Source organism: Apteryx mantelli, chromosome 2 (assembly GCF_036417845.1).
Source record: "Apteryx mantelli isolate bAptMan1 chromosome 2, bAptMan1.hap1, whole genome shotgun sequence".
Lineage (NCBI taxonomy): Eukaryota > Metazoa > Chordata > Aves > Apterygiformes > Apterygidae > Apteryx > Apteryx mantelli.
Genome location: NC_089979.1, coordinates 70,080,908 through 70,369,265, shown reverse-complemented (window position 1 = coordinate 70,369,265; position 288,358 = coordinate 70,080,908). Strand labels below are relative to the sequence as shown.

Below are 288,358 nucleotides of genomic sequence, written 5' to 3'. Positions count from 1 at the left end.
GAAAACGGTGTGATGTGACTCCTCTATGGTAATTTAAATGAGAAGGATGTTTGCTGGCATGCATTTCTCAACATGCGGTACAGCAAAATACTTTTCTGCAGATCTGTCAGCAAAGGCTGGCAGAACAAAGGAAGCATAGGCATTAATCTGGAATAATGGACAAGAGGTGACAGGAAGAGCTGAGAAGATTTGAGTCCTGTGACTTGTGACAATTTTTACTGGAAAGCCAGGAGCACAAGTTTGACTCATTCCCAAATGAGTCTAAATTATTTGGCTAGTATTTAAGAAGCAGCTTATGGTATTAATGGCAGTAATACAAAGGAAAAGGGGAAGATCTTTATCAGTAATTTTAACCTAGGTTTTATTTAGCTTTTATATATAAAAATCTTTAAATATAACTGCATGAGCACACACCATGCTGTGTTGTTAGTATCTGAGTTATTAAGATAGTGTTACATGGGAACAGGAACAAGTAGAAGTGAAGAATTTTAATTCCACATCTCCAAACGCAAATGAGGGTTTGGCTTAACACAGCGTGCAGTGTTGGCTGGAGGGTTCTCATCTGGGACTGGCACTATCAGACCTATGATGTTTGGGGTCTGAAGCACGCTGTCTTTGGGTAACGGTTGCGGGGAGAAACTGCATTAAAAAAAAAAGGTTTCCCCCAGAAATCAGACTATCCCCTAGTAGTGTAAGATGATGTAGCTCTACTAAAAGGTGTGGGCAACTACTTAGAGTGGCTGAAGATGTGCAGCATAAGGTTGCTGTCAGCATCCACTCTTTTTCTCCCTTCATCTACTATTGCTTTATGTAAGAACAGGCAAATTCACTGTTGATACAAAGCTCTATCTGGTTGGGTTTCATGTGGCCTCCTTTTTTCTGTATCCAAGATCATGGCAACCTGTTTCTCACCCACACCTGACTTCTCAATTTCCTCCACTCCTCCTTTCAAGTCTCGTTGTGATATATAAAGCATCTGCTAGTGTTTAGTAACTTTCTGCATCTGTAGTTCTATCGGTTTAGGACACTGGAATAGATTTTCCTCTCTCTGGCATGTTAAGATACTAACTGTGCCCCTGGGCTGAGTGCCGGAAAGTTATCCAGTAGCACTAATTGCAGACAGTGTGAAGGAAGCTGCTCTTAAAGCGTCTTGTCAGCATCAAGGCTGAACATTAATGGTCCAAGCTGAAGCAAATTCTTTGACGCCCTGATATGAAACCAGCCTGTTCCTGTTGTCTGAGTGCCAAAGGAAGCTGTTTCTTAGTTGATGAATAAGGTATGAAGTGTAAACTTCACATTGAGACTTAAGCAATTACTTTGTAGGTTTTCAGGAGAAAGGGGATTGTGTGTTTCTAGTCAGCTTGCACCCAGATGTCAGCATGTGGGTTGAGATTTCTCTTTGAAGAATGCCATGCAGGCTCTCTCTTGGTTGAAACTGAGGTGAAAGAGTTCCGTTTGCTGAAACTCTGCAGATTATTTCCCTCCCATGTCTCCTATACCATTTGTAAAATGCCATTTATTTATTTATTTATTTAAAAAAACCCTTGGAATAAGCCTTGTGCTAGGAGAAAAGATCCCCTTTTTCCACCAGGACCCTTGCAATGAAAGACTCCCAATGTCAGTGCCAGGCCCTGTTTCTCACGTCTGCTAAGTTCAGTGGGGCCAGCTCCAGAGGTCAGAAAACCTGTGATGCTGGTGGCTGTGCCCAGGCAATGATGGCCCAGCTCCTGTGCCAGCCCTGTGCCATCTGCGCAGGGGCAGAGTGTTGTGGCCCTTCCTGAGCTGCTGAAGCAGCTTCTCCATGGTGCTGACCCTGCTAGTGAAAGGGTTTGGTGCACAGAACGCTTTCCAGTTGTAATTTTGAAATCCAGTCTCTGGTTCAGATAGGGCCTAAGACTAGGGAAGACACAGGACCCTTGGCCTGGCCAGCGCACCCCTGTCTTCCCTAATGCATATGCTTATCCTGCCCACCAATCCCCTATTTTTTTGGACAGCTTGAATTCTAGTTTGCACAATGAAACTCTCTGCTTATATGCCTCTGCTCTGTTCAGTCTCTAACAACTTGGTGTTATTCATAGAATGTATCTTGTGTTTTAATTCTCCCCTACATTTTAGAGTGGGAAGAGGACGCTCTGGATTTTTATCTTTTCTTCACAGTTTTGCCTGGAAACTTGACCAAGATTACACAAGAAACTTGAAGTTGAGCCAAGAATTGAACCTAAATTTTTGAGGCCAAGCAGAACAGCTTTATCCTGGAACCATTCTCCTTCCTATGGATTTCTCCCTTTGTAAAAAAAAAAAAAAAAAAAAAAAAGTGCTTTTGAAACACTGAATAACTGAGTATGCTTTGTTGTGGGATATGTGGTGTAGTGAATCTGGATCCATCTTTTTGTTAAGGTGAACCCATCTTTGAACTTAATATTAAAGACTACAACGCAGTTACAACTCTCTTAACAGGACAAAATATTACACTTATTGTTTTTGCAGATGGCATAATCAAGAGGAGTCTTAGTTCTATTCCACTGTTTGTTGTTTTAGTGTGCTGTTATTGTATGTGGCTGATGGAAAAATGGAATTAATACAGTGAAGCTTCATTGTTAACAACATAAAGCTACCTCCTTTAAAGGCTTGGCACACTTTCCTTCCATCCGAAAGTGTGGACTGCAAAATCTCTAGCTTAGTACCATAGATAGTTCTGGTTTATTGGCATTAAACAATATATTTAAGGCAGAAATAACATAGTAGAAAGTTTATAGCATGCTACTGAGGCGGAGTACTCACATGATATTCATTACCAGCTCAGTCACATCGGCAGGGTTTATTATAAAGAAAAGAAGAAAGTCCCCCAAATTAAAAGCAAGCTTTATAATGACTGGTCTTCCTTCTTAGTTTTATGAGCTGAACATCCAAAATATGTTCATCTGATGCAAGTAAGTGGCTGAATGTACCATGTATGACTGGGCAGGCAGAAGACAGACTCTGTGTCCATAGTCCTGCAACAATGCTATTGTAGAGGGCTTTGGGGATCTTGTGAAGTCCTACGGGATTTTGCTTGGGGAGTGGCTTGCCCACACACAGCTCAATGCAGCATCAACTCCTGTGATAGGTCATGTTTTGTTTTGCTTTCTTTGGTCTTAATTAACTCAAACACCTGACAAACAGTTGCAAGAAAACATTATACGAATGATTCATTGGCATCATTGTTTCAGCAGAGAGATGAAGATACCTCCTAATCCAGTTCTCTAGTTCTCTGGAAGCATCTCCAAAAACTCTTGGAAGACTTAAGATTTGACATTCTTAATTCAGATATAAAAACAAGGCCAAAAAAAAAAATCTTTTAGGCATTCTTTGTGCATCATAAGGAAGTGGAACAGGGCAAAAATCCTTCTTTTTGCCATGAAGATCATGTTTAGGGAGAGCACAAAGCATTTAAAGTAACTAACCAAAGGCTTAAACTTAATCTGTAGGCAAATCAGGTATTTTACACTGAGATGTCATTCTTTTATGTGTTCAGGAGAGTGAAGTGAAAAATGGAGAAGAAATAACCTATCCATTCGGAGACAAACAGCCGTCTGGGATACAGTTTCCATTTGCTGTGCAATAAGTTTTAGCTAGGAAGGGAACATCAGTGAGCCAGAGCCTGGCAAGGGCATTCTACGTTATATATACTGCATTTTTGCAGTATGCCACTACCTCCCTTCTGTGAGGCCTGAAGCACAGAGCAAAACATGGGGGTGGGCCAGCTGGAGCTGAAAATGTGCTGAAGGTTGCTTCTAAGTCCTTAGGAAATCGGTCAATTTTTGCACGAAGAGTTTGGTATACTGATTTGTGAGCAGGAGGCGTACAAGTTCCCTAGACCCACAAGACAAACAGATTCCAGACCCATGGAGGAAGAAACCACTCTAACGTCAGGCAGCTGTGGTACTAAGACTGGCTCTCAACAGCTAATCCTTTGTACAAGCCACTGAGCAGGAGGTAAGCTTGCCTCCAGACTAGAATTTCAGAATTTTAACCCAAACGAGGAGCTGGTAATGATGCCAGGGAGTCTACTAGCTGCTCTCTTCCAATCTCCACCTTCATAACATTACAAATGGTAAGATCCCACAGAACGTATAAACCAGGGCATGATGCTTTTGTGTTGTGCTACTTTGTCCTAATGCCTTCCTATGGCTAGGAAGGGAAGCAACGAGGAGGTTAATTCTGTCTCGCTGCTGATGTGTGGATGCTTCCTGCATATTACGTGATAGGATAGCACTGTGCAGACTCATACCATCACTTGCATGTGGATCAAGGCTATGATTACCTCTTCAACAGCTTCCTGGAGTCTGAGGGCGAGATTGAATTTATGAGAGTTTGACATGGCCTTATGCAAATTCTTGTTGGTAGTTTTTGGTGTTAGCTCTTTGGAAGGTGAACTGGCTTTACAGAGAAGGAAGTAAAATAGAAATGACTGTGTTTAGTATTTTCAACTATCCTGAGAAAAAAACCCAAGAAAATGCATATTTATTTTAGTTCGCAATATAAATGATGCTTGTCAATTGTCTATTCACCTAAAACTCACCCCTGTATGAGTTTTAGCACTTTACAAAGGGTCTCTTCTGTTGTTTCTATTGGCTTCTCTGGATTTCCTGAGATTTCTGATCTTCCTTAAGTTTTGGGCAGGAATTCTGTATTATTGACAGCATGCCCTAAAATTTTTTCAAACCTAATGCTAATCTTCTCATCGATGCCTTATTTGCATTCTGCTAGCATCATGCGCAGGCTGCGGCGAGGTGGTCTGGAATGACAAAGTTCCTCTGTTCTGAGAAGCTGCTTCTCATCCCTACTTGTAAGTTACAACTGCTCAGCTGAGTTGCAGTAACTAACAGGGTCCAATCTCCTACTCCTAGGCAGATGTGTAATAAACCAGGAAAGCATAGATTTCACTTGATAAGTGAGAGCAATGCTGACAGACCACTGGTAAGAATTTTTAATCTGTCGATTATAATTTTTGGATTCAGTTAGATAGCTAGGCCCCATGTCAGTAACACAAATGAGTCACGGTAATAAGAAAGTTTGTTATCTTGTGTTATAGCAGCACCCTGTTTAAGTCTGTGTTGCTCTTAACATTTGCATGAGGAAGTTGTCTGCTTTGTAGAGTATGAATGAACTTGGATTGAAATTTCAGATGCAAAAGAGCTCACTGTGTGAACTCTCTTAAAGTCACTTCAGTGTTTTTAGTTTTTTAAAGAATGACTGGTCAACTGTTTCTGAAGTTGCTCTTACCTTCACCAAAGTAAATGAGAAATAACACTTGCAAGTCAGTGAAATTATACCAATGTGAAACTGCTGGAAATAATGTTAGAATGAGAACCTTCAGTCCTTAATTCGGTATTTGGGGGGAGGGAGAATGAAGGATGAGGAATAGAAATAATGCAAGTGTAAACATGCCTTTCTAGTTCTGTAGAAGTTCTTATAGGTTCTCTTCCTAATGGGCATACTCTGCAAACACTCTTTGTTGGGAGTAAGTTTATATATTAGTCCACTATATTCAATGAAGTAAATCATGCAAGTAAAGAGAAGTGTGTGCATAAGTGTTTTACAGGACTGGGACCTATATAGTTACACAGTACACTGGTCTGTTTCCTTTTCAGTTATTTTGTTCCACTTGTTACATAATATGTTTTTCAAAATAGAGAATAATTATATAATCATCCAAATTAGTCACTCTGGGGGGGGGAAGGGGGAGTATGTAAGAATATCCTCTATACTTTAAGAAACAAAACCAAATCCTAAATAGACAATGAGCCTGTAGACTGAAGTATCTTAAATGAGTAAATGGCAGGCTTTGTGGAGCTCTTTTTAAAAACTCTTTTGTAATAGTGAATGATGCAGTATTAAAAGCTATTTTTAGATTGAACTACGGGTGTGTGACCCAAGCTAGCAAAAGCTAAGAAAGCCAAAACACACTTATTCTCCAACAAAGTGATGCTGGGGAAACAGCTTCTTCTGGCTTAGCTTATCCGCTTCCCAAGTGATAGTGGCCCATCCTGGGAAGCTACTGCAATTCCAATACACCCTAAAAGCCTTGAAAGACTTCACTGATACCTAAGCCTTTTGCTTGCTCTTTACAAAGTAAAGGCAAACTTACTGCCTTACTGTTTACTTTGAGGCTGCCCCAGTCTGAACCTCAGCAAGCAGCTCCGGGGCAGGCTGTCCCCCTTCCCTGCTGCGTGGGCATCCAGCAGGACTGCAGCTGGCAGATGGTTTGTGGGGAGTGAGGAAATGCCTTGCTTGGGGAGCAAACAGTATCCAAGTGTGTGAGAAGGGAGCAGGGCTGCCCCGCTCCTCCTCAGACTGTGGAAAGGTGAGAAGACATGCTATCCACGGGTATCCTCAGCTGAGGCTGGTGGATCTGTGGGCCATGCTGCTGGGCATGGTAGCACCTCCATCATCAAGTTGCTTTACATGCTCTCTTGTCTATATCCTCAAGTCACTGTTACATACTACCCTGGTGATTTTTTTTTCCATTTTTTTTTAAAATTAATGATCGCTATTACAATAGGCAAGAGCTTGTAGATTTTATTCTAGCTCTCACATCATCAATCAGTAAAATTTTCTACTTTGTTCTGATGATAGAGGAACAGGACCATTTTCAGATCCTTAGTTAGCAGGGCTAGCAGTAAACACTGATGTCATTACAGGGGCTAGTTTCTTCAGGGTGTGTTTTCTCTGATGGAAAAGCTCATTTAAGGATCTCCATTTTTTCCTTGCTGGAGTTCTTCATGCCCTTGTTGTGGTGGTGCAGTCATCTGCAGGACCGCTGAAGTGGTTCAAGGCAAATAATAACAAGGCAAAGTTTTTGGGGAAATGGTTATTTTTAACCTAGCTGAGCTCTACAGCTTTATCAGCACAATAAGCCTGTAGTGAACAGCAGCCTGGGGGCAGGATAATGGCTTGAGAGAGGAAGGGGGCAGGGAGCAGCAACTTATTGAGCTGCTTCATCACTGAGGAAAACATGTCATAGGATTGCTTGCTGAGCCTTCCACTTGATCAGATGATGTGGATGCCACGCAGAGGGCATCTCATTTTTACAGCTACTGTGTTGGTTAGAAACCAGCTTCAGGCTTATTATACATGCAGTCTACCCTAAAATGCATGAATTTCACCGAGGTTGTGTTTGATTGTTCTTTGCCTGTTGAAGGTCTCATGACGACTATTTTTCGCTTGTAATAAATGAAACATTATTAACATTTATTTCAAAGGGAGAGTTGTTTCAAGACTTCAAATCCTAGAGTTGAAATTCCCATTGCTAACTTTCAGGCTGGAGCAAAGAAGCTTAGCAAATAGCCAGGCTGACCAGAGGGTACTCAGTTTAAAATATGCCAGGCATGACTTGGGTTTTCCTGTTTCTGTTGGCTGAGGACTAATGGAAAGAGTTATAGACTGTTTAGGTTGTGTATTCCTAGGTTTTATCAGCTATCTGGATCTTAAAAAACAAGCTGCAGCTTGGTTTAGTTGCTAATCAAAATATGTCTTTACACAATACCATTTCTAATTTGTAGTATGTAAACATTGCCTTTAAGTTCCTCTCTACTTTGTGTGTCTTTCCTGGTCATAGATGTCACTACCTCAGTTTCCCTTCATTTGTACTTAATGTTTATGTCTTGTTAACAGACGTCTGACAGAAGAATGCACTCACTGGGTTGAATATATTGATATGTATGTATAGTCAATGTCAGCTGGAATACAGAACAAAATAAGAGGGAGTATTATGAATGTATAAATAAATAGCCTATGTTGTTTCATATTGACACGTATATGACACTAATCCAGAAACTCATGCCAGAGGCAAGTGAAATACATTTTGAACCACTAGAGGTATTCCTTCTGGTATAAACTCATATGGTATGATTTCTGTCTCTTTGCTTTCAGTCAAATTCTACTGATCTATTAACAACAATACTGATATCTAAGGTGGTATATGTGTGGGAGTTGCTATAAGATGCATCTTCTTATATTTTTGCTTGTAATTTGTTTAATTCAGAAAGAAGATGTAGATCAAAAAACCCTTTAATATTATATTTTTATACATCTATTTAAAATTTTAGCCTATGGCAGCAAAATCAACTTCTTCCTAGTACAGATTGTATTTGCTGTCTGCAATGAAACTTTTCTGGAAAATGATGCTCCAGTAATCACAGGTTCATTCCCTAAAGTTCAAGAGTGCGTAAAATTAATTTCTGTGTGTTTGGCTTTTCTTTGTAGTGGTAGTAGTTGAAAACAGAGAAGAAGTAGTAGAAGTTCATGAGGAAGTCCTAAAATCTGTGGCTAATGCAGACAGTAAAATAATGAACTAATACTCCCTGAAAATAAGTTACATGCACCTTTTGAAAAAAGTCAGAGCTGTTGCCACTAAAACATTTGCAGACATGTTTCGGAGATAGTAAATGTTCTCTATCTATCCATCCTTTATTTACCTTTTCATATGGCAGCCCCTTAGATTTTATGGTATTTTTTCACGCACAGTCAAAATCATTCACTGATTCAGCAGTCTCTAATGCATATATATATTTTAGGATTTGATGCACAGCTCAATACTTTTACTGGTGTGCCGCTTTAGTTTGGAGGCCATGTTATTTAAGAATTACAAGGTACAAAAGCCTTTTATAGAGAAAATAACTTTTTTTCACTGGATGTGGACTGGGACATGAGTGAGAAGGAAGAAGCAAGAGCAGTGGCGATTTTGAGGTTCCTGGTACCGTGAAGTTGCTTCCAGTGGGGTCAGTGGAAATCTACTGCAGCTGGCAGTGTCAAGGAGAAAATGTGGAATATTGGCGAAGTCTGTAAGTGCCAGTGTGCATCTTAGGAGTATAGTGCCATGGGCAACAGAATGAGAATATGATATCTTGATGGAGCTGGTGAGAGCACAGAGTGGTGGCTTTTACAAGAATTTACTATATAAACCACATAGGCACCGCCCAGCCCGTCCTCCCAGAAGCTAGCTGGGACACGAGATGGGGTGCTGGAATGCGTCCTCCACCTATGGGGACGCAGAGAGCTCTGAGACACAGACCACAGGGAGCGAGGGCACGGGACCACTTGAGTGGGATCAGCTCGCGCTGACGTGTGGCTACACAGTGCTCGTGCAGCAGGCAGACATCGCGAGGAAAGCAGCCTCGCTGCACAGCCTGATTCGAGGTATTGTTTTCTTTGCCTTTTATTATTTTTGATCTACCTTCAGGAGGTAAAAAGTCATGGAGAGCGATGGTCTGGGGCTATGAACAGGGTAAATGTTAAGCAATGGGGTGGGAGAAGCAGGAATGCTGTATCTTTAAAAATCCCGCAGCAGGAAGTAGCAGTAGCAAAACATTGATGGCTGGGTGTGCTCACAGAAAAGGCTGGAAAACAGCAGAATGCAACATGCTCTGTAGACCAGCGTAACTGATTAATTTGAGTTACCATTTAATTGTTTCAGTGTTCCCTGCCAGGTGAATATTATTGTGTCTATTTTGCAAGTGGAAAATTGAAGGGAAAAGAGGCTTGTCTGACAACAGTCACAGTGGTTTTCTTCCTGTTTCTTACTGTTGGCCCTTTGCTCAGTCCCCTTGATGGTGCTGCCTGCTACCGTGATGCTTGGGAGCTGCTTCTAAGCCATACGGTGAGCAGCTGTGCCAAAGAGGAGCCTGGTAAGCAAAGCTTACCAGGTTGGGAAGTTGTGGTGGCATCTGGAAAGCTTTCTGTCAGGGCTGGAGTTGAGTTTGGGCTGTCTCCCGTACTGACTGTCCAGTGATGGTGGCTAAGAATTTCATTGCCCTCATAGCTTACTGTGGAAGTCCATAAGAAAATGGCAGCACGTAAGCGAAGGTCTAAAACACTGTGACGAGTGACTATGTGTGTGGCTCTTTCCATTCAGTGGGAAACGGGAATAGAAGAACAAAGTCACAGAAACCAAAGTTTGGTATTTTCTGTTTCTACTAGAAAAGCTGTTAAGATGTAGCAGCATGTGCCAACCTATTTCATCCATTGTCTCACACCTTGTAGACAGAAAAATCATTTTATCTGTCTACTTTTTCAAGCACATAGAAGAGCGCTAGGAACACTACAACTTATCAAGCAAAGTGATTAAAAATGAGCTTAATTTTAAGCATGTTAATGATCTCTTATAAAAACATATTTGCAGTAAACTCTTTACTTTTTTTTCCTTTTTTTAATCAAAAAAAGAGAGAAAGGAGAGAAAGCATCTGAGATTACTTTGGAGGACCTGCTTCCAAAATTGGTGATTAAAGAAGGATAAGCACTTAGCTTAAGGCTCCAAAGGTTAACTCTGCTGCATTTAAGTGACTGATGGATTCCCTTCACCAGAGGTGCAATTTTCCCTCAAGAAACATTTTCTAAAGACCAATGCTGGCTGGCTAGTATTTACGAGAGTCCAACAGGAATTGCAAGTAGGTAGTTACGGTTATCATTTACTCGCCCATTTCTGCCAATATTGTAGCACCGGGATTCCACAACGCTGCTTCTTAGCACGAGATAAATTGTGCACCAGGTCAAGGTGGGAGAGAAGCGAGGGCAGCCACTGTCAGGACAGCCTGTTGCTTTGCTGCTACTGCTGGGCACCTGCGAGCTCCCCTCCGGCTCTGAGCAGCGCCCACGCCACGGCCAGTGCTGCTTCTGCCACCCCCAGTGCTGCTTCTGCCACCCCCGTGCACGTGCCCACGTGCTTGGGAGCCCTTCAAGGGGATGCTGCTCATGTGGCTACAAACAAGACAGTTTTTCTTCTGCAGGCCAGCACAGTGAGAACAGTAAGTTTTGTGGCTCCGTTTACAAACCTGTATTGCATACAGGCTCTCCCTGCAGCCCAAGTGATTTCCAGTAGATCGCTATAGTATAAAGTATCAGCTAGTGTGAGTAAGAGGTACCTTGGCCTGCTTCAGCAGAAAGATCTGTTGTTTTGATCCCTCCCAGATTTGACTGTTGAGAAGTTTTGGCGCTATAAGACATATTTTTGCTTCCTCTCCCTCTATTTAGTGCCTCTGTTTTTGGATTAAAAAATAGATTATTTTCATTAAAAAAAGCTCATAAAAAAAAGGTGTTTCACATATCCTGTTGTGGGAAAAAATAGCATAGTTGGGGGATTAAAGAAAAAGATTTGAGTAAGTAGAAGTTTTCAGCTTAATATTTTCTAAATGATTTTTTTTGGATTTGTTATTTTACTACAAATATGCTTAAACAGAAGTAACTAAAGCCCACCCCTACATCATGCAAAAAATTACATCAGATTGAGTAAAATATCTGGCAGGACTTAAAATAAGTTTTGTGTTGTTTTTTGATTGACTGAAAAATGTTTTGAAAATCAAATTGTAATTTTTTTGGTGTACTCTTTCAGAACTGCAAGCCAAATTAATGTTAATGATTCAGCTGTTACCCAGCTAAAGAAAATAAAATAGGTTGCTGAGGTTAAGTTAGGCCTCTGTTAACATCAGTTAATGCTGTGTTGGATGTGCTGCCTAACTGGCAAAAAAAGTAATCTTTGTATCGTGTTCATTTTAAAAAAGCAGTAAAGAAGCCCCCTACGCAAACAAACAGAAAATATTCCCCAGAAGACCCAAATAAAGGAAGTTCCTGAACTCTTAAAAAAAAAAAGAAGAAGAAGAAGAAAAAAAAGCAAAAAGCAAAACAAAAGTTAAGGTACTAATGATATTAATGCCCCCACTGAACTCACTATTTATATATCCTTGCCTTTGCTTGGCTAGTTTGGTCAATCACATCCTTTAAATTAAGATGCGACTCCAAATCCTTCCGTTCAGGCTTTGAATTCCCAGCACTACTGTGGCTTTAGGAGAGCCCTTATGGCTGCATTTCTAGCTCCTCTGCAAATAGCAGATGTTGACCATAGATGGAAATGTTTAATTTACAGTTTATATTTTCATAAGTTCTTCCTTCCAATAATGACCCCCTTTCTGCTGGCACCTTCTTAGGATTCTACGTTTAGAAGGAGAAAAAACATTTCAAACTTTTATTACCTTTGGTTCACTTGGGTTCCCCCTCTTTGCTGTTTCTGTTTGAACCATAATAGGTACTTCTCTAAAAGAGAAAATTATATAAATGGATCCTTATGTCATGCCATTGGATTCAAAACTAGTTATCCACTGCATTCAGTGGAAGTGCAATAAGGTTAGAGTGACAGCTGAAAAAGTGATGGAGATGCTGCCTGGGCCTGGAAACCCATCCTGGATTTTGGAACTGGGACTCCTGGGTTCTGTTTTCAGACACATAAAATGACTAGATGTGTGACCTTAGGCTACCTGCGGGACTTTGTTTTAAATGTCACAGAGTGCCATGGAGTTGAGGAATTTTGGCCCATTTCTACAATAGCCATGGGGCATTGCAAGGGCGCTGCTTGGGCAGAAGTGGCTGCAGGAAGAGGAGAATCCCCTGGAATTGCAATGCCCTTAATAACAGCAATGACCGTGGCACTTGGAGCAGGGTACCCAAATCGAGGAGAGATGGCAAAGGTCGGCAGACTCTCAGCGTCAACAAGGCCTGGGCAGAGCTCAGCCCTTCATTCATTACCGAAAGCAACAATGCGGCCTTTTTCCGTGTTTGTGGCATTTGTGGCCCTCTTCACTGTCCATTGTATTGATTTCAATGAAACTTAAGCACATACTTAGAATCAAGCACTTCTTTGCGTGTTGCCCTCAGGAGAGAGAGTTTCCTCAAGTAGGGCCAAACATGTACTTTGTACAGGGCATCTTCTGAACCCGAAGGTCACTTAAAGCTTTTGAGTGGCCCTGAAGGGATATTTTTAATTGTTCAAAGTCTCGTTTTGTTTTCAGGCTCTGCAAAATAATCTGAATGTGTGTTTGTATAAATGCATAAGGGAAAAGCTGGCAAAGAAAAAACTTGCTGTTCATTGCGGTTCCGATCTTGCAACTGTGGCGTCAGACTGAGTTTTGCCATTGATTTTGGTGACAGCAGGGGCAAGCTGTCTAGCCATTTTGTATGAATATATATGTTTTTCCCACATAGGGATAAAAGTAGCTGGTATAAAATCCAGGCATTTTTGATGATAATGATGCATAACTTGTAAAATTATTGTATGCTTGCATAATGGTTTTAACCTCAGAGTAGGGAATAAATTCCATTCTTCTCATGGAAATCCCAGCACAGGAAGAGAGACACAGGTAAGGCCCACCTAGATGCAGGTTTACAGAAGCACTCATGAGTCCAGACGGCTAGGCATTATAATCTTCACGTTAGGTGTATTCCACAGCAAACTGCATCATTTCAGTAGTTACTGTCTGCTGGTAGGAATTATCTATTTCTGGGCTAATTCTGCCCCCCCCCCCCAACATTCTTCTTGGTGTTATTTCACCTGAGCCTAAACTACTCTTTGGTTAGTTTTTTGTTTGTTTGCTTGCTTGCTTGCTTTTCTCTTTTCTTTAGCCTGATCTGATGCAAAGTTGTTTTCATGAAGATGAAGTGAAGAAACAGCACCATATCCTCACTATGCTCTTGGGCTAGGCAGAAGCAGGGGCTGCAGCAGGCAAAGACCCTGCCTGATAGGTCTTCTAGATGGGTGCTCTGCAAATCTGTGTGTTAAACCTAAAGGTCTTAATGACTGCATGGAAACTCAGATGTGCTCCCTCTCTTTTGTTGCAGGAGGAAGTGTTTTCTGCTACGGGTCTGAGAAAGGGCAAGCTGGCATGGAGAAAGAGGTAAGTGGAAAAAAACCTATGCTTAAAAAAGATTTAAGAGGGCTATTCCTAGCATTGCTATTTCATAACTTTTTTTGTAGTGTGATGGGAGGGAAGTTAGCAGATACGTAGGCTCCTTTATATCATTGACAAGTCAGGGGGATGATTAACGAGAGTACCAGACAATATAATGGTAGGAGAAGGCCCACGGAAGTTAAACAAAAGTGCCTTCAGAATTTAGAGAATTCCCATGATCCATAGTAGGACCTCATTGTGCTTGTCTACTGTTTCTATTTTTGATTAGATTTATAAACACAGCACCACATATTTTCATGTGGCTCATAGCCTGGGGGCAGAGTGAGATTGACTGCACTGAAACTGTGAGGCTTGTGAATTTCGGGCAAAGGATAGAGTGAAATAAGTAGTGTAATTGTTTTTGTGGAGTGACCGTGGGACCTCCTCTGTTCTGAATTACACATGGTTCAACCCTTTGACCTAACCAACCTCGGCAATGCCTGGTAGATCTCCTAAAGCTGTGCTGAAAGGTCCTATCAGTGACATGTTGGAACATTATCTGTCATGTGAGATGTGTGCCAACAACCATATTAAACTACATTAATTACTAGTGAGGCCATGTTTGTGACAATCTCAACTTCATTTAACCCATCATCATGTTAGTTATTGTTTAAAAAGGAAGTACAAATGGGGACAATTTATGAAATCAAAATGCAGCACCAGTGTTTTCTTTAATAAATTGTATGTTTTACTTTGTTTTATTTCGCTTCTGTTTTGTTCTGTGGCATTTTTGTTCTTGTCGTCAGCTCTGTAGCTTGAGTTTTTGAGGGGTTTTCTGTTTTAAGAGCAAGCCAGAAGAAGATGATGACTTAATAGCTAAACTAGTATGTTCTTTCTTTCAATGTAATTGTAAATGATACCACAGTTGACTTAAAACACAGTGCTTATTTTCTAGCAAGAAGCAAACGCACTAAGGTAATTTTTATATGGTTGAAAGATCACATGTGGGTTATTTGCCTGGCGCACACCTTCACTACTTTATATTCCAGCTCATGTGTCTCTGCATGACAATGCTTGCACGTCTCTGAAATAGGAGCAAACCACAGGTTTTTTTTAATTCTCAGAGAACAATTTTGGCATAGGCCTGATCCTGTAGGTAGCTAAAGCATGCTGTGATTCTTCAGAAGGCTGCCCAGTATGTAGAAACTCAGAATAATACTTTACACATGGCCATTTTCTGAAAGACATCTGAACTTTTATTCTGGGAAAAGTCAAATGCTCTCCTGCATGCCACTGCATGGGCAATGTACAAGATCAGTCGTGCCTGGCTATGCCCAATGTTATATTAGACTAGACACGTAAGGTTACATCTTCCATCTACACAAGGAATTGCATTTGTTTCAACAAGGCTTTTCCCTTTAGTCTCGTTTTCTAGATAGAATGGGCTTAAAAGGAGCCACACTTTATTTATTTATTTTAAATTGCTGCGGAGTCAGCTAAAAATATGTTTGACCCTACCAAGTGTCATTCTCATTAGCAATGAAGAGTTTGCTCTCTGCAAAATCTAACATGGACTGCTTAAAGCAGACAGGTGCATATTACAAGCTGTTTCTCTTTGACTGCTGTCCCTTAAACAGATGAAGTAATAGACTAGGAGAAGGGAAAAGTTTCCAGCTCCAGCTGCATCAAGGAAAGCCTTAACAGGGACTTACCAGCTGGTTACAAGAATTAAATGCTGTAAATAGTATGGCTCCATCCCTTTTTGTGCGAGAGGATCACTCTTTGAAAACTGTGCTCTACTTTGTGTTTAAAGGCTAATGCTCTCACTGAAGTGAATGAGAACAGAAGCCAACATACCTGTTCCTGTTTACCATCATTACACTCCTTGGAGGATTTCAGGCATTATTAGGTTCTTGGAGTCCTACCAGACTGACAATATTTCCAGCTACTTCTCTTTTGGCTGTATTCAAACAAGGCCCCAAAGGAAAAAAAAGATAAACAAAACCATGGATGAATCTGCTGAGCTAGTTTGCTGATGTTAGAAACAGTTGTTCATATTAGGAACACCTAATTTAATTTCATGAAAGAGACATAACATGCCAGTATGTGTATGAATCTAAGGTATGCATTTCCTAAAAGGAACTAAAACTCTGTCATTCCAAAGTTGCTCTTCTTTTTGACTTCTAGCTTGCATGGGGACTGCTGTCTGGAAGCAGTAACTTTAACTCTAAGACTGCTGATGAGGTCTGTCTGTGTGATCTTTGCAAGCAGATAAGGGTAGGGAGACAGCTCAGAGCAGAGCTTGTTTACAGCACGACAGAAGAAAACAGCTAGACATAAATGAGGGCTGACGGTTTCATGAAGCACAGTTGGTTGATCACAGATTCAATATGACTGCCCTGAACTGAGCGATGATCCGTACAGTATGCAAAATTCACTTTCTTGCTGGTCTGTGCCCACCAGCCTTCCAGCAGCTTTCCCAGAGCCCCTCAGCCATGGCTTTGAGTGGAACCAGAACTGAACACAGCATTGTTGTGCCCAATTCCTTCTGACAACAATCACATTCTTTTAAAAACTTCATAGGTTCTAGTTGTCACTGGTTATAAATGAGGGTGTTTTCCCTGGCTGTGGCTGCTGCTGCTGTTGTAGAGCTTGCCATTCTCACATAGATCGGAGATCCACGAGTTTGGTTACTCGCATTTTTCCTTTGTTTAAATTAGTATCAGGAAGCAGTCCGTGCATTTTAATGACGGCAGCGTGGACAATAGCAGCAAAAAGGCATTTAAAGGTTTAGGTCACTTTTGGAATTACATGCTGATTAGTCTGCATGATACTCAACCACTTCTAACTCCCCTTATCTTTTCCATAATGCAGTGCATTCAAGTTAAAAGGTATTATTTAAAAAGTTAAAAGGCAAGATTTTATGTTTTTCTCTAACAGTGGTGGAGTTCTAAAATAGGATGAATCGCTATCAGCAGAAGCCTCATCCTTTAAACTTGATTTTGAAAACAGAAGACATCCCCTTTCTGTATGCCAGTTGTGGGTAGATAGGCCTTATGTATATTGTTTGCAATATAGCCTGGGCCAACTCCACAGCAGGGGTAAATGAGTGTAGCCTTTATATCAGTTGAGACTTTAGATTCAAGTTGTGTAACTTTGCTTTCTTTAGAAATACTTTTTAAATACTTATTTTTAGGTAACGCTCTATACTTAGAACAGCTTATCTCTGTACAGATGTGTGTTTGTGTGCGTTCCTCTAGGTACAGCCACAAAACTGGACATTGGCTGCAAATATGGCAAGTGGTCAGTGAAAGAGCTTTTTTTTAATTTGCTTTTAAGAATCTAAGTTTTGTAGGTATATGTGAATTGATTAAAGAACAATTACTTTAGACATAAATTTGCATAAATACATAAATTAACTAGTAGTGACTAATGATAAAATGAATATAAAATGCCACTGGATAATTTCCTGCCTGTTCTCTGATGAGAAGACAAAGTATTTTAATGGCAGAGTGGCAGGGGAAAGGAACCTAAAATGAGGGAAGGAGGAAAAAAAAAAAGGGTGTAATTTACACTGTTTAAAGGTGCCCAGGTATAAAAGAGAGAAGGATAGGGAAACTGACGGGTAGTAGGTGTGAAAGGAAAATGTCTCCTAATTTCCTCTGAAGCACAAAGTGACAAGAACATGAGCTGGTTATTCAAAGGGCACCAAAATGCTCCACTGTTCAGTTACATGGAGAAGTAACCCTGGAAGAATATCTCTCTGCTGTAGAACATCAGGTATTGCTTTCATTCTGAAAATATGAACTCATGAAAAGCACCTTTTCAAAACCTAGTTGCATTAAGGAACAAGGGCATTATTTCTTTTGAAGTTCTTTAAAGTAAATAGGAGTCATAAGCATGTTTCATCAAGTATTTAAAAATAATACTTAGTGTTAAAGTGAGTTAAGTGCCAAAGAATGTAGCTTATTGTGTCCTTGGAAAAACAATATTGGGTGCTAACTATATTGAATAGTAAAAAAATAAAAAATAAAAAAATAAAAAAATCTTTATTAGATTTGGAGAGAGGATTACTTTTTTTTTAAAACTGTGGAATGAACTTGTACATTTTGCAGACTATGACAGTTAAAAGTTGACTATAGCAAATATAGTGTGCAATTAGTTTTGTTAGGGAAATCTGCCATGCAGAAGGAATATATGTGTGCATAGAAAGTAAAAGCTTTAGGTAATGCCAGTAACTTAACTCTATCAGAGTTACAGTTGGATCCTGATTTACATCTGCTGAAAATTTGTCCCAAAATTTTCCCCTAGATGTTGTTTTCTCTAGTCATTAACATAACATTTCAAGTTTTGTGTGGTGACTATAAACAGTATGAGAAAAATGGTTATCATATGGCAATGTTACAAATACTGCTTGAATCTTTAAAACTAATTGAATTAAAATTTTACAGTATGCAGGATTGTGGCAATGCTTTAGTATTGCAAAAGTGATGTAATTCTAAAGATATAACTGAGCTAGTGTATATTTTTGAAAGATTTTTCAGTTGGGTAAAAAAATCAAAAGCAGTAGGGTGAATTTCTGAACCTACTGAACTCATGTCAAAATTATCATTAACTTCAATTGTGCTGCATGGGGCTTGTAAGAATTAATTCTGCTGCTTTAGTATTTATTTAATTTAGCTTCCAGAACAACATGTCTATCTAGTCATTTTTAAATGTACTTGCTTTTTAGTAGGATAGTAGTCTTAATTTAGAGGAAGTCAGCTGTTTTCAGACTACATATATGTGCCTGTACGTATACACACACACACACACACACACATATAAAGACATTAATATCCATATTAATCTGTCAGTAATACGGTTCAGTTATTTTTGACAGATTTATTGATTGTGTCTGCTGCGAGCACTGTTTTGTATTGGAAATTGACACCCACAATCAAACAGAAAAGATGGATGCTGTAAAAATTGCAATTTTTCAATGATTCTTGTAATTAATCCTTTTGTATTGACAGTTTCCAGGAGCTATGTTGCCAGGAGTGGTCTTTATCTCTGGACAATTAAACAACTGGCTTAAAAAAAAAATCCAGTTTTCAGAAAATGCCATGTGACATTTTAAAATAAATGGATCTAAATCGTTTTCTTACTTTGATTTTTTTGCTTTGATTAATACTCCCAGATGTGCTTTGCTTTAGATAACCTTTGCCTGCTTTGACTGCTAGCGTCCATTATAGGGGACTGTAGCCATGCATGAACCCACGTGTGAATCTCTTGCTAGCATCCCTGAAGGTACAAAAATGGTGTTTAGAAGTTGGGCCTTCCTTATGGTAATAGTGTGACTACATTTTTTCCAAGCCTTGCTTCCCTGCGGGAATTAACTCGGAACTTGTCAGAGTTTAGTTGCTCTAAGATTTCTTGCTATTTGCTTTCACTGTAATGGTTGTTGGCATGTCTCTAATACTAAATGAACTTTTCATCATTGTAATGAGTCCTTCTTCCTCTCTCCCCTGGACTGTGATGTCTCTTTTGTGACATCTCAATGTAAATTATTTGGGGTTATTTTTATTTTATTGTCTCAGTTGTAAGGGTAGAGCTCATTCATTTTTAGCTGCCCTGTTATGAACAAACACACTGGTAATGTAAGCGGACCTAGAAAATAAAGAACAGGGAATGTCAGAGAAGTCTGTCTATAAATATGCTGCATAACCAAACTTTGGTAAATGAAGCACTTACAATTCTGCAAGTGAAATAAAGCAGTTGCTACTGAATGCATACTGTAAAGACAAGTTTTATAATGTTCTTCATTTGTCGAGGTTTCTTTGCATTAATTAAAAATGGTAAAAACCAAATTATTTTAATGTGACCTTCATTTGGCATTTGTTTTAACTTTTCTTCTCTTATTTTATTTAATTCTTCCACTTCTGTTGTTCAATTAGTGTTTGACCCCTTTAGCAGAGATGTAAATTAAATGACATTTCAATGCCATCCCATATTTAAAATACTGTGTTATTTGTGAATCATAAAGGATGATCTTCGTTCTTTAGCTAATTTATTCATTTAACAATTTCCCTCCAGAAGTTCCAGCAGAAGGCTCTGAAGCAAACTAAGCAGAAGAAATCCAAGTCTGCTGAATTTCTGATGGGTGAGCCTTGCTTGATGAGTTATTGCTCATAATTTGTGTAAGGATTAATTAACTAATTACAGACAAATGGCTGTGGGCGAAATTTTGCTCTTGCTTGTCAGGGTGCAATTTGTAATTATTTTAATCATTTATTCCTTTTTTTTTTTTTTTGAGTTAATTTTAACCTAATTCTGTTTTGGCGACATTTGAGGATGATACACTTGAGTCTTTCAGCAAAGGAATTACTAGAAGGAATTTTCTGCTTGTCATTGAAATATACTTTGCTATAATGTGCTCTTCTGACCTCCTTGTTTTCTATAGTAAAAGAAGAGAGAGCAGCAACAGAAGGCATTGAAAATCCAGCTTTTAACATCAGCAGCACAGATCTTTCAGCATATCAGACTTCAGAAGAGAAAGTTATTAGACATGACAAGCTAGATAGCACCCTTGCAGCTCACCAACAAAAACCCCGGCTGCAAGCCCATGCTGAACCAAGAGGTGAGACATCAAACTTGATTAGCCTCAGATGGAGTGACAGCGGTGGCGTTCAGGATCTAACCTGCGCGCGCTGCAGCCTGCACCAGCCGTTGCACCTTCGTGTGTCCAAACAGGCTCCCCTGGAAACCCGGGGCGGAAAAGGCAAAAGTAGCGCTGAAAACGGGCTGTCTCTAAATACTTGGAGAGCCGTTCTCCGCCTTCATGCTCAAGTGGCTTCCCTTAACGGGGGCGCAGGCTGCGTGGCGCTCCCTGCCAGCAGAAAAGAGTGCGCGGGGCGGGCTGTTATTGCTGGGCTTCCCCTTAATTTGTCCGAGGCTGAATTTGGGGGTCTCTGCCACCTCTCTGGGGCCAAAGATGCTGCTCCGTTATTGGTTCCTGAGCGCCGGGTGGTTTTTAAGCGGCGTTCAAACCCATGATTGACTGTTGTCCTTAAACCTCCCATATACTCTCAATCAACCAGCATCTTGCCTCCGCTTCACCTTTCCTTATTTTTGCAGCCAGTTGTGCTCAGATACTTACAGCCGGGGTTGTCTAGGGGAGCTGCCCCGGTGCCCTGCACAGCCTGGCTTTTAAGCTCAGAGCCGATGCTGCGCCCAAAAGAGACACTACCTCAGGAAGCAGCATTTAGGTTAATTCAAATGAACTGTGAGGGTCTTCACTGATGTCAGTTTTCCTACTGTAGAGATTTGTGGGGTTTTTAACCTATTGTTTAATTATTATACTTTGAGTTATTATTAATGGTGGATGTTACGATAAATGGTTATGTTTACTTAGTAATCGGGTGAGAAAAGGCAAGGAAAAGAATTTCAAGACATCTCATGAGATATATGGGGAAAATCATGGGCCAAAATTTAAAATAAAAGTAAAAATACTTGAAGTCAGACACAAAATCTTCTCCAAATACCTATCAAAAATACTGCTTTACTGGACTGTGGGGTCTCACTATCTTCAAATGGACTGTGTGCATCCATGAATGTGTAGATGCACACCAGGGCCCAAGACCTCCCAAGGCACCAGAGTAAATGATTTGACTTTTAAAAGTCCTAATCACCCAGGAGTTTCCATTACACTCACAAGCAAAGATGCCGCTCGCTAAATATCCTTGTGTGCCAGGCCAGGTACGTAAATGCAAAAATAGAGACTGGCGAGCAGAACGTTAGGCATTCACTTTTACAGCTGTGGACCTTGTTGTGTTAAGATTTTATCCTTCTGGGATCAGGGTTTCTGACTCCTAATGGCCCCTTGTAAAATTAGGTTTATCATTCCATTTAGCCTTCATGTGACTCTGTGTAGTGGTACATGGAGCAGGAATTCTGTCTTTCCTTTGTAGCCTGTCAGAACAGTGATTAAGCAGACAAAGGGATTGATTGTTTTTTAATGAAATAGTCTATCTGGCAAAAAATGAAGTTAGGCTCGCTGGAGACTATCCATGCTTTCAGTCGCCTCTTCAGAAATTCATGAATAGCTCCCTCAAGAAAACAACACATTTTTTTGAAAGACTGAAATGTGTTTTTAAACATTTCAATTTTTCATTCTAAGTAGCAGTTTGTTTAAAAAAATTAACTGAATATTATCTTTGTGAAAGGAGCAAAGATCGTTTCATTTCATCTGGAGCATGATATTTTGATACACAACTGTTTTGTAGTGGGAGAGGATGGATTGCTGTGAACTGAAAATTTTATTTCTCACCACTGTGCCTCCCTCCTCGACTTTCTGTTCATCCAGTGACCCAAAAGATCAGTCATTCACACAGCTTTGCCTCTAAGTCAAGCAGCCATTAAAAAAAAAAAAAAAAAAAAAAGTGTCATGCATTTATATCAGTAGAATCATAGGAATGTCTAGTTTGGAAGAAACCTCTGGAGATCATCCGGTCCAGCCTTGCATTAAATTATTCTTAGTCTAACTCTTATGTCAGGACTTGTTTGGCAATCACAGAGGCCAGTTCAAATTTATAAATGGCTTCTAATAAAACAACAGCTTCAAGCCTGTCCAGAAACCTGGGAAAAATTGAACTAAGCCTTATGGTACCTAATGAGCTAATTTTCCCCACTCCCAAGTGTAATAATACTTCATTAAAGAGAAAAGAGGAAAAGCCAGCCACATAGATAAGCATAGCAGCACATGACTGCAGTAATGCATAACTGATGGTGTTTCGGTCCTCGGTGCGGACGAGGCCCTTCTTGCTGCAAACTCTCTCTCATGGTCTGGCACAGATGGCCAGCACAGGGGATGGGTTCCTGGGGCCATCGTTCCTTCACTTCGATCCATCCTCACAGCTGCTCTAACCCACCTCTGCAGTTTTGCATAGTTCCTGCTGTTTCAGCTCTCGGCAAAAATACACATGGCATTGGAAACTACCACCATCCGCCAGCACATGGGACACTGCCACATAGCTTCTCCTCTTCAGCCCGCAGCTCTCGGGAGCTGCTGTGCAGTTAAAAAGAGACATTTTAGCACAGAAGTCGTCGTCGTTGTTGTCGTCGTCTTCTTCTTTTCTTCTCTCTAGGAGGCTAGATTTGCACCCCGTGCTGGAAACTTTTGCTCCAGGAGCGGGGGGCCGCACACGCAGGCACAGCTTGTTGTCCCAAACTTTGATATGCTAGTAAAATGACAGTCTTTTTTCTCCTTCTTGTCAGGCCTCCTTACCTTAAGGGAAATGCCTGTCAAGCACAACAGCATAGGCTGTGTAAAATAAACATCTTTCAGGCCCCTCCACTGCTCCCTTTCACTTTTCTCCCCTTTTCTTCCCCAGCTGCCACCAATACTCCTCCTTTTGGGGTTTCCCTCCCAGAAAAACCTTTGGGCTGTCTCCTAGCTCTCAGCCACCAGACTTGCTTTAGGTTGCTTACTCAGTGAAGAACTGCGCTCATCAATTCTAATGCTGGGTGCTAAACTGTATAATTAAAACCAGTTATAACTTAAGCACAATTATTTAATCACAGTGTTTAGCAGATTACAGGTTCAAAGCATTATATAAACACCAGGCTGGATTTTCAGGCTATGCACTTGAAAGCAGGGCATAGAGATGGCTTTGCCTTTCCGTTATCTTTCCACCCATCGCTTGTCTTTAATGGCAGCAAATAATAGCTACAGGGGTGCTACCATTTCCTCCACCTTGCAAGAGTGTCACGGCCTGCCCCTCTGTCAGCAGTTGCTGGAAGAAAGTGCCAAAGTAGCCAAACCTCTTCCTACTTTTGAGATGCCTTCTCACACACCTCCATGCTAAGGATACCGGAAAGGAGTGGAAATAGGCAGTTGCATGTTTGGGTCCGTCTTAAACCCTGTTCCTGAAATTTGGCTATGGTTACACAGGACAGCGCTGTGCAGAATAGAGATTATTTAGGGATGAAATAGTCAGTGCTGAGATTCATGATGTCGAAACTAGCCTGCATCTGGGGCTTAAACAGCTTAATTCACAGCTACATTTGCACTATATTGACTTTTCATTCTGTTTGTTCCTTTTCCTTGGATAGCAGAACTACTCCTGAAAAAGAGAGATTGTTTAACTGACTCATGTCTTCAATAATAGATGAAATCTTTCCAGTATGTTTTTTGTAGAGGCTTTTTCACCTTTCAGATTGGATCAATGGGGACTTTTTTGTGACTCAAAGTGCTAGGCTCCTGCACCCTTTGCTGGTGGGGAAACTGAGGCCATGTCTGCAGTTACCCTGCAGGCCTGCGATGGAAGTAGGAATAAAACCTCTGACCCCTAGTCCATTGCTCTATTTGTTAGGCCATAGATCTCAGGCAGTGTTATTCCATATTATTATGGACAGTATTCCAAATTTTATCATCATCAGTAGACCTGATGGTTCAGGAACAGATTACAGAGTAACGTTTTCTGCTCTATGCTTTCCATCATTGCTCTTACATGATGAAGTTCAAGTACTGCTGTAGATCTCACAGTGACCCAAGGGAACTGGCTGACTATTTACTCAGATTAATCTCCTGATTATCAGCCAGCTAATTGGTTGCAGCAGGTCCTGCCCTATTTTCTTTTTGTGATTCTGTGCTGACTCTTTGCTGATCACTCCTGATCACAGATCAGTTTCTTCTGTGGAGTATCAGCTCTAAACAGGAAAGAAGGGCATTTTTAATCTGTTGTTAATTTACACACTTTTTTCTCCCAGTTGTTACCTCTGCTTTTAGAAATGCTATCTTCAGATAAGGCATTTATTTTTATTACAACAGGACTATCACCTTCATTTCCATCTTATATCCTTTGTGAAATTAAGGTCCCCTTGCAATGATCTTCTCATCTTTGCTGAATTATGCAATTTATTAGTTTCTGAAAATACCCAGAGGTTAAGGTTCCTTGTGACTACATCCAATCAACTCTTACCCCTTCCTTCCCCTTCCAATCCCTCTTACCCCTTCCTTCCCCTCAGCAAATATTGAACTTGCTAGAAATTTTCCTGATGGCCATCCTAAGGGGAGGTGAAATTTGCCAACAAATTTCACTGGGAAAAATATTTGGGGCTAGATCACCGAAACCTGCTGTGACAGGGACCTATATCCACCTGTTTCACAATTGCTAAGGGCTCAGTGCTCTCACCTGATCTAAAGGTGAGTCAGTAGCCGCTTTTCTCTTATTTTATGAGGGGTTTAAACCTACAACTCTTTGAAGAGTGCCCTAATATTTAGACTGGTTCAGTAAAGTCTCTGCCCATGAAAGGGTTTCCAGCAACCTGTCCTTACTCAAGCACCAAATCTCCAGGAATATGCTGTCATTGGCTGAAAGCAGAATATAGGGCCAATTGCTCAAACTCAGATAGATGATGCATGTCCCAAACAGTGCCTTAATAAAAGCCTGCTGCGCTTGTTTTCTTACAGGCCTGCAATGCAAATGTTAATTTACTTTAGAGATTATATACATTTTGTCCTCAGGTATTGTGAGTAGGTAATGTGCAAGCTGGCTTATACCAGTTCATACTACTTGGCATATACCACAGTCACAGAACTATACAAATTTGGTCCACCTAATCCTGAAGAGAGTTCTGTGGAAAGGTACTGCTCACATTTTTACAAGACAGGTAAATTACCAGCCCAAGCATGCAGAGGGAATATGTGTCAGAACAAATTAGGATGCGATCTTTCTGGGGTACAGATGGCGCATGAAGCCACAGAATCCAAGGACAAGGCTATCCAAGCATCCTTTCATTATGTGGTTCACCTTGTGCCTGGCCTCTTTAGAGGTGATTTTGTAGAGACCTCCAGAGACTGTGATACTCTGCAGCTTTTGCATGGAAGATGAAAGAAAGGCTAATTGTTTTCCCTGTATCCTGCACGCTTGTACAAAGGCTAGAGGCAGTCTGACCCTAAATGTTGATAATTCAAGTTAAAATTGTCTCCAGATGACAAGGAACTTTCATTTTTTACCATCATCCCCAATACACAAATCTTTTCTCAAAACTAGATTATCTCTTAAAATCAAAAGCACTAATTAATTCTACCATTTTATCTGCAACAGGCACTGTTAACATCTCATATCATGCTCCAATAAATTTGCCCACAGAGATTAACAATGTTAAAAAAAAAAAAAAGAAAAAAAAAAGAATGAGGCAGAGAAAGCTCTTTCGACTGAAGACCTAAAACTATTCTTCTAATTAGCCCGGGTACAGCGTGGCATTAACATGGCTATACTGCTTCTGGGAGCAAATTAGTGTCTCTATGTGGCGTTCTGCTGCGCCACCTCCTCTTAGCTGTGGAGCCGGGCTGATGTTCCTACCGCGGCACTGCATGCATCCTACGGGGAAAATCCCTCTGTAAAATAGAACAGTTCTGCTCCTTATCAAAAGCCAAAGTAAAGAGAAGCCTTTTGTTAGGGAAGGGTTGCTGCTAAAGGTAGTTCAATTATGGCAGGACAAAATAGGCCCTTTTCTGCTCACTCGCAGAACAGGGCGAGAACCTAGATCTAGGAGCGCGCAGACAAAAAGGGCTGTGTGAAGCAGCCATGTGGGATATCAAATTGGTAATCAAAATATCAGCAAGTGCATCAAAATCAGTCTGTTTACAGAGAACTGGAGGCTGAAGCTTTTTGAACAGAATCTAATTTCGTTCTAAAGATGCATTAGATACCGCCGGAGAGATAGTAAGTGCAGATGAAAAAGAGGCAACTGCTGGAAACTCACATTTATGCTGCATGTGAAGTAAATGGGAGCTTGCTACACTGGCTATTTGTGTTGGACAAAATGATTTGCATAAAGGATGGAACCAGAAATATGAATCAAAACTGTACCCTTTTTTTCTTAAATAGTGACAAAGTTTATATCTAATAATTCAAGTTCTATGTATGTGGTTCCATGCTTTCTGATTCCAACAGGGACTTGAAATGGAAATGCCAAACCCAGTATGCAGGCAATGATGGATCACCATGTATGCATAGGAATAAAAAGGGCTGTCATTGGAAGTAATTTTGCATTGAATTACACAATGTGTAATCCAATTGAAATCAGCAGAACGGCACAAGGTGTAATGTAGTGTGCAAAACGTGATCCATTGCATGCAATTTCAACAACAGGGATACTTTGCCACTCATCTAAGTAATGTGCTAAAATTGAATTTGTGAAAGGTATAGGGAGAAGAATTGTGAAGAATAGATGCATTTTTATAATTGGGAAATACTCTTTTATAAGGTGACTGAATATATGTTTTTAAGGCTAATTTATTACTCTTAAGAATACTTTGCTGCTCAGTAGCATTGTCTGAGCCTTGAAATTCTCACCATTTTTTCCTGCAGGTTCTTTCAGTAGACTTATGTGGGACCAAGTAAGTCAGCTAGCCTGTTAGTACTCAGTATCCATTTTCCCCATTGACATATGTCACATTATCTAATAGTGTTCTTAAATGAACTACATCATCATCAGTAAATCTTTTCTCACATCTTCAACCAACAGCATTTCTGCAGGAAAAGCAGCAGGTCTTACGCTGGCGTCCCTTGGCACAGTGCCCTCTGTTGCCTGCAGGAAAAAAAAAAACCCGAACCCACAACATGGAAACGTGCTGTACCTCTGCATAACGAGCAGCAAATTCAGTCAGTCTTCCAGCAACTGAGTGGGGAAAGAAACGGTGGCTGCTGTGAGCATAGCGTGGCATTTTACAAGCGCTTCAGAAGGCGCGGAGCAGGGCGCGCTGCTTCAGCTCGCGACCCGTCTCTTCGCCAATGTTCTGTCAAAGTTGGCAAGTGAGTTTACTCAAGGCTTACAATATAAACATGACATAGTTATGTGGTTTTCTCATTACCTACGGTCTCTGCTGGAGATAAGGAAAATGACATACGATATCTTTAAAACTTTTTAAAAATTGAAAAGTCACCCAGTGATGATAGTATTTAACAAGCTATGTTTTCAAGATATCATCTACTGTCCAGTCACTTGCTTAATGTTCTTCAGTTTGAGGATGCCATTAAAGCATAATTTTTCATTGAATTCTTCCTGGAACTCATTAAAATTTGAAGTTCTATGTAAAACATTGCATCCCCTGATATATTTGGTGATAATCTGGAATAACTTCATGGTTCCCAGGAATCTTATTTTAGATCTACATCTTAAATAATATAGATAATATACTATATTTAAAATACAGATGATAATGTTAGATTTAAATGTAAAATAATAATACATCTTATTTCAGCTTCTAGTTGTAACATAGATCAGCCTCTATGAATTTAAGTAATAGCATTTGTAATGGCTACTAGCTCTGAGGTAAGAATAATTGATATCCTGGTTCAGTAGCTAAAATTAAAAATCCAAACCAAAAAATCATTTCAGGTTAACTCATAGTAATTCCCTAAATTTTTCTGGCAAAATGAGAACTGAGAATTACTGTGGCTTTGGGGATTATATCTCAATTCAAAATGGTCTTCCAAACTAAGGTTTCATTTTTAGCATCTTCTTAACATTTAAATGTAAGTTGAGCAACACAAATTATTGGAATGAAAACTCTGAGGCTTTCACAAAAAAAATTCCAGTTTTCCCAAAATATTTTCCAGTTTTAAATTGTTGTTTCACCCAAGTATCTATAAATTCATTTTAAATCCAGTCAGTTTTTCAGTCTCCCTGAACTCACTGTTTATGCAATTTTGGTTAATGATTTTTATTTTTTCTTCACTTCTGAATTCTGTGAGGACTTCTTTTAAGGGGGTTGGCTTCTTTCTTCTCACTGTTATATTGTAACTGTTTTGACTTTTTTTTAAATTCTTTTTATATATATATATATATATATATATATATATATTTTAACCGAAACTGCAGATTAGAAGTGAAGGCCTGTATCTGCAAATAGTAACTTGTAGATATGAAACTTCATCAATGTAGCTGCTGAATTGTGGAAATGGGTGAATGGGAGTGCTATTCACAAGACACACTGTATCTTGAGGAAGGATGAGTTAATTAAGCAATCAGAAATGTGGGAGGTGGGATCATTCTTTCCACTTTCTCCTGATCCCAAACTTCAGTTGCTGGTGGCCAAGATAAATTAATACCTTTCTTAGAGGGGATTCAGGTCTGACCCCGGGGTTGCTTTGGCTCGAACAGAGGAGTTTGCATGCTCTTCTCATGCAGAAACCAAGAAATCTGCAAACATTTTTACATTTAGGCTGGCCAAAGCACCATATCTGCAAAGTAAAATGAAAAGTATCCCTAGGGAAATAAGTTAAATTCTGTTGAATGGAAAGAGTGAGGATTTACCATGATGTCCACAAACAAGAAATGCTCCTGAAATCAATACTGTAAGACACCTGCATGGAAAGGTGGACTACTTTTCCACTCCCAGCTGCTTCATTATGTTTCAAAGGCACTTTGGGTCAAAGCTCTGCTGCCTCACACTGAGATCTCATCTTTTCCAAGATCCTTCTGCTTTATTCTGTCTTATGCAAAAGGCCTTTATGAATTGCCCTATAAAGAAGTACAGTAATGCCTTCCGAGTCACTGATAGAGACATCTGTTGACCCTACTGCTACCTGAAACAGGAGAGCTATTGGTCAATGAGGCAAGTTTGCTCAGACCATAATTGCGTCCTGTCTTATAATGAAAGTTTGCTTATGCCAGAATTTTTGCTGTTTTCCCCAAGACACAAAATCACTCTGAAAACCAGCACCAGGGAATATTATTCTAAGCTTTTAGTCACCAGTCACCTGGTTATTAACAATTTCTGAGTTTTTACATCAGTCAGGAGATGCTGGACAAATCTAGCAGAGTTTTGTCCACACAGGTGTTTGGGGGTTTTGTTTTTCTCTTGTGCAACTTGGGTTTTGGTGATTCTTTCATTAAACTCAAAACCTAGATCAATGGTACTGTATGAAGGACAATGGAATAATTGCCTCAATGTCATCAAAATTCCTTGTTGTACCTATGATATGATACTGATACAAACTATCTGATTTCTTTATGGAGTGGAAGACCTTGTAGAAAAGCAGCTTAGTTGTGCCATTTCTGTGGTACTCTCAGGACATGGACTGTATAATTGACTGCAGACATCTTAGCTTAAAAGCCATCTTAGAGTTTTATCCAGTCTCAATAATATGTGTGTAGTCCCATGGGCTGCATCCAAGGATTATGCTAATTTTATTAGCAGCTCCTCTTGCTTTAATTAAAACTGCATAAATTCCCACCTGACCACTGTTGTGCCAACACCCTTCTTTCCATTTTTATTTGAACTTGCAGTTATTTTGTGGTTTTGCACTTGAATTCTGATGGTGTTGAACTATCCATTGTGTTTTCCACATGAAATAATATGATACTGAGGGATGAACAGGGTTTCAGATTGAATTATTGGGTTTGGTTGAACCTACAGATCAAAGCAAAGACCTGTGTGTCCAATCTGGCCTGCTCTTCACCAGAGAAAGTATTCCAAGTAACTTGGTGTCTGAGAGTACCAGGTTATGCACTGCTGTTCAAAATACCTGCAAGCAAGCACTGTATTAACATTTACTTTACTGTGCTTTTACCATGAAGCAGAGTGATGTGAATTCCTTAGTGGACTGTTAATTTACATGTTCTACACTTTCAAATTTTTCCAAAAGCAAATGTGAAATGATTAGTAATCCATTTACAGGCTTACAAAATGTTATTAGGAAAATGCCTTTGGCAGCATGTTGTGTTGACTAAAATTGATAATTCTGCATTTTAAAACTAAAGTAACCCCCACTCCCCAATAAACCTCAGAGCCTGCCCAGAGCCCAGACCTGATTGCAACTGGAGCCCATGGTTCAGTTTGCAAAGTATGCTGAATTGAGAAAAAAATTAAAATAAGGGACGAAACCAACGATCTAAGGTTGGCAATAATATCTACTCTCTAGAAAGACTCTCTACAAGTCTTCTGTGGAACCCTGTAGTTTAAAATGGTTTGATCTCTTTAAAAATCACCATAAGGAAGTAATTCTGGCATTACTGCTTATTGTACCTATTGTAGTCTTTAAAGTGTGTATGTTGCTATGTTGCTCTAGAGAAATCTGGCAAGATCTCTTTCTGGCAAGAGATGTCAAAGACAACAAGAAGGGCTTCTTCAAATACATCAGCAGCAAGAGGAAGACTAGGGAAAATGTGGGCCCTTTGCTGAATGGGGTGGGTGCCCTGGTGACGAAGGATGCAGAGAAGGCAGAGTTACTGAATGCCGCCTTTGCTTCAGTCTTTTCTGCTCAGGCCAGCCCTCAGGAACCCCAGATCCTGGAGGCAAGAGAGAAAGTCTGGAGAAAGGAAGACTTTCCCTTGGTGGAGGAGGAGTGGGTTAGAGATCATTTAAGCAAACCTGACACCCACAAATCCATGGGCCCTGATGGGATGCACCCACGAGTGCTGAGGGAGCTGGTGGACATTATTGCTAAGCCACTCTCCATCATCTTTGAAAGGTCATGGAGAACAGGAGAGGTGCCTGAGGACTGGAAGAAAGCCAATGTCACCCCAGTCTTCAAAAAGGGCAAGAAGGAGGACCCAGGGAACTACAGGCCAGTCAGCCTCACCTGCATCCCTGGAAAGGTGATGGAGCAGCTCATCCTGGAGGCCATCTCCGAGCATGTGGAGGAAAAGAAGGTGATCAGGAGTAGTCAGCATGGCTTCACCAAGGGGAAATCATACTTAACCAATCTGATAACTTTCTGTGATGGAATGACTGGCTGGGTAGATGAGGGGAGAGCAGTGGATGTTGTCTCCCCTGACTTCAGCAAGGCTTTTGACACTGTCTCCCATAACATCCTCATAGGCAAGCTCAGGAAGTGTGGGCTAGATGAGGGGACAGTGAGGTGGATTGAGAACTGGCTGAACGGCAGAGCTCAGAGGGTTGTGATCAGCGACGCAGAGTCTAGTTGGAGGCCTGTAGCTAGCGGTGTCCCCCAGGGGTCAGTACTGGGTCCAGTCTTGTTCAACTTCTTCATCAATGACCTGGATGAAGGGACAGAGTGCACCCTCAGCAAGTTTGCTGATGATACAAAACTGGGAGGAGTGGCGGATACACCAGAGGGCTGTGCTGCCATTCAGAAAGACCTGGACAGGCTGGAGAGGTGGGCGGAGAGGAACCTCATGAAATTCAACAAAGGCAAGTGCAGGGTCCTGCACCTGGGGAGGAATAACCCCATGCACCAGGACAGGTTGGGGGTTGACCTGCTGGAAAGCAGCTCTGCGGAGAAGGACCTGGGAGTGCTAGTGGACACCAAGTTAAGCATAGGGCAGCAATGTGCCAAGAAGACCAACGTGCCAGGAAGGCCACCACTGTAGCCAAGAAGGCCAATGGTATCCTGGGGTGCATCAGGAAGAGTGTTGCCAGCAGGTCGAGGGAGGTGATTCTCCCCCTCTACTCAGCCCTGGTGAGGCCCCATCTGGAGTACTGCGTCCAGTTCTGGGCTCCCCAGTACAAGAGGGATGTGGCACTACTGGAGCAAGTCCAGTGAAGGGCTACAAAGATGATTAGGGGACTGGAGCATCTCTCTTATGAGGAAAGGCTGAGAGAGCTGGGCCTGTTCAGCCTGGAGAAGAGAAGGCTGAGAGGGGATCTTATCAATGTGTACAAGTATCTGAAGGGAGGGTGTCAAGAGGATGGGGCCAGACTCTTTACAGTGGTGCTGAGCGACAGGACGTGAGGCAACGGGCACAAACCGAAACACAGACAATTCCATCTGAACATGAGGAAAAACTTCTTCACTGTGAGGGTGACAGAGCACTGGAACAGGTTGCCCAGAGAGGTTGTGGAGTCTCCTTCTCTGGAGATATTCAAAACATGCCTGGATGCGATCCTGTGCAATGTGCTCTAGGTGACCCTGCTTGAGCAGGGGGGTTGGACTAGATGATCTCCTGAGGTCCCTTCCAACCTCAACCATTCTGTGATTCTGTGAAATCGAACCTGGCTATTCTTTATACTTCATTGTAACTTTGTTTTTCTAATTGTGTGTGGTTTTGATAGGGCCAGAGCCCAGAACAAATGTCTCATACCCACTTCTGAAAGATGTGTTTGGGTTGTTGTTGTTGTTTTTTTAAAAAAAAAAAGAGAATCAAAGAGCAAGTAGTTTAACAGCATTTATCGGTGTATATCTTTTTTAAACAATAGTTTTCATGCCTCATAAACTCAAATCTAACATGACACTTCCTCCTAAATGCCAATTATTTTGTCCAGAAGAGTTCTCTGAAAGTCTGCTCCTCAGATTTTAATGCCAAACCCATAGGATAAAGAACACATGGTATTAAAATTCAGTAAAAGCTGCTGTGATATTTAGACCTAGCAAAAAGTCTGTGTGCTAGCCAAGTTTTGCTTCTATAGTTGCAACGTATACTTCCCAGAAATTTACATTTATAGCTAGGAAGTAATTGAATAAAGAGATGCATCATCATTTTCTTTTTTAGCACATGGGTGAATTATTCTACCAACATGTGAAGGGGTGTTCATATAACATCACAGTGCTTTATGCTAGAGAAAAACAATTACAGTGAATAAGGTAGAATGGCTCTGTTATTGCAGTACATAAGACTTTGATTACATACTGCCAAGATTCATACCAGCCTAGTAGTTGTTGACAGATAAAGTAACAAAAATGAAACTCATTTATTTTTTCTTTATTGAGACCTCAAGGTAAAGCAGATTTTCAGTTCTTGTACTTACCACATTGAAGGAACAGAGACTGACAGTCAAAATGTGCCAGTCCAGAAATATAAATTAAACCTAGTTTCATATCAAAGTTTCATTTAGTCTCTGAAAAGGAGCTGCTGCTTGGATTATTTTTGATCCTAAAACAAATATACTGTAGACTACTGTAGTGTGTCTTGGATGAATTAACCCTCTCCTATATTTAGCTCTCAGGTATTTTCCAGGATATAGGTCTGTATCTATTTATGCAATTTAAAAATTTGTTTTGGACTTAATTATTTTACTTTTTTCTCAGTTTAGTAATAATTGACTATGTTTGCAAACCCAATATATGTAATGATGAATTAAATGGAGAGTAGCACTTTTGCTGGAGGATGGACACATTTTGAAAAAAAAAGGCCTCCCCTTCCCCTGGGAAGACAGAATTCTTCTTGCTGATGGTACAAGAAGATCCTCTAGGCAGTTAGATACTGCATTATTCTTTGATAAGTCTAACAAATGACTTTTTTTTTTTTTGGTAAACTTGATTAGTTTCTGAAGAGCAGATAAACCTAGCTATTGAAATGGAAAGTGCTAAAATGAGTGTTTTTCTCCCATCAAAATCTTGGATTAGTTACCTAGCCCAACTGAATATAATTGCTGTTCAGATTAATGAGGCAGTATTCTAGTATCTCCTCTGTAATTAAACACTTCTCTGGTTGAATACAGTATTAAAGATGCACCAGACGTTGAAACCTCAGTGGTGAAATTAAAACTGTTGAAATTGAAAGGGTCAGCTGTGAAACACAAATCTCCCTGCAGCATGGGTAAATTCACTTGTAAAATGTGGTTCAGGAATAATTTGGCTTAAGTTTGGGACAGTGGATGTTTTTAATGTTTCTTATCATTCCATCATCTAAATTTGAGAATTTTTCTCATTAGTTTCTGAGCAAAAGTAACATAAAGTGCACTTGTTTCCAGAATTACCTTTTCTGACCTTTCACAAGATGATAATTGCAGTACTAGTAGGCTTAGAGGACTTGTTAAAAAAATTAAGCTTATAAAGTAGCAAAAAATGCCCCTTTGCTTGCTGGTGTCGATTTCAAAATTAACATTTTGGTTCATGTGCTTCTAATAATCACTGACCCTTACTTCATGTGCTTTCCACAGGAAATGAATACAGCAGAAATTACTTTGACCCGTTGATGGATGAGGAAATAAACCCAAGGCAGTGTGGGATGGAGGTCAGTGAAGAAGGTGAGGCAGAATTAAGTATGTAATTTTGGTATCAGAATATTCTTTTTCATTCATGAAAATGAGGTGACAAAGATCACATATGCAGTTGCATTTAAATATTGAGGTTTACAATTTAAATTATAAGCCTTACCCACTATGAACATGATAGGCAGTATACGTAGTCTTTGATCAAGGACAGAGAGTTAATGGACAAGTAAAAGTGAGACTGTGCTGTATTCACTTAGCTATTATAGCAATAGAATGAAGCATGCTCCAAGAAAATTGTCTACACCATGTTCTCTTTAATTAACGTAGTCAGTCCAGAACTGAGTACCAAGCTGTATTTTTTTTGCAACCCTGCTCCTAAAGTCCTCATTCAAGAGGAAGTTTATTTTTGAGCTTAACTGTGTTTGCCTAACAGAAGAGAAACCCTGGAGTGCATAAATGTTCCCAGTGCATCAGGTTGCTTTTTTGGTTTTATTTTTGCCCCTTTGCCCAAAATGTTTAACTTTGTTGTCTGCGGGTGATACCCATGCTCTGGATAGCAAGGAGTGGGAGGGTGTGGCTCTGCAGTATTGGGAGAACAGAAGTTATGTGTAGGTATGAGAGAGATTAACTGGGAGGTATTGTCTTTCCCTGTGAGCAGAAGAAATTCTCCTTTGCTGTCCTGGCTTTTAGATAAAACGGGTGCGAACGGGCTTGCCTGAATTTGCATGGACTTAAGTAAGAACATCATCATAGTAATGAAGTGCTTAGCTATGCACTGAGTGCTTTGGCCCAGCTCCTGCTGTTAAGTGCTAACAACCTGATAGCACGCAAGACTGAGTTCTCTTGTGTTACCTTTGTAGCCCTTCGATTTTTTTTAAAACCTTGTGCTTATTTGTACTGCAGTACTTATCTAGACACACAGTTGTAGTCAAATCTGAAGTTTAGGTAGATGGGAAAATTTGTCTACTGTAATGGGTCTCAAAACAGGCCACTTCTAAAGTTTATGAGAAGATTTTACTTTGTGTGACTATCATAAAGATTTGAATTTTTGAGGAAAAAGCACATGCAACTGAGAGAAAAGCAGGCTCTACCACACACCAATAATTTGACTCTCTGTGTATTGGAGAAAAAAAGACAAGATGATTTTAGGTTTACTAGGCAAATTGCTTCTAACCCCCATAATTTCCCTGTCCCTTGTATAGGACAGCAATGTGATTCCTTGGGAGCAGAATTCAACTTTTGGCTCAAAGTTTTTAAGTGAAAGGCTTTCTTTCTGTTGGTGTTGCTTTGATCTGCCTCATATACAGAGAATGAAAAGTGAATTAGGTTTCTACATCTGTGTGTGCACTTAAAAATATGCAGATACATTGGTGACATGAGAGATATGTGGAAGTAAAGTTTTTGTCAAGAGAAAATGTTCACTCATATCAGGCCAGAATGTGTCCAAGAGAGCCGTGGCTATATGGCTGTCCTTTGGCATTTCTCCTTTTTCTCTCCTCGCAGAACTGTCACTCAGAGGCCGATGTACGCCTGGTTTATTAAAGGCCTGTTAGCAATGGTGGCAACCTCAGGCTGGTTGTGTTGGCATCTGCAGAGCAGTTACAACGCTGTATTTACCACCACCTGTGCCAAGAGCAGTGCTAGGCTGTGGGTCAGATGGGAGTGTTTCTTTTAGATTAGTGACTTATGCCTGCACATGACATGATTGTAAATATTACAGCAGTTACTTATTTTACGATCCTCTTCTTCCTTTCTTGGATTACTTCCTTGCCTTTCTTTTACTATTTGTTCTGAATCTCTAGCATTTTCTGAAGCAGGGAACTCTGTTCTTTCCACTTATTTTATGTACATTTTTGTCATTTTCAGTTATTCACCTCTGTCCTAGAGCCTTTTGGCTTGTCTGCTGAAGGCAAGACTAAAGAAAGACATGGCGATTTTAGGTGAATTTTGCTTTGCTTTCTCTTGTACCATGCACTATGGAATCAAATAGGCAGAAAAACATTGTGATTCTTCAGCAACGTAACAGAGCTCCACTAAAATTTATCTAAAGCCCTAAAATATTTAAGTATTTAAGGGGGAGTGATGTCTTTTGCCTGGGATGCTTTTTACAGATGTACAGAATTCTCCATGGTCTCTTCCTAAATTCCTTAGCATAAGCAACTCAAAATGGAAGCAGTGAAGTATAGTATGCGAGTATGATGTCAGCTGTATTTTTGCTCTCGAGTCTCTGTGATTCCTTCTCTTGCTTAATTTGATACCACACATCTCAACAACCAGTTATCACACATACTTACAAACAGAATCACACACACAATCACAGAATGGTTGAGGTTGGAAGGGACCTCAGGAGATCATCTAGTCCAACCCCCCTGCTCAAGCAGGGTCACCTAGAGCACATTGCACAGGATCGCATCCAGGCATGTTTTGAATATCTCCAGAGAAGGAGACTCCACAACCTCTCTGGGCAACCTGTTCCAGTGCTCTGTCACCCTCACAGTGAAAAAGTTTTTCCTCATGTTCACATGGAAGTGTCTGTGTTTCAGTTTGTGCCCATTGCCTCGCGTCCTGTCTCTGGGCACCACTGAAAAGAGTCTGGCCCCATCCTCTCGACACCCTCCCTTCAGATACTTGTACACATTGATAAGATCTCCTCTCAGCCTTCTCTTCTCCAGGCTGAACAGGCCCAGCTCTCTCAGCCTTTCCTCATAAGAGAGATGCTCCAGTCCCCTAATCATCTTTGTAGCCCTTCACTGGACTTGCTCCAGTAGTGCCACATCCCTCTTGTACTGGGGAGCCCAGAACTGGACGCAGTACTCCAGATGGGGCCTCACCAGGGCTGAGTAGAGGGGGAGAATCACCTCCCTCGACCTGCTGGCAACACTCTTCCTGATGCAGCCCAAGATACAATTGGCCTTCTTGGCTACAGTGGTGGCCTTCCTGGCACGTTGGTCTTCTTGGCACATTGCTGCCCTGTGCTTAACTTGGTGTCCACTAGCACTCCCAGGTCCTTCTCCGCAGAGCTGCTTTCCAGCAGGTCAACCCCCAACCTGCACTGGTGCATGGGGTTATTCCTCCCCAGGTGCAGGACCCTGCACTTGCCTTTGTTGAACTTCATGAGGTTCCTCTCCGCCCACCTCTCCAGCCTGTCCAGGTCTTTCTGAATGGCAGCACAGCCCTCTGGTGTATCAGACACAGGATCAATGACTGATTTTCCTTTCCTTGGAGAAGTGTTAATAAGTGGAACTATGTTCATATGTAACAGACATAATTAAAAGGAAAGTCAGAACTAATGTTCGTCCTCTGATTGGACACCATACACACTTACCTCCTCTTTCCATCTAGCGGTCAGTCACTAATAAGAGACAAAAGCCGAACAAGATAATTCAGTGCATGCTTTTAAAGTTACACTCCTCTTAGGACTTAACCAAGTAACCAAAGAGAATAGTTGATGAAAAGCAAGTCTTCAGTCACTAACTGCATTATACAATTTTAAATATTATTTAAAAGTGTTAATTATATGAGATTCTTTAATGTGTTATTCTGTGAAAATGAAGATATTAGCAATTATCCTTTCTGTATTTGATAAATTATATTTGTTCTGGAAATTTATCTGAGTTGATAATACCCTGAGAACAAACAACACCCCACAATACCCCAATATGGATTTTTTTTTTTTTTTCCCGTAAGGCAATGTTTCAATGCTACATGCTAAAGGAAATGTAAAAGATACTGATCTGTGCTTTGAAAAGAGTAGAGTTTTGCAGAGGCCACCATTTTTGAATGCCTGATTTAACTGAAAATTTGTCACTGTAATTTTATAGTAAGGAAGATTTATCATTTGAAAAATCTTTCAAACACTTAAAAAGGAGCATCAAGGGTCATTGGTAACTATACTTCAATTGACCTACCCTGTATACACTTCATCTTTTTAACTTGCTTGTCTTCACAGACAAATTTAGAGAAGCCAGGGTCTGGGAGATCTGGCGAGAGGACAAGTCTCTATTGCTGATCTCCTTCTTGAATATAGACTCTTGAGGTGATTTTAGGTCTCATGGAAAAAGATATGTGTGTGAGTCTTGCTCTCTTTTAAAAATCTGCAGATGTTATTGGCAATTTGAATGACTGACCAGCCACAGAACAAAAAAGCACTTTCTTTCTGTCATGGGTTTCTGCAATGTTACTTATGCTATATAACCTGTTATTTTCATAGACAACTAGCTAAAATTTCTAATAAAGATCCAAAATCAAATTAGAGAAAAAAATTAAATAGTTTGATTCTTATTAAGGAGTCAAATAGAATTCAACTGCCAATTTGAATATAACTAATAATTTAAACCAGATTATTGGCAGAATTACAAAACTGGTTTTAGTCCAAATCAGGATATAATATTGCACATTCTTCAAAAGTGTTCATTCATACATTTTTGATTTTAAACTATTTTTCATAACTGAGAAGAAAATTACACTCAGTTCTGCAATGATCAATTCTCTTAAACTAATTTTAAGGGTCAAAGGGTTTCTTAATTTATGTATTTGTCTGCCTTTATTTATAGTGTAAAATAATATTTCCTGAAAAATTACTGGGGGGGAAATGGATTTTCCACTGTTTTTTAAGATCCTGTGGAATTTGCTGAGCAAATCCTGTATGGTGAACTGATGAAGTTTCTGGATGAAGAAAGCAAGATGGCAAACTCCCAAGGTAAATAATAAAATACTGCAGAATAAAGAAAAAAAAACCTCTATTGAGTCTGGATGCAGAAGGTGGAGGCTTGTCCATACCCTTGAACTCAAAAGCAAAAGGGACATTGATTTTAATGTGAGCCTGCAAGGTCTTTCCCCAAATGTTTTCATTTTGATTCATGTTTATGTGGTTTTAAGTGGAACTTAAGTGGCATGCTTTCTTTGGGCTGCTTCACTGCTTGTTAAATTCCACCCAAATGAACAAAGAATGGAAAAGTCCTTGCTTACGTGCTCAAAGCTAGAAATTTAAATCCTTATTTAAGCTCATAAATGGGTGGGCCATTTGTCATATGCATCGGTCACCTGATATGCTGCTTGAGGTTATCTGTATGAAGATTTATACTGTAACAGGCAAGCAAGAAAATATTTTCTGTGGCTTTGTTAGAAATACCAAACTGATGTTCCATCTATGGTGAAAACAGCAAAGTGCAGGAGAAGAGGTTACTTCACCTCAAGCTCACAGCCTTACTTTGGCTTTACTTTTTTTTACAGTCTTTATTTAACATCCACTTGGTACACAAGAGAGTTAGTATGCAGGGATGTGACGAGGAAGGCTAAGGCCCGTTTGGAATTAAATCTGGCGAGAGATGTCAAGGACAACAAGAAGGGCTTCTTCAAATACATCAGCAGCAAGAGGAAGACTAGGGAAAATGTGGGCCCTTTGCTGAATGGGGTGGGTGCCCTGGTGACGAAGGATGCAGAGAAGGCAGAGTTACTGAATGCCTTCTTTGCTTCAGTCTTTACTGGTCAGGCCAGCCCTCAGGAGCCCCAGACCCTGGAGGCAAGAGAGAAAGTCTGGAGGAAGGAAGACTTTCCCTTGGTGGAGGAGGAGTGGGTTAGAGACCATTTAAGCAAACTTGACACCCACAAATCCATGGGCCCTGATGGGATGCACCCACGAGTGCTGAGGGAGCTGGTGGACATTATTGCTAAGCCACTCTCCATCATCTTTGAAAGGTCATGGAGAACAGGAGAGGTGCCTGAGGACTGGAAGAAAGCCAATGTCACCCCAGTCTTCAAAAAGGGCAAGAAGGAGGACCCAGGGAACTACAGGCCAGTCAGCCTCACCTGCATCCCTGGAAAGGTGATGGAGCAGCTCATCCTGGAGGCCATCTCCGAGCATGTGGAGGAAAAGAAGGTGATCAGGAGTAGTCAGCATGGCTTCACCAAGGGGAAATCATACTTAACCAATCTGATAGCTTTCTGTGATGGAATGACTGGCTGGGTAGATGAGGGGAGAGCAGTGGATGTTGTCTCCCCTGACTTCAGCAAGGCTTTTGACACTGTCTCCCATAACATCCTCATAGGCAAGCTCAGGAAGTGTGGGCTAGATGAGTGGACAGTGAGGTGGATTGAGAACTGGCTGAATGGCAGAGCTCAGAGGGTTGTGATCAGCGACGCAGAGTCTAGTTGGAGGCCTGTAGCTAGTGGTGTCCCCCAGGGGTCAGTACTGGGTCCAGTCTTGTTCAACTTCTTCATCAATGACCTGGATGAAGGGACAGAGTGCACCCTCAGCAAGTTTGCTGATGATACAAAACTGGGAGGAGTGGCGGATACACCAGAGGGCTGTGCTGCCATTCAGAGAGACCTGGACAGGCTGGAGAGGTGGGCGGAGAGGAACCTCATGAAATTCAACAAAGGCAAGTGCAGGGTCCTGCACCTGGGGAGGAATAACCCCATGCACCAGTACAGGTTGGGGGTTGACCTGCTGGAAAGCAGCTCTGCGGAGAAGGACCTGGGAGTGCTGGTGGACACCAAGTTAAGCATGAGGCAGCAATGTGCCCTTGTGGCCAAGAAGGCCAATGGTATCCTGGGGTGCATCAGGAAGAGTGTTGCCAGCAGGTCGAGGGAGGTGATTCTCCCCCTCTACTCAGCCCTGGTGAGGCCCCATCTGGAGTACTGTGTCCAGTTCTGGGCTTCCAGTACAAAAGAGACGTGGAGCTACTGGAGCGAGTCCAGCAAAGCGCTGCTAAGATGTTGAAGGGAGTAGAACATCTCTCTTATGAGGAAAGGCTGAGAGAGCTGGGCCTGTTCAGCCTGGAGAAGAGAAGGCTGAGAGGGGATCTTATCAACGTGTACAAGTATCTGAAGGGAGGGTGTCGAGAGGATGGGACCAGACTCTTTTCAGTGGTGCCCAGCGACAGGACGCGAGGCAACGGGCACAAACTGAAACACAGACACTTCCATGTGAACATGAGGAAAAACTTCTTCACTGTGAGGGTGACAGAGCACTGGAACAGGTTGTCCAGAGAGGTTGTGGAGTCTCCTTCTCTGGAGATATTCAAAACACGCCTGGATGCAATCCTGTGCAATGTGCTCTAGGTGACCCTGCTTGAGCAGGGGGGTAGGACTAGATGATCTCCAGAGGTCCCTTCCAACCTCAACCATTCTGTGATTCTGTGATTCTGTTACTGTCACAGCCTGTACGTGATGTGCATGCCCGCCACTTTTCTCTACTTCATTTCAGATGAAGTGACATATGAATAAGCCACAAACTCAGGGCTGGCCTTGTGTTTTTGAGTATTTCTCCTGCACACATGCACATACTTTTCAGCAAAAGTATTTTCTGTTCTTTTGTATCTATACGGGGTTTGTTGTTGCGTAGTAGTTACATCCCAGGACTACTCTGTCAGAGAGATGGACCAGGCAGTTGCCTGCTACTCTGGTGCCCCAGGAGCTGCAACATGTTTTGTGATTGTTGAATTTGTGAGCAACATTCACTAGAAGAGGCAAACGTTTCGTTTGCCAAATGTTGCAAAATCCCTTCAACTGGCAGGAGTCATATCAGCAATACCTTTGAAACCCATTTTGTCTTACTTTAAATGCAAGGAAAAGAAAGTACAACCACCGCAGCTAAATTCATGCAGATAATTTAAGCAAAAAACTTCAATAAATTGTTGGCAAGCCATCTCTTGTTGCGTGTTAATGTGGAGCTCCACATTACTGAAAAAGATTAAAGCGATCCTGCAGGTTGATTGTTGCTTTTACCCTATAACAACAGAGACTAAAGTAAAAACATGCTTGGCTATGGTGAAGTCAACATTGTTTCTATTGAAAATATTGGCATGTGGTCTCTGTGGTATTTATGTTTTCTCCCTCTACCAACATTTGTAGCATTTCATGGTCTTCAATAGCTTTAGCCTGAAAATACTGTTGCACGATTAAGGAAATTGTCGTGTTGTTGTTTTGCAGGGGGGCCCAGGGTGGGATCCTGTACACTTTACATTAGTTTTCTGGAAGTTAGCTGCTAGGGCCCCCTCTGAATCACAGGGAAGAGAAGGAGAAGCACCTCTGTACAGGGGTTCAGCCCACCTCCCCTAGGCACCTCTTACATTGGTAAGACAAACTGGAAGCAGTTGTTCTTTCCTTTGACTGTAGAAGGATCTCAGGCAACTGACTTGGACTTGACCCATTGCTTTTTGACAAGCAATGTTTGTAGAGGAGCGGGAAGTAAAAGGTAAGTCTCCCTCATCCAGTTGTGGTTGATCTCTACCTCAGCTGCGTACCCTAATGCTCTGTATGTTTACAAACAACATTAATGAATATTACTAAGATGAGCAAATACTTTAAAGACGATTAAATCCTGTCAGCAAATAGCTGATTTGGAGAAAAATGAGGTTTCAGTGATCTCCTCAAATATTTATAAATGAAACTGGTCAGATACTTTTGAACTGAATTTTTTTTTTTTAAACTACTTTTATCAAACCACCACAAAGAGGTAAAATTTGTCTTCTGACTGAAAGCGTTTGAACTTTTGCAGCGTGGTTTGAGGACCACGACCGTACATTCCATCTGCTGAGCCTGTTGAGCGAGTGGGTACTGTGCACAAACTCAGCTGAAAAGCCCAGAACATGCTGCTGGCTCACTGACTTAATTTGAATCCAGAATTCAAGGGCAAGAAATTGTGTCAACATGAGTATCTTGTATTGCAGGTGAACATCACAGCCCCTGCGTATAATCAAGAGGGCAGTGAGTGCGGGAACTGCAGCAGCCTACTATTGTCTTGTGCTTTGAGTGGTGCCTTGGTGCTTTTTTTTCTTAAAAGTGCCGTAATGAGTATCGGAATTACAGCTGAGGATGAATGTTGCATCCCGTCCTAGGTGAATTTGTTACTGGGGTTATCTTTGGCTTGGGCGAATAAAAAGATGAACAGATTGTTAAACTGGAGTTGATCAGAGCAAGATTTTCTTAAGGAAGTGAGGCTTGTCCAGTCTCCACCTCTGTGTGTGTATGTTTGTCTGTATTTATTTCTGGCAGCCTGTGAATTCTCCCTCTAAAATTTTTAACCTATTGAACACATCCAAACCACCTTTTTTTAACAGCAAGCAAAAAATCTGACAGGTATAACTTCCCTACCAATTTTATGGAATGGGGCAGCTGAACAGACCAGACAAGTATTATTAATGTCTGCACTGAGGGAAAAGCTGATATGGGAGCTTGACCCTTATTAGACATCAAAAAATCCATAGAAAACTGGGATTCATTTGGTTCCAGTCCTTACAGAACTGCTTCTGTTTTATTTGACCATTAAACTGAAAAATCATGTAGTCATACAGTCCTAATTAATAGATCATCCCCAAAGGAAAAGAAAGAACGTAGCTCAGAATTTATATCATTACATGTTTTAAAGCATATTGTCACTGCTGGTCACTCTTGTGGTACACCTTAGATCGTATTATAAACAACCTAAAAGGTAACACTGGTTGTCTGTTTTTTAGAGAAAGATGTAGACTGTACCTCTTCTACCCAGGGACAAAACCTATCAGACAATTTTAGATCTTGATCTGCACATGTCTAAAATGATGTCATGCTGCAGAAAAACATTTTCTATTATATTACAACAACCAAAGAATTAAAGCAAAATGTTTTGCAGTGTTTTAGTTGTTTGCAACCCATGCGTGAACCTTTAGCGACATATACTGTTAGCTACAATGTGTACACAGAGCCTTCTAAAACTAAGCAGGAAAATGGCATTTTCTACATGGATTTAGAGCTGCTTTACATGTTCAGAGCTGTGCTGAGGTCTAGTCTGGCGGTCGACCTAGCCTTTAAATTCTCATCATCCTCATATACAAATCATTGCTATTTGACGAACATGTGTGGGAGTAAAAGAGGTCCATTTTAAATGTTTTTTTACTATGCTGCTGCTTGCCATGCTTGGGCTGTACTGTGCTGGTGCGTAGCGAGCCCAGGCAGTGGTGCCAGGCCTGCTTGTCCACGTGCTGGTGCTCCAGGCACCCAGGGACTCGGTGAACCCTTCGGCAGTGGGAACAGCTGGGCCAAAACTCTGACTGGGAAGAATGCTTCGTTCTGGCAGGGCTTCTTTACTCACCGAATCATGGCTGTGACTCGGTACAATTGCCCAAGCACGTCATGAGTTAAGGGAGGTCGTTGTCTCTGATGTCTCAATAGCCCACTTGCGAACAAGCTGAATTTCCATCCTGACCCGTGTACTGCCTGCTGCACTTACAACAATTAGCTAAATGAATACTGGATAACATTTTTTTAATTACAGCACAACATCTGCAAATATAACCTGTGCTAAGGAGAACAAATGATTTAGAGTACATGGAAAGTACAATGTACACTATTAAGTACAGTCAAGGCAATGAAAAGTTTGACACATGCTAACATATTGCAGAAGTCAGTTTTTAATTGATTGATCAGTCTATCCATGAATTTCCTTGTAAATTTTCAGCCAATTCCTTTAGTGTTTACAAAGCAGTAGCATTTCTACCATTATGGCTATTTTTGGACGGCAAGGAGGGTGAGGCTTTACTTTGGTCAAGCTTAACTGTGAGATCACCACTTAGGCCTCTAACCCATGGGTCAGTTCAGCCAAAGAGCAACCTACTGGTGACTGAGAGTCTAAGGTTGTTTGTAAAGCCAGCATGGAGGGAATTGACTAGCTGAAAAACCCAGTTCTCCTTCTGTGTCCAGCTTCATCAAATGACCAGTTTTTCCAACTCTGCTTTCAATGAATGTATGTATGTTTTCATCAAATACTTTCTGAATCTGAATCATAGTTTATCTGGGTATTTTCAAGTTACTTCCCTTGAAAAGGCTTTTGAAAATGTTCTCTCTCTTCTCTTGCTCTTTTTCCACAGAACACATTCTAATGCGTCCAGTGTCTTCCACCAAAACTGACTTCATTAAGTATAATTCCTCACAAAAATAATAAACACAAAAAGAAAAAGGATATTTTGATCAACGACTGCATGGTTGCCTTTGCAGTCTGATGGGCTTTTCTTCCTCTTTTGATTATATAATGCTTATCTATCTATAACCAGAGGATTTGAGGTAGTAATGTACTGTCCTCCCAGGATGTAAACTTGCATTGCCCCTGTGAAAGCAGTAAAGCAACTGATTTGTACCAGTTAAGCATATGGCCCGTTGTGTACAACACAGTACAGAAGAGAACAAGCAGTGCTTCATCCTCTGCTGTTGGCAATGTTTTCTTTTTCAGCACTTCCTGGATTTTCTCTCTTCTAGCCAAACCCTTAATGTTACAGTAAATTTAAATGTAAATATCATTTTGTTTCTGCAGTTAATAGTTGTAGGTCAAATTACTTTTCATTAGGCTTGTAAGATGCTACATGAAGAGGTTCTGCGTACCCTAAGGTAATGGTTTGGGTTGTTTATATCTACTGTACGCTTCCCCCAACATGATTTTGAATTTGTATCCTGTTGTAACTAAATAAAAAACTACTTCCTGTGTGTTGGTGGCACAGAGGTGATTTAAGTACTCAGGAGGCTCAACAATTAAAGTCATTAAACAATGAGTAGTGAGCAAAATTGAAGATTTTAATAGCCTTAGTTTTATCTTTCCTTTTCTGGTCTTCATTAGAGAATGAAAGACTTCAAAGGGGAGTGAGAAAAAAAAATGTTTTAACCACTTCGTGTTTTAGGATGGAAAAAGAGAAAGGCAAATAACTAGATAAGGCATTTTCTTGCAGAGAAAAAGGCATAGAGACCTATAAAGACATGCACTTATACATAGAAAAATAAGGCAAGCAAAATGAGGTGAGATGTGGACAACCTGCTATCTGTCATTTCTTAGTGATCCTAACATGGAGAAATGAGCAAAAGAGTTGGCTTTATTGTATTTTTGACTCAAACTAGTATTAGTACTGTAGCAGATGTCAGTGAGAAGATATATTTTGAAGTAGCATGTTAAATTAGACTGAAAAAAGAAAACAGGTCATCTTTAAGGCAGACTTTATGAATGAGATTTAATTTTATTTATATACAGCACGTATCCTTTAGTTCTGCATATGTCATCACAGTGAAATCAGTGGAATGAGGTGGGTGAGAGCAGAACTGGACGCAATTAATTAGGCAGGAGTTGAGCACATGCACCTGGGGGTGGAATTCAATCCTCCAGGATGAGTGGGAGGGAGATGAAGTGATTGGTGTGGCTCTGCCTAAAAAACCCTTTGAATTCCTGTTATTCCTAATCTTCCATAAAACTATAAGGCAAAGTAATTCTGATTGAAATTCCTTTAACATCAGTAGATTTATGTGGGAGTAAAGTGACCATGAGTATACACAGCACCCCTTGTGAACTTGTTATACCACAAACTGTTCATCTTAACTCTTTTTCCTGTACACAGATGTTGCTCTTGAGGATGGTTTTCCTGGCAATGATGCTTGGAATTTGCTGCTTGTTTTACTGTTATTACTTATTTGTATTTGTTTTATGGCATCAGCAGTTGTTTTAAAATTTTGGTGTGCCAAACATAGTAATTGAGAAGTACTAATCAATGAATAAAATCCCATTTGCTAAAAGATAATCTGTGACTTTCATTTCAAGCAGCCTATGTCATCAGTGAAGATTTTTCAGACTCCGTGATGCCTGTCAGCTTCAGTAAGACACGTGACCTTCACAGAGAGGTTGAAGATGAGGTGATTCCTTCATATATCAAACAGTTTGAGAGAGATGTTCAGGATGACATAATTCTGCTTGGCAGCTTTTCACTGGAACAGGTCAGAGTTAAGAACTGTAAGACAATTTTATCATTTGCTTCAGAACATGATGCTGCCTTGTTAACCTTGTACACCCCAATTCTATTTCACTGCCCAGTGATACATCTATTGAAAGGAGAAAAGATAACCCATGTCATTGGCTTGCTTTATGCCACTGGAATTTTGTGAAGCTAACAGAACCTTTATCTTTGTCTCTGTTCAATGTGAATAAAAACAAATTGCCTTCACTGCTTATTTCCTAAGTAGTGGGGTGTCTCTGACTGCTCCACAGTTAGTATTGCAATTGAGTTTCAATCAAGAGCCTAAGCTTGGGACATCTCTCTGCCAAATTTAACAGCGGTGTATTCATCTGTCAATGAGAAAGTTAAGTTTGGAGCTGAGGAAGGATTATTTAACAATATTTATTGCACAGAGGATATAATTATTCCCAAATTATAAATCTGATGCTTCCTCCAGATTGCCAAAGCTTCCTGTGGCTTCCTTTTTGTCATTTCACAGTCTAAAAAGACAAGACCGAGTTCATGTTGACAGAGGTACAACTTTCCAGGGCTGAAATGATAGTTGTGGACACCTAACTACCATTTGTCCCTTTGAAAAATCTCATACCAAGACTAGGGGACAGGAAGAGAGATTAATTGATGAATCTATCATTTCTAATTGGCAACACGAGAACAGCATGCTGGCTCTGATGGGCTTAAAATAGGTTGCCCAGTGACTGATGGTGATCTAAACTTTTCTTTTATTTTCAAAGTAAGTTTTTAGATCTTTTTCATTGCTGGACTAATTCTCAAAATTGCGTTGCTCACACTGGTGGGGGAAAGAAATTCCTTTCTTGCTGATTCCCTGTAAATCCCAATGTAGCCGTATTGTCTTCCTACTGATTTTCTGTAGCTGTATGCATGTTGGCAGTGGTCTGGGGAATGTTGGTCAGAGAACATGAAGTGGGAGGGAAACATGAGGGAAAAGGGTGAGCCTGGTGTTAGTACTAAGGAAGTCAGGGACTGAGGGAGTAGGAATTGGCAGGTGAGGAGTCTGGGAACAGCTGAACAGAGGGTACTGTACCTTTCCAGGGGATTTTATAATGCACTGAGAATTTATATGCTCACTAAACTTGAACAGGGCTATTTGAATCCCCCACAAAACTTCATGAGGGTCTGTGGCACCTGAAGGAGCACAAGAGATTTGCCAGTCTTTTGTTTACCCTCTTTCTAAATAGGGCCCCTGGGAGGCTGACCATCCCATTTAGACTCTTTTTTGTAGTATTCAGCAAAGTTTATTTCCTAGACTTGAACAAGCCACCCAGCCATCCTAAACCAACATTCTGCTTTTTAACTGACAAGGGCATATGTGAATCCTCATGAAATATAATATTTTGATAGCATTTCTTCCTTATTTTCTTTGAAAAGAAAGAAAATCCTTATTTAATATGTGGTTGACTGATCTGGTCTATCATCAGCTTTCAGACAGGGACTCAGTACTTTATATTGCATAGAAAGGGTCCTGAATACCTGAGTTTTCCATCCCGTGCATCTTTCTAACTCCAGCTCTCCATGTCCCATTTAAGAACTACACCACACTGACGTGATATCAGCTGTCAATTCCACACTCTGCAATGTGGGCTGTAACAGGAGGATCACTATAAAATCTATATTGACTGCTATGTCAGTGATATATATGTCCACCATTTCCTTGGAAGCACACATAAATGGTGCATTCAGCCACTTTCAATGGAAAATGGAAGATGTCTTTGGAAATATGGGCTGCAGATATGAGCCCCTTATGCTGTTATTCAAATATAGCTAACAATAGCACGAGCACCCCCTGTTTTCTTTCATGGACCTTCTGTCTTTATTCTTTGCCCTCAGCACCCTGTAGCACTGCGGCGTTGAGGCCTTTCCACAATATTTAGATGTCCAGTTTTAGACTGCTGTCGCGTTCTTCAGAATCTGTCACTGCCATCTTTGGGATGCTTTCAGCATTTGTTGTTTGAATGTATGTTTATTGGTTTGAAAAAGTCTTTAATTCTCTGTTTGGTATTTACTTCTTATTCAGAAAAAATCTTTCCTTCCTTCAGCAGGTTTAGTAAGTAACAGATGTACTTTAGCCAGCATAATTTATGATTAGTTAATTTAATCTGCCGTAATGACATAAAGCGAGCCTGAAACAAGCTTCTATCAATTTTGCCGTTAGAGGTAACATAATATTTTCAAACGTCTACCAAACTGAGTAATTAACCCTCAGGCAGAGTGAAGGAGTCTAATAGACATCTCTTTCACATTCCTTTACATTGACAAAATGAAAACAAATATGGCAGCCCAAGGGTTAAAAATAGCAAGTGAGAGTTTACAGTCCATGAGACAAGTCCATGAGACGAGTTTCCAAAACACACTTGAATTGCTGCTGCTTCTTTTTAGGCTGCCAAAAATTCTCTCCAGTGAAGCATCTGAATTGCAGTGGAGCTTTGCTGGCAGCATTGGCACAAAGAGAACAGCTACGCATTAACTATCTGTCTCTTAGTCCATTGCTTTTCTTTGCTGCTTTGTAGCTTCACAGTGGATGGGTGGATTTTGTTTAAATAGCAGCTCAATGCACAAGATCACCATGATTAAAGGTTTTTGAAATAGCAGATGCGCTTCCATAATAAACAAATGATTTATGCAAGGTTTTAGCTCTGGAACTTTAAGTTATGTAGTTACTTCATGATCTTTTTGTAAATGTAAAAACTGATAGTTGAGATGAGCAAGAAATACATAAAGGGAGATCTGATAGGCTCTTGTAAAGAAAACATTAAGCAGATGTCAATGTTCTATTAACAAACACATTAAAGAATATTAAATTTGGAATGCAGTACTGTTTCCTGTGGCCTCGCATGCAGCCCTAGTGATTTCAAAAGCCCTAATGACATTTGCTTTCAATAAAGAAAAATAAACTGTATTGAGAGACAATCATAGCTATGTGGACTGTGTTGTGGTAAAAGCTGGGCAGGTACAACCAAAGCAGAGTATGCAGAATGCCACAGAAAAACATCTATAATCAGAGAATGAAGAGACACATGCTTATAGACTGAACTTGATCTTACAGGGCAAAGAAATGTGCAGAGGAGAGACCTAACATAATACTGGCTTAACATATTTGATTAAAGGCAAGATGCTTTCAAAACATGAGAGACTATGCTGAGGATGAAGCAAACTCTGGTGATTGGGATGAGATTGCACTTGATGGGCTTTTGGCAGGATAATCTTGCCAATCATTAATTCAAACGCCATGGAACAATACCAACTCTAGGATTTTCAGCTGTTTCTAAATTGAGACAATAAAAGTTTATGATGGTTATCTTAGAAGAAATTAATAGTGTGGCAATTATAAGGATCAGTACTGCCAGAGAAGTCAAGCAAATTTCTCCTGCTTGGCCATCCTCTTCCTGCACCTTTGTCAGTATTCTTAACTAAACATAATTTCCTCACAGCCTGCGTATCTTCCTTGGCAGGATTCAGCCACTACATTTAGTCCTCTGTGTTGGGCTTACAGGATTTGTTCATTGCAAGTGTATAATCACATGACTGATACATGACCTCAATGTGAATTACTCAAGAGTCTCTGAAAGTAAAGTGCAGGCTTTGCACTTCAGTACCAGCAGTGGAGTTAGAGTAGTAAGAAATGAGCTGTTTGTTGCAGGTGGAAAGTAATAAAATGTTACCTTTCCTGAAAAGATTTACCTAATTTTTCATGACTTTGGTTAAACAAAGGTTAATGCCTCTTGGCATTAGACCCAATATTCTTACAGGGTCAATATCATCATTGCTGTGACTCCTTGCCATGTCACAGAGAGATCAATTTCTATGCTGATGCAGTGGTCAGTTTTCCTTCGGTTAATGGCAGATAATGTGGGTAAAATTTTGTCCTATGTAAGGCAATGATAGATCTCCCTCCACTGATTAAATCCAACCAGGATTTAATCAGTAGGGTCAGGCCACAGTCATACAGAACACAATCACATATATGTTCTATCCCACTGGATAATACTGTTACTTATATCCTGATGGTGCCTACAGACCTCACCCGTCAAAGCTGTAGCCTGCTAAGCCTTGTGCAATCGTGTGATCATTCTTTGTGAACGTGGTACTTGTGTGAATACGTGTGCACCTAAAAGCAATGCAGAACTGAAGATGACTTTTCCTCAGCCAAAACTTGGCTATTCCATTCTGATATTTGCCAAGATTTTAAATGACTGTGATATTCAAATGAGTAATTTTTTGTTTTTCTAAGAATTGCAGGTCAAGAATATAAAAGCTGGTTCTTTTACACTGTGTCTTAAAGGTGGATGGCTTTTTTTTAGCTAAGCTATCTATATGCTGCCTATTAGTCTGGTATCAAAGCATCTCCATAATCTGTTAATATGATGATCCCCTTCTCATTTATGTGAGCTAGCAGAACTTACAGTTATCTCTATTTTACTGAGGAAGGGTGAGGTCACAGAGAGGCCAAAGCCTACACCCACTGGAAATGTTCAAGCACCCTATTTCCTGTTGAAATATATCATTAGACCAGGGTCACCAGGTTCATTGTTACAGACTTGCCAGGTGTACTGCTCCAGGGCTGGGGACAAAGCGCTTCACTGAAATCCATGGTTGGGGGAGGAATCACAAGGCAGGCTTCCCAAAACCTGCAATATTGGGCTTCTGGTCTTGGACTTCTCATGTCCTACCTAGTGAGAGTCCATGGTCCACAGCTGTGGGTCAGCACCCATCTGGCAGACTCAAAGCCAGACCAAGATCCCAGTATGTGTAGTTAGGGGATTTCTAAGCTTTTTTTGACTGGAAATGTGACATTTCTAGATATCTATCTTCTAATCAGGCTTGCTCTTGCTTCCTCAGTAGGCAGCCTAGGAACCCTTAGAACTTCTAAGATTCTTCACTATTTCTTCTGGTGAGTCTATAGACTCATATATATATGCATGTATTTTTTAAAGGCAGGAGAGATGGAAGTGGGATGATGGGATGGAATGTGAACAGAAGCAAAACTATGCAAAACATGTTTTATGTGTTTGTAAAGTGTCCATCACTGTGGTGTCAGGATACCCATAACACTGATGTAACTCCTCTTTTTAATTGTAGTTCTCTTTTGATTGCTTTGTTCAGGAGGCATGTGGATTTAAGACAAGTAAATATTTAGATGGAAGTAATGAAAATCATGTGAAAAATATTCTTCTGTTTTTCACCAAGGAAGGACTTTGTTTAGTTTTTACTGTGTTCATTCATTCTTTAAGATCAGAAGGGCAATTAAACAACTAATGCAATTCTTGATATTCTATTGAACTGGAACAATGAATCCTACAGCTACTGTAAATGATGATACTGCATTTGCTGCTTCTTAGGTAATCTGACTGGTCAGCTCTCTGGCTCATTATCCTAATACAAACTCAAGTAAGGAAGTCTATTTCTACAGTTCAATAAACAGAAGCAATTGGAAAGATTCATCAAAGAGAATCGGTGATTGCCAAGTCCTGTTGAAGTTTAAGTAACTTCATAAAATACTGACCATCTGTTAAAAGAAGCAGAACTGGTATGAGGATTGTAAAGGAAAGAGCATAGTGATATATAGAGGCACGAACTTGCAAATATAAATAAAGTGAAAACAAATGTTTAGTTGCTCACATATGCTTCAGAATTCCTTCCCCCCCCCCCACCCCCCCCGCAGGGAGACTTTATGTCTATTTTTAATACATTTGAAGCCAAACTGTAGTTCTAGGTGTAGATAAGTATACTACTGGTTAGCTTTTATGACAGGAGACTCCTTAACAGGGTGAATAGACTAGACAGATTTTGCTGAGCTACAAAGAACTGAATTGCTTGAAATGTTTTAACTTTTTTACTTCTGTAGTCTCACAGTAGAGCAAAATTTGTTGTCAAAAGGAATCTGTGCTGGATGGTACGTTTGAGCTCTACTGCGTAGTATCATAGAATAATTCAGGTTGGGAAGAACCTCTGGAGGCCCTCTAGTCTAACCTCCTGCTCAAAGCAGGGCTGACTTTGAGGTATATTAGGGTTTCCATAGGAAATTTAAGTTTAAGGGCTTTGGTGTAGTTTACGCCCCTTGGTTAGTGTGAAACATAATCAGGTCATCTATAAGTTGAAGGGTGTAGAAGCATTGGGAAAGACAGGTTAGTTGCATTATGTGCATGCTTATTTGCTAACTGATACAAAGGTTGGAAATCATCGCTGTTGCTTAACCTGCTGGCAATCTGTTAACACACTAGGTTTCTCCCACTACTGTGCTAGACCCTTAGACAAGACACAGATTTCAGGACTAGGTGGTTACAATGAAAGCACATACCAAAGTGCAAACACTCAATGATGTGTCATCATATTATGATGTTATGATCCGGTTGCTCATATCAGCATTTGGGGAATAAATCAGACAAGGAGGGCTTACATTTCAGCTGAAAATGTGAAACAATTTCCGCGTTCAGCTTTCAGTAGAAGAGAAATGAAATGGATGTGGGCTGGAAAGAGGAGATCTGTTCTGTATGGAGAAGAAGTCATTAGGCATAGCAACTTGTCATTTTCACTGTTGTATTTAAGATAACCATATAGTAAACTGTACTTAAATCATTGTTTCCCTCTCTAATTTTCATATACTAATTGTAACTGAATGCTTCTTTTTATTATGGAGTGTTCAAGTGCATGTCTGCATACTTGAAATAGAAGATGATGTGAAAGCCAATACAAACGGAAATTATTGGATAAAGCCAAAGCCTAATAAGATATTAGATTACAATTCTGGAGACAAATTTGTGAGGCAATGTTGTACCGTCAGTTGGAAGAAAGAATGGGAGCTCAGAAGGATGGGATGGACTATAACCTCAGATCTAAACATTAGTTTTTATGGGGCTGTAACAAGCAAATTAATTACTATGACTCAGTTTTCCCTATCTGCAAAAGAGACCTAAAATTAGATACCTGCTTCAGGGAAGAGTAAGAGGATTAAAGGAGTAAAGTTTCATGAGGGGCTTTGAAAACGCTCTAGAAATAATAAAAACATTCTGTGTTGAAAATAACAAACATTTTTAAATTGAGGAAGAATGGGGAAAAACCACAAAAAAAATTGTCTCAGTATTTCCTATCAGTACTTCCTTTCAATTTGTCTTCGTGCCATGATTTGCTGTCAGTGTCCGGAAAGTAAAGGCTGTAAAGCCCTGCAGTTTTTTACATAACCTATGAACATTTTTTTAATATGAACTAATCATTATCGATCCAAAGATCCACCTAGTTCCATCAGTTTCCACTGGCATTTCTGGTGATACACCAGTTTGTAGTGGTGAAAATATGTCCCTTAATAAGCTGTAGTCAGGCTCTTCCATTATATATTATTATATGGGCTAAAATTAGCTGGAGCTTTTTGGTAGCTCGTGATTTCTGGACTCAGTTGAAGACGTCTGAACTTGTAGAGCTTTGACAGGCTAGCACATTTATGCTTAAAGTCTCTTCATCAATGGCAAACGCCATTTCAGCATTGTATATTTTCAGTGCTCTGCTATGGTTGTCAGACACTGATAAATGGCCTTGCATACACTTACAACCCTCTGTAGATTTTGATGAGGACATCAAAGCTTTATGACCTTGAAGCTACATCTTCTCAACTGTGAAATAAGAAACATTTGAAGGAGTACCTAGTGGTCCTGAAGAAACTGCAGGTGTTCTCTCTACTTGCAGCCTGACAGAACTGAGCAGGTAGAGTCCTCTGCTGTGAGGCTGGAGAGGCAAAATCTTTGCTCTGCAGAAGCTGAGTAACTGTACAGTAGAGATCTCTCCAGACTTTTCTCAGTGTGTCTTAAGAAAGATGACTCAGACTCTTTAATTTGTTCATACTGTTGTCTTGGACCAAAACCCTGAAAGAAAAGATCTCTGAGTCTGGAGGAGAACTTGGGTCCTTGTTTTGCATATGCACTTTACATCCAGATCCAATTTCTGTAACTGTTCAAAATAGCATCTTGACTTTCGTGTATATGTTTTACTAAATAGTCCACTTCTATAGCAGGGTAATGCCTTCCAATGTTTAATTAGTAGCTCATTCTTCACTGCAAAAAGGTCATTAGAGATAATGCAATGCTTCACAAATCTATGAAAATGATCAGCCTATAATGCTGCCACTTAATGTATCTGTATTACTCAGTGTAATAAGACTGTAGCATGACTAAAGTAGATTTCACTTTGTGTTCTGCAGTATCAATTTTAAAAGAGAGTATTTAAAGAGTTCTTCTTCTTCTTTTTTTTTTCCCCAGCTGTTACAAGTGGCTATATTGTCCACGCTTGTAATTTTATGCTCAAGTTCAGTCAATTGATTTAATTTTTTCTTTGGAAGGAAAGTCATGGGGGGGTGGTTGCTTCTTTTTCTTTCCCCTTCAAAAACATATCAGAGTTTGTAGCACATTTTTGGCAAAGTGCACTGACAATAATATTACCATATGTCCAGGATTTTGACACAGATTTACCCCCTGGTTGGTAGCTACTGCCAAGACAAGGTCATAGAAATTTCAACATGTAAAGAGAAGCAGGAGCAGTTCAATTTTCAGAGCAGGCATTATTCAGCTACCAGACCATTTACTTTCAGTGAGGGCCAGATTCATCCCTCTTACCTCTCAAAGCCTAATTTCCCTACGCTCTCTCTAGTTAACATGGAGAGAATATGCCTTTCAACATCTCACTTTACTTGAGATGTGGAGCAACCATGCTTTTAACAGATACATCTCTGAGAGATATGGTTAGATTCAAGGGATAAATGGGATAAATCCAGGTTCTTGTGCACTGCTAGAGAAAGAAAACAGCAGCAATAAAATGGCAGCAGGCCGCTTCATCTTCAGTGTTTTCAGACACCATTTCCTAACTTTTTCCTAACTGACCTTTCTCAAAATTAAACCAAGGACCGTCTTTTGTAATATTGTCACATGGGTTTTTATTTACAACTAAAACATTTTAGATTTAATGTTTTAATGTTCTCTGCTGCTTGTTGGAGTAGGAATGAGTGCAGGGTCAGGTTTCTATGGTTGCTATTTAGCTTTACTTTCTTTGCAAAATTTTCTCAGGCTGTTTTCTGGTATCTCACAAACCAACAAGAAAGAAACACTCATTTACATTATCAGTAGTAAGGTCGCAAACTCATAAAATAAACTGCTCTGACTTTACCGTGACAGTACCATAAGGGAAGGAAAAAGATGTATTAGGGAAATGAATGAATAGATTAAAAAAGGGGGGGAGGGGCAGTGGTTACTCTCTTTTTTTTTCCTCTCCACCATCTTTTTGCTTCATCTCAAATGGTTCTTTATTTTTTTGCATGTTTTGTGCTATATAGCGCACTAGGCCTTGAAAAGCAGTGGGATTGATTCTCCATGGAGCAGCCAGAGTGTGAAGAAAGGGAGCTGGGTGGTGTTGGACTGGAGATGCAGGCTCTGTGTCTAGTCCTGCCAATGCTTGGCTATGTGAGCTCAGGCAAGTCACTTCTCACTGGCACCTCAGTTCTCCCACCTGTAAAACTGGGCTGGACAGGATCCTCCTCACTGTAAGATGTTTTGGGGTTAGCAGATGGAAATCTGAGGTAAAAGCTTTTATTTGTGTGTTTGTTTATGGCTGGAAAGACCTTTGCACTATCTACCCGCTCCATCATGTACTTATGTAGGTGATTTCTCAAGGAGGGGAACGAGCAGGAGGCAGCAGGATCCTCTCCATAGGGGATCCTCGCCAGCGGTGGGTCATTGCTGGGGACCCTGCTGGGGGCTCCCGGCTGGAGGTGCCTCCGCACTGCCAGGGCTGCACCCTGACCAGATGAGGGGGGGTGCACAGGAAGGTGGGCCCATACAGTGCTCCTCGCAGACCACGTGGCGCGTGATGCATTTCGCATGTGATTTCGTGATGGCCAGGGCTCAGATGACTGTTTCAAATCACCATGGGGTGAACACCTTAGCAGAAGGTTGTAGTACCAGCAGTAGAACTGCCCAGAAAGTGGAGGGTAAATATTTTCCCTTAGGACATTGTTAAATGACAGAAAACAAATTCCATTTTGCTTAAAAGCTTTGCTGAATTTGTGGACTTTCTCCTAAACAGAAAAGATACGTCTGGACAGGGTTTTGTTTTTTCAAACTGAAAATTATTACAGGAATCAAAATCTACCATTTGTGAGGTAATTTTGCAGTGAAAATAGTCAGCACTGATTAATAGTACTGAGTCAGGTTCTTGTTTTTGCCTGCAGTAGAAACAATACTTACCATTGTGTGTCTGTAGGCTGAGCCCAGACTGAAAGATCTTTTCAAATACTGGTCTTGATCATGTTTTCTGAGATCAGTAGACAGGCCATTTGTATAATTAGATCTCATGATAGCCATTTTACAGATGAAGAAACTGAGAAAGAGGCATGAAGAAGCTGGCTCACAGCTAAAGCAAGCTCCTAGTATCAGAAGGGGAAGCAGGAAAAAGCAGTGCTGTGAGTGAACAATTCTGTCTTCAGTCAGCTATCCGCTCACTCAAGGACATCCCATGCAAGCTCTGAGGGATACCCACTGGTTCCCAGATTTTAGTCACTTTTTCTGAGGGGGCCCTCAATGCCTATATCGACTTGAAGCTAAACCACATTTCGTGCCTTCTTGTTGGGAACACCCATTGTCGACAATGGGTCATTTCTACAGTCCAGACAATGCTGGTGTCATAATGAGAAATGAGCGCTTAGTTATGTGTGTGATGGTATACACCATTGAGAAAAAGTACTTGGGTATATTCCAGTAAATCTCTAGGGATATTGCAGCAATGATTACTCCACATTAAAAAAAAAAATTATATGGGTTGCTCCGTTTTTGAAAACTTACACATTTTTTCCTCTATTAAATTGCTTCCTGGTGATGGAAATGTCTGGGATTTTTTTCTACTGCATCTACTTTCCTTTAGTTTGCACACCCCTGAGGTAATTAGTGTAGGTTAAAATTTACATAACTGACTTTGGGGTTTTGCAAATAGGAAAGATGGAAATTTATTCAAGGTGGTGAATAATTCATTTTAAAGCAAGTTTCCTGTTTTTTTAATCATGTAGAAGATGTATTACAGACTCATAGAGGTTTTCCAAATAGGACCCTAAGCATTGAATTTTTGATATATTTTATTTCTTAGTGTAGGTAAAGAAATATTAACCATGACTCCTTGCACTTTTCCTTTTCAATAAGATTTGAATAAACTTAACAAATTTATTAGGTAGATGATAGAGCTTTTTAAAAATTATCATGACACACTGTGAGAAATATTTTACTAAGATCCAGAAAAAATAGTTTTAACTCATACTCCCATTGCTACTTCAGAGACAGAGAGATGGAAAACACAGTGCAGTTCATATAGGAAACCCCGATTTATATTTTCTTCTGAATATTCATTATTTAATTAAGATTAGGAAGATAAACAAGGGGATTGGATAGCTATGGGAATCTGGTAATGTGATCTCTCCATCTCCCTCTCCCTCTCCCTCTTTTTTAACTTCTCTGCTTCTGGCTCAGTGTAAGACTGGACTGGTAATGTCTGAAATTTGTCATAATATTATGGCTACTTGATATTTTACAAAATGAGTTTTTGATTTCCTCTTATTTCTTAGTTTAAGTGCTCACCTCACAAAAATCGCTATCACAGGCATCACTGAGAAATGGGTTCAGACGTCTATCAAGGACGCTCCTGGCCCGTGCTGCCTGCCATGGCCGCCCCGTTGCATGTGCTGCAAGCACAGCCCTGCAGCCCAGCTGGGAGAGGAGCCACCAGCCCTTTCTCATCAAACATTGCTCTGTGCTTACAGACTTGAGAAATGGCACAAGGGCCTTCAAGAGAAAGAAAACCAGTGCCGGCATTTGCGTGGGAGGGAGAAAAACGGGTCCCAGTCCCTGCTCCAGGGTTTCTGAGGGAGCTTCAGGCAGTCGTTATTTAATGTAAGATCCAAGAGCAGTCTGGGAAGCGGAGCACGAGGGCTAAGTTAATCCAGGAACAGTGGTGGAGAGAGCATCTTTTGTTACAGCACTGTCACTCTAAGAGCAGTAAGGTCTTGGTTTGGCCGTATTACTTTTGTAATAGTGTACGTGCAATGCTTGAGTGGGACCTGTAGGATTTATTGTATCCATCTGAGGCTTTCTGCAGTGACAAAAAGCAAGTCATACTGTATTTTAAGGTAACCATGTGGTGCCTGCTTTAATCTTATAGTATTAATTTAAAAGCTAGTACCACTAGCAAAAGCTTTTGTAATATGCTTTTATAGTTGGCTTTTATATTCTAAGAATTTTCATGTTGGAAATAGGCAGGATTTTTTGCAAATAATTAATTTGATGTGTTAGTCTTCATCAGAGATTCCTAAGCTCCCTTGAAACCAGACAGACATTTACCTAAAAGTTTAGAGGTTTAGAAGAAGGGAGAGACTTCAACAGTCAGATTTGGAGCTACCAACAGGAAGTTTTTCTCCCCTGACTATTACATCATTTCCCTACCTTTGAGACTTGATGAGGGCAGAAGATGAACATCGTTTTACACCATTTACAATACAATATGGGGTATACAGTAGAAAGCCTCCATGTATATTGGCAGTGGTGTATGCACATTTTATGCTGGTATCAGGGACACTAGCAGATCTGTGCATAAGAAATACTCTTGAATATTCAATGAGCTCTCTTAAGAGAGATCAGGGAGAAGAATGTTGTTTTCCTAATTCTACAACCTTCAGCAACATTATTATTTTCAGGTTTTGCACTGAGAGCACAGTCCAAAAAGCCATGGATGCTGGCTTCTTAGTGGAGTGACTTTTCTACCTTGCTGTACAAGAGAAAAATAACTTCAGGCCCTCCAACTTTGTGCTGGAAAGCTGCAGAACTGCTAGGGGAGAGGACTGCTGATGTAAGTTAGCCTCCTACACGTTGCAGCATCCCAAAATGTCAGTCTCTCTTACCAAGCATTTAAAGATGACTATGGTGATACAAGGCCTCAAGACTTGGAGCAGACTTAAAGCAGGGCAAGTTGTGGGCTCTCCAGTGGCCTCCAAATAATTTATGTGTCCCAGCTTGGTATATGTGCAAACATGCACGTATACATACATATATATCTATATATGTGTGTGTGTGTGCATGTATATACACACACACACGTATACATATAACTGTGTTAGATGTTGTAAAAATAAGGACTATGAGGTGCTACCATACACAGATACACATTGTACAGATCAAGCTTTTTAACCAGATTAGAAAAGTTTCCCCTGAAAATAACAGAGGCGGGTGGCTGTAATTCCTGATTGCTTCTGAAAACGTTCAATCAGAAGACCTAAGGCAAACATTTGGAAAATTGCCTATTTGTTGCTTTTATTTCCGTGTTCTTTCTGTACCTTTGAAACAAACTGTATTTTTTTTTTTTTGGGGGGGGGGGAATGACGTGTAGGACTCTGAGCACCACAAGGAAGTCTCTTGCCACAGCAAACAGAAGTTTCAAGCCAGGATTCATAAGCTCTTTCAAAGGTATGTGAGATAAGGGCTACTTTGTACTTCTATCTAATGGGCTTTCCTTCCAAAGATCTTTCAGTGCTTTACAGATATTAATGAATGGAGCTTCCCCCAAACAAAGGACCTCAGGCCTAGAAAAATTAAGCCTGTGCTTTTGAAAGAGGCCTCTGTTTTGATTCTTCCATTTTTAGATACCCAGCTTGGGCTGTCATTTTTAAGTGCTACACACAGTACACTTCAAAAGGTGACCAAATGACTTCTCTCAGCACCCTTCATGTCTGGCCCTGAATTACTCTTAGATAGTGAAAGAAATATGAATTAGAGCAATGTTTTTGTGGTCACGCTATGCATGACCTTCAGATAAATATGTGCATCAAATTACCTGTAAAGAAATTAATGGAGGAAACATCTCTCATGGACACAGCTGAGGAAGCTGTGTTCTGCTCTGACAGTTGATGAGCATGCTGGTGAGCACAGAAGAGGCCTAACTTCACTGAATAAATTACTCGCTTCAGTCTAATATCTAACAAAAGGAGAGAAAAGAGAAAAATGGTGAAACCCGAAAAGAGATCAAATGTGGTTATTTAAATGTTTGATGTTCAGTAATGAAAACTGTTTACCTTCATAATTGTGTATTAGCAGCTAATAAAGGCAATAGATACAGTAGTTTAAAAGTAATAAAATCAACAACAAAGTGTATTTAATTTTAAATTGAATTGCAAGCAAATGGGTGTCCTAATGAACCCCTGTGTCAGTGTAGCTCTAACCAAATTAAGTGAAATAATTTCCATCAAGATAAACTAAATAAGTACAAGGTTCCAAGCAGACCATTCTTCTTGAGGAGAAAAGTTAACTTCTCAGATGTTTCAGCTCTAAGATTTAGCTAGTGACATTCAAGAAGTATCTTCTGTTCCTCATAGTTAGGGAAGCTGGACCAAAGTTGAACTTGATTACAGCTCAAGGATAAAACTTTAAAGACAGATGCTGCAGTCCTTGTATTGAGTCCATAGCATTGGTGAATCTTGTCCTTAGTTCTGATCAGTCTTGACCTGGGCAAAATTCCCATTTGCGTCATTGGGACTAATGCCTACACAGAACTTCTAATTGATTTAATTATTGCCTATACATTTACGTGATTAAATTCTACTGGTATGGGAATCTAGAAACTGGTTTAGCTATGCACCAATGGTAATCTTACTGAAATAAATATATTTATATTTCTAAAATTAAAAAAAAAGGGGGGGATAGACAAGATCTGAGTAGAAACTCATTTGTAGCAATATGCCAGGAACTTGGAGACAGATGTACCTGTTGGAGAGAGTGAAATTTGGACTGTTTGCTAGCTAGGTAGCATGTGTGCACATGGCTGGGGTATTAAGCGTGATTGCAGAGCCTCTGTAAATAGGTGTCTTGATAAAGAACCATGTTAATTTTACTGGCTGTGGAGGTTTTCACGTTATTGTCTAGCATACAGAGGAGGAAACATGAATGAAGTAACTGGAATTGAAATTTTCAAGAGCAAGTCAGAAAATATGGAAGGAACACTTTAACAGCAGTCCAGAGAACTTTTGTTGTTGCTTTTGATTTTTTTTTTTTTAAGAATACACAGCATATTTTAGTTTTTTCTTTTGGTGATGGCTAAAATCCTAGCTGAATACAGGATCTGCCAGGCCCACGGTTCTGCAGCATACACATTGCCTGTGTTGTGTGCGCCCAAGCTAATCCTGAATTATAATTGAATCCTGAGCAGTGATTTCTTCTTGACTCTTCAAGACTCCTCTTAGCACTTTGCAGGCAGCTCTCTTGACCTCCAAGGTGGCATCTGGCTGGCCCTGGCCCACTCAACCTCCAGGTCCCGGGAGCCGTCGTGCAACCAGCACTAAATCCCCGTGCTCTGCTGCCTGCCCCAGCTCCACCTCCAAGTCTGGCAGGATACTCAACCAGCAGCAGTGTGGCTGGCCAAGCCTCACCAACCTTTTAAAATGGTTGTGGTAGGAACAGCTAAAGGGTTTTTAACCCAGCAGAGCACATACAGAGGTTTCTATTTAGGGCCATTCCTGCTCAGATACAGGTGCAGAAGGAATTACTTATGGTTCTGTGACCCGTGTAAGGGTGGGACAGGATTGCCAAAGCATACCTTTCATATAGTGCTTATCCTAAATGACTTAGTTTTGTATTTGCTCCTGCTGTGCATTAGGAAGAAGTCTTTTTCCATTAGATGCAATGCCTCTGGTGCATCCTCCCAATAGGGCAGCACTGGGTATCCTCTGTAGGTCTATTCTTACACCATTTGCTAGAGTTTGGTTTTGGTACAGGGGCCTCTGTTTTTTTTTTTTTTTAAAAAAAGCAAGCTGATATAATTACCAAAAATATTCTTCAAACTGTAAAAAAAGTTAACACGTGAATGCCAAGGAAGGTTTAGTGGTTCACATATAGCTGAAAAAATGTGCATGTGTGAGTATGTGTGTGTATATATAAATATATAAACATATAAGATTTTTTCAGTGGTTTAAAGCAATTCAACCATAGGAACCAATGATTTCCAAAAATCTGTTCCAGTTTATCATAGCTGTCAGTCAGTCCTGAAAGTGTCGATAGAGGCAATGGCTTCCTACTTCTTTTTTGTTATTCTAGAACCTGAGCCCTGATACCTGTCCTGTAAAGGCAGAGCTCCTTATACTTAGGCAGTGAAACTTTAGGTTATTTTGTCAACCTGTGGCACAGACTGACAAATAGCGGTCATGTTCCTGAGACTGTGACTGCATTTTTCCTATGCCACTTTTTGAAGCCTAGCCGTTTCTCTGCTTAGAACATTGCTGTTTCTCCTGGGTCCCCTGCAAGGTTTATGATATATTCAAGGAAAACATCAAACTGTGATGTAGTTCCAATGGCAAGTGCTTTTCATGTCTGTGTTGTAGTCCATTTCTTTTCAGTTCTTCTTCCCTGTTCCCTTTGTAACTACTGCAGAGCAGAAAGTCAACCACCGAAAGCAGATGTGAGTGGCTGCAAAGAAGAAATTATAGCCGAGTTTGGTAACCTTGCAGATGTGAATAATGAATTAAATGGAGCAGCAGGATGTTGTGGGAAGGTGAGATTCTCCATGAGTGCTCTTTTTCTTGACTCAAGCTGCTAAATGACCAGATCAATTCTATTGCACTACTATTTCTTTTTTTCTTTTCATAGTTTAAGAAGATACAATTTAGCAGGTTTGAAAATATATTTTCCAGTAGCAGTAACCATATGCTTAAAGAGAATGTCTAAAGTTATTAATGATGAATCATCTGGGCATGGCTAGAGTTCTTCAAAACAGTTTGTCAGCGCTGGCCAAGCAAAGTCTTTCAGTAGGAGATGAGACAGCTATGCCACCATGCAAATGAGACAGGCTTGAAATATGATGAATCTTCTATCTCCTTTTCCTACTCGACTGATGCTCGCTTTGAGGAAGGTTGTAAATGCAAGAGAGATTGTGGTATAATTCCTCAGACTGGCGTTTCTGCCCCCCAGTCACTATTCGATTATCTTCCAAATTGCTGTGTTTCAGAGAGATAAAGATTTTTTATGGCTTGCTGACTTGAAACAACTAGAAGAGCCAGGAAAGAGATGGCTAACCGGCCATGCATAGTAATTCCATTGGTAAATGACAAAATCTTTGTTTGTATGACATTTCCAAAATTACTGCAGAAGATGAATCTAAAATACAAAATGTCATATTTGGCATGCAAAACTATCACAATATATTTCAGTATAAAATTCATAGAGGCGTTTAATTTAGAATGTGTTTAATAACAAAGTCTGCCTGCATCAGTAATCCTGCCTTGAGGTTTAAAAAGATTGTCTTATTTATTCACATAATGTTAATTTTTTTATATATGATTCAGAAACCAAAAATATTAAGGTTAAATCTTTATTGTTAATTAAGATTTTCTAATTAAGCTGAAAATAATTGTCATTCAGATTAGTCATTAAGTATGGTTTGTGTTGAAAAACAAAAGAAGTTTCACAAATTCAACTGTTATTTTAACTGCTTAATTTAATTCCAGAAGCTTTCTATCTATATGGAAATATGCTATCTCTTCCAAAATAAATCCAAGACAGGATTAAAGAAGAGATTATTAGCTACTGTAGGCTTAAACTGTGAGACTACTAAACCTAGTAGTCAAGGTAGCCATTTGATTCTGAAGTGTGGCATGCATTCTTGTATCACATTAAATTAAAAGAAAAAGACTCTTGCAATAGTGTTTTCTGAAAAAATGGAAGAAATGGATTCCTTGGGGGGGAAAAAAAAATCATAGCTGATTTGAAGCCCTCAATATTTAATTATTGCAGAAGAAGTTTTGTCCATTTAAGTCAACACTGGAGCCAAACTGGGACTCTCTGTTATGTGCCTGACCCTGCAGAATGTGTTTGGGCAGCACTGAAGTATCTGTGGGCATATTCGAGTGGATCCTATGTCTTTACTCAGGCAAGACTTCTAAGGATCATACTGCTGTGTCTGTTCCCCTCTGCCAATCTCCACACTATAAGCTGAGCATACAAGAAAAGCACCGAAAAGGCATTTCAGATACACAGCACAACATTTATTCCATACTAAACATTCTGTAACTCAGACAACATCTTGTCAACAGCAAGCAGCAGATGTTTCCTTTTGTCTGGACTTGGAATAAAGGTGCCTGTAGGGAGTTGTTATTAAACTCTACACATGTTGCACTTTGATTACTATTTTTAAGAGAATCTGATTATATGATAATCAGAAGGTGAAAGGATAGTCTGCATATTACACAGCGCTAATAGCCTTGGCAAGACTAATAATTATTATAAATACATGGTCTACCGTGTCTCTCATTCTGTGCCTGCAGCCTGCACATCACATCACCTCTTGTGCCTGTCTTGCAAAGCATGCTATATTTTTGAAGGTGGTGTTTTCCTGTGAATTCTGCCTTATTATTGCAGACAAATGGTTTCTGGTGTCACATTTCAACAGCTCCACCCTCCCCCCAAGAATGCTAAACATTTATTATTATTGTTGTTGTTATGATCTGTCATCTCTTTGACTTTTAACCTCCCTGATTGCAGATCCTCAGGTAACAATAGGTAATTGCAGGTTGAACAAGAAGCATGTTTTCCCGCTTATTGATATTTGTTTTCTTAAGAAATTTGCTCTGACTAATTGTATGGTTAAAGTCAACTCAACCCAAGTCAGTAACTCGGAGCCTTCTCCCTAGGTTGACGGATCCAAGACACCACAGCCTATAGAAATTCACATCAAATGCCTGAGGGGAGTCAAAGATAAGGTGCCTAAGGGCCACTATTCTCTCAAAGTTTCTGTTCTCAGCCGCTTAGGTGGTGGCTTACTGCAGTGGCCCAGACTGAAGGAACAGCCCAGGGCCAGAACAACACTGCCTGTTAGTCACGATGGAAACTTCTACAACACTGAAATCTACTTCGGACAAAGTATCCAAACAGTAAGCAACACTTCTTAAACATGCTGTCTTTGCTTTGAAAGTTAAAACACATCCGCTCTTTCTCCTTCAGGCTTATATATTTAATGCATTCCATCATGTTCATAATTTATTTAATAATTTAAGGTGCAATTTAGGAAGGTGCAATTTTTTTCCCCCTAGGTTAACCCTCATCGCTCATTCTAAAAGTGCCAAATATACACTACATCATGTAGTGTTGTCAGCTAATTTTAAATTTTACTTTTATTCTCTCTTATCTATGCAGCTTGTCAGTTATGTAATTTGATTTCAGTAAAGTAGCTTTAGAATAATAAATGAACGAGTGGGTGTATATAAACACATGAATGCCCAAATCCTTCTGTGAGTTTTTAGCTCCATTGACCCCCCATTTGCCAAAAAAGAAGCATTTGGATTATTTTGGAAGGAGCCCAAACACTTGAGGCTCTATTCTGTCTTTTGCAACTGAGGCACACATATTTTCCTGCCTAAGCATGCTGTGCGTGGCAGGATTGTTGTGTGTCAGTTGCTCGCTGTTGTAGCTAACGCCTAGTGCTGGTTGAAACACTGGTATCAGATAAACGCTCTGGCACGTGTAATCTTCTTTATGGTTTGAAAAATGACTATGATTTCTCTAACTGTGTTTTTTTGTTATGAGATATTGGTAGAATGGGGAGGGCAATTTTTCTGTTTTTACTTATTACTTATTTTACAGTATGACCTTGAGTAGTGGATTCGCTCCTCCACCATTTCTGTTGCGATAGTTGTTGCATATATGCAGAATAAAAAGACAGTCCTGATCCCAAAGTGGTTCCAGATAAAGCAATTTGTACTTAGGGTGTTGATGCTTTAGTTACATTTGAACACATCGTTTCGGCTATTAGGTTTGTGATATATAACCTGCTGCTAAATCACATTTTCTGTTTCTTAATTTTTTATTATCTGTAATGGATAATGAACAGTGTTCCTGTAAAAGCAGCTGTTGATTTGTAAAGAATCACGTATGCAAAGAGGAAAATTGTGAATGTGACTCTCATATGATGTTAAAACAAACACATATATCTGTCACAGAAAACTTTGGCAGATGCAGTTCTGAGCTGGGAGATGGTTGCTGCTGGGTGCTGAAGGAGTAAGTGTTTGGGGCAGGGGTTAAGCTTGTGTATTTTTGTCCTGCCCCTTGTAAATCCCTGTACCCCCATGTTGAATCTGAAGAAATATCTGTTAAAAACTGTTGTTTTTTTTTAATCTTCTTTGCCTTGTGTTGGACCATGAAGCGCTAGAAGAGGGATTTCATATACTGATGTGGAAGCTTCTCTATGAGAGAAACTGTCTTACTTAATAGATGAAGTGGCTTAATAAAGGTAGACTCTGTCACTACATTGAAAGCATAGGGACTGTTAAATAACATAGCTTCTAGTCTACCACAACACAGGACAGCTGTAGTGTTCCTGTCACTGGAGAAGATACTGCCTGTTTAACACTGGGGGAAAAGGCACAGATCTCTGAACACCATCAAGTTCCTGCTTCTGCCTGGGTGCAGAGCCTGATAGTGTGTCTCAGGCAGACTTCACTGTCCTCTGCATGGGGGAAAAAAGATATTGCCCCTTTTTCCAGGCACTTCTGTCTGTGTGGGACTAACCTTTAGTGGTCCCTTGGGTTGGGTTGGGTTGGGTTGGGTTGGGTTGGGTTGAAGAGGCCACCTTTTCCACTGGAAGAGAAGTCACTGATGATGAATTGAGATTCCTCCCTAATTGGGATGTGTATGTCCTGCTTATTGCCTTGAAGGCAGAAAAGTGCTTTCTCGTTAGGCTTTATTGAAAGAAGAAAACTCTGGCTGGTGTGGCTGAATGGCTCTGGGATGCTCTGCCTCTTGCTTTCAGCATTATGTTTCTCCTTTGTCTTGCCTGTTACTGGTGCTTCCAGCTGCGGAATGTCCCCCCTTCAAAACTACATGGCCCTGTTCTCAGCATTAAGCAAGAGCTAGTAAAAATGAACATTGACCTGTCTTTTATCCAACTACTCCTCAACGCATGGGAGCTCCGCATATAGATTTGGCAAAGTGCAAAGTCCATGAAGTTTTCTTTTTGGGAGTCTCTAGTGAGTTGTACAGACACCTCAATAACTGCTTAGAGGTGGTTACTATGCTTCATCCAAGAAACTGAGATAAGTGTTCAGGAGTTTTAGCGCTTTCCTAGAGTTTGCTATTAAGTTCTCTTTGAGTCTCACAGAAGATATTTGATTAGTGTCTTTACCACACTTCAGTTTTAATCTAGTTAACGAGGCTGCAGGTCTCATGGAAGTCCAATTAAAATGCAGGATCAGGAGAAGCTGGATGAAATGATTCCCTTATTGATTCCCTGTCTTCATTCCTGTATAATGGACAAGAAAAGCTTAATGCCAGAATTTTAGAGAACCTCCTCCATTAGCTCATTCTAAGGACATAGATGTACTCTGAATGCTTCTACCTTTCTGTTCTATCTCCTTGGTATGGCTGCATGCTCCTAAGGTATAGTTCAGAAGAAACCCTCAGGATCTGTGTTGAGAGAAGGCTAATTTCAGGCTTCAGACAATAAGCCTCTACTACAAAACTCAGCATAAGTATTGAAGTCTTAGTGTTGAGCTTCAGATGAGCATCTGGGTTTAGAACACAATCATGTATACAGCACTGCTGCCCTGGGTTATATTACAGAGGGGAAATACAAGTGCTCGCACATGAAGGGTAAGCTTTTGTTTTCATTGGCCGCAATAATGATAGGAGTTCAATGTAAACATGGTGCAAGGGAAGACATGCATGCCTGATATTGAACGAAAGCTTAGTTTTAACTAATATATTAGAGAAATTGTTCCAGAACACTACATCCTTCCAAAAATAATAACCCTGTCATGTCGGCAAAGTTGGTGTCAGCATGGGTTACCTGCTGCGTACAGAAAGTGCTGGTCATGTAAGTTAGATCTGCCTCGGGGCTAGTCTGACTTGCGCACCCGACCTTTCAAAAATGTTTTTTGTTCATTAATCAATGTTCTTTGTTTCAGCTTGCCAGCTTCACTTCTTTCCCCTCCTTCACTGTCCTCCTTTTTAGTTTGTCAACCTCCCTCCCCCAATAACCTCTGACTACATATTAGACAGTGGTTCCTAATAGCTCCAGTTGAATTTTATTTGGCTTTCAGTAAGGTCAGAAAGTCATACAAATCTCTTTTTTCCCCCTTTAAATTATGCTAGACAAAAGATGCATGAGTGCTTTGGATAGGGATAAAATGCAGTTACTGTTTAGGACTCTCTACCATCTTAGCTATAACACCTAAAAGTGTGATCTGAAGGGGACTTGTTTTAGACCCAGAATTTTAAGGATATTTTCATATGTTTAATTTATGTAAGGGGATTTTAGATTCTTAATGGGTTAATGCCACAGTTGAGCTGTCTGGTTTAGTTGAAGCAAGAGCTATTTTGAAGCTTTACCTACATTCTAACACAAAATGAACTTAAACTCAATCTGAGATTCAAAAAATGCAGTAGATTAAACACTGGGGGTAAGAAAGCTTTGTTCTTAAAATTTCAGTATGCTTTTGCACTGCCTGATTTTTGCCAGGTCTGCAATGAAAGTGAAGTGAGGAGAGGACAGGAGTCATGCTTATTGCGCTCCTAGTAAAATAGCTGATGCAACCAGATTGTCCTTTACAATGTCTACATAGGTGTAACTGCATCGTCTTTACAGAAGGACAACAATTTTACTAGTACCATTTTCTTATTGCTGTTTCATGATAGCTGAAGTCATAGTATGGGTAAGACCTAAGTAGTTAGTGAATATTTTCATTCACAGTGTATTTAGAACAGTGATTTATTGCCCCTTAGGATCTGTGTCCCAGTATTACTGCAGTGTAAGCAAATCCAGATTACACAAATCCAGATTACATTTTTCAGTCTAATGATGACTTGGAGAGCACAAAAGAAAAGTTGCAGTATGCAAATGTCTAATTTTACTCAAACCCCAAAATGTTTATTTTTATTTTTCCTCTAGTTAGTTTTTCTTAGGTTAATTCAATAAATACATTAAAGTAGTTGTATGAAGAAATTATAACAGTAAGAACAAATCATGCACTTTTCAGAGTCAAAAGATTAATTGGCTTCGATTGAATAAAAATTGGCCTGTGGCTAAAATGCTTATCTTTTTGTAAAAAACTATTTGTAGCAATAATTTCAATTAGCAGGACAAAGTTCATTTCAAGTGTACATTTCTAGTGTCTCCTGCTAAGAGAAGTGATTTTTAAGGAAAATATTCCTATTTCAAGTATTTGGAACTTTTGAAATAAAATGTTAATTTCTGGAAAGCTTTCCAGAAAAATGTTGCCTAGTAGGAAAACAATTTTTGTTCAAAAGGGAAAATTCAGATAGGAAATTTTCAGCCATCCTGAGTAGTGCTATAAGGCAACGTGACTGCTTCCATGTGACATGGAAAAAAAATTCATTAACTGTCTAGTCACCGGGGATGTCACTCCAGCACTGCTGAAGAGAAATGTGTGCATGGAGTAGGAGAAACAATTGTGCTGGTATCAGGCTCCCTAGGCTCAGTTTTCCCTCCGCTTGTGCGGCGCCCGCTCGGCAGCGGTCCTTGCTCTGTGCCAGCCTTCCAAAGTTGGTACTTCAGCAAAGACAGATGAGCTCTAGAAGTCGGCGCTGGAGTTACAGATTTTCCCCAATGTACCTGGCACATTAGATTGCAGTAAATCAGTTCATATGCATATAAAGCTGCAGTTACTGACAGAACAATTCACCGATCTGTAGATTTTAAAGAGTATATCAACCAGTTAATATTTATGTATCAGTGTGGCAAGGTACTAGCAATATTATAACAGTAGCTGGGTACCATTTTGTTTTACTTGAGGGAAATTCAATATGAATAAACCAGCAACTTTTCAAACATGACATTTAATCCACACATGTAAATCATACCAGGAGATCTATTATTCATTATTAAAAGGGCACCGTATTTTTATTACACTGAAAATGAAACACAAATGCTGTGAAAAATTTAGTGCCTTTTCCTGAAGTTTCAGGACACTTATCATGCAGTCATCTAGCAGGGGCTGACACTCATTTTAAAATATAGCTACAAAATTAATAAATTTGAACTCTTTGGCTTGGAAAAAGAGGATGCTCTGTTTCACTGAATGATGTGGATTTATTTTTTATTCAAGGCTTCCTAAATAGTTAAGATGGTAAAGTACTTCAGTAATGTTGAGATTCAAATTTAGATATATAATGAATAAAGTTCATGCCTTTGTTGTTATTAGTCATTTCCAGCATTTTCTTCCCTGAAGTGCATTTTGAAAACTACATATATCAGAAACTGATTAACATGACCTAAGGTATTAATTCTTAAAATATGATGAAACCAACACTTTCAAGGACCATATTTTCCATATGTCAGCATCTGTCTAAGGACTGTGATGCTTTTAATAATTACAAAACAAGGTATCATTAGGAAAGTAAAGCACAAACTTTTTTTTTCTCATTTTATTCTTGAGCTAAACTCTGGCACAGATGAAGAACATTTAGCTGTAGGAAACTTTATAGGACATAACTTAAGAGTTTGACACACTATGAAAAAAGATAGGAGGTAATAATGCATGGCAGTGCCAGAGGACTTTCAAAATGAGAGTCACTTAAATTTTCCCTGGATACAATTATTTGTAGTTGGGATGATAAGGTGCTACGTGAACCTTTTGGTAAATGAAAATACTGAGCTTAGACAGACACTTGTGTTTATTTGAAGACTGCAGGTTTGTTGGTTTTTTTACACAGCAGAAACAAATACTTATTATTGCTTCTATTTTGTTTATTTGAGTTTGTTTGGGTTTGCTCTTCAAATTCTATTTGCTAAATATCATTTTGTAATAATTCCTTAAGGCACGTGTTTTCGGAGCGACTGCACTGCGGCCATATCACACCTTCGGGGCACTGCATTGTCTTCGGGCAAACCTCGGCAGCGTGCCCGGTGCTGCCTCAGCCGCGTGCTGCTCGGGCTGGCTTTTAGACCCTGCGCGGGGCCTTTCGTAGTGCTTTGGGCACAAAACGGCCATAAGCCTTTCTCCTCACTGTGGGCCCAGCAGAAAGTTTCGGTGGGAGCCACTTTGCGGCAGCCTGTGCAGAGCGTGGATCCTGTCCCAGCCACACGCTGTCGCCAGCTGGTCTCACAGCACGGCTCCGGGGCCGTTCGCTGCCCAGAGATGGACTTTCCCAACACGCAAAGCGCTATTTCCAGCACTGTGTTACGAGCCCAGAAGAGGCGAAACCTCTAAGAGGTTCACTAAACCTGATGTGCTGGCATTGCAAAGCCATCGTGTGTTAGAATCTCTTGTATCTACTGCATTTAGAGTTATGTAATTGTAATTTGCATATGTAATTACATTTGCAAAGGGTTACTAGCTGTTCCAGGTTTTGTTTGGGGGAATTTTGGACTTTTCGTATGCTACTGAGTCATTGCGCTCTTGGAGTTCTTGGAAACACAGGGTAGATTGTATTGTGCATGCTGTTCTGGTTTAGGCCAACAGGTACAGCCCCAGCGCCTCAGAAATGCAGGCCTGCATCGTATCTAAATTCATTAGACTGAGATTAGATGGGTGGTCTGCCTTGGAAAAAGTTAGATGTCAAAAATCGTGAGTGTCTAGGGACAGCCTTTTGCTTTAGACTGCTCCATGGCCTATTCCCTAATGGGAAATTTTTCCTGCAAGAGAATGTGACAGGAACCATTGGATACAATAGGTGAGTTGTACAGAAGTCTCATATTGTTTGGGGCTGATTAGCTAGGACTCAGAATGCAGCACTCTTCTATCTTTATCCTTTGCTACAAGTAATCTTTGAACAACAGAGGATAGCAAGACCAAAATAAATAACCGCTACAACAAAAAATACCGTGAGTGGAAAGTGGAGCAGTTCCGTGACTCACCATAGCTGACACTGGAATGGCGAAAAAGGTTTAAGCAGTGTTTTAGTCAATACCTGCAAGCACTGGGAGCCAGTAAAATACCTTCAGAAGATACTTTATTTCCAAAAATACCTGATTTTGAAGCATTTTGCATTTTAAATAATTTTCTGTGAACTCAGGATGAGCAGGTTAGTTGCAAAGTGATGGTACAGAAATACAAAGAGTACTTTATGCCACAAAAAAATGAGACTGTATAAATATGCCATTTTAAAGCAGAGTGTACAAGGAAAAGGGGACTGAGGAGCCAGTCTTCCAGTTTCTTTACTGAAGGAGGTGTTAGCTGAGTCCCTGAAAAGAGACCAGAACCTGATTAGGATCTGGCACATCCAGGGAATGCTGGCGGATCGTGAATTAAGCACTGACAGAGCTTACCCGGTAAAGGAAGTATTGTCTTCTCCCAGGCTGGACTGAAACTTCTGCTTTGATGCAGAAGGCAGGACAGAGAACCCAGAATAGTATCAGGAAAGAGACCTGAAACAGAAAAGCTTGTGGAACAAAATGGCAAGGAAAATTGCTTATTTTGGGACTGAAAACATGCGAAGCCTTTGGTGTTGTGATGAGTACACTGCCCAGCGAGAGACACTGCCTGCTATGTAACTCAGCGCTGAATGAACCAGGTCTGCGTGAGACTCCTTGGCTCCGAGTGGTTTCTGAGCAAGTATGTGTCCTCCTGACACAGAAGAAATAAACTGCTATTTCATGTCAGTGGCCTGTATATCAGGGGAAGCTCTTGCTCTGACGGTGCTGGAATAAATCTTGGGAATAAATAAGAGGCACAGGAGTGGCGAGAGAGTGAACCTGAATTCCTGCATTAAGTTTACAAAGGCAATTACTCCCATTGCATGATGAGGTCAGAATCTACACGGTGCAGCGGTATATCACGAGAAACTCTCAGGGCGGTTCATGCTGACTGTACCATACATTACTACTCCCTGCTGGTCACAGAACAGAAGAGAATTAGCAGCAGATGTGCCAGGACAATTAGCAACAGATGCAGAGGCTAAAGCTCACAGAATGCAAACATTATTTTCCTGTGTTTGGAAAGATAAAAGGCCGGATCCTGGTCCTCTGGTGTAAGGTAGTCACGCCGCGTATGACGCCACCAGAGCTAACTATGCTCTGAATTATTTTTGGTGGAGGAGAAGGGGACAATGGGGAATTGTGGCTATTCTGACAGCAAGGGAGGTGTTTTCAGCAGGGCAGTTGGCGCAGGTCTGGGAAGGCGTTGGGGTGCTTTGGCACAGTGTGAGCGGACATATCCTGCAAGTAGCCACCACTGTCGTGGGATGAGGAACAGGGAATAGATTACCTTTTTACAGATCCCACGCAGCTCATCCCTGGCCTCGGGCCCAGGCTTTGTAGCCTCAAGAGAAGATTTCTGCCTTCACACAGCGCATGTTCATACTTCAGATTTTATGAGTGTCTTCCTTCGCGAGCAAAGCAGTACTGAAGAGGGCCCTCGTGAGCAGGACGGGGATGTGCCCCTGTGCCGCAGCAAAGGAACACCTTCCCGCCAGGAGCGCCAGCCTTGGTGGGCAACCGTGAGCTCTCGCCCAGTGCCGTGGCCGCTGCTCACCCATGCTCCCAACCCATCACGGAAGTTTGGGTACAGGGTCACAGAAAATTGATGGTACTGCATGAACATGTAAGAAGATCCTGAAGCTGGAGGGAGAGGAGTCCTTTGTTTGACCTATGCCAGGCTTGAAAGGTCTCTTCTGCTAGTCAGGAAATAGAAAAAAGACATATTTATGGGGAAAGGAGCAACACTACATTTTTTGCACAGATTTGTGTGTTGTTCTGTATTCAGATACCTGTGCACAGACAGGCAACCACCCAAAGCTGCTCTGTTTTTCCAGCTGTTCCAGAACATTCTGATGATAGATAGGACTTTTGTGAAACCCTAATAACATGGTATTTTATTTTTACCTCAGTCCAGATTTCTGTTCCCTCCCCTCTGGCCTTTTACTTTTATAAATTTCAGAGTTACATAAACACTTCCCAAGAATGCTTTTCCTTCTGCCTGAATGCTAGCCTTGCATGTAAACAGCAAAGGCTTGAAATCTGTCCATGAAAGCTCCACCTTATTTTGGCAAAAGCAGCCTCAGCCCAATACTATTCATTTACATAGTGAAATATTTTTTTTTATTTGTTAATAAGATGGTGTGGTAGGAACTGTCTCCTATTTAAAAGGTTTTCTACCTGTGTTTGGTGCCAGTAAGATTCATTTGCCACAGTTTTCATCATCAGAAATGACAAGCCATTAATTTATATGGTGTTTTGCAAGATTATTCTGTCGAAAATAAGTAAACATTGAATTGTCTTTGCATCTTCTAATTCAGTTTAATCTAATTGAGTGGTAGATGTTTAGTGGTCAAATTTTTGTGTTATGCGACTTAGATAATGGCATTTTTGTCCTTTTTCTTCTAAATTCAGTGCATTTGAAGAAGAGAAGCAAAGGTTTATTCCTCCTCTGACAAGGTTAAAACCCACGAGTAAGTCAGACAAAAAGCCAGAATCCTCACACTGGATCTGTTTATTGAAATATTCAAATAGAATTCATTCTCTCTCTAGAGTAAATGATTTCTTTGCTGAAATTATGGTGGCATATGGGGAAGTAAGATATATTACAATAAAACTGATATAAAACAGTTGAATTCAGAAATAGTGGCAAGAGATAATTTTAGTTCACTATGATTTAATTCAATTAAATGCAACACTGTTAACTGCAGACTAAGAAGAATTACTTGTGTGTGTGCAGGCGCACACAAGCATTATTTATTCTCTGCTGCATCTCCCTTTGTAGAACAAATTGCACCAGTCAAAAGTGTGCGTAAGATGCTTTTGTACCACTATAAAAGGTTATATAGCTCATAGAGCTCAACTGAAATTTTAACTGAGCAAGGGCAAATTGTAAACTGAGATGTTAGAGATTGGACCCATTAAAACCCATGAAAGTGGATTTATATATTACACTATCTTTGACCATCAACAGTGGTGGTGCAAGCTTGTGGATTAACTTACCAAATGGTGCCTCAAAAGAAGTTGCCATCAACAGAAAAGTTATAGCTGCTCACTTCATCTAAAGGTTAATTTTTCTTCAAAAACAAAACAGTCCATCAAAACAAATTGGTCAGTTTGAATTGCCTGTGCCCAGGCCTTTGTCCATCCCAGGCATTGGCCTGAGCCAGGCAGTGGTCTCTGCAGGTGCCTCTTCTCCCACAACTCCAGAAAGCAACCATTCCCATTTTTTTCTAGGGTATTGAGTCTCTTATGAGAGAGAGAGTGAGCTTTTTGCTGATTCTCTTCCTCCTCCTCTACCCATCTGAGCTGTGCTCTAGCCTGTACCTGAGAATGAGGGCCTAAATCCACAAAGGCATGTAGGCATTCAAGTCCCATGGATTTTAATATAAGTTACATGTCGAAATGTTTTTGTGTAGCTATGCCTATGGGTCCTGCTGGCCATTACCCAAATCCCTGCTCTCAAACTCTTCACCTAGGAGGAGGCTAATTAAGGGCAGGTGGCACAACACTGAGCTTCCTTGTAGGGCCATCCGACCCTGTGACTATTGGACAACTGGGTAATATGGACATGCACATTTACTGTGGTGATGGGGACAGTGTAAGGTGATGTGGTGGAATAGATTTAGTATAGGGCTCGTGAGGGGAGGTTTCTCCTTTTTGACACTCCTGTTCAGCCTGACTGTACTGACTGTACAGTACTTCACCTGTATAAATCATGCTCCTGGCGGCTGTCAGGATGGCAATGAAAGCCCACAGGTGCCTGCATGAAGGTTTGGGACACCAGGATAGAGTAATAGAAAGAGGCTTAGCCTGGGTGTTTGTGTGGAAAGAATGGAAATGCATTTTGTATTTGGTAGGTATGTTTTATCTGATAGTGTATGCGGCAATGTGTGACACTGCCTTGGTCAGGCACCTGTCATTCCTGTGTGAAGACTCCTGGAATGAATCTTACACCTCAGGCTTTGTAGCATACAGCTGTGTGACAGAATCCCTATTTTTCTCATTATGTGTTTGGATCATGGAATTGCTTGAACGTCCAGATCCTGTAACTCTTAAGCAAAGGGATGCTTCCTGTCCCAAAGAGTGAGTCTGCAATCTAAGTGCAGGATGAGAGTTTATAGCAAGTGGAGTATGACGGTGAGCAGGAAACAAAGAAATGAATTTTGGATCGTCAGTCTGATTACCCTTACACCAACTGCCTGACCATCATCTGTTTTCAGGCAGCCTGGTAGAAAAGAGCTGAGTATTGCTGAGTATTGCTGAGTTATTCTAAACAAAAGAGTAAGTCTGGGAAACAAGGGAGAAACTAAAAGGGATGTTATGATATTGCAGTGATTTCCGATGCTTGTGCTTTGAGATTGTTCAATAATGCAGGTAATTGTCTTTGATCATAGCCTTGTAACCACCACCTTTAATTTGTAGCACAGAGGTTACTATCTAGCACCCAGCTAGCCAAATGAAATGTATGGCTTGATTAAGGATCTCTTTTGTCAGTAATTTGTGCCTAATGTTTTTAGCTTTCCCACAGGCTGTTATAGAAAATGGTAAATCTGGTTTAAATGAAACCTGATATTGTTAATGGTTTAATAGCAGCTGCCACAGGGTTATGGCATTTTTCAACAGATGCTTCTGTTTCATTTTAAGCCTACACTAAGTCTTAGAATATATTTACATAATTAATATAAAGTACACCTACATAATAACGACAATATTTATAGTTTTAAAAGATTTCCTGAAATGACCTCCTCTCTTCTGCCATTATTTAATCACAATATATAACTTGAAACAGGAAAACATATTATAAATAATAATTTATATTCATCTCTGCAAAAAATTCATAGAATGCAACACAACTATGAACACGTAATGTCTCCTAACACAGTGGTTATTGTTATGAGTAAATCTCTTAATTGCTTTAGAAAAAGACAGAGAAAAAGCTTGACTGTACCTGAGCTGTGCTTATTATCTTGTCTACTGTTCAATCAAGAGTAAAAGAAGGCGATGCTTGTATTTAAAAAATATCAATAGAGAAATAACTTTACATTTACTTGTGTGCAGAAATATTTGAAACATAAAGATTTGTGGCTGGTTATAAGCTATAGAATATCATCTGACTGAGGAAATCCCTGCTTGGTTAAAAAGTCTTTGGCATAGAATTAACTTACGCCTTTAAAAGTAGGTGGTGAATTTGGATAGATGTCTTCTATTTGGAGGTCTTATTCTGAGTTTCAAAATGTGCTGAAGATGCATCCTACAAGGCATTCAGATGTTTAGCCACCCAAATCAGAGGATACCCTTGAATGTTGCGGCCTGCTCCATACATAAATTCATAGGGAAGAGGGTGAAGGAGCAAAGACTTCTCTTTCTCTGCCTTTGCTAGGAAGCAAGGTAAGGATCAGTGGGACTCTCTGCATGGCAAGTGTACCAAGACATGTGCTGTTATGAACTTTAATGACTGAAGCGAGGACAATAAAAGATGGAAGACATTCAAATAACACAGTAACATCTCTATGAGACAAACATCCAGGATAGTTTATTTAAGAGATTAGGCACAGTCCCAGTTCTGTATAATCCAGAAGAACTTGTAGGAGCAGTAAAGCAGCAGATGTTTCACTTTGTGAGTGGTGTAGCTGACTTATTGTTCTCCTTGTCTCCAGATGATTGCCTTTCAGAGCTTTTTAGTCAGGGTGTGATGGTAGTTACCTTCTGTATTCTAGCTTTTGTATGTTTTTTTGTTTTATTTGTCCTTTAGAATGAATAAAAACTGTTCAACAGGACCTGGATCAACCCCCATGTTAATTAAAGAACATAGTTAAAATTGTGGCGTAGGATCAAATTTCTTTTTGTTTGTCTTCGCCCTCCTTCTTTCCCCACTCTCTTCTCCATGACCTTGAATTGCTTCACACAGCAAACCTTACAGAGGGATTTACATAAATTCATTATTTCAGGGATATTTCCTCACTCCTGATTTTCAAGTCTTTGCCGTGGGAACACAATTGCTCCAGGGTCCTAAGGCACTGGTAACCCTCTTCCCCAGCTCCAAGTCATTGAGAATAACTCTGACTATCTTATGAAAAGTGCAAACTACCTCAAAATCCTTTTTGACCCTACCCTGAGGTTCGCATACTTTGTAAGAAGGGTTTCCCTGCTTTAATTTGAAGGAGAAGGTTATTGTGTACCAATATCATTCCCAGAACTGGGTGGAGAAGAGTTTATGACTAAGTAAGGAGCAAGCCTGGAAATGTTTCTCACTGGGGATAAGAGAAAAGCTCAAATAGATGAACTCTCTAAAGCTGCTGCAAGAAGAAAGCAGTGATGGATCTGAATAGACCATTGCAAGAATGTCTCAGATTCCAAAGTTTGTTCTTAAAATTTGTCTTAAAATTTTCTAGTGGCAATATTTTTACACCACTTGTTAATGAAGAAAATTAGCACTTTTTAGACAGCCAGGGAAAAAAATAGAAGTCACAAAATCGGCATGAATAAAATGCACAGCATTTTCTATTGCAGTGGTGGTAGAAATTGTTCAAATATAGGATCTGGGGGAAAGAGGGGGAAGAGTTGTTAATTTTTTTAGTATGTAAAATTTGGTCAAAAGTATGAAGTTTGTAGAGTGTCATCTGATATAAGAAAGCTGTTTCCCTTGTGATGTTTTTGTAACTGATAAATCTCTTCTGTTTCTGTTTTGCTAGGTTCTGCCACCCAAAAAGGCTATGAATCCAGGCATGGTACTACTCTTTGAACTCTTCCTTCTTCGGGGAACCTGGGCTTGCATTGATCGAGAAGTAGGATGGGGGGCTTTTCCCTTATGTGACAACAATTTTAATGCTTTGGAGGGAAAGTTTAAATGCCCCTTCCTCAGAGGCCATTATAATTCCAAAGTTGACCGATTCAAAAAAATTGAAAATTTTATTTCCCTGGACTTGGACCACTGGTTATGCAATCTCTATTTTCAGGTTTGTATTTATAAATGTTAAGCCTCTTGGTTTAGTTGCCGTTCCTTAGGACAGATTCCACTTTCCTTCTGTCAGACTTAAAAATCAGTATTGTCTTTCTTAAAAGCAATTTATCAAACTACCTAGTGGCCATATAAACAAAATGAATATGACCCGCATCTCCAGCTCCCGCCTGAAATTAATCATTTTTTACAGCCAATTATTAGAATTATTCGAAATAGTGATATATGCTTTATCATGTTGAGTCACTGGATCAAAAAGTTGGACAAAAGTTGGAATTCTTTTAAATCTGGGTTTGAACCTGCCAACAGTACACATGTGAATTACCTCCACAGTTTTAGTGAATCTCAAAGGTGCTTTCGCAATTATATATGGCTACAGAATAACACAGTATTGCTTATGATATCCTTGTTTGTATGCCTGGCACCTCCTGTTAGCAAGCAAGGCTCTGTCATGGTAGGAACCATACTTTGAATAGTTTTTGGACTTAATTCAAATGTTACATTTTTGGTATGTCTCTGGTTAAAATGGGCCTGAATTAAGTAATCATCTTCAGTGGAAGGTCTGTTTCTGGACTTTGCAGATTAAGGGTGTTATTTGTAACTGAGATATATTCCCTCATTCTGAATCTTAACAAGAAGATCTCAGACTCAAACCTCTTTTATTCAGGCATGTCTGTATCAGGAAAAATTGTTTACCAAAAGAGATGAATTTGGAAAGCATCTTATTTATAATATGTTGGTTAGTTAAAAGGAAGTGTAGCTATTCATTTTGAATTTCTTACAGGGATGTTTTTTTGCGTGATATCCTAATTTGGGATCTACAAAGAGTAAAAGGAAGTGAAAATAACTTCAGAAGCATGAAGATGAATACAAATTTATACCAGAAATATAGTTCAGATAAACTAGGAAACAAAATGTTGGAAATGCTGTTAGTAGGACTATGGAAAAAATAACAAATGAGTGAAAATGGATGAAATGGAGGGGAAAAACCCCCCAAATGTTAAAAAGCTCCAAAACTAGTCTTTTAACGCAACGCATAGGACCTCATAGCTGGGATGATTTAATGATGCAGGGACGTAGAGTCCTAGGTCAGTCCAGGGATCTAGTTTCCTAGATCAGCCTGAGTTTGGTACATTTTCTGAGGTGTCTGCTTTAGTGTGTAAGCATGGGGAAGACACACAGGAGAAACTGATATGATAGAAATCCATAGTAAACGGAGTGCAGAGAAAGGAGAACACAACGTCTTGCACTTCTAGAGTTCACAAATAGTGTGCGAACAAGTACGTTCTGGATTTGTGGAATACTGAACTGCTTATGCTCACATATTTTTCTCTTACTAGATAATTAAACTACCACAGGATTCAGATAAGCAAAATGAGTGTGATATGCATCTTCGTCTCCCACCCAAACTCCTCACTTCTACGAGCATTGCAGAAAAGAAGGGTGTTTTGGAGAAGGTTAAATTGTTTGGACCACGAGGTGATGGATTCAAACTTTCATGTTTATGTTAGGGCTCTCATTGGGACAACCCACAGTTTCATTTCTTGAAATGAAAGCTAGTCATTATTGTTCTTGTTAAGCTAGATTTTCCTCATTTAGATATTAGACAAATACGTTTCATAGCAGGAGTACTGATTCTTTTCATTAAGATTGCCTAACTCTCTTTTTCAGTTGTGAACAATTTAAACCATTGCTGAGGATGAAACTTTCCATGCTGTCCTCTGCTTAAGGCTGAATGATGCTTGGAAAGTCGCAGCAATAATAGTTCAGCCACTTCTGACACCAAGCTTACAGAAAAAAAAAGATTTTTTTTGGTCTAATTATTTTTGGAAGAACTCTAGCACCTCCCTGGGCTAAAACAGGGACTTCAAATTTGGCAGGGAGATGGTTCTGGCATCAGAGGCAAGCCGTATGCTACTCCTATGAAATTCCATTAAGATTCAATCAAGTGGTAACCCGTAGGAAAGACAAATTATCATTTGCTTATGTGCAGCAGACCTTCCCAGAAGCTCTCTTGTAAGTTTCTGAATGCTCCTTCTAGACTGAGCATCCTCCCTGGCCTCTGTGGGTCTCCTGAGGTAGCTACGCTGAAGACCCGGTTGATGGTGTTGCGACAGCCCGTCACAAATTAGCCCTCCTCTTCCTTTATAAATACAGGAATGAGAAGAATGCCAGAACACTGAACTGAATTGGTTTGTCTGTTTCAGCATGTGGGATATGACTGCAAGGGGCAATCATCATTCTATTTTTTGGCATACAGATATTCCTATATTCCCTCTTGGTTAGTGAACTGAAGGATGCAGTCAACCCACAGGTTGTACTGTCTGTGTGAATATTATGTGCAAATCTGAAATAGAGATTTAGTTGTAAAGGGCAGAGGTTCCTCAGGTGTTTGAGAGCAGCAGCAGTGATGTATAGTGTAAGACAAGCGTGGAGGAGGAGAATATTGGAAAGAAAGAAAGAAAGCGGACAAACAATAGTCATTTAGCGTGGTGAAAGGGCAGCTCAGGCTGGAAATACAATGTGAGAAGAGGCCAGTAGAAGTATTTTTGAGAAGGTGAATGATGGTTTAGGAGATAAGGAAAATGAGGTTTGCCTTGCATCACTTTTAGACTAGGCAGGAACTGCAGTGTTAGCAAAAGGGTTTCATGCAACTACCCTGATACTTGATGTCTGGAGATATAAACGTAGGTTGTACTGAGGAATAAGACCCTTTTTGTGGCTGTATACCTACTACATGTCTGCTAAGGACCTTCTTGCTATAGATGCAGCACAAAGACATGAATAGCAGATCCAAAAGGTGGAGATGCAGCTGATTTTTCTCAACAGTTTATGGACAAGCTCTTAATAAAACAGACTCATTCTTATAATTATTTTGATTTACATGTGCGTGCACACATGCACATACACATATGCACATGGAGGCTGCAACTAAATAGGTCACACTTCTGAAAACGCACAGAAAAACCTGTCACACTCTGACTGAGACCTCCAGAAAGATGTATTTCTAAGAACTGAGGAAGAGCATTAGTGCATGTCCTATTCCGTGTGCAGACCTCTGAAGCAAGCTGATAAGTTGATCATGGAGGGTCTGTAATTTCCATGTCAGACAGATTTACACTAGCAAAATTTCTAGAAGTAATTTTTGACATTGTTTATATTTATTTATTTTTCTTGGAGCCTTCTTTAAAGATATTATTAGCTGCTAATATCCCCTATGGGTTTGTTTTTTAATGTATCTATGCAGTGCTACAGTATGCTGTTTCTGCTGGTGATATGTTGCTAAGAGATTTAATAATGGGTAAACAAACACAACATGTGGTAATCCATTTCAAATTAAAAGTTTATTAAACGCTAGCTTGATGACTTTCTGGCTATTTACAATTAAAGGAGCGAACCTTAGGGAACTGGAGATCACGTGGTGAAAATCACGACTTCAACATTTCCAACAGAAAAATGTGTTTATGATCTGTGGCAAGCTGTCGCACATTGATATGCTCTATAAATACTGTATTATATCTGTTAAACGACCAAAAGCAGGGGAGAAAAAAAGCTCTGTTAAAGTGACATTAAGGTTGAGATACAAACCAGAGAAAGCAAGAACAGCCTAAATGAAGACTGGTGTTCTGTAACTTACTCCACTGCAGTAGTCTAAATAGTGAGTGATCTTACATATCGATACCATATGTGGTGCTGCAACATATAAGCAAAATAGAGCAGGTTAGGAGATGGTGTTTTAACCTTCACTCTGAATTTGTCTTGGTTTTGAAGGTTAAGTAGGAACCTTCATATTATTTCCATTAACTCCAGGCTACATTATTCTTTTAAAGCATAACTCTGTGTTGGGCAGTGTGTAGCTCTTGCCTGCTGTATAGGATCTCACCTCCAGAGTACAATGCAGGGGAATGCACCCTAGTGCCCTTTGAAGCTCCCATTTGCTGTGTTTCTCTGTCCAAACTGTATATCCTCTCAATTTTTTTGAAGTTTTATTCCATGCTAGGTCCATGGAAGAAGACAACTACTGCTTCCGTGACCACCTTGTTCTGCTTTTTTAATAAAAACACTGCATTGTTGTTGGTCTGTTGCCCTACTAAAGGGAAGGATCAACAATCTCTGTCGATAAATAAATGACAGTTTCTCCCCAGCATTCATTAGCCATTGTTGTGTGCTGTAAGGTGGCAACAAATCTTTGAGAAGAAGCATAAGTAGAAAAATTTGATACAACTACCAGAAATATTGCCTTGATAGACTTGGATCTAGGTAATCCAGTCTTCTAAACAGATGAAAACTTCTTCAGAAATGTGAATCTCTTTATAAAATGCTAAACTCTTCAAAAGACCACTCTTCCTCACTGTGAAATCCATGGCACAATCCCCATTAACTTGAGCTTCCACAGTAGAGAGGATTCACATGTGTGAAAGGCTATAGCAATGATACAAATGTGCTTGAAGTAGTGCTCTTTCATCCTCACCAAAGTAGCTGGACAGCATTCTTAAACTTGTTCTGTTGTACAAGCACCTTTAGATCAGACTTAGACTCATTTAGGAAGTTTTATTCTGCGCTTGTTCCACAGGAAACATTCTTCCAAATGCTTGCCTGTCTATCTCTGTGCTGTTCCACCAACTGGACATGCAAAAGCTTTTTTGTGCCCATCAGATATGGTGATCAAATAAAATAGGCAAAAAAAAACACAAAAAACCCCAGGGATGATTTTATCCTCTGTAGTTGGAAGAATTATAGGAAAACTCTTTTCATTCTAGAGTGACTTACTCACACCTCTTTATTGTGGGTCATTTTGAAGTCCTGTTATGTTCAATACTGTACTAGCGTATATTGTTCTGCACTCAAGACCTGAAAAGGGTGCTTGCAAGAGAGAAGGTGAAAGAGTGGCTGAGGAGAATTAAAATACTGAAACAATAGCTTTTTTAGCGCAAAGTTATGTGCAGATTTTGGCCAAGTTACAATGAAAATCACTGCCTGTACCTCAACAGCCACGACCAATCGTGCATCTCCTTTAGCAGAGAATACAAGAATGTGAAACCAAAGGAGGAGTTTTGCTCACCGCGTTCCTAAGCCACTGCTGCCATTGTGGGTGTCATTGCTCCTGACGTCAGGCAGCACTGCAGATTGTGAAATTGCCTTCACTGAGGGCTCAGGGAGATCCAAATCATGGCACTGGTTGTTTAACCTGCCTGTGTTAGAGGAGAGGCGTTATCAGCCTAGGTTTCTAGGGAAAGTGTATGATGACAGCTAAGCTAGCTTGATCCCAGCAGCAGGATGATCTCACTGTGGGAGAGCTGCAAAACAGGATAAATTAACCTGGGCTGAGCGTTGTGTTAGCACTACTATGCTGCTTCCAGTAGCAGAGATGTTTGTTGCTACTGCTTTGGTGGATAGATGTACTGCATAGAAAGACTCCCACTGCCTCGGTAGTCTTTGGACCCTTTTTTGGACCATTGCCTGATGAAGGCAGCAGACAGATTTTCTAGACATCTGTAACATTTTCATTCCAAAAAGTCTGCTTATCCCTCCTTCCTCTGATTCACTACACTTTGAGAGTGTAAAGAAAAAAGCAACTGAGCTCTTTCAGAATGGCTTTTTTCACTAGCATACAATGAACTGTCTAACGGATAGCTTGTGTGCCACATGCATCAACCAGAAAAAAGTTAAAGCAGATGAAATTTTTTTCAGTTCCCAGACAATGAGCTTATCCTGTAAATAAATATTGTACAGAAGGACCATTTTCTTGTATACAATTTATCTGCTTATTATACAAGTTAGAGCACTCTTCTGTTTTTCTTCCATCTGTCTCTCTGCCTGGCTGTTAAGACAGCGTTGGTTTGTGCCACTTGGCTTCGACAGTTCTTGAAACTTGCTGGAGTTGTAAAGCTTTAAACAGTTGTGCAGGTCTTTAATTGTAAATTAGTTTTGACAGGGCTGCTAGGCAAAGACCTGGCCCATCCCCTCACGATGCTAGCTGACAACCCCTTACTGCTCCTGGAGCAAAGAAACATGTGGAAGGAATTGTTCTTTTACATTTCACAGCTTGTCATTTCCTCTGCAGGGCAACCTTTGACCTCTCTGAAAGATCCTGACACCCATAAGGGAAGTATTCCCACTGTTGTAAAGGAAGTGGAAAAGCAGTTTAATGCTGCGAAAGGAGGAGAAGCGTGTGTGTCAGAAGAAGCTGGGAGGAAAAGAGAAGAGCTTAAAATGCTTCCAGCAGGTTAGGACTTTTATTGCATTATTTAATTTACCAAAAGTTTGCGAATAGATCTGCTTGACGTGTGTGTGAATACCCTCATCTCCCTTTCCCCTCGCTCTACGTATCATCTCATAATTATTTCACTAGGCAAAGGAAGCGATGGGAGAGTTTAAATCAATTGTGAAGGATCAAAAGCAGCTTACGTGAGAAGGTACAGGAGTAGTGGGCTCCTCTGTCTAAAATGTATTAGTAGGCCAAACATGTTAGTAATTACAAGGTGTGTGTGGAGTGCACTGACAACATTAGATTATGACTGGTGTTTCCGTGACATTTTTGCATCCTTTCATTTTATTTAGTCATTTATATCCATGGATCACAACATGTTGTTGTTAGGTTGTTGGGAAGTATTTTTTCTTCCTGCACCATGTTAATAGCAATATCCTTTGTTAATTGTGCTGAACTAAATTACGTACGAGTGCCTGTCTGTATTAACATCAGGTAGTGTTTGCTTTTGAGATGTGAGAGTTCTTTTGAAGGCAAAGAGCTTGTAAGTTACGTGGTTAGTCTTTTATACTGGGTAAAACAGACGTGTCTGAGAACTTGGTAACACAACCCCTAGGTGCTATCCTAAGCTCAGATACCACCATGATGTCCAGAGGCAGATTTACCAAGGGGGAGGGAACTGATGGTGTCAAGACTGTATCCGCGGCCGCCCGCACTCCCTTCGCACTCGCACCTGCACACATGCCCCGCATCAAGGCACCATTCAGCCCTCCTGGTTGTGGCAAAAATGTTCAGGGTAAACAGGCAGAGTGAGTGGCTGAATGGGCACTGGGAGCCTACCTGTCATCTACAGTTGAACCCAGCGCTCATATCTGTCCCACTCACCTCAAACAAGACGAGGGTCAGCTTTTTTTTAGGGAAAGAGTGAGTCTAGCTCCCTCTTGTAAATAGGCAGAGCTGAAAATGTAAGTGAAAGTGAATTAATCCCTTATTTTGAAAGGAAAAAGCAATTCTCCTTTTGCACCAGGCGGCTGAAATGGGTCACCTTTAGGTGCTGAAATGAAAAATACTAGGTAAGAGATAGCTACCTGAGCACTCCTGTGTAAACAGTAGCTTTCAGTCTTTTTCAAATTTGTAAATTTCCCCAAATTATCCAGTAGAATTTTACACCCTGATTTTAAGTCAGCTGATACACCAGCTTTCCTTTTACAGCAATCCATGAACTGTAGTTTGAAAACCATTTCATTGGAGATGTTTGTCTCAGTTGACTACAAAAGAAAGCTAGGACTGTGAGTCTGCTAGTATGGGTACATGAGTGCAATACCTCATGTCAAGCAGGTGCACATAGAGGTAGGAACTAGGGCAGCATTGCTTAGTAAGGATTCATAAGCACTGCGTATTGATGGTGACTGTTGTAGATGCATTAGAAGTAGAATACAGAAGTGGTGACAATTTTGGTTAAATATTGCTGGCGACAGAAGGTTAACCATGTTACTGAGAAAAGTAATAAAAATTTTAAATCTTTCAAGAGTTCTCAGTGCACCTCCTAATAAGACCAACACTGCTTTAAGATGTTTTTCTAGACATTGGTCCTTCCAAGAATGTCATCATAGCCCTAGCCTGGATGTTTTTTTTCCAATTTTTACTTTAGTGAAATCTACTTGGAAGTTCATTTAATTCATTTGTGCATTAATTTTGCAAAACAGCTTAGAATACTCAAAATATTTTAAACGTGAGTAACCTTCATTAACAGGTGATGTTTAAAATAACATTTAGTGGTATTTTGACATCTGTTTTTTTAACTTTTTTTCTGTTTTTTTCTGATTTTTTTTCTCTAGCCAACATTTGGATGTTTCCACATTTAGAATGCATGTTTCAAAAAACAATTGCAAGTTATGCAGCTAGACAATTATTCCTTTTCTCCTCTTTCCCCTACCCCCATCACAAATGTTTATCTAGCTGTAAAACTACTATGTTGAATTTTTATTCAAATTAGTTATGTGGAATCTGGCATAGTTCCAATGCCAAACAAAGGTGTTTAGGACCCAGATTTCAAATTAAGAGGGTCTCTTACTAATACCCTATAACAATATAATTAAATAAGCGGCCTGATTTTGAAAGACACTGAGTTTCTACAACTTTGATTGAAGCAAGGTTAGATCCAAAGGAAATTGTTTTGCATCATCTGAGGATCTGGTTCAGTATACTCTGCGATAAGAGATAATACTCTCATCTACTGAGGATTTGAAAAACTGATCTTGTATAATAGGGAATATGCCTGAACCACCAGCAGACCTCCAAAGCATCCTTGGATTTGAATTAGATCAAACACATTTTCACTTACTTTTATTCACAAGACAACATAATTTTTCCTCGATGAGCTTAATGTCGGATACTTGCTAAATCTATTACATTGTAATTTAACACAAAACTTTGATTTCATAAGGCATATCACTAAAGCACAGATTTTTTTTTTTATGATGGAACACTGTCAGTAATGTAAACACTAAACTCAATATCAACACTCAGAACTAGGGAGGGAAAAATGTTTCATTTTGAAATCCCCTGTTAATTTCAACAGAACCACGTATAAACCAGGAATTATACTGTAACTGATGTTTGATTTGAAGCTTCAGCAGTGCTTTCATTTTCCTCCCCACTAATGCTCATCCTGGCAGACAGCTGCTGCCCAGCCTTCCTCTCATATGGAGCCTGATTTCTTTTTTCAAAGCCCCTAGTTATGCATGTACCACAATAAAAACCCTGGAAACACATAAAATATTCCTCATAAATATTGTTAGTCAGGCTTTTATAAACAGCCTGTATTCAGGTTTGACACCACTTCTGTCATTCCTCCAGCCCGCTGCACCATCATGTTTCTATGACATATCCAGGACAAACTTCTAACCCCAGTTTTTCAAACCCTCTAGTTCAGAAGGATTCTTTCGCTTAGTGTCCATCTTCTAAAATAAACTGAATATTGTCTGAGCATATTTAAGATCTCCAGTTTAACAACCCCCCCCCCCCATGTGTAGAAAAAGACTAGGTGACTGCATTGGGAAGTGAATCATATCCTTTCATGACATCAAAAAATATTTTCTGTCTGAACAAAGCTTCAGAATAATGCCTAAGCAACGGTGGCACTGAAGCTAACCTGGAGGTTAGTACACTTGCTAAGTCCAGATGTCCACTCCGGATCAAAAAATGGAACATAAAGATTGCTTCATTCTACTTTTACTATTACAGTTGGAGAGGAATAGTTTATTCTTTAAGTTTCTGAAAACATACTTGTTTAGGTGAGAAATGTTTCTGTTGAAAGGATTATATTTATTCTCATAGTCACTTCTGAAATCATTTTGTGAAATCCAGTGAGCCTTCATTGTGATATTTCTCATTATACTGCAGTGTGGTTCTTTTCCTTCTGACATGCTGTGTGCTTCTATATGACTGTTGTGTGCAGATGCAAAAGTAATTACCTAAAACAAAAACCCAAAAGCTAATGTCATTAGTAATTCCTCATGGATGTCAGTTTAAAGGGAACAAAGTGGCATTTTTAAAATGAGGATTGTTTGCCCTTCATTTTTGGTACAGGTAGAGTCCCAGGAGCAGAGTCGCAGATAGCTGAGTCTTCTCTTTCTCTCCTGGTCTTTTCCTCCTCTGAGCAGGAGGGCGTAAAGACTTGGACTGATCCTTGCAGGTGGAATCAAATTCAGCTCCCACTTACAGCTGTGCAATCCACATAATCCAAGTTCTTCTCTTCTTCCAACTCTTACCATGTTGCTTGATTTCCCACAGGGCGGGGTGTGATGAGCGATAGTCCAGATAGGATTTCCATGTTCTTTCTATTCCCCTGCTGTAATTTAACCAAGCTGGTGATTTCTGTGTCTGCTGCCCCACTCCTGGATGGCCCCATTCTAAAATTCTTTCCTCCAGACTAAAAGAAAAGCTGTAGGCATCAGAAGGGAGTGGACTTCATCCTTCTCTGCTTTGCCTCAGTGTAAGTTGAAAGTATTTCCTTCCAGACCAGGGTGAGGCAGATTATATTTGTTCATAAATTAAAATCATTTCCTAGATGAGGGCCATCCTGTTTCTTTTTGTCCATATTTTTAAAAATCTTTAAAAACTTCTCTTTTGTAATGCTGACTGTACATGCTAGCTCCTCCTCTTTCATCACAAAAGTCATCTTTGTTCTTTTACATTTTGTTTCTTTTATAGTAGTCAAAAATGAGCAACTCCCACTCCCAATTTTTATCAGCCTTCTTGTATGATGTGTAGAGGAAAAAATATTCTTCCCCTTTCTTTGGCACTCTGTCTCCCTGCTTTCTCCATGCAATGAGGCCACCCTAACTTTGGGAACCATACCAACCAGAGCTCTCAGAAAAGGATACGCATCCCAAAGACACTCCAGCTTAGAGAATCCAGTTTAGAGCTGGTTAGGATTTTTCAACAAAATTGTTTAAAATTAATAAATTAAAATAACTCTAAAATCAGAGATTTTAACACATACACATAAGTTTAAACAAACTGTTCATTAGAAAAAGTTTCTTAGCCCCAAGTGGAATATCTAGCAAGATAAGAGACCGGGAACAACAGAAGCACCAACACACCAAGGATAGCAGAGAGTCCACTAACCAATCTGTTTACTTAATATAGGGAAGTTCTGTGGATCTGTTTGGTTCATACTGTAGACTTAAAACTTTTCCTGTCATGTTTTAGATGGGAGACCTAGGCACTAAGTCATTAGGTTTTCTCAGCCTTGCCTGTTGGAGATGTTCCATTTCATGTTAATAATACGTTCAGTAGAAAGAACAACTGAATTTCTAACCTTCTGGTCAAATGTTCAAACAGGATAGGGGAGACTCCGATTCAAGTTCCATACTGGCATGCTAAGATGCTGGCTACTGTGGGTCTTCTCTCTCCTCCTTTCTTTCCTGGAAACATCAACATTTCACAGCATCAGCTGTTTGTGCAGCCTCAAAGAATTTGAGATCGCGGGGTGATCTCAGAGTACATCAGCTGGACTCCTTTAGGGTGAAAATAAATGGCAGGATGCACCTTAGACATGCACCTGATGTACTTCCACCACTATTGGGCGTTTAGTCCCCAGGACCAGCCTAGATCTAGTCTGAAATAAACTCCTCAACATACCTCCAATGGGGTCCTCCGGATCCCCTGTTCCACTCTATGGATCCACTCCTGTTGCACCGCACTGCTTGTTACAGGAGACATGACCCAAGAGAATAACTTCCAGATTGAATGTAGGTGAGAAAAAAGGAAGCATTATACAAGGTTTAAGAAACATAAATAACCCTCCATTATTAAGTGGCATGCTACTGCTCTCAGCCATTGCCTCCCAGAAAGCTGCTGCCGAGAAAGGTGACTGTGCAGCACTGATGTTTTAGCTTCAAGCCTCTTTCCATCCTGTTTTAAAAATATAGATCCCGGTCACTCTCAGGGACTTGTTACAGGGGACACATGCTTTGTATCTCATATCAGGTGTGAGCTATATAGCATCTAAACTGTTTTTTGAGACTTAATATCACCAGGATATAAGACTGCTCTCAGCATTGTCAAGGTTTGGAAACTAACTTCATCTGACCAGTCTTTCTTATTTGCCTTATTCAAATGTATAGCATTAAAACTATTCTGCTGGAGTTCTGGTTCACAGATTCGTGGTAATGCGGTTGAATTGTAATTGTTACTGTCTTAGCCAGACCCTGGTGTATCACACTTTCCCTGTTCTTAAGGTTGTATTTGCTGACTTCCAAATAAACATCTTAACACAGAGTTTACACCAGCAGCTGTACGTTTATCATAGTTATAATACCTATCTTTGATAATTCTTACTTGGTACTATTTTCTCCTCTTCAAATTGTTCATTTCGATCATGAATGGTATTATGTTCCCCTGTCAGGGAACAAAATGTATTTTGAGTCAATTTACTAAAATAGTCACTACTAAGTGCTGTATCTGGCCAAAGTTGACACCTTTGACATTTTATAAAATGGCAAAAATAACTGTATTTAAGGTATGATTTATGGGTACTGTATGTCAGAAGAATTTCTATGTTATTACAGTTTACAATGTAGCCATCCTAACTCCTTCAGTGAACAAATTGCTGATAGGGCAACTAATTAATGCTTTATTAGTTTTTTGTGGTCAATTATAACAAGTTATAAAAAAACAAAATGCAATTTAATTACGCAGAACTGTGTGATTCTTGTTTCTTTCTCTGAACTGTTTTGTTTTGTGCCTGTGGAAGGAACAATTTTTACATAGCTCAGTTTTTATAAGATACATTTCCCCCCACTAACTAAGAGCAACTCCTATGATTAAAAAGTAGACTGGAGTCTTTAGATGTCTTTCTGATTGCTGGCCTCTATTAAAAACTTCTTAAAATAATAGATAGGTTTAATTCCTCAAGCCAAAGAAAAATTATATCATCTTAAGTATTTTCCATATTTATTATATTGATGAGACTTGGCTGCAGAGAAAAAAAAGGAAGCAAAATCTCTTGTATTGCAAGTTTTAAATGTACCAGGCTAAGGTTTACTTAATTAGAACCTCCAGGCAATAAAGGAGCCCTTTTTTAAATTCTGTGAATCTTAATATGCTAAATAATGCAAAGCTTCAACTCTTCAAGCATGAGACACACATCTGGCAGCTTAACATTTAAATTACAGGAAAAAAAAAACACTTCAGTAGTAATTTTCATGAAGAAAAGAATGGGAAATGTATTGCAACTAAATTTAATTTCTTTTTAGATTTTTCATCCTGTCTAATTGCAAGCATTTGCTATCTTCTTTATTTATTTATTTTCGTACAGATTTTTCTGTACTTTCTATTGATCTTCAATTTGAGCAGCTTCTCACTGCTGCAGCCATTGAAGAATTACATTGTGTTTTTACTTAGCAAAAATTGTTCAGAGAAGTCTATGAGGAATTAAAGTAATGAGCTCACTGGTATCGAAAAAGAAGAGCCTTACAAATAAAATACAGAAGGAGCATGTCCTGATTAAATAACAAACTTGGGTCCCTTCTCCTTCTCATTTCCTAAATTTAGAATATTATTGTTTTCTTTATTCTTTATATTGCGCTATTTTTTTGGCCAAGGTGATTACTGATTTGCTCATTTGTCTCTGAAAAAATTGCCAAAGTCTTCATTATTTCAGCAAAGTTATTTGGAAAACTATTTCAGTGAGCCAAAACAGAAAAGTTGCACAACAAAGAAAATCACAGTGACCATTTTTTCCAAGGTATGCTAATATTTTAATGTGTTTGTGGGTTCATATGTGTAATCATATGTGCAGGATATGTGAAGAAACTTAAAATATTTATGCTGTATATGTGCACACGTGACAGTAGCTGTACTTTAGTACTTAGTAGCTGTACTTTATATAGCTTCATTGATTTCAGTAGATCTGTCCTTCACCCCAGATGATGATCTACCTATAAATATCTTTGTTATGAATTATTAGCATATACCTATGTGTATATAGACAGAGAGCAAGAGAGCGAGAGAGATCCATAGATATATACACAAACACACTCAGACTCAAAGAGGTGACATTGTGTATACGTATATCTTCAGCTATAATATCTAAGAGCAGATCTTATCTGTAGTCCATTTTTAAGTACACTTGACAGTATTTTATTGAGGGGAAGTAGAGGTAACTGGGGGGGAAAAAAGTAAAAATAATGATTAAGTATATTTTTGGCTTATCCTCCCTGTGCTGTATATTAAGAATTGTATTGCAGACCTTTATTTTTTCTCACCACTGCTTCCTGTGATGTAGGAATACATTCTTGTTCACACTGCAGATCACTGCTTTACAAAAGCTGGACAGGCACACTACTTAAGCAACTGTTGCATAGAAAACATGAATGCTTTGGATCCCCATGCCTCATCTGGTGGCATTCTCACACCATCATCATGCCTCTACAGCAAAATGAACTTCATTCTCTTTTCTAAAGAACACGTTCTGTGGTGTTTAAAATGTCCTCTGCTGTTGTTCTTTTCTTATGTCTGTTATTTCTATTTTTTTCATGTGGTGTCTTTACAATTGTCATTTCCATCACCTCAGTATCTGAAGTCTTCACTGCATTTATTGTCCTAACATTGTGGAAGGTAGGAAAGAACTATCAACCTATTTATAACCGGCACAAAGGGGAAAAATATGACCTGCCTGGAGTCACACAGGATCTTGGTGGAAGAGGGAAAAAAAACAGTTCCTTCCATTGCAGAGCTTTGTCTCATGTACCAATACAAAAATATGTTTTTTCTTACAGAAAATGATTTTTATCAAGATTGCTGTGGCAGCGCAGATAAGCATTGTGATTTGTTTCCCCTGAAAGAAGACTGTGGAGTGCATCAAAAGGTAACGACAATGCCCTGAATGTCACAGTCTCTCTTAAAGTGCACAGTGAAGTCATTGGAGCCTCTACCTGGGCCATTTAGGAAGTAATTTGTGGGCTTTGTTGTTGTTGGGTTTCTTCAAACTACCACTGTGATTTCGATTATAGCTACCATAAGGTTTCAGATGGCCAATAGAATTGCTGTCTCCCATATAACTCTCTATAGAGAACTAATCTCTCTCAGCAAGAGAATATCAAAATGTTAGTATGAAAGATTGTCCAATAATTAGACAATAGCAGCTTAATCAAGGCTGAAATGGGGTGAAATTATTTCAGAAATTTTTAAACACAAGATAATATCTATAACCTTCCAGCCTTCATTTCCTTGTGCAAAAGAAGCCTACCATCAGGACTTTCTAGTATTCTTATTTCTAGTAGTTTGGTCAAGGACGTAATCAAATTGTGAACAAATATTTTTGTCATCAATACAAGTTACCATAAAACACATCTGCATCATGACAATACTTTCTGGGCAAGATACACCACTGGAACTTTCCCTTTTATTATCAATCCAGAGAAAGAAGACTCAAAAGAAGAGGTTGTGTTCCTCAAATTTTGTCCATTTCTTCTACCTCTATTATCTGGTTTAAATTAGATAGTTTCTAATCAAGGATGCCATCCCTCCCTGTAACTGTTGTTCCACTTCTCTCCTTATACCAGCACGGCAGCAGTGTGCTATGACTGCAAACACGAATATTCAAATGAACAGTTCAGAAAATTTGTCTCACCTTGTCCTAGGTTTACTTTGAAACATTTTTAATGCTTTTAATTTCCCATGGAAAAAAAAAAGAAAAAAAAAGATGTACTCACAAACTTGCACACTATATGTATATACCCATACACATACTGTGGCACAAATCTACAGTAGCTGGAAATTATCATAGCTACCTTGAGTCTAGTGGAGCAGTGCCTTTTCATAACAAGTAATGATCTACCTGTAAATATCCGTGAGCAAAAACAGATCAGGGAACTGGAAATTCCCTCCATTTCAAATGACTAAGTTTTCAAGTGACTTATTTCTTTAGGGAGGTAAGGACAACCTGGAGAAACCAGAGCTCTATACAAATATAACTGCAGATGTGTGTGTGTGCGCGCGTGTGTATGTGTAGTCTTATATCTGTAGGAAGCCCAATTTAAGGGCTGATGGAGTGGGTGTAATGGGCAAAGCAACCCAACCCATGGGAGTGGCAGAATGAAATTCATTTCCTACAATCCCATAATAGCAGATTGCCTTTGAACAAAATACCATGCTCTTATAGGAACCTCTGTTGTGGCTAGCTCTCAAAGCCACATTAAAGTGACCCGGTTTCAGCAAGGTACATGAGCCCATGGGTAATTCACTACTGTCTAGTCCCTTTGGACTCAGTGAAATGACTCACAAGCTTACAGTTATTGACATGTTTGTTTAAATAGATTTCTGAATTGAGCCTTGTATGAGAATGCTCTTGCACAAAAGAAATTTGAGCATGTGAAACTCCTTTCAAAGTCTGTAAGAAGCCCTCTTTTTTCAAATTGGGTGACTGCACTGTAATATTCAGAGAGATCCTCATTTTAGCATGTGCAAGATTTAGACACTTTTCTCCATCATGTCATTTGGGCCCATTTGTAACTCTGAGAGTGAAATTGTCTTCTCAAGTAATTCCACTTAACTATTTTATATAGGAAACAATGAGGAGCTAATGTGAAAATAGACTTAAGGTGGAAGACAGAAATTCATGTAGTGGACTATTCTCCCAGGTGTTCCTTTTCTTTTCATAAAAAGCTTTTTGTTTTTTTTTTTCAACAAAAGTGAATAGTGAGCACCAAACCTCACCTTTTGGGGGAAAATATAGAAGAATGCATCAGTAAAAACAAAGGTTTTCTTGCTGTGTCCCTCCTGCCCCACAAACCATCTAGACCACAGAGTTACCTATAGTTTCCCAGTGGGTATCTTCTGAGTGACAGGAGTTAGTGTCTTGGCTTTGGTGCAGTAAGCATGCATGCAGTTGCGTGTATTCAAGATATTAAATAGCAGCTATGAAAGACACAGTGTTCCTGGTTAGTGATATCTGTGAGAAGTAAAATATCTTCTGTGGTTATAATCCCACCCTCATGCTGTTGAATGAGCTTCTGGTTTCATACTTCAAGCAAGATCTAACATAGTCTCAGAGAAATTCACTCATAATGCTATTATAATGCCTGCCTTTGGGACTTATGTTTTAAATAATGTATTTTATATGTACTTTGCACAGGGACTACCTTCATGGAGACCATGTTAGTGCAAGCAAGGTACTTTGCACACACTACCTGCTAAGAAACCTTCACTTTTTCTAGGGAATTAAGTTGGGCAATCATGTGGCTAGGTGAAGTGTAATGCTATCTGTAGTTGCCTGGTGTTAATATTTAAAAACAGCTTTGAGCATGCTACCTGCTTCTACTCTACCTTAACTATTCTTTTTTGCATAGAATCACCTTTTGACAATATATTCAATTGCTTGTGGCAGCTTTTCAAATAACCACTGAAAATATAATGATTGTATCATGTTTACTGATAACCATGTTTAGCATTATGTAGGTATGGATATGAACCTCTGTCTGTTATGTCCATGAACGTTAAATTAAAATTCAAAATGTAGCTGCAGTCTGTGCAATCCAAGTTTGAGAATACAAATTTGACTTTTAGGGCAAAATGGTTTATTGAGTAAAAATAATAATCTTTGTATTTTTCATAATTAGCAAAGTATATAGTGATGTGACTACATCAAATGCTAAAGCTACATTCCGGGGAAACTCTTTGAGGTTGTTGAGATCTATAGAGTAAACTTGGGTATTTTGTTCATTACAGTTTTCATAAATGTCAAGGTCAGAAGGGACCGTAAATCATTTAGGTTGACTTCTAGTATAGGCTAGAAATTTTCAACCACTTGCTCAGTAAGATCAATAATGTATTTATCTGAGCTCCTTTAGTTTCCAGAGATTCATCTAATCTTGATCTTGAAGGCATCAAGGGATGGAGAACCACAACTTCCCTTTGTGGTTACCTCTGAATGATATACTCCCCCTATCCCCATTTGTGAGAAGGAAAAAGAAAAGGGAGTCCTGTTTCCAGTTTGAACATAACTGGTTTTAACTTCCTTCCCTTTATTCGGGCCAGGCTTTTTCACTAAACATTAACAAACTCTTTATGGAGCTTGTTATTATCCCTAGGAAGTTATTAATATATAGCCTCATTAAGTCAGCTGTGGATCTCCGTTTGGTAAGTTATGACCTCTTTGTGTCTGCTGGTGGAAGTGACGTTATGCTAGCTGATGAAGGCACAATGCAGAGCGTGCAAGGAACCTTCCTATCACTCCAGGGAGAGATGACAGCATTGCCGGATCCGGCCCAGTGCATATGAGATTATTATTCAAGAGATGAGTGTAGTTTAGTATTCCCTACCTTGTAGTTTGATGAGTTGTTTAAACCAACATAAGCTGGCACTGGCGCTGAAAGACACAGTACCATCCCGTCTCCTCCCTTGTGCTGGCATAAGTATTTGTGTGTGGTGGCCTGGATCAGAATGGGTCCAGCTGAGAGCTAACCCAGTTAAAAAAAGGAGAAGAAAGGAAAGAGGCCAAATAGCATTAATTTCCTTCCCAGATCAATTCCCCCCATATGCTTCACTATGTGGATGCCCAAATTCTTGTGCTGACAGAGCAGGGTGTGCAACACAAGCAAAAATGAGCAGGTAGAGGAGGGTGGATGACTTCTTCGGGTAGCAACATGAACTTACGCCTGCGTAATAGGGCTGGTCAAACCACAGCCTTACAGGAATGTGAATCAGTTCCCTGAACAGCACTCTTAAGCATATTGAGCCAGGTTTGCCACTGTTGTATCCCAGGTTTGTTATACAGTGAGGGGTAAAACAGAGCTGGAAGTTCAAACTAGGGTGAAACTGGTAGCTCTTACTTTGCTATCTGTGCCCCATTAATGGCCTTGTTATTCTAATTCTTTTATTTATTTATTTATTTATTTATTTAAAGATCAACTGGAATAACCCACCTGAACAATATTATCGAGAAAAAACAGGTCCTGTGAACAATGCAAGTACAGAAAAAGGTGAAGCATCTTCACAGAACAATTTTTACTTGGAGGAGTTAGAGAAGTACACTTTTTCTGTGCGGTAAGTAACCTTAGCATCAAATAGCTTTGCATCCCGAAAGTATGCCTTGATATGCCTGTAGAGGCATCTACATTTAGATGAATGTTATTAGTGCTACAAAATCCAACACATAAAGGCTGATGATTACCTAAGCAATTTCAGTTTGTCCCCTTTGTACATGTATGTTATGATTATGAGGTTATATGCTGTTTTCCACAGAGGTCATCTTCCTGTTTGGGTAGTGTTTATTTTGTAAATATGAAGTATTTTGTTTTCTGCTTTCTGTTCACTGTGGCCTCTGGCCCTATTTACAGCATGCAAACCCTGCCTGGAATACAGAATTATTGATTTTCTCATACATTCCTTCCCAGTAGAACTTTACAAGTATAAATTAATTTATCTTTGAATCATTTTTATCTTTAGAATCATTGTGAGGTAAGGAAGGGGCATTGTTTCCACTTTACAGATAGGGAAATGAGGTAGAATATTTCTAACATTTATAACATCTGAAGACCTATTTTAAAAAACAAAACAAACAAACAAAAAACCTCCTTGCTATTATTCATGAGTACAGTTGATAAGAAAAAAATTGGAACCATTTTATGTCTGCGAATGCAATTTTGACATTGTTGCATTGGTTTGAGAAGATGGTTCAGTTTTGTCAAAGTATTTTTCAGGAGAAGAAATGAAACAATGTTTCTAACAAATCTCATTGCAACATTTTAAGAGCAGCACACTCCCTTTTGGGGATTTTACTTTAAATTTTATTATATCTTTTTTCTATTACAAAACACACACATGGCAGAGGACATAAAATAAAAGGATAAATTAAAATGAAATTAAGACTGTGTCAAAATTAAATCTTTCCATTTATTTAATCATTTTTCCTGGAATTTCACCCCCTAGGTAATTTCAGATTTGGACAGTTATTTATAATTAGTAGAAAAAGAACAAGACCAAATCCTTCATGAAATAAAATGACAGTCCTTCACATTGTGTTTTGAATGTTTAAAAGACAGACCTAATGTACTTCTCTGGTGCTTATGATCTTCCAGAAATCAGTCCCTAGAGTTTCAAATAAAGCACCCAGAAACTGAGAGTCAAAATAGTGTGGACACTTTCCTATGTGAACATTTGAAGGCAGGATTATCTAATCAGGCCGTCCAAGGAGCCTTCCACGTCACTGGTCCCAAGAATAGCCTATCTTTTCCAGTGCTCACTTGCCTCATTCACTTGGTGGTTTTGGAGAAAGTTGGGTAAAGACTCTGCAGACTCCAGCTGCGTTTTCCCTATAGAGTCCTGAATTCATCCCTAGAGGTGGTCAGCTCTAAGTATTGAATGAGGCAGCGATCAAGTGGAAAAGAACCCACACAATCATTTAATTAGACTGTCATAATTCTGCTGAAGTAACTATGGTTATTTTGAACTGTTAAGGAATTCCCCGTTCCAGCTGTAATTTAGGAATGCATTTTAGAATAGCAGTGTTAATTCAACTAGACTTACCTGCTCCCACTGTTTTATTTTATCTGTCTCAATTTTCAAATTAGATTGACCAAAATACCATAAACACTTTCTATCCCAAGGTGCTTTATTTCTCTGCCAGTGAGCTTCACTATCTTATATGTCTTGCAGAGTTATGGTGATCCAATTAATGTTTAAAATCAACAACTGGGCCGTGTTGATCTTTCATTCTTTCCAGAGTCATTCAGCTTGAAAGTGTTGGGAAAGGGGCCCAAATCCATCCTTCCTCAGCATTCAATGGTTCCTAGAGCACATAATGGTTTCCACCCCATCCCTGCAGCAGCCTGGCCCCAGGCGCTGAAGCGCGTGGCCTCTGTGATTGCACAAGGTACTCCAGGCAAGCTGAGGGAAATGTCATTTGTCTGAAGTTGGCACGCACCTTGCAGCCTGATTTCAAGCTATGACCCTTTTCTTTTCCTTGTCTTTTCTTAGAAAGTTTGGTTAATCTTGGAGCCCTGTACCTCTGTACAGGGCAGACATGCAGACTCTGGTTTCATGGGGTTCCCTGAAGGGCCAGAGGTATGTCTGAGCACCATAAATTGCAGGGTAAGAACCATATGTTCCTGATAGCTACAAGATATGCTTCATGGTGACAGTGCTGTCCTTCCTTCTGTGAAGACAGTTGAGGCTGGTATTTGATTATTTCAATATGTCTTCTATTTACTGTCTCTGTCATCTTGTTTGAAATAAGTACCAGTGCTTACTTTATTTATTTATTTATTGCTTGAAAGTCCTGTGAGGTTAGAACAGAAAAGAACTTAGCATTTCTTCACTTTCTGCTTTGCTACAGGTACAATGTCATCTTCATCAAAAATAAAGAGAATAGGAAAACAAATTACTCTGTTCTTGGTCAAGTAATACTTGGCATACTATATAGAGAATGTGTCCTTAATCATCTTTTTTTTTCTTTTTTTTTTAAACTGAGAGTTAATTTGAATTCTTTATACAACTGAAGGAATATCAGATACCCCATGAGTTGTCAGTTCTATTTGTTAACATATCAGTATGACATTTCAGTTGTTACTCACTTCTGTCTGTTTTTTCTTCTTTCCTTCTCTCTTCTTCTCTCCACCAAAGGGCGTCAACTCCTCTTTCTTTCCAGACTTTCCTCTCCTCTATGATTGATACCCTTTAAAAAATGCAATGCAAGTTAATTAGCTACTACAAAACTTTTTAATAGGACTGTAGATCTGGGGGTAGCTTAGATCTCAATAAACTTCAGAGTTTTAGATGCTCCAAGATGCAATCTGAACAATTTCCTTGATCTTTTATTGCAGCTGGTAAATCATTTATTGGGGCAGGTTATTTTACAAAATCCTCTTTAAAAACAAAATCCCATAAAATGTATTTATCATAAAATATTGTACAAACAACAGTCTTCAAAGTTGTACATAGGCTGTATTAATTAAAAGCTAGTGTTGTACCGTGACAACTTAAAAGTATCTGCTCTCAGTCTGTCTCTCTCTTTCTCTCTCTCTGCCTTTCCCTCTCTCTCCCTGCCTCTCCTTTTTTTTTTTCTTGTTTTTTTTTTTTCCCTCTTCCTTCCTCTTTCTCATCCTTTCTTTTCTTCTAAGGCTTGCCAAAGGGGAAATTGGAGAGTATGAGCAAAATATTCTTTTGAGATCACAATTTTTTCTGTGATAATCTTGATTTTTTTCTCATTGGTATAGCACGGTTATCCTTTACCATTCATATTAATTTAACAGTGGCGTCTCACATTCACAGGAGTCAGATCTCCTTATAGTCAGCATTATACACACATATAATAAAAGGATCATGAAGCCCACAGCCTACAGCTTAGCTCTTACAACCTACCTGAGTCACTTTTTCACTGTGCCCAGATACAGCTTTGCTGAAAGCAGCAGGGTTTCGCTTAGGTTCAGTGAATAGGGGAGATGAGTCCCAAGCATAAGAGAGGAAACAGGTTGATACAACAGGCGAATGCAGGCACACATTAAAGAGAGGTGCATGTAGCTGCTGTGATAAAGCACAGTTGCAATCCCGTAGCTGCTAAATGGTTACTGCCTGTTTTGCAGACGTTTCTGGAGCGCTGACTCCCAGGACCTTTCCCCATACCATGGCTTTCCTGGGTCTTCTTTCTCACAGCAATTTGCATTTCTAGAACTAAAAGCATATGTGATCTGCAGCAGAACACGGATATTTTTGTTGTCTGTTGTCTAAATAAGACAGGTGAAATCAGTTACCTTGGGAGAGAATATGTCTGGAGGAATTTTGACCCTTGCAGCCCAAAAGCTTCAAAAGCAGGCCTTGCACAGTGAACTGAAAAAGGGAAAGCAAAAAATCTTTCTCTTTTTCTCTCCAAATAGTAATTTAAAACTGTTTCACATTACTTTCTCTGAAATTCTGGCTTACAAAGAGAATTGGAAGGGTCAAAATTGAGGAAAAAATTGTTCTCATGGCATTTATAGCCCAACTACATATAGAAAGGGCTAAAAAGGTTGTATGCAAACCTGTTCTCAGAAGCTCTCTAGCCCTGTTGTTCAGTTCCTGAAACAAGCAAAATTTAAGGAAAAAGTGTTCCCTGTTATTATTTGTCACGCCAGTTTTCCTCTAAGTGAGTAATAAATAAAGATATAAAAATAATTTCAGTAGTTTAGCATTTTATCATTGCTCTTCCACTCCAGTTACACTGGAGATAGGAAAAAGATCCCAGTTTTCAAAAACTTGTATTTGTTTCACCGTACAAAAATAATGACAAGAGCGCTTTCTGTAGGTCTAGAAATCTTCAGGCTTCAGTTTAGGTATAAATAATGAGCTTCCAGTTTCAATCACCAGCAACTTATCATCACACACAGTTCTTAAGGGTTAATATTACAGACTAACATAAAAATAACTATCATCCTTTGTCTCAGAGCAATTAGCTTTTTAACAATGTGCCCGTAGCCCCTACCCAGGCAAATGCTGCTTTGAAATATTTCCTCACAGAGTCCAAACGTGTTAAGCTGACTCTGGCCAACTTCTGTAAAAATAATTTATTGTAGGACACTGCCATTCATGGAAAAAAATGTAACGCCCTGCACTGTGGCAGGCGAGGTGGTGGGTTTCTACAGCGCTGCCTAGCTGGATCAGACAGTGTCTTGAGACGGGAGGCAAGCCAGTGCCTCGCGATGTGCCGACATCAGTAAGAAGTCAGTCCTACCGAGATGTGCGTGCCCACACCTCTGAAATCAGTGGCAGTAGGCCAGGCTTTGGTGCTGCCTTGCAGCCCCTGGGAGCAGATGCAGCCCCAGTCCCAGAGGGGAGCAGGGGGTGGGTGCGAAGAAACAGGCTCTCGGCAGCAGACACCAGCCTGGGCAGTGCCAACAGGGCTGACAACCCCCTTGCAACCCTGTGGCTGCACCTATAGCCTTTATGATTTTACCTGCTGATTTTTTTGGCCAAACCGATGAGAAAGCTGAGGGATGGGAAGAGTTAACTGTAAACAGTACAATATAGTAAAGTTGTTTTTTAATAAAAATGATAAACTTTCCTTTTATAACACACATGCGATTTGACATTGAAATAAATGCAGATGCTTCTTTGCTTGGTGTATTCCCTGTTGTGCTTTCTAAAACACCTTCACATATGGTTTGCCTCATTCCTGTGAAACTGCTTGTTGTTTATATCATACAAACAGAACAGACTGAATTTACACGGAGTAAGGAGGATGATGAATTATACGTTGGAGGAAAATCCTTGTCTGCGTGATTAAAAATTGTTCAAAATTAGTGTTGCCTGTTTAAAAAGTTTCCCTAGATTCTCGCTTGAGCTCTTCTAAAAATTTCATTAAAATAAAAAAGGATCGGGTGGCTGCCTATAAATGCAACCTTTTAGTCAAATACGTAACATTTACCTAAAAGTAAAGGTCAAATTTTACCAGTTTTTTTATAGCTGTCCTAGTAGGACCTGCTTCATGTAATATATATAGAATATTGTCATTAAGAGTAGGCATTCAACTATCTTTTTCAAAAGAGGAACGGTTCTACATGGCTTGTTTTAAAAAGTGCTAGTCATTTAAAAAAATGCTTTAAGAAACAGTTTCTCAGTAACTGCTGATGGTCTACCTAAAAGCTATTTCATTGTTTCTAATTTCATTTTGAAGTGAAATATATTTAATATTTTTCAAGATGGAGATTTAAAGGTAGATCAACCTTCCTCTGTTAGGAGAAATCAAAAGTCCAATTGTCTTCTGTGAATGCCTTCAAATCTTTCTTAAAAATGCTTAAGCTTTGGCTGTGAGAGCAAGGAGTGTCTCCAAGGTTGGTCCTGATTCTGGACTCTCAGTGGGAGTTTTGTTCTTCAGGCAAGTCACAGCATGGTAGAGGTCATGGTTTTTTTCGCATCTTCAGATGTCAGATTGATGTTTACATTGGTGCATGTCTTCACATCTTTGCTAGTTGGCTGTTTATATCAGACTGGTACGTATTACTGTAGAGTTTTTGCATTAATTTCAGTTTTGTAGGTTTTTCTTGGTTGCAATAACAGTTCACTTTTTGGAGACTTCTGCTCCTATGGACAAATGAGTAAATATAATGATAGCATCTTCCCTGTTCACTGTAATTTTCTGAAGCTGTCTGTTGCTGCTTTTCATTTAATTCAGTATAATTCATAAATGGGAAAAGTACAGTGGACTGCATCTATTCATGGAAACTCTTTCTTTGCAGCCTGGTGTATATGAAAAACTATGTCCTCATAACAATGCATTGTGGTAAACTGGTGCAATAAGGTGCATCTCCGGCTGCTACAGATAAAGAGATGAAGACAGAAGGGACCAAACTGTAGGTAGCAATCTGTTTGGAAATCAAGTTGATAAGGAGTTCATAAATCCTAGAAGATGACCAGCAGAGTAGACAGTCTAAAGCATGGTTGCCTTCATGTCCTAACAGTACCAGAAAAATGACTGGGTATCTGTATTTAGATGCTGTAAATTCTCTTTTATTCTTCCTGTAGCAGCCTGGTTAAATGTTTTTTCGCCATGCTAACCTTCAGCATGTTATGAACACTGGGGACTTATTCTAGTTATGACTCACTTATTTCCATGGATTATGCAATATTTTGTATTGCCTAAATTGCCTTCAGTTTGGCCCAAGTATTAGGATGTCTTAAAATATGTCAAAATTTATCTAAGTTGCTGGAAAAATAGGGAATAAAAATTTAAGGAATGAAAATATGTGCTAAGGAAGCATGGTGCTGTGTTCAGAGGTGGTTTTTACAGGGCAGTTTCACAAAGCTCTCCAGTATCTATGCATACAGTTGGTTTTGCCTGAACTTGATGTCACTATGGTGGCAGGCAAACCTTTCATATCACAAATACCTATGGACTTCATTACAATTATGCGTGATGATAATTTTATTTTTATGTTGAGGATGATGAGAAGAGCTGGCAGACATTGGCCATCCTCCTGCAGGCTCCAGATCTGCACAACTCCACTAGCTTAGAGCAATGGAGAGTAGAAACTGGTGATGTAAATCACTCAGTTGAGAAAAGACCAGATCCTGTTTGCCAAGGAGTCCTTTAAGGAAGAGAGTGAACCTCCCGCCAACAGTGCTGGGATGATGTTTTTTTCCATTGGATTTGAATGTTCTTGATCAGAAAAGAACAGTGAGCTCAGTCCTTGAGCAACCTCCATCTGAAAAACAATTTTCTTAGTGATGCTGACAAGGGACTTGCATGGTTGCTAAGTGATTGTATGTAACAGAGCTGGAATAGCAGGTGACTGCTCCCTGCCACTGGAACAAACAATTCATAGTTGCACCCTAGCCTCCTCCAGAAGAGCAGGTTTATAATTCCTGCCAAAATGCCTTTTCCCTCCTCCCCAACACAGAGAATTGCAATTTGGTAAAAGCAAATGAAGACCGTTCAGATTTGGCAATAGTCAGAGGAAAGTTAGATTTGATGACAGAACATGGCTCTCAAGCAGATTATTCACAGAAATCAGCAGTTTCCCTTCCCCTCCTTAAATACTAGGAATATAGATTCTCCAGTTGCTAAGCAGCATGGTCTCCCAGAGTTTTTGGAGTCTGTGGCACCAGGACAGTCACAGTGCCTCTGAGGGAGTACTGCAGGCATTTCTCCCTCACGGGCATTTCAAACTGTTTAGTCTTGACTCCTGCACAGCACAAAAGCACATTTCAATGTAGCTGAATCCTCCTTTGCTCTATGCAGGCTTTGAGGAAGGTAGAAGGCTTGGCAAGCTGACTGCAAAGCATTGGGTAGAGGGAGATGGGATTGTTGCTTGTCGTGTAATACACATTTTGTTTTCACGAGCTAGAAAAGATGACATTACTGATGACTAGTAGAGAGAAGCAAAGCTATAAGTACACTATGCACGGTCATCTCTAATGAATAGAATGAATAAAAATAATAAGTGCATTACAGGGCTAACTGTCACATCTTCAGGGCACTACAGTAAATAAGTGGGAGTTATATATGTGCATTAGTAGCAAAATGGGTACCACACTTTGGATCCTATTGAGTACAGTGGGAAGAAAAATATGATAGATTGCTGCTTTTTATCTGTCACTGCTGTGGCACAGAAGCATAGACCATATCTATGTAAAATGACTCTGTTATTTCAATAAATTCTCTAACTCTTTCTGTTCTAGCCTGTAACGAAATGAATAACTAGCTGAAGATCCTTGTGGGATAATTCTGAATCTATCAGAATAAAATACCTCTGCAGAGATGTAATTATTATTAAATATACAGTGATGTGTGGAAAAACAGCCAGATAAGTTAGGAAGGTCTCTGCCCTTATGTGCTTCCAGTATCAACTGGGATGCATTGCAAAGGATGAGAATGATGGTAGGCTGAGAAGAGGAGGAACAGGAAAGTTTTAGCATATATGGGCCTTATAATCTGCGATTCTTGTTTCTTGTTTCACAGCTGATGGCAAAAGTGATGAGTAACCCTCAGAGTGGTAAGGTGAGAGACGTGAGGTCAATGAGTGAGGATGCTAGAGCAATGCGAGGGAGATGGCCCTTATGCTTAATTTTTTTGGTGACTGAGAGTCCACTTTGTCCTGTGATTGCTCCCAGCATGTTTCTCATCTTCCAGGGTTGCCTGTCAGTGCTAAGCAACACTTGTTGCTGGCAGCATTCAGCAAAACAAAAATTCCAGGTCCATCAGCTGGGACTCCAGAGTCCTTGTTTTCCTGCCATGTACTGCTCATTGCATGGGCAATGAAATCCTGCTCCTCACTGCCTTCGGATTTTGCCCTTGCTTTAGGGGGAGCACTATATGGCCCTTGCTGGCAGTATCAGCTGGGGCAGGACCAAGATCAGAAATGTGGTTATGAAAGGATGCAGGAGAGGGCTGGTTTTGCGTGGTCTTGGTTCCAAGAACCCAACCCAACCTGCTATGTTTGGAAGTCTGATTACTAAATTCTGAACAAACTAAAATTTGTCTTCCTTCTGATTTAACGGGAAGTCCAGGAAACTGAGAATTGCAATAGTCATGCTCAGAGGTTATGCAGGTAGGAATTACTCTCTTGAGCTTACTTTTAAATAGACTGGGTGCTCTCTGGTGTACTTTATCTGCAGAAGCTTCTAGTATTGGTACCTATATCTACTGCAGTTTTTATTTTAGATCTCTGCTGAGAGACAATGATTGAAAACATTCCAGACAGTTTCTTTTGTGGGATTTGGTCTGAAAAAACTCCTGGTTCAGTCATTCGCTCTTGCAGCAGTACCAAAGGCTGTGTCTTTCTCAAGAATGTGCAGAGATGCCCCCTCTGACTGTTAATCCTCCAGTCTAAACAATTGCAGGCGAAGAGATCTGGGGAAGGAAAAAAAGTCTCAGTCCTATTGCTCAGAAATAGAGGGCAAGCTATTTTACAGAGCTTTTAACTAACTACTAATGTAATTTGTTCTGCATTGTCTGCCCATTAATCCCAAAATTACTGTTCCCTTTGAAGCTTGCTTTATGTAGAGGAGACAATGCCACCCTTAGCCGTCACATGTATCTTTTTAGACGGGGTGACTGTCTGTTTTTGTTTGCTTTGCATTACAGTTAAATGTAGTGTAGGGTCTTTCTAGAATCTTTGTTTGGTAAGTTATAAAAGTTGGAACCATTTCTGTTTCAAAACATTGCCTCATGGTCCTCAGCTTCTAAAAGACGCTTGAATGTAGGTTTGTGACACAAGTATTCAATTTAGCATTAGATGTGGCAGGAATTTTGAGCAAAGAAAAGATTCTCTCTTCTCTATCTGTCTTTCCCTCTCTGGTTTTAAAATACATACATTAGATGTTGAGTTTGACCTACAAAATGGCAAAGGGCAAAGGGTGAAAAATGCATATCCAGTCCAGTTCATCACATGACAAAGCATTTCACTATCACTCGGAGTGCAAGTGGAGAAATACTTCCCTGTCTCTGGATGTGTAATATACGCAAATACACAAGCCAGTTGAAAACAGATCCCCAGTTTTCCTGGAGACAGATATAAGAACCGGCATCTCCAGTGTGGTAGCCCCTCTCTTCTTCCTCAGCTTCCAGGAAAAATATGATAAATGGAGCTGCTAAAAGCTTTAACAACCATAGTTCCCAGATTTTTTTTATCAAGATAATCAATGAATAAATAAAGAATTTTGAGATTTTAGGTCCCCAAAGAGGAACAACAATTGATCCCAGAAACCTGATGGTCTTTTAGTGGCTTTAGATGGAAATATGCTTCCTTGATATTTTTTAAACATTCCCTAATAAATGGGCAATCCAGATTTTTTTGATCCTAGCAGGACTTTTCAAACAGTGGCCCAAGGAATGATTCCAGCTGACACCTCAGTGGCTTTCAGCAGTTGCTTGTGATTGCATATACCCAAAAGCTTAGTGTCAGCTGCACCGTGGCCACAGAGGTGTGACTCTACAGAGTACTGCCACTGATCAGCAGAGTCATGGGAGATGAAAAATCCTCCTCTAGTTCCTTGGTAAAGCAGCCATTATTTTTATTTAGTTTCCCAGGTAAATGCGTCTATGCTATGCTAATAATCAGTCTGAATTAATTCTGGGAGAGAGTTTTCAAAGCAATATACAGCAGTCTGGCATCCCAATGGTAGTCTCTCTCCTGTGTATGAGCAATGAAATGTATCACATTAAAAGATATGTGTGTTAGTCTATTCTATTTCTCTAAAGCACTGGTCCATTTAACATAGTGTGCTGATTATTTTACTAAAGATTTTCAGTCCTTTACTTTTGCATAAAAATTAACAGTGAGGAAGAGTTTTGTTTTGTTTTTTTTTTAATGTGAACAGCTGTCCATTAGAAGCTGGGTTGAAATCATTGCAGGTCATTAACCTTAAATTCACCTTAAGTGGGAAATTTAGTGAAATCTGACTTGGACAATGTATAAAATTCTCAGTGTTTCAATCAAGTGACAAGAGAAGAAGCATTTTAGGCCTGACCAAACAACATTGAAGCCATGTGCAATGTTCCTACTTGTCTTCACTGGTCTTTGGATCAGGCGCTGGAGACACAACCCGTATTTCAGGGGTTTATGATCATTGCTAACTTTGGAAACACTGCCAGGCCTCAAAATACAGGTTGCATTCCACGTGCATCAAGAGTAGCCTTTTCCTACTTTGAGTAATGTTACAGGAACAATAAAAAATTCTTGCTACTGGGAACGCAAAGCTCTGTGGGACTTGGATAGGACCTGACATTTATACAGTTCACCACTACTGTAGATCAAGGAATGCTACTTTCAGCAAAGAATGCATATTCATTCTTTTTTGTTAACCTTTGCTTCAGTGCATTCATGACGAGATTGTATGGGTATGTAGCTGTGTTTTAACAGTTTTTTAATTTCAGTTGTTGCTTGAAGCACTATGCTGGAAATTAGACACTTTTAGTAGTTCAATTATTGTTGATTTATTCATCCCTCTTGTAGATACAGTGAATGTAGTTACTATAGTAAGGTTATCTAGTTCTGAATGCCAAATGCCAAGTTTCAGAGCTTAAGTCTTGGCAACTGCAAGACTTATTGGCTTGGAATTTGTCATGCCAGCAGTACTGCCTTGTAGCATTTATTTCACAGATTTTCATTAAATGGGGGAAGATAAGAGAATAGTGCTACTCGTGACATTGAGCATCAAACTGTTTTCTAATGTTACAGGGAAATCAGCTCAAAATAACATATGCCAGGCTTTGCTCTCCCATTTCCTACACTTTATTGGAAGAATGACAGCATTGCACTAAAAATAAAGATGTAAAAATGCTAATCAGTAAAGCTGATTTATTTAATATCGCCCATTCTGAAAAAAACCAGAAAGCTTAGAACAGCATAATGAACTAAAAATACAGTGTTATGCCTGCACATTCATTAACTTTGTTCTAATTTCTCTTTTGGGGCTGTGAGTCAGCAGAAACTTGCTGAAGTTCCACCAGCTTCAGCATCTGCTTTAAGTCTTTTGCTAACGACAACAAAAGATACAGTAATACAGAGGGGCAGATCCTCAGCTGGGGTAAATTGTTAGAGTGCCATTTCCAGTGGAGCAATGACAGTTTACTCTGGATGAAGAGTAAACTTTATGCTAACCTAACGTAATACTTTCCATCACGCTGTAGGCTGTTCACATGTGAAATATAATGCACCTAATGGCATTTAAATTAGCTATCATTGGAGGCATCTGTCATACTATAATCTGTCCAAGTCATCTGTAAGCTGCTCTACCATTTAGCCTCTCTCTACCTTTCAAATGATGTTGCTCTACACCCAAAGATATCAGCTCTCATCTCCCCTTGCCACTACTTTCATGTGCAGTTCTAACTGATCCCTGTTAATTGGGGAAGATTCCTAATGATGTTTGTGAAGTCTCTTCTCTAATTCTGTTGTCCCCCAAAAGGCAACTACAAATCTTTAGCAGCTAGCTCTGGTTAGACTGATGGTAACCTGATGACTACCATGACTAGTATGATGTCTGATTAAAACGCGGCTCCATACATATCTTTTAACTTACATTTGTGTTTAGTTCTCTGCCTGCAGTTTTGGTGCTACAGTATGATCTCTCTGAAACATGAACTGGCAAAGTTATTAGTTCGTATAGTATTTTGGACACTTCTATAAAAAAGAAAAAAGAATGCTGATTAATCATTTGCATTTAACATTTAACAACACCAGAACTTTCACTAAAGGTCAGTGTCACTGCAGTGATTTCAATAGTTGTGCACATGTAAGAAGCTGGTTCTAACAGTTCAGGCAAAAATTGTAGCAGGTCAATGAGAAGAAATGCACTCAGTGGAGTGATCCATAATCTACTCCTGAATAACACTATGTACTGCAGTTATTATTCTGTTTCAGTAGCTGTTGTCAGCTAAGGGTGTCATAATTATTTAGGATTAAAATGAAAAACCATAGATCTTCTTACTTAACTGGTGGCTCAAAGCTTTTCACCTGAAAAACTAAAGCAAAAATTTTAAATGGTTAAAAAAACCCATAAACTCTTTTCTGTCATCATTATTTCTTTCTACAGGTTGAGGGATAGTATTCTACATTTTATCTGGAAAGTCTACACTGAGGTTTTCTTGTATGTTATTCACCAAAATTTGAAAAATTTGGCTTTATGAAATTGACACCTTTTACACCAACATTGCATTGTTCTCTGGGTTAAAAAAAAAAGCAGTAATTTTTAAAAAGAACACCAAAACCAAAATATATCAAAGGTCTAATATTCTTTTGATCCCTATTTGAATTTCTCATTGTCTTTGAATCCCTGCTTCAAACCCACTAGTTTATTGATGCTTTTTTCTTAGCTAATTTGTGTATGTGAAATATTTCTGGTTTCATTGTTTTCCCCTTTTCTTCATTAGTGGTGCACAGGTTTTCTCAGGCAGTTGAAAAACACATGCTGTTGCACGATACTTTTTAATCCATGTTTGCCACTAACTGAATTATACATGGGTGGCATAGCACATATTCAGTCTTTCATCCTTATCTGTTACTTCATCATTATTTTCAATCTGCAGTGAAAAATGTGACTAACATGTTGTGTGGTATAAATAGACACTGCAGGTTGAGATCATTTATGCATGGTTTGAATTTTGATGAAATTTTATACTGCCCTCTGGGCTAAACACTTAACCTAAGTGATTGTCCCAATAATTTTATTGAATCAAACCTTTTCAGATGGAAGTTTTACCTTTCATTATCTTCTAAATTGTTTACTATAAAGCTTTCCAGGAGTGTTAGGAAGCAAATAAAAAGGACAAAGTTGCTGTTTATCAGTGAATCTGTGAATCATTATCTTGTCATTATAAATGACTGGAAATAGGAATATAAAATACTTTAAGTCAAAAGACATCAAATTATTGCAGTCCATCCTCAATATTTTTTGGTTTTACAGCCACCAGATTGGGGTTTATACCAAATTCAAAGGTATAAATATAGATCTATCAATTCACAAGCATTTATGTATAAATATATTTGCACTTAGTACAGCTCAATGTACCAGTTTATGGGTTCTTAGTTTTCATTTTTCTTAATTGCCACAATTGTGCGATCTTGTGTTCCCATGTTTATTTACTATTGAAATTGCTTTAGCTGTATTCTGTTGTTTCAAAAGATGATACTTCAGGTCTACAGTTGGGTTAATTTTTATTTCAATTAAAAACATTCTATCCATTTAGCTTTATTGTTTTTGATGTTTAAAAGTCTGGAATTTATCATTATGAGCTGAAAGCAATCATTGAACACTGACATTTTAAGTACGACAATAATGCAAGTAATTGTCATTCATTCAGTTAAGAGAAGATAGTTCTACTTCCTGCAAAAACCAATTATAATACAGCACTCCTGTCTTTTAACTGGAAAAATATCTCCTTCAGTCTTCAGTTGAGCATTTTGTAGAGATTTTCATTGTCCATATCCGTAGCAAGTTGCTGATCAAACACCACCCGTTACCCATTCTAAAGCTAAATTTAGCGCACAAATTAGGACTGTTAGGAAAAGGGTTTGTTTTTTCTATGGAAGGTCAGCTTTTTAACAAAATTGAAAGCCAAAATATCCAGGCCAGAAGAATTGAGCTGCTTAGTTCAGAAAGGCTGTCACTTGGTTGCATGCCCACTTTGCTGCAAGCAGGTCCCTTGGTACTCTCCATTGTGCCCATCTTCTTGTCCTCATAGGGTGTGCTCCTCCCTACAGTAGTTTGGCCATGGCACTGTGTCTCATGTTCCCGTTTTCCGCTAAAGCCCAGGCTCTCCAGCCAGGCTGCATCACCAGCAGGGCTGCATGGGCTCTTGTCCACTCTAAGGGGCTGGAGTTGCACCAGGGGACATTGGACTACAATATCTCTAGGTGAGGTGGCAAGCTAGAGTGCCTTGCACAGCGAGTGGGGCTGTGGGAATGAAGAGCTGTTTAACAATTCTGATGAGAGGGACTTCTGAAACAACACAGTTTTATTTCTTCAGCACTAAAATCAGAACATTTTATCAAGAAAAAGAATCCCACGGAAAGGCAGCTTTTCTGGCAACCTCTGTTTAGTCAGAAGTCCCAGGTCTCCTTCGCACAACAATCTCAATGGAAAATTTTATGTTAGCCCTGGTGCAGACTCTTTCAGATGTGTTGAGCACCCACTGTGCACATTAATTTAAATAAGCCCATAATGTGGTTTACATTTAATAAAGTTGCAGCCTCCACATGAACCAGTTTTACTGAGTGTTGCCTTCTTTCCTGCTGGGTCTGAATCTGCTGGTCTGGATAGTGTAAGAGACTTGGACTCAGAGCACACCTTCTCCCCTTGTGTTTGTTAGAAATCTCCAAGCAAAGACTGCAGAGACTATGTTTTCACTAAGTAGAGAATACTTTTATTTGAGGATAAGCTTGTACACAAGTAAAGTGAAAAATTGATAGGTTTGTACTTTGAAGAACCCTTTGGAAGGCTGTGTTTCTACTAAGTTATCAGAATTTATGCTGATAATTCTGATAGATAAAAGAGATATATTGTGTTAGTACTTACACTGCACTAGAAAGATAGGTTATTGTTCATTTAAAATCTCCGGATATAGAGGTTAAAAAAAAAAGCAAGTATGTATTAAAAAAATAAGCAAAACAAAAATAGATCGGATCCTTCACCAGTGTGAATTAGCTTGCAAATCTGGTGACTTCAGCAAGGTAGTTATGTCAGCTGAAAATTGGAGTTTAGCGTGCACTTTTTATATGAGGAAGCACACATTATTTACTGAAAGGAAGTGTGAAAAATAATGTATGGGTGATTGTGTGCTGATTTGTTCTTATTTACAGTAAGAGAGCCCAAATAACTGTAACACACAGCAAAATTCCTCATCTTTGGCATTCTGAATTTGAATAGACTGGTGGTGGTTGCTTTTGTAACCAAGCCTCTTGTAGGCTGGCTGCTTGTGTTTCCAATGTTCCAACTCTGCTTATAATAAATCTAACCAGTTTATTGTTCAAAAATCTGCACCAAGCCTTTGTCTACAATTGCATCTCAGCTTATTTGTTACTAAGGAGGAAAATAAGATTTGCAGAAAAAATATTTTTAAAGTCCGGTGTAGACAGTGGTCCAGGGTTTTTATCATGTATTTTACTATTGGGTGGTTAAATAGGAAGGTAGATCATCAGTCACCTTTTATTTCGGCTAATTGGTGTGGCTAAAACTTGATTTTGTCTTTGGTGGCATCCCAGGGGAGATTTGCTCAGCGTGGAGTTCTCCACTTCTTTTTCTTTCCTAGGGACTTGCCAAGCATTCCTCTGTCCTCCCACGCAGCCTCTGGCAGCCCTCTGGCCAAGTTGGAGCAAAGCCTCTCAGCATAAGGACAGTCCCCAAATCACTTGTATAGAATAATAAAAGATGTATTTTGAATTTGCACTCCTCCTTCCTAGTGTGAGTGCAGTCTCAGTGCTCTGTATTGTCTATCACAATGCTTAACTCCACATTTTTTTACCGTCACCATTACTGAGGCCTGTGCCTGTATGCTCAATGCTGATTGCCAGAATAGATGACACACCACTATTTTACAATCTGTCTCTAGCTGCCCACTGAAATGAAAGAAGCATCTGACTGCATCAGAATCATGGATATGTGGTATTACTTCCCTGAACGAGATTTTTTTTGACAAAGCTTTTTTCACTGGAAAATTAAGATTTGCAAAAAAATGAAAGTGTGAGAAAGAGCTGATGATAACTCCTCTTCTGATTTAGGAAAGGATAATTGGAACAAAGTTTTGAGATTGTTGAAATATTCCATCCTGACATTTTGAAAAGAACATTTGTTTTGAAATTACTTTTGTTTCACATATTTTAATGTACGCAGAAAGGTTCATTTTCTATCAAAAAGGTCAAAATCATTTCAAAGCAATTTAAATGATCAAAACAGATCTTTTAATTTGCCCGAATATCAGTTCATGAGCATTTTTATGATTTCAATGTTTTCTTCCCAATCTGTGATCAGAATTGTACTTGAAAAACTTCACACAAAGGGGAAGCCACTTCTCATCCGTCCTCATTCTGCAATTAAATATTTTTAAGAGACCTTTGTGCATTAATTAAAGTGAGCTCCCATGCAGCATGAAATAAATAATATAGATTCTCTTTGTCTGTCTTGGTTTTGTCTGCATTGGTTTTGTCTGCAATTACCTTGAGTAACTCCCGCATCTCAGCGACAAAGAATTAGATTTAGTGTGAAGAAAGAACAAATGGACAGTAAGGACAGTTCCCCAACCTGCTACTGGCTTACTTGAAAAACTTGGAGAATATCCTTGCTGTCTGTGCCTTAGCATCCTTATTATATTCTCACTGTGATGTGTAGCATGGAAAAATATTATAGATATGGGCTTTTGCATTTTTTCTGCTTCACATGGATGCTTTTTATGTGCCTTCAATCAGACTTGTAAGCTCCCTCTCTGCCATTTCTCTGCCCATTCTCCTACATTTTCCCTGCATTCTTGTTTCAATTTCTACCCAAATCAATAGAGTTTGGGCCAATGATGGCTGGGGAATTCTCTGAATTTTAAGAATTGTTTGGATGAAGTGTTCAAAAATTATCACGTTATAGAAAGACAGTCTCAGAGAAATGTTACTCAGTTTTATGTTCATTTCTCACCCAAATTCATAGAACCTGGCTTTTCTCAGATGAAACCCCTCTTTGCCTTTTGTGTCTGGATAGAATTTGAAGACTGCCAACATTTGTTCAAGATGTCTGGACCCCTGATAGTCCATCTGGAAATTCCAGATACATCCACTGGGCTGTACAGTCTAGCTCTACAGCAGCATGAGAAGGGAGTCTTCTATGCCTGAGACATCTTAGATCTATTGTGTGTGGACTAATAGCTTGCAAATGTGCAAGAAATCTGTTGTGTTCTAGATGTCCTGGACATACTCCATGCATGAAGCTCTCTGGACCATACTTTTATGGTAGATCTAACACATTCCTGACCATTGGATTGACTGTGTGTATGGTTTATAATGCATTAATATCTACTTCTTATGGGAAAACCCAGACAGAGATATGGATACCTTAAGTAGATCAGCTGAGATTCTTGAATATAAAGTGAAAGATATCTTAATAATTTTTTTTTAATGAAAAAAAGTCTGACATAATGTTTAAGATGTTTATGTTTATGTGATTTTCATTCAGCACAAAAAAGAGCTGTATTTTCCAATTCAGTTCTGTATTTGGAGATTTATTATTACTCTGATCTGTTAGAGAGCTAATTTCCAAATCACACTGCTCATGTGAAAAAAACAGCCAGAAAAAAAAAATCATATGGTAAGTAGGACTTCTTCAGTTTCTGGAATTATGGCTTAAAGAGTCTGACCATGTGAAGTTTTCAAATTCTGTTTAATATTGGGAATTCCATGAATATTTGTGCCAGACTACAAATTACATATTCAATATGTGCCCCATCTGCCTTCTTTTTTTTCTCTTTTTTTTCCTAACTTCGTGTTGGACTGAAATAGCAACTGATGGAATAGCAGAGGCAGTTACAAAGATCAATTCAATAAACCTAGATGAGCCTGTATATACAACAGCCCATCTTTATCAAAGGATTTGTTGTCAGGCAAAGAGCTGATTCGCAGGCGAATTGTAGGCAGTCACTTTTTTCCAGCCTGGATTTGGGTGACAATAATGTGAAAAGAGTGGAAGCTTTAAGAGAAAAGGCTTTTTCATTGGCTGCACTGGAGAAAGTACGAAAGATGATTGCAGGGTGGAAGAGGCAGTTTGGTCCAGAGAAGAGACCATCGCTGGGAAAGCAGAGGGAGAGAAGAGATCCTGACTTGCTTAAGCAAGCTCTGACCTCAGTCAAAGTGCTCAAGAGTGGAGAGAAAAATTTAGGCTTTATTAAGGCTGTGTTTTCAACCACCATATGCCCCAGGAAAAGATGCATCATTAACACAGAGCAGTCACAAAACTGGAGTACTGGATTTGGGAAGTTAAACTTGGCCTGACATGGCTAAGGCCACTGGGCTAAGGCATCTGATTTTTCTGGAGGTCTGATACCCATGCCCAGAAAGTATGCCAAGACAGGCCAAGGAAAGAAATGTTTTTTCTGTCTCCTCACCATGTTACACCAGATCACTGAGAGAAAGAAAGAACATCAGGGGTAATTTGACAATTGGCACATCAAGGCTTAGAGGCCATATTAAAAGAACTATTAGACATATGAATTAATTTTATTTTGCCTCATTAATGAGCATCTTAGCCGTGCATCTCCTGTTTGAAGCAGCAAGCAATCATTTTTCCACGTTCCTTCATGCTATGACAAGTCACAGCCCTCTTGAGACATACTTGAGACAGGGTATAATATAGTATAATTATTGTTCCTAATTTCATCAATGACTCTTAACTTTCCAACTGAAGGGAAATTTAGTTCTTATTTTGAATGTGAAATGAAGTCTGTGAAAATAAAAAACCCTTATACTGTTCAACATTTTTCAAAACACCAGCTTGTGCCACGCTTTTAATTTTGTTCCCTTGCAATAACTGAGTTTATGCACTGTTTCCTGTCTCAGATTCCACTCAAAGCCCCAAAAGAAGGAAGGAAAAAAAAAAAAAAAAACAAACCCAGGGTACACTCTTTCTTTTGCCATGGGAACTCTGAAGTTGCTGATGACCTTCATTAAATGCCACAACCAACTTTTGACATGCTCAGCAGTAAGTCTCATGACCCACAAACAGAAAGCCAATCTAAGTCATGGAGTGGCTGTATTTGTCTTTTGTGTCTAGAAACCCACTGCTGGAATTTGCTGAGTGCCTCTAAAAATGTAGCAGAAGGTTCACTGACAAAAGGCATGATCTTTGTAAATTTTACCTTCAAATTTTGAGCCCAATAAATAAAAGGTATCTGGATGAGCAAAGAAAAAAAAAAATCTCTTCTGTAACGATTTGAAGTCTTGAAGCTGAAAGAAACACATCAAATAAGACTTGTGAACCAATTTGCCTTCAGGTTAAAACAGAAGTGAAATAAAAAAAATCCCCCCAAACCACAGTATGTTAACACAACTTTAAGATTCTGCAACTAAAATATCACCAGCAAGAAAACTGAAGTTTTAGCAAAAGTGTAAGTTCTGATGCACTGTGGATCAAGTAAGTTTTAGGTTGATCCTTGAGGAAATGAAAAATCTATTAAAGCTACATATTAAGCAAGAAAAAGAAGCTAGAAAATACTAAAAGCCTGAGAGAGCATTGTTACTGGAGCTGATGCAGAGATTTTCAAAGTAGTCTATATCCTGTAACCATAGAGCTCTTCTTAGTTGCATTTGAGCAGCTGAGTTCTCTCGGTGTCTTTGGAAACCTCACCCGGACTGCGCTGTTTGACTTCTTGAAAATTTTGTATCCATATACTGCTACCAGACTCCCCTGGCTTCATGGGAAGGTGAGCAGGCTAGTTAGCTAAACAGAACTGACATTGTGTGAATATGTTTAATACATTAGGCTTTACAATTAAGCAAAAAGGTAGGAAGGAAGGATGGAAAAGGATCCTGCTTCACCAGGAGCTGTTGAAGAGGAAAGGAGCAATGGTGTTATCCCTTTGCATTGAGTTTTGTCAAGGGTCGGTTTGTCCAGGTGTGGAAGACATGATTACTTTGTAGCTACTGCTGTTTGAATGACTTAGCAATCACTTATGGTCAAAGGAACATAGAGTCTGCTACAAGTCAGGGAAATCTTGTCTGAGTTCAGACCAGTAGTGAAAAACCTTATGGATTTGAGATAACGGGATTTTGTCCTCTAGGATTCTGTGGATGCTTTTATTGTAGATAGAAAGGTAGATATTTAGTAATTGTAAGGCTGATTGGAAAACTGTTTTGTTTTGTTTTGTTTTGTTTTTTGTTTATTTTTTTTCCATGCTGAAAAATCCAGCCTTTCAGCAGAATAAAAACCCCTAAAGCTTGGAATCAGAATCACCTCTGTGATGCGTCTTGAAGGTTAGAATTTGAGTGTCTCTTGCCTCTGTTGTCCAGGTGTCCCAGGCTCTTTGAAAAACTGCAGTTGTGTTTTTCAGGTATTTGGAGTTCTTTGATGGAAAATCTAAAGCTTCCAAGAAAAAGGAGAATCATATCTTCATAAAAAGGCAGTCACAAACTATTTTCTGTGAGTTTTTTACAAAAAAATTTCAACAAGTTATTATTTACCCATACACTTGCAGGTACATATGCAAAGGGGAAAAAAAGAGAAGTTATTTGCATAGTAAGTTCAATACATGCAACTGTTATTTATCAGAGACAGCAAAATAACAAGGCTTTTGCTCTGCCCAAATGCATTATTCTTCTGCTTTGGAAGCTTTGGTCTAATGAATCCTGAACATTGCGGTTTATTTCTTAGGCAGGCTTCCTAGGAAAGCAAGTTCTATGCAATCAGACTGCCTGCTACTCTAACTGCAATAACTTCTGAACCTGTTGGCCAATTTTAGCCAAACTTGATAGAGAAGAACAGTCTGAGATTCTGTTTCTACAGATTGCACAGGGCTAGAGGGCTGGGTAGAGGGGAAATACCTCAGAGCATGCCCCAGCCAAGAGAAACACTGAGGTAGCACCCAACAGAAAATCAGCTCCTCTGTTCCTGGGAATCCTTGTTAAATGGGTGAGGTCCCACAACCAAGTCTCTTTTAGGTGACCAGTCTTTAGAAGCTGTGTCACAGGTAAGCAGTTTAATAATTCTTTATATTTGCACTGAAGGAACAAGTTTGTTGCCATCTTTAGAAAGTATGTCAGGCTCCTTCTTTACTCTTGAGCAAAACATTCTTTTGGTTAGAGGTAACAAGCCCAACGTGTTCTATATCCATTGAAGTTTTTTATTATTTTACAAAAAAAGCTATTCCTCCTCTTCATGCTAATGAAATTGTAAATACTGAGGAGCCATATCAAAAGCTCTTTGAAACTGGAAAATTCCTGTGGATATTGATTAGCTATGAGGTTGCGAATCTATTTTTATTTTTGAAGGAAATTGGCTCTTCTAAGTCCTAGCTTTCTGCACCTTCAGTTGACAAATCTTTTTGTAAGAGTGGCGATGTATTAGGCCAGCATGCTCTATAGGTAGGAGGCATGGCACGGGCAGTGTAGATGCACAAATGAATGTGTTTTTTTCCAGGGACTTGTTTATAGGCTTAGTCTCCTTTCCTACTGCAACATCCTTTGCCATCTGCTTCTCATTATTCTCTGATACTGGTGGTTCTCATGGTGACACTGTCTTGTTTTTTGGCTCTTATTGGAGGGCATTTAGTCACACCCAGGACAGCAGTGTTCAGAAAGTGTCTGAGAGGAAATAGCCCCAAAGAAAAACACAGATCCAGAACACAGTTTTATCTAGAACACACTGAAAACACTTTGTTAACTTTATCTTATTACACTTTCAGTGTTGCAAAGCAACATTTCCACCAGGAAAAGGATGGCACGTGCCTCATTTAAGCTTATATTTTTATGTGGTTAGAGAGCTATATATTACTGTGATGCTGTGTGGTAATTAGCAGTAAGTTTCAAGATTTCTTTGTACCAGGCAGAAGGTTTTGCTTCTCGTACCAAATGTCCCCTTTGGGAAGGAAATTTCAGATGAAGAGCATTTCACCAGATCAATAGATGACACCAACAGGAAAGGAAGCCTGCATTTGTCTTGCCATGTCTTACATGCAGCTATGGGCAGTAGAGAAAATTATGTTATCCAGAGATTATCTCTGATAAGAGGATATCTCTCAAGCTCCCAGTGCAGCTAGCAATCACTCATTGATTTTAGAGAAACAAGCTGTGACAATTTTTTAATTTCTGTTTTATACTGTAGAACCAGAGGACTAAAGCTGTGTCTTAACGTTGAAAGAAAATTTGTGAAATTTCTTTCCGAAGACTGCCAGGCAGCCTTTTATAGTACTCCTTGAACACCTTAAACACAGCTAGTATCCATTAAGTCATATAGTATAACAAGCAGAGAAGGAGAGCACTGAACAAGAATTGAAAGAGTTTTCTTTCTTTCTCTTTATCTGTTTTTTTAAAGGTGGGAGGCCTGATTTCTGTAAACAACCCCCTAAAGGTACTCCTCTACCAATAGCAGTCCACTGTAAAACAGATAAGGTTCTCATTATATATTGTCCATGTCTTGATCGTAATTTCTATCGTGGTTTACATTCTGGTCCAGTTATATCGGGTACATTCTGTGCAAGTCCCTTAGAAGACTGGGATAAAGCCCTGCTGAATGCAGGATCATTTTGCCTTGGGGAGAGAGTTAGTCAAAGTGCACATAGTTCAAGGTGGATTTCTAGTCAGATTCTGCAGGACTGGGACATTCTAAAAGAAATATTTTTGAATCGAACATAGTTCAGAAGGAATTAAATTAGTTCTTTAATGCTTGGGTTTTCTCCAGAGCCATCAACACAAATTACATTCTAAAATGGGCAGCTAAATATAATAACCATCATTAAATTGAAAAGAAAAAGTTAATACTGTTATTATGTGATGCATTTTGTTTGAGTAAATTATATGAATAATTTTCACCATAATTTCAGTGGTGTTTATAAAAACCTTTTAAAAGATTTCAGTTCAACATTTCCTATAGCTGTGTTTTTTCATAATGTAATTGAATTTAAGATATCTGTATAGTATCTAAGTTGCTTCATCTTGATAACCACTTAATGATGTTTTAAATATAATCATATCCTAGAATATTCTGCATATACATATAACCTCTCCTCTCCTCTCTTCCTATCCTCTTCTCTTTCTTTTTAAGATTTAACTTATTTGGCCTAAAATAGATTGTTTTCTTTCATAAAAAAGGGTTACATTAAAGCAATAATGTTATTTAAAAGGCAGTGTTAAAGCACTAGTCACCTGCTCAAACTTTAGACTGTTTTCTTTTATCAAAACCTTGAGGAAGAGTTCCTCCCAAATGGCTGGTTATAGCCGCATTTGGACAAAGTATGTATTGTAGACTTCTATTTGTGAGACTTCTTTTTTAATGTATTACATTTTCATTGTGGTTTCATGAATTGCCTTATCTGGCCATGTTTAAATGCATAAGGATTTATTTTTAACCACATTCTAATTGGCATTGCCTGGGTCACATACTTCCCTGTCTTCACAGATACAGAAGATGTTTTTGGTTTTGTTTTTTGGTTTTTTTTTTCCTCCTTGAAGGAAGACAGAGAAAAGCAAATAGTAAGAAAAGAATAGCAAATAATCAGTATTCCTGTGTCAAACTCTTCTGTGAATGTGAACGTACTGAAACGCAAAATAATATTAATTAAGAAAAGGTAATCAATATAGAGACAAAAAATTAATTTCAAATGTCAAAATTACTCTAAATATATGTCCCATCATCCCCCCAGATTCCATCTGTTTTGTTTACTTAGTCCTGCCCTGTAAAATTTGCTATGGAAGGAGAAAGGTCATTTTTGTCAGGTAAGTACAGAACCTGCTAGAGGTCTGACTGGTATAACACTAATGGTCTTTTAGAAGCATTTTAATGTACAAGCTACAGCCAGAGATTCATTTTTTTTATCTCTCATCTTCACACCCACCTAGTCCTGTGGCATGCAAGTGTTATAAATCTGCGCATGAACTGAACTCTGCATTCAGTTTAGCAACTGACATCCTAACTACAGCATCTTCACACATACACAATTCAACTGTCGCACGGGAAACAGCAAAAGCATGCAGGAATTCAATTTCTGTTTCAACCTTTTGATGTCAAAAATAGATACAATTGAGCAAGTAAAAGGGCTTTGACTTGTGGGTTGTCTGTACTCATATAAGATGAAGTTTCATTGCTATGCTGCTAGCCAGTCCAAGCTTTTTCTGAAATGTAGTGTTCAGCATGTGTTACGTGTCTCCTGCCTGCTCTGTCCACAACAGCTGCGAGTCTGTTAGTTCTCACTGAGGGTACCTGGCCATCTGACTCCAGCTATGAAGACCAACGCTCCTAGTGTGATGGTCCTGCTAATTAAGTCCAGTATTGCAAAGATCAAAAGTACAGGGTGCCTTTTCTTTTTTGCACATGACAAGGCTGTCTCTTATTTTGAAGCTTCATTTACCCTCTGCTGTAATACTCCCCATAAACTTCATCTGTTTGCTTGGTGGAGTTTTGTCTGGTATTGGATAGCCATTTTAACTTGACAACTTCAGGGTCTTGTTTCCTAATGGCCTGCCAGCTAAATTGGTGTGTCACAGCTGAGTGCACAGCTCACAGATGGTGTTTGAGTGTTTAGTGGCTCTCCAAAGTTAGAGATGTATTTGGTCAGGAGGAAGATTTCATTTTTCCTCCAGATATAACAAATGTCCTTGGGGATATTTTCTGTGTCAAGGTAGAAACAGTTCCACACATCAGGTACAGGGCACTCTCTCAGCTGAATCAAGATTATTACATACATACATACATGTATATATATGTATATATAGATGAGCTTGAAGGTGTATTTATTTCTCATCACCTTGTAAGTTTCTTTTTCATGGCCTAATTTTTTTTTATTGCTCATGCATGAAGTTGAGCATTCATGCTGTTTACTGGTAGAACAGCTCTACAGATTGCTCTGTGTTTGTGAGATCTATACCTTCACTGATATCTCTCATTGTCCTGGTTATCCATTGTGTCTTTTTCTCCTTCATTCATTGTCTTCTTATTTACTTAATATAGTCAGAGGACAAGAAGTAGTGGTGGAGTTTCAGGCTTTTGTTTACATCTTGACTGGCGTAGTCATGTCATGAGGATGAATAACACATTCAGAGACTGTCCACAGCTTTTTGTTCATTTCCAGAATGAAATATAAAACAGAACTTCTCAAAAGTTCTGAAAGCTGCACTTGAGTTTTCTTGTTTCATATTTGTTCCCATCCAGACTTGGAACCCAATGTATTGCAATATTTTAACAAAGTCTGTTCTTGTAAGATTTCCAGCCTATTTTGCAAAGCCAAAAGACTCATGAAAATGCAGCTGAGCATGAAATAGGCAAAGTTTTAGTTGCCTACCTAAACTGCAGCCATGATGATAATCATTTGTATCTGTCATTTTTGCTTTGTCATTGTCAAATGCAGTTCAAAGCTGAAATGTGCAAAACGCTGGCCCTTCCTGGCAGGAACCACATCGTCCTCCAGAACTACCACCACTGTACTTAAATTTCATGATCTCTCTTCCTTCCAATCCTTCCTTTCCCAGCTTGGTAAGAAATCTCTCCTTGAGAGTGTCTCGGTTAATTCCCCCAGGAAGTTCTCAGCTGACTGAAGGCAGAAAACAGGCTCCTCTGCCAGCCTTACACCTTTGGGCTGCTGAGGACAAGAACCTGCCTATTCTCTGCTGTTACAAATCCTTTTATAGTGAGAGGTGGTGTTGGCCATTTGAGCATTAGCACAGATGTATCCAGAGAAATAAGAAGCCTTTAGCACTTCCCTTCCTTCCTCTTTGATGAACAGGTCTTGGACCGCTGACCCTCAGTGTCCACCCCTGAGCATGAAGAAAGCCAGTGGTCCCTTGAAGGGACATCACCAACAACAGCTGTGCCAGTAGATATCCCCCTGAACTTCTTGGCGGGAGTGAATTGCAGGGAAAGTTCAAGTGATGAGTTTGTGCTGGCTCCTGGCTATGCACATGATGCGAACACACCTGTGCTGCAGCTGATCCAGAGCCTGCTGCCTGCTGGCCCTCTCCTTGTGGAGCTTGGCTGCTGTGACACTGCTGCTTGGCTTTATAGGGAGTTCCTGTGCTTTGGCAGAGCTGGTGTTGCCAGGTGCACTCACATCCTTGTATCAAGTTCTTTGCAACAAACCAAAGCAAGACTGGTCTGTGCAATTATTGGCTTACCCTTTTTTCCTGCTTTGCAAGCCTGTTTAATTCCTAAAGCCTTCCTTCTGTGTTCTTGGATTTTGCATAGTTCTGGCAGTTTCTTTTTTCCATCACAAGTGTACCTGAAAAATAAGCCTGACATGGTTTCCAGCATTTCTTCTGTTCCACGACTGGATTTTTCAGCAAGCTGTAGAACAAATGCCTCTGCAAGCATTTTCATGTTAAGGTATTACCTACTGTACCTTCAGACCCCTTTTGCCACCTCTCTCATATAGCAGATAGATAGCTCTTACTAGCAACCGAAGTTCTCATTAGAAGGTGTTCTTCAATGCCTATGGCTCATTATCAGTGTAACCTTTTGTGACAGCTTTTTTTCTTGGTGCTTGCAAACTGCAGGATATGAAGCATGGGCGTGTCCTAAAAAGAGATGGGCAAAACCAGAGTCTTCATCCTTAGCAGATTTTCTCCCTGGTTATATTCACTTTGCATGCAAATAACATAAAAGTAACATTTTACAAGGAATCCAGTGGATAGAGCAATGGTCTATAACTCAGCAGAGCTCAATTTTTAGCTCTGCCACTGGCTTACTGGGCAAAGTCATTTGTATCATCAATACAACTTGGGATGAAGACAATGTCTTTGTAATGTAATGTGAGATTTATAAATGAAAAATATTATACAGCAAGAATAATAATAAAATCCTAATAATGATAATAAAATTATGGGTTTTTTTAATATGTTTATGCTATGCACAATGGAAGGAATCGAATTCCACTCTGCCTGATGCATCATCAACAGTGCTGTTAACTGGTTTCCATTTTAAGGGCTACATGTATTAATGTATTATCTTTAGATGTACCTTCAGATACAGCTGTGCTTTTCCACTGAACGTAATAACATTTCATTGCAGTAACTTAGGGCAACATTTGCTGTGCTTTTATTACTGTTGATAAGCCATAAAGAACTTGGACTGATTTATAGATTCCACACCAAGTTTAAATACCTGCCATTTGTGGTGATGATAGGGAAGGGTCTTTTTATTTGTAAACTGATACGTTGCACAAATTCTTGGGCTGTAAGGACTGTGATCCCCTGAAAATAATTTGCATAAAGTCCTTTTTGTCTGTATTTACTCGTTAAATATCTTCTCCGGCTCTATGGGTAACATACAACATTTATTTTGCTTTATTTTATGCAATGCAAATAATAGATACATTCAGGAGTAAATCCTGACTGCCTCAGCTGGTATACATCAGTGTAGCTCAGGGTTACCTCAGCTGAGAATCCACCCCTACCATTCATTGTAAGCGCCAGTCTTTCAATGCATTATACAAATGTTCACTACAGTTTATCAGCAGCAAAGCTGTCACCCAACAGTACACAGTGCCTTCTATCAGCCATTACTTTTCTGTCATCATCATCAAGTGTAGCTTAAGAGAATCTGTGCATCGTTTCTTTCCTTCTGAACAATTTCCATTGAAATAATTGACCTGCTTTTATGGTAATTCAGTCTCTGCTATTTGTTACTCCAGCATTTTGCAAAGAAAAATGCAAAACTAATGCCCTAGAACAGACACATTCAGCCAAATTACTTACCAGTAATCCAAGGAATCATGGATAAATCCATTGCTCAAGTGGCTTCTTGTTTGGAGCTTTATTCAGTTTTCACCTAAGGGTTGAGATTTGTTTTTTTTTTTTGTGGGTGGAGGGGTTGTTTCATTTTTGAAGGGTAATACTCATGCTCTCTGCCCTAGAGCAACTTTGTATAAATCTCTTCTAGAAACTGTATCTGCCAGCACTGTCACTCCACCCACAAGCTTTCACTAGTAGCACTTGCTAAAAATATTTAAAGGGGCTGTTTCCACTTGTTTGGTACATTTCATTTCATGTTTCTGTCTCTTCCTTCTTCATTCCTCAAAACAGTCAATAGAAGATATCATTTAAGACCAGTATTTTGAAGTGACAACCAATAAACAGCCTTACACCATGATTAATGACTATTCAGGAATAGTTTACTTTAACTTACAAATACATTGGGGCCACTGAGTTTGTTTTAAAGAAATCAAGAGATTCCATTTGTGGGTTGGAGCCTTCACTGAGTCATTGGATATGCAGTTTTTTCCAACAATTTCTGCCATTGCTGATAACGTTCATTTCGAAGTATTATATAGTCACCTGGAAGTGCATATGAGTATGGAAGTGGCATCCATAGAATCTGGACTGTTTGACAAGTTAAACAATAGGGAGGATTTTAATTTCCAGTTAAAAGCTGGAAGCTATAGTCAAGATGTGTGATAAGAATCATAATATCATTTAAAGAAAAATTGCTGTTTCAAAAATCAAAAGGAATGTTGTTTGGTTTTACCTAACAGATATATATAGCTTATTTTCTTTGGTTCCCAGAAAGTTTGTCCTTCTGTAGAATTTCTGAGCTGCTGTTGCATTTTCCAGTGGTAAAGTGTACTGAAGGAAAGAGATCATAGATATTACCGTGGTGGTTTAAGCCAGATCTATGTTAGTGGAAGGCTTTTAGGATTTGATAACAGTGAGCATGGTCTGAATTTGTCTATTTTCCTTTGGAAGTTTTTTCAATTGGTAGATTCCTTTAGCTGAAGGTGCCAGCATCTCAGCAGGGCTGACAACGAAGGGACCTTAATTCTGCTCTTTTTCATCTTGATGTCCTAAGAAAGTGCAGCTTTCTTGATAGATGACAGGTGCAGACATTAGCTCTATTTTGAATATTCAGCATCTTGAAAATGGAAGTGAAATGGGAAGCAACAGAGGGACCGGAGCACAAGCTGAATATTTTCACTACTGCCTAAATCTTGAAAAAGTCAGATAGCCACATTTTGTATTGTGTATTCATGCTGTTTACATAAGCAGCTTCCAATATAATGAATTATATAGCTAGAGTAGTATTCATGAACTGCTGTGAAAATACTGATTGCATAGCCAGATCCTGCCTCCGTGAGGAGAAAGTTGTCTCACCTTTACAACTGGGAGTTTTGGTCCCTAATTTTTCTTAGTGCTTCAGGATCACTGCGAATGAAAGAGGACTCAGTATTTTCAGGATTCTGTTATGAGCTGCGTGCCCTCCTTCTTGATCTGTGTGTCTGGTGGGAGGAATGATTTATGTCTCAAAATGTTTAACAAATGGTATATTGAACATTTCACTCCAGTGTTGCCTTTTCAGAGATAGCTTCATTTAGTAAAGTGAACCCAAATAATCTATTAGCAAATGACTCTTACATGAAGTGAGGTGGTGAGCTCAATCCAGATTTTTGTGGAAAATACATGATTACTAGTGCTCTCAGCACAGAGGTTGATTGGCTGTGATCCCTATAGGATATGGATTTCTGACATGGGTGCAGCCAGGTGGGCTATATGATTCTGCTTGTTTGATGAAGGATCAGAAGAAAATTATGAGATAAAATAGTCCTCTTATGTATTTTTTTTCCCCCACAAAAAACAAACTATGCAGTCTAGAAAAACGGTGTGGCTAATCCTGCCCTATTAACTCTCCTCAATGTATGAATACCTTGCATGTAGGTTTTAATGGAAATAATTAAAGAGGACAAGAATTTTTTTAGTTAAAAAGAAATGTGGCTTCAGAGTCGAGAACATCTGGAATGTCATGGTTATTTTAGTAGAATTCCACAGTCAATTGTACTTCTTACATTACAGCCCTATGAGGATTTTCTTTCTTTCTTTCTCAAAAAATATCATGATTTCATAATATTAATGAAATGTGCTGTGATGCTCCTGTAGGCTGCTCTGGGTAAGCAATTAACAAGAAAGGGGATTTGTTTTTTGGCCTTAAGTCTGTAATGCAGAACTTTGTAACTGATTAGGATATAAGCAAACTGGACTGTAATGTTTTAAAAAGTCCTTCAAAATCCCTGACAGATCAACCCACAGTCACTGAAAGAACCACCTGTTTCAGCCCAACAGATGCTTCTGTGTTTAGTGATTTGTACTTGAGGCTTTCTTAGTAACCCATAAACTGATTATTTGCTTACTGACAGTGGAATTAAAAGCTTCTTGCCATTTTTGCATAAGCAAACAAATCTGTAGATGACAGAAAGCTAAAACACTGATGATAAAACTGTAAGAGACAGCCATATTTCCAAGTATGAATAAGATGGAGAAAATAAGACCGTCAACAGTAGTGCAGTCCAACTCACAGTCAACAAGCCAGGCTTCAAGTGCCTTTAGGACATTTCCACGAACTCCATCCCCCTTCCCATGGAGGCGTGCACCCCTGGTAACTTCTCCTCTTGTTCTTCATGCAGCCAGGTAGCTAAAGCGTGAGCCTTCTCATGAGAAGAGGGGCTGGGATGGAGCCATGCCTCATCTCACACTCATCCCGCTCAACACCGAGGGTCAGGAGTCATGAATGTGATGCCAAGGCCAGTCCCCAAATCCAGACCTATGACTGGCAAATTTGGGGGTTTTATTTCTGCTGCTTATTCAAACCTAGATCAAAGACAGAATCCTTTTAAGCTTCTCCATTACTCTTTGTAGTTCTGAGGGAGAGGTGGGCATGACTTTGTGAGCGCTGGACAAAGAAACACATGCATCTGTGAAATATGTATATGTAGCCAGGAAAATGCTTTAGAAGAGTATAAAGTACAGTGCAAGTATTGCTGTTATTTCTTCTCCAGTCATATGCTACACTTAAAAAAGTCAGCATGTTTTCTTCCACAAAAAGATCTTTATGCTTCTGAACTTTCATAAGACTTAATCAATACAAATAATGGTAAGAGCACAATGACATCATATTTGGTTCTGTAGTTGTGCATCTCAGCTGCTTAGTCACTTAAATCAGTGGAAATAAGCGTAGCAGTTAGAAGTTTTTAAAGGTCAAGGAAGCTACTGTCTTTTTAACTTTGAATCAGCTGAGAGATTCCAGTTTCCTGGACACTGTAATGCCAAGACTGCATCTCTGCATCTGATTTCTTTTTTCTTTTTTCTTTTTTTCCCTTTGAAGCAGCATAGTAATTAGCTTAAAGGGCAAATCACACCACATTCAGTAGTAGAATAATGTGAAGTGTAACTTTCTTTCTATTTTCTCTTTCACATGAAACTAGTTTAAAGAGGAGTTTGAGCCCACATCATATGCAGAAATATTTGACTGAAGTTCTCTTACCCAAACATCAAAAAACTGTTCACATTTTCCATTAAAATGAATACTTGTTGGTACAAATATGAGAGTTCTTTTACCACTTTCTCAGAAGGAAAATAGGTGACAAAATGTTCCTTAGAGAGCAATTTGTAAAAAAATTAAAATTAAAGCAAAAAACTTTTAAAATATTGTATTAATCTATGATTTGTTGTTTTTCTTTATAAAAGTAGAAGCATGATTTCTGGGAGGAGTCCACCCCTCATTGAGATTGCATTGGAAGAAAGATGCTTCTTTTTTTTTCCTACCTAGATATGTTGGTCAATCAAACATGGCACTCACTCTGATCATAACATTTATCTTTATGACAGAATTCTAGAGTGTTTTAGGGACTGTTATTCCTTGTATGTTCCTCCAAATGACTCTTCTTTGTTTTATTTCCATATATTTCCAGCTGCCGTTCTGCTGTAGAAGTGAGGCTGTCCAAAAGGATTATTGAACATTTCCATTTTGGGATATATGCAGTTTTCTCAGAACTGGGAACCACACACTGGCATTCTTGGGACTTCTGGCTGGTTGTGCTGTTAGTAGTCTTACTTTGGTTTGTGAGACTTTACCTGCATTATTGTAGTCAGTGGCTCTTCCTTCAGACCATCTCAATTCCTGTTACAAAGTAAGTCCTGTTGCCTTCTTGCTCAGTTGGAATATTTCTACCAATAGCTAAATTGAGAGGTTCCTTCACACTATGAAGAGAACTGATGACTAAGACCTGTGCTAGGAAGCTGCATGCAAGCCCAGATAGGAACCTCCACAGAGATTTGGAGAACAAGAACTCTGCACTCCAGATGCTCTACTAAGTAAAAGTGACTCAAACAGAAAGGTGAGGGTGTTAATGATGTAACTTCATCAATCCAGTACAGGACGTGTCCGTCTGTGCATCTTTTGCCACCCCACCTCTCTCCCCTCCAAGATATCCTACAGGTTATGTATCTTTCACAAGAACTATTTATCATTTTGGATTAAGTATTTCAAAATGCCTGAATAGTGCACAAAAATGAAAATGCATTTTATTCATATTTGATGTTACCGAAGTGATTTGTGAATAAAATATTTTACAAGAATTTAAATTCGATATATCAGATTTATTAAGAGGACTATATTGGGTTGACACATTTTAACTATATGACATATTGACTTTAGTTCAGGAATCAGAGCTCTCTAGAGAGTTCTAGGAAAATCATTACATGTCAGTACTTGACATGGAAAAAAAGAGATGGAGAACAACTCCACAAGGTAATATGTACCTGCTTCCCTATGTGTTGTCGTTGGGTAGAAAATGGGTTATAGGCCAAATAAGATCAGTCATGGTTAGGGAAGGGAAGATTTTTCCAATAGAAGCATTTTTTCTTTTTTCACTTTAAAGCATCATGCAAACCTGATTCAGTCAGTAGGAGCCGGTAACATACAGCTTTGTGACCTGTGTCTGTTATGTACTAAACTGGATGATACTGGGATTGCTGGGTAGAATTTGAACAGGGTATCTGGGCAGACTGCAGTCAGCAATGATATGTTAAGAGGATCTTCTAGGTCTTAACGCAAAGCCAGACATCTCTTGTGTCTAGCCTTGCACAAGACCAGGAGGTCTCAGCCAGCTGGCATTAAAACTTTTGGGGGGCCAAGCATCAAGAGTCTGTGAAAGGAAAGGAAGCAGAACAGAAGGAAACAACATGGGACAGAGAGGAAGTCATGTTCGAAGCCACTAATTACAGCAATCTCAGGCACACAACTACGTTAAGGATAACAGTCTCAAATAAAATGTCTTGGATTAGTGACCAAATCTGTAACTGGGTGCCCTCAGTGCAAGTGACAGAGTTGAACACCCTCTAATCCCATCAAATTTGATGGTAGCACTCACAAATGCAAATCAAAGTCAAAACCAAGCCACTTTTGCTTTAGTCATTAGCTGTGGATGGATGCAGGAGAAAAATTTAAGCCACTTTGATTGTCTTGACTTTTTTTACCTTAAATTTCAGCATCTGTATGTAGCTCATAATACCATGCAGTTCCTGTCTCCTGCAATGTCAGGCTTTTTGCTTACTGCCTGTTGCAGGGAGTGCTCTGAGCTTGTCAAAACCCTCCTCCTTGGTGGCAAGTGGGACATTTTCAGTCACCTTAAGGATGCTTGAAATTGCGGCTTTTGTGATACGTTTTCTGCTTTGTGCTGCTGTGTGCAGCTGTTTCCAAAGCTGCTGCAGTATGCAGAGAGGGGTGAGGTCTTGGGGCCCATGCTCAGACTGGTGTTTGTGGCCACCAATGCATTTCTGTAACCCAACCTGCGCTGTCCTGAGGGCCTGGATGTGCACCCACTGAACTGAGAGTGAAAGTGGAGCAAAGGAGGAGGAGAAGGAAGGAGCAGGAGAAAGGTTTGGGGTTTTTTTGAATAGCTTCATACACTTTTTGGTGTGATCCTATTGGGAGACAGGTGGAGATCCTATTTGAGATTGCTAGGGAATGAAATCAGGAATTTAACCTGATGACACAAAACTGGCTTGTGCTTCTATTATCACATGAAGGGTTGTGACCAACCTAGGGCTTCAACTTTACACTGAAATGCGTTGTATGCATTATTCTACTTTTTTAATGGCCTGCCTGAGAACACAGACAAACTTTCTTACTTTGCTTATTTACAGATTTCAGTTTTTCCCTCACACTGTCGAACTGTGCTACCAGAACTCCTTGCTGCAGACCACTGAAGAGTTGGCCATGGTTGTGGTGGGACCCCTAACCTTGAATGCAGGACTGCTGCTTTTGGTTCTGATCAGATGGGGCTGTCAGCAGCTGTTTGACTCATTCCCTTCCTTCTTGTCAAAGTTTATCATGGCTATGGGACTCTGGACAGTGCTAGACCCCTTGGCAGTGTTTGTAGTGGATTCATTCCTGGGGGTAAGTCACTTAAAATAACTTGGACATGAGTCCTTGACGTAGAAGTTTGTTTTATTCAGTGAATCAGTGAAAGATATGAAATTCAACCCCTGGCAATGGAACATGAAAGTCAAAAAGAAATTAAATAATAATGTTATGCATTACCTTTTTATTAACAAAATTCCCATCTAATGGAGTCACAGTGTTTCTGCATAAAATTAAGAGCACTGTACAAGCCATATAGGGAGGTAAGAAAGTAAATCCAGCCCTGGAATGATGGCGTCTGCTTTGAAAAGGATTACTGCAATTTTCAATATTAATGGAGATGGGTTAATGAGTGGTCCTTATTATTAGCATTTCAGATTTTTCCAAGCACTGAAACAGAGAAACTGAAAAAATCCCCAAACCAAAAGGAGAGGTTATTGTGCACTCCTCGGACATGCAAGGTAGTTAATAACTTTTATTGGCACACCTAGAAAAGACTTGCAAGATGGGAAGACAAACTTCCTTACAGTGACAGTCTCATAGCATTTAAAATCCTAAGAGTAAAGCCACCAACTCTGGCAGTGCCTTTATGTGTGCTGTGTACCTTGGTGGCAGGAGAGCTTCCATCACACACGATGTAGTGTCCAGCCTCCCAGAGCATGCGTTTCAGATTCGGGTCTCACTGTGCAGGTGACACAGAGTCCTTTCAATGGGCATCAGGTGGTGGGAGCTTTCTGGGGGGAGGGGGGGTGTCTGCTGGACTCCTAGGACCGGCCTGCCTTGGAGCGACATGTAAGAATAACACGTTTTCCCACTGAGGAGCCACAGTCCGTGCTGTGAGTCAGGTTTTCTCAGGTCTCCTGATTCCTCGTCCACTAAACTGTGCTCTGCTTTTGAAAAGTCTTGTAAAAATGTGCTTTTCCTTTGTTTTTATACTGCTTCCCATTGCAGTGCTTTTTAAAATTAAAATTAGTCAGACTGAATTCATTATCAAATTCAAATAGGACTTCTGTGCTTGGTCAGAGGGAAATATAAGATATGAATAAAGTAACTGAGATTTTCATTATAGTATTAGAAAAGCACACTTCTCCTTATACTTCATACTGAAAATCTGGCAATTTTACCCACCAAGATTATCTTTGGTAGAAACTCATTTGTCCAAATATTATACAATACACTGTGTGTATTCTTTCCAAAATGAAACTATATCTCTTACATGTGTTTCTGGTATTGCATTTGTAGATTTTTTTCCCTGACATTTTTTCAACAGCTATTTCAGATTTACTTGCCAATCTATTTTAGATCAAGCATTTTTAAAATATTGTGTTGTGGTAATATGAGTTATTTCAGTGTTACAATATATTTTATTATCCCAAATGGACTGAATACTTATGAAAGATGACAGATAGTCCTGGAGACATAGGTTTCTTTGTTTACCAGCTAAATTTATTATTATTAAAGGAAGACTAGAGAGCAGGTGAATGTCTGGGGGTGCGGGTTCAACTCATAGTTTAAGATACTGTATCAAAAGTGTGATTCCAGGCTTGATTTACTATCAGTTTGTAGAAGGATCATTCCAGGGTTAGGAAGCTTGCCTACAATTTTGGTGAATTCAGTTCAAGCTCCAACTCTGCCAGAGTTTTCCTGGGACCAGTCATTTAGTCTCTCTGTGACTTCTTCACTTGTAAAATGCAGAGAATAACACTTCTTTATTCACATGGGTATGTTTCATCATAAAAAAAATTAGAGATTGCAAAGTGCTTACATCACCATCATCATATGCTGTGGTAAGTACCAGAGACAGATAATGATAGATATATTTTAAACAATTTAACAATAAGACACCTTTCTTGGATCATGTCTTTGAAAAACTTGGAAGGATTGACACAATCTCTTTGTTAGAAAAAATGGATAGAAAAATACACTTTTTTTTTTCTGCCTTGCCAGAAAGAACTGCTTGGATAAGAGAGAAATTTACTCTTCTTTGCCATTCAGTCTTCTGCCTCTCTGGAGGGATGTTAGAATGTGATTACTCTGCAGAGGGTTTTCCTTGGCACACAGTTTCTTCTGTAAGACGAGGAAGGAGGCACCCAGCTTTTATGCAAGCAGAGAAGATAGATAGAACAGGGAGACAGAACAGAACTGAGAGATAATGTCTTTTTCTTTTCTTTGTATTTTTAAGAATACTGACAGATCTGAATTAGTGACTAGTCTTTATATGCCATTACCAGTCTCTTGGGACCTATAATTTCCATTACAGAAACCTGGCAGTGTTGCAAATGCTGGAGAGAGAACAGAAAATACACTCAAGAATCTTATTCTTTGTAGCGTTCATCACTGGACTTGTAAATGTCTTTCCTTCAGTGAGCTCCTTACTATGCATGTCACCGCAAGGGTAGTCAAAAATAGACAGAAAGTTTTGACTGTCTTGAGGATTAGCCCAGACAAGTTTTTCCAGAAGCTGCAGGCTTGTTGAATCTTAATCGTCACAGATTTCTTTTCTGGAGGATGAATACTGGATTTTTTGGTGATGTGATTTCCCATGTCCTTGTAAAATGTTTTAATATGATTTAGTATGGATACTGCTGTCACTGTGTCACATTTAAAAAAAAAAAGTGGAGAGATGAATTAATTTTAGCTCTGAGCAGAAGACCTGTGACATGTAGCTGAATTCTTCTAAATTGATCCAGCAGAGGGCAATAATATGTCAAAACAGTAGCTACTTCTTAAGAACTAGATATGGGAAAAAAAAGAGGAAAACCATAGAATTCTGAGGAAATTTTTTCCCTGCTTTACTGGAAGTATAATGAAACACAGAGTGCTACAAAAACATTGGCATTCTTTGTGAAATACGCAAACTGCTTTATTCCCCATTAAATGACTATTTTAATCTATGAATATTAATTTTGTGCACATATTTAGTATGCTAAAGATTTATGTCATCCTCAGTAGAATGAAAGTAGTTATTCATGTTTATTTTTTTAAAAAGCAGTTGAACATGAATTGTTGATATCCTACCTAAGTAGGATATATCACAGTCATGTACTTTTGGAGCAGCTATTAGTGACACAACTTACATTTAAGAGGTATCTTTAATTCCACCACAGCAATGGAAGCCATATAAAGTACAGTCAAATCTCTTCAGTGGTATTGATCTCATTATGTCTCAATTTCTTCTCAGGAGAAAAAGAAATTAAGTAGAGGGCTGTATCTTAAAACAATGCACATGTTTGTTGCTTCTTCCATGTTCTTTGTGGCTTTCCAAATCGGACTGACTGGACACTAGAATGGGGTACAAGAGGAATATCTCATTTTCTGACTTAAAATATTCCAGACAGATATGATAATACATGTACATAAATTAAAATACTGCTTCATAAGGGGGAACTTGTCTCTTTTGCACCGAAAAAGGTCAACCCCTTTGGGCAAAACTTAACACAACCCTACTGGTGTCCCCTGTTGATCTACTTGTAGTTGCTTTCTCCATTTTTGTCACCTCATTGGGTCTCAGTGAAACTTTGTGAATCCACTACCTTCTTTAACTGGTGCTATTTTTTGCAAGGCTAGTGAAAAAGCTCTGCTAGGTGACAGCTAGCAACACACACAGATATTCTGATATTTCTATTTGGCTTTTCAGATAACATTGTTATTGCTTTCATTTTCCAATGGTAGCACCAAATCTTGACTTGATTTGAAATTGGGAATTGGTGCATACACACCTTCCAAAGTGCACACTTTCAAAATGATGATTTTCTGTGTCTGGTAGATACCAGTACTTTTCATGTGACAAGTCATTTCGCAACTAGCCTATTTGGAATTATGCACTGGCACAAGGGGTTTCTGCTTACTCTGCACTCTTAAAAACAGAAACTTAAACCATTCAATATTATGCCTCTCTGGTCACTGAAATAAGGCAAATTGTAGCCTCACCCTTCCTCCGCTTTTTCCTGAAATATGTTAATGGAACTCAGAGTGAGTACTTTAAATGAGACATGATTTTTGTTTCCTGAGCAAATAGGGCATATCTGTAGGGCAGGTTTTAATGGCACTAAAATAAGCAAGAAAGTAGTCTATATAAGTTTCACATCTCATGGTTAGTTTTAAGATCTGTGTAGCAGACTCCTGATTTTCAAGCTGTGTGCTCCCCAAATTACAATTAAATCCTTCTTATAAAGAAACTCAGGTTCTTTTGTGTCTATAGATGAACATGCTCAAGTCTGGCATTTCCTTATTTTGATTTTTTTTTTCTCCCTGACAGAGACTTGCAAACAGTGTAGAGAAACCCATTGCTGATGCTGCAAAGCTCTACTGGGTCTTTCTAAGAGCAGAGGAATCAGGGATTCCTGGAGCACTAATCACTGTGATGCTTTACACAATTCTTTTCATCATTTCATCAACAGTATTGTACCTTTACTTTCTAAGGTACGTCTCTTTATCTTGTTATCCACTTAGGAGCTTAGGCTCAAGTCTGTGCTCCTTCTCCTACAAGGTAAAATAAGGTGATATCAGAAAAGATATATCGATATATCAATATGTAACATGTCTACGGCACAGAATTTCAGACTATCAAGGGAGGTTAACTCCTGCGTAACTTTTAATACATTTGTACTTGGTGGGCACTGTGAGTCAGAGAGGGAGCCACTCATTTCCTTAACAGGAATACAGTAGATGCCATGTTCTTTCAAATTGTCTAGGAGCTTCTGTTCCACTGGCTTTTAATAATGGTGTCTATTTTAAGGGTTTAAGGTCTAAGGTGTGTATATCTTTTATTTAGGTACTTTGGAAGATCTTATCTTTGGACTTTCAAGTAGAATTTTTGTGAGGAATAGGAAAAACTCAGAAAGCTACATCCAGGATAAAGTACACAGTCTCTCTGATACTGCAATACACCACAGTGTCTTACACCTTTAGATGATACTGAGTTTTAGACTTGATGCGACTGAGAGTTTGACCTAATGCATGATACGATGTACTCCAAATAATTTTCCCTTTACTTTTGCCTATTATCAATATTAATACACTCAACTTCATCATGAAATCTGACCAGCTATCTTTCTTGCCAGCTTTCTAGAAGGCACCATTAGCCATGCAGACACCAGGGACAGGCATGATACACTGAGAGCAAACGAAATACGTTGTCTAATATATTGGCTGAAAAAATGTGTTTGCCTTTCTCTGGCAACTCATTTATAATGCAGTATGAACTTTTTCTGGCCCTTGAATCACTCAGTGATGAACATGGGGTGGTGGCAAGCACCCATAAAAACGATATGCAAGGACAAAATCCAGGCAGTTCTAAGAATAGAAATGCTCAGTATACTGCTTCCATCTGACGGAATCATCCCTAGGTCTTCTTCTTTCCACAAACTCCATTACAGCAGGCAGAAAAAGTTAAATGGCAGTCTAAATTTCTGCAAAGTATTTCAAAGCTCCTGCATTCCTGGAAGCTGTACACAACTCCAATGTACTGGTAGTCTAGTTAATTAGTTTTTGAGATGTTAATGCCTTCTTAATCATTGACTTAATAGTTTTGAATAGCTTCATAAGTTTTAGCTGCTGTCGTTTATTACTGAGGAAAATTAATTTAAATTAAAACATTTGTAAGGCAGGTTTTTATGAGAATATTGCCAACATCTTCATTGTCTGGGGAACAGGTGCAAGATCATCAAAGGTTCCTTTCCTCTGGATCAATTTTCCTATAATGTTTTCCAATAAAGGGGTGGGGGGAGAATGTTACTGGGGGAAAAAAAGTTGTCTTAGTACGACACATTTTAAAAATGATTCATAGCAAAATACAAAAGCAAAGGGAAGATAACAAAATCTGTTACAGTGCATTAGGTCTTTGAAGCTCTCTGCTTGGTAGCAGAAAAAAAGACAACAAAACAAAACATTTAAAATACTGGAGTCTGTGCAGAGTAAAGTTATACTGTGAGCTTCTGAAATAGGATCAGCTTTCTGTTCCACACATGTCCACAGCCCAGCACAGTGGGAATCTGGGCCCTGGCAAGGACTCTTGAGCATCACACTATCCCAGTCCACTAATGATAGCATTAAATCCTTTTCAAATGCCTTTAAGGAAAACATCTCTGTAATTTATAACTTAAACTTGTTTTTCCAAATATATATAAAATGACATTTATTTCCAAAAGAAAATAGTATTTTAAACAAGGCAGTAGTAAAACTAACTACCTCTTTGTGTGAGTAGTCCTCAGGTGTTATATCCCAAGGACATTAAATGTAAGGTCACTGGACTCAGTAACATGTATTTTCAGACAGACATCCACCATATCCTTCACTCATAATGCGAACCAACATAAATGTTGTCTCCTAATACACCAGTCCATAGGGAAGAATTTGATCCTTAGACAGTACAGTTGGTGACATTGATTAGAATTACTCAGCAATTTGTCATTTAACAGAGTATAAAAAAAAGGATGAGAACAGTGGATCCATCAGTACACCAAAGCAGGCAGAGAAAGTGCTTGTTTCTGCTAGAGCTAGGAAGCTTCATGGCAGCATTGATGAACAACTAGGAACCTAACCAAATCGTGGGCAGGGGATAAACAGCAGTAGGTATCTGTGTCTTTATAAACCAACATACCTCAATATCTGGCTCCCTTGGGTGTCTGTAGTACATCTAGCATGAAGAGATATTCTAATTATTTTTTAGAAAAATGAAGTGGCACTGTTTGCGATTCCTTCATTTTATTTCCACCAGATATTAGAAACAGTCAGGAATTCATTGGTGAAATGTTTTCTGCAGTGTGAGAAAATGCAGATGCATCCCAACTAAAAGTGTCTGGAAAGGGTTTATGTCCAAATTTCCTGCTATTGAAATATTTGGGGAGAAAAGCTACAAAATCCTACATTTTTCAGTGTTAAGAGCAAAATGATTTTTATGCTTTTTACATTTGCTTTGCAAAAAAAAGTATGAGAATGGCTCAGAATAAGACATAATAAATTGAATTGTTTTAAACCACTCTACCCTTCAAATTTTGGCTTGTACTTTTGAGATGTCCATTTTTTCAGTCTGACTCTGGATGAGAAACCACTTCAACATTTTCTGTTCTTCTTTTTAATGAATAAATGAGCTTGTAAGATATTATACTGGGTTTCATAGCTTGGGAAATAGCTCTGAGTTTTGTTTTACTCTTTATTGCATTAGCAATAGATATTATTACTATCATATTTACAGAAGCCATGTTAAAATACAGGAAGAAGTGTTTGAGTAGTTTTCATGCCAAAGAAAGGAGTTACAGGTTACAGGAGCAGGCTGAGTACTTTCGGGCAAAAGGAACAAAGCTGGAAGACAGAGACTTCATGATTCCTAATTAATTCAAAGTTAATTATATTGTTTATAACCATGTACTTAAAATGTTCATATAGAAAATGTTTATGGCAGCAATAGACAGTAATTTAACTGCATTAAATTTTACTTCATTTAAAAAAGGAATGTTACATTAAGTGAGCTTAAATAAATAGCAAGGTCTTGCTCTTGTTTAGCAAGATAAGTGGCAAGTCATTAAAATTGCTGACCTGAAATTTCAAAGAACAACAACATGCAATATTATTGTTTCAAGACAAGCAGAAGACCAGAAGGCAACCAGCCTGATTACTAGTTTTTCAATGAAGTACAAGATATTATAAAGTCAATGTCTGCAAAAAGATATCTATTGTCAATATAACATCCAATGTAGGTCCAGAGATTAAGAGACAAACTTTCCTTTGAAAAGGTTCTGACATTTGGAAAACTGACTATATTTAAAAAATCTTCTCTTCTGTAATGTGTTTTAAGATACCTTAGTATCCTACTGTGCCTTAGCACTGATTTACATTTCATGATTTGGAATTTTTTCTATTATTTCTTGATAGCCGTTTTGTTTATATTCCCAGGACTAACTGAATCTCTTAGGTTATCTTCCATTTGGTCTCCTCTTTTGATTAAGAGAATCCCAAAATGACACTCTGAAAACTGCAGAAAATTTATGACTGCAACTTCAAAAAAGAACTTTTCAAAAAAGAAGGGTGGGGAAAAAAGTACAGAGATAGCCTTTGCAGCAAAGTGGGAGATAAAAGTTCCTAATCTGATGTTGAGCCAAGCTGCCAAATTTCAGTAGCAGAATAGCTACTTCATCACAGAAACTTGTGGATATGGAGCTTGACTCATATTCCCCTTTGAAGAGAGAGCTAAAGCTCCTCCTGAGATCAAGTTTAAAAACTCTCTGTTGGTCCATCTCCTTATTTCTGTTCCATGCTAAATCTCACAGTTATGGGCAAAATTGTACTAAACAGCTTCTCTGCAATTACTGTGTGCACCATAAAGTGAGATGTAGAGCTATATAAATCTGAACTTCATTCTGATTTGGTTGAACAGTCTGCTGCCCTCCACTCACACCCACAATGGTCAGCAAATATATGCCAATACAACACCCAAGAATAAGGATCAGTCACAGACACTGCTTCCAGTGCTCCTGTACAAGAGAAGGCTGAGAGTCCAGAAGGTCAAAGATGACAGCTTCCCCATGCTCTTTCTCCCTCCTGCCAGTAAATGAAGGACCTTTACAGCCTCACAGATGTCTGGGCTTTTTGTTGGTTGCAGAGCCACCCAGCAAACCCCCAGGCAGGTCATGACTACCAAGCCAGTCTCTGGGGAGGATGCAAAAGCTGAGACTGGCAACAAGCAACAAATGAATTCTAATAAAGTATTAGCTTGGAAGAGGGTATAAAAGCAAAGACCTCAATTCAATATTCAAGATTGAGATTCCAGATTTTCTGATCTTTTTCTTGAGCTCTTGGTTTTGGAATAAAAGTAGAATGAGTAAGAGATGAAGTTGAAGAGGTTCCATTTGAATTAAATAGAAATGTTTTGAAGTTTTAAAGTTCATCTAAGGCTAAAAATGTGACATTAGGCTCTTCCAAAAGCCTCACAATATTTCTTGGTTTCACCTACATTAAGAAATACCACACAGCAAGCCTTTCTTGTGGTAGAGAATTTTAATGTGTAGTACTTACTCAGTTCCCTACCACAGCACAGAAGTGTCACAGAAAAACAAAACCAACAGACAAAATGAAATTTTCTAACATCAAGAGAAGTTTAGATTGTATAGACTTTAGGTTTGGGGTTAAAAGAAATGATGAGTAGTTCTCCTTCTATATGATGTGGTTTGCCTGTTATTAAACCCTGGCACAGAAAGACTTCCATTCATGTCTAACAAGTTACTCCATGTAAGCACTGGGACGAATTACCCAGCACAAAGCTAAGGACATAAATGTCCACAGGATCAGGACGTTCTTTGGAAATCAATATCTTGAAATAATTAAAACACATCTCTGCTTAAGATTATGTCATTTGGTTCAGGTGTTGTAAAGTTTCCAGAGAACTGGGGGGGGTTGCATGTTGGAGGACATGTAGGAAAGAAGCTTCTTACTCAGAGTTAGATAATATAGACATGGAAGGAAGACAAACCTTATACGCTAGAATACTGTGAAAGGGTAAGACTCCTTTATTTGCATGAAGAGTCCTTTCAGAGAAGAACCAAGTGTGTTATTTCTATACTTAGGCTACATAGCGAAGGTTGGCTGTTGGATGTATTTCGACGTATTCATGGTGAGGAAGCTACATTCTTCGTTCCATTGGACTTAGAGATTTCCAGTCAGGAACTGAGCTACATTATGAAAAAGGCTGAGCAATGGAGAGGAATCAATGGTGAAAGACGGATGGTAAGTGGCAGAGTTTCCCAGAAGAGTGCGTGATGCACTGGTCCAAATCAATGTTTTGTTTGCCTGGGTATTACCTAAAAGGATATAGATATACAAGAAAATGATTCTTAGGGGGGCTTCTTAGGTTTTTAGAACTTAAGAAGCATATTCAGGAGAATTTTTCTAGCGGGCTGTATGTCTATTGCCTGAACATCAGGGTTACCAGCCTGCTTAGAATCTAAAGGCTTAACAGCATTACTGATGGCAAAAATTGTCCATGCCATTTGGTGACTCCTGATTAGGTCACAGAAATTTGCTACTTGTTTAAATGGAAATAGTGTGCCAGAAAAGTTCTCAGCCAGCTCAGAAAACCAGGTTGCTCCATGGATGAGTCAAATCTGCCCCCTGCAAGGGCATGGATGGGGCTGCCCCACAGAGGGGTGTGAGTTTGGTAAATCACAAGGTGTGACAGCCACACTCTTCTTCCCAGGCCCTTTCTTTCCAGAATTGCCCAGAGGGGTGGGATGAGTTGGTCGTGTGCAGTGGGAGGTAGGAAAGATCTGAAACTGGTCTGTTCTACTTTGGTTATCAAGATAGTTCCCCTTTCTTTCCCTTTAATCCATTAGTCTCTGGTCACATATATGCTCTGTAAGCCATGATGAGCAGGAAACCTATTTATGCCTGTGCTTGCAAAGTGTTCAGTCTTGGGGTTCCCATCCACAAATGAGGCTTCTGGTCATATTCACAATTCAGAGGACTGAAAATAACAGCAGCAACATGGTCTTTTACATATGAGGGACATTTTCTCCCCTGCTCTCTAACTTTGCAAAGGCATTATTAACTTCCATAGTACTATATTATAAAACCACTTTCGGACAATTATTAAAGTGCTCATCAATTAAATTTATGCCTTTATGAGTTCCTCTGTGCACAATGTTTTGTGCAGTAACTCTCCTGCTTTGGTGTATAAATGAACAGATTCCAGATAGGAAGGAAATTAGTCCAGTTAAGTATGTCTAAGCTGTTTATTTTGTTTTCTTTTCTAACCCACTGGAACAAGTGATTTCAGATTAGGGTCTGCAGGTTTTTCAAGTCTCTGTAGCTACCTCTGAAAGATCAGCAGTTTATATAAATATATAGCTTCAGTTGTCACTGCTATAAACATCTGGCACAGCTGTAATTATTTTCCACTTTTTTCCTTGATGGCAGTTTGGGCCCTGAAAGGAAAAATAAAAAGGTGAGTGTGCCAATTGAATGAAAAAGCAGATACTCGGTAGGCTTAGTTTTTCCTGAAATGCAGAGCACCCTGTAGCATTTCAGCCAGTGAGAGGGAAAGACTTTAAACCAGAGAACTGCCTACCACAGGCACCTGCCTCGGACATTCCCCCTTTTTTATGCAGACAGAACTTATTTACTTTAAGCCAGTAAGAAAAATAACCTTTGTGTGTGTGTGTGTGTTTTTCATTTAAAAACTTTCTGCAGTAAGTCAAAGAAAAGTCACTGATGGTTGGTTTCTATTTCCTTTGTTACATATTAAGTAGAGTCAAACAAAGAATATATAGTGGACCGCATTTTACATGCCAAGACAACCAATGCCATGTGGAAATAGTGGCAGATAAGGAAACAGCAAACAACTGCCTTTTCTGTTTTAAGTGCTGAATATATTTCTAATGATATTAGCAGCATATTGTTTCCTGCAGCAGTACAGAGAAGGGTGAACGAAAAAAAAAATCAAAGAAAACAGAGGATGGGGGTTAAGAGAAGTTGAAAAGAATAGAAAGAAAAACTACTTCTCTGTACACACACAATTTGATCCTGATTGGAAGAAACTTGGAGCATCTACCCCTAAAACGAGCCATGGCAATATGGTTCACAGGACAGGACACTGAAAAACACGACCCACAGGTATAGACATGTCTAAGTGCCCAGTTTTGCTCCTGATATGCAGTTTGGCACATATGAAATGACATATAGAAATGTGTGGCCCTGACCCTACTTGAAGAGCCTTTAAAATGGACCCAGTCTCAGATCCAGTTGCAGGGAGGCTGCAGCCAGAGTAGTGGGAGGCTGCATCAGGGAGCACTGCCTGTTGCGGTCTTCGTTCAGCAAAGTGGGCTTAGGCACACTGTTGCATCTTCCCCAAGTCCCCGAGTTTCTGATTCTTATTGTCTGCACCTGCATGAGTTTTGTGCCTTCCCCTGTGTAACAGCCGTAACCCAAATGTCAGGTTCTGGCAGCGTAAACATTTCTGTTCCCTGTGGGACGTACAGGTGCAGAGCACGATATAAGCAGATAGGAGTAGTGGGGAAGGAGCATGTAATTTTGCATCCCTGACATCATTTGGGTCTCTCCCATTTACTTCAGTGGGCACAATGTCTGCCTCACAATGAACAAAATTTGTGCTGGAGAATACTGCCCAAAACTCCTGAGCTATCTGTATGAAACAGGAATGCTGCAGAAAAAAATGTCTTTCAGAAACCTTCCCCTTCTGTTCCAATTCTTTATTTATATTATTTTGAGGGTAAAAGAGAACCATCTCACTAAGTTTCATTAGCTCTTTGGCAAATCCAGCTTTGTATATAAAACTGTGTTCCGTTCTGGAAAGATGTTCTCCACATGGAGCATCTCCTTGCAAGACCAGGAAATATGTTTTCAGGTTTTTTATGCTTCTTGGCATTGCTTTTTCTGCCATGAATTTGCATAAGGTATTTATCTTGTCCCTTTCTTTTTGTATGTCTAATTGTACAAAGTAATCAGTATGGAAGACACATTGCTAGGTCTTATTGCGTGCATTATTAATGTGTTAATTTTTAAATAAGATACCAAATTAACTGTGAGCATTTTTTATAAATGCAAGCATGAGACTGCCATATCTTATATATCACTCCATATAAAAAATACATTTTAAATGGAGGTCATTCAAGTAAATAGTCAGTCAAACCTTCTGGAAAAAATAAGTCTACATTTTTGCAGTATTTTCTTGCTATTAACCATGTGCTTCTCATTTTTATTCGCTGGATTAAAAATTGCCCCATAAATGGGTATTTTATAATATGCTTAATTTCCTTTTATTAAATTGATAAATGCAGAAGCAGAGGACACATTTACAGTATGATGAGAATTTAAGGTTATTGCATTTTATAATTTTTATATTGTTCAGAGAAGCTATTTGTCATTTGTGGAATGACATCCATGCCACCATTTCAAAGTATTTTTAGTCATTCTTTTGATAGCAAAAAGGTCACTTTCTGTAGACCAGGAAGACATCACTCTATTAAACTAATTTGCCTACATGCAAATTTTGTCATTTTTGCCTCATTAACTATTTATCATAGAGTAAAAAATATATATATTCATGAAGGGGCAGCTAGCAGCCTGATGGAGCTGGAACTAATATTTTGCAACACTAATGATTTTTTGCATCCTTAATTAGATAGCATAAGGTAGATATGATTAGGTCAGGATGTAGTGTTTTTCATTAAAATACATTTTAGAAGCTGTATTCATAATCTGCCCTTGCAATTAAATAATGAGCCTATGAGTTTAATATTATCGACCCAATTATTATCCTGTGGAAAAGTATACCTTTAATAAATTTGTGCCGTAGGACTTTCATTAGCAACAAAACGAATTATATTTCCAGGTATACAGATTACACAGCCACAATCGCATTTATGTAGCAGTTTGGAATGCACTGTGGGGAGAGAGCCACCAAAGCCCAGGCAGAATACAGAAACACACTTGATTATTTTGGAAGAAGTCATTTGCAACAAATTTAATTAGGCAAGCAGCAAAGAAGTAAAAATACCACCTACAGAGGGAGACAGAAATATTTTCAGTAAGAGTGTTCTGGTCACTTTCTATGAGAAGGAAACCTGAACCCCAGTTTCTCAACCTGTTATAAATATGGAGACAGATATTTACATTTATTGAGCTTTTTACAGGGGTGGGCATATGTTGAGTATATGTCAAATCCTAGAATCAGAAATATCAGGACCAAGTGAGAAAAAAGAATACATTAAGTCATCATTGATAACAACAGGTTAGTGGAAGGGCAGGACTCTGGATTTTAGCCTAGCCCTTTTTCTTTTGGCAGATGTGACAAAAGTGACAATGTCTCGCTGTCCTCACCAAGCAGTTTCCCAAAGTACATTAAGTGACAGTTCAGAGCAAGGTGCCAAAGTGGGGTGTCTTTTGCCCAGCTAGATGAGAGGAAATAAAAACTGAGGAAAGTACTGGTAAAACACGTGCTGACTGGGGATGATTTTCTGAACTGGATCCTTCATAGCTGGACTGGTTGTTAAGCATGTGGTGCCCAGTGCAACACTTTTCTCATGTCTAAAACCTCTTATCAGGTAAAATCCTATCAGCAGGGGAAAAAAATCTGGCCCTCAGTGAATTTTACAGGATTTAGCCCTCAAGGTACCACCGCTGCTTGCAGTGGGACTTTTTATAATAATAATACTAATGCCAAGAAAAGTTGTACAAGCATTAAGCTGAAGCAGCACCATTCCTATACCAAGCATGGATCCAAAACGTTTGCATATAGAGAGGGTTTCTGGAAAAATTCAACCTCTATAGGCAAAAAGATAATGTGAAACTTACACTTGAAATAAAGCCTGATCCACTGCAAAATTATTTTAATGAGACTAGGGCTAATTTTCTAATTCTAAAATGATATTATAGCAAACCATAAAAAATTACCCAGCAGTAGTTTTTTGAAAGGAAAATATATTTGTAATTATCTTGAACACACAAGATTACTTGAGGGCCTATTATCGACACAATTTTTGGTACCACTTTACACTAATTTGCATTTATTACTCTCAGGCCAACTATTAATATGTTAATAAATAAGTCATTAATACTTATTATTTAATTGCTATTTATTTATTCCTGTTCAATAATGCATTAATTACTTGTGAATAGTTAAGGGCAAAATCCTGCCCTTGCTGGTGGAATCTGCAGTGGCAGAGAGCAAAATGGTTCTGGACATGCTGTTGTTGCGAGATTTGCTGAGCTGGCAGAGAGTAAGCTACCCAGTTTACGTGAGGGTGATGAACTTTTCATCGTGTCATAGAAAAAGCTTTACGATTCTCCAGATAGTCTGTGCTGCAGCAAAGTTGCTTGGCCACAGGTGGAGAAAGCAATACCATAGTGAGGGAAACACCCTCACCCGAGATCTTTGTAGTCTGCCACAAGGCTCCTTTCCTATGTTTTGGACTTGCTCCAGTGCTGGAGTTTGAACACCGTTTTGCAAAAAAAAGGAAGGATGAGGCATAAGGAGAAGTCATGGGCAAGGACTGAAGCCAAGTGGCAGCCTGTGCTGCACTGAGGATCGTGTGGGACACATGGCACAGTGAGAAATGGAGCTAGCTACGTTGCTTTCTTTCAGTTGGATATTGGAAACAGAGAAGTCATAAAAGCCATTTAACAGAAAAAGGATACCTTCCCCCTCCACCACCCCAACCCAAAGTCACAGATTCAAGCACTTGTGTTCTACTTGTGTAAATAGATTGTGGTGGAGATCAAAAAAAGCTTAAGAATATATTGACAGGATAATTGGTGCTTTTCCTGTTTTAATTTTTAGTGCTTTTCTGAGTGTGAGTGTTTTCCTCCTTGTGGATAACACCGACATTTAGGAAGGGACAGTGAGACCAGGGCAAATGTTGAACAAGAATGTTGGCCTGACCTTGTGGATCAAATAGATCTGACTGTCTTAAACTTCATCTCTCTGAAGCTGCAGGCTGAATTTATCCTATGGAGACATAGAAATTTTGCCAGCGTCCTTTCAGGAAGCTCAGTTTCCAAATACAGATGAAAAGTAGCAGGGGCATGGGCTATGCTGGGTTAAGAAAAAAAAAAAAGAGGAAATGAGAAGGAAGGAGTAAGAGTAATATCATGGTTCATAATGGTGGCATCCAGAAGGAAAGGTCAGTAAAGAACAAGGTGGTCCCAAGAGAAACTAAAGAAAAGCTGGTCAGAAATTTGTGCAGAAGACAGCCAGGGAAAGGAAAATGGAAAGAAATTGAAAGAGAAGTCAGGTAAGAGAAGCTGAGGGGAAAAAATAGCTGTACGTTCATGTTACTTTTGGTTCTCCTAAAAGAATTCTCCTCTTCATGAGTTGCTAATTTAGGTATCATGTTGATCAGGCAAAAGTTACACCTTAAATATATAAGTTCTACCTCATATACTCTCTATTTTGTCTTTAAAAACAACAAATGGCTGGGATCACTCACGTTGTGGCTGAGGAAATGGTCTTTTGTTGTTGTTGTTGTTTCTTTTCTCCAAACTAGGTCTGGTGATCTTTTAGAACCCCAACATTTTCTGAGTTCAATGTCAGGTTGCTTTTTCCTAATGCCTAACCTGTACTGTAAAACTTCTTGAAGCTGCTCACTGCAGCTGTCAGTACAGTGTCTTCAGCAATTTAGATTTTACCAAGACTTTACCAAAAATCAAAAAGAAGTTTGCCATAAGAGAATCATGGGAGATTAGAAAGCAGAAACAAAACCAACTTTGAACATATCCAGAAAAATAAGCAGTAATATAGAATCTAATACCTTTAGCCAGTGTGAATAAATCACTGTGTTGATCCAGGATAATGCAACAATCATTTTAACCAGTACAAGTAAACTGCCCTGCTAGTCCAGAACAATTCAGCTAAGCGTGTTGAGATGACAAGACTGGGCAATAAGAAACAATCACCTTTTTGCTGCAGAAACGACAGGAGGGAAAGCCTGACCCCTTCGCAGTCAATAGCAAAACTTGCACTGACTTCATTAGAGCCAGAATTTCAATTGGTCTGTGTAAACAAAGGAGAAGAGAGGAAATAAATAGGGCCATGTTTCCCTGAACTTTTATGTGATCTGTGTATATAAGGTCAGATTCTTGTCTGGGATAAATTATTGAAGTCAGAACCTGTATTTTTTTAAAAGATTAAATAGAGATTGAAAGTCATGAGATGAGCAGAGGGAAGGCTTGGGCCAGTAACGGGATGTTAGAGAAAACAGAGCAAAATGTAAGATCAGAAAAGAATGTAGCATTCTGTGGTCTTTTAGATTTAGAATAAAACAAATTCTGTATGAAACTGCAAGGCCTTGAACTGTGTAGGATCAAATTTGCCAGATGGTTCTGAAACACTTCACTTGCTGTTCTTTTAGAATATTTAATCCACAGGGAGTGGTGGGTGAAAAGAAGAAAGGGGGGAAATGTGGATGGGTGGAAGCATTTGGAATAGCCAACTATTCTGACTGTATGCAGGCATGTCATTAAACCTCGCAACAGTTGATTAGTAATTCATCACAAAGTGTGTTTGTGCGAGCTGCGAAAAACAAGGTAATGCAACCTAGGTAAAGATTCTTTTGCCTGGGTGAATAGGTCTAACAAGTAGAACTACTTAAACAGATGTGCACGCAAAAAGAAACCTTATAATAAGTTACAGCAATGATAGAATGGATATAATCAACCAGTAAACTAATGAAAACAGCCTTAGAAATTGAGCCAGTAGAGTAACGCTGCACAGACCTTTCTTCATGGTATGCTGTATCCCATCTTAAGGAAGAAAAAAAATGGTTAAAAAAATGGATTAAAAAAACCAAACAGCTATGTAAGCTACTCTGAATCTGAAGCTTGCACAACAATAAGTTAATAGAATAAAAACTATAAAAAGAAAAATAAACTATGAAGAGACAACGCTATTATGAGCTACTTAAAGCATTTTTTTTTTGGTTTCAATATCTTGTATGATAAGACTAAATTGAAAATGAAATGGTGTAGTCAAATTCCACAGAATTTAGAGATATTGTAAACATGATCTTGCTTTTAGAAAACATGTATTTTATTTCCCGTTTTATTGAGAAGTGATTTATTTGTCTACTTAAAATATTTGATATCCCCATTACATGCACAGTGTGGTATTTTCAGAGTGAATGTTACCAAATCACATTAATCCTATAATCAATAGATGAATTATATAAAGGTGTTAGTGCAGATGGACCAAAATCAATTGTCTGCTGACAGCCTTCTGGTTACTATATATTACTGCTATACTGGCAGAAAGGTGTTAATTTCTGTAATACTTCAACACATATGCAAACTATTTTGTCAGAGAGCCTGGACAGTGATGGAGGAGAAGTACACTTAACTGTAATTTTTGTAGTAATTCATGGGAAGCTTCACTGACATGTGCTAATGGCACTTGATTGCCCTCAAGATGTTTTCACAACAGAACTCTGCAAGTGCTACATCAAGGCTTGCTCAGTCAAATAGTTTTTTTTTCTCCTTGCATCTAGATAGTTTGTGACCACAGGCAAACTTTTGAGAATCCAAGATGGTTTTCAGCAATCTTTTGGGGGGGAATCTGTCATGAGCTGGCTGGTACAGATTGGCGCACTAATGAAGAGCGAGCTCTTTGGGTTTTTTGTCATTCCCGTGCAAGCAATCCATTTCATTTCTCCTCAGTGGCAGGGCATGTTATACATCTCATCCCATATAATCTGACTTACATTATAATTTGATTCATACACATCCTTTCCACAGAGATTAATTAGCAGCAGGTTTGAAGTTTGCGAGTGAAAATATGATAATTAGTTTTCTTGGAATGTTAACATTTCAACACTTCAGGTTCTCTCCATCTTTGTCTTCAATGAAGCTGCAGTAAACGAGCACTATTTCTCTTCTAAATCAGACTCTTGTGAGGTTTGAAATGCAGACATTTTCATCAAGCTGGATAATTTCCATAGAAAATTTACTAGCTCATGAAATATTGCAGGAGTAATTCACACAATGACTCTCTCCTCCCCTTGGTACAATGAAGTATGATGTGAGCAGTTCTGAACCCCCCCCCAGGACAGTCACTTATTTAACAACGGTGATTCCTATTCTTTGTAACAAAAAACAGCTGACTCTTCATTTTTGCACAAAATAGAATTTAGCCAATAGGCCTCTTATACAGTTGTTTGGTGGTGTAAACAAGGTTATGTTAAGACCTTTAACATCCTGCACTCATTTGTTCTGTTGAAGTGTATAATATGAGTAACACACTGGTGCATAGAATATCACTACAACCAATAACTTAGCAGGATTCTGAAAAGAATTAGCCAAGAATTAGCTGAATAATGAGAACATTCAAAGTTGCAATAGTGAATAAAAGTGTTATACGAAATATCAACCTTGAAGATTTAAAGACATAATGTAATTGCTAACAGATGGGGCTTTAGAAGAAACTCGCATTATGGAGGAGTTATTGTGTTGTTGTCCATTATGGGTGGGTGTAGCTGATTAAAAGTTAATATTGGCATAATTATTTATGATTTATCTTCCTCACTCTTGCACTGATTTCTCTTTTCCAAAGATACAATTAAAAAAAATCTCAACCTTCTCTAATTACTGGGTCCATCTTACCTTCTTCTGGAATCTTCTGCATTAGTCATCCTCTGAGCTTGGGCAGGGTACTGTAGATGCCTATTAATCTAGTCAGGTAAGGGTAATTCAAACATTTCTATAAACATTCTGGATATATCTAAATCAACATGTGGTTGTGAATTTTCATATGCAATTGCATGAAGTGCATGTGCCAATTATGTATGCAATTGCAAACATATATTTGCAGCTCACACTGTGGATTTCTTCCTTAAGAGGAAATGGGTTTACTAGTGGGTTCTGAATGTCACACAAAAGGCTGTTATCAAAGAACGAGTTACTTTAGATACAAGTAACATTTAAAGAATATTGAGTAATGCTGCATAATGGAAGCCTTAGTTAATTTTCTTTTTAGTAATGATTTTTCTTTTAAATATTCTGGGCTGAAGTGATAGTTTTTTCTTTAAATACAGAATTCCTGCACCAACAGTAGGGTCCATTGAAGATACCCACACATAGTAGAGCAAAATTTGCTTGCTTACTGAACAGGGCCAGTGGGATACAGCAAGCCAAGCAAGACCTGGCTATGCGTAAGAATAGCTCTAGGAGACTTAAGGGGAAGGCAGAGCACAGATCACTCTGTGTCCGTCTACATGGTGGGTTTAGCAAAGATGTACATTTGTTTTCAAACCCATACATACCCATCCTCTTTTTCATCCTAACCTAAGCTCAAAAGCCCAAGGAAACTTTGTGCCTGAATGCAAGTCTAAACTAGGCAGAGCTTGCAAGATAAGCTTTGGCTAAGCTAAACCTAAGTGTGGACAGAAAGCATGTAGTTCATAGGACTTAGCATGCTTACACACACTCTTTTTTCCTGGTGTAGATATACCAAAGACAGTTGTCTCAGAATGGGCTACAAACCCCAACTCTTGCACAAGATTTGAAATAGTTGCCTTGTGAAGTTGTATAGAAATGGGTGTTGAGTTTGATTTCCTGTACTGATACCTGCCAGCTCTGTCTGGAGCTCATTTGCTTGAGTTTTCTGAAGGAGTCATAAATTTCACCTGATACATTTTGTCAGGACAGAAATATGTTCTGCTTTCACCACATCTTCTAATCTACTGTGTTTTTTTTCCTGTCTTATTGATTATCAAGGCTTCTAAAATAATAGGAATTTCCTGGGTCTATTTGAAATCTGGCACAAATGTCTCTGAGGCCAGCCAATGAGACTTTGATATTGCATATAGTCTTGTTTTCTCATGAGCGACAAAGGGGGAAAGGAAGCTATGCCCTAGGGAGGTAAGGTTGTAAGGAATTCCTGCCAACAACAGAAAAGAGAAGGAGGCAAATTGACTGTTTTATTAGGAACATGATCTGTAGTGTTTTTCATCTGGAGAGGGGATTGTTGCATGCTGATGAATATGGGTATCGTATCACAAGAGTGCTAAAATGCCCCTGAGCGAGAATGTTCCTTCAGCAGTCCCTGCTATCCCAACCACTGACCTGTGAAATGTGGTCACATCCCCTGGATTTTTCCTGTATTTTGAAAGCTGTTCTTTTCATCCTGCAAAATATTACCCTAAACAGTTAAATGGGAGTTACATGTACAAAGCTATGTGCATTAATATTAATGGAAAAATCTGACAGGTCAGGTGGCCAGAATGGGATAATCATGCCCTTGAGGTGACGTCAAAGTACAGCAGGATTTCTGGATTGGCTTTTTCAAAACCTTTTTCTGTTCTGTCCAAAACAGAATGGAGTTTATAAAATCAACATTTCTGAAATAAAATCCTGAAATTTTGGGGGGCAAAGGGTGCGTAGAGAAATGATAGATTAAAGAAGGCCAGCTACTACCTTATGAATGCTCTGAATAAAGACAGAGGCCAAACTTGGAGCCTCACAACACCTTGATATGCTCTGCTCAGGCTATCTACTTTCCACATGAACCCTCATGTTTCATCTCTAGCTGCTTTTGAGCACCTTATCTAGGGCCTTGGGATCACCTTGACAATCTTCTGAGGTATTCATCTCCCTCCACTGACTTGATGCAAGGACTTATTTGCACATCAGGCTCCCTGAATATAGCCTCAAATGTGCATTATTTATCCAGTTGCACTAGCATCTGTATGTTGATGAAGAACTTTTAGCACCAGCTCAAGGCACTAGTACTGTGAGAAAGCTTTGAGGAGCTGGGCTGTCACGCACCACCAAGCCCTTCCCAGGCTGCAGCAGCAGTATCAGCCTGTTGGGTTTTCCAGGGTGCTTGTTTGGCCAGAGTAACACTGAAGGGTTATTTAAAAATAGGAAAATTGAATCTGTTCACCTAAAACGTATCAGAAGGTTCTATTGTTCCTGTCAGATGAACTGCTATCAAAATTAGCACATTTGCCATGAAACAGGGGTCAGTCTTTGATGAATTTTTGCATAGAAAATTATCCCATCAGAAAAACCCTGAGTAGCACTAGCCTGCAGGCCTGAAGCCTAAGCTCACTCATGGCATAAGAACTTCGCTGGCCTTGTTCTCCTTTGCAGCTGAGATTATCCATTTAGGACTGATAGTTTAGACCTTTCTCAAAAAGAACCTTTTGTATTAATGGGTCTTGCCCGAGAGAGCAAGCCTGACAGCTGGATCCTTACTTTGTGAGTCCCCAAAAAGGATGCTTATTTTAGCTTTACTGAACACATTTGAGCTTTGCGTTTCCATTTAACAAATGGGAAATAACATACTAAAGGTAGAAAGCTGGTTTCTTTCTCCTTCAAAGTAAAAATAGGTGGAGGAAAAAAATGTACTTGATAATGTCTCGTTAAGTTTTTTTTGGATTACTCTACTCTTTTCGCTGATTAGTTCCTCTTTGCTGAAGTCTGACAGGCTTCAAATAAACTAAAGGCTTGTGAACCTGGGAGCCTAGGCCCTCCTGCTGTCAAGGAAAGGTTTATAGACTCATTCCTTTTATTATCACTTTATAAATGGCATTGTTTGAAGCAGTGTATACTGTAGCTTGAATAACCACATGGAGGATGTTAGTTGATTTGCTGTTTGAGAACTGATGTATTTTCAGATGGCTTTTGGAGGCTTCAGATATTGTTAATATTTGAGACACATAGGAAATATTTTTCAGCAAAAGGTTACCTCACCTCACGCTCAACTCTGGACAACATCCACAGGGCGTGTGCTAAACTTCAGTGCAACAAACACACATAGATGCTACACGCATAAGTTTTGGAGAGCTCTGTGCAATTCATCAGATCCTTCAAGAGGGTGAGAGAGTCAGAACCTACCTCAGCTCCCAAAACTGCAGCCAAGAGCATGCAGCAGACCCTGTGCCTGTGTGTATGTCTGTTCCCCTCGAACAACCATGCCAACACTGAAGCAGCATGTACATATACAACCTGTTATAGCATCAAGGCCTTCCTGTATGGAGTGATCTTATGCTTCTTGGTGTTGGCAATGTTCAGCTGTCCCCTGTTTCAGAGACTGTGAGTCTGCAGTGCCCGCAAAACCCAATCACTAGTTCCAGTGACAGAGATGTCTTGAAATGGAAGAAGGTCCAGTATGTCTCACTAAAAATATCTCCAGAAAAGCACTGCTTTTTCACTGTAGCTCCTTCCATTCTTGTCATCTTCAAAAGTAAATCTGATATATGTTCCTGCAGAATCTGTGAGTTCTGGTCTAGGTCTCCTTTCTTGGTATGACAGTTTCCTTGCATCTGCTTGGCTGCTTCTGCTGTCTCTTGCCACCTAGCTATGTGATAAGCAGATAGTCTTTTTGTTCTCTGCTTGAACAGATGTGTCCTGATCCATGCAATGTGGCCAGATCAATGCCAGTGCTCTGAGGAGGGGAGATCAGGGTCTTCATTTAAGAAACATTCTTCAGAGAAACTAGATCTGGAATCAAATAACTGAAGTGGTATTAGCATCCTCTGTGACACAGGAATACAGTAGTGCTCCTAAGAGAAGTGCCATGAGTGTGAACGAGTGTTTTTTTCACTGGTCAGGTCTGTATATCTGAGCAAAAAGGCATGAAAGCCCAAAGACGCTGCGAGGGGTGGAAGCACTAGGCAGCTGAAATGCAGGCTGTCAGAAGACCAGAGGTCTTGGACTGCTGGTGGGAAGAGGCTTTAAACTGTCTAGAAATCATGCCACTTGCTAAAATAGAGACCATGCTTTAGTGTGGTTGGAGAGAGCAGACCTACTTTAAGGAAAGTCTATTGAAAACTTGGCAGCAGGTTGAAATGGCCATTTCTTATCCTGCGGCCAAGAGGGCCCTTACCTCTGCTGGTGCAGAGGGGCAGGTGGCAGCAGGCCAAGAAGCCGCAGCTCTGCATGGGGCATCCATCCTGGCATGGGGAGCTCCACGCCGTGGAGGCTGCTGCAAAGCAGCTCAAAGCACACAATTGGCTGTCGTGGAGACTGACTAAGAACAAAGGGGGCCCAGGAATAGCAAAATATTCAAAATATTTTCTTGTTCAGTTTTTACAAGTAAAACTATAAACACATGTGTGTGAGTGAGAGATATGACAGCAGATTATGACTGTTTTGGAGTCTTTACCCTCAATTTCCTCTTGCCGTATTTACACTCTGAAATGAGTGCGTGTGGGCTAGGGTTCTTTTCACTCACGTATGCAGCCTGCCTAAGGAACTATATTCAGCATGTAAATATCACAGGAGCAATTTTTGCATTGATTGCAGTGTCTTGTTGGCCCTAATCTATTTGTACGTGATGTTAAATACTTGAAATCGACCCTTTAGATAGTTCCCAAATGTATATTTTGTGATGAAAACTAAACACAAACAGAACAGGCTTTTGCAATGAGGAGGGAAGACAACAACAACAGCGACAACCCCCCCCCCCGAAATCTCAAAAACAAATTACAGTAATGACATCTTTGAAAGAATATAGCATTCTTTTGCACTGTTTACGATCGAAACACTGGGATGCTGGAAAGGGTAAGCAATCAGAAGCAAGGCAAAGCTTACTTCATTATCATTTACAGTAATTTCTTGTTATTTTTTGTCTAGTTGTTCAGGCTGAATGCAAAACACCATAAGTAAGCAAGCCAAATTTACAAATAGTCTCTTTACTTTTGCACTGGTGATGGTACAAGTAACTCTGCTTTAAAAGTTTGGTGTCTGATTCTCATTTATACTATTCTGGCAGCTTGACTGAGCTGTAGCATGGGTATAATGATGTGACAGAGCTGTGTGAATAGGTGTGAGTGTACAATGAGAAAGGAATTTATGATTTTTTTAAACCTGACAGTTCCCTTTAAGCTAACTATGAAGAAACACTTCTTGTTCTTCAGTGTATTGTTTCATCTCTGGCCACTAAGGGTTACTATTGTCATTTGTTGAATGTGTAATAGGGTTTAGAGAAGGATTAAGCTAAACGTTTTGGCTTTAAAAGTTTTGTTTTGTTTTCTTTTGCTTTACTTTCATGGAACAAGCCTCCTTCTTTTCTGCCTGGACGAAGAAGGTTGTGCAGTTTAAACAAAACCTAATGGAAATTCTTGAATGAGGCAAAGATGCTGCAGTTCAAATACATTCATTCTGTTTTCTTGGTGATGTGGCATCATCATGAATAGAGTTTGTTGTTTCTTCTTCTGGTTGATGTGTGGCCAGGCAACGATTCTTACTTAAAAGCTTTGGATTCGAATTCCCAGCCCAGGCTTTTTTGAGAATCATTGTCACTGCAGTTGGACAAGGAGAGGCTTTACAGAACAAATAAACTAACAAAAATAAACAGAGAACTGACAGTATTTTTTTAGCTTTCTCAACCCCATGATATTCTGTTTTTCATATTTGTATTAAGCAAGTGGGGTTGAAAGTTACCATAGGTCATAGGCTTTTGCTTATTTCCTGAAGGTTTCTAATACTGTATTTCATCTTTTTTGTAAGGGAATAAAAGTTAACACTTGAAACGCTTGGTATACAAACAATCAGTTTCTTAAACTCCCTAAATTCAGAGTGATAATGATTCAGCCAACAAGGATATGTCTTAAATGGATTACTAAACCATGTTCACTATCAAGTTAATCCTATTCTGATGTGGTTCTTTCAACTGGAAATTTTCTCTCTAGTCTGGGCTGAATTTTGCTCACTTTGTATGTGCACTGTTTCATTGTGGCTGGATAGAGAGAGAAGGGGGGACACCTTTTGTTACTAAAGATCAAATTCACATGTAATTTGCTTATGCTCAGGAGCTGAACACATCGCTCTGAGAGCTCTCACTGCCCTATATTGCCCACTGTGCCTTTTCTGATTCTTTTAGTGCAAGGTTATCAGGAGAGCACTAGGCAGGTATTTTTGTGCTCAGACTGGCACAGTGCTGTAACCTCTCCCTGCCACATGGTTTGTCAGATCAGACATGATTCCTATGTCTGTGCTGTCACCTCTGGAAGGCATTTTCATCTCACACACAATCCAGGGAGTTGTTGCATTTCAACTGAAACGATCATGGAAAATACAAACCAGAACCATATTACTGCACTGCATTATTCAAATGAGAGGTCAGATTACCCCCACTGATGCAAGCAGGGTTGCCAAGGTCTAAATGAGGACCCAACTTGGCCAAAGGTCTGTTTCTAATGCGAGGTTTGAGGGCTGGTAGGTCTTGCATCTAATATTGAACAGCTGCAATACAGTACCAGCTCCATTGGAAAACACACACGCGTTTCTAAAAAAAATCTCCCAAACAAAAACATAAAACCCAACAACCCCAACTTTAATATATTATTTAAACCTTGCTAGCATAAAACTGAAAGTATAAGTGTTCATTGTTGTCTGCTATTTTAGTTTGTATGAGTATCTCTGTATGAGATTAGTTTCATTAAAGCATGTTAAAATATTTCTGTGTAATGGTCATGTTGCTCCCTTCAACCAGACCCCTCAAGGGCCTTTACAAAACTGAGGGCTTGATTCTCATATGATTTGCACCCTTCTAGATCCGTTGCTGTTTCTCTCCATTTGCATCTGCAAACGCAAAGCAAGCTCAAGGTGTGTATTTGATGTGTTAGCATGAACAAAAAGACAGCTTATCAGTCCTTACAGCTTCATTTTGCAGTGCAGTTTTTGGTGTCCTAAGACTATATGAGAAGACACTTTTATAACTATAATCACTCAGGAACTCAACTATAGGCATATATAATAAATATGAATACATTCCTCAGAAATTGTTAATGGCCAGCAAAGTATTCTTTTTCTGAATTACTGCCAAGTTTCAAAACTGCATGTGTCGTCTTATCACGTACTGTACATTAAGTATTGGTCATGTAACTTAGATCTGCCCTATGGGTATTTTAAATTGCAAACATAACTTTTTGGAAACTATATTGGAATTTTTTTTTATTTGGCTTTGTTCCTAAATCAAAATAGTTTGTTGTACCAGTTGAATAGGTTTTTCTTATTCTTTGCCACTTCTCAATCCTTTACCTGAACAAGAACAAAAGATCAAGTGATCTGTTAGGTAGCTGAGCATCTAACATTGTATAAACTCTCAATGAAATCTTTAGTAAAGTTATCAAATGTCCTTTTCCTTTTCTTCAGATGTAACCAGTACAGGAGGTGAATTTAACACAGCTTGTAAATTAGCCATGGAGGAAACCTGAATTTCTTCCATCAGTTATGACCAAAATCTGAGGTCACGTATCTTCCTTCTGCTATGCAGTTATGGTTTTGTACTTCAGCTGGTACCCTTCCACTATAAAATGTAGTTGTGACGTTTTACAGTGTCCCTCATATGACACCTTTATGGTGACAGCCCATAGCAAACTTTCCCTCCTGCCAGAAACTGATTAACTGTACTGTCTTTTAATCATGCTCAGTGTCTCTTTCTGTTTCTCTTTTATTCCCAAATAGTGAGAGAATCTACAAGCAGCCACTCTCCAAATTCCCAGATTGCCAATGGGGATGTAAAGATGTTAGACAGCATAGTACACTAGAACTTAATCAGATTGTTTCTCTCGAGTACATTGTCTGTTCAGGGACTTTGCAAACATTTCTCTTGTATCACCTGCCTGAGTATTAGAAGACTTTGGTGTGCAGGGGAAAGCTATAAATGTAAATAGATAGAATTATCTCTGAAAGTTACGGATAGGTATGTGGGTCAGTTGAGAGTCATGTATTACATGCAGAATAAATTTGTGATGTACAAACAAGCTGTGAAGAAAACAGAAGTATAGAAAAGTTGATTTTCTAAAAAAGAGAATTGCAATATTTCAAAGCAGAGAACATTAAAATAGTACTTCTAGCAATTCTATTTCATTGAATTATTGTATGTATAAATCCAGTTGCACTGAAAGTTGGAGAAGCCGTTTGTTTCAAGAATACTGGTGTTATCCCAAGGTAATAAAAATAGTATTGTGGAAAGGATTATTAAACATCACACTCTTAAGTTTCAAGATAGCTCCAGTTTGCAGGGACCAAGACAGGATCTAATTCTGGGAGGCAAATTTGAATTCTATTGAAATGCTGTCTGATAGAGCACTATAGTAGACTGCTTTAAACTAGACCTGGTACAACAAATCCTGGTGTCGTTGTCTACGCCCACTGCAGGTCAAAGTCAAGAATTGTTAGCAGCACAGGTAGAATGGGATGCTGCTACTACAGGAATGGGGTCCAGCTTTGGTAGCTCTTGCTGTTGGAGGGGCTCGGTCACTGTTGTGGTGGGGCCTGCCAATCTACTTCTGCTCCTGTTGACTCTGGAAGGAGCAGCCCCAGAGCAGAGACCCTCCCTTGGTGCAGCCAGGGCAGTGCTGTGGGCAAAGTAGATAGAGAAGCAAAACTCATTTTGATCTCCCAGGCTTTGATCTACCTGCTTTGCTTGTGCCTAGAGCTGGTCCTGCTTCAAGAAGGCAAATAGTCTGGGCAGACAGAACAGTGCTTTTGATTGGCGATCGCTTGCTAATATAGCCTGATCTTTAATTTTGAATTTTAACTAGTGATGCAAGGTACAGCCAGCTGGACACTTATTAAATAAGAGGAGGAGCTAAACAAGGTTATTGATCCTCTGTAATGATGCAAAATGAATCCTCAACATGAATGAACAATGATTCATAAATATCACTTCCCTAGCTTTATTCCCAGCAGGGATCCTAAAATATATTTTCTCAAAATATATTTTAACTTGAGAAAAAAATTGAAGCATTCCCATTCACAGTGTCTTAAGACTTTAAGTCTACAGCCCTTTGGTGATATTTTCCTAAATGTGGTAAAGCATCTTTAAAACCAAATCATTAAAAATCACTTGAAATTGCAGATGTGCTGGGAGTTTTCTGGTCTTCTTGGAATTGGTTCACCCATCCCCATAAGATATATAACAAGAAAAGAAACCAGCAAAATGCTGAGAAATGATACAGAGTGTTCTGATTGGGAACTAAAACAGCTACATGTATCAAAAAGCTGGCTGTCAGCTGAATCAATCTCAGGCAATCACTATACAGAAACCAGCTTTTTTCTTTAGTGCTTTTGATCCTTGGAAAGTATCAGCTGGGTGTTTAGTAACGCTGCAACTTAAGAAGGCATTGCAGTATTCTTGTGCACATTTGCCGCTTTTCTTCTTAAACACTAAAACAGTTTGACTGATGAATTTTTATGCTTAGCATTCTGTTGATTGATACTTTATTCTACTAAGTTGGGGAAATGTTCTGGTTTCATTTTAAAAACATTAAATATGTGGACCTGATTCATTTCTATGCTACTTTCACTCACTCTAATTTTATATTAGTGTAGGCTCATCAAAGAAGTTACACCAGCATAAAAGCAGTAAAGCTGCAGTGAATCAGACACACATGCAAAGGAAAAAACATAGTAGTTTTTAATGAGATATGGAATTGCTTTGATGCATTATCTACACTACTATGCAGTGTACATTTTTAATAGAAATTAAAGATTTATATAGCATGATACAAATCCCACTGTAAGAAGCATAACATTTACCTAGAACAAATGCTGAAAGGATATTAGATCTATATTTTTAAAGCTGCATTTCAGATGCTTCTTGATTTTACTAACCAGTTCCTCAGTTTGCCATTTTGAAACAGAAAGTCTTGGTTATAGGTGCTATTTTTTATATTCCTCCATTTAGTATAAGTTGAATCAACTTTTGTTCACTCCGGCCAAAATAATTTTCAATGTTCAGCTTTTCTATGATGTCTTCACTACGTAACAAAAATTGAGTTGAAAACAGCGACACCTCTCATTAGTCCTGTGATTGGAGAAGAAATCTGTCACCTATCAAGCTATCAAAATTGAAGCAAAATCATTAGGGAGTAAACAGTCATCTTCCTTTTCAGTATCTCCTGTCTGAGAGATCATGAATGCTACACATACTATGCTGCCTACATTCCTTACATGGCTTGTGGAAGGTGTCAGTGTCCAAGAGGAGCAAAAAAGAGACAATGATATAAAACTTAGTTAAAATTTTAGACTCCCAGTTGTGTTTGTTTTGCCAGCGTAACATCCTGCAATTGTATAGCCTGCTACATTGTGTGAGCTGCCTTTTAATAGGTTAATTAAAAAGAAGCAAAGTAATTTATTTGGGTTTCTTTCTCATGCTTTACCATTCACAGCCTGTGATGCTCTTCTCAAGGCAATACATGAGTGATCTGCAAGGTGCTGTCACACAAGGAGATGAGAAAATACTTGCCCCTAGATGGTGGCCTGTTGACTGGTTGTGAATGGCTCAGGCATCCCGTTCAGTGTCTTTCCTGGGGCTCTCTTCTCTTGCCCCACGTGCAGCTGCTCATCTGTGCCCCCTTGGGAAATTCATCTGGCCTAGCCTGCTTCCTGTGATCTCCTGAACGACTCCTGTAAAGGAGGGCTGTCACGGATGCAAGGTGCAGGCTGCAGCCAGCTTAGCTCAGCTACCCTCTTTTCAACCGCAGTTCTGGGTTGCTCAAAGGTTTTCCTGCATGCTGGTGCTGTGGAGAGTATCTGCAAGAGGGCAATGCATCCATGTTGCAGATCTCCTATCGCTTGCTCTCAGGCTAGCAGGACAGCTGTGAGCAGCAGGCCTTCCACTTCCTCACATTGGACCTCTGCTTTTGCATGAGGTCCATAGGCTCAATGACATGCCTTGAGAGGGAACGCAGTGTGTTTAGCCCTTCTCTGCCAGTGGGAGAAGGGGCATTGCCCTTCTACGCAGAAAACACATGTCACCAAGTTAGAAATAATGAAAGAATAACAGAGCAGTAGCTGTTTCTGAAGCTTGTTAAGATGCTAAGTTCAGACAAGATACATTTTATTTTAAGTGGATCTGATTATGAGTAGTATTTCCTAATTAACCGTGGGGATACATGAGCTTTGTAGACTGAAACACTGAGTATAGGAAATGTCCTAGGTCTGTTTTTAATCAAATTTATGTTGTTAGGAATTGCTTGCTTTTGCAAAAAGTTTCAGATAGCCAGTGTTAAGAATGATCTGAATGAGAGTACTGAGGGGGCCTGAAGGTGCTTGCAGATATATCCTTGTAACATCTCTGGGAGCTGTATCTATGTGTCTTAGGAAAGAATTGTCTCCATATTATTAAATGGACATGGGAATGGTGGATGATCTCATTACCTCTATTTTCTTTAGATCTCTTCAAAGCCTTTCTAAGCTCACAGGGGACTGTCCTGCCAGGCCATATAGACCCTGGAGGGTCATGAATCTGGAAACTGAACTTGCACACAGATGAGGATAGATATGTAATAATGAAAACCTTTAGCTCTTAAAGTCTTTTAAAACATTCCCTAATGCAAAATACTTTCTTTCTCTCTTGTGTGGAGTAGGCCAGGCTTTGACTGTGCAGAACCCTCTTACTGCAGTGAAGAACTGGGAAACTGTCAGATCATGCTCTGGGTTATGAAAGTAGTAGGAATAATTGTAGACAAGCACAGGGGCAAGCTGTCTGCTAGTATAGATGAAAATATCGAGGCGAGAAAAACAAATTGGAGTGTGGCTACCAAATTTACTTTGGATCATATCAAGGCTATGCATCAATGGACATCAAAGTCCATCACAGGACAAGCATGGGCTGCCTTAAGCAGAGCTAATGCACAGGAGGGTGTGACTAGAATCCACGTTTTAACATATTTCTTATTTCTCTTATTCATATTTCTTGCAAATCTATGTAAGTAATCCTGTTACATCTGGGAAATGCATAATAATTTTCTGGCTTATGGCTAATCCATAACCAAGGATATTCCAGACATCTGTGCAAAATAGGGAGTGTCCAATTTAAATACTGTTGCTATAATTGAAAACTTTTAAAAGTTGTGTTGGAGTTTTTTAGAACTAAAAATAAAACCTGTTGCTGTTTGTTAGTGTCCCCAAGATAATAATTAAACAAGATTTTTTTTTTAATATATTAACAATAGTGTGTTTGTACGTTCATGTAGATGTGTATACTGCATTCACATAGACAAAAATTGATTTTAAAGTGACCAGCAAAACTGATAACTTTCAACGTTTCCGGGATAAATCTACCACTGAATTGACAGGATGTTGTAGTGTCTGGCATGATCAGGTCCTGTTTGCACTTAATTTGTGGCACAGACTTGTCTTTTGTTCTGCACCTAAGTTCTCATAGCACCTTGCAGAAGACAGGTCTTGGCCCACAGCCATGTTTTGGAAACGCCACTGCAACACAAACAATAAACGCAGTATTAATTGCAGGATTCTCACTGCTGTGTGGCACATGCAACAACTCTTATTGTGATAGTAAGCTTCAGATGCTGAGAAGAAAGCAAAACAGACAGCACAGAAGTCTTGACTGGCAGAGACATCCTGTAAGGGCAAATGCCAGAAGGCTGTCGTCTCCTTACTCTCCAGAAAAATGCAACAAGTTTTCTTGCTTGCTTGCATTTGGTGCCGAAATAGAGAGCCAGGTGCACTTTTGTGATTCTGTTTTGGATTCACTGATTGCACCAGCAGTCAAGGCCTGTATGTTAATGTGGCTGTGCCAATGCACCAGCATTGTGAGGAGCTCTGTGTAGTTGGCACCTGCTGAGTCAAAGATTTGAGATAAATAGCACCCATATTGATTTGCCTGTAATGGAGTGGAAAAGAAAAATGTCCAGGTTTTGTTGCAGGTATTTTCATGGGGCATTAAATTGGTGGATTAGTTGCAAACAGCAGTACTGATAAAGTCTCCTGTCCATCTTGATGGTTGGGCCTTTCTATTAAAATGACACATAAATAACCTATTATGTCCCCCACCCATGGAAATTCAAATGCACCTGTCAACTTGATAAAGCACTTGCCTGGAGGGAAGCATTGTTTACATTTTCACTCCATTCTTCAGAAAAAGTGAGATTCTAATTATTTTTCCCACTGTAAATTAATGCTGACTATGATGGTTAGCATATCTCTGTATTGTTACATCTATGCAAAAGTTAAATAATAGAATTGATCCATCATGTATTATGCAATGTGCATTTTTATGACAAGCTTCTCTCTGATCTTATTATGCCTTTCTTCATAAATACTTACTTTTTCTTCTAGCAGCTGGGGGAATCTTTGTTGACTGTTGGTTCAGAAGTTGAAATCTGTCCTGTGTGAAAAGGAAAATGCAATTTACATGTTTATCGGATGCTGAACTCTGCTATCTTCTGAGGAGGAAAAAATAAGGATATAAAAGTACAGTCCATTAATAATAAGCTTCATTATAACAGACAATTTGTCACAGTACACTAAACCATTTTCCCCCAAACTAAGCACACCAAATTCAATAATAGAATGCAATTGTTTCTGGATATGTTAGACAGTAACTTTTGATTCAGAATGGACAAAAACAGTTGAGATCAAATCAAATATGAACAGAATCTTTCTTCCAGACATGAAATCACGCCACACATTTGCCCCGAACTTGAACCTTAACCATAAACTGTTTGTTAGGGATTGAAATGTTCAGTTAAATTTTCTTTTTTGTAACGATCATTTTTTATTTTTGTGCACTTCATGGCTTTTTCTAGAACTGAAGGCAGAACTGCTGAAATACCACAATGGGGGCTGTTTTTCCCACTGTGCTACAAGTGGGAAATACTATTGTCAGAAGAATTTTCACTATCTGGTTTCTTAACTCAAGCAAGGAAGAAGACATTGCTTGGAGGCTCTTGGTATGCTCTGCAAACCCCAGGAGGCAGCCTGTTGCAAGCTCTTTTGACAAGTTTTGCAGACCCAACTGGTTTGCATACCCTGTTGAAGGCTTTTGCAAACTGCCCTGAAACTTTGACCTTTTGCTCACTTGCTACAATGCATTTCTACTTTTAAATTTTCAGAGAAGCCTCTGTGCCAGGGATGGATAAAATGTTTGCAGAGTCAAAAATAAAACCCTACTCCTGAAAAAAGAAGATATCAACTTGCAACAAGAAAACACCTTTGCAAACAAGGCACTTCAGGATGGGCCGTATGGAGCCAAAAAAAGGGTCTTGTGGGAAGGACAATAATGGGAATGCCAGTCTTGAACACAGGAAGACTAAGTTCCTCATATCTGACTTCTCTTCTTCACTGTCTTTCTTCCTTTTTTTTCCACCAATGAAACCAGCTTTGTTTTACTGCCACTACCCATCAAATTGTCACACAAATACACTGGCACGCACTTCCCCTGTACAGTCCCTCTGTCATGGAAAGTGATCAGGAAACAGTTTTCCTTCTGTTTTCTCTCAATGGCCTACCTCTGCAGTGCTGTCTGCGAGGAAGCAATTAGTGGCGATTATTTGGAAAAATAGATAACTTCCACACAGTTAAAGCAAATAGCCACATATGTGTACTAATATGGCTAGTGCTTTGAACTCCCTGCAGGTTGTTAACTCTTTGTTCTGCTGGGAGCCTGTTTCTGCCCATTTGTGCAGCAGCTGGAGCAATGAGGCCATAGTGTGCACAAGAGTTTCTAAACGCCTTTATGCTAAATCTGTTCGATAATTAATATCCATGATGGTGGTATTTAGTATACTCATTAGAATTACTGAAAAAAACAGAGAAAAATGACAACATTTCTAAATGGGTGGCAATTGCCTTTCATGGATTCTCACATATGTTTTATTGAAAAAGTTCAAGTGTGCTTTTCCCTTTCACAACCTTTTCTCTTTCTATCTGCTTGGAAAGAGAGCTGGCTCTGAGCAAGCAAAATAGGAAAATTATTCTGATTCTCAGAAAAAGCTCGTAGTAAGTTTGATATTGTTTGAAGACTATTAAAAAAAAGTTTAAAAATTAAAACTTGGTCAAGAATCCAACAAAATGCACCCTGCACGTGAGCACATTTTGTAATCTACACTCTACTCCCATTGGCACAAGGATACACAATTTTTCTGCCTTCATCGAAGGAAATTTCCTGAAGCTGGAGAAGATGCAACCAGAAACAGTCCAATGTATTTAAGTTTTAAGGTCTCAGCTGTTTTACTGCCAAGGTAGTGTCCCAGATTTGAAAATGTTATTTAGCTGCCAGGAACAGATCTGTCTTTCTGACGTAAGTCACAGGTGTGTAAAAGTGTGCTCACACCCAAACAGACACCAACTTCTTTCTTTTAACTATCTTTCCTCTCTGTATAATCTGTTCCAAACAGTATGAGCCTAACATAAAATGTTCGTTGCAAATAGGTTAATTGACAAACTCGGCTCCTTTGTTTTCTGTTTACAGATTCTTTTTGAACCACACTGTGTTTTTTTTTTTTTTTTTTTTTGTACAGATCTGTCTGTTACATTTTGTTTTGCTTTTCCAAATTTTTGCAGAGTGCCTTGTGTGGGCAAATTTTATCCCATAAGATGAACTGCTCAGTCAAGCTATTTACTATTTGTTGTTTCTGGTGTATGTTTGGTCACCAAAGTCATATAGTATTATTTCTGCTTTCCAACTGCATTACATTTGTAAACAGATGAGTAATGAATAACAAATGTTGATGAGCAGATAATGAATAGCAGACATTCTTATTTACACAGATATGCCCTTGTATGCATTAAAATCCTGACTTCCATAGGGAAAATAGCTTTTCCTAAACACTTGTGTATATAAAATTCTGTCTGTCTGAAGTTACTGAAGATGCTTTCTTAAGTAACTGATTCCAGCATCCCTTATAAATTTGGGAAACGAGGCGTGGAGAGAGATTTCTCTTAGCCATCTGAGCTAAACCCATTCTGGGTTTGGAGTACAGCAGGATTCCCTGGAATAGAAAGGGAATGTATTTTATCTCCTTTCCTTAGGGCAAATCAGTGGACAAAGGCACTGCTATGCATGAGGAAATGCAAGAAAGCTGCAGACTTTAATTTTCACTCACTCTTTGCTCAGAAAAGGTTTTGCTGACTTGAATATCAGTTTTCCTTGACTTAATGCTTGAGATTGCATATTTCCAAATTTACTATTGTTTAGACGAGTCTATTTCTACATTTTTATATTATTTATTACTATTATTATTATTTATGGATGACTCAAGTGTGGAAACTTAAAACCATGTAAGATTTAGATCTGAAATGATGGGATGGTCAGCAGCAGACTATGCTAGCAATGGGTGCACCGTGACTAAGAAATATGTGACAGTGCTTTGTAATATCTAAAAACAAGAGACCAAAATCATCCCCTAGAAAAGATCTGCATAATTGTTCATTTGGACATATCCATAAACATGACGCTATCACAATTTAAAAATAAAAAAAAAAACCTCTGCTGTTTCCTAGTGTTACAATGCTAAGCAGCTTGCCATAAATCTATTCTGGGATTTCTCCTCGGTCGTTTACAAAGAGCTTATTCTCTGTACATGGTTATTTTCATCATTCAGTCTGTCCATGTCAGTTTATTAAATAAATCAGGGAAGACTGTAACAACGATGCTTCAGGCATTCATAATTTGACTGAAATAAACAATTCCCAGATACTATTGGTCCATTATGTCGGTCCATTATGCTCATAAATAGAACAATTTAGAAACAAGTTATCTATCTATCTGTAGGGTTACTGCAGACAGTTGTAGGTGGGGATATCACACTGGTTTAACCATGTCTTGATGGGATTTTGAAAGCACTCGCAGTAGAGGCAGCTCTGTAGACCTGGAGTAACAGAAGGGTTGTGAAGAGATGCACACGTGCCTGGCAGAGGTCCTTTGCCAGCAGAGGCCTTTACCAACCCAAGACATGCATATTCTTCATTATTTTCCCCGACACCAGAGCACACGCTGTTGCGTCTTTGAAATACGCTGTATATGTGCAAGTATAAGTATACACATACATACATATATTTAAAGGATTGAATATGGGAGAAATTTGTGTAATGGGTCATGATTTTTTTTGTGATGATATGCCTTCTGACAGTCATAATAGCTCCTTTCATTTATGCTTTTACTTTCCATTTCTCCATTTTCACAGTTTATTCATAGTGAGTTCATTTTCACTTCTTATAAACACCCCATCCTTCCTAAGGTGTCTTGATCATGTTCTCCCCTGTCAGAGCTGGTTCTGTGTTAAGGTTCAGCGGTTGCCTGACCTGGATCTGGAGACAGCCAAGATGCCATTGACCCAAGTAGCGAGTGTGTTTTTAGGCAAGGCCATGTAAATGTGCGTGTACAAAGTAACTGTTCTTTTCCCCGAGTTGCTGGCAAGGTTTTTAGCAGCACCGTGTCAGAGATGGAGCTTGAAATACTTAAGGGGTGCTGAGCTTCCCTTGAAGGTTAATACTAGCCCACTTTTGTTTTTTTAATTGTAGAGCTACACTGGTTTAACAAAGATTGCCTCTAGGATAGCAATTCCCATATTTACAGCTGTTACCACAGAAAATGCATTTACCATGTTTATGAAAGTTATTTGAAGTAAATACAACACCCTTGACTTTTGATGTCTTTTTCCTATAATTTCATCACTTTTTCCCTTTCACCTAAAGTTAACAGCTTGTAACTTTTGCTAATTATTTGTCATGATCAGCTTGCAGTTCTGCCCATTCTCAGCTCATTGGTTTGGTCCGTATTGCTCATTTAATGTATTTTATTTGAATGACGATGCTGCTTTCAAACATTTTTCTTACATTTTGCAGTGCATGAAGCTGGAATCAATTCACATGATATTGCTAATAACAATGCTGGCAAGCAGTTAAGAATAGGTGCTACTCATAGTAAAATGTTTGGGCACATGTATGTATGTATATATATATATATATATATATATTTTAAGAATTAAAGATACTAAAAGTCTATCTTCCTCAAATTCCCCCTTTAGCTCTGAAACTTTGAGGACTTCCTTTTTCCTTTCTTTTTGTTTACAAAAGCTGCCAGACAATAGAAAATCTCGTCGTAACCTTTGTGCACTAATATGGCTTTTTCTATACCCTGAACTTGGAAATATTAATATTAATTTGCAGTGCATCAAGTGTGGAATGTATTTATGAATATATATTTAGTAATATATTTTTATTTAAGATGTTACTGTGTTCTACCTCAGTAACATATATTTCTATATGCTTGGTATGTGCATAATATAGATATATACCAAAATGCATTTCTTTTTATACTTACAAACATATTTTTGGCTTTTGTTCTAGATTGCATGCTGCAACATCCAGTGGGTGATATAATTTACTTTCCTTTGTATGAGAAGCATGCTCCATTCCTCTAGAAGTCTGTGTATTTTTACGTCACACTGTACGTTAAAGGAGCAGTGATTGAAATCATTGTTGTCAAGGAAGAATGTATTAAAATTATTAATAAGACTTAAACCCACAAGAGACTTACTAAATCATCTGATCTGACCTAAATTTATGACCCTTCCTCCCAGTTCTTCTCTTTGCATACTTGCACAAAGAGAAGATGATCTAAAGGAGAAAAAAACCAACATATTAAAGACCAGTGAAAAATGTGTATTTACATTTAATCTATGTAGCATTGTGTGATTATAATAATCAAAACAAACTGTAAGGGTATGCACATCAGACCTCATTTCAAGCTGAACTATTATAAAATGATTAACAGCCTCATACTCCTGCTTTAATTAAGTTATGTTGTGAAATATTCAGCATTTGAACCTGTTCTGGCCTGCCTCTTTTATAGTTGAATTACCATCCTTAATGTGTTTTTCTGCTGAAAGATGAATTTCATTTAAGGATTACTGTACACTGCTCTGGCATTTTGTGGTTTCTTGTCAGCCCTTGTGAATCTAGATCATAGCTAACTTCAGTTCCTCTGACATGTCCTATATGCACAGTCTCTTGACTAGCCTGTCTCGGTGGATTTATTAACTCATATTGTATTCCCGTAGAAATGAATGGACATTTTTGATTAACTTAATGATAGAAATTTCAGATGACAGTAGAGTTTACTTTTGGAGCTAACTTCAGGTTATGTGGGGCACAGCGGCTCTCTAGTGACCTATCACTTAACAGAAACACATTTTGAAAGTTTCAAGGCAGTGGACATCAGCCTGCCAAATACTTCACAGCAGTGCTAGCGAGGCCAAAACTGAGCAGTCCGTGAGATCTGGGGAGTCTAAATCCAGAACCACCCCCAGCCTGGAGCCACAGTATCTGCGCTTTCCTTTGCCTAGGTTGATTTCCAGCTGATATTCCAGTACATACTACAGTATCTGCCTTCCGACAAAATTCGTGACTTTCAGGAAGGGCCTGCGAGTGATGCACTGGTTTGGTGGTTACTGGGCTCTTAGCATCATGCATCCCCCTTTCCTCCTTTTTCATTGTCCCTAAACTGGACATGGGTGGTGCAACTCAGCACGGCACCATCAGTTTTGGTGGTGCTTTCCATTCTCAGCTGTCTGATGATCAGGCTGTGCTTTTAAGAAAGAGGAGGGCATGCCAATCAGTATTTTCATGTTCTCTTGGCTAGTCATATAAATGTCCGTGAGGGGAGTTTGTCAGACCTGAAATCTGAAGACAGGTCAGGTGCTTTGGCTGACCCCACGCTGCCGTACAGGCCCGTCTGCTCTCAGAGCAGGTGGAGAGGCACAGGTTCCCGATGCGGTACCTGGCCCTGCACGGATACTCTGTGCAGGCCAGCACTTACAGCTGGGAACTCCCAAGGGAGGTCTTTGCCCTGGTGCTCGAGCACAAAGGTGTGAGCAACTCTGAGTTGGATTCCAGCACGGGAACCACGGGGTATAAATTGCACTTGACTCTGGCACTGATTGAAAATATTTATGGTTATTTATTTGTGTGATGGTAGTCAGAGGTCCTTGCTGTCCTCTGCTCTGTACAAGCACAGAGTGAGACTCCTTGCCCCACAGAGCTCACAACAGAGATGAGCAAAACAGAACTGCAGAAAAGGATGCAGTGTACACAGTGAGTGATGCATGGTTTGAAAAATGTATGGTAAACCCCCATATGTGTTGATAGGGACAAACACAAAAGAAGGGCAAGCAGATGTAAAGAAAGTGGACAAAGATGGAGGTAAGGGAAGAGAGAAAAGGAACATGAGGAGTTGATGCAGGAGGGCTGAAAACATTCTGAGGGAGGGAAGAAAACAGTCAGTTTGCACAGGGGAAAAGGCATCTAGCTTAAGAGCAGGATCATCACAGTCCGGAGATCACCCCAGCTGCTGTGCAGATCCCCTGCAGACTGAGCTCCTGAGCCGGCCTTCCCAGCCATTTCTCTTGCCCAAAGTCATGAATCAGGGAGAAGACTTGATGCCATGCAGGGCCTGGAGCTCTTGACCAGACAGGGAAGATCTCCCAGTTGTGAGGTCCTGGGGCGAGTGAGGAGGGTAACTGGGGCAGGGGTCCTTGTGCTTGTCTTGTGACCTGCGGTGTGGCAGTTCTTGCAGCTGCTTGGCTCTGCCCCGGCCAACACTTTCCAGGAGCCTGTCCTAAAAGAAGCTGCCTTTCTGCTTTCATGAGACCATCAGTCACCTTAATTCTTGCAGAGCAATTGCATGTGGTGGGAGCGTGAAATACATTTGCGTCTTAGGCAGAAGAAAATGTAGGGCTTGTCTTTACCAAGGCTATTTCCTGCAGCTGCTGTGTATTTCTAACCAGTTGTTCTGAATGAAAGCCCTTTAACCCCTGAGACTTTGATTTGGGAAATTCAGACTGTGTGTATTTTACCTTCATTTTTAATGACCTTTCCTCATTTTAAAATGTATAAAATTGTTCAGGACTGATGCAAATGAAAGCTGACACTAAAATGAAGTTTCCTGTTGTTCTATCATTCCTGGGAAGGAGTTAGAGATACTTTTCAGTGCATGTGCCTGTTTTCTTAACTCACCTGAAAACAATCCTCTCCTAAGGCAGTTGCTCAGAATAGTAGCATGTGTGGCAAGCTCATGACATCGGCACACTGCTAGTTACACAATTCCTCCTAATGTGTAAGAATATCTGAGTAAATGTGAACTGGAACACAAGCAAACTGAGCTAAACTTAACTTATCCCTGCTGGAAAAAGAAATTGGATCTTGTGATTTTTGGATCTCTTGTACGAAATTGAGCTTTTTCTTTCAGCAGAAAGAAAAAAGCAAAACTACACAAAAGAAGTTTTTTTGTTGTACTTATCTTAAATTTGAAATTTCTGTGACTACCTTCATTGGTGAAACCTAGTCATTTCAGCTTGTATACAATTGGCCGAAGGAAATGGCAGGTGCTATACCAGCAAAAGAGTTATTTGTATTAAGTGAAAATGTTATCTGTATTAAGTGAAAGTGTTTAGGAACAGCGTGCTGCTGCATTATAAGGATATAACCATATCACCAATCCCTTCCTACTGCAAACAGGACTGGTATCTCATGGGAAAAACCTAGTTACACAAAGGTCTTGCAAAAGCGAAAGGTTAAAAAGCTTGCATTTGAGTGGGAGTACAAAAATAATACTTATCATCAGTTCTAGTTAAGGGTAAGAGCTGTTTTAACTGTGTGTTATGTGGCAGTTTACATCTTGAATTCTGTTCAGCCTGTTTTAAGAATTGACATGAAAATGGTTAAATGGAAATTCTGACTGAGAAAAGACAGTACAAAATCTACTCAAGCAAATGTGTTTGTAGCAAAAAGGGAAAATAGGTAACTGTGTCAATAAACTAGCTTTATACAACATACAGAGATACACCTTATTTACTCTGCCTCATCTACAATTCAGTTAGCAGCACAAGGTTATTTTAATACTATGCAGAGATCAGAGACTAAAAAGTGCTTGTGGGTAAAGGAGCAAAGGCTTCTCAAAGAGAGAGAAATACAAATACTCGTTCACAAAATTCTCAGTAAGCATTTTTTTTTAAATCAGCATTGCCATTTTATTGTTTAACCTACCCTGCTTGATCTCCCTACTTTTGGTTAATACGGGAGTCAATTACAGCTTCATCTGTGCAGAATTAACTTTATAGAATATACACTGGGGATTTCTCTATCTTCTCTATTTAGATCTATGTCATAAAAAATATGTAGTAGAACTGTGTGCAAGCACTGCATATGGTACAGGCTTTGCAGATTTTTTGTAAAATCATTTTAAATCTGTTAAGCTCTTGCCAGAAGTTAATTAAATATGTTCCTTTGGTGGGGGGTGGGGGGACGCTGTGTGTGTGTGTGTGTGTGTGTGTGTACGCACACGTGTGTGTGTGTGTGTGTGTGTGTGTGTGTGTGTGTGTCTGGGGGGGGGCCTTCTGTCTCACTAGGTGGCAGTGTATGATTACATCTGGAAGGACCATGCCAGCAAGTCTGATGTCTCCAGCTGTGACCTCCAGCACCAAGATGAAATCTCTGACTCTGCAGCTACCTCAGGAGACATCACCGTTCACGTGTCTGTACACACTATCCATCTCAGTGGCTTCCAGGAACTCTACAGACATTTCCTCAGACTACCTGATGGGGCTATCATTGAGGTAGGTCCAAACAGCTTCCTTACATGCCAATTTTAAATAGAAAGATGTGCGCTTAATATGTAGGTCAGTGTCAAAACAGGAAAACAGATCTGCCTGTCCCTTCACAAAATACACACTGAGATCTTCCATAGGAAGATCTCACTTTTAAATAATAAAGTGTAAAATCAATGAGTTAATGCATTTACAGTGTGAAGTAACAATTTATTAGTGTTTATAGAGCTATTTAAAGGCAATTACGTGAATAAAATATACACTGGAACTACACACATATAGATTATTTTATAAATATATATTGTTAAGAAATGCATATGTTCATTCTACACAGGAATTATTATATATAAATATACAGCGTAACTGTTGTGTTCATTTATTTTACATCTAGGACTACAGATATGGTCATCTGCCTTAGGTTTTCTACAGGCACACAGAGCTGATGCACAGTTATTAAATGGCTTACTGGCATCTTGCAAGTTTTAGTTTGAATCCCTGTTGTTGTCACACTTCTAGGCATGCTGCAAGTAGCTTGTGTGCTAAAACCCAGTGCAGAATGGTATTTAAAAAAAAATCTCCTCCATGACCTGTTTCATAACCTGCTTTTTGTTCGTTGCATTGTCATTTTGTGCTAAGTACTGAAAGGGGCGCATTTCCTTGTTGCTTTTGGTCTTTTGTTGAGAGACCTTTTAAAAAAAAAATTGGCATCTAAGAGAAAGTAGAATGAAATAATATTACTTCACCTACCCATATAAGAAGCGGGAGCATATTCTTGGAGGTCTGTTTGCCACAGAAAACCAAAAGATGCTGAAGTTCAAAGTTTTCAGCTGCTCATTTCTAAGGTGAGTATGTCTTTTCACAATGAGTAAAACGTTGCTTCTGCTCCTTTGGTTAGTGTTTGAAGGCTGTTTTCTGTATTAGAATATTTCATTCTTAATGTCTTTGCCCTACTTGGCTTTTTAAAGAAAATTTAATTTAAAGGAAACTGTCCTCAAGGAATCCAAACATAACTCTCTGCCCCAGGAACCTGTGATTCACCAAAGTGAAGACACCAGAGTCTTATGGCTGGCCAAAGAAAACAAGAGAAGGCATGTGACCTACATGAAGTAGAACTTAATTATTAACACAAAGAAACCTGCAAATCCAGGTCCATGCCTGAGTCTGTCAAAAAGCTCCCTGTCCAGATCATTGGCTAGATTTTTGCTGGAATGCCTTTTCCCAGTTCTGAGGTCAACAATCCAGCCCCATTCCTACTTTCCTCCCTGTTACAAACAATAGCTCTGTGGAGAATGGCTTTTCCCAGTTAAGTTGTTTTTTGGCTTTTCAGTCATGAGGTTTCATTCATCTCCCACAAGGATGTGGAAGGAAGGGCTTCGAACATGTGAGGCAATCTTACCTCTCTGCCCTGTTCTCAGTTCCTAATCCTTTTCCCCTTTCTGAAAAAAGAGGAAATGCATTCCCATATAATGTAATTTTGCCTTCCCAGGCGAGTTATTCAGACACTGCTCTGGGCCAAGGAATCTAGCAGATACCTGCTTCTTTCAGCTTCTGAACTGATGCTGACCAGCATCCAGAAAGTGAGTGCTACACAATGCAGATGACTCTAGCTAAAGCCTTTTATACAGTTTCTCACACCAGACCACAACATAGTCCATTCCTAAAATCTACACAGCAGAGTCTTATGTCATCATCTCGAAAGCTAATTTAGGAGGTTGATGGATGCTTTACAGCATTTAAGCTTATTAGATCAAAATACAATTATGTATAACAAATGTACTTAACTATTAATTTCAGTAGAACATATGTTCAGATCTTACAGTAGGCTGATAAAGGTTGTAGTTATACATTTGTGTGTTTTACAGGTTGGAGCTTTCTACTTCACTCCCAAGTTAGGAATATTCTGTAAGTTAATGAATTTAAAAAACATATGCTAACTAGTGAGAAGTTAGCCACCATTTGAATGAGGAAGGGATGTTCAACGAAATCTCCCATTTTCCATATTGCTTCAAAATCTCTGTGGGAAAGTTTCTATTTTCTCTCTTGTACAAGAGCAGGAACCATGGCAAGTGCAGAGTGAGAAAACCCCACTGTGGGTCTGCTGTGCAGCACCTGAGCTTTGCCACTTGCTGCTTTTGGTTCCCCTCAGGAACAGGTTTTTTGCCTCTCCTGTGGCTAGACAAGTGGTTGTACTTGAATGGGTTAGAAAATTTATTGGGAACTAAAATGCTGCATTGCAACCGCAACTATAGCTTTTAAGGGTGTTCGAACGGAAGACTGTGATGGGCTTCCTGGGATACTGAGTCCAGTCTGCTGATTTTGTAGACAACTACATCATGTATAAACACTTCAATACATTTTTTCAGTCTGAAACTTTACAACAAGATAGATATTTTGTCCCCACTGATCCCATGAAAAGATTCTTCCAAATCCTTACTGTTTGTTTGGTCAGAAGTGTCTTCCTTCTCTCCAGACTCAATTTATTCATGGTCATTTTATATGTATTTATTTGCATCATCCTTTAGTGTAAACAAGACTTCTCCCTTGCAGGAGTTTACCTACTTAATCTATTTACAGAGCATAATCTTATCCATTTTCTGCCAGAATGGATACTACATTTTGCCAGAAGAAAAAAAAAAACAAGCTCTCCTCTTGTATGAGCAGGCTTTTTATTCCCCTCCTCACCCTACCAGCAGTGATAAAGGAGGGAAGGCTCTTCTTCCACCACAGTGAGGGCAGGGATTGTCACCTCTTCTCCCCACCATCCTCTCTTTCTTACGAGTAGCAACTGCCTTTTCTCTTTCTTCATGATCAGCAAGTCTCTTTCTCCCCATTAGAGATAAGATTGGCAGCAAAAACATCATTCTAGTGCCTGCAATGTATTTCCTTGGTGGGTAGTCCAGGACCAGCTGACTTTTCCTATCACAATTCAGTTCTGGTTAGTACCTGTGCTCCATGCTGTATGTCTTGGGAGTTAACATCTGACTGACATATTACATATCTCACATGTCTCAAAAGTTATTTTTCCAGGCTATCCCCAGTTCAGCTGAGGTTGCATTCACAGTTGCAGTTTGATTACTCTTCTGAGCATTTCTCTACACTACTGTAGGTTAGATAGTCATATTTATACAAAATGCCATCTTGTGACTGTAGGAACATGGCCTGGGGGAACAAAGATGATCTGTGGCAACTGTGACTTGACCTGCCCTTATATATACTTCTAACTGGTCTACAGAGTCCACAGAGCCAGAGACCAACCTACGTTCATTTCTTCTTCCTCTCTTTTGAGTGGGCTAGCACTGTGGTATAACTGCTGAATAGAAATGGTTATTCAACGTCACCCAGGAACTGGAGGTTGCATGCACATTCTTATGGGAAACAGTCATGCTTTTTTTTTTTCTTTACAGTAAGCCACTGAGGGTGAAAATGTAATTATTTCAGTGTAACTTTTTGTTGTCCGCTTTTGTTAAGAACTCTGAAATCCTTCTAATATCATGTAACTGAAGACAGCAAAATGAAAAGCCTTTGCCATTTCAATTTCGGTGACTTTAAGGAATCATGCCTGAAAGAGCCATAACACCTATTCCTACTCATGACGATGGGACCTCACTAATTCAAGCATTTGGGAGTTAACATATCTCTACTTGTGCTTGTAATGCTTTGTGTCACTATAGCATGGTGGCTGCTGATATTATAGGTATTCTTCAGAAATAATATGTACATTTTACTAATACGTGAAAACGAGCATTTTGACAAAAACCAACACAGAAACTATGACAACTTTAAAGAACATGTGCAAATACATATATATTATTGAGCAGGCATTGCCAACATGAGCAGTAGGTTATTAGCGTTCAACAGACTGAGGTGTGTAGCCTAGTGAGCTCTGGGATATTGGGGTGACAGTATATCTGTCATCAAACACACTGATATGAGCACAGTACCACAAACCACTGGGCCACCTTCTTCCTCAGACTCATTTATTCAACTCCTAGTGAATATCTAAAGATATTCTTTGACTGACATAAAAGCATTTTTGTGTAATCTTACTGTAAAGTTCTTGACCATGTGTAATGAATTTATGTTATATTAATACCTAAACTTACTCTTCTGGACTTCAGTTAAAGCAATGTTGTCTTGTAGTCCCAGTGCAGAAAAGCACTTTAGTATGAATCTCACTTAAGTCAAGGAGTTAAGACTTACTTACTTCAATAATACTTTCAATTTTTTATTTTCTCATTTTCAATTTTTAAGTGAGGCATGTGTCCAGGCATTGAATCAGGAATACACCAGTCAAGATTAAGTGTTTCTCTATGTAATAAGTTGTTTAAAGTATTTATATTCTTCCAGGTATGGTATTCTTATTAAAAGACCAACTTTACTGGCATAACTTGAAATTTTGTGTCTGATATGAAAAGTAGTTTTATAGGTTTCATAAGCACAAGGCAAAAATAACTATTTTAAATGGAACATAAAGTACAAGGTGACATGTATAAATTGCCTTACAAATGTTAAATAAAAAAGATTTTTTCTTAATGTGCAGCATAAAAATTATAGAGGTTAAACTTGTAAGTGCAGTCCTTTTATCAGAAGCATTGTAAAACTCAAAGAATTCACATGCAGTAAAACCCATTTTCCTTTTTACCCATAATATGTTTCCCCTTTATGGTATTCAATTTAGCTGTTGGCTAACCAAGGAATGACCTTCCCAAAATAAATCACTTATCCTGCTTTCCCTCATTCATTAATCTTATGTTATTGTAATGTAGAGGAAATTACTGAGTTTTAGCATTTTGAGTGTATTTGAAATCTGTGCACAAAAAAGTTAATGATAGTGATAAGTGTTTGGTGTGATAACACCAACTCAGTGATTTTTATCTTGACTTTTGCTGACTGGAGTTGATTTATTATTAAAAGGGCAAAGATAAGCTACTCTAACTCAGCAAAAAAAATCAGTTTCTTATTATAGGCCTAGTAAACCTCAGCACTGTAGAGAAACTTTTTTTATAGTATGATTTTATCTATCAAAAAAACCTACACAAATATCAAGGATTCATCCAATTTAAATTTACTGGATAAAAGAGATTTGTTTTCCCTAATTACTTGAAATGTACCTAGTAGTAAAGGATAAGACAGTGTAGGTGACTAGCCAATTACTTACTTTAAGCTATTTACATCAATCCATATGCTATAAATTATGTCTAAACTCTCTTGCACTTCTGGAAAAGTGAATAAAATCATATAAGTTTATTTTGAATACAAGATCAGATATGGTATGCTGAGTGACACTTAAAAAGAATGAAACAGGAACCGTAGCTTATTTTCTGAAGCAATCTTGACACTAATGCTAAATTACAGCTTGGAAACATCTAGCATTTTACCTTTATGAGAAAAGGCTTTTTACATATTTAACATAATTCTGGGGAAAATATACTGGAATTATGTATAAAGTTATGTACACTGTAACCAAAGGGCATTTATATTCCCCAGTAGAATACTTACAACAATTTTATTGCCATTTGGTGTCATTTTCTAACAGATATAAAATACAACCAGTAAACAAACTAGACTTTAGATTTAAGCTGACAGCTGTTCCTTCAGAAGCAATATTCAGATATTTAATCTTAAGAATACTGAATATTTTACAATTGTTTGAGCAAACTATACTTTTAGCATGTGAAGGACTGTGTGCTTTTATATACAGTTCTTGGATCTGATAATGACATTAAAAAACAGCCTTAGAATAATCTACACATTTGTCGTTCCCATATATTCCCTGGGCAGATCAACAAATTGCCTCATGTTTTATTCTTAATTCCACAAATTCTTTTTATATATGTAATGTTGCTATGAATATTGGGCCCTATTTTTTTTCCATGTGTGCATAAGCCATACAGTTGACTCCAGTGGAGTTTATGCCTGTAACTGAAGGCAGATTTTTCTGGCTCTGACTTTGTTAAGGGAATAATCTGGCCAAGTTTATCACGAAAGCCCCACACAGTGTTTTCATAAGGGGTCTCACTACAGAGGTCACTAAAGATTTATGGAGGAGTAGCAAAAGAGGGAGGATTTCTCCATCAGAGACTGAGGCTGAATTATTAGCTAATGGCTTCATGATCAAATGGCTTCATCATCCCACCAGCCCTTGTGCAGGAGCAGGAGAGGTAATTATTGGGCAGAGGTAATTATTTGGTGTAAATTGACTCACGTGAGTTGGCTTCAGCAGAGCCCCACTGGGGTATTCGCAACCATGACCAGTTTGCAAGGAGTCGGTTTCCTAAAGATCTCTGTACCCAGCTGGGGATCAGCAGCAGAAATTTATCCCAGGCTGCATAGCAATACTGCTTCCACGCGCATATATGCACACATGAGTGCACATACTCCCAGGCTGGACAGGTTTCACCATGTGCTGCCTGGCTACCTCTAAGATCTAATCCTGTTCTGGTGAAGCGAATTAACATTTTGCAAATGGGTTCAGTGGAAGGATGATCATTGTTTCATATCAACATGCACTGAGATTCAATTGGGAATCATACAGGATAAAAGTCAGCTAAGGCTGACTATTGGCATAGGTGATCAGTTTGGTACAGTCTGCAAGTTTACAGCGCGTTAATTGATGGTCATGGCAGTATTCCTAGTTCCTCTGCAAATAAGCAGTAAACTAGACTGTTTTAAGTTATCTTTACCACTATACATTTCTCATTTAATGACAAAATTCAATTAAAGATAATCAGTTTAAGAAAAAAAATAGTTGTTCAAGCAGCTCTTTCCCCCCCACTAAAAAGGAGAAAACAATGAAAAAGATGTTTCCTCGAGAAACCTTGCATGTGTATGCTTTCCTCTTAAATTGATTCAACTCATCTTAAATGTGATATGTCAGTCCTGTCCTGAAATGGACCCAGCCTGTGGCTCCGCTGCCCTTGTGGTGGCTAAGCTAACCCATTTGCTAGGCATTTGCTGTGGACTAGAAGGACCCACACACTGCCTCTCAGCTGAGAAGAAGTTATATCTGAGTAAGTACTGCTTGGGCTGTTTACGCTTTTCAAGTCAGTTAAGTATCACACTGTGTCCTTATTTTCTTTTTTTCAGTAAAATGAGATATATTCCTAAATGGCAACTGTAGCTTGATATGTTATCAACTACCATCACAGTTATGCTGCTGCATGTGGCAGTATGGAAATGCAGGAAGGAGCCTTGCAGCATGTAGCCCTTTCTACTCTCCCTAGTTTTCTCCAAATCTCAGCTTCTATGTACTCCTTGCAGCAGAAACCCACAGAGCCACGGGGAACAAGATGCATTTTCATCAAGACGGCACATCCCACTTATCTGTGGTAAGGGCTGTGGTCCAACAGAATGAGCAGGAAAGCGATGAGACAGGTCCACCACTGACTCACAGCATGATGCACAGGCTTTCAGAAAACCAACAAATGACAGAAATACCTATGCTGCAGCATTACAGCCTTGTTCTACATGTGAATCCACAATTTTCAGTCATGCTGGCTTCTTTATTACTGGCACAGAGCACAGGGTGAGGAGGAAGGGTTACATACCTAGCCAATGCACACATAGATATTTTATGGGCATGGATATTTACATTTATTTTTCCATGGGGGCCTGAGGAGTTAGAGCTATTTCATTCCAATGTTCGCAGAAAGGATGGAAACAAGTTCTGCCAAGGCGCATCCGTTCAGTCTGAGCAAACACTCATGGGATAAATGTTGTCATATCAGTGTAGCTGTGCTGAGTGATAAACATTAGTGCAGATAAGTAAAGGGTACTTTAAAAGTGCTATTTTGTATTGAAATTTCAGTTCAAATACACTTTAAACACACAGGTTTGCTGTATTTTCTGAATGACTTTATGCTGTGAGCGTATAGCCACTGATTGCTGCAAAATGTATTTTGTACTCTTAAATGCTTATAGTCTTTATTCCTCTATCACATACTTTTACCTGAATAAGCACTAAGAGCTGTGAAGTCAAAGGATAATTGCCAAAACAGCATTAACTTATTTTACCCGAATAAAAAAATAACCTTTGAGAAAGTACCTTGCAGCTACACAGATTGACAAAATGCATCAATTATATTTTTGCTCACTTTATAATTACACCACAGTAACTGCACAGTGAACTTTACTACATGGTTGATTAACTGTAAGGTTACAGCTATTAAGTCACTTTCAAAAACAACAACTTGGACTTTAATTTAATAACAGTACTCTATACAACATCTGATCAAGTCTAAAAACCTGACATATTCATACAAGCTTCAATTTAAAGTACATAAGTAAACCATAGCACCTGAAATGTGTCAGAGGGTTTCTGTGGCTTTGGTCAAGCATGCCACATGGTATGTGAACTATTAGATTTGAAAGACCTTTTGGTATTTGTTAGCCACCACCAACAAAAAGGCTTTTCCAGTGAACTCTAGATATCCCCTATGTCCACTCTTTTGCACAGAAACATATAAATTAAAGTGTTCCAGCTCCCAGGAATTAGAATAAAATCTCCAAATATGCCCAGATGGTATTTGCATGGTATTTTCTCAGATTATTGTGACAGAAAAAAATACTGTTGTTTCTCTTAGCTCACTGATGGTACAGTTCTCTTTTTGTTCTTTTGTCTTCTTGACTTTGTAGGATGTAAAAGTGTTGCTATGTAGCCCTGCCATGATGTCATCTCTCTATCCAGCCTGCCCTGAAGATAGTTTATGCCATGAGAGAAACAGATTAAGACAATCTAAGTCTGGACTGTCTTTTAGTGTAAGAGAATAAAACAAAAAATAAAATGGCAGGTGTTCTTGTAAACAGTGCTTAGTTAAGAAGAAAGAGCAGTCTGGCATGAGAAAACTTGCTTAGGACTCAGGAGGCCTGAGATCCCTTCAGTGTTTAATGACAGTTTCTTACGTGCGCTTGGGAAAATTCCTTACACTGTCTGTACTCCCCCATTACAGAGGTAACAGTACTTCCCAGCTTCACAGGGTATCAAAACTAAAAGTACATCAAAGATTTTAAGATGCTTCATCAGCAGGGTTATAGATGTATATAAAAATGCAATGGAAAGTAGAGATTATTCACGTACATAAATCACTGTTTGTATAGTTTATTACAACAGTGCTAAGCCAGGCTGAGAATAGCAATAGTCATTAAAACACTACCATATTATTAGAGCAAACTGATTTTTTCTATGCTAGCATTTGAATAACAACAGCTAGACAGAGCTGAGCGTCCATTACTTCTCAGAGACTGAAATTTGATTTCTACTGACATTCATCTGAGCAAAACTTTTCTTGCATGGACACTCAGAGCCAAGGCACTCTTGTACAAAATGCCATCCACATTACACAAGCTGAGGATCTGACATGTTATGTGGTAAATGCTAATGAGCTGAGCTGGATTCGATGCAGTGTCTTGGCTTTATAACTAATTTCCAGCCCTATAACACATCATCTCCTCCCCATGGCCATGATTTTCTTCTTTGAAGGTCTATTCTTTATTCACTCAAACCGTCTCCATGTGTCAAGAACATCATAAGAAGAAATTATTAAAAGCAATAGGAGTAAAAATCCCTATTCTACTGTTTTACTTAAGCATTTAGAGTCTGAGAAAAATTAGGCGAATTCACATTTCACATGTGTTTAAATTGCTAATCTCACTGCTGTATCTGTATTAGTGAATACATTTACAGTAACTTTTACTCTATAATATTTTGGCAGAACTGTTATAAAAATTGTTATAAGGCCTAGGAGTGGGACTGAACCATGAAAACTAAATTGTAAGCTGCTGTAAAGCTGAGTTATTAGTATGACAGAATAAAATTTCACACGCACAAAAGCTTCTAAGCTGCAAAATTTTGAAAGCCAGAAGAGAGGGGTGGGGAAGTGTAATCAAACTCATGTATGTTCACTCTGATATTTCAGTAAATGCTGCCATAATAATATATTGGTTTTGTCCATTCTGCTCTTCAGGCATTTGGTGATATTAGTGGAATAAGTCTTTTGTGTAATGAAATGAGCACAGCTGAGGAGCATGTAAGTGAAACAGACAGCGTGCTGCGTACATCTTCACCTATCAAGCTGAGGGAAAGGAAAAAGAGTACAGCAAGGTGGAAAGGTATTATTTTTCAGTCTCTGTACCTAGCTTAAAGACAAAGCCCCTATATAAACATAAAACCATGTGAGGTATAAAAGGAAACAGATAGTTTCAAACCATAATTTCTCTTGGAAAGACTAGAGTGTGATTGTTTTGGGCTGAAATTGCACAACTGAGCTTTCAGTGGGTCTTTATCCTGGGATAGTATCATAAGTCTATTGCCAGAGTCATGAAGACTGAGAAGCTGTCATTCTTCACCCAAACTCTGTCACACTTTCCATTCTGAAACTCGGTACAGCAGTGATGCAAGTCAGAGCAATTTCTCTTGAATAAGAGACAGCATTTAAAGTATGTTGAGGGCAAGCATAAATCAGCTGCTTTATTTATAATTAGGTAAATATCCATACATATTGGTCTGAGTGTGAAAGTCAGAATGCATATGCTGCTATGTCCCCAATCACTCAGATTTATGCTGTGTTTTCCACAATGAACCGAGAGCCATTGAACCATTTCCAGTGAATAAGGACATGTATGTGCAGATTAGAACCTGTCCACATATCTCAGATTGTAAGTGAAGTTGCTGCTGATTAAAGATAGTATCAAAGTGTTCAGTAAGAGAGAATTATGGAACTCACTGAGTCCTTAGACTTCATTGTTATTGCAAGATATCAGTTTACTTTTGTTCCTTGTCCAAGGTCTCAGTACGAGATCTGGCTCAGCTGGATCCCTGCACTTAGCTGAGACTGATCAGTGTCAATGAGGCTCTGCATGAACACAGAGGTCTTTAACTGGAAGCAGGTTTTAATGCCTTCTCAGGAATAAAGATGGGTAAAAGCACCCTGTGTTATTGTGAAATCCATGATAATCTTGTCTACTGACAGAGAAAACTTGGAAAGTTCACAGGAGCACACAAGACAGAGTTTTTCATAGGAAAACAGACAAATTTAGTGTATGGGCTCTTGCTCATATCTGTCTTAGTGGAGGGGTGGGTCACTGGCACAGTGTCACCCAATTAATTATATCTTTATCTATATCTTTTTTTCTAATCTTCAGGGAATCCCATTGTCTCCAACAAGAGCTAATTTCAAGAGGAATGTGTAGTTCACAGATTTGTTTGCATCCTGATTCACATCCGTGGTATGATTATTATCTGACAGGATTTACAGTTCTGGTGTTCACATCTCTGTGTGTACAGTGTTGTGGACATATTGTCTTCCAAATACTTCACGTATAACTCTTCTCTGGCTTCAACAAGCATTTCAGTGTGGGATCCTTGCAGGATCGGATCATAAGTTGGATCACGCAACTATAATTATTTCATCTGATTTTTTTTTTCTTTCAAACACTGGGACAGTCCTAGATTTCTTAGATTTGTTCGTACCTGCTTTCCACTGTGGTCGTGGTGAAAACATCACTGATTTGCCTTTCAGGTTTCATGAATAAAATATTGCCAGTGTTTTCAGTAACTGTTCAAAGCTCAACACAACACTTGTAATTACAAGGTTGCAAAGATGCCCAGAAGAAGAACAATAATGGCTTCATGCCATGAAATGCCACCAGTTCTGTAGCCACATCCCAACAAGCTGCAAAATTTACAAGGTCCCAGAGGAGATCGTTTTGCTGGGGTCTTACTATTGGTCAGATCTACTTCCCTGGGAGCTATAGCAGCTTAAAGTAACAGAGAGGTTATCCTTATGCCTTCTTATTAGTATTAAAATATTATTTATAAGTTCCAAACAAAGTCAGTGCCTCTTCTATTTGGCGTGATACAAATGCATAAGAAATGTAGTCCATGCCCTAAAGGGATTTCAGCTAGAAGAGACAGCAGAAAGATGGGTGAGAAGGGGAACAAAGGCATGGAAAAGTCATTTGTCCAAAGTTGCGAAGGTCAGTGGCAGAGGCAGAAATAGAGGGCAGAGCTTCTCGGTCCCAGGCCAGTGCCCTGTCTCTTGGTCCTTCCTGCATTGGGATCTTTTCTATCCCGCAAATATAGCAGGAATAGTGAATAGTCTTACCTCCATATTATTTTGAATCATTCATATACAACGCTTTTAATCAATTAACATAGTTGTCAGTAGCATTTTTTTAATGAGTACACATTTCTGGGATCCATTTTTTCACACTGGCATGGTAAAACTTTTCCAGATACATTTATCTTTGCAAGATCTCTCACAATGTCTTGCACATTGTTGATTAATTTTGATAGTTAAATCTATGGTTCTCATCCATCTGAATAATCATTAAATGACATCAAATAACAACTTAAAGATTTAAATGTCAGTCCTGAAGACAGTTGTTCTTTGGGTTTACAAAGTAACAATTTGATATTCCCTTGTTTTTTCCCTCCTCTTCTAGTTGATTTGCATGTGTGTGCATACATGTGTGTTTATATGTGTTACATCCAAACATAAATGGTGTTAAAAATTCTTGTTGATATTCATAAACAGTGATGTAATTCTGGGAGGGTTCTATTGCATTAGCTATCATTTGGATGACTTCTCTCTGTCATAATAGGAATAAAATAGCCTTTTTAATTTTTGCTTTGTCTGTTGACACTTTAAACTATTATACATAATTTTGAGAAAGAAACATTCATTGTTCATTCTGATAAGAGAACATTCCTGTCCCAGAATTTTTATGTGGAATCCCTCCACCTGAGCTGAAGAGTGCTTTTCACCTACTGCCTTACCATCAGGTAACAAGTGAATCATGCAAATAATGCAACAGAGGTCAATAGGATTAGCTGTGTGTGTGGTTGTTCTCTGCTATGTGGTATGGCTGTGATCCGTAACCATAATTTACTGTAGCCTAGGGGCAGCAGAACCAAGAAGGTAGCGTGCTGCAGGCAGCATCATATTTTGCTCATCTTCTTGGCCTTGGTTTTGTCTTTGAACATAACAAAATGTAAATAGTAAAAGTCTCTCTGGGCAATGATATAGCTTAGGTTGTCAACCACTGAGTTAAGATGTCCCAGTCTCGCTCTATGAGATTTTGACTTCAGTGACAGTATCATGCCAGTATTTGGTCTGATAGCCAGACTGGCATTATGTATGAAGGTGGAGGGCCACACCTTCAGTTCTTATGGGACTATGCAGATTTTTAACAAATGTGGATCTGGTCCTGATCTTATTCAACATGAAGGACTTGATCAACCACTTTTACACCCTCATTTATGTCAGCATGTCTCCACTGACTTTCATCAGATCTGGGATTTACAATTCTGTAAAGGTAGATGTTCTTGAAAGCTGAATTTAATGTATGCCTAAATGTTAAGTAAATTTATCTTACATTTTTGCTGCAAATGTATCATCCTACCTATTCATTCTGATTGCTCACATCTTGTGAATTCCCATGGATGTTGGTCAGTATACAGTGGGTGGCATTTGGCTTTGAAATTGTAATCATTGTTTTCTGAAGTGCTCTTATGAGCAACGTCATCCCTAACGCTCAGTTATAGCTGGATAGTAATTGCCTGCCTATGTGGTGTTCCTTTACAACAATTTTCTCCGGTGTAGCTATATATATGTAGTCATTACTGAAAAGTGTAAATAAAGAATCATTTTAGTGGTGTAGTTTCCCTAGGTACCTACTGTGCTCTTATTATCTAAAACATACTCCCCATCTGTAGTTCTGTTCTATTAAAGGATAAAGACATAAGTATGAATTAAAAATTAAAATGCTTGTTGTAGATTAGAGAGCAAGGTCTATTAGAATATATCTGGTGCTAGACTCACAGTAGAGTAGATAGATTACACTGAACACCAGTTAAGCAAGGGGACGAAAAATGAGTGATTTTCATCATTCAGTTAAATATAGTGCTAAGTGGTATGTGCTAGCATTAAAAGCAAATTACTTAGCACTTCACCAATCACAGCATGAAAGCATTCCATTGGAAGCAGTATTTCCAGTGATGCTCAGTCCTCAGTTTCATTAAATAAATCAACTGTTAATGCTGAAGGAAGTAGTCAAAGACGTATTGCTATGATAATAAAAAGATTGAAAATGTAAAAATAAAGAGAAGCTGTACCTCATTTTAATTAAATGTCCTAAGAAAACCTCTCTCTCTCACAACAACAAATTTTCAAAGCACTGGCAGATCTGTAATACTGCATCTTGTGTACCTTCTTCAGGTTTTTGTTTCTGACTAATGAACATGACCTTTCTTTTTTTTTTTTTGTCTTTATAATGACATTTTTTTACTCATAAATCTGCTGCGATGTCACTGAACATTTTGATGAGCTTTTCCAATATCGTCTTATATCTCCTTGATAAGATATTATTATCGAGTAATCTAGAGATGAGGGTTCTGATCTTCAGCCCAGGTACTTTGTGGCTGTCCAGTTAAAGTCAATGGAGATCTGCAATTTTACATGAGAAGAGGTTTTGGCATTGAGAACTTCTTTTATATCACACAGCAATGTTTCGCCCACAGCAATGGGCGCTGAGAGATGCTCAGCAGGGGAATTGGTTCTTGCAATGCACATTTTGTCAGAACATGCAGAAGCTGTGAGAAGTCAGAAAACTTTTCTGAATTTCAGACAATCCCTGGGTGTGGAAGTCTCTGCGGCCAGACTGCAGAGAGCAGTTCTCTCCCTGCTCCTGATGAGTGGCATGGTAGGAGTGCCACGCAGCAGCAAAAGTCCTGGGAATGACACATGGAGATGACCAAGGTCTGAGCCATAGCTGCATGCTCACCAGCAAGATCAAACATTAAAAGGAGAGAAAATTCCAGTTCAGATCTCAAAATTACGAGATTAGAGAGACGGTCTTGCGTTCTCTATTTTTCCCTTGGTGTCATTCTATGGGGATCCCTATTTTGAATTTCTTTCTTAACTAGGCTAGAAAGCTGTTTTCTGTATGAAGAGCAAGGAGTAGGAAGCGGAGAACAGAAGAAAAAGAAAAAAAATGAGGATCTCATGTAATCACATAATTGTAGGAGCTCATACGTGGACTAAAATATCATCTCTCCTGAGATGCACAGTAAAAAGGACAGTTGATTGTTTTCTCTGGTCAGGAGAGGAAAGATAAGAAGCAATCATCTTAAATTTGTTGCAAATACAACTTCTTTCTGATTTTTTGGAGACAAAATAAACAACCATGTCCAAGAAATGAGCTAGACAGATTTCATCCATTTTCAGTGCAAAGGCTGGCTGATGATGTCTTGAACTTTCTTCTGGCCCTACATTTCTGAGATTCTGTGAAAAGTCTGAGACTTGCCCAAAACAAGAACCTTTTTCATTTGTGCAGAAATTTAGTGAAATCAGTATTGCCTTATACAGCAAAAGTCTTTCCACAGATAGGATAATTATGTTGGACTTGAAAGAACTATTTTGTACAAATTTTTGTTTATTTCAAAATGTTTCCTTGTGGAAAAATTCAGCATTTACAACAGATGTTCTAAAATACAGCATTTAAGCAGTGCTTCTTTCCCTTGACATAGCAGATTTTCATTCTCATTTCCCTGTCTTTTATTACATAGATATGCATTCAGAAGTTTGTTTTTCTTGATTTACAAGATCTTTATTCAAAGTACTTCCTAAAGCTCAAACCTTAACAAAATGCATATTCTTTTTGGTAGCCGTATTAACCTTTTCTTCTAAAAATATTTAAGTACATTGATGATATTTAACCTAGTTTTCAAAATATAGAATTCCTTTTTCATTTTCTTGGATGACATGTAATAGTTTTGATGCATCTTTTCTGGGTATGCCAATCCTGTCACATACACTAATAAGAAATAATGACACAAGGTTGACTTAAATGGACCTAATAGGGCATATTTCTAAAACATTCTGTATGGGAGGTATGTGCACAGATCTTGCTACTTGTTAATGAAATTGGTGAGGTTCCTCATCTGCACCACAACATATATTTATGATAGCCTCATATTCCAAAGGCACAGGATCCTTACATAACAAAATAATAAAAGTACAAATGAAAAGACCTCTGCATAATGTTGTTTCAGAAAAATCTTAGGAATTTAAAATGCAGTGGAAAATATAACAACATTGAATCTGAAGCAATGAACAACTATGTTTGCATTTAAACCAGTGGGCAAATGTATCTGTATGTGTGTGTTTACATGTCTAGAATGACAGCAGGATGTTTTCCAGTGGTGAGGCTCTGTAATTTAAACCTTTTCAAAGGTTTGTCTGTTGGGTGTACTGTTTAATTTTCCCATTTTTGAAATAAAAATTACTTTGAAGACTTTTGTCTTTTTTTTTACAAATATTATCTGTGAATATCCTAGAGAAGTTATAAACTATCTGAGAACAGACATTAGTTTTTCATAGGATCTTTCAAATTAAAGATGGAAAAGACTACAATTTTTAATTGTCTAATCACATTCCATTTTTTTGTTTATCATGCGATGGATAGGAATTGGCTTACAAACACCTACTTTTTTTTTTCTGGCTTCCATTTCTAATCATCTCTCATATTTTGGGTCCCATTTAAACTATATGTCACTTGGTTATCATACATAATAAAGTTCTGAAAAAAAAATTGTGGGCAGCTGACACTGGAAGAGTCATCAAAAAGGCTACCACATTATGTTAACTTACTGATGACTCTTAAATGCTTGGTTTATCCCCATGAATTAATGACCTTATGCACATGAACCCAGCTTATCAGGAACACAATGTTTTACTCAAGGCTAGGGCTGTATGTGTAAGCAGTGGGCTTCTCTGTGCTCCCCCAGCAGCCAGAGGGATATTACAGAGAATTTCAAAAGAGCTGCTACAGGCAGAACTTGGTCAAACCAGAAAATAGTGAGATTATATTGAGAGCTTTTGCATTAAAGCTTCTGGTTTATAGCCTTTCTCTTCTACACAATCTGTTCCTGTGGACACAAGCTCTCTGACTGCAGCTGTGCCACCTGAAGAGATCATCTGCAGCTGCTTTTTCATGCAGGAGCAGCTTCCATGGGAGCTCTCCCTAACCTGTTTCAGGATGAGTAAATACCTTGTGTTCAAGCCACTTAAATTTTGCAGGGCCGTTTTGAATGAAACAGGTGACAAAGAATTCACATGAGCAACTCCACTGGGAGATGAGAGTGCAGTCATCTCTGAGAGAAGTGTGGTGGGGACAGGCAGGAGTGAGCTTCAAGTAGCTATTCCTTCAGCCAGCATAGCTGTAACTGGAATGGATTTCCTGTGTGTGTGTGTGTGTGTGTGTGTGTGTGTGTGTGTGTGTGTTTTAAAGGTTTCTTTGGAAGGCCTGTGTTTTTTATCTGACTGCAAATGTTGTGAAGAGCAAGACAGATCTTTGTGGTGAGGTCCTCAAAGATAATTAAATAATTGTGGATGACACAAAGACTTCAAGGCTCATTTTAGACAGAAGAAAAAGCATGCAAGAAGTCTATGCCATGAGAATGTGCAGGGAAGCAAAAGTAAAAGGCTACATCTACATTAGCAGTGGTACAATACAGTAGGGACAGATCTGTAGAGCAAAACAGTTGGCACTGAAAGTCTGGCATCTGTACTGTGCATGTTCTGAGGGCTTACTTCAGACTATTTCTAATCTGATCCTAGGGACTTAATACCATTAGGGGGTTGGAGTATGCTAGATTTCCTCCTGGAGCCATCTTTCAGTTTAGTTTCAACTAAAGCATTCCAGTGTATGCACCCCAAGACTGCTCTACAATGTGAACCAAAGCACAATAAGTGGGGACAGTTTGCCCCAGAAGTTCATTCCTGATCCAAACTCATTTAAGACTCTAATGTAGGAACCTCCAAAATTACCCAGGCTACCTGGTTTGGGAGCAGACAAGACACACAATATTCATCTAAAACATCAAAGCTGGTGTCTGTCTACTAAGGGAACATACTGAAGTGGATAAAGGCTTACACTCCCACCACTACTGGGGTTGTCAGCAAAGACATTAAGTGCCTATACATTTTAAAACAAGTAAATAGTCCTACTAAGGTATTAGCTATCTTCCTAGTATTGCCATATCACTGGTGATATGTGCTCTTTCAGTTTTGTCAGAATATGTGGGGACAGCAAAGGGAGTTAGCTTTAAGGCTTCATCCATCCTGGTATATGACAACCATATGTTAGATAAGACCATATAAAAAAATATGCTTTGTTTTTTTTAACCACATAAATGTATTTTTAAAAATAAAGTTTCAGATATATTTTATGAGGGTTTTTTTATTCTTTCAGTCAGATACTCTGCTGCTGTTGCTTTCACATGGTTCCTTTTGTCTGCTCTGAGCGTGAAATTCAACCCATGCTCAATCTACCGCTCAAGTACGGCACATTGGATAAGGAATGGCACTGAAATGGGGGTTGCTTGGGGGGATCAGACATAACATTGTTGAACAAAGAAAGATTGCCTTTTCTAGAACATATATGTCCTCCGTGAACATAGTGGACCTTACTCTGAAAAAGCATATAGGATATCTGTCTTGTCCTTGGCTTTCTCTAGTGCTTTTCCTGGCTGCTCTTTGTGACTCTGCCTAGTTATGTGCAGTGAACAGGGAGGCACATTCACTCTGCAGGCTGCAGCCGTCTGCTGCCCGCTCAACTGGGCCATACGGGTTCCTCTGCATTGTGGTTTTAGTTGTTATGTTCCTGGGTAAGCTGAAAGAAAAAGATGCTGTGAATGATATTACTTCAAGTGAAGGATCCCCACACAAGGACTTCTCAAGGTTTCTGCTCAGATGGGACCAAAATGGGAGAGGAAAGTGGCTTTACCCAAGTTCAGAGCTTCGTAAGAGTCAGAGGGGGTACAGTGTTTTTCACTGGCTTTCTGATGCTCCTGAAAGAGGAGTGACTTGCCTAGGTAATTAGGTCAGAATTGCAATAGTTTAGCTTTCTTTTATCCTTGTTATGTGGATAACTCAAATTTATTTTTCCTTCTCCGTAAACTCAGCAGTACAGTTTCAAAATTGACATGGTGCTTATCAGAAGTTAGTAACTGGATAGTTCAACCCATTTGTTTGATAAAGCGGAACTGTTCATTTTTGGTTTCTAAAGCTAATAGGCATTGTTCCTTCTTTGACATTTGATTTTAATGGCTCTAATGTTGCTCCTGTCTCAACAACTATACATCTGGGTGTTTTCCTTGACTCCACGCCTTCTCTGCAGGCTGCAGGAGATTGCTTTTAACTCTTTAGCTTCTTGCCTCTGAGGTAGTTTCTTTGTTCCTCCAAATGCTGTTGTATCCCATGGAATGTCAAAGGCAAAGTGCTGGGATTTGGTGGTGAATTAAGGCTGAAGGTAGAGGTGCAGTTTGTCCCTGATGTGCATTGCTCTAGTTAGTTCAGAAATAGTGTGGCTGTAAAAAAAACTTCATTGTGGTTTTTGCTCCAGTGTAATCCCATGGAAACTGGTGAAGTGGTGCAAAACTTCAATAAAAAAGGAATGCGCAAAATTCATCTGAGTATAACATTTGCTGTAGATGGAGTTCTCTGAGGTACCACTTCTGTTACTATAAGAGTGGATTATTGCAGTTCCTTTTTCTTTGGCCTTCAAGCAAAATCAATTCATGAACTATGCAACACTGCTTTAAGGCTCTTTTTATGAGACAAGCCCAATCTACATACGGCACTGTCCCTACTTTACAGTCTTTTAATTGGCTACAAGCAGCTTACCATATTGATTGAAAATTTCTTCTTGTTACATTTAGAGCTATAGCTAATTATGATCTTTCTCCTCTCCTTGTCTTCTTGATTTGTAGTTCAAATCCCCTTCTTAGGAGCTCCCTCCTTTCCTTTCCAGCCTCGAGTCTCCTGTAATGCAACTCATTCCCACCCTGGCTCCATAAAACCTCTTGTTGAAGGCACTGCTATTAGCAAGATACAGAATAAGATGGTCTATATGACAAATTCTGCTTTCCAAATATGTACTGGGAAGCTCTTTAAAATATTATTAATGTAAGGTTGGATGTTTAGAGATGTTTCAGTAGGGAACTAGAAAACATAACTTAAAAAAAAAAGCCTGAGGAGGTTTGTGTCCTTTTATGAAAAGTATAGAGAGGTTATATGGAATGTTCAGTCAGTAAATAAAATATGTATTTCATTATATTTAAATACAGTAGGATCCTACTAGGGTTTTTAGGTTGTTGTAGGGTTGTTAAAGGCTACAATTGTCACTCTTGATAACTGTAAACATGTAGCAAACTTAATTCATTAATGTGTTATTATGGAAGAAATATCAGAGGAAAATATTATGATGATGTTTTATTTTCCAGAAATTTAAAAATAGTAATTCCTCTGAGACCAGGATCCAGTGAACCACTAACTTCTAACTTCTGCAAAAAAATGTGTTAAATATTGCAGAATATTCATTTTATTTTTAAGACTGGGGCTTTAGGTCTTGCAGTACAATCTTCCGTCCTGATGCAATCAATGAGAAATCTGTCTAAGTAAGAACGATGTGAAATGGTATGCCACACTGTCACGTGTAAAGCTGATGATTGAAAAATTCTGCTTGACACCCCATGTCAGAAACTGAGGGCCTAAATTTTAGCATAAATCAGGGACTTAAGTGAGAGTTATTCAAAGATTTGGAAAATTTGTCATCAATCTCTTTGGAGCAAAACGTGTGAATTATTTTTATCGTTCCATGTTTTTGAAATCCATATTTCCTTCTTTTATGCCTTCTTTTATGCATTTAATTCAAATGAAAGTAAATGCGTTCTTGCTGATGTTATATATATTGTATATAAAAGAACTATGATTAACTATATGAATAATTACCAGTTGCAACTAAACAATTCAGATGGATAGATTCATTATGAAAACAACATGAGGTCATTATAAGGTTCTGGTCGCCGCCCCCAATCTTAGAAAAAAATATAGTTCTCTGAACCACCAATCTGAACTGGTGATAAAATATCCCGAGTAGGCTCACATTAAGCTGGATAATATGCAGCCTGCTTGATTTGTATTGAATATGTGTCTGGTGACTGGAACCCACTGTAATGAACTAGCCCACAAATCACAGCCTAATGGGTATCTACTTATACATATTGCTTAATTAAAAGTTGTGAGCTTATTAACATGTGTCTTTGGCACTGAGCTTTGGGGATGTAATCTCTGTGCAAATAAGACTAGGTTGTAAAAGTTTTATAGATTGACAATGATATTAAATTCCATACCTTAATAACCCATCATTTTCCCAAAGAATGGTTCCTATTCTATATTTATAGATTGCTCTAGCAAATTATCTGTTTGCAAACCTTTACAATGTAGAACTTCTTGTACTTTTTTTATTTGAGAAAGCTAGTGCCACTGATGTTTCATCTGCTTCTCTTTCCTTTTTGGGTGTTGCTAGCTATTCTGTCTGGCATACAGGCTCAGAGACTTTTTTTATTACAGAGGCACCTAATAGCACAACACCATTAGTTATAATTATGCCAGTGTTTCCATTATAAACCTCTGTTTTCATCAGTTTATAACTCTACTGTAAAAAATTGCTTCAGGCTCAAACTTGGACTAGAAGGTCTGAGAGCGGGAGAGAACATTTCTGAACAATTAAAACAAAGATCTGCAGTATGTTGTTCTTTCCTTAGTTACATGACTTTCTTTTTCTTTATAGCTAGTTTCGGAAACTCTTTTGTCTAAATTTTTTTTGGAGAGGAGGCTTTACATGACATCCTAACTGGACTGTTTCTCTTCATCTTCTCAGCTAATTCCACTTATGTTCATTACTGCTTTCTTTTCAATTAAAAAAAAATCAGAAAAAAGAAATCTCTTATAAGCCTTTAAAACCATGACTTGTGAATAAGGTGCCTTCTTTTTCTTTATGGCAATAGGATGTGACTCTCCTTAAAGGACTTGAACATGGGAGGTGATATCAGTCTGAGAAGAACTGCAATAAGCAGCATGCTATTTTCCAGGGATCTACACATTTCTCCCACCCTTCAGCAGATAAGAGGATGTGTGCTTAAGAAAATCCTCTGCTAAACCTTTGTCTCTGTGTTTTATTGTCATGCTGTCCCTGAAAAATGTATCCATGGGGACAAATGGGGATAGTTGTCTAAGTAAACAAAAAGATGATCAGGTTTCTGGTGGGGCAGATCTGTCAGATTTGACAGATCTAAGAGACAGATTTGAGAGTCTGAGACTTGCATGGCTGAGGTCCAGCCTAAAGTTTCTCCACAGCAGCATAAATACTACCCAGCACTGCTGCATCTCTTCCACGGTGTGCTCTCTCACCAAGCAGGGATGTTACCCTTCCTCAGAGGTCAGCACTGTGGTGCAGAGCACAGCCTCATACCCGAGGAGCCCTGAGAGAAGGCACCTCCTCCAACTTTGAGTTTGTGGCCAGCTACCGTCCGTCATGATGCCCAAATACTGTTGTGCCCCCCGAAGCCTGGGCTGAAAGCTTTGGATTAGACCAAAGGGTATTAGGAACCTACTGCTAAGACAGGTTTCGGTTGGAGAAGAAGGGTCTGTCTCTACAGAGGGTTACTGAATGACCTGGATCTACTTTCTACCCCAATTCTTTATGTCACACTGGATGCACCAACAGGATCCCATCAGAACAAACTGAGATCCAGCAGAGAGCAGACCTGGACCAGACCATGATATTTCATAATTGTGATTTGTATAGAGACTGATACAACAGTTGGTGCATGGATTTTTATGATAAACATTATATAATAATGAAGTATCAACCTCAAATGACTAGCAACTAGGTATTTCTTCCTAGAATAAGATGCAGATGAATATGTAGTAGTTTAAGAAATAAGCATTGTTATCGATATATATGCTAAAATAAACTATAAATTATTCTGTATTCACAGCAGTTAATGTAACTGCATATGACAATTGTATAAGCTGTTACAATAAAATGTCCATAAAGAATTTCCTTTTATAGCCCCCCAATTTTGAAACCTGTACATGGACTGCTTTTATTCCAGCTGTTTCTTTTTTGCATTTAGCAGCAATTCTGAAAGCAATTATTTCAGTCTGGCACAAAATTCCATTTTTTGATCAGTTGATTAAAAAAAAATCAGGTCAGATGTGGTTTTGATTTCACACTTTGTGACTGTATAACAAAAAGGAATTTTGAAACAAATATTGTTTCGACATGAATTGTCAAAGTGTTTAATTAAAAAATGTAGGCACTGACAGAGCTGAATGTTCTTGAAAGAAATTATTCTGACAAAAACTTCAGCAACACTTCCACATTTTTATAAATCTATTCGATGTCACCTTTTTGTCTAATAAAAATTCTACCTGCTTTAATCCCAAGGTCACACTCTTAGGACCTGACTCAGGAGAGCAATTTAATACCATTAAAACCTATGGGACTTGAGAATGCATTTAAGGCCTGAACATGTTAAGTTCTTGGCCTGATTCTTTCTAAGCCTCATTCTTTAGAAATCTACTCCTTCTTAATTAGTTTGATTAAGTAGTGTTTTGTCTAAGACACCCTCCATTGTAAAGAAAAGGAAAGTAAGAAGAGCTAGTTGGCAGTTAGACTAATGAGAGAATGATACTTTCTCTAATACCCTGCCAGGGTCCAGTAAAGTACTACTCGCATTAAAATAAAAGTTAGATTTCCCTAATCTTTTAGAGATGTGTGATTCTTTCAAAATGATATTCAAATAAAAGACTTATTACTGTCCTAAGTCTCAGTCCATTTGTTCTAAGAAGTACCTTTGAATTCTAGAGCAAAAAAAGAAGGATTAATTGCAAATCCGTCCTACAGAAATTATGAACATGCCTTTGTATCATATCCTCTCTATAATTTTTTTGGCTTTTGTATAAAAATGAACTTATACATATATGCTTTTTGAATAGCTCAATTCATTAAGCAGCCAAGTGTTGCATCGGAAGCAGTTTGTCTGTTATTTTACCTGGGTAAGAAACCCAGAGACGATAACCCCAGCTCTCACCATGTACTGCAGACAACTGAGGCAATTAATCCACTGGCTTCCTCACTTAGTTGCACTTCTCATGCATGTGTTGATTGTCAGGTAGCTTCTTAAAGGACGTCTAAAGAGACAGTTGAATCAATGCTGGGATGTGGTGGAGGCTCTGATGGACACAGTTGTGGCCATGCTTTCCTGGGGGACAATGTAGGAAACAGCCCCAGCAGAGCCAGTAGAGCTGGCCAAGGAGGGTGTCCGTCTGCCGCCTCAGTCCTACGGGCTGGGCCTGAAATGCCAGTGGCACTGGGCTGGGCTGAAAAAGTTCAAATGATATTGTGTCTCTCATACAGGGGAAATTCATCAGGCAGCCAAGAATGCATCTCCCCATTTCTGGAGCCGGACGAACCTCACTGCCCCGTGCTGCCAGTGACTTACCAAGGTATTGAAGGAACGTGCACTGGTTTCACAAATATGGTAACCTAATTCTGTACCACCTGGGGTATAATAAGCCCAAAATATGCAAGACCCTAGAAAAACCGTGCTATCAGTAAGGCTGACCTGGACAACTGATTTTCTACTGCTGCTGCTTCTGTGCCTCAGTGGTTGAGCACAAAGTGACATGCTAAGACCAGAATTAAATCCAAAGCTAAGCAGGGATCACAGATAGTTCTTAGCCTTATATAGATCACGTCTAGATAAATAAAGACAAGCTAAAGCCTTAATGCCAAACTTTTATGGTCCTCTTTGTATGTTATTTAGACTTTCCCCAATATAGTATATGAACATAATTTTTAAAGCTCTAATTGACATTCAGATAGAACTTTTCTTGCATTAATGGAATTCACAGTTAATCTTCAGGGAAAAAATCAGCATTTTTATGTGAAATTAGGTGTATATTGCTTAATCAAGGCTTTTCCAATTTAATTTACTCACAATAAGTATTCATGCTGGTTGGTTCTCTTTCAAAAGTCCCTTTGTTTCAATATCGCTAATAATTTTAACACAGTTATAGCTAATTGTCTAGGAAAAATTAATGAGGCTGCTCATGACATAGTGCAATAAGTATTTCTGTTAAAATGTTTTACTTTTTTTGTTTGTTTTCAGAAAAGTCCACAAATTCCTTAGATTTGAGCTTCTTCCATACTGTAGGTATTTCATGAACAAGTCACATTTTATCAGCCCACCTGGAAGACCAATGAGCAGAATTCCATTTTCCACAGAAAAAGCTTGGTGTGGGCACAGTCTGTGGTCACAGTTTAAGTCTTCTGCAAACCCCAGTACTTTGTGGAAAGATGAGTCAACTCCTTCCTTCATCAGCATCATATCAGCTTTCTGTCCAGGCAGGGGACCCAACAGAATGAATGAATGCTGTGCAATCTGGACTATAGCACTAGGAAAGCAGGTAGAACAGGAAAAATATCAAGAGACGTGAGACCTAGACAGGAGTGAAGAGGTTGGCAGTAGGCCTTAAGTACTCATTGCACAAATAAAAACCACATGATGGCCCTTTACAAATCTCCAGCAAAATCAAAACTTTCACTTTGCCCTATATAGACTCTCTTTTCAGTAACAATGGAAAATTTCCTATGGAAAAGATTCTTTTGCCATCTTTCCAGGTCTATCGTTCACTTTTGTTTCAGGTCTTCTTTTCCTCTGGCTCTCAGAATCTCTCTAATTAGGTGTGTTAGGAGACATACCTAGAAGTACGGTAACCACAGAAAAAATATTTGGGTACCAGAGCAAAGTAGTCTGATTGATTGATTGAAATAAGAAAAGGTCTTCATGTTGACTTTAATGTTCAGCAACCTAATACAAAGTTAGCTTTTACCAGGGTGAAATTTGCAGAGTACAAAGCATAGAAACAGTTGTTTCAGAATATGGAGTAACAAATGCAGTTACACAATGTCTAACTTAATTATGTGTGGGTTTCCCTATACTGTCTGAACGAACCCCCCCTTCCTTCTAAGTCAACTGGAACTTTGCCCATGTATACTGGGGAGTTGGTAATAATGCTGCAATCATATCCTTAAAAAACAAGCAAACAAAGGGAGTGTGACAATATTGCAAGATCTGATCCCTTTCACCTCACTCAGGCAAATAATCAGTAATTACTCAGGCAAGTAAGGCACAGTTAAACTTGCCACCTAATTAAGACAAACAAGATAGAGCTGCTGTTGTAATGCTCTGAGATAAGACAGTTGTGTTAATAGCCCTCATGCAAGAAAAGACAGAGGCTAATGATTCTCTGGGCATCTGGATACTTGGATATCTTCAATCCTGCTTGTATTATCTGAACTTCTTGAGCTTACTGCACATGAACTGGAGGAATAAGAGGCAAGTTTTCATTTATTCACTCACGGTCTCAGAAGAAGTCAGTGCAGTGAAGAGGTGAATTTAAATGTTCTTTAATTATCTAAAAATAATAAAAAAGTATTTTATTCTGCAGTTAGACTGAATTTAAAAAAATTCAAGGTATCTAGTGTTAAAGTAAATCTGCATACCCATCTGGGCATATATAGAACACTTACTGAAGGATTTACATTATAATGTTGTGATTTTCATCGTGCTTTTTGGCCTCTAGCGTGCATATCCAGAAATAAAAGAACTCTGTTTATCCATTGCAAAAGTACAGCAGAAGTGTTGCCAGTGCAGGCTTTTCTGTATTGTCCCGTTAGTCTATGCATCCCTGAAGATGGGTTGCTCATTCATTCTCCCTGTCCTTCAGCACTCTAGGCCATAATACAGAATGGAGGAGGATTGTATGTCCTATTTCTGAGGAATGAGACAAAAATCCTAGTATTTTGCACTGGCCACTGGATAATTATCCAGCAGTAAAAGCACCTGGAGCCTGACTGAGTGTCTGTAGAATACAAAAGGAATATTTTGGTTAGCTTCAGTTAGGCCTTTTGTGTCCTTGGGCTACATTTTATCAACTGAAAACCACAAAAGAGATATCTGTGCTGTAATAGATTAGTGTGACTTCTGAAACAACTATCTGAAATTAACTTTTCCGTACATACTTGAAAAAAATTTATCTGAATCAATATATTACAGGATAATGTTTGCTATGTTCAAAGTCAAGCTAAAATATACAATATGCAAAATATCACTCCATATTTGCAAATTTGGCAAGCAGCTTCCCAGACTGACCTTTGAGGTGTTCTGTTTAAAGGATTAAAAGTGCTGAAAATCTGAGGCAACCAGACTCATTACCACCTTTTGAAAATCTAGTACTTGTTAGAAAACACTTGCGAGTAGTCATAGCCTGGACTTAACTGAAATTATTCAACCTCATGAAAAAGTTAGGTCTTGTTTGTTTCATTATTCCTAGTTCAGAGTCTATTTAAAATAGTGAGAGTCTTTTTAGCCATTTTGTTAGATTAAGGATTGTAAACAAACCTCAGAAATGCTTACAATTAAATTATTCCAAATTAACCTTTCTAAAAGCAAATATATATATAATTGGCTCTGCACTTTGTTCTTTACAAGCTTAAAATTGCCAAGGTGTAGGAGGAAAGATCTTTTTCTTTTTTTTGGCATCTGAGCTCATTTGAGAGACAGAAGTCTTGGCGTTCTCGCATCCAATTTTCATGAGATTTCCTGTCTAATTGTGTACACTGATAAGGTTTGAATAAGCATCCTAGCATCTGAGATCTGCTAATTGCTAGCTATAATGAGCACCTTATGGTCTAAGATAATACTATTCCTTTTCACCCTTCCCTTGTGAGGGCATATTATGCTGTGTTTTCCCATGCTAAATGGAAAACGAAGAGTGACTACTAGCCAGAAGAAATAAAATCAAGATATCTCCCCATAACTTGAGAGTCAATATATGTCACTGCTTTAGCTTCCTTTGCTCTTAACATCATTTAAGGAGTTCTATGCAAACCCACCAGGGAACAACAGAGACAGACAGCAATGAAGACAGTTGTTCTTGAAGAAGCAACTGCAAATCTGACAAAGGAGAAGTTAATTTACTCCTTTGGTTCTTCAGACCTTCACAAAACCATTGGGATTATGCCAAGACAGATATGTGAATATGGCCACTGTGAACTCCATTTCCTGGAATAGATTTCTTACATTTCTTATTGCACGTAAACAGTAAAAGAAACTTCCTTGGGAACAGAAGATATTAGGGAGTTTAGCCCTAGTCGTCTCAAAATGTAATAAAATCAACACTTTATAATAAGAACTTATATTTAGGCAATGAGCTCACTTAGTGCTGCTGGCTCTGCATTTCTAACGCACTGGATCTGAAGGCAGATGCTTTATGAGGAAATAAGCCTTCTTGAATAAAGGTTTACAAAGTCTTTCCTGGATCTCTCTGTACTCCCCCTTGGCTTGTGAGATCAGCTCTGATTGAGAGAGAGACCTAATCTCTCCTGTACTCTGTAAGACAGGGGTCTTGGTGTAAGAATTATTAATGCTGGAATGAAGCGCTCTGTTGTTTTGCTCTTTGTGGATGCTGGTAAGATCAAATGCACATCTCTCATTTGTTAACCTTTTCACATGCAACTGCACTCTGCAAAGCTGAACAGAATTGGACTTAGCACAACAAGTAACTTGTTACACTGGGCAAGGACCAACCGCAGATTCTGAGGCTTCAAGCAACATGTGGGAAGACTTAGATTTATATGGGTGGACACATGCAGCGCAAGCTCTGTCACCTCCACACTGACCAGGAGAAATCGAGGTCCAGTCTGGAAGCTGTAGAGCTACAATAGCGCAGTGCTGTGTCCATGCGGATGTGTCCGGCCTGACATACGTAGGTATATTGTGGTGTAGACTCTACCATCCTTTTCCCGTTTAGTGCTATGTTAGCATTAGGACTGATCTCATAGTAAAGCACTATCTGAGGATAGTTGACATCATTTACTTCCGTACATTTGGCTCCAGAAACATGGTTATTTGTGCCTTGCCTAAAGATATTGTGTTAACTTTTGTGTGTGTGTGTGTGAAGTTACTCTGTCTACCAGACTTTGTGCTGCTTAGCATAACTCCAGTATTTACTGCTCCTTTTTGCATTTGTAGGATGACACTTTCTCTGTTTTTTAGTGGTTTTTGAACTGTCTCTCCACAAATATTTTAGTTTACAACATTTGGGATAAAAAGCATTTGAAAATGTACAATGGATGTTACTGTGTATTGTCAATTTCTACACATTTAACCTCAGTGAAGATTATAGACATGAGCTGCCTGAATGATTTCCAGTTGTTCCTTTGGGTTTGGCCATTGACTTCTGTGTGTCATGCTTTCAACCCACGTGCACAGTGGAATTCATCACAAATTTATCGATACTGTCACAATTTTTAAAATCTCAATTCAATTGCAATGGCCTTTAGGTAAAGAAGAGTGTGTTCAAGCAGCAGCCATGTTAGTGAATTTCTGGGAGAGAAGAAAGGGTGGGCTTGTAAATTCAGTGTAATAACTACTTCTGATCTTAAAAACCTGATATTGGTAAAAAGTAAAATGCTGCCAATAAAATAATAACATCTGATTTCTTCCTTTCCCCCAAATCCAGGCAAACCTACTGATAAATATTTTCTTCTCTGTTCTGTGCTTCTTCCTTACTCTGGTTCTTCTTTTAACTCTCTAATCATTCAATATCTTTCTACCTCTACACATGCTCCTGTCCTTGCTCCCCTCTTCACCTTGTTTCTGAATATTCTCACCACATGCCCAAACTCAGCTCCTTTTGCTCTGTTTCTGCCCCCTGTAACTTCCCTGATTGCTCTGAAATATCAGCTTCCCTCTCTCTGCCATCTCTGATGTGTCTGAAATCCCCTCCAAGGATCAGCTCAAACTCTTCATGGCTCCAATAGACCTCATCATTTTCCCAGTGCAAGCCCTCCTTCCTCTGCCTACTACCACCACTGCTTGGCCTTCAGGTAGTGCATTCCCTTCAGCCCTCCCTCCTGATCCTCACAGCTAAATCAGACTCCTGTCTTTGCAAGTGTTTATTTTTCTGAGAAAGTGCCAGTTTCTCAGAGTCTGATCAAAGTGATCTCACCACCCTGGTATCCCCCCTGGGATGCTGCCCTCAAGAGAAGTCTTTTTTTGCACATTGCTTTGACTATATTACAACTCTCTAAGCATCTTTTCCGTGCTACTCTGGGTCTTCTGCATCAGGTGGTTCTGTTAACTTCTAGAGACCACATCCATATTTTTCCTCTTTTTTTTCCATCTCGTGCTCAAGACATTAAGTTCCATTTCTAGTCAGGATTTTGAAGCCCACTTTTTTTTTTTCCTCCCCAGTGTTCAAGTGCACTTCTCCTTCTCTTACAATTCTTTCACAATTCTGCCTCATGATTCTCCTTTCAGTCCCTCCTTAAAACTCCTCTCTACTGTGCTGCAAAAAAACACTGTAGTATACAAAGTGCTCAGCAAGAGTCTGACATGAATTTACTGTTATTATGCCAAAAAAAAGTTACTTCATTATCTCTCTGTGCTCTCCTGTCTGTCCACCTGTCTGACTCTCTCTCTTGGATCTACTGGCTACATTTAGATAGTAAGCTCTCTGTGGCTCTCTGTTATTTTTCTCTGTATATGTATTATCTACCAGAAATGCTGCCTGGTTCTGGGAAATGCTGAGCCAGCAGCAGAAGTTGCTTCAGCTGGAAGCCTAGTCCCAGACTTGGGAGGTCTCTGCTCTTCTCCTGGTATATTTTGGCAGAGCTTTATGTTTTTTCTTTTTCTTTGCGTTGCTTTCTTTTATATTTGACTTTATTTATTCATGTGGGTAAGAATGACTTTGAACAGAAGTGGTGAATCCCACTCTAGATTTAGGTAGTTATCTGTCTGTAGATAAGTTAATGGAATAGATGAAAGCAGAGTGCTACATAACATAGATAGTCCTAATGCTGACATCACTGAGTGCCTGTTAGTTGTTAGGAGAAATCCTAACAAAATAACCAATATTTCCATGTAGTATTTAAATATAAATCAGGATATACATTTAGAAAAACTATATCTGATGATGTTGCAGACTCTCTTTTCTTTCTTTCTTCTTCTTTTTTTTTTTTTCCCCAAATAGGTCCTTTGGGTCTAACAGCTGGATTGGTTTTAAGATAGGAGCTTCTTTATCCAGGCAGATGTAGCTCTCATCAGAAGTTAATTTGCAGGGTATTCACATATGCAAATCAAGTCACAATGATGAAATGCAACCACGTAATGACTGGAAAATGTTATACCCATAAATCATACTACCATGATCATCAAAATTTCCACTCAGCCAGGACAAATGCAACAGCATTTATGTCTTTCCAGCTTTTAGCCCATAAAAATTCTGTGTTTTTGGAGAGTGTGTTACACTGGTGATCTTAAAACTCCCAAGTCTGGTATAATGAGTCCTCAAGTGCGTTATAACTTACCAGTAATTACATTTCAACATTTCTGCTTTCAGCAGTTAGTGTTTTATGCCTAATTCAGTGTTTAAATGTTTACAAATAAAATAAGAATGTTGGCAACAACCCGGCTTAATTTCATTAACTATTAGGTAAACGTAGTATTGCTTCTTCAAATAATCCTTGGTTTGAATGCTAAAGATGTAATGAACTTCATGGTTCATAGCATCTGACATTGCTTAATTAATGAGTGCATTTATAGTACATAGGCCTCAGTAATTGATTTATATGCATGATTTGCACATACAGCTGTTAGTTCCTGTAGGAAAGTCATAATTCAAATGTGTGCATATTTTCTAGATACGGAGAAAGGGGGGAAAAAAACACCTCTCAAACTTGTCAAATTCCACAAAAACATGATAGCAAATAAATAACACAGGAAAAAACCTACCAGAAGAAACATTAATGTTACAGCTTTGAGTTTCCACAGCTCACACATTTCAAATGGAAAACATGACAAAATGCTTCTCAGCATTTTTTTCCTCTTTACAGCAGATGTGGTTAAGTCTATATGCCCACACACCTTTGTGAGTCTGTTCATATTACAGTATATGCAGGGTGAATGGAGTCCACATTTTTCCATTCCTGTTGGAGTTTATCTCTCTCTCTCTCATACACACACACATATAAACACACACAAGGTATATATAATTTAGATTTAGGAGCAAGTACAATAAAGCTAAGAAAAGGTTATGTTTAATATTACACATGTTTAGTCTTGGGGCAAATCTTCTCCTAACTGAAGCCAAACATTGGAGACTAGGGAATTCAGCACAGGTTTCCTCGCCTGTCCAACAGATTACTTGTGAAAGCCAAAGCGGTGTGTTGAGAAGTCGATGCTGAAGGATAACTGAGCTCTGAGTGGAAAGAGGTCTCCTGTGGCAGTTTAAAAAAGGTTGAGGAAGAGAAACAGCTGTTTCTGGATTATCCATTACCTTAGAGCTAAGACTGCATCCTTCCTGGTCCTTTTCTTGCTGCTCGCTGTTTTCTAAGCCACAGTCCCACACCTCGAAGCAAAATCCTAATTCTAGCACGCGGAATTCCAGTTCCCCCATCTTTCTCCTTCACACTGACTACTACCCTACTGTGTGCGTTAGTTGCAAACCTTATTTCAAGGGTCCTGCAGGAAGCACTTACCGTTTTAGGGCTTTTGGTTTTAGTTATCAAAGCATTTCATTGCACATTAAAGAATGCGTAGCGTAGGCAGCTTGATGGCTTTCACAATCCTGGCTCCATTTCCTGGTGCTCTAAGGCAACACTTAGCTTTCCACTTTCGAGCCCCTTATATACTCTACATCTGCTATTCTAATGCCTGCATTCATCAGTCGACTGGCAATAATAAATTTTCTTTTTTCCTTTTCCTTTCTTTCCAAAGGCCTTCCCCTGCGCACCCGTTTGTCATTTCTTCGCTATTGACTGCCGACTGGGCAAAACTCTATGAACAATAATTCTATTATAATGTAAGCTTGGGGCATGGTTGGCTTTATGGTTTGACTGGAGGCAGGTGAAAGGGGGGAAAGGAGATTATTTTAAACTCTTAATCATCACTCATCTTTTTTCAGTATTCATTGACAAGCTGTAGTGGGAAGTATATTTCTCCTTATGAACCTGGGCACTCTTCCAGACTCTTATTCCTCAGTATTAGCCCAGTGCTTTCCTTCTGAGGGCCTTACTCAGTCTTCTGACTACAAATCTTTCCTACAGTGCTAGTGACTATGTCCACATGGTCCATCAAGACCTTGCACTCAAATCAGTGGGCTAATGTGCCTTACATCAAAATGTCATTCACATCACCGAGTCCTAAGAGGTGGGAAGAACAATTGTTGAGGGCCTGAACCACAGGTCTAGTCTCTGCACAGTACATATGAGTTTATGCTTTGTGGATCGCAAGTCTAGTACTTAAAATACCACCTGACAAATGCTGAATGATTCTGTTTGATTCAGACCATAAATGGGTTAGTTAAAAAATACGGATGGTGGTGTAAGGTTGCCTGCCTTTTTCCCTGTTGTAGATACTCCCATAGAAGTATAGCAGAGAGGCAGTTCATAAAGCTGTAAGGCTCAGAAGGGAGTCAGTCTCTCCCAGGTTTTAATCCATAGAGGGAATTGTTTTAGTCTCTGTTTTGTAGCCGAGGAAGCACAGAAGCAGATAGTTAAGCTAGGATTAGAAGAAATTCTATTGTCCTTGACTGATTTATATCATATACTTTGAAAGAGGAGCCATCTGAAATCCTAAAGCTAAAGAAAAATAGAACTGGGAGAAAAAAATGGAACAAATATGTTTCAGTCACTGAGATTGGACAACTAAATGGTTTCTCCTTTTGGCCTCTTCTGCCTGGGCTTACTGATCTGTGATACTGTTTACAAGTATTTTAATCATGGGTTTAGATTTTTCAGCAGGTTTAGTGTCTGAAATTATCTTAAAATCATTACACATTTTTCAGAGCAACGGAAAGGGTTTCTTGGAAGCTACAGGAAGAAATGGTGATTATCTAGAATAACAAATACTCAGTAATATAAACATATTCTGCTAAAGCTTCCTCCTCTCCAGCACATAATCCAGTTCTCATTGATTTTAAAAGCAGTTGGGTTTCATCTGATCACTAGTTATTAAACAGCTTCCAAAGTAAAAAAAAAAACAGACAAAAAACCAAACAAAGCTTTGCTAGGAATAATCTTTGTTTCCCTGGCAGACTGTAACAATAATAACAATTGTATATAAATGTGCATATAGACATATTTCCGTTCCACTTTTATATCTTCAATTATCTGGAGTTCTTCAAGCATTTTATGCCGGTGAGTAAAAAATAATAATCTTTGTTTTTCAGACCCAAAGGGGAGGTATAGTTAAAGCTGGCAGAAAAAGGAAGAATACTGTAAATTTTTCACTCTGATTAAAAAAAACAAAAACAAAAAAAACCCCAATGCACTTGTATGAAAAATGCTCTGGGTTTCTTTGACCAAACTAGGCTATATTCAGCATTTTTACCCCTTCCATTTACACCTTCCCACATCCCATGCCTCTTTGAGATGAGGTTGGCACTCACATGGGATAGAGTTGTGTTCTCAGTGTTCACTTAGACAATTGATAGAGTATATCTATGCGTTTGTTCTCTCTGTTCAGATAAGACCATTTTTAGGGCTATTATTTATCAGATTAGTTTCTGATTCCCTCGCTCCCGCCAGGTGTTTGTTCACTCTGCTACAGGTTATGTGGGACAGATGGGTGCTGCTAATCAGGGCTGGTCCTTCGCCACCTAATGCCCAGGCTGTGCAGACAAGCAGTGCTTGCATACAAGGGTAGGCAGAAGTGGATGCACGGGGAGCACTGTGCCCAAGGGCTCCTCCCCTGGGCTAGCATGGCCAGTGGACGAGCTGTCTTCCACAATAGAGGCAGGGAAGAGAGAAAGCATGCCACGCCGTTGGGCAGAGACTGCTCTCCCACAGCAGTGTGGCCCCTTTCCAAAATGCATCCTTTTCCATGCCAAACTAGCCTATCTGCAAGGGGTGATGGTAGCTCAGGAAACAGGCAAGACTGAAGGCATCAGCAGGTTGATTCATGTGGTAGGATACCAGTTAGTGTGAAGAAGATAACACTGGTAACATTTGTTTTTTCAGTCAGTCCTATTGCTCCTTACTTGAGCAGTGAATCCTGTCTGTGCTATGTCCTCCTGACGGGTTGTAAAGATTGTTCTTTGCTGTGCGACTGCTCCCAAATTTGTGTCTCTTTGCACACCAGGGAAATATACTTGAAGCTGCTATTGTTTCCTTTGGATTATATTAAAGCATATGGATGTGATCTTGTGATTAAAAATAAAGTTTCATGTAAACAGGTTCCTAGGGAAGTATTCCACTGCTCTGCAAAGGGATTACAGATAATTCTAACTAAGGCACACTTTAAAACTATTAGGAGACAGTCATTTTAGCAGTTCTACAGATGATTAAAAAGTCATTTTCTAAAATATTCTCACTGGAGATTTTTTTTCTTTTCTTAAAGAAAACATTTAATTGCTCCAATCAGCTGTAACTACTTTCTGTCTATGATGTAATTCGTATACCCTGATCACAACGTATGTGGCTCTCTTTCATATTTTCTTATGAATACATTCCCCACTGCTCTTAGCAGTTGCCTTTAATTGACTGTAATTCACTTCCCATTAAAGAAGATATGAAAAGAGGAGTGCTCTGGTTTTGCAGTGCTCTGTCCTGACACAGTCTGTAATGCCCCTCGCCCATGGGAGTCAACATTCAGTAGTGTCTTAGTAGATACATCTTCTGTTATCTTCCCCATATATCACACTAGCAGCTGAAGCCTGCTTTGAGATCTTTGAGGATGGCTTTGATTTAATCCCACCAGAATTTATCTGACATTAACCACCTGTGTACCGCAAACCCAGTCTCTCTGACAAACAAGAAAGCCTGGCCAACAAATGCCACCAACACTTGCCAGCACTTGAGCAGGTAAATAATTCTCTTTGGTCCATGCTGATCCACAAGTGGGACTTATCTTCCCATCCTGAATGCTACAGTTAGACAGTTCCTCCACCATGTGTCAAAGACGTCCATTCTACACATCACTCCTTGAAGATGTGACATGGTAAATTACAATAATGGCCATATATTCTGAAGTCTCATCAACATTCTGTCCAAGCCTTCAGGATTTCCTGAGAAATTATCTTCAGGTATTGGCTGAATAGTGACATAGGCAAATCAAGTACCCAGCCAGTGTATACCACATTGACAGTCTTGCCTGCATCTTTGAATCCCACTGGTGTGAGATCCAGCACAGCTGACCTAAGATTTGAGCTGCTATTGCAACCTTTTTACCTTGCAGTGTTTGGAAGCAGGTAAATTCAGCATTTTCACCTGGAAGCTCAGATTTGACAAGGGTTTTGACTGTTGCATTTACTGTAGAGCATTGTGGAAAGAAGGGTAGTTAGGCTGTCATCTTGCTGTAGCTTCTTCTTGGGATAAACAGCTCCATTTCATTATCAAAACAAATTACAGCAAGCAAGTGCCACTATAGAGCTTTGAAGTTTATTCTGTATTGAGGGTCTGTGTTATCTCATGCCTGGTCCATGGGAGCCAACATTCAGCAGCATCTTATCATCTGTCACTCTATGCTCATTCTCTTGCAGCGTTGTTTCCTCATGAGAGTAGACTCCAAAACCACCAAGCACATTTTCAGTGGTATAAGTCTGAATTATCTTGTCTTTTTTGAGGGAATTGTTTTGCCCTAAGGACCACTGCAGGAACATTGAGCTCCTGCCCACAGTGAAATAGCTATGTGAATCAGCCTTCTGCATAGTATTTGACACTTCCATTGCTATGAGAAAGTTGTTAAATCAGCTGCCAGTATTTCAATTGCTAGGAGCACTCTAAAATACCATGTTTCCTCAGACCCAAAACCTAACTTTCTCTCAGCATTTAAAATTTTCAGACCTTGTATGAAACCCATTGAAAACCAGAACTTCAGTATGTTTCCCCAAAGAGTTCTCATGGATATTTTAAATGCCGAAACATTTTTATTTGTTCTATGATAGTTCCCAGGAGCCCCTGCCAAGGACTGCGTACCCTGGTGTCATAAAAACATGAAACAACAAAGAGCCTATATATGAAAAGTAGCAGTGATACCGAGTAGCAAAACACCAGCAGTGACTTGTTGCACTCTCCCCACTCATGCTAGTGGTGCCCAGAATGACTTGGTTAGGCCTTTGAACTTGGGGGAAAAAAAAAAAAAAAGATCTGATGTTGCCCAGGCTTTTTCACAACATGTCTGGCCCTGCCAAGTTCAGCTGGGAAAATGTGGTTTCCCCTTTACTTATAACCTTTGACTGGAAGGGGTCACGATATTCATTATGATACTCCATCTGCATCCAGCTTCCCAGACTTCTTGAACACTGTTCTCTGCACGCAGCAACCTGCCTCATCTCCAGGTGGTTCGCTATAGAAGCAATGCCCACACTTGCACGATTGAGACCATAACTAAGCTTCTGCTGACACAAGCAACACCATACTTTTGAGTCATCACTAAAATTTGACCTCACCCAGGATGCCTTTTACCTTTAACAGCTAGAAGGCTCATTGCTAATGTGAGATTTTTTTTCACTTTCCATCTCAGCACACCACAATCTGATCATCTATAGGGAAAGGGGAGCTAATCAGGACACCCAATTATTATCCTTTGCTTGCTCTTCCTTTTTCTATGCTCCAGGCCCCTCTCTTCCCAATGATGTGATATCTTCCAGGGTGTTATGACACAGAATACTATATCCAAAAAAAGAGAAAGCTGAGGAAAGCATTACATTCCTGTGTAGTCCCTCCCTGTTCTGTAATAATAAAACCTAATAATATCTTGTGACAAATGAATAAATATTACATTTGCATAAATAGCTCTCTAGACCAAACAATTAATTCAGTGTTCTTCTAATCGCTGCATTCGGCTTGAGCTATTGAATCTACAGCAATTCTCAAACTTTAATCAAGGTATGCTCCCTTTGCCATATCTCCTTCTGCTTGACTCACCAAATAATTATGCCCTCCTCTTGTACCTAGACATCTGCCTTTCCCCATGTCAGCTGATTTTTTTGGTCTCACACCAGGTATGGACACACACCTGAGTAACAGGAAAACATGTCTATGGAAAAACAAGAACAGAATTTACCAGAAATAGACAGTTGCCTCTAAAACATGACTGAGTGAACTTCTGACTGGTGAAATTAATGGCAAAACATAATTAAGTCAGGATTTCAGTGTACAGTATTGAAAGAAGAATGCCATCCATTATACAGATTTCTTGACCCTTCCCATACACTTCTGTACCAGACATGTAATTTCCCATTAAAGTTTACAGGATGCTTCAACAAATGAACAAAGTATAGAAAGAATAATCATTGATCTTTTATGTCAATACGTTTTCCATCAAAGAATACTGGAGTCCTTTATTCATGATCTCACAATGCCTTTCAAACACTGCCTCTGAATAATGTTGATTTACATCCAAAAAGAGCAAAGAAAAACTAAAATAAAGAAATAAACTCTTATTTCCAGTCTTACTAGAGAAGTTTACATGTTGGTTCAGTAATTCTATATAGAGAGCATCATTCTTGAATGAGTTCTGTCTAAAATTTCAGCTCCATGGGAACAACTATGAACTTTGCCACTTACTTCAATGGAGATAAGATTTTAGTATATGTTTCTCAAGTCAGATGTATAGAACTTTACTGATCTCATTGTGACCCAAAGCTAGGGATTTGGGACTGACGATAGTTTTTCATATTGCCTAAAGTTGAAATCTGCCTAGAGTCTGATCCAGCTCATGTAGATACAACATGCTTTCTGTCTTCCATGAGGGCTTTAAGAGAAAGGAATTAGTGAACATCCAGATTTAGCTGATTTCTGTACAAAACCAGCTGCAAGGAGAATTGCAGTCCTTCCTTCTCAAGTTTTTTTACTACAGACCTGTTTGGTTTCACCTTGATACACAAACCAAAGCCCAGCTACATGGCTCACAGTTCCAGCTTTCACAAATCCATGATCCACACAGCTCAAATATTAACCTCAGGCACAAATGGCAGGAAGTTAAATTTGTCCCTGAGGAGTAGCAGGTCTATGACCTACAGATTCAGAGCTCTCTGCCCACATCCTCTTGCAGTATCAATTGCTATAATCCTGTCATATGTTCCATGTAATGGGCTTCATGCACAGCATCCAAGACCACAGTAACACATTCGTGGTACTTATAAAATCCACAGTATCTCTATTTGCCAGCAAGATTCACGAAGTCTTCGTTACTTTTGAATCAGGCTATGTCATGGAATATGCATAACTGGCCAAACTGTGCCCCTCCAGTATTCACTTATCACAGGCAGTCTGGTCAAAAGATGGACAAAGAAAACAGAGCAAGCCTAAATACCCAGTCTTTGCATCATCTGTGGAGAAAAAAGCTGCCGGAAAAAGCATGCAACAAAAGCACCAGAGTATTTAGTTCTGCTCCACCTGCTGTCAAGGCCCTTCTAACTTGTCCTGAGACAGTAACTTTTCTGCCTCAGTTTTCTCCCGATTGAAATATCCTTTGCAGAGCACTTTATGCCCTTTATCTGAACAATCTTTTCTGAAAGTTAGACACTGTAGTGATAGCAGTAATCCTTTAAAGGTCCAGAGAACTGCCTAGTCAATGTGCAGTGAGCCTGTGAAGGAGCCCTTTGCAGAGGGGTGAGAGAAGAGCAGAGGGATGCCCTGGCTGAATGGTGTAAGGGTTGCCCCAGCACCCCGCGCTTTGGTTGAACCTACCTGGTACATGATCTTTAGCAGGTACAACGTAGAGCCACTGTGGAGCAATTTGCATCTGTGCTCTTGATGGCACTGTAGTAAACAAAGGACATATCAATGGATATTTGGTAACTGCCATCTCGCCTTTTTGCTCTCTCACGCACACATATATAGGTGCTCTTGGGTTTACTGCCCAAACATGTCTAAGTAGGAGGGTAAAAATGTCTCCAGTACAAAGGTCGGTAAATAACTATAACTCATATAGTCCTTTACCGACAGGCCTCCAAAGCTTGTTGCAAAGGCACTGTTGTTTGGCCATGCAGGATTTTACAGTTAGCTGAAACATTTACAGTAACGCTTGCAGCTAGGACACGCAGGTCTTTTCTTTATCAGGAACTTCAAGTAACTGTTTCAAGAATGCTTACAGGTATTTGTTTTCGACACTGAATAATCCAAACAACTCTTAAACTAAACTAGTTAAATCTGTCTGTCATCCTGGGAAATCTGCTAACCCAAGCTTGCAATGACTTTTTAAAGAAAGGAATTGATCACAAAATGTTACTTTTTTTTTTTAATGTGTATTGAATCATTTTTGTCCCAGGGATGGAAACAGAAGTTTGTTTATTTATCTGAAAATTCAGATTTTTATAGAGCTGTGCCAAGGTACAGGCATAGTTTGTTTTATTGCACTTCACTTTATTGTGCTTTGAAGCTATTGCATTTTTTACAAATTGAAGGTTTGTGGCAACCCTGTGCCAAGCAAGTCTATCATCAGCATCATTTTTGCAACAGCATGTGCTCACTTCATGTCTCTGTGTCACATTTTGGTAATTCTCACAATATTTCAAACTTTTTCATTGTTATTATATCTGTTATGGTGATCTGTGATCAGTGATCTTTGATGTTACTATTGTAATTGTTTTGGGGCACCACGAACCATGCCTATATAAGACGGTGAACTTAATTGATAAAAGTTGTCTGTGTTTTGACTGCTCCACCAATCGGCTATTCCCCCGTCTCTCTCCCTCTCCTTGGGCCTCCCTATTCCCTGAGACACAACAATATTGAAATTAGGGCAATTAGTAACCCTACAATGGCCTCTAAGTGTTCAAGTGAAAGGAAGAGTCACATGTCTCTCACTTTAAATCAAAAGCTAGAAATGATTAAGCATAGTGAGGAAGGCATGTCGAAAGCTGAGATAGGCTGAAAGTTGACCTCTTGCACTAAACAGTTAGCCAAGCTGTGAATGCAAAGGAAAAGTTCTTGAAGGAAATTCAAAGTGCTATTCCAATGAACACACAAATGATAAGAAAGCAAAACAGCCTTACTGCTGATATGCAGAAAGCTTTAGTGATCTGGGTAGAAGATCAAACCAGCCACAACATTCCCTTAAGCCAAAGCCTAATCCAGAGCAAGGCCCTAACTCTCTTCAATTCTATGAAGGCTGAGAGAGGTGAGGAAGCTGCAGAAGAAAAGTTGGAAGCTAGCAGAGGTTGGTTCCTGAGGTTTAAGGAAAGAAGCCGTCTCCAGAATATAAAAGTGCAAGGTGAAGCAGCAAGTGCTGATGTAGAAGCTGCAGCAAGTTATCCAGAAGATCTAGCTACAATAATTGATGAAGGTGGCTACACTAAACAACAGATTTTCAATGTAGATGAAACAGCCTTCTGTTGGAAGAAGATGCCATCTAAGACTTTCATAGCTAGAGAGAAGTCCGTGCCTGGCTTCAAAGCTTCAAGGACAGGCTGACTCTCTTGTTAGGGGCTAATGCAGCTGGTGACTTTAAGTTGAAGCCAATGCTCATTTACCATTCTGAAATTCCTAGGCCCCTTAAGAATTATGCTCAATCTACTCTGCCTGTGCTCTATAAATGGAACAACAAAGCCTGGATGACAGCGCATCTGTTTGTTTACAATATGGTTTACTGAATATTTTAAGCCCACTGTTGAGACCTACTGCTCAGAAAAAAAGATTCCTTTCAAAATGTTACTGCTCATTGACAATGCACCTAGCCACCCAAGAGCTCTGATGGAGATGTACAACGAGATTAATGTTGTTTTCATGCCTGCTAACACAACATCCATTCTGCAGCCCATGGATCAAGGAGTAATTTTGACTTTCAAGTCTTATTCTTTAAGAAATACATTTTGTAAGGCTATAGCTGCCATAGACTGATTCCTCTGATGGATCTGGGCAAAATAAATTGAAAACCTTCTGGAAAGGATTCGGCGTTCTAGATGACATTAAGAACATTCATGATTCATGGGAGGAGGTCAAAATATCAACATTAATGGGAGTTTGGAAGAAGTTGATTCCAACCTTCATGGATGACTTGGAGGGGTTCAAAACTTCAGTGGAGGAAGTAACTGCAGATGCAGTGGAAATAGCAAGAGAACTAGAATTAGAAGTGGAGCCTGAAGGTGTGACTAAATTGCTGCAATCTCATGATAAAACTTTAACAGATGAGGAGTTGCTTCTTAAGGATGAGCAAAGAAAGTGGTTTCTTGAGATGGAATCTACTCCTGGTGAAGATGATGTAAACATTGTTGAAATGACAACAAAGGATTTAGAATATTACATAAACTTAGTTGATAAAGCAGCGGCAGGGTTTGAGAGGATTGACCCCAATTTTGAAAGAAGTTCTATTGTGGGTAAAATGCTATCCAACAGCGTTGCATGCTACAGAGAAATTCTTCATGAAAGGAAGAGTCAATCGATGCAGCAAACTTCATTGCTGTCTTATTTTAAGAAATTGCCCCAGCCACCCCAACCTTCAGCAGCCACCACCCTGATCAGTCAGCAACCATCAACATCGAGGCAAGACCCTCCATCAGCAAAAAGATTACTACTCGCTGAAGGCTCAAATGATGGTTAGCATTTTTCAGTAATAAAGTGTTTTTTAATTAAGGTATGTACTTTGTTTTTTCAGACATAATGCTATTGCACACTTAATAGACTACAGTATAGTGTAAACATAACTTTTATATGCACTGGGACACCAAAAAATTTGTGTGACTCACTTGTTTTATTGTGGTGGTCTGGAACTGAACCCGCAATATCTCCAAGGTGCACCTGTATTAACTTTGCAATTCTTTCATGATAGCACTCAGCACAATGTCCAGGGAAAGGCTGTACATCACCAGAGACCCTTGTAATGGTTCAGTTGCTAGATCAGCCACCTATACAGCTGCTCATGTGAATGCGGACTTGGGAGCAGTGGCACTATGCCAACCAGAGCCTCCCCCTTTTCCAGAGTAGCTGTGGGCTGATAGGGCGTCTGGTATCACGTTGTGTCAGCGTAGGGATTCTCCACACAGAGAATTGCTGCCCTGGCAATGTCCCTTGTGCCATGCCCTAAAACACATTTCCTGAGGTCCTTTCTTGATGGAGACAGTGAACCAGCATGGACAGCTTTCAGTCATTTAGGGATGCCTATTAACACTGAGTCTTCGAGGGAATGAGGTAGGGCCCTCTGTGAGTTTGTATTGTACTTTACTAATAACATCAGATTCAACTAAGAAACAAGGAGTGTTATAGCAAAGGAAAAAAAGTGAAGCGGGTAATGGAACAGCAATAAAATTGAAAGCAAATTGAGTTTAGAAAGTTTAAATGCTTCCACACATCTGCACTTCTCTGTGGAGATTTGATAGTCAAATATTAAACATTACACCATCTCACTGAATTTTATGTCATATAGTAACAAAGTTATTAAACTTTATATGTTTTATTTTTGTTTTCTATATATATATTTTCTATATTTATGTTTTCTATAAATTTTATAGGTTTTATTTTTAATTTCAGTGAAGCATATTTCCTGATCTTTTCATCAAAATGACCTTTGGGAACCATAGCAATGTAGATATTTCCTTATTTATCCTGCTGCATCAGCTAATACCTCCAATCAGAAGCTATATTGGAAAGCATATGAAAGCCTTTTCAAGGTACAGTAATGTTACTAGCTAGATGTTTTATTAGAACATTTGAAATGAACAAACCAAAAGCTCTCTTCTATGAAATTACTTGATGTGTTATTGTGAACAAGATAGTGGCAATAGACTTGCAGTCCGCTTTTGCAATGATCACTTTATATTCTTTCCCTTCTTACCCTGAATTTGATACCTGCTTTTTCACTGTCTTGCAAACTTTCTTTTTATAATGCAACCTTTTCACATAGAAATAGGGTTTCTTTTTTTTTAATCTAAGTAAACCATCCTTCTTTTCAAAAAGATAATATTTTAGAAGACTTCCTGTTTTCTGGCCAGAATATTGCTAATCATTGCCACCATTGGTTGAATTTTATAGGTGGCTATAGTTGCACTTAGTAGCTGTGCGATCCAGTGGATAACCTGTTGTGCAACAATCAGAAAAACCTGAATCCTGGACTTTACCCAGACTTCCCACTGACTTTCTGCACAGTACTGTGGAATCACAGAAGGCAAGAGTTTTAAAAATAGACTTTCTCGAAGTACCTCAATTTGGAATTAATGGAGAGAATAAGCCAACCTGAAGGATACTGAAATCCTTGTCTGTGCTTCAATAGGCTTTGTGAATGCTCTGAATATTTGAAAATCATGAAGTTGTCTAAAACTGGGCCCACAAACTGTGAAGTCTCCAAAAATCAGAAACAACTCCTGAAAATGTGGACCCTTAAAAGACAGCTCAAACCACAGCTCTAAAGAAACCCACTCCAGTATTTAGAAAGAAGGGAAAATGGAAAGAATCAGAAATAATTCAGCTCATGTTTGAGCATTCATAAAGTGAGAAGAACAAATTTGAAAGAAAAAGAAAAGAAACCATCCTATCCATGAAGCATTCAGAGTAGAGGTAGATCAGGAGGAAAAATGTGGAGTGTATTCCACAAAGAGCAACCAAACACATTGCATTGTGGGAACTGCAAATAACAATAAATAAATAAATAAAGACAGGAGGAACACTTTGCAGAATTGCTGTATTAATTTGGAATGAGTATTCACTAGGGACGTTGCTTTCTAGCTTATCAAGCGGAACCGCTCAAGTTAGCACCAACTAAAATTCTTGTATGTCTCTTCTATTTCTTTCTCTGCTGCTGGATTTAGCGGAATTTTGAATAAAGCTAAATTCATATGTATGATAGGACCAAGGAAATAATTTTGACTATGCAATTGGCTTGTTGCTGGGATTTTTCTCTGCAGTATTCTTGAATTGGCTGAGTGATAGTAAATGGAATTTTGACTATTTAAGTTCTGGTTAGAAAACTAAAGTAAAAAATGTTCTTTTTTCCCCCCTGAATTTCTCAAAAGAAGATAGAATTCTGCCATCATTTATATTATAACATTTCCTAGGAGGCACTTTCTGTGCTTATGGTTTCTATGGTGTCAATGTACTAAAAGGAAGAATTAGATCTATACTATTTTTAAGAATATATTTTGACAGCACCACCTAATTTCTGGTCTGGATCTCTGTTAGCACAAAAAGCTAATTCATTTTTCTGACCGCAGCATAATGTTGTGATTAAATCTTATTTAACAGCAAGTCATTAGATTATTGCCAGAGCTAAGATCATTGTGACAGTCAGGTCAAATAAGGAATTTGGAGAGCAGTGATATATAAACAGTTAGGAAGACTAACCTGCAGAGTACATGTGAAGATGTGAAATAAAATTTAGACCTAAAACCAACATAATTTTCAGATAATATTAAACACAAATCTCTATATGTCAAATTTGTCCAAAAGCAAGTTCATGGACCGAACAGGTTTGCACCTGCTTACCTCAAAATTAAATTTAGCCCAGGACATCAATGAGTGTAGGCAAAGTTGATGTTCAGCTCTGTTAATGACAAAATGAAATGCTGAGAATCAGATATTTTTTAAACAGAATGGGCCAAGTGCTGCCCTCAGTTACATCCTCTGGCCTCAGATAACATGAGCATAATTGAAAGCAGCTTTGGTTCAATATTTCTCGTATTTTAGAAGCTATGGAGCAATCACGCAATATGACTTTTAGTGGTCCACCAAGGAATTAAGTTCTGCTCTGTATGGGATCCAGACTAATCAATATCCTATTACAATCACAGCCTGTTTCTTTTTTTTTTTTTCCCCACAACTGAGACGTACTGGGAATAGCCTGGACAAAACATTTCTCCCTGCAACATCAGAGACTCAGTAGATTCACAAACAATTAGCTTGTTAAATCCCTGATTTTCAGTAAAATGACATGGAAGTTTTAAGCAGTATTTTATAATATAATACAAATGTGTCCAGTCTTTACCCACTCAAGCTCTCCTTATTCAGCCAAATCTCCAAATGACATCCACAAAGATCTTCTGTATGTATGGAATGCTAAACCAGTCCCAATATATAGAAATATATATATATATATAAAATACAAGTTCATATTAACCTGTCAGATGTAACAGTAGTATAACAATCAGAAACATGGGATGAAGTCAATGGCAGTACAAAGGCTAACTTCTTTTCAGTGATAGAAAATAGAAGTCACTGAAGGAGATCTTAACCCCACAGGGAGCCACTGACTTTCCTTGAATCACGATATCATCCATTGGTTTCAGGAAGCAGCAGTGACTGATAACATCCTTAACATGATGAAATCTGGGGTGAAAATCTGACCCATCGCAGTCAATGGTATCTCTCCAACTGACTTCAATGTGGTCAGAATTTCACTTGTGAGGTCAGTGCAAAATAAGGACTGTGCTTGCAGGTGCACCTGAACATGCATGTTGACAAGCAGAGGAGAAAAAAAGCGCTGGAACTGTTCCTATTTTCACAAGGCCATGTCCAAGGTGTCAAGTCCAGTGTGTATCCATATGCATTCAGCTGCATGCTAATTCAGTAATAAGAGGAAAAAGCACAAACACTACTCAGGGTACCTTTTTCCTTCAGAATAGGCTTGTTTTTCTTAAAACAAAATAAGAAACAGCTCTGTTATTAAAAAAATAACAAGCTAAATTCAGGTAGCCATCCTTTTTTTAATTTTAAGCAATCCACTTTTAGGGTAAACAGTGGCTTTAACTCAATCCCTGAAGAAGTAAATCAGTGAACCTCTAGGTCAGGCCAGTCAAACAATTTTGGTTACTCAGGCCAGTTACTTCTCCCAATAAGGTGTGTATATATGTGTTTTGCCACTTAAATTATTACCGAGACACCTATCATGGTGACAGTGGGATGGAGGATAAAAGTCCTGTCCCCCTCACGTGTGTTGGTTATTTTTCATGGGTTGGCGAGGCCAAGAGCTGGGTCTACGGGATGGGCAGAGAGCAGCTCCAGGAGGGCTCCAGGAGGGTGCTGGGAGGTCCAGGGCTCTGATGTCGCATTCCTGTCATGACTCAGTGCTGTTGAAAGTGATAAACCTGGTCCCTCACCGCTGTCAGTCGTTGGGCGCCAGGGAAAGGTTGCCCACAGGAGGCTCATCCTGGGCTTCTGCGGGATGAGCAAAGGTGCTTCCCGCTCAAGGTGAGCAAAGCTTTCTGCTCTTGGCCGGTGTCATTCACGTTACCCTTGTTTGCTGTGTACAGAGAGAGGTGGAGAAGTCTGGTGTTCTTGGAGGTCTCAGCTCCCTTCAAGAGCCCCCCTGTTAGGTTTTTAGGAAGGGAATTTGGTATAATTTCATTATTATTATTATTATTTATTTATTTTTCTTTGTAGAGGGAGACAGCTTTTCAGTGAGCATGTCCCTCTTGGGCTTCTCTGCAGTGGTTAGAGCAGGCCAGGAGGAAAAATTAGAAGCTGCATAGATATTTTTATTTAAATTTAGCACTACCACACATTTAATATGTCTTTCCCGCAGTGCCAGTTTGGGTTAGGTGTAGCTACTAAAGCAGTGAACAAAGAGAGTAAGAAGCACCTCTGGAGTCTCTCAGGATCCTGCTCAAATTTCATAATGTTTTAATGAATCTGTATGAACCAGTCTTCTTTTTCCTTAGAGTGGTCTAGGAAATCAAGTATAAATATATCAGTTCATCTTCTTTATGTACCTGACCACTCTTTGCTGTGCTAATCAAAAGTTAATGATATTTGTCCCATCTGTTTGGGGATGGCAGAGTACTTTTGTGAGAGTGAGCAGAGTTTTTCAAGAATGTTTTAAATGTTTTTTGGAGTTGAAACCATGTGTTCCTGAGCCCAAGTTTGAGACCTTGTGAGCCAAGAGCTAATACAGTATGCATCTTTACAACTGAAATAATGAGCGGCCCATAACTATTGTGGCATGGGCACAGTGGCTGCAAGTATCTGAATGAAGCTGACCTTTTCCCTACCTATGTTCCATTGCTGCTAATAAAAAAAGCATTTTTTCAGAGATGGGAGTAGAGGGAAATATTACTAATACTTTAGTAAGATGTATGCATTCTAGCTGCAATGAAATGAGAAAGGTCAAATTTTCTCTCTCATCTTTTTAATTTTTTTTTGTATTGTCTAACTTCTCACCCATCTTTGTTGTACTAATGAAATTAAGGTATCCTTCATGATATAACTGTGAGCTAGGGGGATCTAAATTACCTTCATCTGGCATCATTCCAGTATACTATAAATGAGGTAATTGTCCTTGACTATAAAATTTGCATTTTCAAGACTTAATTGCTATCATTACATCTTTTTGTAATTCTATTAATTTAACTGAATGAAGCATTTGGTTTTATGGTAAAAATTTGCATTAAAGCATTGTACATCTAAATAGAATTTTAATATTTGCATCAAAAGCTCAGTACAGTTATCCCATAGGACCTAAATAATTTCACAAGAAGAAAATAGGATGCAGTTGCACTTTAGGTCAACAAACAGGTTTTCCTTTAGTGAATATTAATAGAACTTGCTGTAACAGGCACTGTGTACTGAAAATCAGTCCTGTTTGTATAAATTCCATATCATAACTGTTAACAGGAAATATATTTGCCTAGCTACAGTGGAGGTAGGATGTTTGTTTATTTGTTTTGACTCAGAGGATGTGCACCAGAGAGCTTTGTCCTTTTTTAGGAATCATGTCTTCCCCTCTGATTCTTTCTATCGTTGTTAGGCTACTTTGCTATCGCCTGAGAAAGTACTAAATATGCAACACTTTCTCAACAGTCTTACATGCACACGTGGTATCTAGCCAAGACCCACCGCACTCTGAAATGAGTTCATTGGTCAGTATGTTAATAGCTGTTTTGGAAATATTTCCATCTTATGCGCAGAAGCCCCCTTGGCCATTTTACCAACAGGTGATTATTTTGTTAATGGACTGTTATTTGAATGCGGAACCTTTCTGGAAGACTAACCAAAATATAATGATACAGCATAAGGCTTATACTGCATAACCCTTCACTGAACAGTGCCATAGCCTCTTAGATGTTCTCTTTTTGTATTTTTTTTCTTCCTTCTTTCTGGCAAAATAAGGATCTTCAGTTATGCACAGACTATGGACAAGGTTAAAGCAGTATGAGGAATCTGAACTACCCTAATATATTGCAAATTGTAATGATGCCACGTGCATTTTTTTAATACATGGGGCCCAGTTGCAAGCTGACTACGTTACTGAGTATATGCAATTTGAAATTGAGTCCATCTTTTTGCAGTGAATTTATATAGTACTTAGTGGAATGGGGCTTCATTTCAAGTCTTTGGAGATATTTAGGCCACTAGATCTCACGGGAAAAAACACTTTTGTGAATTTGGGGTCCCAGTCTTGGCTAGCTGCTGCAGATAACAGCTGACAAATGGATGAGCTGACATGTTGGTAGCAAAAGTCTGTAGTATTCTCCCTGCCATGTTAATAAGTATCCTTGAGTTGAATAACGTATTAGTTATGGAGGTAATCAAGCTGGATTTGTTTTATGTTGAATGCATCTGCACTGTTCTTTTGAAAACAAATTTTCTTCTGCAACATGTGAGTAATATTTCACAAGAGATAGTCTGCTTGTGACAGAAATCTCATTAACTACTCTTAATATATGTTGTATTTACTGGACTTCATAATCATCGTGTAATTAAGCTTCACAACTGGCTTGTGAAGCAGAAAAGATGAAGGATGTCTCCATTAGAGAGATTTATGGGATGGGGAAATTGAGGATAGATTTCTGAAACTGTATAGGTACCACCTCTCATTGATTTCAATGCCTAAATATCTCTGAGGGAGGGTCTGAAGTGAGACTTGCAAAGCTGCATAGTGAGCCACTGGTACAGAGCCAGGCCCCAAAAGGGGGAGTGCAGCCCATGGATGAGACCGTGCCCTGTGGGCAAGCAGCACAGTCATTCTGCCTCCTGCTCTTCTCTGAGTGGGAATACCACTTACCTCACTGTGGGCAATGTGTGATGGGTTAGTGTGTGCTGAAAATGCCATATAGAAGAGATTAGTATGAGAGCAGATAACCCTCCCTGTTTCTTCTATGGACATCTATTCATGTGATATTTCTATATGGGTCTATGCTTCCTATGGAAGACGTTTGGAGCCCCGCAAATCTGGGGGAAGAAGGCTGCTGAGTGCTGCCGCTCAGTACTAAGCCTCCCAGTCCAACAAGCATCAGCTCGACCCTGCAGTTTTGTGCAATCTGAGCTGTCTGTGTCTTTCTGGGCATGTGCACAGAGAAAGGGGGCTCACAGGGTATCTACTTTACACACAGACTGCATTTTTTCCACTTCAGGGAAGACCTAGTATATGTTCTTTCTTAACGGGTGAATTTCATTTGATGTGAGATTATGCTAAGGCTCAATTTCTAGGTAGTTTATATGAAAACAAAACAAAAAAAACCCCATGCATATTCTTTAGAAAAATCTGGGTCTGGCTGTTAGCCTCAATTATTTCAAACACCTACTGACTTTCCTGGCACATCTATCTCATTGAATCTTGGAAGTGATTTTATGTGCTTTAAGCATTTGATCTCATAATTAGCTTCTGCAAAGCAACGCAAAGGATCCTGCGCATTGTCCTGGCGGATAGTCACGTCAAACCTGACACAGAAACAAACATAAGGGAACAATTGTTGTTAAAACACATTGCATCACTTTGCATGCTAAAGCATTTGCTCTGGTAATCCACCATGCTGACGTGTCCCTATGCTGATGCCATCTGAGTAGGGACTGCGTCCTTAAAGTTGACATGTGCATCACATTACAGCAGTGATTTTGTTATGTATCATCGGCATAATGGATATTCAGAAGAGATTCATAATCTTGAAAGGTGGCTTGAATCCACAGCTCTCATCCGTGTTCTGGTAACTCTGAGCATTTTGGAAACTCATAACATCTCACGCTGGCTTGGGCAAAGGCAAAGTAAACAGTCGGCTAGGGCAGCAGACTTGGGAGAGAGGCAGTCCAGGTTTCATTTCCTACTCTTTCTGTGCTGACAAAGACAGGGACACAATCCCTTTAGCCTGCCTCTCTGCTGTCCCTCCCACTCCCCTTTCTCCAGTATAATTCTTGTGGAAACCCAGAAGTACCTCTTTCTGCCCTTTCCCAGCCCTCTTTTCTCACTCACTTTGCCCCTAAAACTCCTGCTGATTTCTCCTGGCTTTTCTCCTTGGAAAGTCCACTGCTTCCTACTTTGGGAATTCCAGAGGAGTAAGGGGATTCACTGCTCACACCCAGACTTTCATCTCTTTCTCCACCTGCAGACTGAATAATTATTTACTCCTCATTTTTGCCTTCTCTGCTGAATAGACCTCATCCAGCTTTGGGTTTATGGTGTGCCTGAGCTATGTGACAAATACCCATTTCTGCACTGAAGTAACTCACTTGCCTTCTGATAGTTGTTGCTTTAAAAGAGCTTTCCCATATTAGAAAAAAACACAGACATGGAAATCTTTGCAATATTGCTCACAGTTAGTGAGATTAAACAAGACAAAAGGAAGATGACGTCAGCATGTTACTGAATCACTGGAAAGGTGTGGCCTGGCCTATTGGTAGTGCTCTTCATGCAACGTAAAACTAGATTGCAGAATTCATTATGATGGGATGTTACAGAAGCCCAAAGGCATAAGTGGCTTCAGAAAGGGATTACACAAATACATCCAGCAATGACTATTAAACACAGCTACCTAGATGCAGCATCAAGCTCAGAAAATCTATAATACAGTAGAGCTTCCACTGGGTGGGTGTACAAAGGCAAGGATCATCTTCTTTGTACTCTGTTCTTGTACTTGGTCTAGAGCATCTGTTTTTGCTCACTCGATTCCTGAGATGGGGTGCTCAGCCAGATTTACTTGTGGTCTGATCTGTATGGTAGGCCTCTCTTTCCTTATGAGTGGCATGACTAATGAGACTAATAACTAAATCTAATCCATTAAGTCTTTATCCAAAGATTTAAAACATATGACTGAGAGTTCATGTTCTAGCAATGTTAAGATTGAGCTTTCAGTCCTTGTCAGTAATACACGCCTCATGGTTAAGGTGCATCACTATGGACTTTAGCCAACTGAAAGTTAAGTCATCTGAAAATGAAGTTAAAGGAAGCCTGCTCCACAGGGCAGTTTGTCCCATCTGTGTTGAAAATGGACGTTAGAATGGATAAGTTACCTAGATTGAGCATCATGTACTTTTCTTATGAACTGTATTCTTTTATCCAAAGAGCTCTCTGGCTTTGCTTGTAAGCTGAGTAGAGTTCAGAAAGGATTTTTGATCTTCCAAGAATAAAAATGAGTCTTCAGATATTCCACATAGGTGATGTTCATATGTACGTTATGTACGTGTTCTTCAGCACTTATTTTTTTAACATTTCTCCCCCTGTGCCTCTCCTTCTCAAGGCTTTGGATTTGCTTAACTTGCTCACTTTGGGCAATTCCATCTTGTTTTGGTACGTACGATATGCACTCAATCCTGCAGCCCATACTGAAAGAAGCTGCAGAGATGTGCCACCCTTTTAGAATGATAAAACAGCAACTTTCACTTGACATTAATGCAACTTTTTTAATCAGAAAGCTGGCAGTCTGAATTATATTTTACCCGAGCGATGACAGAAGTCTCTGGAAGGCTCCTTGCTCAGTGTTATATGCACGACTACCATACATATTTTTCACTCAATTGACTCCTGTTAGTTTTGTCTAAGGAAGTGGCGTTCATATATGTATGCATTTATTTATTTATTTCATGCACTTACTGCCTCAAATCCCTACTGGCTATGGTTTTTATCAAGACAATCTTTGAAGGGAAGCAGGAAACTGTGAGTAATTTGCCAACTGTGAGGTGAAACATGATGTTTTTACATACTGCTCTCAAAATCTTAATTAGTGCAATATCTCCACTAAGTGCTAGGATCTTTTCTGGAGTAGCTAAGGTGGTGTGCCTGCTGACACCAGTGGTGCTGAGGTTTTGGAAAGGATGGGGGGAAAACATGTAAGGTGGCAAATAATACATTGATAATTGGCAATGAGCTTGCTTTGTGTTCTTTTAATGCTCTTTGAGTAGATATCAAGGCAGCTCTGTAAACATGACTGAGGATAACACTTCCAGGTAGAATGAGAATTTGGGACTGTGTGTATCAGTGAGGTTCTAGCTGGACCTTTGTCTTGTGTTCAAGTAGGTTCAGTAGATGTTTGAGGTTCAAGCAGGCAGAACTGCAGGGAACATCAGTGGTGCAAGGAAGCACTACCTAATTTTGTCATCCAGGACCTAACTTTGCTCACTGTTTCTGGGAAGCACACATTATTTCTTCTGTTCAACATGAGACTTCAGTGGCATATTGAATCGGCTGGACTGTTTTCTTTGCTGGTGTAATTTACAGGATACGTAAGTTGTTAGATTTGTAATGTTAAGCTCTCAAGGCACACAAGCACATAAAAAGATTATCAATAGTATCTGAGATTCTTATTTCTTAGTCTGTCCTCTTTTGTTCCATCAATCAAAATTGGACTCCATATCTGCTCTTTCCTTAAGAAATAAGTATCAGTAGATGTGCTTTTTATTAAAAAAAAAAAAAAAAAAGGCCAGACTTTTGAAGGTTTGCCTCTCATTAATTGCGTATGGTCCTTTTCTTTGTTACTTTCTCAAAACTTTAACTTACAGAAAAGTGATAGGGTAACTGGTTGTATTTTTTTTTTTTTAACCGGTAATAATTCTATAGGTAATGGATTGGACTTTGATAGAAATTGAGCAAAGAACCCTCGGGATCTAAAAGTGATGCTGCCAGTGTGAAGAAATTATCTGTGCCTAGACTAACCATTGGAAACATTGCAAAACACCAGGCTGCTGAACAATTCCTATATTGCAAAAGTAAGAACATACTCAAGTACAGTAACCCCTGTGGTACTTAGTCTTATCCATCTCTGCCACGTGAACAACAGCTTTAATGACATTAAGGACTGAGCAAACATGACCTTTACCTTACCCGCAAGGGAGCTCTGCACGAGTTTTGTCTGCATGTGAACAATGCAAATGGTAGTAGGTAAGTCTGTGCAAACACTACCAGTAAGGCTGGGTTGTCTTGGGCACTATGCAAGGGTTGATAAGTAGGCTATACCACAGTAGGCTTAGCATGAAGCTATATTTAATGAGAAAATAGAATTTTTAAGATGGTGTTTGTAGATGCAGCCTTTTCAGTCCTCGATATTGCCAGTAGAGTTTAGGTGCTGATGTGTGAACTTAAGAATGTTTGCAGAAATGATTAGGCTCAAATAGTATGACTACATCCATTTTTTTTCTTCAGCCGCTTGATCTGTAACTTTTTCTATCAAAAATTTTTGTATTAAACATAATTTCCTTGATATTCTTTCCTCATGCTGTTCTGGCTTAAGAACTGAGGCAGCAAATTTAAAGCAAAGTTGTTGCATTTTTTTAAAAATGTATTCAGCTTCTGAAACGGTCTGTAAGTTCATTTTAAGTTGTGACGAAACACCAGACAATTACCTGTCTGTCCATTCATGGCTTAGTCCCACTTCCCGAAGTTTTTCTCCCATGTTTTTCTTTTTCCATCTCTCACAATGGTCTTTTTATTATTCTTACAGCTTAGTTTTCTTCTTTCCTATCCATCAGTTTGTCAGTTATGCTCAAGTGTCAAGATGAAAACAAACATAAGCATCAATTATCAAAAATTATATAGTCTGTTTACACATTCCTTAACAGAGAGAGGATTCTCCTCTCAACACATACTGGATGTGAATCATAACTGAACACATGGGTTGTCTACATACTTATTTTCACATCTGAAATCTAACAGCTAGGTTGGGTAATCCAGTATTTACCTGCAGGGCATGGAGTTCTTACAATATATGAGCAGTACTTGAAAATCTTTTAATACTGGAGGTTATTCGAGTATATTTCAAGTACCATCTTTTCTGAGGGAAGAATTTTTTTAGTCCCTTGTACATAGGAAGTCTGTAATAGCATCTCAAGTTACACGATACTCCTACTTTAAATTCTTTTTTCTTTTTTCTCCCCCTGCCACATTTTCTTTTTTGTTGGACAAACTGATGGGCAATGAGCAAGATTGAGATAAAAAATAAATGAGGCAAGGCTGTCACACTGATGAAGGTCATCTTTAACTTTGCTACCATAAAATACAATCTTTTTTTTATTCTGGGAAAAGAATCATCAAAATTTACTGATACTTTAGAACCTCCTTTTCAGTTAACATTTAAGGGAAGCTAATATTTGCAATCCAGCAGTTTTCCAGCATATAATCAGATTTTCCTTTTCATTGTAATTGTAATGAATTGTAGACTAGCATATTCTCTCCATTAGAAGAAGAAACAATACATGGGGTAAACTGGCACTTCTCGAGATTCATGTCTTTTTGAAGTCAACAGGAGACCTCCATTTACCCCCCGACAGTTCACAGAGCACATGCTGCAGATGCTGTGAACACACAAGCATCTCTCCTTTATTTGTCCATTGTGAACCCTTCTGAGCCCACTCTAGAACTGAGAAGAGTTCGCTCTGCATTGAAATGAGTGAATGATTTGGATATAGATCTGTCTCTCCGCAATGAGAGAGTATCGCACATAACCCCAGCTACCTGTGCCCACTGACTGGCCATTTTCACTTCAGCCTCTGTGCCAATGTTAACTGCTTAGTGTGCTACCTGAAAGAGATATCTGAGTCCACAAGACTTACAGAATTTCTTTGGGGCCATTTCAGCATTAAAAAAAAAAAGAATGAAAAGAATGGTTCCGTGCACTGGATGGCAGGATTTTGGACTTAGATTGTAAACTACTTTAGGCAATGATGCTGTTATTCTTTTTCTTAGTGGTGATTCACATCACAAATCAATGTTTTCCTGTAGACAGTGGGGAGAACAGCTGCTGCCTTGAGAAGACCAACACTTTCCACTTTTAAAATGTCTTTAGGAATACTTATAAAAATATTTGTCATTTCATGTCCCTGGGAATATTCAGGCCCAAGCAGGGTTAAAAGTAGAGTTTCACTGCAGTGAAAGTTGTCGTTAACCCCTTTTTTGGTTCTGGTCATTTCGGTAGCTGCTGTCTTGACACTTCCAAGGCTGTAAACTTAACTCAACTGTAGTTTGAATGCAGTCTGAACTACCCCTTCTGAGATTTGCACCTCAAACAGGTAGTTCTGTTGAGACTGCCAACAAGCCTGCTAATTTTTGCAGGTCATGTCAGATTGTTTTAGTGTTTTTTTGTTTTGTTTTGTTTTTACCCTTAATGTAAAAATGGTGGACTGGAATCCCTGGATTTTCTTGTCAGGAGCCACGGCAATTTTCCCCATTGGCAAAATCTTGTATCCACTTTGCTTTTTGTTAAAACTTCCATATTATCTGCACACATGATTGTATCTGCAATTGCAGCATACAATTTCCTTCTCCCAGGGCCTAGAAAGCTGTAGAGATTTCCCATCGTGCTTCTCTCTGCCCCTGAAATATCAAGGGAACTTCATGATATCGTCAATGGACTGCGTGTGAAGCTGGGCACCATTTCCTTCACCTTTCTCTGCTAGTGTAAAAGGATCACAGAAATGACTAAAAGTGGACTAGGGTTAGAGCAGGACATGTCGAGCAATGGCAATCCCTGGCAGGCAAGTGGTCCCAAGGGATACTGTTATCAACCAGTGTAAAATTCAGAGCGACCTATAGTAACACCTGTCTGTTTTGGGTGTGGAGGCAGAAGAAAGGGAAGGTATGGCTTTCTTCTATGACTTACTGCCCTTTAAAAGGATTTTAAAGAATCTCTAGGGAAAAATTTAGGCCTCAGATGCAACACATGTGGATCTCATTGATTTCATAGGCGGCCATGTGAGTGTGTACATTAACGGATAGAATATGTCTTTTGATCTTTAAGAGCAATTAGTGTAAAATATGGAATTACACTACTGAGTAACAGGATATTTTTTACTACTTAGTAAAAGTATTCCCCAAACCCAAATATGAAACAACATAACTTCCTAGGCCACAGTTTTATTATAACATATCTTTACCAATGCTTATTGCTTTCTGACGTTGTTTGTAAGTATGTTTTTCTGTTACACATTGAATTTCAGTAAAATATTTGTACTTAATAAAGCCCAAGACCAAACACCTTGCTGCCCTCACATCTTTCCAAACTAGGGAATGATATAATAACCAAAAAGGAAAGGAGAAATAGCTGCCATGACTAACTGCAGTGATTTTTCTGTGACCATTTTTTTGCTGCTCCCTCATGACATGTCGAGATATAACTGTGAGGGCTAAGGCCTGGTTCCACAAACGTGAAAGCGCAGAGCACTGAAGCACGTGCTTACGGACATGAACCTGTAAGTTGCCAAGTACCACTAACTGGGGCCAGTATCTGAAAGGGTGTGATGGATTAAAAACCTCTGTTGGCATAGACCTTGCAGGGGTGTGCAAGACCAGCAGCTTGAAGGTGGCCCTGCAAGGCTTACACCTCGAAACTACTGCGGTCACGTCTACCTGTGAGTGGGTGGTAATAAAATGTGATGAACCTGGATTGGAGGCATCTTACTTTCATTTTACCTACCTGAAATTCTTAGTGTGTTGGTGTAACGGATGTATTCACTGTGAAATCTGAAGCAGCTTTTGCCTGAAAAGGTTCCCACAGAACTTCCTAGGGTAACAAGTCCAGAAGTGGGGCATTGAACAAAGTCTGTATGAGACAGATTCTCAGTCAGAACAGCAAATTTAAAAAAAAAAAAGAAAAAAAAAGTGTTTCTCCACAAGTAAAATGGCACATTGTACTTCTCATAAAAAAGAAAGTAATGTAAGGTCTCTTTATTAAGCTGTTGAATCACAAGTGAGCTAAACTGTAGGAGTCGTTTTGTCAAGGTAGCAGTGACAAGGGAAAAAAAGGATTGTTATATCATCTCAGAACAAGAATTTACATGTTTCCATTTAAAGTAAAAACTCTTCTTGTTCCCTGCTCCTGAGTCTGTCAATTCTGCAAAAAGGCATTTCTCCTGAAAAGTAACCAAAGAAGTCTCCCAGTTTGTCCAAAAGAGCAAACTTAAGCTGTCAATAATAGATAGCAATTTTTTTTTTAATGACAGATCTCTGCCATCTGAATTCACTGATGTTTATTTCATTTACTAATTGCCCGCAGCATGCTTTCATACACATATGATCTGATACACACCAAGCTCATAATTAGAGCTACCTAAATAGCCCTTTCAGCATGTGAAACCTTGGAGGAGGTTTTTGCATCTGAATAGTAACCATATCAAGCTCTTATGTAAGCTACTTGTGACATGGTTTGATCTTTCAGCACATTTGCAAGATTAACTGAGAGGCCTGCTCAGGCCCTTCTAATTCTACTTTGGCCACTAAAATGGCAAAGGAGTGGAGCCTTGGGCAGGTGTGTCTGTCTGCTCCTCCCTGTCCCAGGAGAACTGGAGTCTAACCCAAACATGTTAACCAAAATATTTAAATGAAACATTATTGTATTTGAGGCAGTTTCCAGGCTTTTTCCCTTATCCCATTTCTTGCGGTGTTTTTTTGGGGGGGAGGGGGAGGGGAGGAAAGGGGCAGAGGGTTGGTTTTTTTGGGGGGGAAGCCCATAAGACTACTCTTCTTCCTGCTTTCATACTCAACATCCCACTCTTTTTGGCTGAAGGGTTCAATATGTATTCACTTTGAGCAAGAACCTGAATCTAAAAAAATTCCATCTGATGCTCTAGGCAAAATTTTAGAAAGTTGTGAGCAACAGAAAACAGGGTAATATGCAAGCAGCCTTAGCTATAAATGCCACTTGCATTTTAGCAATAATAAATAAGTATCTCTCTTCCTGTGTATATACTGTGCTGAATCTCTAAATCCATTGGACTGAATATTTTTTGCTATTAAACTTCACAGATTATAGCCAAAGTCATAATATTCTATGAAAAGCCATCTACCTCAACGAGTTTTGATTTTGTTTGTGGTTTTATTGTTTAGTTGATTGTATCAGATGTCATTTATTCCATCCAGATCCACAGCTATGAAACATTTTTATATTATTATTGATAAAAAATTAATTTGTTGTGCAAATCAGCTTTTTTCATCCCTCTTCTCCTTCAAAGAACAACCCTGCGTCCAAAATTTTGCTGAAAAAATTAAAGCTGCAGAGAAAGCTTTTTTAATTCTCCAGTCTATCATGGCCTGTTAAGACTATTAGAAAATAGTTATTTTGTAGCAAATAGCTACAAAGGTAGAGATGAGGAACAATACTGTCACTGTAGAAAAGTATTAATATAGCTTGAGACCATGTACTACCTAACACCCATCCGCTGTACTCTTTGTAGTTGGGAAATGTGCCTGCAGTGCTTTGGAGAGGAGAGCAGCCAAAAATAAAAGACTAAATACATAAAGCTGTATTAAAATGAACCTTTTAGTAACACAGTAAAATCCCTGTTATCTGAAGTCCATATTCTTCAATTACAGTAACTTGTGATTCAGATAAATGGAAATCACCAAGATATAAACTTGCAGAGATTAATAACTCACTGGATATTAATCTCTTCCTAGTATTTATATAATCTGCAACATGATCTGGCACATAAACACAGCATGTTTAGTTATTTTACCAGTTCAATGCATAGTATTTTTTGTACCAAAAAACCTTACATTCAAGTTAGACCTCAGGGTACAAATCTGAATTTATGCTGACTGGAGTTCAGATGTTCAAGGCTTGAGCTATATCCTGATTCATCAGAAAGAAGGATAGTCAGTACAGATGAAGAATAATAAATGATTATCTGTATTGCAGAATATGTATAGGTGGAGATAGGATCTACCTTCATTCTTTTCCAGATCTAGGAAGATTCTAGACAGTATTTTGGATTGGTTCTTTCTTTTATTTATATTAACAGAATGGAGTAGAGAAAGTCTTGGGGCAAATCAATTCCTGTGGCAAACTGACTGAAGCAGGTGCAGGCTTTTGAGTTGTGAATTTTGTTACTGACATTACAAGTGAGAGAGGAACCTGAAGGTAGTTTTTCTGACATCAAAGTTGCAGATAAAATTTACTGTTCTGTGGGATACTTAAGTGTTGATACTTGATACTTGGGTGTAGATCTTTTCCTTAAAGATTAGGACAGCATAATTCAATATGGGTGTTCTTTAGACACTTCAGTCTACAGCTTCTGCCTGCTTTTATGCGTAGTGTTCAGTGGTGCTGAATGCTTGCTTCATTTTTGCATTTAGTTTGTTAATGTATCTAAAGTTTCTCTAAGCTTATTTTCTCTGAAGGAACATGCATGTACACAGGAGCCCAGAATGTTCCCCCTCTTTTGGGTGCTGTATTTGCTCCTTGCTGACTTACAGGGAGGAGAAGGGCTGGATATATTTTCCCCCTGTAGAATGAGTGAATCAGGCACTTGGGTTTTTTTGATGCTGAAAGAATGCCACCTGACCCTGGCTTTCGTTTTGATGCTCAAACATAACGTAAAAGCTGGATGCCAAGGAGGAATATCCTCTTGTAGGGGGGAAAGAAAGGGAGAGAAAAAAAAGGAAGAAAAACAAACCCCGCACTTCTCTGTGATTGGGATTCACTGTGTTGTTGCTGGGTGGAACAGAGCAATGATGTTGCTGCCACTGCTTCTGCACCGTGATGTTTCTGTTCCAGGTTTTGCTGACTCGTATTCAAGAAAACATGATGCACAGACACAATGCACTATAACTCTTTTTTTCCCCCACTAACCTCGGTAAGTGCTTTTTTCCTGTCTATGGCTAGCCTAGTGCTAATGTAGCTCTACTGTTAAAAGAGAATTAATAGGGGGGGGAAAAGGTAACCTTGTAAACAAGCTGGTGGGAGACAAATTAATCTAGGAGAGGGAATTTAAATGCAACCTGCTGTTTGTGGTACATCCACATCTCTTTAAAGCTGATTAATCCTGATAACTCACCCATCACTACAAACTACACTTGCTGGAGCTGTGTTCATAAATGGGAGAAGTGCTTACAATACCTATTTACAACTGTATTCTGTTTAATTAGTCAGCACAGGCAGTGCTGCAGGGATAGATCACTTTGCTTTAAAGATTTGAGAATGTTAATAGTACAGTATATCATTTTAATTATTATTGGATTAATGTTGTGTCTCAAAGAACATCTAATGCAAATCACAAGAAATGGCCTGAAGTGACCCAAGGGTTGTGCTTTATTAGAAGAGTAATAGGTCCATTGCTTAAATATAGAGAGAGATTCTTTCTTCAAATGTCACTCTGCACTGGGCTTCTGTGTGTGCACATGTCTGTGTGTGGAAATGAAATCCTCTCGCTTCCACTTTGTTCACAGCAAGTTTCTGTAGCTCATGCAATAAATGGCTGAGAAAGTAGGTTTAATGCCAAGAGATGAAGAGGAGATCCAAAATAACGGTGATGAAGACCCATTCCAGAGCTGTGATGCTGTGGCAGCACCCTCCAGTTGCCCTGCTAGTCCTTTGCTAGCCAGTCTTCGTGAAGGCAAGGGAAGCTCAGCAGTGCCAGAAGGACTGTCCGTTCTCTCTAGCCTGGCCATGGCTCAGGAAAAAGCTCCTGCTGGACCGGAGATCTTCAGTGGTGACAAGGCACAAAGCACAGCCTCTAGGTTCTCCGAATATCTTTCAACAGATATCAATATGTTGTTAGGTGGCTCGTCTCATCTCGTGGCAGTCTGTAAGCTGGAGCCTGTGGGCATATCCTCTCCATGCTCAGAAAACCTCCACTGGGACTGCAGCCAAAATTCGGCAGAGTCACAGCTCCCAAGGGCTTCCAATGGCTCTCATGAGCCGCAAACTGTCGCTGCCCTGCTAGTAAGCAAATTGGGTTGCTGTCATGCAGGGGCTCCTAATACACAGCACACTTGCAGTGGCACAGAGGATGATACGATCCCTTGTAGCCTGGGCCAGGCAATTTGGATGAAGACCACAAAAGTAATGGAGACCTTAGAAAAGAGGAAAAAGGAGGAAAAGGAGAAGTATCGGCTCCAGCTAGCTATGTACCGAAGACTTCTGCTGTTGCGCTCAATCAGGAGTTTGCATAAGCAGCTGGAGCAGCAGCAGGCCAGATTGCAGGAATGCTATGGTACAGTAATAAATACCAAGAAAGAAGTGTTGAAACACATTTGCTCAACCTCGCCCTCACCCTCACCATAATCATGTTGCTGCATGCAGAAACGAGCTTTGTAATGCCACTGGAGCCGTCAGGAAGCTTTCACGCCATAGGGGTGGTGCCCTTAATACCCAAGAGTATGTGCCCAAGTCTACTGAGAGCAGAGAAGGAACAACAGAATAAGAAGAAGGGGGAAGTTAAAGTGTTGGCCCCTGAATTCATCTGGAGGAGTCTGTGTAAGAAGTTGACTCCTGATGCACACTCAAGGCCTTAGGTTGAAATAGGATATTTTCCATATAGGTTTTTGAAAAGAGAAAACTGGGAACCTAGTCTAACACCTGATCTGTAAAGCTGATCAGATGCCAGAGCTGCTGCCTGCTGAATATGTTGTGTTGCACGTGTCCATTGTACTTTCAGCAGTAACAAAACTTGACCAGAAATAGGGTTTGTTTGTCCTCAAGAATATTGATAGTCTAGAAAGCTGGGGTAATTGAAAACAGTGAAGTTCAGCCTTGGTGAATGGGTGAAGCGTGGGTTTCCCATGGATTTTGTCTCAGTGCTTCTCGCTGCTGTGGATTTTCAGCGCCTCCTGGGCTTCAGAGCCTATGGTGCAGACTGACCACTAAGTTTCTCTTCTCCACCGAGCTGCCTGTTTTTCCACAAAACCTCTAAGTCCATCATATGTTTGCGATCTCTATCCTTCTATTAATGAAAGTGAAATTATTGTGGGAAGGTAGGACAGTCAAACACATGTACAGAGAGACAGTGCAATTGTATAAGCCTTATTTCCTTAGGAAAGCAAGCTAAAAACAAAGGCCTCATCATCTGGCATTATATTGGAAACCCAGACTGGCAGTGCCAGGGGAACGTTTGAGGGCTGCACAATTATTAATCTGCTGCAAACTCCCAGTGGCATTAGCGTCTGCAAATCAAGCATGTTTTGTGCCTTACTGCTGTCATTTAATGGAAGTTGGTGACAATTAGCACTTTCTATCCAGGTGTATTAGACACTTGGAAAACCCTAGAGCACTGTTCCTAAAATTGCAAGGTTAGGATCCCTGCAGGGAATTTGATGTCAGTAAGCAACAAACAAATCCAGGGAAAATGAAAGAAAAAAGATGCAACTTGTTTATATGCTTCCAAAAGGAAACATGAATCCCTATTATTGCATAGCAAATTGAGCAGGGGGTTATGCTCTTTTAGAATCTGAACCAAAATGATGCAGGAAAAGTAGATATTGAAAAGTTTCCTTGTTTGGGGTTTAAAGTGATATATAAAAAAAAATTATTTTCTTCAAATACTTATTTCTGACCATGCCACCTTTTCATTTCCCCTGCTGTGTCTTTGTTATAAATGTTTATGCAGATGAACAATCATACAGATACTTCTGTTAATTCTTTTTCAAATATAAAAAAGAAAACAGTTGGCCCAAATTATCTTTTGAATTAGATTCAGCTTTGTTAATACTATCGTGTCATTGAATTTCCACAGAAATACAATATATGCATAAAACCAAAAAAACCCTGTCATGCAAAGTAGCTATTTTGCCTCCGTAGCTGCTAAAGTAGAGTGTTGTCCTGCATTTTTTGCAAGAAGTGGAGTGCCTGATGTTACTATGTGCTGTTTTTACTACGCCACTGCAGCAAAGGCACTTTTACTGAAGCAGTCTTAGTAATTAATAACGTTGTTTGCTGCTCTCAAACAGAGCTACTTACTAAAATAGTGTTAAATTTCTTTTTTAAAGATGACTAGGAAAACATTAAAAAAGCACTTATCACGCAATACACAGTGCAGCAATAGTTGGATTGTCAAACTGTTCAACTGTAAGTACTTTGTGGCAAAACTGTGACAATCCTTATTTTGTACACCAACTCTCATAAAAATTTCTTCATCCTAATTGGGAACAGTAGATGCTTCTGCAATATGAATATTAAATACAAAAAGATTTGTGCATGATCAATGCTGTCTGATAGCTGGCAAGAAAATGAAGCCAAGACTTGCTTTGTGTGTGCACACTTTTTCCATGTAGCTCTTTTATGGACATATGCAAAATAAATGTTAACTGAAGAAATAACAAGAAGATTTGTCTTTGCAACAATTTGCTCTTTAGCTGGCGGTTCTAGTGTGTGGCTACTAATAAGTGGAGTTGGGCAAACCAGTTAAAAACTATAGGCTTTTAAAATGGGTGTATTTTACAAGCTTGGAAAATGTCGCTTAACAGCTATATTTTCTCCTGCATGTGTTAGCTATTGAAGGCAAGGGGGAAAGTGCCAGAACACCATGAGTAACCCATGGAGGTATTTTCAGGCAAAGCAGACAAAGTAACAATCTGAAGTCTAATGAAAATGTGTCCTCTCAAACTGCTTGATCTCCTTGCGTGGCTAGGAGGTTCAGTAGCTTGGATAAGGTGCAAATAAATCTCTTAAATGTTGTATTTTTATCTGAACCCAAACTGTATAACTTCAGTCCTACTACGAGGCACAAGCTTGAGCTACTGAAATTTCAAGTATGCACCTAAGAACTCATGGGTCTTAGGTAACAGTAACAAAATAGGCAATTTCAGTAGGGCCTTACTCCCCGCTATCTTATTGCCTGCCAGAGACCCTCAGGCTAACAATCTCCAAGAGAAATCTTCTCTTCAACCTGACAGCCTGTGTTATCTACCTGCAGCAAAAGTTGAAGTTAAATGATGCTGCCTGAGCCTTAAGATCCCGCTGCTCACCTATTGACAGCTCTGATGCTTCCCTAATCACGCAGCTAGCCGATGCAGTGAAATGGCAGAAAGCAACAGTGGTTTCACTATGAAAGAGGGGAACGCTTAAAAGGTGCTGTGTCCCTCAGCGTCATTGCCATTACTGAGCAAGATGTAATTTATGCCTACTTAGTAGCAGAGATTTTTTAGAACAGAATGCAGTTATAAGTGATTAAGTGATAAAATGTGTTACTGGGACATTCTTTAACAAAAACGGCTTTTCCTTTGCACCTCCAGCATCTCATTAGATTTCATTAGCTAAACTGACCTCTACAGCCCATCCCAAAGCTGGCCCACCCTGGGGACTTGTTAGAGCTGTGTTTTTGCTGATTCTGGTGTTGACGGCTATAAGTCAGCCAAGATAAACAGCCCGACTTTGTTCACTTGTTACCTCTTGTGATGAGACATTAGGTTCTGTGAGGGATTAGCTCATTTCTTCCCTCCTGAGATTTTCACGTGTCTATCACATTACTTTTAATTAGAAAAGAGATGATTTTACCTATTTATAGTAAATTTCTGATATTGTGATAAACTTATAAGCCATGCATTATTAAATGCAGATACTCCTGCATTGCTCAGAGATACAAAAATTATGGAGTCCAGGCATGACATAAGCATAATGAAAGATTGTTTTAAAAAGGAAGATGTTTAAGTCTCCTCCTGGCTGATGAGCAGACTTACGGAAACTCTTCAGAGTCCTTTTAACAGTTTATTTCTACGAATTTCATGAACATAGAATGTTAATGCAGTGGAGTGTACCTTTTGCTTATGACTGTTGAAAATAGCACAATAATGCAAGAAGGTACTCTGGGATAGCCTTGAATGGGACTTGACTCTGAATACACTGGACAGGGAGTAAATTTTCTTCAGTCTCAAAGCTCAGAGGTTCAGATAACTGTGACACCCAAAAGTCTGAATGGTGGAGGGAGAGTGGGAGTGAATGGAAATACAAAAAAATGTTTCAAGGTTTGATTTTTTTTTTAAGCTGTTGAGAATGAAAATTTGAAAGTTTCTTGGTCAATTAAGGATGAGCTTTTTCTCTTTCCTGAAACAGCTCTCCCAGATCACTGGAGTAAATGTGTATGAAGGGGTACTGTGTACCTACAATCTTGGAATTGATACCCATCTCTGAAGCTGTGTAACAATAATTGCTGTTGGTGCAATTCACACATACCACTTACTCCCCTAGGCTTGGCTTTGACCTAATCTGAAACATATAGAAAAATCAAGGGTCCTACTGACTTTCAGTGATACCTGAATCCAGACCAGGACTTTCAGGTGGTGCATCTTGTCCAAGTGCCTTCTCAGGTGTGATACACTTCTTTCTCCTTGTGTCTTCAAACAGTTATGAATCTTTTTGGACAGTACTAGTCTTAGTCTTTCTGCAAAAACATTCAGAAGATTTGGGAAAAGAAGAAAAGAGCCTTCCTGTCAGTCTCTTGCTCTGTTAAAGAAAGAGGGAGGTTGTTGTTCTTGATGAAAACTTGTATTGGGGAAGATGGCTCTGTGAAAACACTTCTGAAGAGTTTACTTAAACCTCTTGAAAATAACAGCAGTTCCTAGAGAAATAAAACTATAGTAGCTGGGAAAAAAAAAAGTTTCCCTATTTGTTTTGATCGTCATCTCACAAAATTTTAGTAAATTCACCAACACCAAAAAAAAAAAAAAAAAAAAGTTGCCCCAATCACTGACAAATTAAGTCTCTAAGTCTGCAGCCCAAAGTGACTTTTGTTTGCATGAGAGGCAAGGAATTCTTGAGAATTTCAATAAAAGTTACAGTTTCCCTTTGATGAGTGGGGGTTGGAGAGGAAAGGGAATGTGTGACCATTCATCACAGCTCCAGGCTCATTAGTACCCAGGAACTTTCTACTCTAAATGACAAAGAGTTTCACTGTCACCAAAGAGAAATTGCTGCTGACCTTAGGCCTCTTTTTGGAAAGTAAACAATGGAGCACAGGAGCAGAGTTTGATATTTGACCGAATTCTACACAATTATCATGCATGTGTATATAATAAAATTAATTCTGTGTCTCTGCATTGTAGCCTCCGGCAAGCAGCGTACAATCAGTTTTGTATGTATAATAGATCACAGAGTTGTTCATGAATAATACAAATGCATTGAGCAGATACTAGTGAGTGAGGATGTTTGTCTTTGCATGGAATCAAAGTGAACATGTAATATTGTGATAATATATATTTGATGAATTCAGGTCTGACTTGCCTTTGCCATAGCCTGCTAATTCCCCGACAAGGGTTGCCACAATAATTGGGTTTCCAATAACATTATGATTATTTTCACATGATAATTTAATTGTAGGTATTTTTTAATATCATAATAATGTAGATTTGTGATTATTATGCATTTGCATGCAGATTTTCATGGTGACTCGAGCACATCCCTACATTTATAACTTAATTTCCTATATTATTGCATATATATTTTGGGATGAACTTATTAATGCAAACTAAAAAAAAAGAATATCTTTTTAGTCATTTTACTTTTATTATAAATGGCTGAAAGCCTTGCTCATTTTTTTTTAGACAAGTCTAAACACGTGAGTAAACAAAAGACAACCTTAATTCACAGATGAGTTAATTTAAAACAATAATATAATTACAAATCACAGCAGATATGTCCAAGGTAATTGGGATGCAGATGGGTTCAAATTTTTTGTTACTGAAGCAAAACTTGTTTAGATGAAGGTGCTGTTTTCCATTCTTCCAATCCCCCCATGTGAAGAGCTGGGAAAGCAACACTAGCTCAAAAGTAGTGGGTCCCTGTACAGTGGACATAACACAGAAGCCTGAGCATCTAAACTTAACTAGGTATTATTTTGGCAAGCAGTATGTCCAATAAGAATAAAACTAGACTTACAAAGTTGTGATACTAGCAAAGCTCTTAACCAGTTTATTTGTCCGCTCTGGAAAGAGGCTTGTGGTTTGCCTGATAACAGCTTTCAAACTGCATTAGAAAACCTTCCCTGAAACTGGATGAGGCAAAGGGAGGTTGATCTTTCCCCAGAAATAAACTCTGATCTTGTTAATTGGGGCAGACATTCATAGGATCCTACTGGCACCCTGCTTTCTGTAGGAGAGCCCTATTCCAATTGTATCTAAAATTCAAAGAGGGGGAAATTTTTTTAGCAAAATAGTTCTGTTCTGGAAAGAAACTTTCCAGAGAAAGGGATCCTCGGGTTGTGTATTGATCTTTTCTCTGATTTGTCTCAGACGTGTAGTTGACAGAACCTCTCCTCCACTTGCTGTCTCTAAAAGCTCAGCTCCTCAAATTCAGCCAGAGGCTGAGTTCTTTGTCTCCTCCAAGTTAACCTTAGCCAGCAGGTTGCATTTCCATTGCCTGCAGTGGATTCCACAGGCATGAGGAAGAGGAGCTGGGTGAGCAGTTCGGGTTCAAATTTTCAGACTTGGATGCCTAAAATTAGGGACTGTAATATATAATTTACTGCTATCCTTTTACACTGTTATTAAATTCATGCAGATTCTATTAATTCCATTGTATTTAAGTGTCTATTTTTAGTTTGAAGGTATTCCTTGAAGTTAACAATATACAAGATGATACAATAAAATTAAGTCCATTCTCTTTCTGGACTTTCCGTCCGTTATCTTTCCTGGCTTTGTGGACATAAAGCTTTGAAAGGAAAAATAAAAGCTTGATTTAGGCAGCAAGGACAGGAGCTATGGTTCTGATGTATGGGATGGTCTCTCTGTACACAACTAAATTTCACAGTAAAATGACAGGTTGTATAGCTAAATTTGATTCTATTCTGAAACTCATGGAAGCCATTTTGCTGCAGGTCTTCTGTAAATCCAGTCTCAAAATAAGAAGAAATTTGGCCACTGATGTCACTGGAAGCCGCAAAAGTACCAAAACACAAAGGCTGTGCCATCAGCATGAGAACTTCACAAACCTATACCTGGGCTCTGTTGAGAATGAGTAATAGTTCAACACAGGCGACATGGAAGATCAGTCCAGTGGTGGTGGTTGTTATTTTTTTTAAATGGATCTGCCAGCTCAAAACTAAGGATGTCTGTTATGCTGCGGCATCAGATTTTAAATGACCTCAGCCATTACTTTGCACACTGCAAGCACCATGGAGTATAAAAGTATCATTACCTTGGTAAATCCTGTATGCAATGTATAATTCCTGCTTGTCACGAAGATGATATCTAATGTTGTTTCAGATACCAGCTGATTTATATAATCAGATGATTAATTATTTTCATTACTATATGTCCATGGTGTTCCTTACAAAGGCGTGATAGGTGGGTACACATAAAAATTAGAAGTAAACCTGATGAAAAATACTGATTTTGGTTACATTCTTGAGTAACACATGTTTGTGAGTAATGTTCTCTGAGGAAAGAAATTGAGGCTGAACTTTCAAAATGTGGGGAAGGAAGCTGTCCTGGCCTCTCAACATTTCCAGCAATGCAGAGGTTAGGATTTGGAAGAGCTCAGTTTCTTTCCTACCTTTATCTGATGGGTTTTGAACATAAGTTGCCCATTTGCCTGCAGAATGTCAAAATCACTACAGTATTTTTAACTGGGGGGAGGTAGGGTGGCATCCCTCAGCCTCTCCTACTAGTGCTGTTTCTGATTGTCTAAAAAAAGCTGAATAGTTTTTTGGCTCAGTGGCAAGGCAGGACTCCAGCTGGGTGGCTAGTGTGCTCTCTGTGGCAATATATGACAGTGCTTCCATAGGAGAAATTAAGAAAATCACTCTCCTCCTCCACGTAGACTCAACTGTGCTATTGCCTGATGGCAAAGATACCTTCCTGAGGAGGGCAGGAGGCATTGGGTTCAAATTCATTCAGCAGAAGATGAGTTTGCATCCAGGTGCTAATCAGTGGGGTGTGGGATAAAATGCCCCATACTGCTCCTGTTTTATGACTTCAGTGCCTCATGTCCTTTGCTTTGTTCACAAGTACTTGAAAAAGAAGTGTTTAATTTCAGGTCACATGGAAGGCTTCCTCTGATATAAAATCATCTGTTGTTGCTGTTTTGCTTCTTCAGTCAAGAAAAAAATCAAATTTGGTTTTCCTGCAACTGATTTTTCCACCTGTAGTTGAGTCTGTGAAGCAGTGAGACCATATAATTTCTGTACGAGGCAGAAGTATGCTCTCTTGTGCACACGCAAACATTTTCCAGCCTATTTTTTAGGAAAGTGTTCTTCCAAAATCATTTAAGTAAGGAGGTATTTATATATTGCCCATCTTCTCTAGTGCTTGAAAGTACATGATTCATGGCCATTAGTTGTTATTCTCATAATGAGGAAGGTTTATTGGCCATAATCCTGGAAGTCCCCTGTGTGTCAAATGATCACTGATTGTATTGGAAAAGAGTGCTTCAGTGACAGCAGGCAGCCCCAGGGCTGAAAAAGGTGTCCCTTGTCCCTGAGCAATAACCTGTACAGATGATTGAGACTTGTTGATAGACCTCTATGGAAGTCTTAGCTAGTCGGGACTTAACAGTGTCTGACTCGGTGAAGGATCCTTGAGTACAGGATGTTTGAACTTGATTTGTTACCCTCATCAAGGAGGGCATAAAGGCAGGCAAAAATTGAACATGCCTTGAAGCCTAGACAGATGCAGATTTACCACAACCTCTGTCTCACAGGGAAATAAAAAAAAAAGGCTGCTAGAATTTACAAAATATAATTATTGACTAATTTCTTCATCAAAGAGACTTGTAAGAAATCAGTGATGTCTCTCTTGGGAGATCAGTGGTGTCTCCTCACATGTCCTCAGGGTGCCAAATGGTATAAAACACTCACTTTGAAAGTACTGCATGGTGATAAGCTTCAACTCCCAAGGGATGCATTGTGTGTACATTTTGTTATATATAATGACACACTGAAAGGGCAATGAAGCTGTTAAGGGAATGCTGCACGCCTAAAAAGAACTTATTTTTCTTTTAACCAATAAGAGAGAGAAAGAGTCTTTCAGAAAAGCAGTTAAAATAATATCATTTAAATGTAACGAGTGACAAAATACTAGAGAGAATTCACCTGTCAGATGAAGAAATTTAAAACATGAGGTCTTCTGTGTAACATATACACTTCAAATTGGGTCATTTTCCTAATAAAGCAAGAGACCTCTTTCAAAAGCTTTTAAAACAGTTGATATATATACAAAATTTTAAGGCTGACACAACCAGCATAATGGAAACTATTATTTAAAACAATGGATTTGAAGAATAAAGCATAAAATGTAGTCATTTCATGTAGTTGTTCTTGACAATATATGAGATGCTGCAAAATTTAACAAGACCAAAGTTGGATGTGAGACTCTGGGAGTGTTTCAGCAAAGATGATTTTATAATAAAACAGTTCAATGCATATAAAAAAAAATACCCTTTGAGAGGTCTACAACGCTAACAACAATATTCTGAAATTAAGCTAAAAAAGTCTCATGTTCCCTTCCCTTCAACAAAATACCTTGTGGATATATTCAGAAATTCTGTATGGTCTCAGTGCATCTGGGCCCATTTTCCAGTAGAAATACTTTTACCCACAAAACATATGGAAATATATGTGAGCGTTTTCTCATATTTTTGATGCAAAAATAGTTGCCTCACCTAAACTTGACACAGAATGAAATTTGAGGATATGAAAATCCAGTCAACAAAGTGACAGAACAATTGGGGCAAATGTGTTTTAGATGAACTCTAAATGCAAAACTCAAATTGGACAAATAATTTATTTGATATTATTCAGAAATAAACAAGAACTCATAAAAAATAGAAAAGTGAATTGGCTAGAATGGTGCAGTTGTATCTTCTGTTACCTCAGTAATGGCCATCAATCACTGTCAGTTAATTATCATTAAGATTGCATAAAAAAGGCCCCTGTGGGAGCTGAATAGTCTGTGAGTTTCATTCTTTCATTAAAGACAAAACAAACATTATACACCTTCTTGGCTTTTTTTATGCCTTTTTGTATACAAGATGATGTGGTGAAGAGCAGTCTTAAAATAAATAACTGTACTGAGAAAAGTAAGAGTTTGAGTTACCATATGGGTTGCAGAGAGAAGGTAGGAAACAAGTGATTCAAAATTAGTTATTTGTATTTGTCAGGAAAAGTTTAAAATCTTTCTCATGTCTTTTCAATAAAAAAGAGCAGCATTGCCCTTTCTAAGTGCAAAATTTGTGGGTTCTTTAAAGAGAAATTCACACTTTTTTGTAATGAAGTATGCTGTTCTTAAGCCTCTAGAGTTTGTGCTTTTTCTGCAGTTTGGAAACGTTCTTTTTTTCTTAAAGAAAAAGAATGAAAGCTAAAGTCACATGACTGCAAAAGGTGATTCTCAAAGAGAATGTGACCTATCGTGAAATTCAGCATGAGCTGCTAATACAGAAATTTTCAGAGCTTATGAGCTCGTTTGAGAGGCTCATATGCACTCAGTGGCTTACTGGTGGTTTATTGGAGGCAGAAACAGGAATGCAATAGTAGACAAAAAGCTGCTGTTATTTCCAGGGTACTTCCCTGCACTGCTGAGCAGCTGTTCAAATTCTCAGAAGTGCCAAGGTTTATTGATAGTGCTCCTCAGCATCAAAAACAGTAACTGAATTCTGCACAATTTATGCCTATGATAGTCAGGTACAGGTCAGTTCTGGGACAGCTTCTGCTTGCTCAGCCTGGAACCATGAGGTTCTCCTGATCAAGTCCTCTTTCTGCAGATGAGGCCTGAAGAGATTAGAATGAGCCCTTAAGAAATTTTCACATTTCTAAATAATTATTTATCATGGAAAAATATATGAGTCATATCAAGAAATTTTTTTGTTTGTTGGGATTTGGGTTTGGATTTAAGTGAGGCCACCTTGTTAACTTTTTTCCTCAAAAGACAGCAAAAGCACCCTATGAACAGGAATAGTTTTAAAGGCTGAAGCCTTTAGGTCCAGTTCAGAAAAGTAGTAATTTAGAAAACTCTACACTGTGAATTAACCACGTTTTGGCCACTTGCCTAAATAAACCCAAGAGCTGGAGTCATGTAAATGCCAGCAGGTTCCAACCCGGATGTCAAATAAGCAAGAGGCCTGCAAATGACATATCCTCAAAACAAAATAAAGTCTTAAGCCATGGCAAGCAGTGATCCTTATGAAGAGGCCTGCATGAATTAAATTGGAGCAGAGCCACCTATTTAAGGTTTTTTAGGCTGAATACAGCCCACCAGGACAATTCGTGTGCTCCTTGTCAACCTCCTTCTCCTTTTTGCTTGCACATATCCAGATTGCAGGCAGCACTTATTGTATGATGGGCACCTAGGTGGTCGCAAGGTGGAGATGCGTGTTCAGTCAGGTCACATAACTCAAACTGTGCATGCATCCCTTTTTTCTCTTGGGTATTTGCTTATGTGATGGGAAAGACTGTATTTTGGATCAGACCTCATCAAGTAGTTTAATTTCAACTCTTGTCTTTTATGGCTGCTGTTCTTGTCATGTAATGAGCATCTTCATTCTTATTTTGCTATGCCATTTGAGAAGGAAGACCCTCCACTGCCAGTTTGATTTTGCAAGGGTTCAGTCTATGTTTAGCATGTCTGTAAACTATTAGTAGGGAGAATTAGGCCATAGCAGAAAGGGACAGTGCATCTTGAAAGAAAACTGAGACAGAAACCCTAACCTCTTCTAATTTACATATGGTGACATTTTGCAGAAATATTGTAACATTAGCAGTGGCATAATGAAACTCTGCCCATCAGCTGTGGAAGGAATAATGTTACTGTAAAGGTAACCTGTCCACGGTTTGTTATCAAGAAAATATTCATACCAAGAAACATACATTTACCAATGAGTGTTAAGAACAGTGTTTTTTCCTTATTTTTTTCCTCTTGGGCTATCCATCTTCCCTTACAGATTTACTGCATGATCACTCCCTTTACATGCTAATTATGTGCAGCTCTGGTGAATTTGTTAGTAGTGACACTTTGGGCACCCAGTGGGACTGCAACTCATTATGTGGCAATGTCCAGATATATCAGATATTATTAGCTGTCATTAATCTGCTGTGGAAACGTTGAGTGCACAGCCAGGAAATAGAGTAAAAATGAAGTCTGTAACTGCCCTGGCCCCCAAAAGGTCAGAGGGCAAATCAGCAGGGGAGAAGAATACACCTTAAAATGGTCAGCGCTTAGCAGCAGATTTTTAACCCATTGTAAACCGACATTTTTAAGAGGAGGAAAGAAAAAAGAAATTATACGGTTTGTAATGTTCCTATGATCATGCTTTACTGGAGGAAACAGGAATACATTCTCTCAAACTACTGCTTTCTAAAGCTATTTTGTGGAACTGCATCTCAATGATAAGGAAGTGTGGGAAGAGGAGGAAGAGTGAGCAAACAGCAGTATGTGTCTTAATGCGGACAGAGCAAAAGCACGAAGCTTTGAAATTATGCATGTATAACTCAGAATAGGATTAGGCCTGCTCTCCATTTGAAGGTCAAATTTTATAGAACCAGACTTGGCAATAGAGAAAATCCTCCAGGAATCAAGAGATTGGTCCGGCCGTTCTTCCAGGACTAGAATTAGCCTGTATAAGCGCAGCCTCTTGATCATGGCCACAGTGCTGACTAGCATCTGCTACTCAGCTTAAAAAATAAAAATCACAATTCATTGCATTTTTAGCATCCATTCTGATAAATAGTCACTTGCAAGAGTTGTGCACACCTGTGTTTGTGTAATATTAATGACACTGCTAGGAAGAAATGAAAACAAAAGAAAGATTCTACCTAGAATTCTCCAGTCTTTTCCATCTCTAGACTGCCTTCCAGAATACTGTTCAGGGCCACGGGAAGTGGTAGCTTCTTTCTTTAGATCAACTAATACAACTGGAAGAAATCATGCAGTCTTTAAGACAAATGGAGTCTTTTTTGGTCTGGAACAGAAACAGAAAACACCAAGCACAAGCAGGGAATCTCTGAGTTTAGTGATGTGTTAACTGATTAGACAATTTTGAGAGCAAGGGAAAGGTGGTAGGTTGGCTAGTCCACAGGCATTAGTGGCTTATTGGTGACGTTTGCTACAGTTAAGATACAACTTGAAAATTCAGGTGTTACTGACCTTAAAAGAAAAGTAAATAATGAGACAGATAGGGGGATTCAAGATAGGAAACAATACATTTTATCAAAGAAAGTAAAAATCATTTCCAAGGTTGCAAGGACCCATGCTCTTTTATCTAGAAGTTGCAGTGATTTAGTTAGAAGTTTTATGTAAAAAGTAGAGGAAGGAGATCCCCCTAAAATTGTTCAGCAAATCACAGCTTATACTTGTTCTAGGAAGCTGGAGTGAAGTTCTTTAAAGAGGTGCCTGGAAATTTCCAAGTGAGCTACCCATCTGAGTTTCCTGAATGAATTTGGGAAGTATTGGTTTTACTCCAAATAAAATGGCCTAATCTAATGCTTCACAATCTTTTTCATACTATGACCTTTGTGTGATCTAATCTTACTTTAAACAGAATAATAACAGAAAAAATGCCCTGACTTTTTATTTATGGACTTGCCTTCAGTTAGGGAGACTTTGATATACCCATACAAAAACAACAACCTGTGGGATCAGTTTTAGGTTGTCTTAAATTCTGCAGAATCCCTTGACAGAGAAAACAATGTCAGTATTTGGTCAAATGGCTCCCATTAATATTTCCTAAACTAATAGTCATTCATGACCTCAGATTTTAGGAAAAGATTTAGAAGTCATTTTGGTGGCAGTGTGGGTTTTGTAGAAATACTCACAAGCATTGTAGAGTACAGTGCTAGTCATGGGGCAGGTGGCAAGTACCCAGGGAAATAAACAAGAAGCTGTTTTATCATTGGTCTTGGACCTTTGCAATTTTGATGTTAAGGAAGGTTTGTTTATTTTTATCTGAGAGCATGCAATATCAATGTGTCACAGTCTAATGACATTAATGTGAAAAAAAAACCACTAGCCTTTCTAAGTGCAGTATGAATACATTTGGTAGGTCAGTCATAGATTCTTTTCTAGTCTTTTTCTGATGTTCATGAAATTTTACAAATATGGCATACCCTTTTTCCAGGGGAGGAGAATAAAAATTCATTCCACTTTTTTTTTTTCATTTGAGTACTTGGAAGAACTAAACATGAGGTGAATACTGTTTTAGTGATAGGATGATGAGCTACAGTGGAAAAATTACAATCACCCTCTACGGTGCTGTGTTTGCCAAATTTGCATTGATGAAATTATTATGGCAGGCTTGCATTTTTTCTTGCATGGAAGAACATGTTTGTTATTTGCCCATCAAGATTATGCTGTCTTTTCAGTGCCTCTGTTCCTCCTTATCATCCTGCAGGCACTTATTTTCACTTTTAGCATAATACGCATGAGTAATCCTCTCTCAACGAGTGAAACTAGTCAGGTGTAAAACTCAGATGCATGTATGTCTGTAGGGCTGGGGCCTGAGTAAATTCCACAGACTAAAAGTGCATTATGTTTTACAGAATTTTTCATCATTTCTTATTCCATTGTTGGCAGGAGGTTGATTAGGTAGCTCTTATCCAGATAAACCTGTATCAGCAATACTAACTAGGGTATCTGTACAGTTGCATGGGCTCTTTACTCTACAGAGAAACTGTGTGTTAAATGTTGTTAAGTTCTGTCTTTTCACATATGACTCTTCAATGTACAGTTAGAAGATTTTTCAAAATGAATTCCTAGAGATAGATTTAAAGTGATTATAATTTGTAACGTAATTACAGTAGAAGGCCATCACCTTGAAACTGGAGTGTAGACAGAACCAATAAACAGAGGGTTCTGGACTGCTCTTCTTGTGGCTCAAAAAAGCAGGAACTATAGTGTTCCCCTAGCAGCAATTTTACCTTCCCAGATAAGCACAGATACCTTTAGGTGGGAGATAATTTTCACTTTTCTTTCCTGAAACAGAAGTAAATTCTGATGGTAAATATCCTAACATGCTTGCTTGTTTTCAGTGATCTGCTTTGTAAAAGCTAATCGTGTGTATAGATTTATAGCTTATAGTGTATGAAGTGGGCAAAGTTAATTGTAAATAAGGCTATATTAAACTTTCTGAAAATTAAGAAACAATGTCAGCTCAGGACTGAAACTCAGATATATGCTCAGGAGTGGCCTTGGGGTGTGAGCTGTTATGTCAGCAGTAATATTTGTTCTGAGAGGCTATGCGAGGGCCTTCCCTCTGCAACGTTAGGGCCATGACATCAGGATCTGAGTCTCCAGTTATTCTGCAAATGACAGCACTCTGTCATACCTCTATTTTTGTTACCTCATGCAGCGCTTTACAGCATGCAACACTGCCAGCAGAGTAAGTGCCATAAATTATACTACCTGATCTAAAGGGTTACGAATTAATCAATATTTAGGATGATTCGCTGTTTTTGTGATGCTTAGCAGGGGGAAATCAAAGGACAGATGTGTTAAGGTTTAAATTCATTGCAGCTTTTCTGATGTTCTTGGTCGTTCATTCGTCATCACCATCACTCATTTAAGTGACTTATGCTCTTGCAGATTGAGGTACTAGTTAGCCTGAGTGAAGAGGGAAGAAATCTGAAATTACTAAACTGAGTTGTCATTAACATTTTTATTTAAAAGGATTCTGGTGCAGCTGAAGCAAAAAGAAAAAAAAAATGCAATCAGAACAATAGGAACACTAAAGCTTTGGGCAAAGTTTCAAGAATATTTCTTGAAAAATCTAAAGATTTTTACTCTATTTTCTAGAGCCACAGAAGATTGTTAATATTACTGATGATTACTAATATTTTTATTTTGTCGGCACAAGGAAATGGAAATCCTAACCCTTTTATAGCTAGAAAAAGGAAGAAGTTTTCTGAACCCCAGAAAATTGTAATTTAAATGGATAAAACAGATGAAAGAGAGACTCTCTTTAAAGCATGTAAAGGATGAACATTTGAGAATTCGTGATCTGTAATCTGTTTCTTGTAATCTGTTTTGAAACATAGCAGGTGTTTACTGAGGTTTTGTTTGCTTAAAAAGCACTGTGGTTATGCATTCAACTTTTGAACCTTGTTCTGCACAGTGTTGTAGAATCAAAATTAAAAGTGGCCTCTGAATACAGAAATCCAGCTCAGTTTTTTCAGGAGAAAAATTTTAGAGGTTTAAGGGGCATTTTGCTATTCCCCTTACCAAAGGCCAGTTTCTGCCCTGGTGGCCTGGATGTGGATCTAGCACAATGCAAGATTAGGTGACTGCCTCTTCAGGGTGTGTTGAGATACTACTGATCTCTCACTTTTCTTCCTCTGTGCACATGATTCTATCCTTGACAGTGAATTTTGATGGTGTCCCTTTTGGACAGCCTTTATATGATTGTTTCCATCCACAGGTTACTTTTATTCAAGTGGATTTGCCACAGAGCACTTGCCCATTAGCAATCTCTTCTGGAGCCTGCTTTAAAATCTGCTTATGGTTATGGCCAGATAAAAGCATGTGAGGTCAGTTTGGTAGAGCAGAGACAAATACTTTAACATAAGGTTTTCTATTCTGTTCAAGCAGCTATTAAATGTGCCCTCAGGTGTTGAGAATTACCCTTCTCTTGGAGATTTCTTTACAATCTGAACCTAATCTTGGCAAAAGCTTTGGCAAGGATATCTGGCACATTAATTAAGTGACTTTCCCTTCCCCACAGGTCTTATGCTGTAACTTTGATTAACCACTTCTGTGCCCAGGAAGCTAACTGCTAGATAGGCATTATCAGTTTTGCAGGTGTATGGATGTTAGAGATAACATGGGATTCCTCCTTTATCTGGATGGATGTTCCTTACTGTTTCAGCTTTTCCCCTAGCTACAGCGACAGAGACCCTGCAGGTGTGTTATGAGATTTTAGCACGAGGAATTTTTATTCAATCTGTATCTCTGGAAGGCCTCTACTGAGAAGTTTCAGATCCGTAAGGGGAAATGCCTAACTCCTCCAGACCTCCCCCTTCGTTTAAACAGCTTTTCCTTGCTGCCATATCACAGCTGTGACACATCCAAGCTGGTAGCTGGTGTGGCAGGACATGCATTCCCAAATCAGCCCTTGTGACGAAAGGCACAAGCACAGCTGATTTGCAGTGACAGGTTTCATATCTTATTGTGTCATTTTCATGAACGATTTGGTTAATTAAGTTTAATGTGGAACAAAAACTTGCTTACATTATGCCAGGCCTAAGATGTTCTTACTCACACCTTAAGGAACAATTCCTGTTGTTGAAAAAGGGCTCCAGGATTTAGTCCTCTGTTAGCAGACTTCCATAAACCCTTTGTTTTCTTAACATGTTAAAAACCAAGGCTTAATGGGTTCATGATGACATCAGTTATCAAGATTTGTGTGGTGTTGGCAGATGTTGAATTTTCAGTGGAAAACCATTAAACAGATTTGAGTCAATGCAAGGTTCACAACATGCATGTTTTATACTGGTGGTTACATGTGTTGACTTCAGCTTTATTTATTACAAAGGAAAACAGACCTGTACTTCTACAGCAACAGCAATGAGAAATTAATCTTTCCAATAGGAAAATCAGTCTTGTCTTGTTATAGGTACCCAAAGTTACATATTGAGCATGCTGAGCTTGCAAAAACTATGTCTGTGACTTTCAGATTTCATAAATATAAAGTGAAATTTAAAAAAAGTAATGACTTTGGCTACCTTTATTTTTGGACATGCAGTACAAAAGAAGGCAAAATTTCAGACAGTGCTGAATGTCCATTCTTTGACAACTGTCCTCTCCAACACATCTCAGGTTGAGCACCTGTTTATTCTCATACCTGGTTCAATTTGTCATTTCTAAATGTTTGCTATTTATCAACTCTGAACACACAAATTCCATATTCGTTCTAACGTTCTTCAACATCAGCTATGAAAAACTTTTTTTTTCTCATAACTGCAAAGTTTGTCCAGTGGCATTGTCCAGATCTACGGTGGTGTCCAGACCTGCCTGTTTGTGATGAGTGCGTAAGGAACATATGCCAAACACTGAAACCAAATACGTGGGGAGAAATGACTTTCAAATAAAACCAAGATTCATTATAACAAAAAACAATCAGTCAAAGGAAAACAGTTTCATACTGTGTGTATACATAGTAACCTACAATGAGATGGTTTCTTTTCATTTGCAGCAATGTTTGGTTAACATTAACTAGGATTTCAGTTTGGAGAGGAAGTCATGCCGTGTACAGAAACAAAAAATCATAAGGTCGCACTTTCTATTCATTTGTAAATGTATTGAAGACTTTATATTTTCTTGGAATCTAAACTTCAGTCACTTATTATGAATTACTTCAGGTTCTGTTTACCCATCGGAAGGCCTCTAATCTTGATCTTTCTTGCTAAAAGAAACTGATAAAGTTCTTCCGCAATGCACTTTTTTTCCTCCAGTTTTGGTATGAATCTCTGATTGTCAGTATTGCTGCCAAGGTATGAAGTTTTCTGAATACCAGAATTCTTCCTGGCAGTGACTACAAGGTTTCAAGAGGTAAATCAATTTTAAAAAAGAGAGGAAAAAGAAAGGAAAAAAAAAACAAATTTTGTAACTTTTTTTATGAAGCAGTATTTATTTTTTTACTGATATTTTTAGATGTTTTAAGGAAATTTGTGGAAACTTTTCTTTTGAAGTATGCAGATTTTTAAAAATTGAAATACCTTGCAAAATCACATTTATTCAAAAGAAATCTTAAAAACCTCTAATGATAATGAAACATTGCTTTGATGTTTTTGAAATTGAAACAGATTTTTAATTTTTCAACAGATTTTCATTTCATAGTCTTTCCATTTTTGTTATTTTATGCAAAATAAGAACATTGAGATCAACATATTTTGAAAAAACAACAGAATTTCCCTTCAGAGGCAACTCCACAATTTTAGGGTTTGCTCCAATTTGGAACAGAGCCAGATTTTCAGTCCTGCGATCCTGTACAAAAACCAAAAGTTGACTGCAGCAGTGTTCTATTTTTCATCAGGCAAACAAATTAAAATTCTCTTACTGTGTGTATGCAAAACCACCATTTCTTCATCAACACCAACTTTTCTAGTACGCAGAACCAATCAGCTGATAAAAAGGATATGGGAGATAATAAGCTTTGAATTAGGCCCTCAATTTTCAGCAGCTAAAGAACAAATGATCATCCACAGATGCGAGCATACCAAAAGAAAACATTCCTCCCAAACTCTTCAAGTAAAAAACAAATGATGAAATGTTGGATAATTATGATTTCATGAGTTACATGATCTCCTAATTATTACAAATGGATGAACAGAAAGACTGTGATTATTTACACTGCTGACCTGTCCCATTTGTATGCTATTCATTATAGTCAATGATGTTTATAGCAAATTTTTTCCTAACAAAAACATTTATAATATTTTACCATGTGCGTATGGATGGAAATTGCACATGAAAGAATTTCAGTGCAAATAAACCTAGACCTTTTACATTTGGAACTTTGCTGTATTATTTTAGGCCCCCAGTCCTCAAAACACTTATGGTTAACTTTATTCACACAATTCCAATGGGACTACTCATATATATATATATATAAAGCTAAGCATTTGCTCGTGCCCCTTTCTACCCCACCCTTCACTTCCCACTATGCATGTGCATGGAATGGGATAGATATGTCTAAACAGATTCCTGAAAACACTGAACTCTCTCTTCATTTTCCCAAACATGTCATTTTAATGATATAAATATATAGGGTTGTATGGATGGATGAATATACAGATGTTTGCACAAGTATTAATTAAGTTATTCCATGGGCAACATGTAATTATCTATTTTGCTGCAAGGGCAATTTGCTGCCATACTAAGCAGAAGGCATTCTTTTACCAAACAAAACAAGCATAGCAGCATTTTCAGCCATGTGCTGAAATGTGTGATCAGTATTAAAATGTGTTAAGCATGGCATCATTATTCTAAAACCAGCCACAGAGATGTAAAACGCACTGTGATATTGCAAACTGAGCACAGTCTGATTGTAGGACGCCCGGGTAGAGGTTTTTTGTATTAGAATATACACTGTATCTATAATGCCTTCTTCTCTAAAATGTAGTTAGTTTTTTTTTTTTTTAATGAACTGGTAAAATATAGTACATAAAGGACTCAAGGGATTTCCATATAGTCACATTTATTCCCACACGTCTTTCCAAATCATAAATGGTTGTCTTCCTAAGAAATGGATTAGGACAAATTGCATTAGGACACGATTGTGAATCTGATTAAGGTGGAACCATGATCAGGTTTTTTCTTTTGGGCAACCATGTTTTCTTATAACAGCCAGAATACAAAAAAGCCCTTGGCAAGATGTTTCAAAGGCATTTCTCATGTGCACATAAAAGCAGTTTTCGTGCTAATTCAAAAATTGGTCCACACCTATAATTTCTTTATATAGCTAAGACAAAGCTTTGGGCAAAATTTTGCAGCAGTATATATTTCAGATACAGACTTGTGGTTTCAGTAAAAGCTCGTAAAAAGGAATTTCCATGCATAATTTCCTTAAGGAGAAGACTCTGAAGGCAAGCTGCAAGAGACGCATAAGATCAGGCATTGATTCCAAATTAGTTAAGTGAGAGGAACACTGAAAACAAAAACATCCTGAGTGGAAAACTGATTTAATACACTGCATAAATACGTTTTCAAATAAACACACTCTTAGAAACGCCCCAAGCCCCTCCTCTTTTTGTTTTAGCATCTGACCTGAACCAAGCACATTGCATAACGTTATTTGACATGGAAAGAAACTTGCATAGATACATCAGTTAATGGGCAGAACTACAAATGTTTGGAAAAAACAAAACTTGGCAAAAACTGCTGTTACTTTCTTCCCCCTCACTGTTGTTATCACTGTTTTATTCAAATCTGTTGGTGTTTGCTACTCAACAGAAAATCAGACTGGAATATATTTATGAGTATTTTGATCTTTTTTGAACTAATGTTTAGGATCCAACTGAGACATAGGACTCCACTGCATTAGGAACTGAAAATCTGCTTATGAAGAATAAGGTCCCTGTCTCAAAGAGCTAGCATTTGAGGTATGAAAATAAAGAGAACAGGTGGACATAATGAATAAACTGTGGGAGCCTGAGGAGCTCCGTAACCTTTCTGCTTAGTGTTATAAGTACCGGTATCAGTAATATTATACTGACTGAGTAACTGCAGTCATCTGCTTTATTGCTAGCCTTGCTGGTTTTAACAAATTTTTCTCTTTCCAGTTTAGGCAAAGATTCAGTGATATTTATTTTAAATTGTTCATGTTCAATGACCTGATATTAGCACTGCTTTGGCAAGCATAAATAAGAATCTGAATGCTTCATATCCCTCGTGCAGGCAGAGCCAATATAAAATAAGAACATATCTGAATCATGGTCCAAATTTCAGGGTGTACCCATCTGAACTAGATTTTTCCCAAGGCTGGAAAACATCTAGTTATCTCTTTTCTGTTGTTGCTGGCAACTCACTCTGGTTTCATCCAGAAGCTGAGGGCCTGCCATGAATGTGGGTAGAAGCTAGAGCTAGTGACCCAGCAAGCGAATTCCCACCAGATTTCCAGGCTGACGATTGTTGGGTAACCCTCCAAATTTTGCGTGTTTATATAAACTGAACATCGGAATGCATTATGAATCACTAACATTAGTTTATAGTCCAGTTTCCACAAGTAACAATGGCCTAACAAATGTATTTAAAATGAAAAGCCTTTCTGTCTTTTTGATTCCCTGGCATTTCCACATGGGTTTGCTCACAACTGGAACTGTGAACACATCTAGGGGAAGATCACATTCAGAAGGTCTGAAAAACAACAGTGCTGGGTCATGTTCCTGGATTTCTTAGCCAAGTTAGGACTCATTTCTGAAATACAAAAGATGCATGTTCTCCCTGGGACACTTCAAAGTATGGGTTCAGCTACATTTCACAACAATATTATTCAGCTAAAATGAGCAACTGCAAAAAACCCTCCACCCCCAATAATATAAGCCAATATCTTCAAATTAAGTTTTCTTATGTATTGGAATTTATCTCAGGTTTATTCATCCAGTTTTTATATACATATGTGTATGTGCACATGTGTGTATGTATGTGTATATACATACATACACACATATATATGTATGTATGTATGTATATGTATATATATGTATATGAATAAGGAAGAAAAATTTTAAGATCAAAAATCCAAAAACCAAAGTTATTTATTGCAGGATGTCAGAGACTCTTTGGTAAGGTCTTGAGCTAGATAACCAATCATAATAACAACTTATTATTTACAGCAAATTTAGCCCACTTTTCTCAGTAATAAATAGTATTTTTAATGCAAATTTTATTAATTTTTGGAAACATATATCTCTGAGCAAAGTAGAGCTGGTTGAAAAATTACACTGAAAACAACTGTTTTAAAATGTATTTAAAAGTATATCTAGAGCTTTCCAGAATCTTCCCAGTTCAAAAGGCAACTGAGCTATTTGCTAAAACAAAGGGAAAATTTACTTTGTAGTTGTTCTGCTTATTTTTCATGACCCTTATCACTTTTAGTTTAAATTGGCAATGATCCATTTTTTAATAGAAACAGGCTTTTTTGTCAAAATGGAATTTTCAACTAAAATGTCAGATGAAAAAATTTCAATTACATGTCATGCAAACAATATCCATCTGATTTGCCCACAGATTCTCTGCATGGAATGTTCCTCTGAGAATTAAATAGTTCATACCATGAGATTGGTTATCTAAATCATGTAGTTTTCTTATTTTCCCTGATTGGGTAAGGATTTATAAACTGCTTTCACTTCTGCCTGAAATAAGGCTTATTTGTTTCACAAAATTATTTTCATTTCATGAATAAATTAATCTCAGCTCCAGACATTAAAATTCACTCTCTCTTGATACTGTGCTCACATTCATATTTGTGAGAAGTAAGAACAAAGATGAAGCAAAATTCAATGTTTCTTAAAAGTGATTTTTGAAAAGTTTTTCACTGTTCATTGACTGGTACCTCGTACCTTGACCATCAGTGCAAATCTGTTCTTTAACTTCTCTGCAAATTGTGGCAAATTAGTCACCAGAAGGCCCTGAAATTCAAAGTACGCACAGAGAGTGATTCGAAAACCTGACTCCTGGTTGTAATTATTCATATGATTTACCTGCAGTCATGTCACTTTTATGGCACTTAAAGATATGCTATGTCTATTTATTCAGTTAATTGTCCCAATCAATTTTTGTGAGTAATGTATTTAAATCCAATACAGTTGGATGCTAGATTCTTAGGCTAACTTAAAGCTTTATGGAAGTCAGAGGAGCTGTGCTGAATTATGTCAAATGGAAAACTTGGCCAAGGAAAGGGTAGAAATGTAACAGGCCAGGATGGTCCTTAGGACCTTTTTTCATTTTGTAATATTCTAGCTATATTCTGAATAATAGCTAGTGAACAGAAGTACCAGAAAGACTAATAGAATCAGAATAATTCAGGTCAGAAGGGACCTGAGAAGGTTGTCTAGTCCAACTCCCAAGTACATCAGGTGCATCAGCCCCTGGCCATCTAACTGGTCCTCAGCTAGTTTCTCTCCAGTTTGTTCCGGTCTCTCTTGTACTGAAGGACCAAAATCTAGACACAGTAAGAAACCTGCTTTTTTAAGGTCATTAATCACTAGCTCAAACAACTACAGTAACACACAAATATTGTTGCTAGGTTTGTTTCCTAGCGCTGACCTCAAACCATTGTCTTTTTGCCGTTAAAAAATGTCCTAGAGTTCTTTCTTGTGTATTTATGTATTTGTATACACAGTTAAATAGCTGCCACATATGTCCATCCATCCATGCTGGATGTTCCATACATGCGCAATCTGTTTTGAGTCAAAAAGATCACAGTTGTCATTGAGCAAAACATAACTCATTTAAAGGAGACTGAGAAATAAGAATGTCTTGGTACAAGGTAATTAAGTAGCAATTTCTATCCTGCTCCAAATGAGTGATGGGTACAGCCTCTCTGACCAAATACACAACTCAATACCTAATTTCACAAAGCACTATCTAACATTTCATTTTGCTGCTGGATCAGCCTCATCACTAAGGAATGTTTACACTCATACCTCAGCATCTCAGGCACCTCTTGCTGTTAGAGTAAGAAAGCCTGTTAATTAATTCTGTGGCAAGTTGACAGTGCCTAATAGGAGTATCTGCACAATGGTGGATCTCATACCTCCATTAAAATTGGGAATAGGCCAGCAGAAAACATCTCAGAGAAAATATCTCGAAGAAAAGTGAAGTCCTGAAAAAATAGCCTCAGATAGTGGACCTATAAACTTTGAAAGTGACTGGAAGAAATCTTTCTGCTAAATGACTGAGTGAAGGCCAATTACAATTATGTATTAAATATATGCATGTATATATATGTATTTGTACACACACACATAAAATTTTACTTTTTTTCTTCAGTATTACTTCAGTTTGTTTCAAAGAACTAATATGGAAATTTAGATCATCAAGTACACTTTATTTAATCATTTCACAATTACAAAGTTATATATCTTAAAGCTTAAAAGATAAGTCACTAATGTGGGCCAGGCTGATAATATGATTAAGTACAAGGATTTAACTGGAGTGGTTAGCATAATGTCTTACAGCTATAAATTGTTAGAAGCAGTGGAGTTTTCTGACAATATGGTTGTGGAATAATTATGGGATTAAAAAGCTGGGATAAGGTTATTTCAAAACCGGTGTAAGGCAGTGTGAGCCAGAACTCTCAAAGTCCCTTAATAGGTGTTCTTAACTCAGTGTTAATACTTTATTTAACATGACATGCTGTGCACTCTTTAAAGTGTTAGCTTAGAGCAGATGATTTATGTTTCTCTTGCATCCAAACAAGTATTACTGCCCTTATCCTATTTGACTGGAATTGTTAAGCATTTTTGTTCTCAGACTTATATCAAAATGATAACAAAAACATCCACCATAAAATCAGCAACCTTTCTAATGAATATGGGCTTAATTTGAAAGGCTTGATTTACAGATATTAGAGTAATGCTCTCTTTCAAGTATTTACTGAGGTGTTAAAAAGTTTGTGTTCCCATTCAGCTCAAATGAGTTCTTTGTTGCCAAAATATTAGAAAGTGGCAGTTAAGAACACTTCTGGAGTCAAGTCCCCTTTTTAACAAACAATGATATCTTTCATTATTTTTGAAGGGCTGTGAAGCAAACGCCATGTCTAATTCATCTGATTCTGTTCAGACCTTGGTTTTGCAGGTTCCTGTTGTTTTTTGAGTGTTGGCCTTTCTTTTTTTTCAGATAGTTTAGTTTATTTTATGCTTTTCAATCTTGCGTCATGGTTTGCTCATCTGCTTTCAGTACTTTTATTGACTATCCTAAGTAGAATTGGGTTTTACCAGTATAAAAGTCAGCCAGTGCAAGCACAGTGACTGACTCAGTTTTCCATCAGTATTTCACTAACAGGTACACAATATTAAGGTCACCTGTACAGAAGGCTTTCGCTCCACTTAATTTTGGTTTAACTACTGGAAAAAATGCATGCACTTTCCTTTCCTTTCTGGTTATTGTCACTGTGTAGTTTTTTCTGGTAAGAGCAGCAGATGTCATTGTCCACAGTCCTGCTGCTGGCTGTTAGAGCTCCTTAAAGGAGCTAAAGAGTAGGTTTGTTAGAAGTTGCTTACTGTTCTGTTTTTTATGAGCAAACCTTCTGTCCAGAATTTTAAGAAAAGCCAAGCTATTTTATGACCTGGCCTGTAAAGCAAGGGAAATTTTCATCTTGGTACAGTTTTGACATAAAACTTAATGGAAGCTTCATTAAGAGCTTTGCAGAGCATTGAAATGACGACATGCCCACATATATTCTGAAAAAAGACTCAGTGAGTGAGGGAAGAAGTAGGAGCCCATGAAAGCTTCATATGCATGCAGTTGAAAGGTGGAGAGTGGAAATGAAAGTTCAAGCCATGGCAGTGAGAAATTATATCTCCTGTGGGCACAGTAAAATGTAGAGTACATACAGGGAAAAATTCAGTGAGAACCATAAGATGGCATCATCGAAATAGTCCTGAGGTAAAAATTAATGAATATCTGAGGCTGATGGGGTAAACACCAATAGAGAGTGTGATGTTTTTCCAAGCCCTGTTACAGCACTTTGAATTTCTGTGCTCTGCCAGACTTGCCTGAAGATTCACCAGAATGTGATTTCTTATGATTGTGCAGGTTTGTAGCCCACCCCAGTCTGAATGAAGGCAGGGAAGAAGTTGGTGAAGATTAAGAGGCAGTACAGAGTGTATTTGAACCTCCTACAATGGTTAATTTGACAAATGAGTGAGGCTTGGGTCTGTTCATATTTATAGCTATATGTAGTCATTCCTTGCTGGATAGATTCTTACAGTTATAAATTATGTAGTATTTATCTAACAGTGCAGCAGAGTAAGATTACAATTAATAATTTAACCTGAATATCTGGATTTAAGAGCACTTTTTTTGTAGATCAGTAGAAGTTGCTAGTGGATGTATGAGGCAGAGGTTTGCAGTGAATCAGCTTCCAACCCAAATGGCTTGGATTTTGCTTTTAGTTGTTGTTTTGTGTATGTATATTACATTTTGAATAGATACATTATGAAGCTAAGGTATTTTTCTTATAGAAAGTTTACAGTCTGTGGCCTATAAAAGAAGTCTAACCCACAGACTAATCTTGATAAGCTAATAGATGAGTTCTGTAAAATAAGTAACTCAACAACTTTTAAAATCTCCTAATCAGCCTTGTTTATGTCAAACCATAACTCAGCAAAACTGCAAGTTTTACTATACTGTCTGCTCACACTCAGTTCTGAATGGAGCCATATAGAGAGGTTATCTTGATTTCCACCACCATTCAGTCCCTTCCTGATCCATACAAGTTTTTGCCAACTGTACCATTTAGTGTAATTTTTTAGCATTTTGGACAGCTGCTTTCTGAGAACTCAACTAGGACCACAGATTGTATCTGACATGAGCAAGTAATCAGGTGGTAGCACATTTTAATCACTGCTTGGCTTAGCCTGAACTCCAACTACTTCAGTTCCTCCAAGTGTGAAAGTTGTTCACTGATTTTCTTCTAACTTATTCTGCTTCACACCATTTCTGAACAGCTAACTCCCAACTGGAGAGCTGAGAAATGAGAGAGAGACAAAAGACTCACTTTTCAGTTTTGTAGCCTTCTCTTTTTAATGCATCATTTAATGGGCATGTGGAGAAATGAATTTGGAAAAAGATCTGATATTTCATAATTGTATCTCTCATTGACTTCATCTGGAGGGCTTACCTGTCTTCAGCTGGGCTTGCCAAACTCTGGCAGTCCCTAAAGACTTTCTGTAAAACCTTTCTCTTTTTTTTTTTTGGGGGGGGGTGGTGTCTTGGAATGAGCTCACAAATCATGCCATATATGTCTTCCTTCAAACAGCTCCGAAGCCCTGAAAGGTTCAAGAACCACAGATTCCATAAAGTCCACTAAGACACTTACTTTTGCTATTGGTTATACATGCAAAACAGTCAGATACTCTGGAGATGAGAAGTAGAATGAAAGACTGAGGAAATAGTGTCCATCTCTGAAAATGTTACGATAAGTGACTTTGCCAAGGTCACTTAGGAAATGGGATTCAGACTGTATAAATCCAAAGTTTTTAGTCATGCTATCCTTTCCAAAAGCAGCCCTTTCTTTTCTCTCAGCTGGAGCTGCTACAAACCACATTTATATTCTAGATGTTGCCCAAAAGAAAGGGGAAATGAATTTTCAAATTTTTTTTTCTGTTACATCGTCTGTTTATTAGGCTCAGTGTCGTTGCACATAATGCCAGGATGCAAAATGATTCAGGGACTAATGTCTTCAGTCATAATGTGGGAAAACAGAGAAGCAGTTGGAGAGTAATTTCTCACACTATTCTGCCACAGCAGTTTTTTCTGCTATGATTTAGGAAACTACAGGCAGTGGAAAAGGTTCCCTTTGAAAGTGTTTTAAATGTCAAATATAAGATTCATTTCTGTACTGCTTTAATCCAAATGCCAGAGTTCTGAGCTAAGCTATCAATCTGACCAGAACTTCCTGAGCTTTGCCTATCCAAACAGCTATCTCTTGAACTGGAAGCCTGTGCTCTGCTAACACCAATGCATAAGATCAACATATTTTTTAGGAAAAGAAGGCTTTCATTCCTTTGTGATCATGTGCTGCTGCCTCCTTAGGCTAGTTTACCAGGGCAGTTTGTGAGAGGACCTGGGGTGCATAATAGCTGCATCATGCCTGGGGATTATACTCCAAAGCAATGGGCATGACTCTGGGAGGGGAGAAAACCCTGGAGTTAATCAGACAGTGGGAGGAAATCAGTAGGGTCAAGGATAGCTCTTATACAGATGCCAAGTCTAGGACCTATGACTGCAATCATCAAATATGGCATCTGACACAGGAGTCCTAGAGCTGATTCTGGTGCCTTATGACTTGCTTATGCTATTTTTGAAAAGAGTAGATCTTTTAGAAAACCAAACGGCTCTATCTGTATAGCTGGATCAGTTATTGAACATCTCTGTTCAGTTGCTGCAAAGGAGTATGTATCCTCTATATGTGTCCTCATGCCCTCCTTCAGCTCAGAATTTGACTTTTTCCAGCTTTTTGCCAGCAGGTCTTATTTTCCCTTTTGATACCAGATCTTTTCCTCCAGGAGAAGTTTACAAGTTTCTCTCATTTTAGTCATATTTTTCAGTCCTTTAAGTGTGTAATCCTTTTCTTAAAAATCCTCAAATGATCTGCACCATCCATTAAGCATGGACATCAACACTGGACAGTACGTTCCAGTAGCAGTTTTCTCATTACTAGATGCAGAGATAATATGACCTATTTGCTCCCCCAGGATATTGTCCTGTCTGTGCCATCAAGTTAGCCAAGTTAGTCATTGCATTATACTGAGATCCTCCCAGCCAAGTCTTTCACCATCCTTTCTTCTGAACTACTGTTTCCTGTCTTATGTAAGGGCTACATTCTTTGATAGACATATGAATGTCCTGAAAGCTGTCCTAGAGAATTTTTGGGCCTACCTACCTAGAATTTTTTTTTTGCAAGATCACTAGTACTTTTTAGATCTTGATGGAATGGAAACAATCCCTATCTGATCAGTGAGTAGTCCTGGAGCAAATGGCTGAACTGCACTATCCAACTGCTCAACCATAGGAATTGCTGTCTAATAAAAATATTGTTTACTTCTACTGAAATTTAAGGGATGTCCAACATGAGGGTTCATGGTTTCTAATGTAAAATAGAATGACCTCAAATCATTATTGGGAAGGCTGTCCAGACAAGTAGGGCTGATTTACCTGAAATCTTTTTTTACCTAAAAATCTAATTCACCTTGTGATTTATCTAAATAGTTTTCTGTTGCAGGAAATCAATTTTACTCTGTGGGAACTGAATTCAGAACCGTCAGAGCGGCAACAGGAAGGAAACATCTCCAACCAGCTCTCATTGCAACAGTTTGCCTCAATACTTTGCAGCATCTTCTGTTTCTTGGTACCCATCTTCTAACATGAATGTCTAGATATGATTGTCTCCAGAATATTCCCAGATATGGTTGTTTCCTAAGGCTCTGTTTGTTAGAGCAGACCATAGAAAGTAGCCATAGACAATTAGGTCACTTTTAGAAGTGACTTTGATAGTGCTCAGTTGCTCCAATTTACTTCCTAGGAATGTTCTGTCTTCCAGTTCATATGACACTGCTCAAATTAGGCCTGTAGGTATTGCATGCAGCTCCCCACCTTCAGCTATAACAACTAGTTGTGACAACTATTTGGGATACCAGCTTTAACTATCTTGACCAGCAACATACCTCTTGCAGTTGGTATGGATATTCTTATTTCCACATAGGCCAATTTTGTTTCAGGTGAGCCAAGCTGTTTACTTACTGGTTAAGCTAAACTGAAGCGAGTCACTCTTAAACTGTAATTACATTGACCACACATGGGTTTTGTCTTAGTTAAAGTATTTAAACACTGATGAAGTTTAAAATAGGTAGAGCCTGCAGAGACTTCCATCTAAACACTGAGCAGAATCTCCTTTTGCAGAAGATGGGCTCAGAAGACAAAATAATGTTCTAGACAGAAGTAGATATGCTTTATATTAACCTGCAGAAGTAAAGTGAAAGAACCTTTGTTTTCCTTGAACAGGACTATGCATGTACAAGTATACTATAAAGAGCGCTTGTACATTTGGACAACTAATACCATTGTCTAATTAATGTAACTAAAAAAATAATTAAAGTCTCCCATCATCTTCAAACTTTTCTAAAAAAGAAGCAAAATGTCCATGCAAAAGTTCTACATAGGCGTAATTAAAAGAGGAAGGGAGGGATTAGAATATTGCACAAGCTATTGGGATTTTTCTTTTTGACTGAATTTGAAGTCAAAGGGACAATTGCTGAATTTTATGAAGCAGCTTCTCTTCGTGTGAAATTTGTCATCGTTGAAAATTAGGATGTGAAATACCGATCTTGTAAAATAACCCTGAACACTTCATGTGACTTCAGGAAGGTTAAATATTCTTCTTGAGCTGCTATATTCCTGTTATAACATCTCCAGTACACAATTCAAAATTAGACATTTAATAAAAGTTGTTAAATTTTGCTGATTTAGGTTGAGCACTTGATTTTGGAATGGAGTGTGATCAAGAGGCTAACTCTTATGTGGGTTTTGGAGCTGGAAGAAGAGGTCTGGGAATTGCTTTTTTTTGTTATTTTTTCACAGCTTACAGTGAGATATATAGTCATATTATCTTACTGTTGAGCGAGTTCTCTTACAGGTATGTTTAAACTGATATGAAACAAAAATGCCAGTGATGCAAAGATTGTCACTGTCAAGCAAGTACAATATGGCATTTATGTTGAACTAAGATTTTTCTACTGTGTTAGCTAGTTAATTTTAAAAGTTTTTTTCTGTTTTGGGGGTGTGATTTTTTTTAAAACAGGGGCTTCTATAACACAAAATAAAAAGTGTACTTCTTCACTGCTGGCAGATGTACTTTGTATGACTCAGTGTTCCATTCTTGTGGTCAACAGCAATTAAGTCTTGAAACATGTGAACTCTGGCAAGACACACAAGCTTAATTTTTTTGTTGTTTTAATATGTAGTTTAAATGCAATGTGGTATTTGGAGAGCCAGCACATCCTCTGGGAAATCCATTGAAATAGTAAGCAGAGCCATGACTAAAATGGGATTTTTGGAAAAAGATGATCCTATTCATGCCTTCAGGGAGGAAAAAGAAACAATCAAAAATATTTTATTTTTTTACAGAGAAATTCCTCTATCTAACTAAAGCTAGACAAAATATAAAGTGAGGGATAAAAGGGCCCTACCTTCTTCTTCCTGCTTGCATTAGTAGTTCTTTTGAGTTGGTTGAATATGTCTAAATGGGCTCATTTTAGGAGAAAAAAGTTGTTAGATGGTCCTATAGAAAACATTGTAGTCTTTGGCAATGACAGAAGGAGTCCAAATTTCCTTTCTAACAGACAGGCTAATCAGTAGCAATTAAGAGGCAAAGTAGCAGACTAATAAAGTACACTTGTCACCAGTGTCATCTTAGTGATCAATTCACACCTCCACGACAATAACATCGACCCTTCAAGTGCTCTAATGACCCTGAATCCCTAAAGTGACAGGAGGATTAGGGCAAAGATAATGTGCTGGAAAGGCACTAATGAAGTGGTGGGATTACAAAATGAGTTTCATCCTTGATAGACAGCAAAAGGGAGTGTTCAGTCCCATTCCAGCACTGAGGTTCACATGGGTAAAGTCTCATTGACTTCACATTCAGTCAGGATCAGGACCTTAATGTAATTAATTAGGGCTTTTCATTTTTTAGTTAGATCAGCAACATGTAACTGTGACAACTCCATGTTTCCTGACAGCAGTATCTACTTCCTGACAGTAGTAGATATGGTTTAGGTAATTAAGTTTACTATTTTATATTGTATCTTATTTTCTCTCTGCAACTTGTGTTTTTCAGACATTGATTGCTTATGTCATTTTAACTTTATGCAATTAGTTTTAGAGAGATTTAATATTTTGAGTAGAATGTACATAAGTGCTTTCTCATGCACTGATTGTTTTAAGAGCTAAGAAACTGAGTATGTAATTAGAATAAAATGTCATACACACATTCAGTAGGAAAATAATATCATCTTCTTGCTCATCATTGTAATATATATATATTTATATAAATATTGTATGCATTTTGAGGAGCTAATATGGAGATTGCATTCTTCTAGATGTTACATATGCAAATTAAAAAAATGGCCAATGTGTTTACCACATAACCAAAACAATCCTGTTCATTAAATATCATTTAGCTCTTGTTAAATTAAGCTCGAACTATGTCCATCACACTTCTCGGAAGAGTGTGTCAGTATTAGAGGGAAAAGGGTACAACAGGCCACTTCTGATATTTTAGGCCCAATCTTCATTGTATGTTACTCTGCTGCTTCATTGTAGCTAATTAACTTGTATATTGAAAACCCTTTAGAATGATTTGATACAGGGAGATGTGGGAATACATCCTGCTGGGATTAGCACATTTTTATTGCTGTAGCTCTGTCCCTGCTGCTTGGGTGCAGGGGGAGGTAACCACTTACAAATTTAGCTGTATTAGCATCATTTTCAAGTGGTCCAAATTCTATTGATAGCAATTTCAACAAAATCTTCTTTACTTCAGTGGGAAATGTATGGATAGATGATTTACTGCTGTGCACAAAAGGGCAAGAGTCTGCTCTGAAAGATCAGTCTTGAGAAGCTTTGTTTGTTTTTGTTATACTCTGATTTCCTGAAGAAAAAAATTAGGGCGTCAAAATTATGACACCTACATTAAAATAGTTGGGATTTTGAAACAAAATATTCTAACTTCTTTGATCGGTCAAAATCAGGAAAAATATTTTTAAATGTGTCTGTGTTTACCCTCCCATCCCGAGATTTTGAATTTTGTAGCACTTAAGTAGCTAGATGAGCCATACTCTTCGTATTTTTCCCTTTATCTACATTCTGCAATATAGTACCATTTATAAGTCTGTAAAATATTGCACATGTGCTAATTAATTAACTCTTCATGGAAAGCTTAGCTTTTGGTGGAAAATTGGCTCTCAAGACTGAGGCTTGAAACTTTTTTTTCAATTTTAGAAGCAAAAATGAAAATTGATTGTAATACATAGCACAGGTGTGAACCTCCAAAGGCTGGATTCAAGCCAAAGAACAAGGCTCAGGCATTTCTAAAAAAAAAAAAGTTATTAGTGACATGTGTTGAGCAACAGCAGTATGTCCATGGACTGGCACAATCTTGAACCAGCAGTGAATGCCATTTTCTAGCTTGTTATTAAACATACCTTTTTAATCACCTGAATTATGTTATAAAGCATTTAGGTTTATTTAAAAAAGAAAAAAAAGGCATTTTTATTCCAGGCCTTAAGCTTGACTTATAATATTAATTCTGAGGGAGTTGCTGTGATGTGCCATTTCTCTATACCTAAATTAAACTGGAACCACAAGACCCATTTTGCACAAGCTACAAAAGAGTCTTTGGAGAGAAGTGATTTTTGTCCTTGCCAGCCAAGGCTGGAAGAGAACTGGCAGTCCAGGAGTTGAAGACGCTATCTCCATGTCAATTCCAGGGCACAGGTCAACACACATAAGGGGTAAATCCTGAACTGCTGATGTTTACTGGGGATGTTTTGCTTTTGATTTGCACAAAGACAGGATCAGATCACTTCTGTAACGTTGTTGAGTTTGGTACATCCGGAATGTGAGAGGGGCAGCAAGGCCATAGCATGACCAAGACATAACAAATACACTATCATCCCCGCATCTTTATTGCAGGAATGTAGTCTAAATTTAATAGTCAATACCCACACATTTGAACACATTTTAGCTCCACGTAATTTTCTGTTACAGAGTAGGTTTTGAGCTTTCTTTATGGTTGCAGTACCTTGGGGTAAAGGCACTTTTATTTCCCTTTGATATGGAACGGTGAGCCATTTTTGAAACAATATATGCAGTCAGTCTTTTATTTTTTATTGCCTTTTGTGCTCAACAGATTGTCCATTCAAAATGGAAGAGCATGAACACTGTTGCCTCCTAGGTCTCCTTGCTGTGAAGTTGTAACGTAGCAAATGGCTAATGTATGCATACATGTGCAGACTGTTTTAACCCACATTTCACACCACAGTAATCGATTCATTGGTTTTGAGGAACAAAACAAAAATAACAGCTCTTGTCCAGCTGCAGCAGGCAAGAGCTAGAACATATGCCGGTATGAAAGAGGGGGTAGGGCAGGAGACCCCTCCCCAAAACGATGGAACAAAGAAAACCCACTTGTCCTGGCAAAGCATGGAATGACTTAAATACTCTATTGTATGAAATATGAATGGATCGGCATTGTGAATTGCAGTGTGGGGGGCTCCTCCGTGTCACCTATTAGCCACATGATTAACCAGATTACACGGGGAAATGGCTAAGGTAAATAAGGCGAGCCTTCTGCCACTTCCTCCCCAGGGCCCAGGGACCACGGTGCCCAGAGCCCTTCCCTATTATGAAGCACTGAAAGAAAAGGAGGTGGAGAGGAAAGGGAGCTTAGCTATAACTGCTGTGGTTAACAAGAATAAGGATTTCGAGGGTAACTGTGAAAATGTCTATCTGGTCATCTTACATATCAGTATTGTTCCCTGTGACCACACAATGTAGAATTAAATTGCTTGGTCTAAAAATGATCTCATATCCTCTCCTTTCTTTCCTCTGCCCTCCTAGGTTGTGGCAGACCCCTTCAGTCATGGTCGCTAAGAGTGTGGTACATGCAGTGCATGTCTTGCGGTCTTCTCTCCCTTCCTTGCAAATAGATTAGCTCTCCCCTCTCTCCATCCCCGTTGCCGTTCTTATGGCACTGGGGTAAAAGTGTGGAAACGCTGTTTATCAAGCCCAGTGCAGCTCAGCAGAGCAAGGAGAGGTTATTTCCCCTGTACTGGAATCGTCAGGTGCATATAATCAGCTGTGATCCAAAATAAACACGTGTATGTTATTATGGCTGGAGAGATTGCGCCTTCAGCTGGCTCAGAGTTTTCTGTCTTAAAAATGTCTCTTGTTTGCTATGCCCAGAAAATCAGTGATAAATTGAACACCATCAAAGTCTCAGATTCTTTGTGATGATTTCAAAAGAAGCCGTATCAGAAGCAATCAGCAATGCATGTGTATGTGTTCACAGTATGAAATGCATAATGTGAAATACATATGTATGATATGTTATACATATAGATTTAAGCTGTCTCACAAGTGAAGACATTTCTGTGTCAAAGAAGCCATTTATTATTCTAGTCTTTCAGATGAAAATGCTTCTAATGTTTGCACATGTTGTAGAATCTGTTTGAACGTCAACCCTCAGCTCTTTCATCCTGCAAAGAGTAAACATCGGAGGTGCTGTGCAACAGCCCACCCAGAGCCTCAGCACAATTGCTACTGTCAGTTCATGAACTAGGATGCAGCATCCTCGCAGGGAGGAGTCCTGACACCGTGAGCTCTTTGATGCAAGCAGTGAGCCCGGTCACACGGGACTCAAAACACTTGAGGTCTCAGAGGACATTACAGCTCCCTGGGTGTTTTTAGGGAGATTTTGGTGCCTAAAATTACAGATGCTCAAAATGCATTTAAGTGGGTTAAACTGAGACCTGATTCTCATCGGAACAGAAAAGAATCAGTCTGAGACAATAACTGGAAACGTGGTTTTGAAATGAGGGGAAAGGGGCAGTCTGACTTTTGTGAATTTCTCTCTTTCTTTTTAGTTCCAGGTGACCTACTAACAAAATTCAGCACAAGCTTATGAATAGTTTGGCTTGGCCCAAATTTGTGTTTTTCACTAAATAAAATATTCAGCCAAAACTTTTTGCCCAACGGTCACTTGTACTACTACATTGAGATTACCAATTAATGGCAGAACAGGTTAAGAAACAGCCTGGTGAATGGCAAAGGGAACTCAATAGTATTCTGTGGATTATTATTCATAAATATTTGAATAGTGCTCTAATTATGAAAATATTCAAACACCTTAAGGTTTCTTGCATGTGTCACAGCAAAATGCAGCTTTCACCTCTGGTTTGATATACACTTGGTATGAATCTTGGTCATGCAGTTAGGAAGTAAAAAATGTGGTTCATGTTCAGGCACATTGCCACAGAAAGCAAATGATCGAAGTGGGGAAAAAAAACAAAACTGATGTGAAAGGCACTCAGTGGAACTTTTTAAAAAAAGTTAAGTGGAAACCCCATTGCTTTAGCGATTCAACTTTCATGTCTTTACACTTTTAAATGTTGGATAAACCCCCCCCCCCCCAAAATACAATCTCACAAAGCTTATTTCCTGATCACCGTGTGGAGTACTTACTGAAGTTTGCCTATAGTTTCTGGTGGAAGTCAGCTCTTTCCTTCTTCCCCTTTCTGTGCTATGGGTGCTGATTTCAGTGTCCTGAACAATTTGGGTAATTTAATTACTTTATATAATCGAAACCCCTCAGAAGTTTCAAATGGCAAAGAGATTTTTCACTTTGTGCCCTAATGTATTGTGCACTGCCACTTTTTCAAGTCAAACAGTAACTGTATTTCAGTCCCTGGGTTTGTATCTGTACATGTGTTTTGAATAGAAGATGCAACCTCTCAGATAAGCTTGTGCTTTTTTAATAGCAAATTTCGTTACATTTTTGGTTTGCAAAGACATCTTGAATTTCCTGAATTTTAGTGATGGTTTCTGGTGAACTGAAATGATAAGACTCTGGTTTACTCTGGTAATTCTTTATTTGAATGCAATTTTTTTTTTTCTGTTTGGCAGTTGCTGTTTGCAATCTAAGGATGTCTAGAGCTTTGTATATAGGCATTTCTTGTTATTTTTATCTAACTAAATCAGAATAGTTCAGTGAAATAGAATGGTTTGTGCAATCTGTATGTTGTCTAAAAAATGGTGAAGTCTGTCATTGCATCCTCAATTTTCCTTTAGTTTTTATATACTGAAATTTTGCATGCCTTTCTAGTTTAACATGTTATTCCAATGATTATGACAACAGCTGCAATGTTATTGGAAATAAAAGCTCCGTTCAGATCTTTGTTTTAAAATCTGATTCTCTGTAGTGCTGTTTGAAGTGGCTGCCATGCTTGCATGCTCAGGAAGTACCTGACTGGCCACCCATGCCTAAAGAGCAAGCCAAGTAAAAGAAGAGAAGCTTTCTAGGAAGGTTTCTTTCTACTGATCTTCCTCCTGTTAAATAGATACAGGGGAGGAGTATATTGATTTGATAGCAAGAAGGAAAGGTGAATTGATCTAATAGTGAAGTGCTGCGTTTTTTTGCTGAGAGGGGGATTTTTTTGATGGGGAAGGAGGAGATTGACTTATTGGTTAAATGAGGGAGAGAATTGATTGGGAGAAGCAGGGAGAATTTGATGAATGTTAACTGCAGAAAAGAAGCACTTTTCAAATGTATGCACAAATATTTATTTATTTCCTCAATTGTCTGCCATTACTCAATGTGTAATGGAGATCGGTGGCTCCATTTTGACTCCTTTTGGCACTCTACTATTTTCTTGGACTTCTGCAAGAGGCCTAGCTTTGTGTGCAACATTTTCTCTTTTTAAATATGACTGGAAACATTCCTGCATTAAAGTCTGTAGAAGTTTGTCACTGCTTTTTTCTAAGGCTGTGGCTTGCACTTCAGTTCATTGAGTTTGCCAGTAGATGTTCTTTGTCATTAACGGTGATTGTCCTAAACCAGGCCTGGATTTTAATGCACGTTAGGTACCCAGATCCCACTGAAATCAATAAGAATTAGGTACTTTCTTCTTTAAATAATCTTGCAGATTGCACTAGGTGACTCCCTGTAATGTTAGGACCAAAGTTGCTTCCATAAAAGTGGTCATTGCTCATACTAGTAGTAATAAACAGTTACATATGGGTGCCATGTGAATATTAATTACTCCAATGCTTAATTTAATTTCTAATTAATTTAGAATTAATTCCCTAATTTTTATTTGGATGTGCCATAATCTTCATGTGACACCTTAAAGAGAGCAGAGGAGTTTTCTTTCCCATTTCACAGAAATGGCATAGAAGGGCTCAGAATACTGCTGTATGAGAACTCGAACTCCTACAGCAACCTCAAGGAAGTTTCTGTCCTCTCCTTGGGAAAATTGCGTTTTTAATGGGGTTAGGAAGGAGTCTATTCAGGGACTTTTCAGTGTTGTGGGACAGCAAACGGCAAAGTCCCCAAGGGTCAGCGTGGTTACTGGAGCTCAGCGTTCTAATGTTACAATAATTTCCCTCTTGCAATGACATTACCCTAGGGAGTGTGGGGAAACTGAATGCTAGAGACTGCTCTGACTTGCGAAGAAGCTCTATTTGTCCCGTCCTCCCCGAGTATCCTTCCCATATGCTCAGACATGCCATGGCCTTATTTCCGTCACTGTAAGATACGATTCAGATGCATTTACAGCAGGGATGTTGGACCAGTAAACTCTGAGAAGAAATAATATTGGTATTTTTAAACTTCCATGAGGAGGAAGGAGGATGTTTAATTGTCAAAAATAGGCCTAGGCCATAAACTATTCATTTAAAACAAGAAGAAGAAAAAGAAAAGCCCTGCCGCAGAAAGGAAATGGATAAATAAGAAGGCTTCAAATAATTTACCCATATCAGGGTTGGGAAAGGGTCGCTTTTTAAAAATGCAGTCAGTATTTAAAAAACACAGGAAAAGCTCTGCTCAAGTTCACTCATCCCAGGCAGCCACACTTACACCTGTATGTTATTGAAACAACACCAGAGGGAGGTGAGTGGGAGAAAGGTATTTAGGGAAGTTTGTGCAGCTGGAAAAGATCTTTAAATTTGAATTCTTAAATGGAGAACTTATGAACACACGAGGGCTGAGCAAATATTTCAGTGTGAATAATTTATATGACAATAATAGCAATAATAGCAGGCTGCTGCGATTCACGATATGGCTAGCACAGTTTGGCTGATAGACCTGGAGAGGTGTCACTGCCATATGATAGCCCTTGCTCTCCCTTGCACTGCCTGGAATTTCACCTTAGACTGAGCCAATATGTCATTCTGCTACAGGAAAAAATAATAACTGTGTGTCTTCTTCATGAAACCAAAGAAAACCCCAAAAAAGTGTGATCGAAGGTTGTTTTGCTCCATTTTCTCCCTAAGAATTTCCCCGTTTTCCATTGTAGAAAGTGGAACTCTAGAAAGTTTCTTCCAAAATCAAAAGCTCATTCACAGATTGACTGTTAAATGTGCACTGCACATTTGTCAGGGATGCTCTAAGTGGTACTAAAGCTGACAGACTACAAGCAGGAACTGACAGCTTCACTCCCGTTAGGCTGATTAAAGGCTGCAGAGACCTGGGGGCCCCATCTCTAAAAGAGGACCACAGCACATTTGCCGGAGCACTTGCAGCCTGCGTGTCTTACAGGGGCTGGCAGGGAGCACTCTAGGTATTGCACTAGGTAATCAATTTCTGCATCGAATTCTGGAAGTGTTTGATAACAGACACAGACAAGAAGTTAAAAATGTAAATGAAAACTACAGAAAGGGAAGTCTTGCAGATAATAAGTGCAGTGCAACAGATATAAGGTACAACAGACAGCAGCATAAAGTAAGCATTGTTGGAGTTAAATCTCAGTGTAAGTTTTAGAGCCATGTGTGATACCAAAGCATTGCTTGAAGCATGAGGTTGGTCCTCTCCCCATTTCCATACCATTTACACCGTAATAATCCTATTACACTGTGCTATGAAGTAAAGCCAGTGTAAGTGCAGCTGTGGCTGGGAGCCTCTCTCTATCACCCCGCTCATACAGCCTGCAAGGGCATATTCAGCAGTAGCTGGTCCTGCTTCCTCCTGCTCCCATCCCAGTTTGGCTGCATGAGTGCCTGGGAGGAGCTATACCAGCCTGGATAGCAGCGGTTAGTTGTACCCGGGTTGCAGTTTCTGCATTCAGGCCTTTGCAGAGTCCCTCTTGATGAGCACTGCCTTAGCTAGACACTGTATGATTGAGCCTGTAGACTGAGCACTCGCAGACTCAGCACACCAGCCATTCAGTTTTGGAGTTCTTACTTAGATGCTGTAGCCAGGATCAAGGCTTTCAAATGTAGCTGGTGATACAGCATGCCTCAGTTTTGCTTGAAGAGCTGACTAGAATCATTTAAAAGATTCCAATATCTAAGAATGGATGCTTGGCACCTTCTGGAAATAAGACAGAAAGCACATCGTCTGCTTTTCTGAATGTTTTCATACATAACTTCCAACTGCTAGCAAGAATATGCTGCAGGTTACCGTGCTCTCTAGAGTCTTGTGTTTGGATGTCTTGCAATTGTAGTGGTGATCGTTTCATAAAGAGCTGCAATACCCTGTGCCTACCCTGATGCTGAGTGAACTTCTAATTGTGGAAATCTCTCACTGCTGTTCCAGGGCAATTTTACATGGTGGGTATTGTTTCATTCCTTCGCTTGCATAAAGAGAATATCACAAACAAATATCCCTTCCCAAACATGAATAATAAAATATCATGGGCTTTTTTTTTTAAGTTTTGCAGAAATCTTTAGAGAATTTTCCTTTTATTATTTCTACCAGGAGCTTTCCATTAAGCAAAACAACCGCATTTCCCCCTTCTGCCCTAAATTTCAGTCTTATTTTATTAGCACCAGAGGCCAGATTCTCAAAACTGCTGATTAAAAAAATCCATGCAATCTTTAAAATACTTTGGCGAAGTACTTTTTTAAAACACTTCAAGATAAATGACAGCTTGTGGCTTAAAAATCAGAACTGCAGGCACAAAATATAGTAGGTCAAATAATAGGCGTTTCTTAGATTTTTTTTTTACCATTAATAGAGTAATACATTTTTAGAAATGCGAAATATTTAAAGCTCCAGACTGAAAGCTACTTTTTAGGGTGATTTCTTTGCTCAAGTTAAGCTCAGATAATGCTTTTGATCTCCATTTTCATTCACCTAACTGGAAATTAGTATTTCAAAAATGTATCCTTGTTAAGAGTAATGACCCACAGGATAGATCTCCAAATAACAGAAATTTGAAAAGTATATCTGCCTTTATCCTTCAGTGATGGGAAGTTGTTTGCAATTAATTTACACAAACTTTTCAAGAGTGCATCAGTATATCAACAGAACCTTTCATAATCTGAGTCCTCTTGTTGATTTTTAAAAGGCAGCTTGTAAGACTTGGGGCCTTTTAAACTGCAGGACTCAAGGAATTTGCTGATTTTCCCTACTGAGCAACAAGATTCTCTCTAGACTAGCCCTCACCCTGTACAGGCATATGTGGGAAGGCACATATGTAGGGATGTATGTTTGTGTCTGCATATAATTATATACACACACATGAATACAAACACATAAGTGTACACTTCCCTTCCCGTCTTTCCTCCCAACCTTTCCTGAGACTGTCTTTACATTTGTTTTTTGTTTTAAATCACATTTTGACTTAATTAAAGCTCTGCCGGACCCATTAAATTCTGCCTTAGATGGTATTTCAGATTTACTTTGAATTAAAGATAGTACAAAGAATAATAGCAATAAAAAGGGAATATAAGTGCCATTACTGGATTAGGTTTTTTGGGTTTTTTTTTTGGGGGGGGGGGTTTACATAAAATAACATATATAAATCAGAATTCACGCAGTAAAAATGTGATTGCTCTCGTAAGGATTTTGACTGGGACTTGGACTGAAAAAAAACGAGAGGATAGAGTGAGTGTGTGTGAGAAAGGCTACAAAGGAGAGAGCTTAGGAAAGGCAAAGGTGTTCTGCAGAAGTAGTTCAGTTTGCATAGTTTAGTTTAAATATGGATCCTCTCTTCCTCCCTCCCTCTCACTTTTTTTTTTTTGAATAGGAGTTCCTGTGCTGCCTACCTTCTGATATTCCCGTTCAGGGTGCTTTAGCAGTAGCTCAGCACCTGTTCACTTGACTACTTGCCATTGACGAGCCTTGCTTGCCTGTAATCTAGATTTATGGTAAGTCTACCCTTTCCCTTCATCTGCAAGGTCCAGGGACATTCAGGTAGCCAATCTGCCCTTAAATATGTCTCTGAGGAAATGGTGCTAATTAGTATTGGAATTTACAGCTTTCCATTTTATTGACTTGTCCTACTTTCTTCGATAATTAACTAATGAGTAAAGTAATGAGCTATGTTAGTCAGTCATGATGTTCAATTAAACAGCAAATCAATTATTGAAAATAGTTTTGGACAGTCCTGATGCTGGCACGGCACGCAGGTGCGGGTGTGCAGGCACAGGTGATGTGCGGGCGGCCGTGCCCTGGCCGCGGGCGTTCGGCTGCGGGGGCGCCTGGGTGCTCGTGCCCAAATCTCTCGCTTGCCCGCTCCATCCACCCTCCGCGCAGCTTGCCTGGGCGAAACGGCTCCCCTGACCAGTGCGTCTAAAGCTTCAAGCCTGCGCCCGGGCGGCGGTGCAGGACCGGGCTAGGGGGGCACTGCCTGCACAGCCCTGCACAGCCCCAGCACCCCCATACTGCAGGTTGCTGGGGCCAAGCGGCCATTCGGGGCCTGACTTCAGTCCTGACAACTTTTGTGGGGGCCAAAAAAAGAATTATTTTTATTGGGATAAAAAATGGGTATCTATTATTTCCTTAATGTTGTAAGTGGAATTTTTTCCTCCAAAACGCGAAGGATGGTTGCAGTGGTGACTGCTCCCCTGGAAAACGGTAACTTACATCATCATTCAGTGACTTGCCAGCTCTTCAGTTTAAATTGCTCTTTCATTTGAGTTTTATACCCTTCCTGTTTCCTTCAGGTCCTTTTGCTTCATCTTACTTGCTGCATTAGCTGATAGGTGTTTCTGTGCCTAATGCAAATAACTGAGACAGCTTCTGAGCTCACCTTGCTGGTGACACACAGCTTGCTGAGTCTGCTTTTGCTAACTTTTAGTTCTGCTTTTGTTGCCAGGGCATACCACAGCATTACTCCTTCATACAGCCAGCAAACCTGTCCAGAAAATTCAGCGTTTAGGAGCAACTTCTACCTTCCTGCACCTTACCCAAACAAATAACGAGTTTTGACTTGCCCTGTCGAAAGACCATTTTGCTGTGGGCAGCCAAAGTTTTTATGAAAGGGAGTGAGATTTCTTTACAGCAGTTTGGTGGTTTGAAAAAGGCATCAAAAATGTAAAAGTTATTAGATGGAAAATTTGGGTTGGGATTCAGATTTTAACCTAATACTGTGAGGTATGCAAAGCCAGGAAAAACACTCCTAAAGCCTTGTCACGCTGTGTTTTGGTCCTGTGCTTTGGTAGCAAGGCGGCACAGAGAGTGCCATGCTACGCTTGTAGGCACTGTAGTCATACAGATTCACCCTCTAACTATCCATTATTAATGACAATCATCATTTGATGATTTTTTTCAGAGGCAGTGAGCATGCAGAGAGCTTCTCCCCCCTCCATCTTCCATTCCAACTTCAGAAGGAAAAGCAGGCAAGCGAGCAAGGTGTCTAAATATGGAGAGGGAAGGTTGAATATGTTGGCCTTAACCATCCAATTGAATTCAGGTCCATTAGAGAAACAAGCCAAAACAAATCAAAGACAGTTCAAAAAAGGCAACATAAAGTTTTCATTTCCAAACAGTTTTAATTCACTGTTTGTGCTCTTTACTGAGAATATGCAAGGAACACAAACATTCCCATATGAATTAAATTACAATTTACATATGAATTACATTAGAAATATGAGCTACGCTAAAGAGATAATTAGTGCTGTCCTGGGTTATGAGAGCGCAAACAAAATTAAATAAGAACAATTTCAAAGCCAAGTTTTGCTTTGCCTTTTCAACTAAGCTGGTTTAATCAGTGATAATGACTGAAATAAATCCACTACACATAAAACAATGCACAACGTACCATACTGTGTGAAATGCCATTACTAAGTCCTGCGCCTTGGTAAATCATGCAGTCAAACAAGAGTATAATGTCATAGATACTATGCTACAAAAGATTTGTCACCGCCAGATGCCAAATGTTGAAGGTGGTAGTCCCTGAGGCTTGCGAGGGAGCAGGATCTGCCCCAGGCCGGTGTCGCTGCACTGCTCCAGAGAGAGTAACAGGGGCCCTGCAAGGATGTGTGTCGGGGAGATTGCCTGGGATTTTTTTTTTTTTTTTAACTTACATATGAATGAGAAAGACCTGTCACAGGAAAATGCCAGCGCTAGTACCGAGCAATGAGAGGGAGGGGAGCGGGAGAAGTGGAGGGGGGAGGGAGAGGAGAAAGGGAGAAGGATAAAAATACCAAAGAGAAGCAGACTACCTGTGCATTAGTGCCTCAGCCCCTAAATAGAGCTATGGTTTATGACTACCTTGCCTAATGAGCTAAACTCTGGTGACCATAAAACTGAAATATAATTATGACATTAAAGATGCCTATATTTGAACTTAATTATTAATTAATTTAATGAGAGAATAGGAGGCTGTAAAATTGCTAATTAAACGGCTCTGTAAAACTGCAGACGGCAGAGGATTTACCAAATGATGAATCCCACAACAGTATTTGGGCTATATCAATATTCTATTAATATACAGTATGCCAGAGGTACTGGCTAGTATGCTACTCACAGTTAAGTCGATGTGACAGGCATACAGAGTGAAAGAAAATGAAGGACATAAAATTCCAAATGACAGCAACCTTGAAGACGTCTCTGCCTCCACCTCTGTGGCAGTTACTGAAATCAGTTAAATAAACTCAGAAATGCAGGATAAAAATCAATCTTACCATTGCAAATGTGAATAAATTGGCTTGAAGCAAATGACCCACCTAAGGTCTTATGCACTGCAGTGGTGTGCCGCTCTTGGCTTGCGTGCAGGAATGGTCAGAGCTAATCTGGACTTAAGTGCAATAGAACGAGAGAGATATCGTGTGTGTGCGTGTGTGTGTGTGTGTGTGCGGTGTGTGCGTATGTGCGCGCGCGTATGTGAAAGAAGCTGAACGAGAACAAAAAATAACTGTCCCTGTGTGATTAGTGAAATTAAACTCAAGCAAACCTTCAGGGGCTGAATTCGAACCTACAGGGGACAATTTTAGAGATTCCCACACTGCGCTATGAGTATACAACGAATTTCACTGTAATATTTGAATGGCAATGCCATTTGGATGACATCCATTATAGAATATAGAGAAGGAGTGAAGGACAATGTTTTCTTTTAGCACTGAGCCTAATTCAAGCAATGTCAAAAGAAAATGTGTGAGGATGTCTCACCCTGAATGTGTCTAAATATTATTCATGACTAAATACTGGGGGAAAAAAAACAGAAAAGAAAAAATGAAAGTATCCCTTTATAATTTTGTATGAAGCAATGAAATACCACTGGGAAATGTAACAGCAAAACACTAGCAATACCAAGTAAAATGTACAAGGTATGTTTTAATATTTGCATGAATCCTTAGAACTGTTGTTTTCTATACTTGCCATATGGCATAGCTTTCTTTTACACATATCATATTTTAAATGCCCTATCATCAGCAGCAAGAAGTTATTTGACAAGAAAGATCAAAGACATGATATCAAGAAAATAGAGGGGCAGACTTACCCCCTCCTCTAAGGAGAACAGTGTAGTTATTACAGTAACATGTCCCATTTCTGCAGATTGGATGGAGGATTTTGAGGCTAAAGACAGGAGTTGCATTCCCAAGTCCTTTGCGAGTTCTGGAGAAACTGCATAAACTTTCTGTACCCAAGTTTCTGCTTTCTAAGCTAAGGAGAACAGCAGCTTCTTATCACTTATCATTAATGTTTCAGATCACTGAATAGAAATATGTAAGTAATTTGTGAGAAGGGGCTCTCTAGAAGTCACTTTTACCGACTGCTTTGGGATGAGACTTTAAAAAAATATTACTTGTTTTTTTGTTTTGTTTTGTTTTTTTGTTTTTTAATATCCAGTTTGGGACATATGCACAAGGTAATTGTAAAGAGCTGTGCACTTCACATTATCATTATGGTCTGCTTTAACTGACCTCAAATACTAACACAGTTCACAGATACTCAGAAACCTCACTGGTGAGTTTCGTATGAGAATATGCAGCTAAAAGACCTGCTTCTTTAAAAAATCTTCATCCCATTTTAGAAAAATACTGTGGTCAGTTTCTACCAATATGTGCAATTAATAAATACTAAAACGTCTATGCATTTTTTTATCATTATCTTGTGCCCTGAAGTTTTATAGATCCAGTTTCTCAGAAAGCACATTTTACCACAAATAAAACCAGACAGATTTCTTTTCTTGTGAGACCAAGTATCAGGTCTGCTCCTTTGACTGGAGGTTTTCATGAGACCTGGACCCTGTTTCACTCAATCAGATTTCAATTCCAGCAACACTGACAGTGAGTTAAAAGTTGGAACTGGTGGGATCCAATAAAAAGGAAATGTCAAATGACTCACCATCCCCACATTGCAGGTTGCACACTCAGACTGTTGAAGAAGCTGCCAGTTTATCTCCCCAAGAGCTGCCACGTGTTCAACTTCATTACTGGCAGATCACACTCCTTGCCAGAGAAATCTGACCGGCAGGACAGAGTTATGAGGAGATACCAGGCAGGGACTTCCTCATGGCAATGAGAGCGAGAGGTCCAGCTGGCAGCTCTGACCCTGACGTAAACCGTCCTCTTGGAGGGACTGGTCACTGCAGACCTGGAGAGGACCTTGTTCTGCTCCGAGGGTAACCTGCCTGCAGGGTGCAGGTATCGCAGGATACCCTTGTAGTCCTACTGTGATCGTATGAGTGACCGGGGTGGGTGTCCTGCTGGGTACCAGCAGCCGTGGTGCATCTCCAGCCTTGCGTTAGGTTCAGCTCTGAGGGGCTTCAGCTCTGAGGGGCTTCACCAACTGCTAACGGCAGCTTGGCTGGCATTTATGTACGTCACAGTTCACAGACTTCTGGGGTTGCAAATTCCTTAAACATTATGGGCAAAATCAAGCTGTGGAGAGCTAAACCACAGAGTATGGGTACCTAACAGGCTTGCTTACCAGGTGGGAGATCCAAATTAAGAATGTGGGTGATTAGTTATTATTGAAATTGCAGTCATTTGCCAAGGTCTCGCTGTGATAAGTGTGTACAAACCCAAAGCTTTCACTGATTTGATTTAATACTGAAGGATTTAAATCGCTCATTTTATTCATGATTTAAATTGTCAGAGAAAATAGCTTGATTTAAATTATCTGTTGGTGTTCTTTGCATTTGTCCCTTTTCTTCCTTTAGAATGCTTGATCTGTATTTGTTGGTAAGCTGTAAAATATTTGGCTAAATACATCCTTCGAAATAAGCTGCCACTTCATTTTATTTGACATCGATCAGAAGGATACATTGCATATTTACTTAGGCAGATTTTTAGTTTCATATAATTTATCTATCTTCTTCATTTTTACCTTATTATAATGTTAGAATATGACGAGTACTGTACCACCCTTTTTTAGGTGACTATCATTTTTGTTTGGTATCTGTGTTAAAGCCTATTTGTACAGAACTTGCAACATCTTTAAAACTGCAGAAAAATAATATTTTAAAATAGTTTTCATTAAATAAATTTATCTTAAATTTGATGTATGTGTAGAAGGGAAAAATATATCTAAACAGTTTTTTTTTCATTTAAAAAAAGTATATTAAATATAGGAAATAATTTAATGGCATAGTTAAACCAACCATTTCTGTTCAGAATGTCCGCCAAGCCCTCCAAACTGGTAGATCTCACTCTCTCCAATCTACTATTTACATTGCAATTGAAAGACAAAAACAAGCTCTTTTTTTTCTTTTTTCAGTTCCCAAATGGTTTCTCAGTGTTGATTGAAATATCCTTGGAACCAAACTAACTGAATACATTGAAATAAAGAAAAAAATTCTTTGTTCCTGAAAGCAAAATCACTGCAGTCAAAAATTCTGTTAGTACTCAAGAAAACTTTAGTTTATAATTCTTAACTAGTGATTCCACAGGATCAGTGCTTTGACTTGTTTTTAAGACCTCAGCATAAAACTAGTACTAGTGCACTGTCATGACACTGCTTAAACCATGTGGCATTGGAAAGCTAAAAAGAGGAGGAAGAGCAAGGCACAGCTGATGAAAATATAAGATTCTTTCCAAAGCTTGAAATTCTGGATTCAAATTTTTCCTTTCAGGAAAATATACCATTATTACATTTGGCTTGAAATCTGAAAGCTAAAAGGGGTGCTCCCAGGCATATGCATTATCAGTATGATAAAAATCTGAATTAGAGTTAAACAATTCTGTTGTTTCACAAGATGAAAATAATCAAGCTTTCCTTCCACAAGCTAGCTGAACTGGGTTAGCAGTGGCTATATATATATATATATTTTTTTTTTTTTTTGAACACATAGGGATCAAATAGATCTGTGCAGCATGAGGATGCTATTTTTAACAGATGGTTTATAATACAGGATATTAAGAGGAGTTAAAGAGGTCTGCTGGCTTTTTGTTAATTTTTGATGAGATCACAAGTTCTTCTGGAAGGAAGACAACGATAAAGGAAACAACATTTCACTCTGCAATCTAAAGAAAGTTCATTCTTCCTTTTAGTTTGCCACTAGATCACACCTTTCTTTTAATCTCTCTATGCAGCTCTCTTCACTGTTTCTTTATGAAGAGCCCCCTGTGTTAATTTGTGAACTTTTCCATACCCTAAACTGGATAATTATCATAAGGCCTCCTCCAAATGCCAACGTATAGAGGACAGCACACGGATTTCAGCTGCTTAAGCAGGCTGCAGTGAGCTCTGTGGATATTTTGCTGCAGGGGATGTTGCAGAGCCGTTCACAGCTCTGCATCAGATGATGTCACGAGGAAGGTCTAAGCCTTGCATCCCTTCATGCTTGGCATGTGCTTGAAAAATCTAGCTGGATACTCTTCTTTTGTTCCAAATCACAAATCAGGCAAGCATCATAAACAAGAATGAGTCAGTCTTTCTGCTTCCAAACTCCAAACGTGTTAAACTTTTCCTTATTCTGCCAGTTCTGATTTAATTTGAGAGGAAAAGGAAGGTAAGGAAGCAACCGGGCTAAGGTCGACAACGTCCTCCTGCAGACAGTACTGAGGTCTAGCCTTTCCTTTTCCTTTCCAGCCCTTTTGATCTTGTCTGTGCTGGAAGCAAAAGCGTATCGGCCTTTGCCCGAGCATTTGTTTGTTTGCCCAAATGCTGACTGTCCTGCCAGTGGCTCCACAGCAGGCTTCTGCGGGGTTAGTCAGCATGCTTGTAGTACCGCTTAGCCAACTGAGGAAAGGCATCAAGAATAAAATCACTCTACAGGCAACCCAGGATAAGTCTTTAGCCTACTTTTATTTTTTCCTATGGTTGTTAATCCTGTTATGCCTGAACGCAAAATTTGCTACAACCCCAGTTGGTCAGAAGAGTGTTTAAAAACTGTTCTAAATACAGTTCCCTGTCCTAGATTTCAGTGGGAATATTCATATAGTTAAAAGTACGTGCCTGTTTAAGTGCTAGGCTGCATTTATAAGCAATTTTTATCTTTTAACCCCACTTTAATCTTTTTTTTTCCTTTTGTTTTGTGAAATTAGATAGTTCTCATCTGTTGTATAAAAAACTTCCCTTACATCTTACAGGCTTTCAGAGAAAGCCACAGACGTGTGACAAAATGCATTAAAATGACCCTAATGTAAAGAAACAGCAGTATAAAACCAATATGTAAAGATGTAAATCCTGGCTACAAAAAAGATTTAATCATAGCAAAGGTTTCTTACCTACAAGTAAACGTTGCCTGGAAATATAACAACCTTCTATGTTTTCAGCAGATCCACTTGAGAAAATGAGGGAAAAAGAACAGATTAGCAAAGTGTCTCAAAAGTACAGGTGTGACACAGCATAAAAAAATCTGTGAAGAACTAAAGAAATAATAGATTGTAATTTCACCTTTTTTCTTATATGTAGGGATGCTTGAAGGAGGAGAGGAAGGTAGAGGCATGCATGTCTTGTGTGAAAAACTTCTAAAGTCTGCAATATGATTGATTCATCTGTTACTTAAGCTTTGCAGGTGACAGAGCAGTCATAAGAACTGGGAAATATGTCACTCTGCTTTCCGGGATGAGGAGGGAAAAAGCCCAAATTCTTGAGTTCTTACCATCTCCAAGAGCAGTTCAAAGATTAACAACAGAAAAGATGCCTGACATAGTAAATCAGATTGGAAGGATTAAATAACGACTTGGTCTTTGCATTTTGAAAAATAAGATCCCATCTGGTATGAGTTTGCTTCTTGTTTACAAATGCAATAGTTTGAATAAAGAATAGAAAAGAAAGAGTTATTACTCATTCCCTAGAGCAAATGGAAAACCCAGCTGATGATGGTCCTCCACCCTAGGCAGGTCAGCATGATGCCATATATAGACGTGGGTTTAGCAAGCACTATGGCTGTCTCCTCAGATAGCTCCATGTATACACATGCACTTGACTGTCCCTAAGCTTTTCTGGAGTCACAGACTCCCTTCAGATCCATCTCACTTCCTTTTGCTGCATCCTGTCACTGTAGTGTGGTCTATCATCACATCATCACATCATCAAAATGACACTGGGACATGTGACTGTAGCCACCTAACTGAATGGCCTCACGCTCACTCTACTTTGATCTAGTTTAATCATTCCTGGTAACTCAGGTGTATAAAGCAATTCCCCTGAGATGGCTGAAAAATCTGCTGATCCCACAGAGCGCGTATGCCTTTGGGAATACCAACTGCAATGACCAGTTGGGCTGCACAGGTCCTTTATATTCAGTTGCACAAAGGATTTAAATCATACATTGGAAAAGAAATTTCTTAAGATCATACCACCACTAACTGCAAGTTTAAAGATTTATTTTTTCCATGCTTTCTGGCTAGGAGGTCAAACTTAAAAATGCAACTCATAAGCAAAACATTAAAGATAATAATAGGTCAACCTAACATCCTCCTTGTTCTAATCAAGGAGAAGGAAAGCTGCATGTGTACACTTGATGAACAAACATAAATACTGTAATTATAACAAAGCTAATAGATTCTGCTGTTCTACCTGTGATCTCTATAGAGTTAAACACA

The 288,358-nt window shown here is 39.0% G+C and overlaps 4 protein-coding genes across 4 annotated transcripts; all 4 read left to right on the top strand.

Annotated features, from left to right (window-relative positions):
- Window positions 1–13,688: 13,688 nt before the first annotated feature.
- Window positions 13,689–49,199, top strand: LOC106500418 (orofacial cleft 1 candidate gene 1 protein homolog). Its single transcript, XM_067292163.1, has 7 exons — window positions 13,689–13,700; window positions 19,770–19,836; window positions 20,137–20,313; window positions 34,531–34,617; window positions 39,200–39,283; window positions 47,141–47,310; window positions 49,176–49,199. The coding sequence occupies exons 1-7, from the start codon at window positions 13,689–13,691 to the stop codon at window positions 49,197–49,199; spliced, it is 621 nt and encodes a 206-aa protein (XP_067148264.1).
- Window positions 49,200–57,215: 8,016 nt separating this feature from the next.
- LOC106500429 (uncharacterized) lies at window positions 57,216–176,634 on the top strand. Its single transcript, XM_067292162.1, has 14 exons — window positions 57,216–57,312; window positions 63,742–63,896; window positions 66,031–66,270; window positions 79,961–80,224; window positions 81,567–81,705; window positions 86,291–86,452; window positions 94,723–94,811; window positions 98,850–98,989; window positions 131,265–131,483; window positions 133,501–133,753; window positions 137,976–138,139; window positions 143,278–143,437; window positions 175,327–175,533; window positions 176,506–176,634. The coding sequence occupies exons 1-14, from the start codon at window positions 57,216–57,218 to the stop codon at window positions 176,632–176,634; spliced, it is 2,418 nt and encodes an 805-aa protein (XP_067148263.1).
- A 39,574-nt stretch (window positions 176,635–216,208) lies between these two features.
- LOC136991385 (tigger transposable element-derived protein 1-like) lies at window positions 216,209–217,972 on the top strand (the record flags this gene model as incomplete). Its single annotated transcript, XM_067292373.1, is given in 5 exon segments — window positions 216,209–216,317; window positions 216,320–216,844; window positions 216,847–217,016; window positions 217,018–217,283; window positions 217,285–217,972. Coding segments are annotated over 5 exon segments (1,758 nt in total), but the record flags the coding sequence as incomplete, so codon positions are not given.
- Window positions 217,973–236,756: 18,784 nt separating this feature from the next.
- Window positions 236,757–237,569, top strand: LOC136991384 (uncharacterized). Its single transcript, XM_067292372.1, has one exon. The coding sequence runs from the start codon at window positions 236,757–236,759 to the stop codon at window positions 237,567–237,569; it is 813 nt and encodes a 270-aa protein (XP_067148473.1).
- Window positions 237,570–288,358: the final 50,789 nt, after the last annotated feature.

Coding starts and splice junctions, on each gene's coding strand:
- LOC106500429 (XM_067292162.1), top strand. CDS start 57,216: ATGGCCAGGGCTCAGATGACTGTTTCAAATCACCATGGGGTGAACACC. Junction 66,271..79,960: donor TCGGACAAAGTATCCAAACA/GTAAGCAACACT, acceptor CTGTTTTGCTAG/GTTCTGCCACCCAAAAAGGC. Junction 133,754..137,975: donor TAGTGGATTCATTCCTGGGG/GTAAGTCACTTA, acceptor TCTCCCTGACAG/AGACTTGCAAACAGTGTAGA.
- LOC136991384 (XM_067292372.1), top strand. CDS start 236,757: ATGGCTGAGAAAGTAGGTTTAATGCCAAGAGATGAAGAGGAGATCCAA.
- LOC106500418 (XM_067292163.1), top strand. Junction 34,618..39,199: donor GATGGAGGTCAGTGAAGAAG/GTGAGGCAGAAT, acceptor CTGTTTTTTAAG/ATCCTGTGGAATTTGCTGAG. Junction 39,284..47,140: donor CAAGATGGCAAACTCCCAAG/GTAAATAATAAA, acceptor CATTTCAAGCAG/CCTATGTCATCAGTGAAGAT.